The sequence below is a fragment of the Phyllobates terribilis genome, unplaced genomic scaffold (genome assembly GCF_046119375.1).
Source record: "Phyllobates terribilis strain yellow unplaced genomic scaffold, ASM4611937v1 Scaffold_9__5_contigs__length_417890890, whole genome shotgun sequence".
NCBI lineage: Eukaryota > Metazoa > Chordata > Amphibia > Anura > Dendrobatidae > Phyllobates > Phyllobates terribilis.
In genome coordinates, this window is record NW_027362769.1 from 371,854,126 (window position 1) to 372,142,483 (window position 288,358).

Sequence of the window (288,358 nt, forward strand, 5' to 3'; positions counted from 1 at the left end):
TTTCAGTTAACCAATGGACTAACAGGTTATGAACTTTGAGTAACCGGGACTTTCTTGTAAAATATGTTCGGAGCTTAACCAAAGGAAGGAATAAAGACTGTCAAGGACTCGGGGCAAGGACAGACCCCCACCTGGTTAAGGCTCCCCTTGTGTTGGTGAAATGGACACCCGGTCACGGATCATACTGTGACCCTCTCCTTTTGTTGGTGATATGGACACCCGGTCACAGACCACACTGTGACCTAAAGAACTCAATTGTGTTTTGTTTGTTGCCATGTATTAATGTTGTGTTTATGGTCGTGCATATGCTACCCTGTTTGTTTTTGGCCAAAAAGGCTTAGTCCCGGAGTACTAAACTTTACTAGGGGGGAATGTGTCACCCCAGGCCTGGATGACACAAATAATAAAGGCTGTGTCTGAGAGCAGGAGGGAGGTTCCCTGGTTAGGGACAATTAGCATACAGCACCTCCTGTCCCAGGCCAGTAGGGGGAGCTGGCTGCCCCTATAAAAGCTGGAACTGGGGGCAGGGTTAGGGAGAACTGTACGACCTAGCTCAGGACTGAGACTAGTCCCAGAGAAGGAGGGACAGTTCATGTGTAGCTGAGGAGTCCGTGAGGCAGAGGAGAAACTGCAAGCCAGGGACAGAGGCGACGAGAGCCGGTCCTGGCAGAGAACCAATCTACCAGACATTGGGGTCCGAGGCTGCCAGGGTTATAAGCCCAGCAGCAGGGAACCAATCCGCAAGGGATTTCATGTCCTTTGGCCTAAGAAGCCCGGAGGCTCCGCCACAACAGAAGGGACCAGCAAGGCCAAGAGAGGCCAAAGGTAAAAGGAACCCAAGTTGCAAGCCATACGGGCGAGAAGTACACGGCCAGCTCAGGGGCGTGGGCTATTACACCACGAGGGGGATAGCCAGAAAGAGCATAGAGAAAATGGTAGGCCTACACACTCACCCTGACCAGTGGGGCTCGCCCAAATGCTCTCAGACACCCAGGCCCATTCCTAACCAGTACCACTGTTGGGTCATTAATAATACCTACAATAAAGACCCTGGACTGTTTGAAGCGGACTCTGAACTCTTACTATTGCGGCCTGCACTATCACCCCCAGCATCCACCTACACTGCCCTGAGGCTACACTCTTCCCGTGGGGAGTTATCCTACCCCTGTGCTGCACACCAACACCAGCCTCAGCGGTCTGCCTTGCAGCGGCGGTTATCCCTGACCGCAATCCACGGGTGGCGTAGTCGGACATTCAAAACACTGATAAATAGACTGCCACAATTTGGTCTGACCACCCTGAGCCACGGGATCGGGTTGCCACTACTACCCCCGGCATCGTATAGAAGCCCGGTTCCGGGTACCCCACGGCCCAGGTGGCGAGTCATTTCTCCACGCCTATAGTCACAGCATGGAGAAGCGTGAATGTGCTGGCAGCAGCAGCGGCTCACCTCGGCTTCTGAGAGCGCGCGTTGCTCAGATGCCGACATGAGCTGCCACAGACAGGACTCAGCGCTGGAGCAGAGGTGAGGAAGGAAGGTGAGTATAAATGTTTATTATTTTATGTGTGCAGTGATTGGGGCCATACATAGTAGGATTGGGGAATGAGGAGGCCACACATACCAGGATTGGGGGGATTGGGGAGGCCACACATACCAGGATTGGGGGGGGGGATTGGGGAGGCCACACATACCAGGATTGGGGGGGGGATTGGGGAGGCCACACATACCAGGATTGGGGGGGATTGGGGAGGCCACACATACCAGGATTTGGGGGGGATTGGGGAGGCCACACATAGCAGGATTGGGGGGATTGGGGAGGCCACACATACCAGGATTGGAGGGGGGATTGGGGAGGCCACACATACCAGGATTGGGAGGGGGATTGGGGAGGCCACACATACCAGGATTGGGGGGGGATTGGGGAGGCCACACATACCAGGATTGGGGGGGGGGATTGGGGAGGCCACACATACCAGGATTGGGGGGGGGATTGGGGAGGCACACATACCAGGATTAGGGGGGATTGGGGAGGCCACACATACCAGGATTGGGGGGGATTGGGGAGGCCACACATACCAGGATTGGGGGGAGATTGGGGAGGCCACACATACCAGGATTGGGGGGGGGTTGGGGAGGCCACACATACCAGGATTGGGGGGGGATTGGGGAGGCCACACATACCAGGATTGGGGGGCATTGGGGAGGCCACACATACCAGGATTGGGGGGGATTGGGGAGGCCACACTTACCAGGATTGGGGAGGCCACACATACCAGGATTGGGGGACTGGGAAGGCCACACATACCGGGATTGGGGAGGCCACACATACCAGGATTGGGAGACTGGGAAGGCCACACATACCAGGATTGGGGGATTGGGGAGGCCACATATACCGGGATTGGGGGATTGGGGAGGCCACAGGGGTTGTCCACTGCTTTCACAATGATGCCCTTTCCATAGGATAGGGCATCAATGTATGATTGGCCGGGGTCCCGCACGGGGCTCCCCCCCGATCAGCTATTATCGGTGCCAGCGGCGGTTGCCGGCCGGAAGTGCTCACCTGCGGTGCTTGGCCGTCAAGTTGTAGTGGCCGGCGCTTGTTACTGCACATCCGTCTCTTATTCAATTGAATGGGAGGCGAATGTGCAGTTACAAGTGACGCGCCCCCTGGGCCGAGTGTGCACTTGTGTGGGATACCCGGAGCCGGGTCTCTGGGGGTTGTAGTCTCAGTGGCGGCGACCCAGTCCCATGGCTCAAGGTGGTCAAACCAGTGGCAGTCTTTTATAGGTTTTAGATTAATTGTCCGACTACGCCACCCGTGGATTGCGGTCAGGGTGTACCGCCGCTGCGAGGCAGTCCGCTGAGGCTGGTGTGGTGTGCGCAGCAAAAGATGGGATAACTCCCCACGGGAAGAGTATAGCCTCAGGGCAGGGAATGTGGATGATGGGAGTGATGGTGCATGGGCGTCCCAGTACTAGTAGTGCTGTATGCGGTGAGAAAGCAGGAACGACTCAGAGTCTTTGCAGTGCAGTTCAGGGTCTTTACTGATGATATTAAGGCAGACCCTCCCGGGAGTACTGGCTAGCATAAGGGGCCTGGTCAGTCTGTGAGCAAGCAGGAGCTCCCCTGGCCAGGTGGAGTTGTAGGCCTCCCCATCTATCTGCAGTCTTCCTGGCTACCTTGCTGTAAGCCAGTGGAAGTAGCCCACGTCCCTGAGTGTACCGTGTGGTGCTCAACCGTATGACTGGTGACTTGGGGCCTCCTGATAGCGTCCGCTCCTCGATGGCGGTGCTGGTCCCTTCCTTGTGACTGAGCCTCCGGCTCCTGTGGCCAGAGGACCTGGAATCCCCTGCCGGCTGGTTTCTGCTGCTGGACTTGAAGATCCTTGCAGCCGCGGACTCCGGTGTCCGGTTATTAGATTCTTCTGCCAGGGCGAGCTCTGCTTAGCTCCAGCCCCTGGTCTTCAGCTCCTGCTCCTACAGAGCTCCTAGCTGTAACCCTCCCTGCGTCTGGAACTGTCTCCAGGCTCTGACTCCCACTAACCCCGCCCCAGACCCAGTTTATATAGGGCAGATTCCTCCCCTCCCAGGTCTGGGCAGGAGGTGTTGCACGCTTAAGGGCTCCTGACCAGGAAACCTCCCACTTGCTCTCAGACATAATATTTCTATTACTGTGGTAATCAGACCCCTGGGGTTCCACATTCCCCCCTAGTAAATTTTAGTACCCCGGGACTAAACACATTTGTAAGAAAACACAAATACAGGGTAGAAACAATAATACAACAACATATGTACAAGAAGCTTTAGTCTTTAGAGGTCACGGCGTGTCCGTAACCGGGTGTCCATGTCACCCAACAAGGTGAAGTCTTGGAACAGAGTAAGGGACCTGTCCAAAGCAAACCCCAAACGTTGGCCCTGGGCGTGGCTGCAAGGCGAAGCTAGCTACTTTGGGCCACAAGGAGGCCACGCCAGACAGGTTTTTCTCTTCCGCGGCCATCTTCGTAAGAGGCACCAAGTGCAACTATTTACATTGTAGTTCCGGTTATTCAGCGTCCATAACCTGTCAGTCCAAATAAACCTGAAGGGTAACTAGAGAAACATAATTAGTAATCAGGTAACAAAAACATAAACCTTTTTCAACATTGGCAATTTACAAGCAAATTCACATTACATTTTAAGATTCTCCAGCGAGCGGGCATTTGTCCTCTTGTGCTCCTGGTGGACCTACGTAACCCACTATCTGGTTCTGCACTACAGGGTGTAGTAGGTGTTGCGGGTAGGCCTGGGAGCTTTCTGCGTACTCTTTGGCTCACTAGGGGCACGGCAGGCTCACTACTAGCAGAGGGTTGATTCTCCTGGGCTGCTGGTAAGGATTCTTCTGCCTCCTGGGCCGGCTGCTCTCCCGACACTTCCTGTTCTTCTGTAGGCCCTTGAGGGGCTGGCTGGAGAAAGGTGAGGACGGGTACCACGACTGCGTTGTTGATTTGAGTCCAGGACCGGGGAAAGTCTCCGAGTACGGTACTGATCATTTCTTCCCTTTCCTCTGCGGGTTGAGGATTCTCTTGATCTTCGTCAGGGCTTTGCAGCTGCTCGGGACACTTTTTCAGGTGGTCTCTGGAGACAATGGCTGTGGTCTCTCCTCCATCCTTACTGATTACACAGAGTTTTGGATTATCATGGCTTGAGGGCAGTACGGTGTACGAGTCCTTCTCCCACTGGTCGTCCAACTTGTGGAGCCGCTTCTTTCTCTTCAAGACCTGCTCTCCAGGTACCAGGGGAACAGCGGGAGCATGCTGGTTATAAGCCTTCTCTTGCCTTTCTCTTGCTTGAGACAGACTTCGCTCGACGCTCTCCTGTACTTTCCGATACTGCTGCTGCCGTTCTGTATCCCAGTCTGCCTCTGGCGAGGTGTCCTCAGGTGTCAGGACTCCCATATCCAGGTCAATAGGCAGCTTACCAGGTCTTGCTCTCATTAGGTAAGCCGGGCTACAGTTGGTGGAACCTACGGGGATGTGATTATACAAGTCCACCAGATCAGGCAGTTTTTCAGGCCACAGACTGCGTTCTTCCAGGGGCAATGTTTTTAGCAAGTCTATCACCACCTGGTTCATTTTCTCACATAGTCCATTGGTCTGAGGGTGATAGGGTGTTGTTCTTATCTTCCTGCAGCCATACAGGTTGCAGAACTCCTGGAAGACCTCCGCTTCGAAGGCTGGTCCTTGGTCCGTCAACACTTGCTCCGGATACCCGTGTGGACGGCAGAAGTGCAGCTGGAAGGCTCTGGCTGCTGTTGGAGCCGTTAAGTCTTTGACAGGGACCACCACCAGGAACCGGGAGTAGTGATCTACGATGTTGAGGGCGTAGACGTATCCAGATTTGCTTGGAGCCAGTTTCACATGGTCCAGGGCTACCAGTTCCAGTGGCTGTCTGGTGATGATAGACTGCAGGGGAGTCTTCTGGCTGGCACAGTCTTTTCTTCTTAGGTTGCACGGGCCACAGTCTCTGCACCATCTCTCGATGGCTCCTCTCATGCCTACCCAGTAGAACCGTTCACGCAACAGGAACTCCAGCTTCTTCCATCCGAAGTATCCTGCTCCATCGTGGTATGCCTCCAGAACCATAGCCGCGTCTCGTCTTGGGACCACTACCTGCCAGGTCAGCTCATGTGTTCTAGAGTTGACCATTCTCCGGCACAGCTTCTCCTTGTAGAGAAACAGCTTACTTTTCTCCTTCCACAGTTGCTTGGTCTCCTCCGGAGCATCTGGATCAAGACAGGCATCAGCCTGTGTCAGCATTTCCTTTACCAGACGGACTGCGGGATCACTGTCTTGCGTCTCCGCCCAGCTGTAGTGGGGTAAGGGATTGAACGTAGCAGACCGCCTGTCCCTTACACGGTGGGAATACAGGGTAATCCCATGACGGTGGAACACAGGGAGTTCGACTTCTTCCAGTTCTTCTGGATCTTCCCCTACGTCCGGTAAGTTTGGCATTCTGGACAGGGCATCCGCGTTGGCATTTGAGCATCCCGCCCGGTATTTGATGGTGAATTCATAGTTGGACAGGCGGGCCATCCATCTCTGCTCCAGGGCACCAAGTTTTGCAGTGTCCAGGTGTGTCAACGGGTTGTTATCCGTGTACACGGTGAACTTGGAAGAGGCAAGGTAATGCTTGAAACGTTCGGTCACTGCCCACACCACTGCCAGGAACTCTAGCTTGAATGAGCTATAATTCTCAGGGTTTCTCTCTGTGGGCCGTAGTTTTCAGCTGGCGTAAGCGATTACCCGTACTTTCCCCTGCTGGATCTGGGACAGTACGGCTCCTAGCCCGATGTTGCTCGCGTCCATGTGGAGGATAAAGGGCTGGCCGTAGTCAGGGTACGCTAGGATTTCATCCCCCGTGAGGGCCATCTTCCGCTGGCGGAAGGACTCCTCTTCCAGCTTTTCCCACCTGAAGGGCGGCTTCTGGTTTTTGGCCTTACTGGATTGACCTATCAGGAGGTCCTGCATAGGGGCTGCCATTTTGGTGAAACAGGGAATGAATCTTCGGTAGTAGCCCACCAACCCGAGGAACTGCCGCACTTCCTTTATGCTGGAGGGTCTTGGCCAGTCTTTAATCACGGTGATCTTATGGGGGTCGGGAGCCACTCCGTCAGCACTCACCACGTGTCCCAGGTACTGCACCTTTGGTTTCAGGAGGTGACACTTGGAGGGTTTCACCTTTAGGCCGTAGCTTGCCAGGGCGTCAAACACTTCTGCCAGGTGTTTCAGTTGGTCCTCGTAGGTTTTGGAATAAACGATGACATCGTCCAGGTATAACAGGACCGTCTCGAAATTCCGGTGTCCCAGACAGCATTCCATCAACCGCTGGAAGGTTCCTGGTGCGTTGCAGAGCCCGAACGGCATACAGTTGAATTCGCTGAGACCCATCGGGGTGGTGAATGCGGTCTTCTCCTTGTCTGCCTCTGCTACAGGAACCTGCCAGTACCCGCTAGTAAGATCCAAAGTGGAGAAGAAGTTAGCAGATTTTAATGCAGCTAAAGATTCTTCTACACTAGGTAACGGGTACGCATCTTTGTGTGTGATACGGTTGACCTTTCTGTAGTGTACACACATTCTCATGGTGTTGTCCTTCTTTTTCACTAGAACTAGTGGAGCTGCCCAGGGGCTACAGCTGTCCCTGATTACCCCAACCTCCTTCATGTCCCGCAACATACCCTTTGCATGCTGATAGTCTGCAGGGGGTACAGGTCGGTATCTTTCCTTTATGGGTGGATGGTCTCCTGTGGGGATGTGATGTTCTACCCCCTTTACTCGCCCGAAGTCTAGCGGGTGTTTACTAAAGACTCTTTCGTACTCCTGAACCACCCGATAGACTCCCTGTTTTTGGTGTGAGGGAGTGGAGTCAGTACCCACATGCAGTTGCTGACACCAGTCCTCCATTTGTTTCTTAGAGCCGTTACCTTCCTCTGGTTGAGATGGAGGCAAGGGTTCCACGGCCCTTACAGAATTTTGGTTTATGGTGAACAATTTGGCTAGCGTGGCATACCGGGGCAGGTATACTTCTCTCTCCCCAATATTTATGATGCGGACGGGCACCCTCCCATGGCGTACATCGGCCACCCCCCGTGCTGTCAAAATGGTGGGCCTACTGTCTGAGTAGACGGGTTCTACCATTGCTTGGTAGTCTCTACCTCTTAGACCAATAGCTGCCCGGCACCAGATCATCATCTCACTTTTCGGGGGCATGGCAATAGGGAACGGGTCACACATTCTCACGCTACCTATCTCACCACCACATAGTTCCACTTGTTGCCGTTTCATCAGCGCCCGGATCTCTTTTTGGAGAACGCGCTGCTGTCTGGAACTGGCGTTCCTGGCAACCTGCTGTAAAATGAGAATTACCTCTGCAAGACAATTTTCAATTACGTTAGTTCCCAAGGTTATTTTAGGGTGACTCTCATGACGGTCAATGTCCACAATAATCAGTCTTTGTGCCGCTAGTTTGACTTTACCGATCTTAATGGTCACCTCTTTGAATCCCTCCTGCGTCACGGGCTGACCATTGCTGGCGATGATACTCAGGTCATCATCTGGGTAGCGGGTTATGTCCGAGTCATTCCAGTACCGCTTAAAGAGCACGTACGGGATGGTAGTCACCTGTGACACAGTGTCTAGTAGGGCACTCATAGGAATGCCATCCAGTACCACAGGCAAGACCGGACGTCCCCCTGCGTATTTATCACGCTAGTTCGATGGGTCTGATGATCTTATGCCTGGGGGTTGGCCCTCTGCCCCAGGTTGTGCCCGTTTAAATGACAGTACCTTGCCATATGTCCGGGTTGATTGCAGCGGCGACAGATGGGTTGTCCGTCCTCGTTGTATCTGTCGCTGGGTCTTCCTCTGGACGATGGGATCCTCCTCTGTCAGTGCCACGGGACGTCCTCCGGACTGGTGGCCAGCTTGATCCTTCCTGGAGGAGAGACCTGTAAAGACTGCACAGTTCGGGTTAGCGCGGCTACGCTTTTAGTTAGCTCTTGGACCTGATGGTGCAGGTCTGTAGCCGGGTTGTTGTCCAAAGCCTGCGCACCAGCTATTACAGGCTCTGCAGACAAGGGCGCCGCCTCTTGATGATAGGTAATAGCAGGGCGCCGGTGGGTTACAGCGCTATCCGGTGCCGGTTCTCGGAGCACCCGGAAGGCCCTGTCCTTGAACTTTGCAAAGTCTAAACCAGGGTTCTGCAAGGCCATTGCATGCAACTGGGTTCGGTGGGCGTTGGACAGCAGACCCTCAATGAATTGCTCAGTTAACAGTTCATCTGCATTCTGCACACTGTCAGGGTCTGCCTGTTTAATGGCTCCCAGGGCCTCTTGCAAACTCAAAGCATAGTCTCTTATACTGTCTTGGGCCCGCTGCTTGCACCCATAAAATCTCATTTTGATCTCGGCTGAGGTGCGGGTATCAAAAGTGTCCTCCAGACGGGCCAAGATCTCCTTTACGGTCTCCTTGTCCTGGACTGACCAGGACTTAACTTCGGGTTGGGCTGCGCCGGTTAGCTGGCCTATCAATATCCTCACTTTCTGGCCCTCCGTCAGGGAGTATACCTTAAATAGGCTGTACAGTCTCTATTTAAAGTCGCTTAGGGTATGCGACTCCCCTGAGTATTGGGGCAGCCAGGCCGCTCCGAGGATGTAAGGCATTGCAAATGGCATTACTGCGGCAGTGGCCGCGCTGGTGGTAGAGGATCCCTCCGTGTCCGTCATCTTCCTCCCCCCTAGTTAAGTGTGGCCTACCTTCCGACGATCCTCTTCTGTAGGCCGCGGCTCCGCTGGTGCTGCTCCGGACGAGGACCTTGCGTCGCGTCCTGGTGACGTCTGCGTCGCTCTCTCTCCCTTCCAGGACCTTGCGCAGCGTCGGTGCATAGGGCGGAGCTTCAGGTCTCACGCGCTTTCGGTGTCCACGCCCCTCTTCTTCCCGCGCGGCGTCCTGAAGATGGCGTCCGATGGCGGGAAAACGACTGCGGATGGCGGGAAAACGGCTGAAGATGGCGGGAACCGACTGAAGATGGCGGGAAATGGCTCCGGATGGTGGGAACCTTCACCACGGCAGGTATGACAGTCTTTTGAAGGCACGCAGTACCCGGTGGTTGCGGGCACGAAATCCTGCCGACTACGCCAACGTTGACGCGCCCCCTGGGCCGAGTGTGCACGTGTGTAGGATACCCGGAGCCGGGTCTCTGGGGGTTGTAGTCTCCGTGGCGGCGACCCGGTCCCATGGCTCAGGGTGGTCAAACCAGTGGCAGTCTTTTAGGTTTTAGATGAATTGTCCGACTACGCCACCCGTGGATTGCGGTCAGGGTGTACCGCCGCTGCGAGGCAGTCCGCTGAGGCTGGTGTGGTGTGCGCAGCAAAAGATGGGATAACTCCCCACGGGAAGAGTATAGCCTCAGGGCAGGGAATGTGGATGATGGGAGTGATGGTGCATGGGCGTCCCAGTACTAGTAGTGCTGTATGCGGTGAGAAAGCAGGAACGACTCAGAGTCTTTGCAGTGCAGTTCAGGGTCTTTACTGATGATATTAAGGCAGACCCTCCCGGGAGTACTGGCTAGCATAAGGGGTCTGGTCAGTCTGTGAGCAAGCAGGAGCTCCCCTGGCCAGGTGGAGTTGTAGGCCTCCCCGTCTATCTGCACTCTTCCTGGCTACCTTGCTGTAAGCGAGTGGAAGTAGCCCACGTCCCTGAGTGTACCATGTGGTGCTCACCCCTATGGCTGGTGACTTGGGGCCTCCTGATAGCGTCCGCTCCTCGATGGCGGTGCTGGTCCCTTCCTTGTGACTGAGCCTCCGGGCTCCTATGGCCAGAGGACCTGGAATCCCCTGCCGGCTGGTTTCTGCTGCTGGACTTGAAGATCCTTGCAGCCTCGGACTCCGGTGTCCGGTTATTAGATTCTTCTGCCAGGGCGAGTTCTGCTTAGCTCCAGCCCCTGGTATTCAGCTCCTGCTCCTACAGAGCTCCTAGCTGTAACTCTCCCTGCGTCTGGAACTGTCTCCAGGCTCTGACTCACACGCCCCAGACCCAGTTTATATAGGGCAGATTCCTCCCCTCCCAGGTCTGGGCAGGAGGTGTTGATGCTTAAGGGCTCCTGACCAGGAAACCTCCCACTTGCTCTCAGACATAATATTTCTATTACTGTGGTAACCAGACTCCTGTGGTGCCACACAAGCAGCGGCCACTACAGATGACGGCCAAGTAACGCAGGTAAGGACTTCCGGCTGGCAACCGCCGCTGGCACTGATAATAGCTGATTGGGGGGGAGCCGCGTGCGGGACCCCGGACGATCATACATTGATGCCCTAACCTATGGATAGGGCATCATTGTGAAAGTAGTGGACAACCCCTTTAATGCATAGGAAAGAAAAAATCTGAGACTATTAAGTCACAGTTAATGAAAAGTTTTACATTATCATAGATCTCTTCTTAAACTGTCAATTAATAGTCTCAGATTTTTTCTTTCCTATACTTACATTTCACTGCCTTTACACTTAGTACATGTATTATTTTTAATACATTTTAGAAGTGTAGAAAAGCACAGCGTACCATGCTTTACTACAATTAAGAAAAAAACATATACCCTACTTAAAGGAAATCTTCCATCCCCAAAACACAATTTAAGCTACTTATACATTCCTACAGGGTACTGTAACGCGGGGGTGTTCACACCGTGCAGTAACTGAGGCAGTGACCCAAGCAAGTCCAACATAAACAGCTTTAATCAGCAAATCACGGGTAAACAGAAAAGTCCTCTGGTTCACAACCGGGTTAACATGAGTCCTTAAACAACGGTTGCCGTGGGCAACGGCCGCGCCGGGCCGCTTAGAGCCTGACGGGTGCAGAGCCTTCCCAGGCGTGGGTTCAGCTACTCACAGGACCGCCAAGCTTTCCTGCTATGCTTCTAGCAGGTCCCAACACTGAACAACACTAATCCTTAGTGCGGGGTTTTTAAAGGACCTGTGGCAAGAGCCACTGGAAAACCTGGGTTGGAGGGAGGAGGCCGCCCCACTGCCTCCTGTGACCTCCTCCAAGAAATGAAGGCCCTGCCAGGTTTTACTTAATCTGCCTTAGCCAGATAGCCTGACCAGGTCAATGCTCACCTTCATTCCTGCATTGCAGCTGCAGGTGAGTTTGTGACTGCAATGCACTACAATGGATTTAATAAGCCTCTGTGCACATTCTGGGGGATATATAATGTCCCTCGTATACGATCCCAGTCACTGCCTCACATATCCCCCCCCTCTGTTCAAACTTGTGGGGTTGAACAGTTGTCACCATACAGGGTTGTATTGCCAAGTTTTTAGCAATAAGGTTTGGATACGGCTTTAAAGAAGGCAACCACTTGTAATATAGCACAATTTTATTTATAACAGTTAATTTGAAAGATAAAATACAGAATATAGTATGATATTATGATATTGAGTACACTTTTGTAGATTAAAGGTTACAAAGGTTAAATACTTATAAAGGTTACATACTTACTATTAGATAGAAGAAGAAAAAGATTTCCCTAGTAGCATGTACATCATCTGTCCGGAAACTTCAGCTGGAGAAGCGTTCAGCGATGGGCAGAGAATGCGTACTAGGTCCTACACTGTGAAGAGCGTCCTCTTCACAGGTCCACAATGCTTCTGCCATAACTGAATTCTTCAAGAGCTTTTATATTTTAGAAAAAGGCTTACCCAACCTAATATTACGTAAGCATGAAAGTTCATTGGTTGTTGTCCAGCATTTCAATCCTGTGACAGTGGCCAGCTATCACAGATAAACAATACTGGACAAGACCTGTTCACAGACCATTCTACTTCTGTCATAATGTTTACATATGATAAGAGTAAATCCTACACCGGGTTATAAATCAGAACAAGGTTTTCTTCCCAGACAGCATATTGTGTTAAGAAGCTATGTATCAGTGAGATACATTCACAGAAAAAGTATACCTTAGCACAGAATATATAATCAGAATATTAATTAAAGGTTGAATACATCATAATGGGTTTCAGATGGCCACTTATATTTTTGGTGCTACAATAAGCTTCTCCATCTTAAGCCATATGCCTGTAGTCTTATTTACAATATTGTGCAATCGTCTGTGTCTGGTTGTACCTCGGATCTAATGGCAAACACAGCTATACAAAGTCTAATTCCCTTCAGCAATAAAGATTAAACCTTAGACTGTTAGCAAACTTAACCTAAAGCTATGTTTTAGTATGTCTGGACTAATGACCCCTAGTCTACTGAGGTAGGATACCTACAAATGCTGACATGTCTGGTTCCTATTTTATTTCAATATGGATTTGAAATATAAAATAGCCATTTTTCATGTTCATACTACAAGGGAGCCGGGGACAGGGCACCTGCGTTTGCCTGCGACTTCCCAGAGCGATGTTCTACAGAGAAACTGAAATTTTGCAGTGACAGGAACCACCTGATGACTCACACATTCCTCTCCTTGGTGGTCCTCATCCATACCAAGGGTGAGTGGTCTGTCACCAAGCGGAACAAACGCCCGAGTAAATAATAACATAGTGATTCCAAGGCCCACTTAATAGCCAAACACTACTTCTCTACCATGCTATAGTTTTTCTCTGCCGGGATAAGTTTTCTTCTCAAGTAGGTGACCGGGTGCTCTTTGCCATTCACTTTTTGCGACAATACCGCCCCGAGGCCTACCTCTGAGGCGTCTGTCTGTACAATGAAGGTTTCCTTGAAGTTGGGACTGATGAGGACCGGCTGTCCACACAGGGCCAACTTCATGGACTGAAAGGCTTCTTCTGCCTGAGGGTTCCACCGAACCATTACCGATTTTTTTTTCCTTTCAAGAGATCGGTCAGGGCCGGCGTTCTCCCAGCAAAATTAGGTATAAACCAGCGGTAATACCCAAGGATGCCAAGGAACGCCCTCACCTGCTTTGTACTTGACTGTTTAGGCCAGTTTTTTATGGCCTCAACTTTACTGATTTGGGGCTTGATAACTCGGCCAATCACATACCACAAATATTGGGCTTCCTCTAGCCCTATCACACATTTTTTGGGGGTTTGCCGTTAACCCCACGGCTCTGAGAGAATCCAGCATCGCTTGTACCTGGATAGATGCGTATGCCAGTCGGTGCTAAAGATGATAATATCATCTATATACGCGGACGCGTACTCCTGATGGGGCTTGAGCACTATGTCCATCAGCCTTTGGAATGTACCCGGGGCCCAATGTAACCCAAAAAGGTAAGACCACATAGTGATATAGACCCTCCAGAGTTATGAAGGCGGTCTTTTCCTTCGCCGATTTCGTGAGAGGTACTTGCCAGTAACCCTTGGTGAGATCGAGCGTGGTAAAGTAGTGGGCTTGCCCCAGTCTCTCAATCAGCTCATCCACCGTTGGCATTGGATATAGGTCAATTTTCGACACTTCATTTAAATTCTGGAAATAGTTACAGAAGCGTAACGATCCGTCTGGTTTCGGAATCAGTATGATGGGGCTAGCCCATCACTCCGTGATTCCTCGATGGCGCCTAACTGGAGCATTTGATTTACCTCAGCCGTGATGGCTTGCCTCCGGGCTTCGGGTACCCGGTACGGTCTCATTCGCACCCTTACTCCAGGTTTGGTAACAATGTCATGTTGGAGAACTGTAGTCCTACCCGGTAGCTCTGAGAACACGTCGGAATTCTGCTGCGCCAGCGAGCGAGCCTCCCGTCGCTGCTGTTTAGTGAGGGCATCACGTATCCTGACCTCTCCCCCAGGCGCATCCCTGGCTGAAGGTAGAGAACTCTCTGACAGCATGCCCGAAGTGACGTCTGTAACTAAACACTCTCGATCTCTCCAAGGTTTTAGCAGGTTTACATGGTAAAGCTGCTCAGGTTTCCTCCTTCCGGGCTGATACACCCAGTAATTTACCTCCCCCACCTTTTCTCGAAACCTCATATGGCCCTTGCCACTTGGCTATCAGCTTACTCTTGGCTGTGGGTACCAGCACTAATACCCGATCGCCCTTGTTAAAAGACCTGACTGTGGCTCTTTTATTATATGTGTGCCTCTGGACTGCCTGGTAATCTAACAGATGTTCTTTCACGATGGGCATGACTGCCGCAATCCGGTCCTGCATACTAGCCACGTGTTCAATTATGCTCCTATGTGGAGTCGGCTCTTGCTCCCACATCTCTCTAGCTACGTCCAACAGACCCCTAGGGTGTCTGTCGTACAATAACTCAAAGGGAGAGAATCCTGTAGAAGCCTGGGGTACCTCACGGATGGGGAACATCAAATAGGGTAGCAACATGTCCCAATCTCTTCCGTCCTTAGAAACCACCTTTTTTAACATGGACTTGAGGGTTTTATTGAACCGTTCTACTAACCCGTCGGTATGTAGGTGGTACACCGAGGTGCCAATTGTTTAATTTTTAGCATTTTACACAGTTCCTTTGTCACCTTGGACATAAAAGGGGTCCCTTGATCCATCAGGATGTCCCTAGGTAGTCCAAGGCGACAGAACATGGCAAACAGCTCCCGTGCAATCGCCGAGGTGTGGCGTAGCGGTATAGCCTCCGGGTACCGGGTGGCATAGTTGACGACCACCAGTATATGTTGGTGGCCACGAGCAAATTTTACAATGTGCCTTACCAAGTCCATTGCAATTCGTTCAAAAGGTACCCCTATCACTGGCAGAGGTACCAATGGGCTACGGAAACTGGCGGTGAGTGTGGTCAGTTGACATTCGGGGCAGGATTCGCAGTACTTTTGGACCTCCGCTTAAATCCCCGGCCAAAAGAACCGCTGCAAAATACGTTCTTGCGTCTTTTTAACCCCTAAGTGTTCACCCAGCAGGTGTGTGTGTGCCAAATCTAGAACCACCAGATGGTACGACTGAGGTACCACTAACTGTTCCACGACCTCGTCCCTGATCTTGTCTACCCTATAGAGCAACTCACCGTTGACGACCATGCGTGGAAATACAGTATCTGCACCGGGCTGTTGAGAAACGCCATTTACCTCTAACACCCTTTCCCGCGCCTGAGTTAGGGTGGGATCCTGTAGCTGAGCTGTCCCAAACGTGTCCCGGGACACTTCCAGCTCGGGGATTGATGGGGTCTCCTCGACCTCTCCTGCCAGCACCTCTAGGGGAGACCTATCAGGGTCACACTCTGTCCCTAGGTTGGACACCCCTGCTGCAGGTATCCCCGACTCGGGTTCATCGGGTACAGCACCTGTAATAAATTTTACCGGGGGAGAGTGGATTTTGTTTTTCCACAGAGTCCAGAACAGGGGCAAGTCTCTTCTCAACAGTCCCATAGGGAAGATTTTCACCACCCCCACCACATGTTTTATGTCGCCACATGGCGTGGACAAAACTACCTCCGCGGTTGGGTACTCTCGGAGGTCCCCATGGATACACACAACCTCGACTGTCCATCCACTGGGGTTGTCTCCTGCCACCAGCGACTCATGCACCAAAGTCACTAGGCTCGCTGAGTCTAGGAGGGCCTCCGTGGGGTAACCATTAACCAGTACCTGGCACAGTTGGGGTTCACTGTCCAAGGGGTCAGCACTCTGACACCGCCAGCACCTAATGGTGGAGGTACTGTTAGGTCTCATGCCCGTTTGGGAGGGAACCGGTCTCCTGCTACTCTCACTCCGGGGTACCGACCCCCTTCCCGGTTCCTGGGTTGGCAGGGATCGGCGTGACACCCACGAGGGGGCAGAGTCCCGGATAAAGTCCTGAGTGGCCGAGTAGCGTTCGATCAGGCTAACCACCTGGTCGAGGGTGCCGGGGTCCCCTTGTCCCATCCAACGTTGGATAGCGGCCGGCAGAGTCCTCACCAGCCGGTCGACCACCACCCTCTCCACCATCTGGGCTGGAGTCAAAGACTCAGGCTGGAGCCACCTCTTTACCAGCTGCAAAAGGTCATAAGCCTGAGACCGGGCAGGTCGGGTCTCAACAAAGGCCCATGAAAACGCGCGCTGAGCCCTCACGTACGTATTGACCCCAGCCGGGCAAGGATCTCACCTTTGAGCCTCTGGTGGTCCTGGTGTCCTCCCGACTGACGTCGAAATAGGCCTTCTGGGCATCGCCGACCAAAAACGGAGCCACCACTTCCGCCCACTGGCCGGCTGATAGGTTTTCCCGCTCTGCTGTGCATTCGTAGACAGTCAGGAAGGCTTCCATGTCGTCCTCCAGTCCCATTTTCCTCAACGCTGAGCGAACCTTGTCCCGGGCCTCTCGACGTTCCGGAATCGGTGTTGTGGCCATTTCCCGCAGGGCAGCAATCTGTCGCAGCAACAGTTCATTTGTTTTTTGCTGCTGCTGGTACAGTAACTGCTACTGCTGATTGTGCTGCTGCTCCCGCTCCCGCTGATGCCGCTGAGACTGCAGCTGCTGCTGATTGTACTGCTGCTCTGGCTCCTGCAGTTGCCGTTGGAGACTCTGGTGCTGCTCCTGCTGTTGCCGTTGGAGACTCTGGTGCTGCTCCTGCTTTTGCCACTGAGACTGCAGCTGCTGCTGCTGGGTAAGTAACAGCTCCTCCATTTTGTCCACGGGGTGGGGCTGAAATGTGGCAGGCCGGATTGTAGTCATGCAGCTGCCGGTGGGGTATGCCTCAGTCACTATGCCCGCATTCTCCACCAAGCTGTAAGGCGGCGGTGTTCACACCGTGAAGTTACTGAGGCAGTGATCCAAGCAAGTCCAACATAAACAGCTTTATTCAGCGACTCACGGGTAAACAGAAAAGTCCTCTGGTTCGCAGCCGTGTTAACATGAGTCCGCAAACGGTTTCCGTGGGCAACGACCGCGCCGCTCAGAGCCTGACGGGTGCAGAGCCTTCCCAGGCGTGGGTTCAGCTACACACAGGCCGCCGAGCTTTCCTGCTATGCTTCTAGCAGGTTCCAATACAAAACAACACTAATCCTTAGTGCAAGGTTTTTAAAGGACCTGTGGCAAGAGCCCTGGAAAACCCGGGTTGGAGGGAGGAGGCCATCCCACTACCTTCCTGTAGCCTCCCCCAAGAAATGAAGGCCCTGCCAGGTTTTACTAATCTGCTTTAGCCAGACAGACTGACCAGGTCCATGCTCACCTTCATTCCTGCATTTCAGCCGCAGGTGAGTTTGTGACTGCAATGCACTCCAATGGATTCAATAGGTCTCTGCACACATTCTGGGGATATATAACGTCCCTCATATATGATCCCTGTCAATGCCTCACAGTACATAGCCCCTATAAAACCTACTGTATAGATTTCACTTTTTTTGTTTTTCCAGAAAAAAATGTGTTTTTTTTTAATGTAAATGAGGGCTCCTCTGTGCTCCCTTGGCATGGCGAAGGGCTCAGTGCACTATTGACCCCCTTAATCACCTTGCTGCACACCTCTACTTGGCTCGATTGACAAAACTCACTTGCCCAGAGCGAGAGCTGTCTGAATTTAATCTCTGGCCCTGTGCACATGATCAGCACAGGTGCACGCTCATCCCTCTCTCCTCTCTTCATCAACCACCCGCTACTATGTGATTCTTGAGTTCAGTGAATGGGAACTGCACACGGGAGAGGAGGATGAAAGCACACCCGCACTGACATGGTGTGCGCACAAGCTGGGGTCCTGCAGTGTCAATGCAGACATGGAGGGGAAAGGATTCAACTCAGAAAGCGCTCACTCTGGGCAGACATGTGCTGTCAATCAATCTAAGGGAGGTATGAGACATGCTGATCGAGAGGGCGGAACGGAGTGTGAGCCCTTGGCCACGCCAACAGTACAATGAGGAGGAATGAGACATACTGATCGAGGGGGCGGAATGGTGTGTGAGCCCTTGGCCATGCCAACAGTACACTGAGGAGGTATGAGGCATACTGATCGAGGGGGCGGAACGGTGTGTAAGCCCTTGGCCACGCCAACAGTACACTGAGGAGGTATGCTGTCAATCAATCTAAGGGAAGGTATGAGACATGCTGATCGAGAGGGCGGAATGGAGTGTGAGCCCTTGGACACGCCAACAGTACACTGAGGAGGTATGAGACATACTGATCGAGGGGGCGGATCGGAGTGTGAGCCCTTGACCACGCCAACAGTACACTGAGGAGGTATGAGACATACTGATCGAGGGGGCGGAACGGAGTGTGAGCCCTTGGCCACACCGACAGTACACTGAGGAGGTATGAGACATACTGATTTAGGGGCGGAACGGTGTGTGAGCCCTTGGCCACACCGACAGTACACTGAGGAGGTATGAGACATACTGATTGAGGGGGCGGAACGGTTTGTGAGCCCTTGGCCACGCCAACAGTACACTGAGGAGGTATGAGGCATGCTGATCGAGGGGGCAGAACGGTGTGTAAGCCCTTGGCCATGCCAACAGTACACTGAGGAGGTATGCTGTCAATCAATCTAAGGGGAGGTATGAGACATGCTGATCGAGAGGGCGGAACGGAGTGTGAGCCCTTGGCCACGCCGACAGTACACTGAGGAGGTATGAGACATACTGATCGAGGGGGCGGGACAGTATGTGAGCCCTTGGCCACGCCAACCGTACACTGAGGAGGTATGAGACATACTGATCGAGGGGGCGGAACTGTGTGTGAGCCCTTGGCCACGCCAACAGTACACTGAGGAGGTATGAGACATACTGATCAAGGGGGCGGAATGGAGTGTGAGCCCTTGGCCACACCGACAGTACACTGAGGAGGTATGAGACATACTGATTGAGGGGGCGGAACGGTGTGTGAGCCCTTGGCCACACCGACAGTACATTGAGGAGGCCTCATTTGCATATGTAATAAAAAAAGAAGTGAAATCTACACTACAGGTCGGCTGTTCTTTATATGGGACTACGTCCTTCTATAGCTGGTTAAATATTTTAAATTGAGTTTTGAGGATGACAGACCTTCTTTAGTTATAGTCTATTTACAATGGCCAAATATGAATGAGGGTTCCTAGGAACAAAGGGAACCTTTCACCAGTTTTATATCTTATAAACCCTGCCCATCACCTATGAATGCATGTAAGCAGGTTTCCTACAGCCCCTTTATACCCTCCTAGGTTCTTCTGCATACCTACAGAAAAGTGTTTTTATTCATGTCTCGAGCTGTTGGGCTATGTTCATATTAGGTGTTTTTTCAGCATCTTTTTTTTCTGCAGCACAAACCTAATCTAGCCAGGAAGGTTTGTTCAGGATTTTGCTTGTTTTTTTGTTTTTTTTTTGCTGCAGTTTTGCTGTGTTTTTTCACTGTTCTTTAGTCTCTTTATGCATGTACATAAAGTTCAGTGAAAAAAAAAATCATTCTATTTCATCAGGTTATGGCACAAAAAACGCTGCAAAACCTCATGTCTGCATTTTTTGGTGCGTTTTTTCAGTATTTTTTAAACATCCATTACTTTCAATGGGTGAAAAACGCAAAACACTGAAAAAATGCTGAAAGAAGTGACATGCTCTATTGTGCAAAAAAAACATGCAAAGCACAAAATACTGGTGAAACAAAAACCAATGTGTGTGCATGAGATTTCTGAAATCTCATAGACTTTGCTGGTACTGTAAAACGCAGCTGAAAATTTACATGAAAAAGCATCAAAAAAACACAATGTATGAACATAGCTTTACAGACAGCAAACTATCTGTAATTACATAGGTGTGTGCCATCTCAATAACACACCAGTTTTTGTTTTTTTAAAGCCTTGGTACCTTTAATTTATGAAGCAGCCAGAGGTAACTATGATACTGATGAGTCACGAATCATGGGCCACCATTGTGTGCTTGCCCCCCCAAGCTAAAATTTGCCAGCCAGCCCCTGATCACGTTCAACCTTCCTCCACCAATTATACATTTTGTCACTAATTTAACTATAACCCACGATGTTATGTGTACTGAGGAAATCATCCAGCCCTTTTTTAAAAGCTGTTACAGTGTCGGACATCCGTATCTCTTGTGGTCGGCATTCCACAGTCTGACTGCTCTGACTGTAGAGAACCCTTTCCTGTTTAGGTGCCGGAATCGCCTCTATTCCACCCGTAATGAGTGCCCCCTGGTCCTTAGTATGGTCTTTGCAAGGAATAACTTTATGTGCCAGTACTTTGTACTGACCACACATATATTTATACATCTAAATGAGATCTCCTCTGAGATATATTTTTTCTAAGCAAAACAAGCTTAAGTTTTCCAACCTGGAGTGATTTTACCTCTCTTTTTATACACCCTAAAATCTGCTTTTACCGCTGCTGCTTGACATTGAGTGCTGCTGCTCAGCTTACTTGTAACCAGAATACCCAAGTCCTTCTCCTGTTCTGTAGTCCAGAGTATTCTCCCATTTAATGTACAGTTAGGTCCATATATATTTGGACAGAGACAACATTTTTCTAATCTTGGTTCTAGACATTACCACAATGAACTTTAAACAATACAATTCAGATGCAGTTGAAGTTCAGACTTTCAGCTTTCATTTGAGGGTATCCACATTAAAATTGGATGAAGGGTTTAGGAGTTTCAGCTCCATAACATCTGCCACCCTGTTTTTAAAGGGACCAAAAGTAATTGGACAATTGACTCCAAGGCTATTTCATGGACAGGTGTGGGCAATCCCTTCGTTATGTCATTCTCAATTAAGCAGATAAAAGGCCTGGAGTTGATTTGAGGTGTGGTGCTTGCATTTGGAAGGTTTTGCTGTGAAGTAAACATGCGGTCAAAGGATCTCTCCATGCAGGTGAAACAAGCCATCCTTAAGCTGCAAAAACAGAAAAAAAACATCCGAGAAATAGCTACAATATTAGGGGTGGCAAAATCTACAGTTTGGTACATCCTGAGAAAGAAAGAAAGCACTGGTGAACTCATCAATGCAAGAAGACCTGGGCGCCCACGGAAGACAACAGTGGTGGATGATCGCAGAATAATCTCTATGGTGAAGAGAAACCCCTTCACAACAGCCAACCAAGTGAACAACACTCTCCAGGAGGTAGGCGTATCAATATCCAAATCTACCATAAAGAGAAGACTGCATGAAAGTAAATACAGAGGGTTCACTACACGGTGCAAGCCACTCATAAGCATCAAGAATAAAAAGGCTAGACTGGACTTTGCTAAAAAACATCTAAAAAAGCCAGCACAGTTCTGGAAGAACATTCTTTGGACAGATGAAACCAAGATCAACCTCTACCAGAATGATGGAAAGAGAAAAGTATGGCAAAGGCGTAGTACAGATCATGATCCAAAGCATACCATATCATCTGTAAAACACGGCGGAGGCAGTGTGATGGCTTGGGCATGCATGGCTGCCAGAGGCACTGGGTCACTAGTGTTTATTGTTGATGTGACACAGGACAGAAGCAGCCGAATGAATTCTGTTGTATTCAGAGCCATACTGTGTGCTCAGATCCAGCCAAATGCAGCCAAACTGATTGGTCATCGTTTCATACTACAGATGGACATCAATGAGCCAAAACATAAAGCCAAAGCAACCCAGGAGTTTATTAAAGCAAAGAAGTGGAATTTTCTTGATTGGCCAAGTCAGTCACCTGATCTCAACCCAATTGAGCATGCATTTCACTTGTTAAATACTAAACTTCAGACAGAAAGGCCCACAAACAAACAGCAACTGAAAACCACCGCAGTGAAGGCCTGGCAGAGCATCAAAAAGGAGGAAACACAGCGTCTGGTGATGTCCATGAGTTCATGACTTCAGGCAGTCATTGCCAACAAAGGGTTTTCAACCAAGTACTAGAAATGAACATTTTATTTACAATTATTTAATCTGTCCAATTACTTTTGGTCCCTTTAAAAACAGGGTGGCACATGTTATGGAGCTAAATCTCCTAAACCCTTCATCCAATTTTAATGTGGATACCCTCAAATGAAAGCTGAAAGTCTGAACTTCAACTGCATCTAAATTGTTTTGTTTAAAATTCATTGTGGTAATGTCTAGAACCAAAATTAGAAAAATGTTGTCTCTGTCCAAATATATATGGACCTAACTGTATATGTAGCAATAGGATTACTCAATCCTAGGTACATTACTCTACGTTTATCAACATTAAATCTCAATAGCCAAGTGTTTGCCCATTCAGAAATCATATCCAGATTGTTTTGCAATATTGTAATGTCAAGGTCAGATTTTAATATTATACAGTTTGGTGTCGTCAGCAAAGACTGACACTTTACTCTCAATCCCATCATCAAGGTAATTAATTCTGGAGCAGAAGCAGCTGACCCCCAAAGGGACAGGGAAGCAGGACTGGCCAGGAACTGGTTTAGAAAGAGGGATATGGCTGGTAGAGAGATGCAAAATCAGGCATAGGAACACGGGACTGCTGCAGGTACAGGATCACAGGTGCTGATTCAGACGGATCAGGAACAGGACTGGTTTGGGTACAGGTACAGCAGGACAGACTGCAACAGGGGCAGACAGGTTTAGGTAAACAGGACGGACAGTATCAGATTCAGAGCGCACAAGTACAGGGACCCCTTTGGGGAAGGTGTCTTCAATACCTAATGTCTCCCAGCCATTGGTTGGGGACATTTTCAGAAGCGCAAGCTGCTTAAGAAACAAGCAGCTCGCGCGCCCTAAGCATTCTCACAGGAGACCTGCATTTCGTGCGCAAGCTCTAGGAGAGAAATGCCAAGGGAGCGCGAACAGGTAAGTGACCACACCGGCGTCCCTGCAGGGGAAGGAAGGGGACACATTCAGGGGCGAAGGTGCTGTTCTAACATTTGCATTTCTCCTTTGAAATGTTTTATTGAATATTAGATTGAAATTTACCATATTATGGTCGTTGCAGCCCAAATGCTTCCAGGCCTTCCATAACACACACAACCTTCCACAGACAGTATGATACCCTTTCAGCCCCCAACACAGTATGCTGGCAGCCACCACAGCCCCCTCCCATAGTATGATTGTAGCCCCTCACACAGCTGATGGTGGTCCCCACAGTCCACCCCGTAGAGTATGATATTGGCCCCCACACAGTATTATTGTAGCCCCTATAGCTCCCCCGCACACAATATGATGGCCTCCCACAGCATAATAGTTGCATCCACAGCCCACCAACACAGTATGATGGACTCCACTGTATGATTACATTATGACAGCTTCACAATTTTTCATTCCATTAATTCCATTTTGCATTATTTTTATGAAGTACCTTAAGAGTTAAACATCCTGAAAGCAGTTTTGTATACTTTGCGGGTTGATATTTTTAAAGTGATATCCCTTCAGGGGAATTTCCAATATATAGGCCCCTCAAAACTGAATAAGTCCCTAAAAAAATAAGTTTAGTACATTGCCCTAAAATAATGAAACCTTGCTGCTAAACTTTTAACCCTTCTGACAAAAACTTGAATTATTTTGACATTGTAAACATAAGGTAAATGTTACTTATTCACTTTTTTATGTAGTATAACTATTTGGTTTTTGTGTATAAAAATTCAGTTTGAATATTATAAATTGTTTTTTTTGTCAAATTTTTAAAACTTGTATAAATAAAAGCTAAACACATTGATTTAAATTTATTATTAATATAAAATATGTTCCAGGAAAAAAAACACTGTGATAACAGGGATAAGTTGAAAAATTCGATGGTTATTATCAAAATAAAGTGACACGTCAGATTTGAAAAATTGGGCTTAATCACAAAGAGGTTAAAATGGCTTCTTCCACAGGTGGCATGGTGGTGCAGTGGTAAGCATTGCAGCCTTGCAGCACTGAGGTCCTGGGTTCAAATCCCACCAAGGACAACATCTGCAAGGAGTTTGTATGTTCTCCCCATGTTTGCATGGGTTTCCTCCCACACTCCAAAGACATACTGATAGGGAATCTAGATTGTGTGCCCCGATGGGGACAGCAACAATAATGTATGTAAAGCGCTGCAGAATATGTTAGTGCTATATAAAAATAAAGATTATTATTATTTATTATTATTCTTCCCAATGTGAATTCTCTGATGTCTAACAAGTTGTAATTTTGTAGTAAAACATTTCCCACATTCTGAACATGAAAATGGCTTCTCTCCGGTATGAACTCTCTCATGTTTAGCAAGATCTGATTTCTTAGTAAAACATTTCCCACATTCTGAACATGAATATGGCTTCTCTCCTGTGTGAATTCTCTCATGGATAAGAAGAGATGCTTTATCTGTAAAACATTTCTCACATTCTGAACATGAAAATGGCTTCTCTCCTGTATGAACTCTCTCATGTTTAACAAGATCTGATTTCTTAGTAAAACATTTCCCACATTCTGAACATGAAAATGGCTTCTCTCCGGTATGAACTCTCTCATGTTTAACAAGATCTGATTTCTTAGTAAAACATTTCCCACATTCTGAACATGAATATGGCTTCTCTCCTGTGTGAATTCTCTCATGGATAAGAAGAGATGATTTATCTGTAAAACATTTCCTACATTCTGAACATGAATATGGCTTCACTCCTGTGTGAATTCTCTCATGAGTAAGAAGAGATGATTTAACTGTAAAACATTTCCCACATTCTGAACATGAAAATGGCTTCACTCCTGTGTGAATTCTCTCATGTATTTCAAGATGAGATTTTAAATTAAAACACTTTCCACATTCGGAACAAGAAAGTGGCTTCTCCCCTGTGTGAATCCTCTCATGTACAACAAGATAAGATTTACAATTAAAACATTTCCCACATTCTGAACATGAAAATGGCTTCTCTCCTGTGTGAATTCGCTCATGTATTTCAAGATGAGATTTGAAATTAAAACACTTTCCACATTCAGAACAAGAAAATGGCTTCTCTCCAGTGTGGGATCTCTCATGTACAACAAGAAGTGATTTCTTAGTAAAACATTTCTCACATTCTGAACATGAAAATGGTTTCTCTCCTGTGTGAATTTTCTCATGTGTAACAAGAAGAGGTTTGTTACTAAAACATTTCCCACATTCTGAACATGAGAATGGCTTCTCTCCTGTGTGAATTCTCTCATGCCTAACAAGATGTGATTTCATAGCAAAACATTTCCCACATTCTGAACATGAAAATGGCTTCTCTCCAGTGTGGGATCTCTCATGTACAACAAGAAGTGATTTCTTAGTAAAACATTTCTCACATTCTGAACATGAAAATGGTTTATCTCCTGTGTGATTTCTCTGATGTGTAAAAAGAGTTGATTTAATCGCAAAACATTTTCCACATTCTGAACATGAATATGGCTTCTCTCCTGTGTGAATTCTTTCATGGGTAAGAAGAGATGATTTATCTGTAAAACATTTCCCACATTCTGAACATGAATATGGCTTCACTCCTGTGTGAATTCTCTCATGTCTTTCAAGATGAGATTTGAAATTAAAACACTTTCCACATTCGGAACAAGAAAATGGCTTCTCCCCTGTGTGAATTCTCTCATGTATTTCAAGATGAGATTTTAAATTAAAACACTTTCCACATTCGGAACAAGAAAGTGGCTTCTCCCCTGTGTGAATCCTCTCATGTGCAACAAGATAAGATTTACATTTAAAACATTTCCCACATTCTGAACATGAAAATGGCTTCTCTCCTGTGTGAATTCGCTCATGTATTTCAAGATGAGATTTGAAATTAAAACACTTTCCGCATTCAGAACAAGAAAATGGCTTCTCTCCAGTGTGGGATCTCTCATGTACAACAAGAAGTGATTTCTTAGTAAAACATTTCTCACATTCTGAACATGAAAATGGTTTCTCTCCTGTGTGAATTTTCTCATGTGTAACAAGAAGAGGTTTGTTACTAAAACATTTCCCACATTCTGAACATAGAAATGGCTTCTCTCCTGTGTGAATTCTCTCATGCCTAACAAGATGTGATTTCATAGCAAAACATTTCCCACATTCTGAACATGAAAATGGCTTCTCTCCTGTATGAACTCTCTCATGTTTAACAAGATCTGATTTCTTAGTAAAACATTTCTCACATTCTGAACATGAAAATTGTTTATCTCCTGTGTGAATTCTCTCATGGGTAAGAAAAGATGATTTATCTGTAAAACATTTCCCACATTCTGAACATGAATATGGCTTCACTCCTGTGTGAATTCTCTCATGTATTTCAAGATGAGATTTGAAATTAAAACACTTTCCACATTCGGAACAAGAAAATGGCTTCTCCCCTGTGTGAATTCTCTCATGTATTTCAAGATGAGATTTTAAATTAAAACACTTTCCACATTCGGAACAAGAAAGTGGCTTCTCCCCTGTGTGAATCCTCTCATGTGCAACAAGATAAGATTTACAATTAAAACATTTCCCACATTCTGAACATGAAAATGGCTTCTCTCCTGTGTGAATCCTCTCATGTACAACAAGATAAGATTTACAATTAAAACATTTCCCACATTCTGAACATGAAAATGGCTTCTCTCCTGTGTGAATTCTCTCATGTATTTCAAGATGAGATTTGAAATTAAAACACTTTCCACATTCGGAACAAGAAAATGGCTTCTCCCCTGTGTGAATTCTCCCATGTGCAACAAGATAAGATTTACAATTAAAACATTTCCCACATTCTGAGCATGAAAATGGCTTCTCTCCTGTGTGTGAGCTTTCATGTACCACAAGATTTGATTTAACAGCAAAACATTTCCCACATTCTGAACAAGAAAATGGTTTCTCTCCTGTGTGGGATCTTTCATGTACCACAAGATTTGATTTCAGAGCAAAACATTTCCCACATTCTGAACAAGAAAATGGCTTCTCTCCTGTGTGAGTTCTCTTATGTTTAGAGAGATTGCTTTTATCTGTAAAACATTTCTCACATTCTGAGCATGAAAATGGCTTCTTCCTTGTGGACGCTCTTTGATCTTCCCCACTTCTTATGCTAATTTTATTTTGCTTAACAGTCTGTGATGAATTAGGAGATAGTTCTTTGCTATGAAGGGCTGAGGGTATATCTGAGATGTTGCTATGCTCCTCATATGTTTCTTGTGTGATGCTATCATCTTCTGCTTTGAAATACGAACATATCCGATGTCTTTCAGAGCTGCTGGTACAATGATCTGCAAAGAAGAAAAAGGATTGGATTTTTTAACAAAATAACTTTAAAAATCATATTCATCTAAATATGAAAATTACAAATTTAGGAAAAAGTAAAAAATTCCATACAAATTTATAAGGTAGGCAACAACGCTCTATTAATAACTGACTAAAGTATCATTTACATGACGTGACGATTGCAAAGAATCAACTGTACTAATATTTGTTCAGATCATTGCCCGGTGCAAACATGAAACGTCAAAGAATAAATCATTTGTCATGGATTGCATATTTTATACAACCATAAAAATTATCATTGTCGGCAGCGCATTTCTTTGTGTAAATAGAGGATGTTCTGCAATGATAAAAATGCATGAGAGAACCATCATTGCTACATCACAATGAAAGCCAATAAGCACCAATCAACTTCCTATATCATCAATCAGTTATATTCTCCTTGCAGCCGCTCACTTTCAGTCTTCAATGGAAATAGAAGGTTGTAGCAGTCATTTCTATCTGAGCAGTGACTGTTAGAGCTAACTGCACCGCCTCAATGACTGGAAGAAAGCGGCTACAGAGAAAATATAACTTCAGTTTCTCCCAGTAGCCGCTCTTCCAGTAAAATAATCTAACAAGATTTAAATACTATTTACCTGCAGATTACCACTATAAGTTTACAAAGGCAGATAATGGCCTGCAACAAGCACTGTTAGGTCATATGAGAGCATATTTCTTCTCTCTCCCCATCGAGAACAGATAGACACATGGCCGGAAGTTCATGACTATAGAGGATTCAGGAGAGACATCGGACAGCAGACTCAGCTATAATTGCATGTCTTCACTAACATCACTAATTACATGTCTGTGGCCTGGACTCTTCTTGAATAATGAATAGTGTTGAGCGAACATGCTCGACACTGCTCGGTACTCGCCCGAGCATCACGCTACTCGGGATGTTCGGCGAGCACCGAGCATTTCTGGGTTACTCGGGAGGGAGCTCGGGTCTCTGCCCTGCATGTTTGGCGCTCTTTACAGAGCCAATGAACATGCAGGGATTGCCAGCCAGTCACTGTAATTCCGCAGCCATGTTGTTTGTGGGCATTATAGTGATTGGCTGGCCGCACAGCGTCACCTCGAGTATTTAAAACCGGGCGCCGCCATCTTGGACACAGTCGCTCCGGATCAGACAGTGTAGGGACAGCGCTGCTGATTTAGGGAGAGATATATCCTGCAAATTAGTTAGTGTAGGGTCTGTAAAGGCTGCCAGATCAAACAAACAGTCCTTCTCAGGACTAATATCCATCCCAGGTATATCAGGCAGGCAGGCAGGCTGTATAGGAGACGCAGTGGTTATACCAGCAAACGCTGCATTACAGTCCTGTTTGCTGCTCCTGTTGCTGAAATTGCTGGACTTAGCTCCAGGTCCCGGGGGCCAGGAAAAATCCTTTTTTTTTAATCTAAATCCTCTTTTTTTTTTCCTCCTTCACAATGTACAAATACCCATCTTATTAACCTTTTGGTGCCCCCCCCCCCCAAAAAAAAGCGTGCCTCTGATTTTTCAGACACAGTTCTATGGGCCATTTGTATCTAAAAAAAACAGTTTGAGTGTGTCGCTCACTGTTCAGCCGCAAATATATATATATTTTAAAAAGCCTGGTATACACCAGTAAATTATTACTGTGGTTTTGATGTTCCACGGTAAAACATCTCTATTATCCTGTTTTTGTCATTTTTTGCTGTATAAAAATAATAAGTGTCTCCCTGATTTTTCAGACACAAATATATCTGTTGAAAATAGTCTGGTGTAGGCCAGAGAGACAGAAGTGTGCTTTTGCTGTTCCACGGTAAAAAATCTCTATTATCCTGCTTTTTGCATTTTTTGCTGTAAAAAAAAAAAAAATAGTGTCTCCCTAATTTTTCAGACACAAATATATCTGTTGAAAATAGTCTGGTGTGAGCCCGAGAAATACAAGTGTGGTTTTGCAGTTCCACGGTACAAACCTCTGTATTATCCACTTTTGGGCCATCTGTATCTAAAAAAAACAGTTTGAGTGTGTCGCTCACTGTTCAGCCGCAAATATATATATATTTTAAAAAGCCTGGTATACACCAGTAAATTATTACTGTGGTTTTGATGTTCCACGGTAAAACATCTCTATTATCCTGTTTTTGTCATTTTTTGCTGTATAAAAATAATAAGTGTCTCCCTGATTTTTCAGACACAAATGTATCTGTTGAAAATAGTCTGGTGTAGGCCAGAGAGACAGAAGTGTGCTTTTGCTGTTCCACGGTAAAAAATCTGTATTATCCTGCTTTTTGCATTTTTTGCTGTAAAAAAAAAAAAAATAGTGTCTCCCTGATTTTTCAGACACAAATATATCTGTTGAAAATAGTCTGGTGTAGGCCCGAGAAATACAAGTGTGGTTTTGCAGTTCCACGGTACAAACCTCTGTATTATCCACTTTTGGGCCATTTGTATCTTAAAAAAAAACAGTTTGAGTGTGTCGCTCACTGTTCAGCCGCAAATATATATATATTTTAAAAAGCCTGGCATACACCAGTAAATTATTACTGTGGTTTTGATGTTCCACGGTAAAACATCTCTATTATCCTGTTTTTGGCATTTTTTGCTGTATAAAAATAATAATAGTGTTTCCATGATTTTTCAGACACAAATATATCTGTTGAAAATAGTCTGGTGTAGGCCAGAGAGACAGAAGTGTGCTTTTGCTGTTCCACGGTAAAAAATCTCTATTATCCTGCTTTTTGCATTTTTTGCTGTAAAAACAAAAAAATAGTGTCTCCATGATTTTTCAGACACAAATATATCTGTTGAAAATAGTCTGGTGTAGGCCCGAGAAATACAAGTGTGGTTTTGCAGTTCCACGGTACAAACCTCTGTATTATCCACTTTTGGGCCATTTGTATCTAAAAAAAACAGTTTGAGTGTGTCGCTCACTGTTCAGCCGCAAATATATATATATTTTAAAAAGCCTGGTATACACCAGTAAATTATAACTGTGGGTTTGCTGTTCCACAGTAAAAAATCTCTACTATTCAGGTTTTGGTAGTTTTTTCCGTAAAGAAAAACAGTAGTGTCTCCTGACTGTTGTGACACAAAAATATATCTGTTGAAAATAGTCTTGTGTAGGCCTGACATCCCAGTGTGGTTTCGCAGTTCCACGGGTCAAATCGCTGTACTATCCAGTTTTGGGCCTTTGGTATCTAAAAAAAAAGCAGTTTGAGTGTGTCGCTCACTGTTCAGCCGCAAATATCTCTATTTAAAAAAGTGTGGTATACCCCGGTAAACAATAACTGTGGTTTTCCTCTTCCACGGTTCTAATCTACTCTTTATTACCCTTTTTCCATTGATAGTGCAAGTGTAAGCTTTTTACTTCATTTACAATGGGCAAGGCGCGTGGCAAGGGACGTGGAAGTGGACGTTCGGGTGATGGTTCGTGCAGAGGACGGGGCCGTGGCCAAGGTGAAAATGTGCCACAACCAACAGCCACATCTTCTCGCTCCCACTTCTTGACCGAATTACTAGGAAAGCACAGAACAACACCAATATTGAGAACTGATCAGTGTGAACAGGTTATTAATTGGATAGCAGACAATACTTCCAGTTACCTGGGCACCACCACCTCCGGTCTGTCTTCCACACGGTCAACTCTTAGTAGCCGTGAGTCTCGAACGCATACTCCTCCTCACCCTGATGCTCCTTCCTCCCACCATGCCGAGAGTCGTCAGACAGCAACTGATCCCACACTTGGACACTCTGAAGAGCTGTTCACTGGTCCATTTCCATATTTGGGCCCCTCGCCTGATACGCTTGAAGTGGTGGAAGAGGAGATCCCATGTTGCGATGCCCAAATATTTGAACAGCCACGGCCACAGGAAGTCGACGTTGGCAATCTGTCACAAGAGGTGGACGATGACGAGACACAATTGCCAGGAAGTGAGGAGGAGGATCGTGGTGCGCAAGTGGAAGAGGAGGAGATGGTGGATGATCTAGTAACTGACCCAACGTGGAAGGAGGACATGCAGAGTGAGGCCAGCAGCACACAGGGGGAGGGAGGCAGAGTACCCCAACAGGCAGGAAGAAGCAGTGCGGTGGCCGCAGACAGAAGGCAGGCAACCGTTCCCCGTAACACCAACACGAGGGACGTTGCCAGTACAAGCGGTAGGTCTTCCAGAGTCTGGAATTTTTTTAAAGACTCTGCTGATAACCCCAAAAAGGCCATATGTTCCACCTGCCATGCCAGCATCAGCAGAGGTGACAAAACTACCAGCCTGACCACCACCAGCATGATCAGGCACATGGCAGCAAAGCACCCGACTTTGTGGGGCGAAACCCAGGGTCCACGACCAGTGGCAGCGGGTGTCACCACTGCTTCTTCCACTGTTGTGCGTGCAATAGAACCCCCTGTTGTGTGTGCAAGGCAATCCCCTGTCCATACTGCATGCAAAGATGCCCCCTCCTCTCAGTCTTCACTTGTTATGGCAGTTTCTCAAGAAACAGCATCAACGTCCACGTCCCACCGCAGCGTTCAATTGTCCATATCCCAGACCTTTGAACGAAAGCGGAAATTCGCAGCTAACGCCCCACAGGCCAAAGTCCTAAATTCGCACATTTCACGACTGCTTGCATTGGAAATGCTGCCTTTTAGGCTGGTGGAGACGGAATCCTTCCGCAATCTTATGGCGGTGGCCGTCCCTCGGTACTCGGTCCCCAGCCGACACTATTTTGCCCGGTGAGCCATCCCTGCACTACACAAGCACGTGTCCCAAAGCATCTGCCGTGCCCTCAACAACGCAGTTACTGGGAGAGTCCACCTGACAACGGACACGTGGACAAGTAAATGTGGCCAGGGACGGTACATCTCTCTGACGGCACACTGGGTAAACATAGTGGAAGCCGGGACCCAGTCGGACCTTGGGACGGAACACATCCTCCCCACACCGAGGATTGCGGGCCCTATGTCAGTCAGAGTTGCCCCCACAGTGTACAGCTCCTGCGCATCCTCCTCCTCCTCCTCATGTTCAGCCTCCATCTCAGATATCACCACATCAGTTACAAGCTGGAAGCATTGCAGTACTGCCTCCGCCAAGCGGCAACAGGCTGTGCTGAAACTCATAAGCTTAGGTGATAAACCTCACACTGCTTGTGAGCTGTGGACAGCTGTGAAAGAGCAGGCAGATCTGTGGCTGAGACCGCTGAACCTACATCCCGGCATGGTCGTGTGTGACAATGGCCGTAACCTGGTGGCGGCTCTGAGGCGAGATGAGATCACACACGTACCATGCCTGGCTCATGTGCTTAACCTCGCGGTTCAGCGGTTTCTTAAATCGTACCCCGAGTTGCCAGATCTGCTCGTGAAAGTACGCCGCCTGTCAGCTCATTTTCGCAAGTCGGCTACAGCTTCCGCCGCCCTTGCTGTGTTGCAGCAGCGTTTGCAGCTTCCGGCACACCGACTGGTGTGTGATGTCCCCACACGTTGGAACTCTACCCTCCACATGTTGCAAAGGATTTGTGAGCAGAAGAGAGCAGTTGTGGAGTACCAGCTGCAACAAGGCCGTCGATATTCAGGTCAGACTCCACACATAAGACCTCAGGACTGGACCTGGATGTCTGACATATGTACCATCCTGACAAACTTTGAGGAGGCCACCAAGATGGTGAGTGGCAATGACGCCATCATTAGTGTCAGCATCCCACTTGTCTGTCTTTTGCAACGCTCTCTGCAGAGAATTAAAGAGGAGGCATTGCAGCCAGAGTATGATGAGATGGATCAAGAAGCCGTAGCGGGCGATTACACACAGCCCAGCCTCATCTCATCCCAACGTGCATTGGGGGACAATGAGGGAGAGGAGGAGGAGGAGGAGGAAGAACAGGAGCTGCTATCATGCGTTGTAGTCGGTAGTACCTGTACAAGTGTAATACCGTCGGTTCAGCGTGGGTGGCCTGAGGACAGGGGGGAGGAGGAAGAGGAGGAGGAGGAGGAGAGCATGGTCAGTCGTCATCTTGGTGAGGACACGGAAATCTTGCCCGTTACCAGTTTGGCACGCATGGCTGACTTTATGTTACGCTGCCTTAACCGTGACCCTCGCGTTGTCAAAATGTTGGGTGACAGTCATTACTGGTTGGTGACACCTGTAGACCCCCGCTACAAGGAGAACTTTCACTCTCTTATTCCTGAGGTGGAGAGGTCTACAAAAATGGGGCAATACCAGAAGGCCCTTGCTGCAGAACTCTTAAAAAAATTCCCATCTGAACACGCTAGCGGCAGAGGTCACAGTTCGTTGCCCAACCAAGGCGTACAGGCGAGAGAGATGCAACTCCAATCCAGCAGAGGCAGGGGAACACTGTCAACGTTCTGGGACAGTTTTCTGACACCCGCCCAGCTTACAGGCCCTGAGGCGCAGGGTACTCTCACAAGGAGTGGAAAGTTTCAAAAGATGGTGAGAGAGTACCTTGCCGATCGTACCAGCGTCCTCCGTGATTCCTCTGTGCCTTTTAATTATTGGGTATCCAAGCTGGACACTTGGAATGAACTCGCTCTGTACGCCTTGGAGGTCCTGGCCTGCCCTGCCGCTAGCGTGTTATCGGAGCGTGTTTTTAGTGCCGCTGGGGGAATTATAACTGATAAGCGCACTCGCCTGTCAACTGACAATGCTGAAAAGCTGACCCTTATCAAAATGAACAAGGGCTGGATTGGGCCAGACTTCTCATCACCACCAAATGACAGCAGAGTAACATAAAGTCAAATCCACTGTGTTATTTCGGGAGGTGTATTCACATGCACCGCTTCACACCCACACATGGGTATACGCTTCCTCGTTTCGGCTGTTTAATCTTCTTCTCCTTATCCTCAGCCTCCACCACCACTATACCACCAGGGTGTCAGCATTGCAAGTTCCTCCGTCCTAATTTTTGGCAGCTTTTGCTGGGAAAGCATAAGCAAATACCATGGGACATCCACTCCCCAATAATGGGACTTATATTTGTAATATGCTGTACTGCATGGCTCTTGTAAGGGGCATTGCAAGTTGATCCGTCCTAATTATTGGCAGCTTTTGCTGGGAAAGCATAAGCAAATACTATGGGAGACCCACTCCCCAATAATGGGACTTATGTTTGTAATATGCTGTACTGCATGGCTCTTGTAAGGGACATTGCAAGTTGCTCCGTCCTAATTTTTGGCAGATTTTGCTGGGAAAGCATAAGCAAATACCATGGGACACCCACTCCCCAATAATGGGACTTATGTTTGTAATATGCTGTACTGCATGGCTCTTGTAAGGGGCATTGCAAGTTGCTCCGTCCTAATTTTTGGCAGCTTTTGCTGGGAAAGCATAAGCAAATACCATGGGACACCCACTCCCCAATAATGGGACTTATGTTTGTAATATGCTGTACTGCATGGCTCTTGTAAGGGGCATTGCAAGTTGCTCCGTCCTAATTTTTGGCAGCTTTTGCTGGGAAAGCATAAGCAAATACTATGGGAGACCCACTCCCCAATAATGGGACTTATGTTTGTAATATGCTGTACTGCATGGCTCTTGTAAGGGGCATTGCAAGTTGCTCCGTCCTAATTTTTGGCAGCTTTTGCTGGGAAAGCATAAGCAAATACCATGGGACACCCACTCCCCAATAATGGGACTTATGTTTGTAATATGCTGTACTGCATGGCTCTTGTAAGGGGCATTGCAAGTTGCTCCGTCCTAATTTTTGGCAGCTTTTGCTGGGAAAGCATAAGCAAATACTATGGGAGACCCACTCCCCAATAATGGGACTTATGTTTGCAATATGCTGTACTGCATGTGACGCGCCCCCTAGGCCGTGTGTACACGTGTGTGGGATACCCGGTGCCCGGTCTCTGGGGTCTGTAGTCTCCGTGGCGGTGACCCGGTCCCGTGGCTCAGGCTGGTCAAACCAGTGGCAGTCTTTCTTAGGTTTTGAGGTTAATTGTCCGACTGCACCACCCGTGGATTGCGGTCAGGGAGTACCACCGCTGCGAGCCAGACCGCTGAGGCTGGTGTTGTGTGCGCAGCATAGAATGAGATAACTCCCCTCGGGAGGAGTATAGCCTCAGGGCAGTGAGTGTGGATGATGGGGGTGATGGTGCACGAGCGCAGCAGGAATGACTCAGAGTCTTTGCAGTGCAGTTAAGGGTCTTTACTGATGATTATAAGGTAGACCCTCCCGGGAGTACTGGCTAGCATAAGAGGCCTGGTCAGTCTGTGAGCAAGCAGGAGTTCCCCTGGCCAGGTGGAGTTGTAGGCCTCCCCGTCTGTCTGCACTCTTCCTGGCTACCTTGCTGTAAGCGGGTAGAAGTAGCCCACGTCCCTGAGTGTACCGTGTAGTGCTCACCCGTATGGCTGGTGACTTGGGGCCTTCTGTTAGCCTCCGCTCCACGACGGCGGTGCTGGTCCCTTGCTTGTGACTGAGCCTCCGGGCTTCTATGGCCAGAGGACCTGAAATCCCCTGCCGGCTGGTTTCTGCTGCTGGATATATAAGTCCTCACAGCTTCGGACTCCTGTGTCCGGTTCCTATTGTCTTCTGCCAGGGCGAGCTCTGCTCAGCTTCCAGCCCCTGGTCTTTAGCTCCTAGCTCCTACAGAGCTCCTTGCCATTACTTTCCCTTGCTCTCACTCTGACTCTGACTGTTCTCTGACTCACTCAACCCCGCCCCAGATCCAGTTTATAAGGGCAGAATTCTCCCCTCCCAGGACTGGGGCAGGAGGATGTTGCATGTTTAAGGGATCCTGACCAAGAAACCTCCCACTTGCTCTCCGACGTAATATCTCTATTACTGTGGTGACCAGACCCTTGGGGTGCCACACATGGCTCTTGTAAGGGGCATTGCAGTTCCTCATAATTTTTGGAAAGCCTTCCATTCACTGCTTAGGCCAACAGTGCACGGGAGACCCAGTTGCTATAAATCGAAAAAAAGGTTTAGTTAACGCCCTCTGACCTCCATGTCATTTCCAAGGGGTATTGGAGTGGCTCGAAATTTTTGGTAGGCATTGCACTCACTGTATGCCCTATAACTGTGTAGCCAAACCACTCCTTTTGTTACAGAAACATATCCTACAAGACATATCTGGTTGACTGGCCTGATATTGATGTGAATGGTCCCTGTTCCTCCTGCTCTTTCTCCTTTGCCACCACCTCATCCATCATTTATCACATGAAGGTTTGTTTTAACGGGAGTCATAGAACTGGGATAGTAGCAGGAAAACATCCAGCAATCCTCGGAGGAGGTAGGATATGCGCCAAAACGCGGACCACCTCAGGCCTAGCCGCTACTACATACATGCGCTTGCTTTCCAAGAAAACAAAGCAGATGCTAACTTCTATCATCATCATCATGCTCCTCACCTAGGCACTCTCAACTCCCCTGATGGAGAAGCCAGGGCCCACCGGAGGAGTCTGGTTCTCTGGTGGGCTCGTCCAATGCTGCCCTAAAGCAGGCCAGGCTAAGAAAAGTGTGGGGGAAGGTGACAGGAGAAATCAGGGCGGCTGGGGACCAAGTAGGGACACCTGGCCGCCACCTGGCGGCTGGGGACCGAGCGTGGACACCCGGCCCCCGGGCGGCTGGGGACAGAGTATGGATACCTCGCTGCCGAAGCGGCCATGAGGTAGTGGCCAGCTTCGGCCTCCTCCAAACTAAAAGGCCCCATTTCAAGTGAAAGCTAGCAGTATGGTATTGCAGCCTGCGGGTGGGTGGGTGGTTGGCTGCATATTTTCGCTTGCATTGCAAGGAATGGGGGAGGTACAATTGAACACTGCCCTGGGACAAGGACTTGCACGGGGATAGTTGCAAGTCTGCATCTTCTGATGCGGCAAGGATCACTTCTGATGGGCACACTTTTAGACAGTGACCTGGGGGTCAGAGATGCTTCCAGGGGTCTTCCCCATGCTGATCCCTTGTCTTTTCAGCACTGTATGCATGTGTCACACAGCACATGGCCAGATAAGGTTGTAAAATGTTAAAATGACATTTCCCGGTGAACGCATTTGTCACGGTTGAAAGCAATACAAAAGTGCAAAAACGCATGAAAAATGCTACTTGTGAACATAGCCCAAGGTGTGGAGGAGTATTTTTGTTTTTGGTTATTTATTTTACCTTATACACAAGTTTTTACCCTGGAAAGGAAATTCCTTAACATATTTCACAGGAAAACCGTTTCAGTTTCGTTTTTGAACGTTTTATTGTGAGCCCGCAAAAGTGGCTTAATACCTCTGACCACGTTGTTGACAGCAGTGACCTGGGAGTCAGAAATGCTTCCAGGGGCGATCCCCATGCTGCCCCCATGTCTTTTGAGCACTGTCACTATCGTTTTGGGCACTTTTTAGGCTTTCTACAGACTGCCGGGGGTGCTGCCGCAAAAATGCTCGGGTCTCTCATAGACTAACATTGGGCTCGTTGCTCGGGTCGAGTACCCGAGTATCACGGTAAGCTCGGCCCGAGCTTCGAGCACCCAAGCATTTTAGTGATCGCTCAACACTATCAGTCGTCATCTTGGTGAGGACACGGAAGTCTTGCCCGTTACCAGTCTGGCACCCATGGCTGACTTTATGTTACGCTGCCTTAACCGTGACCCTCGCATTGTCAAAATGTTGGGTGACAGTCATTACTGGTTGATGACACTTTTAGACCGCCTCTACAAGGAGAACTTTCACTCTCTTATTCCTGAGTTGGAGAGGTCTACAAAAATGGGGCAGTACCAGAAGACCCTTGCTGCAGAACTATTAAAAAAATTCCCATCTGAACACGGTAGCGGCAGAGGTCACAGTTCGCTGCCCAACTAAGGCATACAGGCGAGAGAGACGCAACTCCAATCCAGCAGAGGCAGGGGAACACTGTCAATGTTCTAGGACAGTTTTCTGAGACCTGCCCAGCTTACAGGCCCTGAGGCGCAGGGTACTCTCACAAGGAGTGGAAAGTTTCAAAAGATGGTGAGGGAGTACCAGCGTCCTCCGTGATTCCTCTGTGCCTTTTAATTATTGGGTATCCAAGCTGGACACTTGGAATGAACTCACTCTGTATGCCTTGGAGGTCCTTGCCTGCCCTGCCGCTAGCGTGTTATCGGAGCGTGTTTTTAGTGCCGCTGGGGGAATTATAACTGATAAGCGCACTCGCCTGTCAACTGACAATGCTGACAAGCTGACCCTTATCAAAATGAACAAGGGCTGGATTGGGCCAGACTTCTCATCACCACCAAATGACAGCAGAGTAACATAAAGTCAAATCCACTGTGTTATTTCGAGAGGTGTATTCCCATGCATCGCTTCACACCCACACATGGGTATACGCTTCCCCATTTCGGCTGTTTTTGCTCTTCTCCTTATCCTCAGCCTCCACGACCACTATACCACCAGGGTGACCGTGGTCCATGTTGCCAGCATTTCAAGTTCCTCTGTCCTAATTTTTGGCAGCTTTTGCTTGGAAGGCATAGGCAAAGACTATGGGAGACCCACTCCCCAATAATGGGAATAATGTTTTTAATATGCTGTACTGCATGGCTCTTGTAAGGGACATTGCAAGTTCCCCCTTCCTAATTTTTGGCAGCTTTTGCTTGGAAGGCATAGGCAAAGACTATGGGACACCCACTCCCCAATAATGGGAATAATGTTTTTAATATGCTGTACTGCATGGCTCTTGTAAGGGGCATTAAAATCGTCTTGTTAAGCTACTGTGACCTCCACGTCTCTTCCAAGGGACGTTAATATTGTCTTTTTATTCCACTGCGACCTCCACCACTCTTCCAAGGGGCATTAAAAGCATCTTGTTAAGCTACTGTGACCTCCACGTCTCTTCCACAGGGTGTTGATATTGTCTTTTTATTCCACTGTAACCTCCACCACTCTTCCAAGGGGCATTGATATTGTCTTTTTATTCCACTGCGACCTCCACCACTCTTCCAATGGGCATTAAAACTGTCTTGTTAAGCTACTGTGACCTCCACGCCTCTTCCACGGGGCATTGATATTGTCTTTTTATTCCACTGTAACCTCCACCACTCTTCCAAGGGGCATTAAAACTGTCTTGTTAAACCACTCTGAACTCCACGTCTCTTCCAAGGGGCATTAAAACCATCTTGTTAAGCTACTGTGACCTCCACATCTCTTCCAAGGGGCATTAAAACTGTCTTGTTAAACCACTCTGAACTCCAAGTCTCTTCTAAGGGGCATTAAAACCGTCTTGTTAAACCACTCTGAACTCCACAGCTCTTCCAAGGGGCATTGACATGTTGTTTTTAATTACCTCTAACCTCCACGACTCTTGCAACGGGCATTGCATTTCCTCCTAATTTTTGTCAGCTTTTGCTTTTCAATGCATATGCGAACACTAAGGGAGACCCACTCCCCAATAATGGGTAGAAGGTTTTTAATACGCTGTAATCCACGTCTGTTTCAAGGGGCACTGCAGTGCCTAATAATTTTTGGAAAGCCTTTCATTCACTGCTTAGGCCAACAGTGTACAGGAGACCCAGTTGCTATAAATGGAAAAAACGGTTTAGTTAAGGCCCTCTGACCTCCATGTCACTTCCAAGGGGCATTGGAGTGCCTCGAAATTTTTGGTAGGCATTGCATTCACTGTATGCCTTATAACTGTGTAGCTGAACCGCTCCTTTTGGTACAGAAACATATCCTACAAGACATGTGTGGTTGGCTGGCCTGATATTGATGTGAATGGTCCCTGTTCCTCCGCTCTTTCTCCTTTGCCACCACCTCATCCATCATTCATCACCTGAAGCTTTGTTTTAACGGGAGTCATAGAACTGGGATAGTAGCAGGAAAACATCCAGCAATCCTCGAAGGAGGTAGAATATGCGCCAAAACGCTGACCACCTCAGGCCTAGCTGCTAGTACATACATGCGCTTGCATTCCAAGGAACAGAAAGCTAAGGAGGTGGATGGCCTGATGATCATGAATAATTTACTCGTTGTGTAGGAGGCCGACCACTGCTGCTGTCTACCTTCTGAACTTTGTGTTGAAGCCTGATTGACCCAGGACCCGCAATCCTCTATGTCTGGAGGACGTGTTGCATCCCAGTGTCCAACTGTGTCCCGGCTTCCACAATATTAACCCAGTGTGAAAGCGTCAGTGAGATGGACCATTCCTGGCCACATTCACTTGTCCACGTGTTTGTGGTTAGGCTGTCCTTCCCACTAAATGCACTGGGGAGGGCACAGGTAATGTTTTGGTATGCGCGCTTGTGTATAAGGCGCACCGGGACAAATAGGGGCGGCTGGGGACCGTTTATGGACACCCGGCCACCCCCACGCGGCTGGGGACTGAGTATGGACACCCGGCCGCCCCCTGGCGGCTGGGGACCAAGCGTGGACACCCGGCCGCCGGGCGGCTGGGGACTAAGTATGAATACCAGGCTACCGACGCAGCCATGATGTGGTGGCCAGATTCCACCTCCACATGCCTAAAAGGCCCAATTTCAAGTGCAAGCAAGCTAGCAGTATGGTATTGCAGCCTGGGGGTGGGTGGGTGGCAGGCTGCATACTTGCGCTTGTATTGCAAGTTATGGGGGAGGTACAATTGAACACTGCCCTGGGACAAGGACTTGCACGGGGATAGTTGCAAGTCTGCATCTTCTGATGCGGCAAGGATCACTTCTGATGGGCACACTTTTAGGCAGTGACCTGGGTGTCAGAGATGCTTCCAGGGGTCTTCCCCATGCTGGTCCCATGTCTTTTCAGCACTGTATGCATGTGTCACACAGCACATGGCCAGATAAGGTTGTAAAATGTTAAAATGACATTTCCCGGTGAATGCATTTGTCACGGTTGAAAGCAATACAAACTTGCAAAAACGCATAAAAAATGCTACTTGTGAACATAGCCCAAGGTGTGGAGGAGTATTTTGTTTTTGGTTATTTATTTTACCTTATACACAAGTCTTTACCCTGGAAAGGATGTTCCTTAACCCCTTTCCGACCTGGTCAGTAATAGTACGCACCAGGTCGGGAAGGCCGGTTCAGCGGGGTCTCCGGCGGTGAGCCCGCACTGAAGCGAGCACATGTCAGCTGATTATTGGAATCGCAATCCACCCGTGGCTGTTAACATGTTAAATCTCTGACAGTGGCATTTAACTCGCGCTTAAGGGAGTCCTAAGCCCCGCCCATCAGTGACCCCGTCACGTGATCGCGGGTCACCAATGGGTGGGCATGACAACTCAGGGTCTGCAGCAGACGCCTGTGGTTGTCATGTCTCAATTGCTATGATCGCCACCTAGTGGTCAGCGCTCATAGCAAGTGAGCATTTCTCCTGCATACAAGAAATCTGCTCATCGCTTGTATGCAGTAGAAGCAATCAGACAACTGCTGCTTCTAGTCTCCTCTGGAGACTATAGAAGCAAGCAGAAAGTGTAAAAAAAAAGTTTTTTAAAAAAATAAAAAATATATAAAAGTTTAAGTCACCCCCATTTCGCCCCATTCAAAATAAAATATATATATATATATATATATATATATATATATATATATATATATATATAAAAAAAAAACCCACATACACATATTTGGTATCGCTGCGTTCAGAATCGCCCGATCTATCAATATAAAAGAAGAATTAATACAATCAGTAAACGGCTTAACGAGAAAAAAAATTTAAACGCCAGAATTACGTTTTTTTGGTCGCTACAACTTTGCAATAAAATGCAATAACGGGCGATCAAAACATCGGATCTACCCCAAAATGGTATCAATAAAAACGTCAGCCCGGCACGCAAAAAATAAGCCCTCAACTGGCCCCAGATCCCAAAAAATGGAGAAGCTAAGGGTCTCGGGAAAATGGCGTCATTTTTTTTGTTTTTTTTAGCAAGCTTTGGATTTTATTTTCACCACTTAAATAAAAAAGAACCTATACATGTTTGGTGTCTATGAACTCGTAATGACCTGGAAAATAATGATGGCAGGTCAGTTTTAGCAATCTGTGAACGTGGTAAAAAAAGGACCCAAAAAACAACTGTGGAATTGCATTTTTTTTGCAGTTTCACTGCACTTGGAATTTTTTTCCCATTTTCCAGCACACGATATGGTAAAACGAGTAATGGTGTTTAAAAGTACAACTCGTCCCGCAAAAAATAAGCCCTCACATGGCCATATTGAACGAAAATTAAAAAAGTTCTGGCTCTGGGAAGAAGGGGAGCAAAAAAGGAAAACACAAAAACAGAAAGACCCATGGTCGTTAAGGGGTTAACATATTTCACAGGAAAGCACTTTCACTTTCGTTTTTGAACGTTTTATTGTGAGCCTGTAAAAGTGGCTTAATACCTCTGACCACGTTGTTGACAGCAGTGACCTGGGGGTCAGAAATGCTTCCTGGGGCGATCCCCATGCTGTCCCCATGTCATTTGAGCACTGTCACTATCGTTTTGGGCACTTTTTAGGCTTTCTACAGACTGCCGGGGGTGCCGCTGCAAAAATGCTCGGGTCTCCCATAGACTAACATTGGGCTCGTTGCTCGGGTCGAGCACCTGAGTATCACGGCGAGCTCGGCCCGAGCTTCGAGCACCCGAGCATTTTAGTGCTCGCTCAACACTAATAATGAACAATAATTAGGTTCCATCAATTGCATACCCCAATGTGTGCTGTGGAAGTTATGTTTACTGTTCAGTGACTACCTCAAGCCGATCACTAGCACCCCAACTTCCATGTGACAGAACCCAGGACACGCTCATATTGTACCACTCGTGTTATGGGAAAAGCTCAGGTATCAGTGCTATTAGGTGGTGTCCGTCTCATACACTCCCTGCAAGCTATATGCAGAGGAGAGGAGCAGTATGGTCGTGTATTAGGAAGTCATGGCATTGGCGCAAATATAAGGCAATTTTCTGCTTTCTATTATAATCTAATTCTGACTGTGACTATGAAGCAATTACTTTAAAACTTTTTTAAGCTCTGCCTGGTTCAGTATATCAAATAGGTTACTTAGGTTATATATTAATAACCAGAGCCATGATGGATATTACATAAAACACTAAACGAGATACCTATTATCTCAGTCTATTCTTAAATTCATATTCTTAAATCTCAGTCTATTCTTAAATCCATCCATATCCACCTCCCATTGAGAAAGCTACACGAGAAACGGGCATCAGGGCAGTGCTGGTGGGCTCTATTGATCCTCCCTTACCAAGGGTAACCAACACCATTTATAAACTATTTTCTCTGTGTCACTATATGTTTATGGCTATTTGGCCTCTTATCATACATAGCTCCCTGAGACTGGTTGTATAGATGTACTGCATACTGTATGCTGCTTGACTTGTTGGATCCACTTGCTGCTCTCCACTTTGATTCCTCCTTATTTGGCATAGTTGTATTGAATGGTAATTATTTTTAATGTGAATTTTTTGAATAAATGAGTATTTTAATCTTATTAGTGGTTTATGGTTACTCCATTTTTTTTTCTTCGTCTTGCTCTTAAATCCATATTGGAAGCCAGAGAAACTAGGAGTTTTTTGTGCAAAAGTATCACAAAGTCTTTATTAAATACAAATATATACATAGAAACAAACGGACAAAATAGATAAAAACAGTGTGCATAAGGGCCAGTGTCGAGAAAACCCCCCTTAAATAAGACCAGTCAGAGGTAATACATAGCTCTGTGCAAGGTATAGACTGGGAAAGGGAATTCATTAGGCTAGTGGTAGGAGGTTGACCAAGGTAATATATATAGATCAAATGATAGGAGTGTAAGCACACAGTGTGCCACTAAAATGCAAAATGCCAGGGCCACCATCAGCAAGTATATCAATATCAGAATGATTAAACCAAAAGCCTTAAGCCCCCGTCTCACATAGCGAGATCGCTGCTGTGTCACGGTTTTGGTGACGCAACAGCGACCTCACCAGCGATGTCGCTATGTGTGACACTTTGCAGCGATCAGGCCCCTGCTGTGAGGTTGCTGATCGCTGCAAAGTGTCCTGGACCATTTTTTGGTCGTTGCCCTCCCGCTGGTCAGCACACATCGCTGTGTGTGACCAGCGGGAGCAGCGATCAGGCTGGTAACCATGATAAGCATCGGGTTACTAGGGGCACACGCGCACCTAGTAACCCGTTGTTTATCATGGTTACGAGCCTGCTAAAGTGAGCGGTAACCTCCCGATCACCGTAGCAGAGTGGTAACCATGATAAACAACGGGTTACTAGGTGCGCGTGTGCCCCTAGTAACCCGATGTTTATCATGGTTACGAGCCTGCTAAAGTGAGCGGTAACCTCCCGCTCACTGTAGCAGAGTGGTAACCATGATAAACAACGAGTTACTAGGTGCGCGTGTGCCCCTAGTAACCCGATGTTTATCATGGTTACGAGCCTGCTAAAGTGAGGGGTAACCTCCCGCTCACCGTAGCAGAGTGGTAACCATGATAAACAACGGGTTACTAGGTGCGCGTGTGCCCCTAGTAACCTGATGTTTATCATGGTTACCAGCCTGCTCCTGCTTCAGCAGGCTGGTAACCAGGAGCAGGATATCGTGGAAAGATTCTTTCCACGATATCGCTGCTCCCCTGATCGTTGGTGGGCCTGCCTGTTTGACAGCTCACCAGCGACCACATAGCGACGCAACAATCCCTGACAGGTCGTATTGTTGTCGGGATCGCTGCAGCGTCGCTAAGTGTGACGGGGCCTTTAAGCTGCTTACCCAAATATCCCACAGGCCCCAGACCGGTGACTGGGGTGATTTAGCTTCTTCCCAACCCGCGTTTTGCGTTGCCTGTGCGCTGCTTTCTCAAGAGAAGTAGTGGTATTGCCCTTCCAGGACCTTAATGTGTCATACCAACCGATCACATGGGAAACTATGTGATCGGGAGCTGGCCAATGGCACTGTTAGAATCGGAACATGCGCCCTCGGGAAGCCACGCCCCCCCACACGCACCGGGCAGTCAACCCATAGGAGGCGTGTGCTGCTCTGGAGAGAACCGCCACAGCGCCTGCACGGGCAGAACAGACGCCGGACCGAGGCAGGTGAGCGCAAGTCCAGAGGGCGCATGTGACGCGCCCCTGGGCCTGTGTCGCGCTGCGTTGCGCACGCGGGAGCTTACCCGGAGCCGGATCTGTTTAGGGTTGTAGTCTCGTGGCGGTGACCCGGTCCGTGCCCAGGGAGTCAAACTGGACGGCAGTCTGTTAGCGGTAGAAAACGGTTGATGACTACGCCACCCGTTGAATGCAGCCAGGGGGCTGCTGCTGCAGGGCAGACCGCTGAGGCCGGTGGAAGGATGGTGCAGCGTGATAGTATAACCCCCAACGGGAGGGGTATGGCCTCAGGGCAGCCGACGTGGATGATGGGGGTAGCAGGAACCACTCAGAGACGGTATGGTAGCGTTCAGGGTCTTTACTGATAACAACGATAGACCCTCCCGGAGTACTTGCTAGCGAACGGGGCCTGGTCAGTCCTTGAGCAGATGGGATCTCCCCTGGCCAGGCGTAGTTGTAGGCCTCCCAAGCTGACTGTACTCTTCTGGCTACCTTGCTAGAAGCTGATGTAAGTAGCCCACGTCCCTGAGTGTACCGTGTGGTGCTCACCCGTATGGCCGGTGACTCGGGGCCTTCGGGCTTCTGGGCCAGGGGACCTGAAATCCCCTGCCTGACGGATTCTGCTGCTGGGTAGAAGTTAGTCCCCACAGCCTCGGACTCCGGGTCCGGTAAAGAATCTTCTTAGTCAGGGCGAGCTCTTTAGCTGCCAGCCCCTGACTCCTTGTGACTCTGCTGCTTCCTATGCTGCTCTTGTCTCTGCTCTTCCTGGACTCAATCACTCTGCCTCAGCCCCGGGTTTATACAGGGGAAGTTCTTCCCCTCCCAAGGCTGGGCAGGAGGTGTGGCATGCACAGGATCCCTGACCAAAGGACCTCCCACCTGCTCTCAGACGTAATATCTCTATCACTGTGACAACCAGACCCCTGGGGTGTCACACTCCCCCCTAGTGAAATTTAGTACTCCGGGACTAAACATTTTTTTTTAGAAAAATATAACAAGGTATATCAAAGAACAATAAAATACAATAAGGAAACACAATAAGATGGTCACGGATGTCCGCAACCGGGTGCAGTCTTTGAAGAAAAGCAAAGGTGTCCATTTCACCAACACAGGGAGACGTAACCAGGTAGGGGTCTGTCCTACCCCGAGTCCTTAACAGTCTCTAGTCCATCCTGGGTTACGCTCCAACTATATACAAAGGATTCCCGGTAAATCCACCGAAGACTCCTAAAAACAACTAGAAACACAAAATTACACACAAGCAACAATAAACAGGTAAACATTGTAAAACAACTTAAACATTTAGATCCTCCAACGTGCGGGTAACTGGCCTCTAGTGGCCCTAGTGGACCTACGGAGCTGACTGTCTGGCCCTGAACTACAGGGTGTAGGAGCTGTCAAGGGTAAACTGGGCAGCTGTCTACCGGCTCTTTGTCTCACTAGGGGTACGGCAGGCTCACTATAAGCAGAGGGTGGATTCTCCCGTTCCGCTTGGGTGGAGTCTTCTGCCTCCTGGACCGGCTGCTCTTCCAGCTCTACCCGTTGCTCCGTAGGTTCTTGGGATGATGGTTGGAGGAAGGTGAGTACGGGTACCACAACTGCACCATTGACTTGAGTCCAAGACCGAGGGAAGTCCCCGAGCACGGTACTAACCATATCTTCCCTTTCTTCCACGGGTCGATGGTCTTCCTGTTCCTCCTCAGGGTTCCTCAGTTGTTCGGGGCACTTCTTCAGGTGGTCCCGGGATACAATGGCTGTGGTTTCCCCTCCGTCTTTACTGATGGTACAGACCTTCGGGTTCTCGTGGCTTGAGGGCAGTACGGTGTACGGGTCCTTCTCCCACTGGTCGTCCAACTTGTGGAGCCGTCTCTTCCTCTTCAAGACCTGCTCTCCGGGTACCAGGGGAACAGCGGGAGCATACTGGTTGTAAGTCTTCTCTTGTCTTTCCCTAGCCTGACAAAGACTTCGCTCCACGCTCTCCTGTACTTTCCGGTACTGCTGCTGCCTCTCTGTGTCCCAGTCTGTTTCTGGTGAAGTGTCCTCGGGCGTCAGGACTCCCATTTCCAGGTCAACAGGTAACTTACCAGGTCTTGCCCTCATTAGGTAAGCCGGGGTACAGTTGGTGGAACCTACCGGGATGTGGTTGTATAGGTCCACCAGATCGGGCAACTTCTCAGGCCACAGACTGCGTTCTTCCAGGGGCAACGTTTTTAGAAGATCCATTACCACCTGGTTCATTTTTTCACAAAGTCCATTAGTTTGCGGATGGTAGGGTGTCGTCCTTATCTTCCGGCAGCCATACAGATTACAGAATTCCTGGAAGACCTCCGCTTCAAAGGCAGGTCCCTGGTCCGTCAGCACTTGGTCCGGGTACCCGTGTGGGCGGCAAAAGTGCTGCTGGAAGGCTCTAGCTGCTGTTCGAGCCGTTAAGTCCTTGACGGGGACGACAACCAGAAACCGGGAGTAATGATCCACGATGGTTAACGCGTAGACGTAGCCACTTCTGCTGGGGGTCAGTTTTACATGATCCAAGGCCACCAGTTCCAACGGTTGCCGGGTGACGATGGACTGCAGGGGAGTCTTCTGGCTGGCCCGGTCCTTCCTTCTCAGATTGCACGGGCCACAGTCTCTGCACCACTTCTCGATGGTTCCCCTCATGCCTACCCAGTGGAACCGCTCGCGCAGCAGGAACTCCAGCTTTTTCCACCCGAAGTGTCCAGCTCCGTCGTGGTATGCCTCCATCACCATGGCTGCGTCTCTTCGTGGCACCACTACTTGCCAGAGTAGTTCATGCGTCCTGGAGTTAACCATTCTGCGGCACAACTTCCCCTTGTAAAGGAACAGTCGACTCTTCTCTGCCCATAGTTGTTTGGCTTCCTCTGGAGCGTCTGATTCTAGGCTAGCCTCCGGGCGAGTCAGCATCTCCTTCACCAGTCGGACGGCAGGGTCGCTGTCTTGCGTTTCCGCCCAGTTGTAGTGAGGTAAGGGGTTCAACGTAGCAGCCTGCTTACTCCTTACCCGGTGGGAATACTGGATAGTCCCATGACGGTGGAACGCAGGGAGTTCAACTTCTTCCAGTCCCTCCGGATCTTCTCCTCCGTCCGGCAGGTTGGGCATCCTGGACAGGGCGTCCGCGTTGGTATTGGAGCGCCCTGCCCGGTATTTAATTGTAAACTCGTAGTTGGACAGACGGGCCATCCACCTCTGCTCCAGGGCACCGAGTCTTGCCGTGTCCAGGTGTATCAACGGGTTGTTATCCGTGTATACGGTGAACCGGGAAGAAGCGAGGTAATGCCTAAAGCGCTCGGTGACTGCCCATACCACGGCCAGGAACTCTAGCTTAAATGAGCTGTAATTCTCGGGGTTCCTTTCGGTGGGTCGCAGTTTTCGGCTGGCATAGGAGATCACTCGTTCTCTCCCCTGCTGAATCTGGGATAGTACGGCTCCTAGCCCGATGTTACTGGCGTCGGTGTAGAGGATGAAGGGCTGGCTATAGTCTGGGTACGCCAAGATTTCATCCCCCGTGAGGGCCATCTTCAGCTGGCGGAAGGACTCTTCTTCTAGCTCTTCCCATTTGAAGGGCGGCTTCTGGTTCTTGGCCTTCCGGGACTGGCCTATCAGGAGGTCCTGCATAGGCGCTGCCTTTTTGGTGAAACCGGGAATAAACCTTCGGTAGTAGCCTACCAACCCTAGGAACTGCCGCACTTCTTTTACGCTGGAGGGGCTTGGCCATCCCTTAATTGCGGTGATCTTATCGGGGTCGGGAGCCACTCCGTCAGCGCTCACCACGTGTCCCAGGTATTGCACCTTTGGTTTCAGGAGGTGACACTTGGAGGGTTTCACCTTTAGGCCATAACTCGCCAGAGCTTCGAACACCTCCGCCAGGTGTTTCAGGTGGTCCTCGTAAGTTTTGGAGTATACGATGACATCGTCCAGGTACAACAGGACCGTCTCGAAGTTTCTGTGGCCCAGACAGCACTCCATTAATCGTTGGAAGGTTCCTGGGGCGTTGCAGAGTCCGAACGGCATGCAGGTGAACTCACTAAGTCCCATCGGGGTGGTGAATGCAGTCTTCTCCCGGTCTGCCTCTGCTACAGGAACCTGCCAGTACCCGCTAGTGAGATCCAAGGTAGAGAAGAAGTTAGCAGATCTTAAAGCAGCCAATGACTCCTCTATCCTTGGTAAGGGGTACGCATCCTTGTGTGTGATACGGTTGATTTTCCGGTAATCTACACACATCCTCATGGTGTTGTCTTTCTTTTTGACTAAAACTAGTGGGGCTGCCCAGGGGCTACAGCTATCCCGGATTACCCCAGCCTCCTTCATGTCTCTAAGCATCCCCTTGGCGTGTTGGTAATGTGCAGGGGGTACGGGTCGATACCTCTCTTTTATGGGAGGATGATCTCCCGTGGGGATGCGGTGTTCTACCCCCTTGACTCGCCCGAAGTCTAACGGGTGTTTACTAAACACTCTCTCATACTCTTGAACCACCCGATAGACTCCTTGTTTCTGGTGTGAGGGAGTGGAGTCAGTACCCAGATGTAGTTGCTGACACCAGTCCTCCATGTCTTTCTTAGAGCCGTTACCTTCCTCCGGGTGAGATGGAGGCAAGGGTTCCACAAATTGTATAGAATTTTGATTAGTGGTATATAATTTGGCTAGCGTGGCATACCGGGGCAGGTACACTTCCCTCTCCCCGATATTTATTATGCGAACGGGCACCCTCCCATGGCGTACATTGACCACCCCCCGTGCTGTCAAAATGGTGGGCCTACTATCTGAGTAAACTGGTTCTACCATTGCCTGGTAATCTCTACCTCTCAGACCAATAGCTGCCCGGCACCAAATCATCATTTCACTTTTTGGGGGCATGGCAATAGGAAAAGGGTCACACATTCTTACGCTACCAATCTCACCGCCGGAGAGTTCCACTTGTTGCCGTTGCATCAGTGCCCGGATCTCTTTCTGGAGCACCCGCTGCTCGCCGGAGCTGGCATTCTTGGCAACCTGCTGTAAAAGGAAAATCACCTCTGCAAGACAATTTTCAATTACATTAGTTCCTAGAGTTATCTTTGGGTGACTCTCATGTTTGTCAATGTCTACAATGATCAGTCCCTGTGCGGCCAGTTCGACTCTACCAATTTTGATGGTCACCTCTTTAAATCCGATCTGTGGCACGGGCTGACCATTGCTGGCGATGATACTCAAGTCGTCGTCAGGGTAGCGGGTAATATCCGAGTCATTCCAGTACTGCTTGAAGAGCACGTACGGGATGGTGGTGACCTGTGACCCGGTGTCCAGTAGGGCACTCATGGGAATGCCATCCAGTACCACAGGCAAGACTGGACGTCCTCCCACATATCTGTCGCGCCAGTTCGATGGGCCTGGTGATCTTTTTCCTGGGGGTTGGCCCTCTACCCCAGGTTGTGCCCGTTTAAAGAACAGTACCTTTCCATATGTCCGGGTTGATTGCAGCGGCGGCAGATGGGTCGTCCGTCCTCGCTGTATCGGTCACTGGGTCTTCCTCTGGCCGGTGGGGTCCTCCTTGGTCGACGCCACGGGATGTCCTCCGGTCCGGATGCCAGCTGGATCTTCCCTGGAGTGGAAACCTGTAAAGACTGCACAGTTCGGGTTAGCGCAGCAACGCTCTTAACTAGCTCTTGGACCTGATGGTGTAGGTCTGGAGCCGGGTCATTGTCCAAAGCCTGCGCATCAGCTCCCACAGGCCCTGCCGACAAGGGCGCCGCCTCCTGGTGGTAAGTAATAGCTGGGCGCCTGTGGGTCACAACGCCACCCGGTGCTGGTTCTCGGAGCACCCGGATAGCTCTATCCTTGAACTGTGCAAAGTCCAGATGGGGATCCTGTAAGGCCATTGCCCGCAACTGGGTTCGGTGGGCATTGCAATATAAACCCTCTATAAATTGTTCAGTCAACAGCCTGTCCTCGTTTCCCACCCCATCAGGGTCGGTCTGCTTTATGGCCCTCAGGGCCTCTTGTAGGTTTAGTGCATAGTCCCTTATACTCTCATGCGCTCGCTGCTTGCACCCGTAGAATCTAAGCTTGATCTCGGCTGAGGTGCGGGTATCGAAGGTGTCCCTCAGCCGGGTTAGTATCTCTGCGACAGTCCTCCTCCCAGGTGGCCAAGATTTTACTTCTCTTTTGGCTGCCCCGATTAGTTGGGCCACCAGGATGCTCACTTTTTGCTCTTCTGTGAGGGGGTACACCTGGAAGAGGCTATCCAGCTTTTCTCTAAAGTCATGCAGGGTATGTGACTCCCCTGAGTACTGGGGTAGCCAAGCTGCTCCCGGGATATATGGCATGGTGAAGGGCATAACTGCAGCAGCGGTGGCGCTGGCGGGGGTCGAGGTAGTGAAGCTCTCCTCCGTATCCGACATCTTCCTCCCCCCTAGTGGACCGTGGCCTACCTTGCGATGATCCTCTTCCGTAGGCCGCGGCTCCGCAGTGGATCGTCAGGGTTGAGGACCTTCCGTCGCGCTCCTGTGACGTCGGCGTCTGCTGGGCTCCTTCCAGGACCTTACGCAACGTCCGGACGTGAGGCGGGGCTTCAGTTCTCGCGCGCTTTCGGAGTCCACGCCCCTCTTCTTCCCGCGCGGCGTCCTCAAGATGGCGTCCAATGGCGGGAAAACTCCACGGATGGCGGGAAGAAGGCTGAAGATGGCGCCGGATGGCGGGAAACTTCACCGATGGCGGGAAGAAGGCTGAAGATGGCGCCGGATGGCGGGAATCTTCACCGATGGCGGGAATCTTCACCACTGGTAAGTTTGAACAGTCTTTGCTTTTCAGGCACGCAGTACCCGGTGGTTGCGGGCACGTGATCCTGCCGACTACGCCAAAGTTGACGCGCCCCTGGGCCTGTGTCGCGCTGCGTTGCGCACGCGGGAGCTTACCCGGAGCCGGATCTGTTTAGGGTTGTAGTCTCGTGGCGGTGACCCGGTCCGTGCCCAGGGAGTCAAACTGGACGGCAGTCTGTTAGCGGTAGAAAACGGTTGATGACTACGCCACCCGTTGAATGCAGCCAGGGGGCTGCTGCTGCAGGGCAGACCGCTGAGGCCGGTGGAAGGATGGTGCAGCGTGATAGTATAACCCCCAACGGGAGGGGTATGGCCTCAGGGCAGCCGACGTGGATGATGGGGGTAGCAGGAACCACTCAGAGACGGTATGGTAGCGTTCAGGGTCTTTACTGATAACAACGATAGACCCTCCCGGAGTACTTGCTAGCGAACGGGGCCTGGTCAGTCCTTGAGCAGATGGGATCTCCCCTGGCCAGGCGTAGTTGTAGGCCTCCCAAGCTGACTGTACTCTTCTGGCTACCTTGCTAGAAGCTGATGTAAGTAGCCCACGTCCCTGAGTGTACCGTGTGGTGCTCACCCGTATGGCCGGTGACTCGGGGCCTTCGGGCTTCTGGGCCAGGGGACCTGAAATCCCCTGCCTGACGGATTCTGCTGCTGGGTAGAAGTTAGTCCCCACAGCCTCGGACTCCGGGTCCGGTAAAGAATCTTCTTAGTCAGGGCGAGCTCTTTAGCTGCCAGCCCCTGACTCCTTGTGACTCTGCTGCTTCCTATGCTGCTCTTGTCTCTGCTCTTCCTGGACTCAATCACTCTGCCTCAGCCCCGGGTTTATACAGGGGAAGTTCTTCCCCTCCCAAGGCTGGGCAGGAGGTGTGGCATGCACAGGATCCCTGACCAAAGGACCTCCCACCTGCTCTCAGACGTAATATCTCTATCACTGTGACAACCAGACCCCTGGGGTGTCACACATGCGCACCACAGCGCCACCAATGATACATATATATAGAAATCTAACAGGCCTGTCTAACACTGCAGTTATAAATGTAGGTAACATCCATAGGGGAAATAGTATGTGTATAAGAAGAATTACAAAAGAAAAACACAGCACTGCATAATATAATGTTCATGAATACAGTACACATCAGAATTCTTCCAAAGCTTTTTGCAGGTATTCCAGACCAAAGGATTCTTCCAAAAGGAGCAATAAGGCAAAAGCGATGGCCAGTTAAAAACACCAAACAAGGATTAAATCCTGGACAAGAAAATGAAAAAATACAAACAATAAGAACGAAGTGTTGGATAAAGATGTAATAAGGACAACACATGACAAATCACCAAAACATCCAACAAATAAAAATTATTAAAGAATAAACAGGGAAGGAAATAAGGGAGACAAGTGGAAAATAAGAACAATAGGGGATGGTCAAATTTGAAAGGGGGGGAGGGGGGAGCGCAGCACCAAAAAGAGCATATACCACAGTACATGGAAAAACAATAAATATTAAAGAAAAAAGTACCATCCTAAAGAAAGGGGGAAAAGCTAAGGGACTCATTGAGTCCCTTAGGAGCCATTGTATCAAGAGTCACTATCGTGCTGTGCGAGGATTCTTTGGACATTCCCACCCCGTGTCCCTAAATGTATCAAATCAATGCCCCTCCCCATCAGTGAATGTGGGTCACAATTGTGGAAATCCCTGAAATGGAGGGGAATTGTTTTGAGTTCTGATGCATCAGTCCCTTGCCTGGTAGCGCAGATGTCCCTAAAGTGTTTGTGGACTCTGAGCTCTCTGGAGGTGAGCCCCACATAAATCAGTTGGCATCCGCATGTGGTGTAATAGATAACATTGGTGCTACCACATAAGATCCAATGTTTGATTCTAAATTGGCTCTCACCTCCAGCAGAGTCAAAAGTCTTGCAGCGAAGGACATTAGCGCATGCCAGGCAGTGATCGCACGGGACGCACCCCACTGTCGGTTTGAAAGAAGCCAAGAAAGTATTATTAGCTGGAACATAATGGCTCCTAACAAAAAAATCACTAAGATTGCGTGATCTTCTTGGTGTCATGGATAGTTTGGCTCCTAGTAGTGGAGACAGCAATGGTTCGGTACTAAGAATGGACCAATGTTTAGTTAAGATTGATCTCATTGTGTTCCATTCTCTGTTATATGTAGAGATGAACCTAATCTTGTCGTCACCCATGTCCTCTCTCCCACGAGGGTACAACAGTTGTGATCTCGGGGTCCTTTTTGCATCTGGTGTATCCTCTTTTGATGGACCGCTGGCTATAACACTGTTGTTCAAAGCGGGTCCAAAGATCCATAGCCTGTGTTTCAAACCTTTGTAGAGAGGAAAAGATCCGCCTAACCCGGAGAAACTGTCCGACCTGGACGGCCCTGATAGTAGCGGGGTCATGGGCTGACGAAGCATGGATAAGTACATTAACTGCAGTTGTCTTTCTGAAGACGTCAGTCTGGATGGCCGACGAGAAGTTGACCTCCAGGCTGACGTCCAAGAAGTCAATCGTGGTGGTATCATACTTATAAAAGTCAAACAAATATTTTTTTCGTTACAATTGAGTCTGTCCATGAATATTCCGAGCTGCTGCGCTGTGCCCCTCCACATCAAAAAAAATATCGTCAATGTATCGGTACCAGCACAGCACATCCATCTTCGAAAATGGTTCTCTCCCAGGAACCCAAGAAGAGATTGGCGTATGAGGGGGCACAAGCCACGCCCATGGCCGTGCCGCGTACCTGTAGATAAAAAAGATCTTTAAAAGTAAAAAGATTATGAGTGAGGACAAAGCGCAGCAGCTCTAGAATAAACCCGCATAGAGGGCTGTCCAGGTCAGAGGCACCCAGGAAAAGGCGGACCGCCTCCAATCCATCGTCAAGGCCGATGCAAGTGTAAAGTGTTTCGACATCCGCCGTGACAAAGAGAACGTTATGGTCCACAAAGATGCCGTCAACATGGGTAAGGACGTCCGTCGTGTCCTTGATATAGGACGGGAGGGTCTCGACCAATGGCTTGAGATAGTAATCAATCACCTAAGTTGACACACTTCCCCCCTTTGTCCCCAAGTCCTGCAATAGAAATTTATACCAAATTGGTGTCTGAAGATTTTAAAACCTTATCTACAACACGTAAGCATGATAATCCAACTCATGCACAATGGAATGCCATTAAAGATCTACAATCTTATCGAGATGTGGTATTTAAACAGGCGGACAAGGGGAGGAGTATCGTGGTGTGGCCTTGCTCTCTTTACGAACGCGAAGCCTTTCGACAATTGAGGGACAAAAATACCTACTACAAATTACCTCACTCCCCACTTGCCTCCTTCTCGGTAGAACTTCAGTCCATACTTATTGGCGCCTTAGAATCAGGAATTATACCTAAGAAGGTGCTTGACGGACTAACTGTCCGGTTTCTGAGAGTCCCTACCTTTTATCTACTGCCCAAAATCCACAAAGATGCTGTCAACCCACAGTAACGTCCGATCGTGTCAGGGATTGAGAAATCTGCGAACCAATTTGCAAATTTATTGATTACCAAGCCATTGGTCGAGACCCTCCCGTCATACATCAAGGACACGACGGACGTCCTTACCCGGGTTGACGGCATCTTTGTAGACGATAACGTTCTACTCATCACGGCGGATGTCAAAACACTTTAGACTTGCATCGGCCATGGCGATGGATTGGAGGTGGTCCTGGGTGCCTCCAACCTGGATGGCCTTCTATGCGGGTTTATTCTAGAGCTGCTGCGCTTTGTCCTCACTCAGAATTTTTTTACTTTTAAAGATCTTTTTTATCTACAGGTACGCGGCACGGCCATGGGCGCGGCCTGTGCCCCCTCATACACCAATCTCTTCCTGGGAGAGCTCCGTTTTCGGCCATGGGGGGGCCTGGGCCGCTGACCATGTGCTGTGTTGGTACCGATACATTGACGATATTTTTTTGATGTGGAGGGGCACAGCGCAGCAGCTCGGAATATTCATGGGCAGACTCAATTGTACTACTACTATCAGGGCCGTCCAGATCGGACAGTGTCTGCGGATTAGGCAGATCTGTTCCTCTATCCAAAGGTTTGAAACAAAGGCTATGGATCTTCGGACTCGCTTTGAACAAAGGGGGTATAGCTGGCGGTCCATCAAAAGAGGATACACCAGGGCAAAAAGGACCCCAAGATCACAACTGTTGTACCCTCGTGGGAGAGAGGACATGGGTGACAAGATTAGGTTCATCTCTACATATAACAAAGAATGGAACACAATGAGATCAATCTTACCTAAACATTGGTCCATTCTTAGTACCGAATCGTCGCTGTCTCCACTACTAGGAGCCAAACCATCTATGACACCAAAGAAATCACACAATCTTAGTGATTTTCTTGTTAGGAGCCATTATGTTCCAGCTAATAATACTTTCCTGGCTTCTTTCACATCCCCAGTGGGGTGCTTCCTGTGCGGTCACTGCCTGGCATGCACTAATGTCCTTCGCTGCAAGACTTTTGACTCTGCTGGAGGTGAGAGCCAATGTAGCACCAATGTTATCTATTACACCTCATGCGGATGCCAACTGATTTATGTGGGGCTCACCTCCAGAGAGCTCAGAGTCCGCAAACACGTTAGGGACATCTGCGCTGCCAGGCAAGGGACTGATGCATCAGAACTCAAAACAATTCCCCGCCATTTCAGGGATTTCCACAATTGTGACCCACATTCACTGATGGGGAGGGGCATTGATTTGATACATTTAGGGACACGGGGTGGGAATGTCCAAAGAATCCTCGCACAGCACGATCGTGACTCTTGATACAATGGCTCCTAAGGGACTCAATGAGTCCCTTAGGTTTTCCCCCTTTCTTTAGGATGGTACTTTTTTCTTTAATATTTATTGTTTTTCCATGTACTGTGGTATATGCTCTTTTTGGTGCTGCCCCCCCCCCCCCTAAATTTGGCCATTCCCTATTGTTCTTATTTTCCACTTGTCTCCCTTATTTCCTTCCCTGTTTATTCTTTAATAATTTTTATTTGTTGGATGTTTTGGTGATTTGTCATGTGTTGTCCTTATTACATCTTTATCCAACACTTCGTTCTTATTGTTTATATTTTTTCATTTTCTTGTCCAGGTTTTAATCCTTGTTTGGTGTTTTTAACTGGCCATCGCTTTTGCCTTATTGCTCCTTTTGGAAGAATCCTCTGGTCTGGAATACCTGCAAAAAGCTTTGGAAGAATTCTGATGTGTACTGTATTCATGAACATTATATTATGCAGTGCTGTGTTTTACTTTTGTAATTCTTCTTATACACATACTATTTCCCCTATGGATGTTACCTACATTTATAACTGCAGTGTTAGACAGGCCTGTTAGATTTCTATATATACGTATCTGTTACGGATCCGGGTGGTGGAACCTCTGCGCTGCGGTGCAAGGAGAGACCAGAGGGGCGTAACTAGGTATCAATTCAGACTGACCAAGGTCGCACGGCGGCTCAATCGACTCCGTGAACAAGGGAAGGACCGAGCAGAGGGACCAGGTGTTACTCTGGACCAGTCCTTGTATGAGAGCAGGTGACTCCCACGGGTCAGAAGGCAGGAACTGACCGGTACAGCAGATGAGCACGGCAGGCAGGCTGACGGGTGATCCGGGTAGAAGGACTGGCAGACACCACGAGTAACTGGCAGGAGCCTACAGGTAGGCTGGCTGGTAGGCACGGCAGGTAACTGGTACGTTCTCCGGGTAGGCAGGTAAGCCTGGCCCATAGACAGACTGGCGGGTTTGGACCGTAAGTGTTAGAACCCTCCTGTTAGTTTTTGCTATCTTGTGTTTTGCGGTCACATGACCATCTGCCTATTTATTCCAGCTCCGCCCTTCTGGCTTTGCTGGACTTCAGTGTTGTTTGACTGTCTCTCTAGCCAGGTGCTTCGGTGCCTATCTCTGTCTAGTTCGTTTGGTCCTCTGGAACCTCTAGTACGTTTTCTCTGTTTGTCTTTTGTGCTCTGCATCTACTTCTGTTTAGGAGGTGTCCCATTTTTGTCCCAGTCCTTAGTTCTTTTAGGGACCCCTCCCTTAACTCTATAGGTCTTCGTTCAGACTAGCCGAGGACTAAGGCGGGTCTGTTCACAAGGAACAGGCAGCCCACTACATCGTAGGGATTCAGCTTAGTCTTACTGTAGGGACAGCTTTCCCCTATCTTTCCTTAGTTTATGTTGCAGATCATAACAGTAAGTCCAGCCCAAAAAAAAACAAAAAACTAAAAGGAAAGAAATTCGGGGATCAGTATGGTTTCTGTCCAGGAGTTGGCTCAACGCCTGCAGGGATTGTTTCTGGAGGTGGCCGAGCTTCAGCAACACGTGAGTAGCTGTCCTGGAGCGCATTTTGTTGAACCCAAGGTAGGACTGCCTGATTTTTTTTTATGGTAAACAGCAAGATTTTTTTCCTTTAAAAATGCTTGTTTGTTATATTTTCGTTTGAGACCAAGATCCTCTGGGAATGAATCACAGCGCATTAGTTTTATTATGTCACTTTTGCGCAAAGAACCACAGGGTTGGGCCTTTTCTCTCCAGCCTAATGATCCCTGTTTAAGTTCTGTTGAAGAATTTTTTTCTGCTATGGGGCTATTATATAACGATCCTGATCGAATCTCATCTGCTGAATCAGAACTTAGACGTTTGAATCAGGGGTCAGATGATGTTGAAAATTATTGCACACACTTCAGGAGATGGGCTTCAGAAGTTAAATGGAATGATTCTGCACTAAGACGTTTATTTCTTGCTGGTCTGAGTGAAAGGGTTAAGGATTTGCTATTTGCATTCCCTGCACCTGAGACTCTGCAGGAAGCTATGCAGTTAGCTGTTCGTGTGGACAGGAGACAGAGGTCCAGGGTTAATGATGTAAAAACTCCTGTAACTTCAGGTCCTAGTTCCCAGAAAATTTGCTCTGACAGCGGAGAACCAATGGAGGTTGGGGCGATGTCACTCCGCTCTCAGGAAAGAGATCGGAGATTCGCCGAAGGTTTGTGTCTTTTTTGTGGTAAAGATGATCATTTGATTAAGTATTGTGAGCGTCGTTTAAGTAAAGAAAAAAAAAAGGTCAGTTACGCCCGTATAGCTTGTTTACGCTCTGCAGGAGTATTTCTTTCTGGTAGTACTACTCTGCAGGGAGATTTGATTGAATTTCAGGTATTTGTGGATTGTGGTTCAACACTTAATGTGATTGATAAAGGGTTTTTGGAAAACCTTAAATTGAAATCCAAACCTTTGTCATCACCTATTTCTGTGGTTGCAATTGATAACACTCCTTTGAAATGTATTACTCACAAGACTGCTGCATTTCCTCTCACTATCAATGGAGATCACCAAGACATTTTGGACTTGGTTGTTTTGGATAATTTGCCCTCTCCAGTTGTTCTAGGATTGCCTTGGTTAAGACTGCACAATCCTTTATTGGACTGGTCTACTAATGTGATTAAGTCTTGGAGTCCAAAGTGCTATGATAAATGTTGTAATGGTCGCATTGCGGCTGTGGAAAAGGGAGAATTACCTGTACCTATTCAAGGTTTTTTTCGGAGGAGTCACAAGTTTTACCTCCTCTGCTGGGTGCTCTCCTTTTTTTTGTTGTACTGGGAGACATCCGTCTTTTGGTTCGTTCTCCAAATTGGGGTCGGCGGTACCAGAGGAGGAGAATTTTTCCGGGGATTTGGAGAGAGTTTGGATAAATGTACGTTGTAACCTGCAAGAGGCTAACAAGAAGTCCAAGAAGTATTTTGACAGGAAACGTAAAGAGGGTGACATGGTTCGGTTGTCCTCGAAGAACAAGCGGTTGAGGATTCCCTCTAAAATCTGGGTCCTAAGTTTGTGGGTACATTTAAAGTGCTTCAGGTTGTTAACCAGTCTGCTGTTAGGTTGGATGTCCCTACTTCCTGGAAGATTAATCCTGTGTTTCATGTTTCCTTGTTGAAAAAGGCTGACGTATCTAATAGGGACGCATTGTCACAGTTCCTCCTGTGGTGGAAGACGGCGAATATGAAATTTCTCGTATTTTGAATTCTAGATGGCATAGAGGGAAATTACATTATCTTGTCTCCTGGAAGGGTTTCGGTCCCGAAGACAACTCCTGGGTAAGGACGGATGATGTCTCTGCTCCTAGGCTTGTTAAAGCTTTCCACAGGAGGTTTCCTGATAGGCCTGGGCCTGGAGGATCCGGAGGATCCTCATAGAAGAGGGGGTACTGTTAGAACCCTCCTGTTAGTTTTTGCTATCTTGTGTTTTGCGGTCACGTGACCATCTGCCTATTTATTTCAGCTCCTCCCTTCTGGCTTAGCTGGACTTCAGTGTTGTTTGGACTGTCTCTCTAGCCAGGTGCTTCGGTGCCTATCTCTGTCTAGTTCGTTTGGTCTTCTGGGACCTCTAGTACGTTTTGTCTGTTTGTCTTTTGTGCTCAGCATCTACTTCTGTTTAGGAGGTGTCCCATTTTTGTCCCAGTCCTTAGTTCTTTTAGGGACCCCTCCCTTAACTCTATAGGTCTTCGTTCAGACTAGCCGAGGACTAAGGCGGGTCTGTTCACAAGGAACAGGAAGCCCGCTACATCGTAGGGATTCAGCTTAGTCTTACTGTAGGGATAGCTTTCCCCTATCTTTCCTTAGTTTATGTTGCAGATCATAACAGTAAGCAGACAGTCGGGCTGGACTGGTAGTCAGGCTAGCGGACTGGTAGTCAGGCTGGCGGACTGGACTGGTAGTCAGGCTGGCGGACTGGTAGTCAGGCTGGCAGACTGGACTGGTAGTCAGGCTAGCAGTGGGACCTGAGGGCTGAAGCAGAGTTAGTACACAAAGCTACAAACTTGCACGGGCACCTCCATTTTGGAGGAGGTGCCTTTTATATGAAAAGTCCTCCGGCCATTGGCCGGGGACTCCTTAGGACGGCATGCGCGGCCCCTTTAAGAGGGAGGGAGCGCACCCTAAGCACAGTGCCCGGGAAGCTGCGCGAGCCGGCAGCAGCAACAGGAGAGTCAGAAGACGCAGGGCCAGGAGTGCGGCGGTAAGTGGGACAGCATCTCTGCCTGTCAGAGGTCAGACACGCCGATGCTACAGTACCCCCCTCCTTTACGCCCCCTCTTATCTAGGCCTGAAAAAATTTTTTTAAGAAGAATAGGGGCGTGGATGTTCTCCCTGGGTTCCCAAGTTCTCTCCTCTAGGCCAAACCCCTTCCAATCCACCAGAAAAAAGGTTTTTCCTCTTACCCTCTTGGTGGCCAGAATGTTCTGTAACTCATAGACGTCCTCGGTGGAGACAGGAGCTGGGGAGGTACCTGGATCGTCGGAAAAAGAATTAAGAACAACCGGTTTGAGGAAAGATACGTGGAAGGAGTTGGGAATCGGTAAGGTGGCTGGGAGTTTTAACTTGTAGGCCACTGGATTGATTTGCTTGAGGACTTCAAATGGACCGATGAACCGTGGACCCAACTTATAGGAGGGTATTTTGAGACAAACATGTTTGGAGGAGAGCCAAACCTGGTCTGCCGGACGGAATTGAGGTGGGTCCAGACATCTCTTGTCGTCATGTCTCTTCATCCGCTCGGAGGAATGAAGAAGTGCGGATCTAGTGTCCTCCCAAATAGTGGAAAATTCGCTGACCAGAGACTCCGCGGCAGGATTGTCCACTGAAGCGGAGACGGGAAACCGTAGATCACAAAGAATGGGGACTTGGAAGAAGATTCGCTTTCATTGTTGTTATAGAACTCGGCCCATGGTAGGAGCTCTACCCAATTGGCATGGTGAGCGTTGACGAAGTGCCGGAGGAAGCTGGTAAGGATCTGGTTGATACGTTCCACTTGGCCATTGGACTGAGGATGATAAGCAGAGGAGAAATCCAGGGAGACATCCAGCAGCTTACAAGTAGCTCTCCAGAAGCGCGAAGTGAACTGGACCCCTCGATCAGACACAATGTGGAGGGGTAGGCCGTGGAGACGAAAGATGTGATGGATGAAGTCCTTAGCCAGCACAGATGCAGACGCGAGACAAGGCAGAGGGATAAAGTGGGCCATTTTAGAAAAGCGGTCAGCGACCACCCAAATCCGGACGGTGCAGCACCGGGGCAGAAGAGAAGGCTTGTTTTAAGGAGAGGAAGGCCTCCTCCGCTTCAGACGTCCATTCCTTAGGATTTTCTCCCTTACGGGTGAGCGCAGAGATGGGTGCAGTCAGGGAAGAGAAATGTGGGATGAAGAGGCGGTAATAGTTAGCAAAACCAGGAATCGCCTCCATTCCCTCCGGTCGGGGCCACTTTAAGATGGCAGAGACCTTCTCGGGGTCCATCCGTAGACCTGTCTTAGAGACAATATAGCCTAGGAACGGAAGAGAGGTCTGCTCGAAGAGGCATTTCTCAAATTTTGCGTATAGGCAATTCTGCCTGAGCCTAAGCAGGACCTGACGAACATCCCTCCGGTGTGTGGGTAGATCCGGAGAGAAGACCAAGATGTCGTCCAGGTACACCACCACGCATGAATATCATTAACTAGTTCTTGGAAGACTGCTGGAGCATTACAGAGACCGACGGGCATCACACGGTATTCAAAGTGACCGTCCCGGGTATTGAATGCAGTCTTCCACTCGTCTCCTTGGCGAATCCGGACCAAGTTATACGCCCCACGAAGATCGAGCTTGGTGAAGATCTTCAGCCTTTAAGGCGGTCGAACAGCTCTGAGATGAGTGGCAGGGGGTATTTGTTTTTGATAGTAATCTGGTTGAGTCCCCTATAATCGATACAGGGGCGTAGTGAAGTGTCTTTCTTTTTTACGAAGAAGAATCCTGCTCCAGCCGGGGAGGTAGATTTCTGGATGAATCCCCTAGCAAGATTTTCTTCGATATACTCAGATATGGCCCGGGTTTCGGCCAGCGACAAGGAGTAGATACGCCCACGGGGTGGAGAGGCACCGGGTACCAGGTCGATAGGGCAATCATATGGCCTATGAGGTGGCAGTGTCTCTGCTTCCTTCTTGTCGAAGACATCTGCATAGGACCAGTAAGGTGTCAGTAGACCAGGTAAATTAGCCGGAGTAGACGGAGGTCGAGTCGGGCGAACTGGAACCAGGCAGGTCTCATGGCAATCCTGCCCCCAACGGAGCACCTCACCGGATTGCCAATTCAGAACGGGTTCATGTCTCTGTAGCCAGGGTAGACCTAGCAAAAGGGAGTGAGAGAGTCAGGATAGCACATGGAAGGAGATCCTCTCTGAGTGCAGCATTCCCACCTGAAGGGTTACAGGCTCTGTGACGAGCAAGATGGTCACCGGAAGGAGTCTTCCATCCACGGAAGCGACTGCCAATGGTTCAGCCAGAGGTTTGGTGGGTGTAAAGGGAAGTGTCCCAGGTTGCTAGCCATGCTTGCAGATAAGTATACATGTATATATTGGCCCCCATCTCTCCATGTGTTTGAGTCTGTTTGCTGCTGTTGGGGGGTGGATCAACAGAATGTCCAGCCATGTACTAAAACAGGTTTTGCTAGTATGGTTGGACATGAACAAAGACCTTAGCCAGTGGGCGGGGAATAATACATAATTTCCTGTCACATGAAGGTGGACACTGGCTGGACTTAAAACCCCAGAGCCCACATGTGCTCGGCCCTTTTTGACTCTTGAATTTGGACATAACAACACATGGCTGAGTATCTCTCTTCCCCTGTAACTTCTTTATTTACTAGCCCTACATACCCTGTAGTAACCCTTCTAGATATTGATATATATATATATATATATATATATATATATATATATATGGAAAGTTAGTATAGTTGGGTGGGCCGATATTGCATGAGTGATTAGGAAACGTGGGTGGAAAATATATTAGGTAATTGGGAATTGTATATCCATTTTGTGTACTGTGTTAGTGTGATAAATAGTAGTATATTAACTGTAAACTTTTGTGTAATAAATACCTTTTATTAGCACACGGTTTTGTCTCAGATGGTATGTAGTATAAGGCACAGACAACGTTAGTGGATATTAATTATTAATAATGTTAATTGATGTTAATAGTTAATATCGGACCTCAATAGAGGTGTAGGAGAGTTCCCCCATTAATTACCGATATTTTTGGAGGGAAAACTTGCCCTTTTACAGTGGGAATCTGATACTTCTCTATGAGGGACTGAGAAATGAGATTCCCAGCGGCTCCGGAATCCAGGTGGGTGGTTTCAAAGAAGCGGGTTTCTCTACAGGAAATAGAAACGGATAGAGTCAAGGACGGAGAGGATTTACTCTTGCCTAGGACGACCTCTCTGAGCGGTCCTAGACACTGGAGTTTCCCGGCTTCACCGGACAGGAACGGATCAGATGCTCCTTACTACCACAGCAGAAACAGCTCCCCTCGGCTCGGCGTGTTTCTTGGTGAGACTTGACCATCTTGGTCTGGTTGATCTGCATGGGTTCGGGCGAACGTGCCCGGGGAGTTGCTGGTTGGGAGGCAGGTTTCTGGAAAACAGGAGCAAGAAGAGGAAATCTTCTCTCCCGGGTAGTCTCCTTAGCTCGTTCCAGGAAACGGATGTCAATCTGGGTAGCTAGTGACACCAGGTCATCCAGGGTGGTAGGAAGGTCCCGGCCGGATAGCTCGTCCTTGATCTGTCCGGAAAGACCCTCCCAGAAGATGGACACCAGGTCCTCGTTGTTCCAGGCAAGCTCAGATGGGAGGGTACGGAACTGTATGGCATACTGGCCCACGGTGAGACTCCCTTGGCGGAGACGGAGCAATGAGGAGGCAGTAGAATTCCTTCGTCCGGGCTCATCGAAGACTCTCCGGAAGGCAGTGAGGGAAGCCAGAAGATCGGACACCAGGGGATCCCCTTTCTCCCATACAGGGTTTAGCCATGCCAATGCTTCCCCGGTGAGGTGAGACATGATGAACGCCACCTTGGCCCGGTCGGAGGGAAACTGATGTGCCAGTAGTTCAAAGTGCAGCGTGCACTGGTTCAGAAAACCCCGACATAAGGCGGGGTCACTCCCAAAACGAGGAGGAGCAGAGAGCCGGGGTCCAGAGCTGGATGCCGTGGCACTGGTAGGCAGAGGCGCCACCGGACAGGGTGCCGCTTGGCTCGAGGCGGACACAGGTGAGACGGACAGCGTGTCCAGGGGAGAGTTGACAGACCGCAGGTAGGTCAGGATAGTTTTCTGTTGGGATCTCTGACGAGAAACGTCCTGGTACAAGTCAGCAAGCGAAGGAGCCTGGGGGCCATCGGGTTCCATGGCCCGTGCAAACTGTTACGGATCCGGGTGGTGGAACCTCTGTGATGCGGTGCAAGGAGGGACCACAGGGGCGTAACTAGGTATCAACTCGGACTGATCAAGGTCGCACGGCGGCTCAATTGACTTCGTGAACCAGGGAAGGACCAAGCAGAGGGACCAGGTGCTACTCTGGACCAGTCCTTGTATGAGAGCAGGTGACTCCCACGGGTCAGAAGGCAGGGACTGACCGGTACAGCAGATGAGCATGGCAGGCAGGCTGACGGGTGATCCAGGTAGACGGACTGGCAGACACCACGGGTAACTAGCAGGAGCCTCCAGGTAGACTGGCTGGTAGGCACGGCAGGTAACTGGTACGTTCTTCGGGTAGGCAGGCAAGCCTGGCCCATAGACCGTAAGCAGACTGTCGGGCTGGACTGGTAGTCAGGTTGGCGGACTGGACTGGTAGTCAGGCTGGCGGACTGGACTGGTAATCAGGCTGGCGGACTAGACTGGTAATCAGGCTGGCGGACTAGACTGGTAATCCGGCTGGTGAACTGGACTGGTAGTCAGGAGTCAGGCTGGCGGACTGGACTGGTAGTCAGGCTGGCGGACTGGACTGGTAGTCAGGCTGGCGGACTGGACGTCAGGCTAGCAGCGGGACCTGAGGGCTGAAGCAGAGTTAGTACACAGAGCTACAACCTCGCACAGGCACCTCCATTTTGGAGGAGGTGCCTTTTATATGAGAAGTCCTCCGGCCATTGGCCGGGGACTCCTTAGGACAGCGCACGCGGCCCCTTTAAGAGGGAGGGAGAGCCCTAAGCACAGTGCCCGGGAAGCTGCGCGCGCCGGCAGCAGCAGCAGGAGAGCCGGAAGAAGACGGGCCAGGAGCGCGGCGGTAAGGGGGATGGCGTCTCTGACTGTCAGAGGGCAGAGACGCCGATGTTACAGTATCATTGGTGGTGCTGTGGTGCGCATGTGCCCTCTGGACTTGCGCTCACCTGCCTCGATACGGCGTCTGCTTTGCTCGTGCAGGCGCTGTGGCGGCTCTCTTCAGAGCAGCACGCGCCTCCTATGGGTTGACTGCCCGATGCGCGGTGGGGGGCGTGGCTTTCCAAGGGTGCATGCACCTACAGTACAGACCAAAAGTTTGGACACACCTCATTTAAAGATTTTCAGTATTTTCATGACTTTGAAAATTGTACATTCACACTGAAGGTATCAAAACTATGAATTAACACATGTGGAATTATATACTTAACAAAAAAGTGTGAAACAACTGAAAATATGTCTCTGCGGTCCAGATCACCCCAAACCATCTCGATTGAGTTCAGGTCTGGTGACTGTGGAGGCCAGGTCATCTGGCGTAGCACCCCATCACTCTCCTTCTTGGTCAAATAGCCCTTACACAGCCTGGAGGTGTGTTTGGGGTCATTGTCCTGTTGAAAAATAAATGATGGTCCAACTAAACGCAAACCGGATGGAATAGCATGCCGCTGCAAGATGCTGTGGTAGCCATGCTGGTTCAGTATGCCTTCAATTTTTAATAAATCCCCAACAGTGTCACCAGCAAAGCACCCCCACACCATCACACCTCCTCCTCCATGCTTCACGGTGGGAACCAGGCATGTAGAGTCCATCTGTTCACCTTTTCTGCTTCGCACAAAGACATGGTGGCTGGAACCAAAGATCTCAAATTTGGACTCATCAGACCAAAGCACCGATTTCCACTGGTCTAATGTCCATTCCTTGTGTTCTTTAGCCCAAACAAGTCGCTTCTGCTTGTTGCCTGTGCTTAGCAGTGGTTTCCTAGCAGCTATTTTACTATGAAGGCCTGCTGCACAAAGTTTCCTCTTAACAGTTGTTGTAGAGATGTGTCTGCTGCTAGAACTCTGTGAGGCATTGACCTGGTCTCTAATCTGAGCTGCTGTTAACCTGCGATTTCTGAGGCTGGTGACTCGGATAAACTTATCCTCAGAAGCAGAGGTGACTCTTGGTCTTCCTTTCCTGGGGCGGTCTTCATGTGAGCCAGTTTCTTTGTAGCGCTTGATGGTTTTTGCAACTCCACTTGGGGACACTTTCAAAGTTTGCCCAATTTTTCAGACTGACTGACCTTCATTTCTTAAAGTAATGATGGCCACTCGTTTTTCTTTACTTAGCTGCTTTTTTCTTGCCATAATACAAATTCTAACAGTCTATTCAGTAGGACTATCAGCTGTGTATCCACCTAACTTCTGCACAACACAACTGATGGTCCAAACCCCATTTATAAGGCAAGAAATCCCACTTATTAAACCTGACAGGGAACACCTGTGAAGTGAAAACCATTTCCGGTGACTACCTCTTGAAACTCATCAGGAGAATGCCAAGATGGTGCAAAGCAGTCATCAAAGCAAAAAGGTGGCTACTTTGAAGAACCTAGAATATAAGACACATTTTTAGTTGTTTCACACTTTTTTGTTAAGTATATAATTCCACATGTGTTAATTCATAGTTTTGATGCCTTCAGTGTGTAACATCCCTGGCGGCGTGCTTGCATAGTGCACCACCTCCCACTATGCAAGACCGCAATCTTACCTGTCAGTCCAGCCTACAAACCTTGCTCCAGTTCATGCTGTGTGCATGTCTCTTGACTGACTGCTTAGGGCGGCGGCCTGGTTACTTCCTGATTCTTATAGCTGCTGTGGGCGCACGCCTATTGAGTCTCCAGCCTATTGCTGTGAGTCACTGCATATTTAAACCCCCTCCACCCAGAAGGAGGTGCCTGTCAACACCTTCACTCAGTTAGTCTTTGCTACTGAATTGCCAGGTCCTGTCCTGTTTCTAGTCTGTTTCCGCCACTCTGGGGGCTGCATACCCAGACCTGTTACCTGTTACTTCTAGTCTGTTTCCGCCACTCTGGGGGCTGTATACCCAGGCTCGTTCTTGTATCTCATTGCAGTAGCAGTTCCTGTCTGAACTGTATCCTAGCCTGTTACCTGTTTGTCTCTATGTCCGTACCTTCCCTTTTCCTGCAGTATCTGAACCTGCACCTAACTCCAACTCGTTGTCTCTGTACTTCTGTTTGTGAGTTTTGTGTCCACTCGCTACTTCATAGGAAGTACCTTGTGTGTATCTGGTTCTGCTTGTCCCTTTTCCCTTCCTCCGTATCTTCCTCCTGTGTTCTAGCCATCTTCCTGTATTTTCCAGTCTGTTCCATGTGATCAGAGCCCTGTCCTCTCTGCCTTGTGCACCGCACCTGCGGTTTCGCTCCGCTCTGTCTTGCCCACCGCTCCGGCGGTTTCTCTCTGCTCTGACTTGCCCACCGCTCCGGCACCTCCCTCTGCTCTGCCTTACCCACCGCTCCGGCAGCTTCTCTCTGCTCTGACTTGCCCACCGCACAGGCGGCTTCTCTCTGCTCTGCCTTGCTCACAGGAGCAGCGGTTTCTCTCTGTTCTGTCTTGCCTATCGCTCCGGCGGTTTCTCTCTACTCCGCCTTGCCCACCGCTCCGGCGGCTTCTCTCTGCTATGCCTTGCCCACCGCTCTGGCGTTTCCGCTCTGCTCTGCCTTGTCCACCACACCTGCGGTTTCTCTCTGCTCTGCCTTGTCCACCGCTCCGACGGTTCCGCTCTGCCTTGCCCACCGCACCTGCGGTTTTCGCTCCGCTCTGCTTGCTCACCGCACCAGCAGTTCCTCTCTCCTCTGCCTTGTCCTCCGCTCCGGCGGTTTCGCTTTACTCTGCTTGTCTACCGCATCTGTGGCTCTGTAACTGTCTCCCAGTCTGTACTGGACCCTATCCAGCCTGCGCTCCAACCTGCTAGTACCTCCCTGTCTGCACTCCAGCCGTGCTTGCCAGTATCTCCCTGTCTGCATACCAGCCGTGCTTGCCAGTGCCCACCTGTCTGCATACCAGCCGTACTTGCCAGTACCCACCTGTCTGCATACCAGCCGTACTTGACAATACCCACTTGCCTGTATGCCAGTCTAACCTGCCTGTTCCTGCATTCCCCGGTGTGGGTCAACAACTGTGACCGGGGTCTGACCTGGAGTCGCACCTGGTCCCTCTGCTCGGTTCCTCCTTGGTCCACGGAGTCGACTGAGCTGCCGTGCGACCTTGGTCGGATCGGGTTGATACTTAGTTACGCCCCTCCAGGCACTCCTCGGTTCATGGTACAGTGGGATCACTAATCACGCTCACGCCAGTCAGTCCGGGCGTGAGCGTTACAGTTTGCTCAGGCCATGGTTCCCGTTGAGCCCCCACGGCCTTTCGCTTTCAGAGACATTTTGAATCCTTGTCTGGCGAATACGTGCACCAAGAAAAAAAATTTTTCTCAAGCTATGGCCCAGGCGATTTATGCACCAGCCCAAATGGATCTATAAGCACTCGTTCCTGCGGATCCACCACATTACTATGGGGATCCAAAACGTAGCCGTGCATTTGTGGAGCAATGCATGCTGCATTTCAAGTTCTATGCTCACTATTTTCCTACCGATCGGGTTAAAGTGGCATTTATGATGTCCTACCTAGCGGGTGACGCCTTGAAATGGATCACCCCCCCTATGGGAAGCATGGGATCCTATCGTCTTTGACCAGCAGGCCTTCCTGGTGGCCTTTCTAATGGTCTTCGATGACCCTAATCCTGAAGCCTCCGCTAAAGCTTCCCTTCCCAATATCCCGGAGCAGCCCCGATGGGTAATGTGTGTAGGTAGCCTACCAGTCCTCCAGCTCGAAGAGACTGCTGCCCACCCAGAATCCACACTGGATGACTATGCTCCACAGAACACTTCTCTTCCCAACCTCAAGAGGCAGTCCAGACGTGCAAGGCGTAGAGGTAAACCGTCATGTCAGGTTCTGTCCTCCCAAAGACCGCCTGTTCCCCAGCCTGTAGAGGCAGTTTTCCGCACAGAATCCATGAAGGATGACTATGTTCGTCAGGCAAAGCAGAAGCCAGAACTCAGTCACAAAATCGGATTGCGGTCCCGCTGCGGTGGTTTGGGACCCCCTGACGGTCTTTGTCCAGCGAAGGTTGGAGAATCCCAAGACATTAGGCCTGTAGAAGAGGCTGCCCTTGGCGTTAGTGTTTCCTCTCCACAGATGACCATGACTGTCTCCGTGGCAAGTGAAGGACTCGGATTAACTGGAAGTTTCGGGCTTAAAGCCTTGAAGAGTCGGTGTCTGATTCCCGTCCGACAACTCCAGAAGCCGGTTTGGGCATTGTCAGCAGAAGGACGAGCCCTACTCAGAAATAGTCAAAATATGTTTGTACAAATGAAGTTCCAGATTGGAACACATGAAGAAGTTCACATTCCAGGTGCTGACTGGCTTACCCACAGGTCGTCCAGAACTGAGAGATCTAGTGCACGCTCGTCTGGAGATCCTGCATGGTGTATCCTGGGGGACTGCTGAGGTACAAGGGGTGTCCAGTCCCCACATCTTCAGGACAGTCAGCAGTTTCTTCTTCTTTACCAGATCTGCTAGTCGCTGACTCGCTGTGCGCTGAAGTCTCCGACGGAAGAGAAGCGGAGGCGATGTCCCCACACAGTCTCGACGATTGTACCAATGATCTGGCTTCAGGTACCGTCCCGCCTTACAGACATGTCATCTCTGAAACCAGTCTGAAGATGGTCCTAAAGCAAGGACCCTCCATCTCTAATAAATCTGGTCCTACGTCCATCAAGGCGGTATTTACCCCCGAGTCTCTGCACCCCTCCAACCAGGCGGAGGACCTCCAGTTGTCTCCTGAATCCTCCGGGGTGCTACCTGATAACAAAGGGAGAGAGACTTTCCTACACCCTGTACCTGGTACTTCGCCCACTTCATCCAGTAAGCTTGGCAAAGTATACACCGAAGCAGTGATTACCCCCAAGTCTCTGCACCCCTCCAACCAGGCGGAGGACCTCCAGTTGTCTCCTGAATTTCCCGGGGTGCTACCTTATAAACGGAGAGAGACTTTCCTACACCCGGTACCTGGTATGCCGCCCACTTCATCCAGTAAGCTTGGCAAAGTGTACGTCAAGGCGGTGGTTACCCCCGAGTCTCTGCACCCCTCCAACCAGGCAGAGGACCTCCAGTTGTCTCCTGAATCCACCAGGGTGCTACCTGATAACAAATGGAGAGAGACTTTCATGTGTGCTGTTCCTGGTACTTCACCCACTTCATCTGTTGGTTAGGATGGCTTGATAGGAGGAAGCATCCTAGTCACCACCAAGATGATGAGATCAGTTTTGTTTCCTCTAATGGACAGAAGAGGTAATCCTTTTGAAGAGAAGGATTGGCCTCCAAATTCTCTGCAGAAGACCCTTGCAGGCTTGAAGAAGAGGGGGCGTAAAGGGGGGGGGGTACTGTAACATCCCTGGCAGTGTGCTTGCATAGTGCACCACCTCCCACTATGCAAGACCACAATCTTACCTGTCAGTCCAGCCTACAAACCTTGCTCCAGTTCATGCTGTGTGCATGTCTCTTGACTGACTGCTTAGGGCGGCGGCCCGGTTACTTCCCGATTCTTATAGCTAATGCGTCTCCAGCCTATTGCTGTGAGTCACTGGATATTTAAACCCCCTCCACCCAGAAGGAGGTGCCTGAGCAACACCTTCACTCAGTTAGTCTTTGCTACTGAATTGCCAGGTCCTGTCCTGTTTCTAGTCTGTTTCCGCCACTCTGGGGGCTGCATACCCAGACCTGTTATCTCTGACTTCTAGTCTGTTTCCGACACTCTGGGGGCTGTATACCCAGGCCTGATACCTGTTACTTCTAGTCTGTTTCCGCCACTCTGGGGGCTGTATACCCAGGCTCGTTCTTGTATCTCATTGCAGTAGCAGTTCCTGTCTGAACTGTATCCTAGCCTGTTACCTGTTTGTGTCTATGTCCGTACCTTCCCTTTTCCTGCAGTATCTGAACCTGCACCTAACTCCAACTCGTTGTCTCTGTACTTCTGTTTGTGAGTTTTGTGTCCACTCGCTACTTAATAGGAAGTACCTTGTGTGTATCTGGTACTGCTTGTCCCTTTTCCCTTCCTCCGTATCTTCCTCCTGTGTTCTAGCCATCTTCCTGTATTTTCCAGTCTGTTCCATGTGAACAGAGCCCTGTCCTCTCTGCCTTGTCCACCACACCTGCGGTTTCGCTCCGCTCTGTCTTGCCCACCGCTCCAGCGATTTCTCTCTGCTCTGACTTGCCCACCGCTCCAGCAGCTTTCCTCTGCTCTGCCTTACCCCCCGCTCCGGCGGTTTCTCTCTGCTCTGACTTGCCCACCGTTCTGGCGGCGTCCCTCTGCTCTGCCTTACCCACCGCTCCGGCGGCTTCTCTCTGCACTGCCTTACCCACCACTCCGGTGGCTTCTCTCTGCTCTGACTTGCCCACGACTCCGGCGGCTTCCCTATGCTCTGCCTTATCCACCGCTCCGGCGGCTTCTCTCTGCTCTGACTTGCCCACCGCTCCGGCGGCTTCTCTCTGCTCTGCCTTGCTCACCGCACCAGCGGTTTCTCTCTGCTCTGTCTTGCCCATCGCTCCAGCGGCTTCTCTCTACTCTTCCTTGCCCACCGCTCCGGCGGCTTCGCTCTACTCTGCCTTGCCCACCGCTCCGGCGGTTCCGCTCTGCTCTGCCTTGTCCACCACACCTGCGGTTTCTCTCCGCTCTGCCTTGTCCACCGCTTCGACGGTTCCGCTCTGCCTTGCCCACCACATCTGCGGTTTTCGCTCCACTCTGCTTGCTCACCGCACCAGCAGTTCCTCTCTGCTCTGCCTTGTTCTCTGCTCCGGCGGTTTCGCTTTACTCTGCTTGTCTACCGCATCTGCGGCTCTGTACCTGTCTCCCAGTCTGTACTGGACCCTATCCAGCCTGTGCTCCAACCTGCTAGTACCTCCCTGTCTGCACTCCAGCCGTGCTTGCCAGTATCTCCCTGTCTGCATACCAGCCGTGCTTGCCAGTGCCCACCTGTCTGCATATCAGCCGTGCTTGCCAGTGCCCACCGGTCTGCATACCAGCCGTACTTGAGAATACCCACTTGCCTGTATGCCAGTCTAACCTGCCTGTTCCTGTATTCCCCGGTGTGGGTCAACAACTGTGACCGAGGTCTGACCTGGAGTCGCACCTGGTCCCTCTGCTCGGTTCCTCCTTGGTCCACGGAGTCGACTGAGCTGCCGTGCGACCTTGGTCGGATCGGGCTGATACTTACTTACGCCCCTCCAGGCACTCCTTGGTTCATGGTACAGTGGGATCACTAATCACTCTCACGCCAGTCAGTCCTGGCGCGAGCGAAACACAGTGTGAATGTACAATTTTCAAAGTCATGAAAATACAGAAAAATCTTTAAATGAGGTGTGTCCAAACGTTTGGTCTGTACTGTATGTGATCGGTTGCTATGATACATTAAGGCCCTGGAAGGGCAATACCACTACTTCCCTTGAGAAAGCAGCGCACAAGCAACGCGAAACACACGTTGGGAAGAGGCTAAATCACCCGTCACCGGTCTGGGGCCTGTGGGATATTACCCTATAGGGTAAGCAGCTTAAAGCTTTGGGCTTATCATTCTGATATTGATATACTTGCTGATGGTGGCCCTGGCATTTTGCTTTTTAGTGGCACACTGTGTGCTTACACTCCTATCATTTGATCTATATATATTACCTTGGTCAACCTCCTACCACTAGCCTAATGAATTCCCTTTCCCAGTCTATACCTTGCACAGAGCTATGTATTACCTCTGACTGGTCTTATTTAAGGGGGGTTTTCTCGACACTGGCCCTTATGCACACTGTTTTTATCTATTTTGTCTGTTTGTTTCTATGTATATATTTGCATTTAATAAAGACTTTGTGATACTTTTGCACAAAAAAAATCCTAGTTTTTTGGATGTACATGGGCACGCTCTTACTTATGCATGTTGAAGTGCCCTAGTTTAATATGATCTTGGGAAATTTATATATAATTCTTAAATCCATATTGTAGAGGCACAAACCAGTGTTATCACACATAGCGCCATCACATTGTCAGCCATATATAAACTGTATTTTAGCTGAATGGGGGAATGTACGGCCATAAAAACCTGAGAAAACACAAAACATAAAACTCTAGCCCAGAATTTTCTTGTACGGTGAATGAGGAGAATGTGACTCTTTTCTCTTATTTTGTGGTGACTCCTCATCAGGACGGTTACCTGTAAGAACTTCCTCTTTGCACCACCACTCATCTCCCTGCACATCGCTTTCTCCTTTCTCCATTATGCCTTCAGCATTAATACTCTTCAGATTTTTGCCTGGATTTCAAAACTGTGAAAAAAATAATAATAATATTAATAATAATAATGTAAAAGTCAGAGTCAGAAGGAAAACTCACGTGGAATATTCTAGATGGACACTTTTACTACAAGCTCGTGTGACACTTGAGCCGCCAACCGATGCCGACATCACCACCTCCTATATCATCAGTGCTGCCCTCAGTCACTATAGCAGAGCCTAGTGATGGAAGCAGGGGTCGCTGGAGCAGGGTCCACTAAGTGTACCCCATTACGACAAAGTTATTTCTTCACATTTTGAGTGATATAACAGTTTTATTTTTGTTTGAAAATGTATTTTGGGGGTATATTATTTTTTCTTTCTTAGAGGGCTAAAAACTTGGCTGGGTATATGGGCCGCACACAGAAAATTTTTGAATTTGGGGGGCCGTATTCTTTGCAGGACAAAGTGACATTTTTAGTGATACCATTTTGTTTCTATACACCTTTTGAACTTTTTTGCTGTTTTATTTTTTATAGCTTGGGTCGTTATGGATGTGGCGATAATAAACATGAACTTTTTTTGTTTACTTTAGTTTAGATATAAAGCAGCATTTTTAGTGGCAAAATATTTTTTCATGCTTTCTTTTGAAGTTTTCTGGTAAAAATCTTGTAGTAATGTGCCTCACCCTGGTCTGCATCTTGTAATGTCCCCCAGCTTGTCGTAATATTCCATACTGGTCCCCATCTTGTTGTAATGTCTCCCATCCTGGGCCCCATATTGTCGTAATGTCACATACCGGTCCCCATATTGTAGATGTGTCCTCATCTTGTAGTAATGCCCCATCCTGGTCCCCATCTTGTTGTAATCTCCCCATCCTGGTCCCCTTCTTGTAGTAATGTGCTAATCCTGGTCCCCATCTCGTAGTAATGTGCCCATCCTGGTCCCCATCTTGTAGTAATGTGTCCATCCTGGTCCCCATCTTGTAGTAATATGCCCATCCTGGTCCCCATGTTTTAGCAATGTCCCCATCCTGGTCCCCATACTGCAGGAAGGCCCCCATCCTATAAGAATGTCCCCATCCTGATGCCCATATTGTAGAAAGGTCCCCATCTTGTAGGAATGCCCCCATCCTGGTCCCCATCTTGTAGGAATGTCCCCATTCTGGTCCCCATCTTGGAGGAATGTCCCCATCCTGGTCCCCATCTTGGAGGAATGTCCCCATCTTGGAGGAATGCCCCCATCCTGGAGGAATGTCCCCATCCTGGTCCCCATCTTGGAGGAATGCCCCCATCCTGGTCCCCATCTTGTAGGAATGTCCCCATCCTGGTCCCCATCTTGTAGGAATGTCCCCATCTTGTAGGAATGTCCCTATCCTGGTCCCCATATTGGAGGAATGCCCCCATCCTGGTCTCCATCTTGAAGGAATGCCCCCATCCTGGTCCCCATCTTGTAGGAATGTCCCCATCCTGGTCCCCATACAGCAGGAAGGTCCCCATCCTGTAGGAATGTCCCCATCCTGATCCCCATATTGTAGAAAGGTCCCCATCTTGTAGGAATGCCCCCATCCTGGTCCCCATCTTGGAGGAATGTCCCCATCCTGGTCCCCATCTTGGAGGATTGTCCCCATCCTGGTCCCCATCTTGGAGGAATGCCCCCATCCTGGTCCCCATCTTGTAGGAATGTCCCCATCCTGGTCCCCATCTTGTAGGAATGTCCCCATCCAGGTCCTCATCTTGGAGGAATGCCCCCATCCTGGTCCCCATCTTGTTGGAATGTCCCCATCTTGTAGGATTGTCCCCATCCTGGTCCCCATCTTGGAGGAATGTCCCCATCCTGGTCCCCATCTTGGAGGAATGTCCCCATCCTGGTCCCCATCTTGTAGGAATGCCCCCATCCTGGTCCCCATCTTGTAGGAATGTCCCCATCCTGGTCCCCATATTGGAGGAATGTCCCTCGTGCCGTTCTTCACATACACAAATAAGAGAAAAAAAAAAGATTCTTCTCACCTGTCCTCCGTTCCCTTGGTGTCCTTTCTGCACCTGTGGCCCGCAGGCACCATAGCCCCCTTGACGATCGCGGCCCGGTCCAGGAGCCGCCGACAGCTGGGCTTTAGTTAGGTGTATTGCTGCGCAGAGACCGGCTCTCTGCACAGCAATACCAATACCAGCCGCCGTTCTATCAGAGGCCAGCAACTGACATCTGCGCATGTCAGTGACGTCATACGCCGCTGCGCTGGGACGCAGATGTCCATTATGTCCAGATGGGCCATTATTATGTATGGAGGACTATATGTTGCCCATAATACTGTATGGAGGACTATGTGGGGCCCGTGACTTTGTCCAAGTTTTTAATTATGGCCCTGTGTGTATTTGAGTTTGACATCCCTGGTCTAAACTAAAGAAATAAAACACGTTTATCTACTGATCTCCCAGCATTACTCTCCTATTGGCAGGTCCTTTGTCAAGATCATCCTTACTGGAGCTGGCGTGATGTGTGGATGTGACCGGTGGTATCTACTACAAGACCACCCAGTCTATCTAATAGCATTACAATACTCTAATGTATAACTCAAGTTCATGAATAACCACCCAAAACTGCCAACACTAAGGTCTTCTGGAAGCCTTCAGTAACCCCATTACTTCTCCACATAATGGAGCTTAGCACATGGATTCAAGAAAGAACTTATTACATGGAGTCTAGTATAATGAGAACAGCCCCAATGCTTAATAAATACAAAATACAAAAGCTGCAAACAAGTTTCTTAAAATAAAAGGAAACGAACCAGAAACCTAACAGTCACTTTTTGTGTATAGTATCCACTGCCTGGGGGAAGCAGAAACCGGGACAAGTCCTCCATTCGATTCCACTTATATTTACCATAGGGCAGGGGCTGCCTGGCAATTTTTAGCCTAGGTGGTAAGCTCAAAGCACTGGAACATGACCGGCGCGCCTCTCCTATAGACTTGGGTCTCATGTAGCACTCAGTCAGAAATTAAATCGCAAATGGTGTACTTATTGTTAATAGCTGCACAATTTTAACAAAATTTTGCACTTGATTTCTAATTTTACATACTAAAACATTGCGGTTTCAGGCACCTCTCTAGCCCAAAACAAAACTACATAGACCTTTGCCGTAATAACCCTCCCTCCCTCACAGTACTATAATAACTTATTTCCCACTCCACCCCAATTATACACCCACACCCTTTTGCAGTGATTACTAATAGTATAATAATCCCCCCCACCCAGGTTATAACATGTCCCCACCCTGCAGTAATCAGCCACCACTTCCCACGGATTACAAACACATACCCCGTTACATAATAATTCATCAAACCCCCCATAACTGTAACCTACCCCCCTGCAATATTCATTCAGCTCCCCCTCCCCCGAGATTTCACACCTCCTGCAGTATATTAGTTAAAGGGTTATTGCTAAAAAATTAAGTTATCCCCTAACTATAGGACAGAAAATAACATGCTGATTGCTGGGGGTCTGACCGCTGGGGGGCTCCAATACACAGTCCTCAATAGAGTGTAGGTGTAAACATGCAGCCTACACTACACACATTGTATTTGGCAATCCCATAGACAGCGCTCCGGTATTTCAAGAATTCCCATGGGCGATGAGTGGAGCAGATGCTGAGGAAGTGCACCTTGGCTCCATTCAGGACAAGGCTGCAGAGCGTCGCTTTCAATCCTACCCTGCAGTATATGGCTGTGTGCCCACTATGCGTTTTCCAAGCGTTTATGCTGCGGAATTTCCGCAGCATAAACGCTTGGGAAACGCTTGGTAATCCGCCCCCCATGACAAATCACAATGTCAATGCCCATGCTGCGGATTTTTCCGCAGCGTTTATGCTGCGCTCAAAAATCCACAGCATGTCCATTAATTTTGTGGACACTCAGCGTAATCGCCGCCATTGACTTGCATTGAAACTCATATTATCCGTCTCAGTACATTTGTACACACGGATAATATGCGTTTCTATGTGCGGATGGTACCCAAGTCTGGAGGAGAGGAGACTCTCATCCAGACCTGGGTACCATAGAAACTGTAAAAAAAAAAAGAATTTAAAATAAAAAATAAAGTTTATACTCACCTTCCGATGTCCTCCCGGTGTTTTGTCCGCTCCGTCCGGTGTCTTGCATTGCTCACGCTGTTGTGAAGGACCTGCCATGACGCTATTGAGTCATGTGACCCATCACATGACTCAATGACGTCACCGCAGGTCCTTCACAACAGCGCGAGCCGCGCAACACACCACAGGTGGCAGAGAGAACACCGGGAGGACATTGGAAGGTGAGTATACACTTTATTTTTTATCATTCTTATTCTTTTTTTTTTTTTACTAACTTGGTCACACTACTATAAACCCATGTCGGTTGCATGGATTTATATAGTGTGAACAAGTTGTCAAGCACTTTCCAAGTGATGCTAAAATCGCTTGGAAAGCACTTGATAACCCTCATGCAGAAATGCAAGTGAAGAACGCTTGACAAACGCTTCTACCTGGCGGGAAAAACGCATGTAAAAAAAAGCATGCGTTTTTCCTGCCAGGGAGAAGCGTAAAAAATATGCAGCATTTCTGCATCGTGGGCATATAGCCTCCTTAGCCTCTTTATGTACAGACTCCATATGCAGTACATTGCTCCTCAGCCCCTGTATATACAGCTTCCATATGCAGTACATGCATCAGCCCCTGTATACAGCCTCCATATGCAGTACATGCCTCAGCCCCTGTATACAGCCTCCATATGCAGTACATGCCTCAGCCTCTGTATGCAGGCATGTACGGCGCACACCTGGCGGTCGTGTGGCCGGGAACAGTTAGGCTATGTTCACACTACCGTAGGTGTTTCTTCAGCTTTTTTTATGCTTTTTTATGCAAATTTTCAGCTGCATTTTACAGTACCAGCAAAGTTTATGAAATTTCAGAAATCTCATGCACACACATTGGTTTTTATTTCATCAGTATTTTGTGCTTTCCATGTTTTCTGCACAATAGAGCATGTCACTTCTTTCAGCAGTTTTCACCTATTGAAAGTAATGAGTGCTGAAAAAACGCATAGTGTGAACATAGCTATCAGGTTTTGCTGCACTTTTAATGAAAAAAACAAGTACAGCAGTATGTGAAACTCATTTATTTTTGTGATTTTACCATCTTGTCTTGGTCACTGAGATGGCAGTTTGGATTAAGACAGTTTAATTAAATTAGCGATGTGTACAATGTAAACATTGACTGTGCTAGGTGTGAGATTGAACAATACTTGTGGCCCACAGAGGTGTGAAATTGAACAATCTCTGAGCAACTCAATGGCAGACCATAGTGTGAAAATAAATAGTGTCTTACAAACTCAATGCACTGCCAGTATCTTAGGGTATGTGCCCACCATGCAGAAATGAAGCAGAAAATTTCTGCAGGGTTTCTGCATGTTCTTGGCAGTAAAAACACTTACGGATTTTACACACATTTTTGACGCGTTTTTACATGCGGATTTGACTTGCATTTTTCAAATGCATTGGGACCTCAAATCCGCATGCAGAAACGCGCAAATAATGGACATGCTGAGGATTTTTCCGCAAGGAAAATCCGCTGCGGAAAATTCCGCAGCATGGGCACAGAACATGCAGATTTTCATTGGGGATCATGGGGCACGGACTATCAAGTGTTTTGCAAGCGTTTACGCTGCGGAAGTTCCGCAGCAAAAACGCTTGAAAAACGCATAGTGGGCACACAGCCTTAGGTAAACTATTCCTGAACAATTAACCTCCCCCACTATTACATTTGTAATTCTGCATAATACGGTTCAACATACAGTGCCTTGTGAAAGTATTTGGCCCCCTTGAACTTTCTACCTTTTGCCGCATTTCTGGCTTCAAACATAAAGATTTAAATTTCTAATTTTTGGGGGAAAGAACCAACAACAAGTGGGACACAATTGTGAAGTTGAACGAAATTTATTGGATATTTTAAACTTTTTAAAAAATTAAAAACTGAAAAGTGGGGTGTGCAATATTATTCGGCCCTTTTACTTTCAGTGCAGAAGTTCCGTGAGGATCTCTGAATGATCCAATGTTGTCCTAAATGACTGGTAACGATAACTAGAATCCACCTGTGTGTAATCAAGTCTGGTATAAATGCACCTGCTCTGTGATAGTCTCAGGGTTCTGTTTCAAGTGCAGAGAGCATCATGAAGACCAAGCAACACACCAGGCAGGTCCGAGATACTGTTGTGGTGAAGTTTAAAGCCGGATTTGGATACAAAAAGATTTCCCAAGATTTAAACATCTTAAGGAGCACTGTGCAAGCGATCATATTGAAATGGAAGGAGTATCAGATGTAAGGCAGCGCTCGTCATCATACTGGGGGTAACTCGCTTCGCTGCGTCAATCAATGCACACGTGCAATGTCTTTACGTTTTTCACACAGTGTTGCAGTTTATTATGGCACTTCATAAACCGCTGTTCACACACAGTTCATCTTAGTCCGCCACCGGCAGGTTTACACACATAAACAATTCATGAGCCAAGTGGCACACCGGCCCACTTGCTCCAGGGTACAGCTTACGGCAAGGTAATAAAGTAGCAATGTTCATATCACAATGTCCATATAGCACCGGGTATTACCTTTGCCGGGTATAGCTGTCTCAGTCCGTTATTCTGCCACCACTGTGGCTCTGCGGATTCCCAGGTAGGGGTCTCCAGCCGTCGTTCCCTCAAAGGCCACTGACATCCACAAAGGATCCAGGCTCTGCCTTCCAGGACTCTTACTCAAGCCGGCTCTCCCTCAAAGGCCACTGACATCCGCACAGGATCCAGGCTCGACCTTTCAGGTACCAGGCTTCACTTCAAAGCCGCTGCCTTCCAAGGCCACTAGCATCCGCACAGGATCTAGTCTTTGCCTTCAGGCTGCCAGGCTTCACGGTATCACGGTATCCCACACACATGGGGAACAGGCCTCACGCCTCTCACACCGAACACACCTGTCTCAAATTAAGCAGGTTTATATATGCTGTGCACAGACAGCCTCATACTGACAGGACCTTGCTGATGTCACAGTCATGTGATCAGTCAGCTGTGTGTATAGGTCCTGTGTGCTGTCCCAGTCATGTATACAGAGCTTTACTGTGCATGCAGGACCTGGGTGATGTCACAGTCATGTGACCAGTCAGATAAAGGGGAAGGTACATGGTCCAGTAAGCACATCCTGGACCATTTACAGTAATGCTAGCAACCTGCTGCATTACACAGACCACTGCAAATCTACCAAGACCCGGCCGTCCCTCTAAACTTTCATCTCGAACAAGGAGAAGACTGATCAGAGATGCAGCTAAAAGGCCCATGATCACACTGGATGAACTGCAGAGATCTACAGCTGAGGTGTGAGAGTCTGTCCACAGGACAACAATCAGTCGTACACTGCACCAATCTGGCCTTTATGGAAGAATGGTAAGAAGAAAGCCATTTCTCAAAAATATCCATAAAAAGTCTCGTTTGAAGTTTGCCACAAGCCACCTGGGAGACACACCAAACATGTGGAATAAGGTGCTCTGGTCAGATGAAACCAAAATCGAACTTTTTTGACACAATGCAAAGCGATATGTTTGGCATAAAAGCAACACAGCTCATCACCCTCAAAACACCATCCCCACTGTCAAACATGGTGGTGACAGCATCATGGTTTGGGCTAGCTTTTCTTCAGCAGGGTCAGGGAAGATGATTAAAATTGATGGGAAGATGGACGGAGCCAAATACAGGACCATTCTGGAAGAAAACCTGTTGGAGTCTGCAAAAAACCTGAGACTTGGACGGCGATTTATCTTCCAACAAGACTATGATCCCAAATATAAAGCAAAATCTACAATGGAATGGTTCAAAGATAAACGTATCCAGGTGTTAGAATGGCCAAGTCAAAGCCCAGACCTGAATCCAATCGAGAATCTGTGGAAAGAGCTGAAAACTGCTGTTCACAAACGCCCTCCATCCAACCTCACTGAGCTTGAGCTGTTTTGCAAGGAAGAATGGGCAAGAATTTCAGCCTGTCGAAGTGCAAAACTGATAGAGACATACCCCAAGAGACTTGTAGCTGTAATCGCAGCAAAAGATGGCGCTACAGAGTATTAACTCAAGGGGGCCGAATAATATTGCACACCCCACTTTTCAGTTTTTAATTTGTTAAAAAAGTTTAAAATATCCAATAAATTTCGTTCAACTTCATGATTGTGTCCCACTTATTGTTGATTCTTCCCCCAAAAAATTAGAATTTTATATCTTTATGTTTGAAGCCAGAAATGTGGCAAAAGGTAGAAAAGTTCAAGGGGGCCAAATACTTTCACAAGACACTGTATGTCTTGCATTGGTGACCTGTGTTCATACGTCTGTGGTGGAAGCAAAGCTGAACTTTGGGATCCTGAAAAACGCAGTAAAATCTTAACAAACCTGTGGTTTTGAAGCAGCTTCTTTACTGCCAACAGATCAGGTTTTGCTGCAGAAAAAAAAACGCTGGAAAAAATGCCTAGTGTGAACATAGCCTTACTAGACGACCGGCCAGGCAGACATCTGTCCCCCCCTCCTTCCTGGCCAAGCGCACCTCTGCAATAGGGTCCGTCAGGGGCGTTGGTAGGGTCAGGTATGCTTTGCCACCTATCCTCTGACCCAAACAAATAATGTAATCCACAGATAACAGTGATATCTCTCTGAGTACAGATAATGTAGATGTCACTCTCTTTCCTTGCCCGTCTCTCTTGCCTCCTGTCTCTCTCTTATCTCCTGTCTGTCTCTCTCTTACCTCCTATATCTCTCTCTCTTACCTCCTGTCTCTCTCTCTGTCTCACCTCCTGTCTCTCTCTTACCTTCTGTCTCTCTCTCTTACCTCCTGTCTCTCTCTCTCTCTCTTACCTCCTGTCTGTCTCTCTTACCTCCTGTCTCTCTATCTCACCTCCTGTCTCTCTATCTCACATCCTGTCTCTCTATCTCACCTCCTGTCTCTCTATCTCACCTCCTGTCTCTCTCACCTCCTGTCTCTCTCTCACCTCCTGTCTCTCTCTCACCTCCTGTCTCTCTCTCTCACCTCCTGTCTCTCTCTCTCACCTCCTGTCTCTCTCGCTTTCCTCCTGTCTCTTTCCTCCTGTCTCTCTCGCTTCCCTCCTGTATCTCTCTCACCTCCTGTCTCTCTCTCTCTTACCTCCTGTCTCTCTCTCTCTTACCTCCTGTCACTCTCTCTCTCTTATCTCCTGTCACTCTCTCACCTCCTGTCTCTCTCACTCATCTCCTGTCTCTCTCACCGCCTGTCTCTCTCTCTCTTCCCTCCTGTCTCTCTCTCTCTTCCCTCCTGTCTCTCTCTCTTCCCTACTGTCTCTCTCTCTTCCCTCCTGTCTGTCTCTCTCTTACCTCCTGTCTGTCTCTATCTCATCTCCTGTCTCGCTCACCTCCTGTCTCTCTATCTCACCTCCTGTCTCTCTCTCTCACCTCCTGTCTCTCTCTCGCTTCCCTCCTGTCTCTCTCTCGCTTCCCTCCTGTCTCTCTCTCTCTTACCTCCTGTCTCTCTCTCTCTTACCTCCTGTCTCTCTCTCTCTTACCTCCTGTCTCTCTCTCTCTTACCTCCTGTCTCTCTCTCTTACCTCCTGTCTGTCTCTCTCTCTTATCTCCTGTCTCTCTCACTCATCTCCTGTCTCTCTCACTCATCTCCTGTCTCTCTCACCACCTGTCTCTCTCTCTTCCCTCCAGTCTCTCTCACTTCCCTCCTGTCTCTCTCGCTTCCCTCCTGTCTCTCTCTCACCTTCTGTCTCTCTTTCCTCCTGTCTCTCTCGCTTACCTACTGTCTCTCTCATCTCCTGTCTCTCTCATCTCCTGTCTCTCTATCACCTCCTGTCTCTCTTCCCTCCTGTCTCTCTATCACCTCCTATCTCTCTCTCTTCCCTCCTGTCTCTCTCTCACTTCCTGTCTCTCTCTCACCTCCTGTCTCTCTATCACCTCATGTCTCTCTCTCTTACCTCCTGTCTCTCTCTCTCACCTCCTGTCTCTCTCTCTCACCTCCTGTCTCTCTCTTCCCTCCTGTCTCTCTCTCTTCCCTCCTGTCTCTCTCTCTTCCCTCCTGTCTCTCTATCACCTCCTGTCTCTCTATCTTACCTCCTGTCTCTCTCTCTTACCTCCTGTCTCTCTCTCTTACCTCCTGTCTCTCTCTCTTCCCTCCTGTCTCTCTCTCTCTCACCTCCTGTCTCTCTCTCTCTCACCTCCAGCCTCTCTCTTTCACCTCCTGTCTCTCTCTCTTCCCTCCTGTCTCTCTCTCTCTCACCTCCTGTCTCTCTCTCTCTCACCTCCAGCCTCTCTCTTTCACCTCCTCTCTCTCTCTTCCCTCCTGTCTCTCTCTCCCTCCTGTCTCTCTCTCACCCCCTGTCTCTCTCACACCTCCTGTCTCTCTCTCTTACCTCCTGTCTCTCTCTCTTACCTCCTGTCTCTCTATCACCTCCAATCTCTCTCTCTTCCCTCCTGTCTCTCTCTCTCTTCCCTCCTGTCTCTCTCTCTCTTACCTACTGTCTCTCTCACCTCCTGTCTCTCTCACACCTCCTGTCTCTATCTCTCTCTCCTCCTGTCTCTCTCTTCCCTCCTGTCTCTCTCTCTCCTCCTGTCTCTCTCTTCCCTCCTGTCTCTCTCTCTCTTCCCTCCTGTCTCTCTCGCTTCCCTCCTGTCTCTCTCTCACCTTCTGTCTCTCTTTCCTCCTGTCTCTCTCGCTTACCTACTGTCTCTCTCATCTCCTGTCTCTCTCATCTCCTGTCTCTCTATCACCTCCTGTCTCTCTTCCCTCCTGTCTCTCTATCACCTCCTATCTCTCTCTCTTCCCTCCTGTCTCTCTCTCACTTCCTGTCTCTCTCTCACCTCCTGTCTCTCTATCACCTCATGTCTCTCTCTCTTACCTCCTGTCTCTCTCTCACCTCCTGTCTCTCTCTCTCACCTCCTGTCTCTCTCTTCCCTCCTGTCTCTCTCTCTTCCCTCCTGTCTCTCTCTCTTCCCTCCTGTCTCTCTATCACCTCCTGTCTCTCTATCTTACCTCCTGTCTCTCTCTCTTACCTCCTGTCTCTCTCTCTTACCTCCTGTCTCTCTCTCTTCCCTCCTGTCTCTCTCTCTTCCCTCCTGTCTCTCTCTCTCTCACCTCCTGTCTCTCTCTCTCTCACCTCCAGCCTCTCTCTTTCACCTCCTGTCTCTCTCTCTTCCCTCCTGTCTCTCTCTCCCTCCTGTCTCTCTCTCACCTCCTGTCTCTCTCTCTCACCTCCTGTCTCTCTCTCTCACCTCCTGTCTCTCTCTCACCCCCTGTCTCTCTCACACCTCCTGTCTCTCTCTCTTACCTCCTGTCTCTCTATCACCTCCAATCTCTCTCTCTTCCCTCCTGTCTCTCTCTCTCTTCCCTCCTGTCTCTCTCTCTCTTACCTACTGTCTCTCTCACCTCCTGTCTCTCTCACACCTCCTGTCTCTATCTCTCTCTCCTCCTGTCTCTCTCTTCCCTCCTGTCTCTCTCTCTCCTCCTGTCTCTCTCTTCCCTCCTGTCTCTCTCTCTCTTCCCTCCTGTCTCTCTCTCTCACCTCCTGTCTCTATCACCTCCTGTCTCTCTCTATCACCTCCTGTCTCTCTCTCTTACCTCCTCTCTCTCTCTCACCTCCTGTCTCTCTCTCTCACCTCCTGTCTCTCTCTATCACCTCCTGTCTCTCTCTCTCACCTCCTGTCTCTCTCTCTCACCTCCTGTCTCTCTCACCTCCTGTCTCTCTCTCGCTTCCCTCCTGTCTCTCTCTCGCTTCTCTCCTGTCTCTCTCGCTTCCCTCCTGTCTCTCTCGCTTCCCTCCTGTCTCTCTCGCTTTCCTCCTGTCTCTCTCGCTTTCCTGTCTCATCCCTCCTGTCTCTCTCGCTTCCCTCCTGTCTCTCTCGCTTCCCTCCTGTCTGTCTCTCTCTTACCTCCTGTCTGTCTCTCGCTTACCTCCAGTCTCTCTCTCTTATCTCCAGTCTCTCTCTCTCTTATCTCCTGTCTCTCTCTCTCTTATCTCCTGTCTCTCTATCTCACCTCCTGTCTCTCTCACCGCCTGTCTCTCTCTCTTCCCTCCTGTCTCTCTCTCACCTCCTGTCTCTCTCTCACCTCCTGTCTCTCTCTTACCTCCTGTCTCTCTCTCTTACCTCCTGTCTCTCTCTCTTCCCTGTCTCTCTCTCTCACCTCCTGTCTCTCTCTCTCACCTCCTGACTCTTTCTCACCTCCTGTCTCTCTCTTCCCTCCTGACTCTCTCTTCCCTCCTGTCTCTCTCTCACCTTCTGTCTCTCTCTTCCCTCCTGTCTCTCTCTCTTCCCTCCTGTCTCTCTCAACTCCTGTCTCTCTCACCTCCTGTCTCTCTCTCTTCCCTCCTGTCTCTCTCTCTTCCCTCCTGTCTCTCTCTCACCTCCTGTCTCTCTATCACCTCCTGTCTCTCTCACCTCCTGTCTCTCTCTTCCCTCCTGTCTCTCTCTCTTCCCTCCTGTCTCTCTCTCTCTTCCCTCCTGTCTCTCTCTCTCGCTTCCATCCTGTCTCTTTCCTCCTGTCTCTCGCTTCCATCCTGTCTCTTTCCTCCTGTCTCTCGCTTCCCTCCTGTCTCTTTCCTCCTGTCTCTCGCTTCCCTCCTGTCTCTCTCTCACCTCCTGTCTCTCTCTCACCTCCTGTCTCTCTCTCTTATCTCCTGTCTCTCTCTCTCTTATCTCCTGTCTCTCTCTCTCTTATCTCCTGTCTCTCTCACTCATCTCCTGTCTCTCTCACAGCCTGTCTCTCTCACAGCCTGTCTCTCTCTCTCTTCCCTCCTGTCGCTCTCGCTTCCCTCCTGTCTCTCTCTCTTTCCTCCTGTCTCTCTCGCTTACCTCCTGTCTCTCTCGCTTACCTCCTGTCTCTCTCTCTTCCCTCCTGTCACTCTCTCTCTCTCTCACCTCCTGTCTCTATCTCTTCCCTCCTGTCTCTCTTTCTTCCCTCCAGTCTCTCTATCACCTCCTGTCTCTCTATCACCTCCTGTCTCTCTATCACCTCCTGTCTCTCTCTTCCCTCCTGTCTCTCTCACACCTCCTGTCTCTCTCTCACCTCCTGTCTCTCTCTCACCTCCTGTCTCTCTCTCTTACCTCCTGTCTCTCTCTCTTCCCTCCTGTCACTCTCTCTCTCACCTCCTGTCTCTCTCTCTTCCCTCCTGTCTCTCTTTCTTCCCTCCTGTCTCTCTATCACCTCCTGTGTCTCTATCACCTCCTGTCTCTCTCACACCTCCTGTCTCTCTCTCTTACCTCCTGTCTCTCTCTCTTACCTCCTGTCTCTCTCTCTTCCCTCCTGTCACTCTCTCTCTCACCTCCTGTCTCTCTCTCTTCCCTCCTGTCTCTCTTTCTTCCATCCTGTCTCTCTATCACCTCCTGTGTCTCTATCACCTCCTGTCTCTCTATCACCTCCTGTCTCTCTCTTCCCTCCTGTCTCTCTCACACCTCCTGTCTCTCTCTCACCTCCTGTCTCTCTCTCACCTCCTGTCTCTCTCTCTTCCCTCCTGTCACTCTCTCTCTCACCTCCTGTCTCTCTCTCTTCCCTCCTGTCTCTCTTTCTTCCCTCCTGTCTCTCTATCACCTCCTGTGTCTCTATCACCTCCTGTCTCTCTCACACCTCCTGTCTCTCTCTCTTACCTCCTGTCTCTCTCTCTTACCTCCTGTCTCTCTCTTACCTCCTGTCTCTCTCTCTTCCCTCCTGTCTCTCTCTCTCTTACCTCCTCTCTCTCTCACCTCCTGTCTCTCTCTTTCACCTCCTGTCTCTCTCTCTCACCTCCTGTCTCTCTTCCCTCCTGTCTCTCTCTCTCCTCCTGTCGCTCTCACCTCCTGTCTCTCTCTCTCTCTCCTCCTGTCGCTCTCACCTCCTGTCTCTCTCTCTTCCCTCCTGTCTCTCTCTCACCTCCTGTCTCTCTCTCACCTCCTGTCTCTCTCTCTTACCTCCTGTCTCTCTCTCTTCCCTCCTGTCACTCTCTCTCTCTCTCACCTCCTGTCTCTCTCTCTTCCCTCCTGTCTCTCTTTCTTCCCTCCTGTCTCTCTATCACCTCCTGTGTCTCTATCACCTCCTGTCTCTCTCACACCTCCTGTCTCTCTCTCTTACCTCCTGTCTCTCTCTTACCTCCTGTCTCTCTCTCTCTCTTACCTCCTCTCTCTCACCTTCTGTCTCTCTCTCTCACCTCCTGTCTCTCTCTCTTCCCTCCTGTCTCTCTCTCTCTCCTCCTGTCGCTCTCACCTCCTGTCTCTCTCTCTTCCCTCCTGTCTCTCTATCACCTCCTGTCTCTCTCTATCACCTCCAGTCTCTATCACCTCCTGTCTCTCTCTATCACCTCCTGTCACTCTATCACCTCCTGTCTCTCTCTCTATCACCTCCTGTCTCTCTCTCTCTCACCTCCTGTCTCTCTCTTTCACCTCCTGTCTCTCTCTCTTCCCTCCTGTCTCTCTCTCCCCTCCTGTCTCTCTCTCCCCTCCTGTCTCTCTCTCTCACCTCCTGTCTCTCTCTCTCACCTCCTGTCTCTCTCTCACCCCCTGTCTCTCTCACACCTCCTGTCTCTCTCTCTTACCTCCTGTCTCTCTACCACCTCCAATCTCTCTCTCTTCCCTCCTGTCTCTCTCTCTCTCTTACCTACTGTCTCTCTCACCTCCTGTCTCTCTCTCTCCTCCTGTCTCTCACTTCCCTCCTGTCTCTCTCTCTCCTCCTGTCTCTCTTCCCTCCTGTCTCTCTCTCTCTTCCCTCCTGTCTCTCTCTCACCTCCTGTCTCTCTCTTACCTACTGTCTCTCTCTCTTTCCTCCTGTCTCTCTCACCTCCTGTCTCTCTCTCTTACCTCCTGTCTCTATCACCTCCTGTCTCTCTCACACCTCCTTGTCTCTCTCTCTTACCTCCTGTCTCTCTCTCTTACCTCCTGTCTCTCTATCACCTCCTGTCTCTCTCTCACCTCCTGTCTCTCTCTCTTCCCTCCTGTCTCTCTCTTCCCTCCTGTCTCTCTATCACCTCCTGTCTCTCTATCACCTCCTGTCTTTCTCTCTTACCTCCTTCTCTCTATCACCTCCTGTCTCTCTCTCACCTCCTGTCTCTCTGTCACCTCCTGTCTCTCTATCACCTCCTGTCTCTCTTGCCTCCTGTCTCTCTCTTTCCTCCTGTCTCTCTCTCACCTCCTGTCTCTCTCTCACCTCCTGTCTCTCTCTCTTACCTCCTGTCTCTCTCTCTTACCTCCTGTCTCTCTCTCTTCCCTGTCTCTCTCTTTCCTCCTGTCTCTCTCTCACTTCCAGTCTCTCTCTCGCCTCCTGTCTCTCTCTTGCCGACTGTCTCTCTCTCTTCCCTGTCTCTCTCTATTCCTTCCTGTCTCTCTCTCACCTCCTGTCTCTCTCGCCTCCTTTCTCTCTCTCGCCTCCTGTCTCTCTCTATTCCTTCCTGTCTCTCTCGCCTCCTGTCTCTCTCTCGCCTCCTGTCTCTCTTGCCTCCTGTCTCTCTCTCACCTCCTGTCTCTCTCTCGCCTCCTGTCTCTCTCTTGCCTCCTGTCTCTCTCTCACCTCCTGTCTCTCTCGCCTCCTGTCTCTCTCTCACCTCCTGTCTCTCTCGCCTCCTGTCTCTCTCTCGCCTCCTGTCTCTCTCTCGCCTCCTGTCTCTCTCTCACCTCCTGTCTCTCTCTCGCCTCCTGTCTCTCTCTCGCCTCCTGTCTCTCTCTCGCCTCCTATCTCTCTCTTCCCTCCTGTGTCTCTCTTCCTTCCTGTCTCTCTCTCACTTCCAGTCTCTCTCTTACCTCCTGTTTCTCTCTCTCTTCCCTCCTGTCTCTCTCTCTCTCTTACCTCCTGTCTCTCTATCACCTCCTGTCTCTCTCTCTTACCTCCTCTCTCTCGTTGTGGCAGCGTCTAGATTGGAGTTGATTTCTTGAGGGGGAGGAGTAATTTCATTCTATCATGACGTCACCGGAAGGGGCGGGGCCTTCTCACCCCAATGGACACTATTCCACCTTGAAGCTGGGTTGAGCCTGGAATGTATGGGCTCCTGTCAGGTATATATGTAGCGTCGGCGTCCCTGCCTCCTGCTAGGCAGGGACGCTGTTCCCCTCACCTCTCCGCTCCGTGCCCGGCGTCTTCCTCCCGCTCTGCTGGCAGCGCACGCTGCTTCCCGGCCACGGTGCTTAGGTCTCTCTCTCACCTCCTGTCTCTCTCTCACCTCCTGTCTCTCTCTTCCCTCTTGTCTCTCTCTCTTACCTCCTGTCTCTCTCTCTTACCTCCTGTCTCTCTCTCTTCCCTGTCTCTCTCTCACTTCCAGTCTCTCTCTCGCCTCCTGTCTCTCTCTTGCCGACTGTCTCTCTCTCTTCCCTGTCTCTCTCTATTCCTTCCTGTCTCTCTCTCACCTCCTGTCTCTCTCGCCTCCTTTCTCTCTCTCGCCTCCTGTCTCTCTCTATTCCTTCCTGTCTCTCTCGCCTCCTGTCTCTCTCTCGCCTCCTGTCTCTCTTGCCTCCTGTCTCTCTCTCACCTCCTGTCTCTCTCGCCTCCTGTCTCTCTCTCGCCTCCTGTCTCTCGCCTCCTATCTCTCTCTTCCCTCCTGTGTCTCTCTTCCTTCCTGTCTCTCTCTCTTACCTCCTGTTTCTCTCTCTCTTCCCTCCTGTCTCTCTATCACCTCCTGTCTCTCTATCACCTCCTGTCTCTCTCTCTTACCTCCTCTCTCTCGTTGTGGCAGCGTCTAGATTGGAGTTGATTTCTTGAGGGGGAGGAGTAATTTCATTCTATCATGACGTCACCGGAAGGGGCGGGGCCTTCTCACCCCAGTGGACACTATTCCAACTTGAAGCTGGGTTGAGCTTGGAATGTATGGGCTCCTGTCAGGTATATATTATTGAAGGCAGGAGAATGTATGGGCTCCTGTCAGGTATATATTATTGGAGGCAGCAGAATGTATGGGCTCCTGTCAGGTATATATTATTGGAGGCGGCAGAATGTATGGGCTCCTGTCAGGTATATATTATTGGAGGCAGGAGAATGTATGGGCTTCTGTCAGGTATATATTATTGGAGGCAGGAGAATGTATGGGCTCCTGTCAGGTATATATTATTGGAGGCAGGAGAATGTATGGGCTCCTGTCAGGTATATATTATTGGAGTCAGCAGAATGTATGGTCTCCTGTCAGGTATATATTAATGGAGGCAGGAGAATGTATGGGCTCCTGTCAGGTATATATTATTGGAGGCAGGAGAATGTATGGGCTCCTGTCAGGTATACATTATTGGAGGCAGGAGAATGTATGGGCTCCTGTCAGGTATATATTACAGGAGGCAGCAGAATATATGGGCTCCTGTCAGGTATATATTATTGGAGACAGGAGAATCTATGGGCTCCTGTCCGGTATATATTATTGGAGGCAGGAGAATGTATGGGCTCCTGTCAAGTATATATTATTGGAGGCAGGAGAATGTATGGGCTCCTGTCAGGTATATATTATTGGAGGCAGGAGAATGTATGGGCTCCTGTCAGGTATATATTATTGGAGGCAGCAGAATGTATGGGCTCCTGTCAGGTATATATTATTGAAGGCAGGAGAATGTATGGGCTCCTGTCAGCTATATATTATTGAAGGCAGGAGAATGTATGGGCTCCTCTCAGGTATATATTATTGAAGGCAGGAGAATGTATGGGCTCCTGTCAGGTATATATTATTGGAGGCAGGAGAATGTATGGGCTCCTGTCAGGTATATATTATTGAAGGCAGGAGAATGTATGGGCTCCTGTCAGGTATATATTATTGGAGGCAGGAGAATGTATGGGCTCCTGTCAGGTATATATTATTGGAGGCAGGAGAATGTATGGGCTCCTGTCAGGTATATATTATTGGAGGCAGCAGAATGTATGGGCTCCTGTCAGGTATATATTATTGAAGGCAGGAGAATGTATGGGCTCCTGTCAGGTATATATTATTGGAGGCAGGAGAATGTATGGACTCCTGTCAGGTATATATTATTGGAGGCAGCAGAATCTATGGGCTCCTGTCCGGTATATATTAATGGAGGCAGGAGAATGTATGGGCTCCTGTCAGGTATATATTATTGGAGACAGGAGAATCTATGGGCTCCTCTCCGGTATATATTATTGGAGGCAGCAGAATCTATGGGCTCCTGTCAGGTATATATTATTGAAGGCAGGAGAATGTATGTGCTCCTGTCAGGTATATATTATTGGAGGCAGCAGAATCTATGGGCTCCTGTCCGGTATATATTATTGGAGGCAGGAGAATGTATGGGCTCCTGTCAGGTATATATTACAGGAGGCAGCAGAATATATGGGCTCCTGTCAGGTATATATTATTGGAGACAGGAGAATCTATGGGCTCCTGTCCGGTATATATTATTGGAGGCAGGAGAATGTATGGGCTCCTGTCAAGTATATATTATTGGAGGCAGGAGAATGTATGGGCTCCTGTCAGGTATATATTATTGGAGGCAGGAGAATGTATGGGCTCCTGTCAGGTATATATTATTGGAGGCAGCAGAATGTATGGGCTCCTGTCAGGTATATATTATTGAAGGCAGGAGAATGTATGGGCTCCTGTCAGCTATATATTATTGAAGGCAGGAGAATGTATGGGCTCCTCTCAGGTATATATTATTGAAGGCAGGAGAATGTATGGGCTCCTGTCAGGTATATATTATTGGAGGCAGGAGAATGTATGGGCTCCTGTCAGGTATATATTATTGAAGGCAGGAGAATGTATGGGCTCCTGTCAGGTATATATTATTGGAGGCAGGAGAATGTATGGGCTCCTGTCAGGTATATATTATTGGAGGCAGGAGAATGTATGGGCTCCTGTCAGGTATATATTATTGGAGGCAGCAGAATGTATGGGCTCCTGTCAGGTATATATTATTGAAGGCAGGAGAATGTATGGGCTCCTGTCAGGTATATATTATTGGAGGCAGGAGAATGTATGGACTCCTGTCAGGTATATATTATTGGAGGCAGCAGAATCTATGGGCTCCTGTCCGGTATATATTAATGGAGGCAGGAGAATGTATGGGCTCCTGTCAGGTATATATTATTGGAGACAGGAGAATCTATGGGCTCCTGTCCGGTATATATTATTGGAGGCAGCAGAATCTATGGGCTCCTGTCAGGTATATATTATTGAAGGCAGGAGAATGTATGTGCTCCTGTCAGGTATATATTATTGGAGGCAGCAGAATCTATGGGCTCCTGTCCGGTATATATTATTGGAGGCAGGCAAATGTATGGGCTCCTGTCAGGTATATATTATTGGAGGCAGCAGAATCTATGGGCTCCTGTCAGGTATATATTATTGGAGGCAGGAGAATGTATGGACTCCTGTCAGGTATATATTATTGGAGGCAGGAGAATGTATGGGCTCCTGTCAGGTATATATTATTGGACGCAGCAGAATCTATGGGCTCCTGTCAGGTATATATTATTGGAGGCAGCAGAATCTATGAGCTCCTGTCAGGTATATATTATTGGAGGCAGGAGAATCTATGGGCTCCTGTCAGGTTTATATTATTGTAGACAGGAGAATGTATGGGCTCCTGTGAGGTATATATTATCGGAGGCTGCAGAATGTATGGGCTCCTGTCAGGTATATATTATTGGAGGCAGCAGAATCTATGGGCTCCTGTCAGGTATATATTATTGGAGGCTGGAAAATCTATGGGCTCCTGTCAGGTATATATTATTGGAGGCAGCAGAATCTATGGGCTCCTGTCAGGTATATATTATTGGAGGCAGGAGAATGTATGGGCTTCTGTCACATATATATTATTAGAGGCAGGAGAATGTATGGGCTCCTGTCAGGTATATATTATTGGAGATAGGAGAATCTATGGGCTCCTGTCAGGTATATATTACTGGAGGCAGGAGAATGTATGGACTCCTGTCAGGTATATATTATTGGAGGCAGCAGAATGTATGGGCTCCTGTCAGGTATATATTATTGGAGGCAGCAGAATCTATGGGCTCCTGTCAGGTATATATTATTGGAGGCAGCAGAATCTATGTTCTCCTGTTAGGTATATATTATTGGAGGCAGGAGAATGTATGGGCTCCTGTCAGGTATATATTACAGGAGGCAGGAGAATGTATGGGCTCCTGTCAGGTTTTTATTATTGGAGGCAGGAGAATGTATGTGCTCCTGTCAGGTATATATTATTGGAGGCAGCAGAATGTATGGGCTCCTGTCAGGTATATATTATTGGAGGCAGGAAAATCTATGGGCTCCTGTCAGGTATATATTAATGGAGGCAGGAGAATGTATGAGCTCCTGTCAGGTATATATTATTGGAGGCAGGAGAATATATGAGCTCCTGTCAGGTATATATTATTGGAGGCAGCAGAATGTATGGGCTCCTGTCAGGTATATATTAATGGAGGCAGGAGAATCTATGAGCTCCTGTCAGGTATATATTATTGGAGGCAGCAGAATCTATGGGCTCCTGTCAGGTTTTTATTATTGGAAGCAGGAGAATGTATGGGCTCCTGTCGGGTATATATTATTGGAGACAGGAGAATGTATGGGCTCCTGTCAGGTATACATTATTGGAGACAGGGGAATGTATGGGCTCCTGTGAGGTATATATTACTGGAGGCAGGAGAATCTATGGGCTCCTATCAGGTATAATTGGAGGCAGCAGAAACTATGGGCTCCTGTCAGGTATATATTATTGGAGGCAGCAGAATGTATAGGCTCCTGTCAGGTATATATTATTGGAGGCAGCAGAATCTATGGGCTCCTGTCAGGTATATATTATTGGAGGCAGCAGAAACTATGGGCTCCTGTCAGGTATATATTTTTGGAGGCAGGAGAATGTATGGTCTCCTGTCAGGTTTTTATTATTGGAGACAGGAGAATGTATGGGCACCTGTCAGGTATATATTATTGGAGGCAGCAGAATCTATGGGCTCCTGTCAGGTATATATGTAGCGTCGGCGTCCCTGCCTCCTGCTAGGCAGGGACGCTGTTCCCCTCACCTCTCCGCTCCGTGCCCGGCGTCTTCCTCCCGCTCTGCTGGCAGCGCACGCTGCTTCCCGGCCACGGTGCTTAGGTCTCTCTCTCACCTCCTGTCTCTCTCTCACCTCCTGTCTCTCTCTTCCCTCCTGTCTCTCTCTCTTACCTCCTGTCTCTCTCTCTTCCCTGTCTCTCTCTTTCCTCCTGTCTCTCTCTCACTTCCAGTCTCTCTCTCGCCTCCTGTCTCTCTCTTGCCGACTGTCTCTCTCTCTTCCCTGTCTCTCTCTATTCCTTCCTGTCTCTCTCACCTCCTGTCTCTCTCGCCTCCTTTCTCTCTCTCGCCTCCTGTCTCTCTCTATTCCTTCTTGTCTCTCTCGCCTCCTGTCTCTCTCTCGCCTCCTGTCTCTCTTGCCTCCTGTCTGTCTCTCACCTCCTGTCTCTCTCGCCTCCTGTCTCTCTCTCGCCTCCTGTCTCTCGCCTCCTATCTCTCTCTTCCCTCCTGTGTCTCTCTTCCTTCCTGTCTCTCTCTCACTTCCAGTCTCTCTCTCTTACCTCCTGTTTCTCTCTCTCTTCCCTCCTGTCTCTCTATCACCTCCTGTCTCTCTCTCTTACCTCCTCTCTCTCGTTGTGGCAGCGTCTAGATTGGAGTTGATTTCTTGAGGGGGAGGAGTAATTTCATTCTATCATGACGTCACCGGAAGGGGCGGGGCCTTCTCACCCCAATGGACACTATTCCACCTTGAAGCTGGGTTGAGCCTGGAATGTATGGACTCCTGTCAGGTATATATTATTGAAGGCAGGAGAATCTATGGGCTCCTGTCAGCTATATATTATTGAAGGCAGGAGAATGTATGGGCTCCTGTCAGGTATATATTATTGAAGGCAGGAGAATGTATGGACTCCTGTCAGGTATATATTATTGGAGGCAGCAGAATGTATGGGCTCCTGTCAGGTATATATTATTGGAGGCAGGAGAATGTATGGGCTCCTGTCAGGTATATATTATTGGAGGCAGCAGAATGTATGGGCTCCTGTCAGGTATATATTATTGAAGGCAGGAGAATGTATGGGCTCCTGTCAGGTATATATTATTGGAGGCAGGAGAATGTATGGACTCCTGTCAGGTATATATTATTGGAGGCAGCAGAATGTATGGGCTCCTGTAAGGTATATATTAATGGAGGCAGGAGAATGTATGGGCTCCTGTCAGGTATATATTATTGGAGACAGGAGAATCTATGGGCTCCTGTCAGGTATATATTATTGGAGGCTGCAGAATCTATGGTCTCCTGTCAGGTATATATTAATGGAGGCAGGAGAATGTATGGGCTCCTGTCAGGTATATATTATTGGAGACAGGAGAATCTATGGGCTCCTGTCCGGTATATATTATTGGAGGCAGCAGAATCTATGGGCTCCTGTCAGGTATATATTATTGAAGACAGGAGAATGTATGTGCTCCTGTCAGGTATATATTATTGGAGGCAACAGAATCTATGGGCTCCTGTCCGGTATATATTATTGGAGGCAGGCAAATGTATGGGCTCCTGTCAGGTATATATTATTGGAGGCAGCAGAATCTATGGGCTCCTGTCAGGTATATATTATTGGAGGCAGCAGAATCTATGAGCTCCTGTCAGGTATATATTATTGGAGGCAGGAGAATCTATGGGCTCCTGTCAGGTTTATATTATTGTAGACAGGAGAATGTATGGGCTCCTGTGAGGTATATATTATCGGAGGCTGCAGAATGTATGGGCTCCTGTCAGGTATATATTATTGGAGGCAGCAGAATCTATGGGCTCCTGTCAGGTATATATTATTGGAGGCTGGAAAATCTATGGGCTCCTGTCAGGTATATATTATTTAAGGCAGCAGAATCTATGGGCTCCTGTCAGGTATATATTATTGGAGGCAGGAGAATGTATGGGCTTCTGTCACGTATATATTATTAGAGGCAGGAGAATGTATGGGCTCCTGTCAGGTATATATTATTGGAGATAGGAGAATCTATGGGCTCCTGTCAGGTATATATTACTGGAGGCAGGAGAATGTATGGACTCCTGTCAGGTATATATTATTGGAGGCAGCAGAATGTATGGACTCCTGTCAGGTATATATTATTGGAGGCAGCAGAATCTATGGGCTCCTGTCAGGTATATATTATTGGAGGCAGCAGAATCTATGTTCTCCTGTTAGGTATATATTATTGGAGGCAGGAGAATGTATGGGCTCCTGTCAGGTATATATTGCAGGAGGCAGGAGAATGTATGGGCTCCTGTCAGGTTTTTATTATTGGAGGCAGGAGAATGTATGTGCTCCTGTCAGGTATATATTATTGGAGGCAGCAGAATGTATGGGCTCCTGTCAGGTATATATTATTGGAGGCAGGAGAATCTATGGGCTCCTGTCAGGTATATATTAATGGAGGCAGGAGAATGTATGAGCTCCTGTCAGGTATATATTATTGGAGGCAGGAGAATATATGAGCTCCTGTCAGGTATATATTATTGGAGGCAGCAGAATGTATGGGCTCCTGTCAGGTATATATTAATGGAGGCAGGAGAACCTATGAGCTCCTGTCAGGTATATATTATTGGAGGCAGCAGAATCTATGGGCTCCTGTCAGGTTTTTATTATTGGAAGCAGGAGAATGTATGGGCTCCTGTCGGGTATATATTATTGGAGACAGGAGAATGTATGGGCTCCTGTCAGGTATACATTATTGGAGACAGGGGAATGTATGGGCTCCTGTGAGGTATATATTACTGGAGGCAGGAGAATCTATGGGCTCCTATCAGGTATAATTGGAGGCAGCAGAAACTATGGGCTCCTGTCAGGTATATATTATTGGAGGCAGCAGAATGTATAGGCTCCTGTCAGGTATATATTATTGGAGGCAGCAGAATCTATGGGCTCCTGTCAGGTATATATTATTGGAGGCAGCAGAAACTATGGGCTCCTGTCAGGTATATATTTTTGGAGGCAGGAGAATGTATGGTCTCCTGTCAGGTTTTTATTATTGGAGACAGGAGAATGTATGGGCACCTGTCAGGTATATATTATTGGAGGCAGCAGAATCTATGGGCTCCTTTCAGGTATATATGTAGCGTCGGCGTCCCTGCCTCCTGCTAGGCAGGGACGCTGTTCCCCTCACCTCTCCGCTCCGTGCCCGGCGTCTTCCTCCCGCTCTGCTGGCAGCGCACGCTGCTTCCCGGCCACGGTGCTTAGGTCTCTCTCTCACCTCCTGTCTCTCTCTCACCTCCTGTCTCTCTCTTCCCTCTTGTCTCTCTCTCTTACCTCCTGTCTCTCTCTCTTACCTCCTGTCTCTCTCTCTTCCCTGTCTCTCTCTTTCCTCCTGTCTCTCTCTCACTTCCAGTCTCTCTCTCGCCTCCTGTCTCTCTCTTGCCGACTGTCTCTCTCTCTTCCCTGTCTCTCTCTATTCCTTCCTGTCTCTCTCTCACCTCCTGTCTCTCTCGCCTCCTTTCTCTCTCTCGCCTCCTGTCTCTCTCTATTCCTTCCTGTCTCTCTCGCCTCCTGTCTCTCTCTCGCCTCCTGTCTCTCTTGCCTCCTGTCTCTCTCTCACCTCCTGTCTCTCTCGCCTCCTGTCTCTCTCTCGCCTCCTGTCTCTCGCCTCCTATCTCTCTCTTCCCTCCTGTGTCTCTCTTCCTTCCTGTCTCTCTCTCACTTCCAGTCTCTCTTACCTCCTGTTTCTCTCTCTCTTCCCTCCTGTCTCTCTATCACCTCCTGTCTCTCTATCACCTCCTGTCTCTCTCTCTTACCTCCTCTCTCTCGTTGTGGCAGCGTCTAGATTGGAGTTGATTTCTTGAGGGGGAGGAGTAATTTCATTCTATCATGACGTCACCGGAAGGGGCGGGGCCTTCTCACCCCAGTGGACACTATTCCAACTTGAAGCTGGGTTGAGCTTGGAATGTATGGGCTCCTGTCAGGTATATATTATTGAAGGCAGGAGAATGTATGGGCTCCTGTCAGGTATATATTATTGGAGGCAGCAGAATGTATGGACTCCTGTCAGGTATATATTATTGAAGGCAGGAGAATGTATGGGCTCCTGTCAGGTATATATTATTGGAGGCAGCAGAATGTATGGGCTCCTGTCAGGTATATATTATTGGAGGCGGCAGAATGTATGGGCTCCTGTCAGGTATATATTATTGGAGGCAGGAGAATGTATGGGCTCCTGTCAGGTATATATTATTGGAGGCAGGAGAATGTATGGGCTCCTGTCAGGTATATATTATTGGAGGCAGGAGAATGTATGGGCTCCTGTCAGGTATATATTATTGGAGTCAGCAGAATGTATGGTCTCCTGTCAGGTATATATTAATGGAGGCAGGAGAATGTATGGGCTCCTGTCAGGTATATATTATTGGAGGCAGGAGAATGTATGGGCTCCTGTCAGGTATACATTATTGGAGGCAGGAGAATGTATGGGCTCCTGTCAGGTATATATTACAGGAGGCAGCAGAATATATGGGCTCCTGTCAGGTATATATTATTGGAGACAGGAGAATCTATGGGCTCCTGTCCGGTATATATTATTGGAGGCAGGAGAATGTATGGGCTCCTGTCAGGTATATATTATTGGAGGCAGGAGAATGTATGGGCTCCTGTCAGGTATATATTATTGGAGGCAGGAGAATGTATGGGCTCCTGTCAGGTATATATTATTGGAGGCAGCAGAATGTATGGGCTCCTGTCAGGTATATATTATTGAAGGCAGGAGAATGTATGGGCTCCTGTCAGCTATATATTATTGAAGGCAGGAGAATGTATGGGCTCCTCTCAGGTATATATTATTGAAGGCAGGAGAATGTATTGGCTCCTGTCAGGTATATATTATTGGAGGCAGGAGAATGTATGGGCTCCTGTCAGGTATATATTATTGAAGGCAGGAGAATGTATGGGCTCCTGTCAGGTATATATTATTGGAGGCAGGAGAATGTATGGGCTCCTGTCAGGTATATATTATTGGAGGCAGGAGAATGTATGGGCTCCTGTCAGGTATATATTATTGGAGGCAGCAGAATGTATGGGCTCCTGTCAGGTATATATTATTGAAGGCAGGAGAATGTATGGGCTCCTGTCAGGTATATATTATTGGAGGCAGGAGAATGTATGGACTCCTGTCAGGTATATATTATTGGAGGCAGCAGAATCTATGGGCTCCTGTCCGGTATATATTAATGGAGGCAGGAGAATGTATGGGCTCCTGTCAGGTATATATTATTGGAGACAGGAGAATCTATGGGCTCCTGTCAGGTATATATTATTGGAGGCTGCAGAATCTATGGTCTCCTGTCAGGTATATATTAATGGAGGCAGGAGAATGTATGGGCTCCTGTCAGGTATATATTATTGGAGACAGGAGAATCTATGGGCTCCTGTCCGGTATATATTATTGGAGGCAGCAGAATCTATGGGCTCCTGTCAGGTATATATTATTGAAGGCAGGAGAATGTATGTGCTCCTGTCAGGTATATATTATTGGAGGCAGCAGAATCTATGGGCTCCTGTCCGGTATATATTATTGGAGGCAGGCAAATGTATGGGCTCCTGTCAGGTATATATTATTGGAGGCAGCAGAATCTATGGGCTCCTGTCAGGTATATATTATTGGAGGCAGGAGAATGTATGGACTCCTGTCAGGTATATATTATTGGAGGCAGGAGAATGTATGGGCTCCTGTCAGGTATATATTATTGGACGCAGCAGAATCTATGGGCTCCTGTCAGGTATATATTATTGGAGGCAGCAGAATCTATGAGCTCCTGTCAGGTATATATTATTGGAGGCAGGAGAATCTATGGGCTCCTGTCAGGTTTATATTATTGTAGACAGGAGAATGTATGGGCTCCTGTGAGGTATATATTATCGGAGGCTGCAGAATGTATGGGCTCCTGTCAGGTATATATTATTGGAGGCAGCAGAATCTATGGGCTCCTGTCAGGTATATATTATTGGAGGCTGGAAAATCTATGGGCTCCTGTCAGGTATATATTATTGGAGGCAGCAGAATCTATGGGCTCCTGTCAGGTATATATTATTGGAGGCAGGAGAATGTATGGGCTTCTGTCACGTATATATTATTAGAGGCAGGAGAATGTATGGGCTCCTGTCAGGTATATATTATTGGAGATAGGAGAATCTATGGGCTCCTGTCAGGTATATATTACTGGAGGCAGGAGAATGTATGGACTCCTGTCAGGTATATATTATTGGAGGCAGCAGAATGTATGGGCTCCTGTCAGGTATATATTATTGGAGGCAGCAGAATCTATGGGCTCCTGTCAGGTATATATTATTGGAGGCAGCAGAATCTATGTTCTCCTGTTAGGTATATATTATTGGAGGCAGGAGAATGTATGGGCTCCTGTCAGGTATATATTACAGGAGGCAGGAGAATGTATGGGCTCCTGTCAGGTTTTTATTATTGGAGGCAGGAGAATGTATGTGCTCCTGTCAGGTATATATTATTGGAGGCAGCAGAATGTATGGGCTCCTGTCAGGTATATATTATTCGAGGCAGGAGAATTTATGGGCTCCTGTCAGGTATATATTAATGGAGGCAGGAGAATGTATGAGCTCCTGTCAGGTATATATTATTGGAGGCAGGAGAATATATGAGCTCCTGTCAGGTATATATTATTGGAGGCAGCAGAATGTATGGGCTCCTGTCAGGTATATATTAATGGAGGCAGGAGAATCTATGAGCTCCTGTCAGGTATATATTATTGGAGGCAGCAGAATCTATGGGCTCCTGTCAGGTTTTTATTATTGGAAGCAGGAGAATGTATGGGCTCCTGTCGGGTATATATTATTGGAGACAGGAGAATGTATGGGCTCCTGTCAGGTATACATTATTGGAGACAGGGGAATGTATGGGCTCCTGTGAGGTATATATTACTGGAGGCAGGAGAATCTATGGGCTCCTATCAGGTATAATTGGAGGCAGCAGAAACTATGGGCTCCTGTCAGGTATATATTATTGGAGGCAGCAGAATGTATAGGCTCCTGTCAGGTATATATTATTGGAGGCAGCAGAATCTATGGGCTCCTGTCAGGTATATATTATTGGAGGCAGCAGAAACTATGGGCTCCTGTCAGGTATATATTTTTGGAGGCAGGAGAATGTATGGTCTCCTGTCAGGTTTTTATTATTGGAGACAGGAGAATGTATGGGCACCTGTCAGGTATATATTATTGGAGGCAGCAGAATCTATGGGCTCCTGTCAGGTATATATGTAGCGTCGGCGTCCCTGCCTCCTGCTAGGCAGGGACGCTGTTCCCCTCACCTCTCCGCTCCGTGCCCGGCGTCTTCCTCCCGCTCTGCTGGCAGCGCACGCTGCTTCCCGGCCACGGTGCTTAGGTCTCTCTCTCACCTCCTGTCTCTCTCTCACCTCCTGTCTCTCTCTTCCCTCCTGTCTCTCTCTCTTACCTCCTGTCTCTCTCTCTTCCCTGTCTCTCTCTTTCCTCCTGTCTCTCTCTCACTTCCAGTCTCTCTCTCGCCTCCTGTCTCTCTCTTGCCGACTGTCTCTCTCTCTTCCCTGTCTCTCTCTATTCCTTCCTGTCTCTCTCTCACCTCCTGTCTCTCTCGCCTCCTTTCTCTCTCTCGCCTCCTGTCTCTCTCTATTCCTTCCTGTCTCTCTCGCCTCCTGTCTCTCTCTCGCCTCCTGTCTCTCTCTCACCTCCTGTCTCTCTCGCCTCCTGTCTCTCTCTCGCCTCCTGTCTCTCGCCTCCTATCTCTCTCTTCCCTCCTGTGTCTCTCTTCCTTCCTGTCTCTCTCTCACTTCCAGTCTCTCTCTCTTACCTCCTGTTTCTCTCTCTCTTCCCTCCTGTCTCTCTATCACCTCCTGTCTCTCTATCACCTCCTGTCTCTCTCTCTTACCTCCTCTCTCTCGTTGTGGCAGCGTCTAGATTGGAGTTGATTTCTTGAGGGGGAGGAGTAATTTCATTCTATCATGACGTCACCGGAAGGGGCGGGGCCTTCTCACCCCAGTGGACACTATTCCAACTTGAAGCTGGGTTGAGCTTGGAATGTATGGGCTCCTGTCAGGTATATATTATTGAAGGCAGGAGAATGTATGGGCTCCTGTCAGGTATATATTATTGAAGGCAGGAGAATGTATGGGCTCCTGTCAGGTATATATTATTGGAGGCAGCAGAATGTATGGGCTCCTGTCAGGTATATATTATTGGAGGCGGCAGAATGTATGGGCTCCTGTCAGGTATATATTATTGGAGGCAGGAGAATGTATGGGCTCCTGTCTGGTATATATTATTGGAGGCAGGAGAATGTATGGGCTCCTGTCAGGTATATATTATTGGAGGCAGGAGAATGTATGGGCTCCTGTCAGGTATAAATTATTGGAGTCAGCAGAATGTATGGTCTCCTGTCAGGTATATATTATTGGAGACAGGAGAATCTATGGGCTCCTGTCCGGTATATATTATTGGAGGCAGGAGAATGTATGGGCTCCTGTCAGGTATATATTATTGGAGGCAGGAGAATGTATGGGCTCCTGTCAGGTATATATTATTGGAGGCAGGAGAATGTATGGGCTCCTGTCAGGTATATATTATTGGAGGCAGCAGAATGTATGGGCTCCTGTCAGGTATATATTATTGAAGGCAGGAGAATGTATGGGCTCCTGTCAGCTATATATTATTGAAGGCAGGAGAATGTATGGGCTCCTCTCAGGTATATATTATTGAAGGCAGGAGAATGTATGGGCTCCTGTCAGGTATATATTATTGGAGGCAGGAGAATGTATGGGCTCCTGTCAGGTATATATTATTGAAGGCAGGAGAATGTATGGGCTCCTGTCAGGTATATATTATTGGAGGCAGGAGAATGTATGGGCTCCTGTCAGGTATATATTATTGGAGGCAGCAGAATGTATGGGCTCCTGTCAGGTATATATTATTGAAGGCAGGAGAATGTATGGGCTCCTGTCAGGTATATATTATTGAAGGCAGGAGAATGTATGGGCTCCTGTCAGGTATATATTATTGGAGGCAGCAGAATGTATGGGCTCCTGTCAGGTATATATTATTGGAGGCGGCAGAATGTATGGGCTCCTGTCAGGTATATATTATTGGAGGCAGGAGAATGTATGGGCTCCTGTCAGGTATATATTATTGGAGGCAGGAGAATGTATGGGCTCCTGTCAGGTATATATTATTGGAGGCAGGAGAATGTATGGGCTCCTGTCAGGTATATATTATTGGAGTCAGCAGAATGTATGGTCTCCTGTCAGGTATATATTAATGGAGGCAGGAGAATGTATGGGCTCCTGTCAGGTATATATTATTGGAGGCAGGAGAATGTATGGGCTCCTGTCAGGTATACATTATTGGAGGCAGGAGAATGTATGGGCTCCTGTCAGGTATATATTACAGGAGGCAGCAGAATATATGGGCTCCTGTCAGGTATATATTATTGGAGACAGGAGAATCTATGGGCTCCTGTCCGGTATATATTATTGGAGGCAGGAGAATGTATGGGCTCCTGTCAGGTATATATTATTGGAGGCAGGAGAATGTATGGGCTCCTGTCAGGTATATATTATTGGAGGCAGGAGAATGTATGGGCTCCTGTCAGGTATATATTATTGGAGGCAGCAGAATGTATGGTCTCCTGTCAGGTATATATTATTGGAGACAGGAGAATCTATGGGCTCCTGTCAGGTATATATTATTGGAGTCAGCAGAATGTATGGTCTCCTGTCAGGTATATATTAATGGAGGCAGGAGAATGTATGGGCTCCTGTCAGGTATATATTATTGGAGGCAGGAGAATGTATGGGCTCCTGTCAGGTATACATTATTGGAGGCAGGAGAATGTATGGGCTCCTGTCAGGTATATATTACAGGAGGCAGCAGAATATATGGGCTCCTGTCAGGTATATATTATTGGAGACAGGAGAATCTATGGGCTCCTGTCAGGTATATATTACAGGAGGCAGCAGAATATATGGGCTCCTGTCAGGTATATATTATTGGAGACAGGAGAATGTATGGGCTCCTGTCCGGTATATATTATTGGAGGCAGCAGAATCTATGGGCTCCTGTCAGGTATATATTATTGAAGGCAGGAGAATGTATGTGCTCCTGTCAGGTATATATTATTGGAGGCAGCAGAATCTATGGGCTCCTGTCCGGTATATATTATTGGAGGCAGGAGAATGTATGGGCTCCTGTCATTTATACATTATTGGAGGCAGGAGAATGTAGGGGCTCCTGTCAGGTATATATTACAGGAGGCAGCAGAATGTATGGGCTCCTATCAGGTATATATTATTGGAGACAGGAGAATCTATGGGCTCCTGTCCGGTATATATTATTGAAGGCAGGAGAATGTATGTGCTCCTGTCAGGTATATATTATTGGAGGCAGCAGAATCTATGGGCTCCTGTCCGGTATATATTATTGGAGGCAGGCAAATGTATGGGCTCCTGTCAGGTATATATTATTGGAGACAGCAGAATCTATGGGCTCCTGTCAGGTATATATTATTGGAGGCAGGAGAATGTATGGACTCCTGTCAGGTATATATTATTGGAGGCAGGAGAATGTATGGGCTCCTGTCAGGTATATATTATTGGATGCAGCAGAATCTATGGGCTCCTGTCAGGTATATATTATTGGAGGCAGCAGAATCTATGAGCTCCTGTCAGGTATATATTATTGGAGGCAGGAGAATCTATGGGCTCCTGTCAGGTTTATATTATTGTAGACAGGAGAATGTATGGGCTCCTGTGAGGTATATATTATCGGAGGCTGCAGAATGTATGGGCTCCTGTCAGGTATATATTATTGGAGGCAGCAGAATCTATGGGCTCCTGTCAGGTATATATTATTGGAGGCAGGAAAATCTATGGGCTCCTGTCAGGTATATATTATTTGAGGCAGCAGAATCTATGGGCTCCTGTCAGGTATATATTATTGGAGGCAGGAGAATGTATGGGCTTCTGTCACGTATATATTATTAGAGGCAGGAGAATCTATGTGCTCCTGTCAGGTATATATTATTGGAGATAGGAGAATCTATGGGCTCCTGTCAGGTATATATTACTGGAGGCAGGAGAATGTATGTACTCCTGTCAGGTATATATTATTGGAGGCAGCAGAATGTATGGGCTCCTGTCAGGTATATATTATTGGAGGCAGCAGAATGTATGGGCTCCTGTCAGGTATATATTATTGGAGGCAGCAGAATCTATGTTCTCCTGTTAGGTATATATTATTGGAGGCAGGAGAATGTATGGGCTCCTGTCAGGTATATATTACAGGAGGCAGGAGAATGTATGGGCTCCTGTCAGGTTTTTATTATTGGAGGCAGGAGAATGTATGTGCTCCTGTCAGGTATATATTATTGGAGGCAGCAGAATGTATGGGCTCCTGTCAGGTATATATTATTGGAGGCAGGAGAATCTATGGGCTCCTGTCAGGTATATATTAATGGAGGCAGGAGAATGTATGAGCTCCTGTCAGGTATATATTATTGGAGGCAGGAGAATATATGAGCTCCTGTCAGGTATATATTATTGGAGGCAGCAGAATGTATGGGCTCCTGTCAGGTATATATTAATGGAGGCAGGAGAATCTATGAGCTCCTGTCAGGTATATATTATTGGAGGCAGGAGAATATATGGGCTCCTGTCAGGTATATATTATTGGAGGCATCAAAATCTATGGGCTCCTGTCAGGTTTTTATTATTGGAAGCAGGAGAATGTATGGGCTCCTGTCGGGTATATATTATTGGAGACAGGAGAATGTATGGGCTCCTGTCAGGTATATATTATTGGAGACAGGGGAATGTATGGGCTCCTGTGAGGTATATATTACTGGAGGCAGGAGAATCTATGGGCTCCTATCAGGTATAATTGGAGGCAGCAGAAACTATGGGCTCCTGTCAGGTATATATTATTGGAGGCAGCAGAATGTATGGGCTCCTGTCAGGTATATATTATTGTAGGCAGCAGAATCTATGGGCTCCTGTCAGGTATATATTATTGGAGGCAGCAGAAACTATGGGCTCCTGTCAGGTATATATTTTTGGAGGTAGGAGAATGTATGGTCTCCTGTCAGGTTTTTATTATTGGAGACAGGAGAATGTATGGGCACCTGTCAGGTATATATTATTGGAGGCAGCAGAATCTATGGGCTCCTGTCAGGTATGTATGTAGCGTCGGCGTCCCTGCCTCCTGCTAGGCAGGGACGCTGTTCCCCTCACCTCTCCGCTCCGTGCCCGGCGTCTTCCTCCCGCTCTGCTGGCAGCGCACGCTGCTTCCCGGCCACGGTGCTTAGGGCGCGCGCGCTCCCCCTCTCTTAAAGGGGCCGCGCGCACCGTCCTAAGGATTCCCCGGCCAATGGCCGGAGGACTTCACCATATATAAGGCACCTCCTCCAAAATTGAGGTGCCCGAGCAATGTTGTAGCACAGTTCATCACTCTGCTTCAGCCCTAAGGTTCCGTTTCCAGTTACCTGCCAGTTACCTGCCACTTTCCTGTCTGATACCTGCCTGTCTCGTGTCTACCTCCTACTATTCCTGCGGTCCGACAGTCTGCCTACCAGCCCTGCCAGTCTGTCTATGGATCCGTCTGCCCGCTCACCTGGGAGCGCACATCTGCTACCTGCCTGCTAGCCTACCTGGAGGCTCCGCCGTCACGTGCTGGGACCACCTGCCTGTCCAGAGACTCTTGCCCGCTCACCTGGGAGCGCTCATCTGCTCCCTGCCTGTTAGCCGACCTGGAGCCCCTGCCGTCACGTTCTGTGACCACCTGCCCGTCCAGAGACTCTTGCCCGCTCAACTGGGAGCGCTCACCTGCCTGCTAGCCTACCTGGAGGCTCTGCCGTCACGTGCTGTGACCACCTGCCTGTCCAGAGACTCTTGCTCGCTCACCTGGGAGCGTCCACCTGCTGCCAGCCTGCTAGCCTACCTGGAGGCTCTGCCGTCACTTGCCGTGACCACCCGCCTGTCAAGAGACTGTCCCGGTCACTTGCTGTGACTCCCTGCCCGTTTACCCAGAGACTGTCCCGGTCACTTGCCGTGACCACCTGCCCGTTTACCCAGAGACTGTCCCGGTCACTTGCCGTGACCACCTGCCCGATTACCCATAGACTGTCCCTGTCACTTGCTGTGACTACCTGCCCGTCTTCCCTGGGCGCCACCCGCTTCCTTACAAGGGCCGCCCCCCTTGTATAGTTGCTCAGAGGTTCCGCCTCCCAGACCCGTTACAGTTTGCTCGGGCCATGGAACCCGGTGGCACCCAAGCTCCCTCGCTCTCGGACCTATGTCATGAACTGTCCCGTCAGAGGTCCCAACAGGAGTCCATCCTGGGTCACCTGCGGAATGTCAACTCTCGCCTGGACACTCTGACTGCTCCACCAGCAACCACCGCTAGTGTCATGACTCGCAACCCGGCAGCGCCGCTGCCCACCAATACCATGGTATCCTGCCCCGGACCCCGGCTTTCTGCACCTCCTCGCTTCGGAGGCGACCCCGCTCAAGCTCGGGGCTTCATAAACCAGTGCACCCTGCACTTTGAACTCCTGTCCCACCAGGTTATCTCCGACCGGGCCAAAGTTGCCTTCATCATGTCCCATCTCACGGGGGAGGCACTGGCTTGGCTAAATCCTCTATGGGAGAGAGGAGACCTCCTGGTGTCCGACCTGCCAGCCACGGCTTTCCGGAAAGTCTTCGACGAACCCGGACGGAAGACCTCATCCGCATCGTCTCTGCTACGCCTCCGTCAAGGAGATCTCACCGTGGGCCAATATGCCATACGGTTCCGTACCCTTGCTTCGGAGCTGGCCTGGGATAACGACGCTCTGGTGCCTGTCTTCTGGGAGGGTCTGTCCGGCCGTATTAAAGATGAAGTCGCCGGTCGGGACATTCCTACCACTCTCGACGACTTAATAACACTTGCCACCCGGATTGACATCCGGTTCCAGGAGCGCGCCAAAGAGGTCACCCGTGAGAGGAGGTTTCCACGTCTAGCCCCTACTTTCCAGAAACCCGTCACTCCCTCCGTTACTCCCCAGGCACACTCACCTGAGCCTATGCAGGTCGACCAGACCAAGATGGTCAAAACCCGTCAAGACTCACGCCGTGCCGAGGGGAGCTGCTTCTACTGTGGCAGTAAGGAGCACCGGATCCGTTCCTGCCCTGAGAGATCGGGAAACGCCTGTGTCTAGGGTCGCTCAGAGAGGTCACCCTAGACAAAAGTAAACCCTCTCCATCCCTGATGCTGTCAGTCTCTATCACCTGCGGAGAGAACCGCTATTTCGAACTGGCTCAACTTGACTCAGGAGCTGCTGGTAATCTCATCTCTCAATCCCTGGTAGAGAGGTACCGCATTCCCACCAAACCTCTGGCCGTACCTTTATCTGTCGCCGCCATGGATGGGGGCCTCTTACCACATCCCATCCAACTCATCACCGAATCCATAACTCTGCAGGTGGGAATGCTGCATTCTGAGAGCATCTCCTTTCATGTTCTGCCTGGACTCTCTCACGCACTCTTGCTGGGTCTACCTTGGCTCCAGAAACATGCACCCGTGCTTGACTGGCAGACCGGAGAAGTCCTTCGCTGGGGACAGGACTGCCATAAGACTTGTCTAGTTCCCGTTCATCCTGCTCGTCCTTCTCCTACCCCAGTCAATCTACCCGGTCTACCGGTTCCCTATTGGTCTTATGCGGATGTCTTCAATAAAAAAGAAGCAGAGACATTACCCCCTCATAGACCATATGACTGTCCAATCGACCTGATACCCGGCTCTACTTCTCCCCGTGGGCGTATCTACCCTTTGTCCGCAGCAGAGACCCGGTCCATGTCTGAATATATTGAGGAGAATCTTGCCCGGGGATTTATCCGGAAATCTACCTCCCCGGCGGGAGCAGGCTTCTTCTTCGTCAAAAAGAAGGACGGCTCACTTCGTCCATGTATAGATTATAGAGGCCTTAACCAGATTACAGTGAAGAATAAATACCCCCTCCCGCTCATTCCTGAATTATTTGACCGCCTGAGGGGGGCTAGAATCTTCACCAAACTGGATCTCCGTGGGGCGTATAACCTGGTCCGTATCCGTCAGGGGGATGAGTGGAAGACGGCATTCAACACCCGGGACGGCCACTATGAGTACATTGTAATGCCCTTCGGTCTCTGTAACGCTCCTGCCGTCTTTCAAGAGTTGGTCAATGACATCTTCCGTGACCTTCTCTACTCCTACGTGGTGGTGTACCTGGACGACATCTTGGTCTTCTCTCCGAACCTTCCTACTCACCGGAGGGATGTTCGTCAGGTCCTGCTCAGGCTCAGGCAGAACCACCTCTACGCTAAATTTGAGAAGTGCATCTTTGAGCAGACCTCTCTTCCATTTCTGGGCTACATAATCTCTCAGACCGGCCTACAAATGGATCCTGAGAAACTGTCTGCCATCCAGAAGTGGCCCCAACCAGAGGGGTTGAAGGCTATTCAGCGGTTCCTGGGCTTCGCCAACTATTACCGCCTCTTCATACCGCACTTCTCTTCCCGGACTGCCCCTATCTCTGCGCTCACCCGTAAGGGTACTAGTCCCAGAAGATGGCCGCCCGAAGCTGAGGAGGCCTTTCTTTCCTTAAAACAAGCCTTCTCCTCCGCCCCGGTGCTGCATCGTCCGGACGGTAACAAACAATTCTTCCTAGAGGTTGTCGCTTCCTCCTCCGGAGCCGGGGCGGTACTTACCCAAAAGTCATCTTCCGGAAGAATGGTAACCTGTGGTTTTTTCTCCAAACTCTTCTCCTCTTCTGAACGCAATTATTCCATTGGAGACCGAGAATTGTTAGCCATTAAGCTGGCACTGGAGGAGTGGCGTTACCTGCTCGAGGGGGCTCTTCACCCGGTAATAATTTACACGGACCACAAGAACTTGGCTTACCTTCAGAGCACCCAGAGACTTAACCCGCGCCAAGCTCGGTGGTCCTTGTTTTTTGCCCGCTTTGATTTTGTTCTTCATTTTCGCCCGGCAGACAAAAACATCAAAGCTGACGCCTTGTCCCGATCCTTCCTGGTATCTGATCTAGAGGAGGAACCTAAGCACATTATTGATCCCGCCAGAGTAATGCAAGTGGCTCCCGTGAGTCTAAATCGTCTCCCTCCCGGTAAGACGTTCGTAACAGTACCTGATCGGAAGAAGGTCCTACACTGGGGTCACTCGTCTAAGCTAGCTGGCCACACCGGTCAGAAAAAGACCCTCCAGCTCATTACCCGGCATTACTGGTGGCCTACCCTGCACAAGGATGTAATAGACTTTTTTTCTGCCTGTGTGTCCTGCGCCCGCAACAAAGTTCCGAGACACCTGCCAGTCGGTCGCCTTCTTCCTCTTCCAGTACCTGCTGCCCCGTGGCAGCATATTGCTATGGACTTTATAACGGATCTTCCTGTCTCTGCCGGTTGTACGGTCATTTGGGTGGTCGCTGATCGCTTTTCCAAGATGGCGCACTTCATTCCCCTGCCGGGTCTCCCGTCTGCACCCGAACTGGCTAAACACTTTATCCGCCACATCTTCCGTCTCCATGGCCTGCCCCTCCACATCGTGTCAGATCGTGGGGTTCAGTTCACCTCACGCTTCTGGAGAGCCACATGTAAGTTGCTTGACGTCGCTCTGGACTTCTCCTCCACTTACCATCCACAGTCCAATGGTTAAGTGGAGCGGATCAATCAGAACCTGACCAGTTACCTCCGGCACTTCGTTAATGCCCACCATTCGGACTGGGTGGATCTTCTACCATGGGCCGAGTTCTCTTACAATAATCACGAGAGCGAATCTTCCTCCAAATCCCCGTTTTTTTGTAGTCTTCGGTCAGCATCCTCGGATCCCATTTCCCGTCTCCACCTCGGTGGACAATCCGGCTGCGGAATCTCTCGTTAGCGAATTCTCCTCCATTTGGGAGAGCACCCGATCCGCACTCCTTCAGTCGTCCGAGCGGATGAAGAAACACGCTGACAAGAAACGCCTGGATCCTCCACAATTCCATCCTGGAGATAAAGTCTGGCTCTCGTCCAAATATGTCCGGCTCAAGATTCCTTCCTACAAGTTAGGGCCTTGGTTCATCGGCCCACTGGAAGTTATCAAACAGATCAACCCGGTGGCCTATAAATTGAAACTCCCGGCCAATCTACGGATCCCTAACTCCTTCCATGTATCTCTCCTCAAACCCGTGGTACTTAACTCTCTTTCCAAGTCTACAGGTACTCCTCCTGCTCCGGTTTCCGCTGAGAACGAGTTTGAGGTAGAGAACATTCTGGCCACCAAAAGGGTAAGAGGAAAGACCTTTTTTCTAGTAGATTGGAAGGGGTTTGGTCCTGAGGAGAGAACGTGGGAGCCCCGGGAGAACATCCATGCCCCTCTCATCCTTGATAAATTTCTGTCTGGCTTAAAAAAGGGGGGGCCTAAAGACGGGGGTACTGTAGCGTCGGCGTCCCTGCCTCCTGCTAGGCAGGGACGCTGTTCCCCTCACCTCTCCGCTCCGTGCCCGGCGTCTTCCTCCCGCTCTGCTGGCAGCGCACGCTGCTTCCCGGCCACGGTGCTTAGGGCGTGCGCACGCGCGCTCCCCCTCTCTTAAAGGGGCCGCGCGCACCGTCCTAAGGAGTCCCCGGCCAATGGCCGGAGGACTTCACCATATATAAGGCACCTCCTCCAAAATGGAGGTGCCCGAGCAATGTTGTAGCACAGTTCATCACTCTGCTTCAGCCCTCAGGTTCCGTTTCCAGTTACCTGCCATTTTCCTGTCTGATACCTGCCTGTCTCGTGTCTACCTGCTACTATTCCTGCGGTCCGACAGTCTGCCTACCAGCCCTGCCAGTCTGTCTATGGATCCGTCTGCCCGCTCACCTGGGAGCGCACATCTGCTACCTGCCTGCTAGCCTACCTGGAGGCTCCGCCGTCACGTGCTGTGACCACCTGCCTGTCCAGAGACTCTTGCCCGCTCACCTGGGAGCGCTCATCTGCTACCTGCCTGTTAGCCTACCTGGAGGCCCTGCCGTCACGTGCTGTGACCAACTGCCCGTCCAGAGACTCTTGCCCGCTCACCTGGGAGCGCTCACCTGCCTGCTAGCCTACCTGGAGGCTCTGCCGTCACGTGCTGTGACCACCTGCCAGTCCAGAGACTCTTGCTCGCTCACCTGGGAGCGTCCGCCTGCTACCAACCTGCTAGCCTACCGGGAGGCTCTGCCGTCACTTGCCGTGACCACCCGCCTGTCAAGAGACTGTCCCGGTCACTTGCTGTGACTCCCTGCCCGTTTACCCAGAGACTGTCCCGGTCACTTGCCGTGACCACCTGCCCGTTTACCCAGAGACTGTCCCGGTCACTTGCCGTGACCACCTACCCGTTTACCCAGAGACTGTCCCGGTCACTTGCCGTGACCACCTGCCCGTTTACCCATAGACTGTCCCTGTCACTTGCTGTGACTACCTGCCCGTCTTCCCTGGGCGCCACCCGCTTCCTTACAAGGGCCGCCCCCCTTGTATAGTTGCTCAGAGGTTCCGCCTCCCAGACCCGTTACAATATATTATTGGAGGCAGCAGAATGTATGGGCTCCTGTCAGGTTTTTATTACTGGAGGCAGTAGAATGTATGGGCTCCTGTCAGGTATATATTATTGGAGGCAGCAGAATCTATGGGCTCCTGTAAGGTATATATTATTGGAGGCAGCAGAATCTATGGGCTCCTGTCAGGTATATATTATTGGAGGCAGCAGAATCTATGCGCTCCTGTCAGGTATATATTATCGGAGGCAGCAGAATGTATGAGCTTCTGTCAGGTTTTTATTATTGGAGGCAGGAGAATGTATGGGCTCCTGTCAGGTATATATTATTGGAGGCAGCAGAATCTATGGGCTCCTGTCAGATATATATTATTGGAGGCAGCAGAATGTATGGGCTCCTGTCAGGTATATACTATTGGAGGCAGCAGAATCTATGGGCTCCTGTCAGGTATATATTATTGGAGGCAGCAGAATCTATGGGCTCCTGTCAGGTATATATTATTGGAGGCAGCAGAATCTATGGGATTCTGTCAGGTATATATTATTGGAGGCAGCAGAATGTATGGGCTCCTGTCAGGTATATATTATTGGAGGCAGCAGAATGTATGAGCTCCTGTCAGGTATATATTATTGGAGGCAGCAGAATGTATGGGCTCCTGTCAGGTATATATTATTTGAGATAGGAGAATCTATGGGCTCCTGTGAGGTATATATTACTGGAGGCAGCAGAATCTATGGGCTCCTGTCAGGTGTATATTATTGGAGGCAGCAGAATGTATGGCCTCCTGTCAGGTATATATTATTGGAGGCTGGAGAACGTATGGGCTCCTGTCAGGAATATATTATTGGAGACAGGAGAATGTATGGGCTCCTGTCAGGTATATATTATTGGAGACAGGGAAATGTATGGGCTCCTGTGAGGTATATATTACTGGAGGCAGGAGAATCTATGGGCTCCTGTCAGGTATATATTAATGGAGGCAGGAGAATGTATGGGCTCCTGTCAGGTATATATTATTGGAGGCACCAGAATGTATGGACTCCTGTCAGGTATATATTATTGGAGGCAGGAGAATGTATGGACTCCTGTCAGGTATATATTATTGGAGGCAGGAGAATGTATGGGCTCCTGTCAGATATATATTATTGGAGGCAGCAGAATCTATGGGCTCCTGTCAGGTATATATTATTGGAGGCAGCAGAATCTATGGGCTTCTGTCACGTATATATTATTAGAGGCAGGACAATCTATGGGCTCCTGTCAGGTATATATTATTGGAGGCAGGAGAATCTATGGGCTCCTGTCAGGTATATATTATTGGAGGCAGGAGAATGTATGGGCTCCTGTCAGGTATATATTATTGGAGGCAGGAGAATGTATGGGCTCCTGTCAGGTATATATTATTGGAGGCAGCAGAATGTATGGGCTCCTGTCAGGTATATATTATTGGAGGCAGCAGAATCTATGGGCTCCTGTCAGGTATATATTATTGGAGGCACCAGAATGTATGGACTCCTGTCAGTTATATATTATTGGAGGCAGGAGAATGTATGGACTCCTGTCAGGTATATATTATTGGAGGCAGGAGAATGTATGGGCTCCTGTCAGATATATATTATTGGAGGCAGCAGAATCTATGGGCTCCTGTCAGGTATATATTATTGGAGGCAGCAGAATCTATGGGCTTCTGTCACGTATATATTATTAGAGGCAGGACAATCTATGGGCTCCTGTCAGGTATATACTATTGGAGGCAGGAGAATCTATGGGCTCTGGCAGGTATATATTATTGGAGGCAGCAGAATGTATGGGCTCCTGTCAGGTATATATTATTGGAGGCAGGAGAATCTATGGGCTCCTGTCAGGTATATATTATTGGAGGCAGCAGAATGTATGGGCTCCTGTCAGGTATATATTATTGGAGGCAGCAGAATCTATGGGCTCCTGTCAGGTATATATTATTGGAGGCAGCAGAATCTATGGGCTCCTGTCAGGTATATATTATTGGAGGCTGGAGAACGTATGGGCTCCTGTCAGGAATATATTATTGGAGACAGGAGAATGTATGGGCTCCTGTCAGGTATATATTATTTGAGATAGGAGAATCTATGGGCTCCTGTGAGGTATATATTACTGGAGGCAGCAGAGTCTATGGGCTCCTGTCAGGTGTATATTATTGGAGGCAGCAGAATGTATGGCCTCCTGTCAGGTATATATTATTGGAGGCTGGAGAACGTATGGGCTCCTGTCAGGAATATATTATTGGAGACAGGAGAATGTATGGGCTCCTGTCAGGTATATATTATTGGAGACAGGGAAATGTATGGGCTCCTGTGAGGTATATATTACTGGAGGCAGGAGAATCTATGGGCTCCTGTCAGGTATATATTAATGGAGGCAGGAGAATGTATGGGCTCCTGTCAGGTATATATTATTGGAGGCACCAGAATGTATGGACTCCTGTCAGGTATATATTATTGGAGGCAGGAGAATGTATGGACTCCTGTCAGGTATATATTATTGGAGGCAGGAGAATGTATGGGCTCCTGTCAGATATATATTATTGGAGGCAGCAGAATCTATGGGCTCCTGTCAGGTATATATTATTGGAGGCAGCAGAATCTATGGGCTTCTGTCACGTATATATTATTAGAGGCAGGACAATCTATGGGCTCCTGTCAGGTATATATTATTGGAGGCAGGAGAATCTATGGGCTCCTGTCAGGTATATATTATTGGAGGCAGGAGAATGTATGGGCTCCTGTCAGGTATATATTATTGGAGGCAGGAGAATGTATGGGCTCCTGTCAGGTATATATTATTGGAGGCAGCAGAATGTATGGGCTCCTGTCAGGTATATATTATTGGAGGCAGCAGAATCTATGGGCTCCTGTCAGGTATATATTATTGGAGGCACCAGAATGTATGGACTCCTGTCAGTTATATATTATTGGAGGCAGGAGAATGTATGGACTCCTGTCAGGTATATATTATTGGAGGCAGGAGAATGTATGGGCTCCTGTCAGATATATATTATTGGAGGCAGCAGAATCTATGGGCTCCTGTCAGGTATATATTATTGGAGGCAGCAGAATCTATGGGCTTCTGTCACGTATATATTATTAGAGGCAGGACAATCTATGGGCTCCTGTCAGGTATATACTATTGGAGGCAGGAGAATCTATGGGCTCCTGTCAGGTATATATTATTGGAGGCAGCAGAATGTATGGGCTCCTGTCAGGTATATATTATTGGAGGCAGGAGAATCTATGGGCTCCTGTCAGGTATATATTATTGGAGGCAGCAGAATGTATGGGCTCCTGTCAGGTATATATTATTGGAGGCAGCAGAATCTATGGGCTCCTGTCAGGTATATATTATTGGAGGCAGCAGAATCTATGGGCTCCTGTCAGGTATATATTATTGGAGGCAGGAGAATCTATGGGCTCCTGTCAGGTATATATTATTGGAGGCAGCAGAATGTATGGGCTCCTGTCAGGTATATATTATTGGAGGCAGGAGAACGTATGGGCTCCTGTCAGGTATATATTATTGGAGACAGGAAAATCCATGGGCTCCTGTCAGGTATATAATATTGGAGGCAGGAGAATATATGGGCTCCTGTCAGGTATATATTATTGGAGGCAGCAGAAACTATGGGCTCCTGTCAGGTATATATTATTGGAGGCAGGAGAATGTATGGGCTCCTGTCAGGTATATATTATTGGATGCAGGAGAATGTATGGGCTCCTGTCAGGTATATATTATTGGAGGCAGGAGAATGTATGGGCTCCTGTCAGGTATATATTATTGGAGGTAGGAGAATGTATGGGCACCTGTCAGGTATATATTATTGGAGGCAGGAGAATGTATGGGCTCCTGTCAGGTATATAATATTGGAGACACGAGAATCTATGGGCTCCTGTCAGGTATATAGTATTGGAGGCAGCAGAATGTATGGGCTCCTGTCAGGTATATATTATTGGAGATAGGAGAATCTATGGGCTCCTGTCAGGTATATATTACTGGAGGCAGGAGAATGTATGGACTCCTGTCAGGTATATATTATTGGAGGCAGCAGAATGTATGGGCTCCTGTTAGGTATATATTATTGGAGGCAGCAGAATGTATGGGCTCCAGTCAGGTATATATTATTGGAGGCAGCAGAATCTATGGGCTCCTGTCAGGTATATATTATTGGAGGCAGCAGAATGTATGGGCTTCTGTCAGGTATATATTATTGGAGGCAGCAGAATCTATGGGCTCCTGTCAGGTATATATTATTGGTGGCAGGAGAATGTATGGGCTCCTGTCAGGTATATACTATTGGAGGCAGCAGAATCTATGGGCTCCTGTCAGGTATATATTATTGGAGGCAGCAGAATCTATGTTCTCCTGTCAGGTATATATTATTGGAGGCAGGAGAATGTATGGGCTCCTGTCAGGTATATATTACAGGAGGCAGAAGAATGTATGGGCTCCTGTCAGATTTATATTATTGGAGACAGGAGAATGTGGGCTCCTGTGAGGTATATATTATTGGAGGCAGCAGAATCTATGAGCTCCTGTCAGGTATATATTATTGGAGGCAGGAGAATCTATGGGCTACTGTCAGGTATATATTATTGGAGGCAGCAGAATGTATGGGCTCCTGTCAGGTATATATTAATGGAGGCAGGAGAATGTATGAGCTCCTGTCAGGTATATATTATTGGAGGCAGGAGAATATATGGGCTCCTGTCAGGTTTTTATTATTGGAGGCAGGAGAATGTATGGGCTCCTGTCAGGTATATATTATTGGAGGCAGGAGAATATATGGGCTCCTGTCAGGTATATATTATTGGAGGCAGCAGAATGTATGGGCTCCTGTAAGGTATATATTATTGGAGACAGGAGAATGTATGGGCTCCTGTCAGGTATATATTATTGGAGGCAGCAGAATCTATGGGCTCCTATCAGGTATATATTATTGGAGGCAGCAGAATGTATGGGCTCCTGTAAGGTATATATTATTGGAGGCAGAAGAATCTATGGGCTCCTGTCAGGTATATATTATTGGAGGCAGAAGAATCTATGGGCTCCTGTCAGGTATATATTATTGGAGGCAGCAGAATCTATGGGCTCCTGTCAGGTATATATTATTGGAGGCAGGAGAATCTATGGGCTCCTGTCATGTTTATATTATTGGAGACAGGAGAATGTATGGGCTCCTGTCAGGTATATATTATTGGAGGCAGCAGAATCTATGAGCTCCTGTCAGGTATATATTATTGGAGGCAGGAGATTGTATGGGCTCCTGTCAGGTATATATTATTGGAGGCAGGAGAATGTATGGGCTCCTGTCAGGTATATATTATTAGAGGCAGCAGAATGTATGGGCTCCTGTCAGGTATGTATTATTGGAGGCAGCAGAATCTATGGGCTCCTGTCAGGTATATATTATTGGAGGCAGCAGAATCTATGGGCCCCTGTCAGGTATATATTATTGGAGGCAGGAGAATGTATGGGCTCCTGTCAGTTATATATTTTTGGAGGCAGGAGATTGTATGAGCTCCTGTCAGGTATATATTATTGGAGGCAGCAGAATGTATGGCCCCTTGTCAGGTATATATTATTGGAGGCAGCAGAATCTATGGGCTCCTGTCAGGTATATATTATTGGAGGCAGCAGAATCTATGGGCTCCTGTCAGGTATATATTATTGGAGGCAGGAGAATGTATGGGCTCCTGTCAGGTATATATTATTGGAGGCAGGAGAATGTATGGGCTCCTGTCAGGTATATATTATTGGAGGCAGGAGAATGTATGGGCTCCTGTCAGGTATATATTAATGGAGGCAGGATAATGCATGGCCTCCTATCGGGTATATATTATTGGAGGCAGGAGAATGTATGGGCTCATGTCAGGTAAATATTATTGGAGGCAGCAGAATCTATGGGCTCCTGTCAGGTATATATTATTGGAGGCAGCAGAATGTATGGGCTCCTGTCAGGTATATATTATTGGAGACAGCAGAATGTATGGGCCCCTGTCAGGTATATATTATTGGAGACAGCAGAATCTATGGGCTTCTGTCAGGTATATATTATTAGAGACAGGAGAATGTATGGGCTCCTGTCAGGTATATATTATTGGAGGCAGCAAAATCTATGGGCTCCTGACAGGTATATATTATTGGAGGCAGCAGAATGTATGGGCTCCTGTCAGGTATATATTATTGGAGGCAGCAGAATCTATGGGCTCCTGTCAGGTATTTATTATTGGAGGCAGCAGAATCTATGGGCTCCTGTCAGGTATATATTATTGGAGGCAGCAGAATCTATGGGCTCCTGTCAGGTATATATTATTGGAGGCAGGAGAATGTATGGGCTCCTGTCAGGTATATATTATTGGAGGCAGGAGAATGTATGGGCTCCTGTCAGGTATATATTATTGGAGGCAGGAGAATGTATGGGCTCCTGTCAGGTATATATTAATGGAGGCAGGATAATGCATGGCCTCCTGTCGGGTATATATTATTGGAGGCAGGAGAATGTATGGGCTCATGTCAGGTAAATATTATTGGAGGCAGCAGAATCTATGGGCTCCTGTCAGGTATATATTATTGGAGGCAGCAGAATGTATGGGCCCCTGTCAGGTATATATTATTGGAGACAGCAGAATCTATGGGCTTCTGTCAGGTATATATTATTAGAGACAGGAGAATGGATGGGCTCCTGTCAGGAATATATTATTGGAGGCAGCAGAATCTATGGGCTCCTGACAGGTATATATTATTGGAGGCAGCAGAATGTATGGGCTCCTGTCAGGTATATATTATTGGAGGCAGCAGAATCTATGGGCTCCTGTCAGGTATAGGTCAGGGGTCCTCAAACTACGGCCCGCGGGCCACATGCGGCCTGCGGAGGACTTTTATCCGGCCAGCCGGGCTGTGGGCAGAGGAGAGCGGTGTCAGCGCCCGCCCTTCCCCCCGCTTTCTCAGAGCCCCGGCAGCCCGATACTTACCTCTCCCCGTGCCTTCACAGATTCGCTGTCTTCCTGGTCTGCGCTCCCTGTGACGTGTCAGGTCAGAGGGTGCGGTGACATCTTTGCACCGCGCCCTCCCCTGAGCCGTCACAGGCAGCGCAGAGTGGGAAAACGCCGGAGACGCTGGAGTCCAGACCCAAGCAACGGCAGCAGGCAAGGAGGGAGGTGAGTATTGCATTTTTTTTTAATGTATGGAGGCATGGGACATAATATTAGGGGTGACATCCCGCATGTGGCATTATATGGGGGGGGGGACATCCTGAATGGGGCATTATATGGGGGGGTGATATCCTGAATGGGGCATTATATGGGGGGGTGACATCCTGAATGGGGCATTATATGGGGGGGTGACATCCTGAATGGGGCATTATATGGGGGGGGTGACATCCTAAATGGGGCATTATATGGGGGGGGGTGACATCCTGAATGGGGCATTATAAAGACAGGGGAGTGATATCTTGCACATGGCATTATATGGTGGGAGAAAGGGAAATCCTGCATGGGGCATAATAAGGGGGGGGACAGCCTGCATAGGGCAGTATAAGGGGGAAACAGCCTGCCTATTGAGGACCTATGCTGCCTATTGGGGACATTTACTTGCCTATTGGGGATATTTACCTGCCTATTGGGGACCTATGCTGCCTATTGGGAACATTTACCTGCCTATTGGGGACATTTACTTGCCTATTGGGGATATTTACCTGCCTATTGAGGACCTATGCTGCCTATTGGGGACCTATGCTGCCTATTTGGGACATTTACCTGCCTATTGGGGACCTATGCTGCCTATTAGGTACATTTACCTGCCTATTGGGGACCTATGCTGCCTATTGGGTACATTTACCTGCCTATTGGGGAACTATGCTGCCTATTGGGGACATTTACCTGCCTATTGGGGATATTTACCTGCCTATTGAGGACCTATGCTGCCTATTGGGGACATTTACCTGCCTATTGAGGACCTATGCTGCCTATTGGGTACAGTTACCTACCTATTGAAATACCGGTTGATTTAACTTTACTTGCTCTTCATTTTAAATATTGTATTTGTTCCTGTATTGTTTTTTTTTACTACAAAATAAGATATGTGCAGTGTGCATAGTAATTTGTTCATAGTTTTTTTTAAAAAACTATATTCCGGCCCTCCAATGGTCTGAGGGACCGTGAACTGGCCCCCTGTTTAAAAAGTTTGAGGACCCCTGTTCTAGGTTCTTCAAAGTAGCCACTTTTTGCTTTGATGACTGCTTTGCGCACTCTTGGCATTCTCTTGATGAGCTTCAAGAGGTAGTCACCGGAAATGGTTTTCACTTCACAGGTGTGCCCTGTCAGGTTTAATAAGTGATATTTTTTGCCTTATAAATTGGGTTGGGACCATCAGTTGTGTTGTGCAGAAGTCTGGTGGATACACAGCTGATAGTCCTACTGAATAAGCTGTTAGAATTTGTATTATGGCAAGAAAAAAGCAGCTAAGTAAAGAAAAACGAGTGGCCATCATTACTTTAAGAAATGAAGGTCAGTCAGTCCGAAAAATTGGGAAAACTTTGAAAGTGTCCCCAAGTGCAGTTGCAAAAACCATCAAGTGCTACAGAGAAACTGGCTCACATGAGGACCGCCCAAGGAAAGGAAGACCAAGAGTCACCTCTGCTTCTGAGGATAAGTTTATCCGAGTCACCAACCTCAGAAATCGCAGGTTAACAGCAGCTCAGATTAGAGACCAGATCAATGCCACACAGAGTTCTAGCAGCAGACACATCTCTACAACAACTGTTAAAAGGAGACTTTGTGCAGCAGGCCTTCATGGTAAAATAGCTGCTAGGAAACCACTGCTAAGGACAGGCAACAAGCAGAAGAGATTTGTTTGGGCTAAAGAACACAAAGAATGGATATTACACCAGTGGAAATCTGTGCTTTGGTCTGATGAGTCCAAATTTGAGATCTTTGGTTCCAACCACCGTGTCTTTGTGCGGCGCAGAAAAGGTGAAGGGATGGACTCTACATGCCTGGTTCCCACCGTGAAGCATGGAGGAGGAGGTGTGATGGTGTGGGGGTGCTTTGCTGGTGACACTGGTGACACTTTGCTGGCTACCACAGCATCTTGCAGCAGCATGCTAGTCCATCCGGTTTGTGTTTAGTTGGACCACCATTTATTTTTCAACAGGACAATGACCCCAAACACACCTCCAGGCTGTGTAAGGGCTATTTGACCAAGAGAGAGAGTGATCGGGTGCTATGCCAGATGACCTGGCCTCCACAGTCACCAGACCTGAACCCAATCGAGATGGTTTGGGGTGAGCTGGACCGCAGAGTGAAGGCAAAAGGGCCAATAAGTGCTAAGCATCTCTGGGAACTCCTTCAAGATTGTTGGAAGACCATTTCCGGTGACTACCTCTTGAAGCTCATCAAGAGAATGCCAAGAGTGTGCAAAGCAGTCATCAAAGCAAAAGGTGGCTACTTTGAAGAACCTAGAATATAAGACATATTTTCAGTTGTTTCACACTTTTTTGTTAAGTATATAATTCCACATGTGTTAATTCATAGTTTTGATGTCTTCAGTGTGAATGTACAATTTTCATAGTCATGAAAATATCGAAAAATCTTTAAATGAGAAGGTGTGTCCAAACTTTTGGTCTGTACTGTACATAAATGACAGCCGAGTGCTGTGATGGCCTATTTTTATTAGTCCCATACAGAATCCATGAATGGACGGACAGACTTGTGCTATGCATACATGAAAATTATTTTATTAAACATGGACATAGTCTTTCCTAAGTAACATTGGGGTCCCTGGTGGTCCTAACCTCAGCAACTTATGTTTTATCCAATATGACTGTAACAGCGTGTCCCTCTCCCGCCTGTGTTCATGTACTCTATGTAATGTAACCTGCTTTAGTGTAAGGGGTGTAAGGCTATGTGCCCACGATGCAGAAATGCTCAGGATTTTTTCCTGAGCGTTTCTGCATCTCCCTGGCAGAAAAAAAACACATGCGGATTGTACATGCGGATTGTACATGCGTTTTACCTGCCAGGGACAAGCAGATGTGAAGCGTTCTTCGCATGCATTTCCGCATGCGGGTTGACAAGCGCTCTCTAAGCGATTTTAGCATCACTTGGAAAGTGCTTGACAACTTGGTCACACTATATAAATCCATGCCTTTTGCATGGATTTATATAGTGTGACCTTAAAGAATGGTAAAAAATAAATCTATACTTACCTTCCGATGGCCCCCGGAGTCTTGCTTCGCTCCGTCCTGGCTTGCCGGCTGCTCGCGATATACCTTACACTGAAGGACCTGCCGTCACATGACTAAATGACGTCAGCGCAGGTCCTTCAGTCCACATCGCGTTGTCGGCAAGCGAAGACAAGCACACCGCGGGCCATCAGAAGGTAAGTATAATATTTATTTCCAGTACGTTCCCATGACAGCACCATAGGGACAGGAAGCACAAGAGGTTAAAAGCCCTCCCACCCCCAACCTCCTCAGTGTTTTTCTTGTCCATACACAGGACAGGGAGTAGAGGAGGAGCGCTGGTGCAGGAGCACTGAAGAAAAGGTTTTTACCTCGAGGGACCCCGGGGGATTGGGGGGGCCGCGGCTCTCTCCTTCCCGTCGTCAAGCGGGTCCTGGGCCGACACTCCCTGCCGGGAGTCCCTCAACCCTCCGGTGTGCTGGAGCCTCCGGGTGCCGCTTCCCCATCGCCGGGGCTCTCGGCGTCCTGCTCTGGACGGGTCCGGCTTCTCCCGGCTCCAGGACCGCCCGGCGTCGAAACCGGAAGTCCGGAGATGAAGACTTCTGGTAGCGGTCGCGCGGGAAATTCAAACCGCGGTTAGACCAGATGCCAGGGAGCAGGAGAAAATGACTGGACGACCAGGTAAGGTATAAGAAGGGGAGCTGGGGAGCAGCATAGGCAGGCTTACAGCTTTGGCACCCCTGGCAGTACAATGGCTGACGTGTCACACCCTGATACCCACCCTGGATCGCCCCAGAGTCATGTAAGTGTACCATTACCCCTTTTTATATGGCTACTGGGGCTTACGCTTACCAGGCCCTCCAGATTTTTTATAGGATATCTCTGGGCAGTTACCACCTCCTTCTGAAAAAAAGAAGGATACGGGAAGAAAGGCCACAGTAAAATCCAAGAGGTGCCTGGATTGTAACATCAGACTTCCTGACTCATATACAAAGCGTGTATGTGCTGAATGTAGAGCCTCCATGCTAAAGGAGGAGCACGGGGCTTTATTAAATGAGATGCGCAGTATAATTAAAGAAGAAGTTCAGGCTTCTATCACGTCTCTACAGCCCCCAGGTTCAGGAGTCCAGGATGTCCCGGACCCAAAAGACCCAGAGAAGATATAGCACCATCTTCTGAGGGTGAAATCGACCCATCTGGCAACTCTGACAGTGGGACCATTAGTCTACCTCAGGGCGGGGAATGGAAAAGATATATGTTCCACTCAGGTGTTATGGATATTCTTCTACGAGCCGTCAGAAACATGATGCAAGTAGAGGAAACGGAGAAGAGCAGTAACATTCAGGACGAGATGTTTGGTGGTCTTAAACCCAGAGATCCATGGTTTTTCCTGTTAATGCTCATGTGAAGGACATGATACTGGAGGAATGGGAAGATGCGGAGACTCTCTATACGAGACTTCCGCGCCCGACTATCTTTTGACCCAGAGGACACCAACGTGTGGGACACTGTTCCTAAAATTTACGTCCCAGTGGCTAAAGTGGTCAAGAAAACCTCTAACCCCTTTGAAGACTCGTCAGTACTTAAAGATCCTATGGATAGGAAGGTGGACAGACTTGAAAAAAGCCTGGGAATCTTCGGTGGCAATCATTGAATCTAATGTCGCTGCTACATCTATTGCCAGATCCATGAGAATCTGGCTAGAAGAGTTAGAGAGTCACCTATGGGATGGCACCCCGAGGGAAATTCTCCTTCAATCATTGCCCCTGTTAAAGATGGCAACAAATTTTTTGGCCGACGCTTCGGCGGAATCGGTCAGATTTGCGGCCAGAAATAATGTGCTTTCCAACTCAGCCCGTAGAGCTGTTTGGTTAAAAACATGGTCTGGAGATACAGCTTCTAAGAACAAGCTGTGCTCTATTCCATTTTCAGGGCTCAGAGTATTCGGACCTGTACTAGATGACATTCTAGAAAAAGCATCCGATAGAAAGAAGGGCTTCCCCGAGGAGAAAAAGAAGGAGCAGCCCTTTCGTAAACCCTTCCCCTCCCGTAAATATAACACTCAGAAAAAAGGGGGGTCCACAAGCTGGAGTTTTAATAAGGGGAACAAAGATAGGAAATACCAGCCCAGTACCAGCTCCCTTCCAAAATGACAATGACTATGTCAGAGTGGAGGGGGTGGGGGTGGTGAGGCCAGGGACTGGAAATTCATATTCCCAGTTATGAAGGTCTCAGCAGGAATGCCAGGGACTGGAAATTCATATTCCCAGTTATGAAGGTCTCAGCAGGAATGCTAGTCTGTCTGACTTCAAAGGACCCCAGGAGAGAATTGAATACAGGTCAGCTAGGATATATACCTTTGTAGTGCAAACGCCTATTCCTGACAAGAGTATGGGGTAGCTAATTGAATCATGGCAATGAGGAATAGCTAATTGAATTACCTCTGAAGTCAGGGAAAAGCTCCTGTGTTAGATCAATTAACATGCGCACCTTACAATGAGGATATTGCTGGGAAATGGATTATGAAATGTCTGATAGAAGGGAAGAGGAGATTCCATGTAAATCGCCTATTTTCTGCCCTGCCCAAGTTACGTATAAATGTGTCCCTCTGTGAGAGAGGAGGGGTCACCTGTCGCTACAGATGGGCAGAAAGACACTAAGAACCGCCCTGGACCCATGACAGCACCCTTCCTGCCGTGTCCAGAGACCTTTGATGAAAGTGTGGTATATTCACTTTTACTCCTTTTAATTTTACTGTATCGTATTACTGCTTGTATTTGTCTGACTACTGTATATATATATATTGTAACCGCTTGTATATATTGTACCTAGCATCACTCTTTTGAGTGTAACGGGTCTGGGAGGTGGAACCTCTGAGCAACTATACAAGGGGGCAGTCCTTGTAAGGAAGCGGGTGGCTCCCAGGGAAGGCGGGCAGGTAGTCACGGCTAGTGACAGGGACAGTCTCTGGGTAAACGGGCAGGTGGTCACGGCAAGTGACCGGGACAGTCTCTGTGTAAACGGGCAGGTGGTCACGGCAAGTGACGGGGACAGTCTCTTGACAGGCGGGTGGTCACGGCAAGTGACGGCAGAGCCTCCAGGTAGGCTAGCAGGAAGGTAGCAGGTGGACGCTCCCAGGTGAGCGGGCAAGAGTCTCTGGACAGGCAGGTGGTCACAGCACGTGACGGCGGAGCCTCCAGGTAGGCTAGCAGGCAGGTAGAAGGTGAGCGCTCCCAGGTGAGCGGGCAAGAGTCTCTGGACAGGCAGGTGGTCACAGCACGTGACGGCGGAGCCTCCAGGTAGGCTTCCAGACAGGTAGTAGGTGAGCGCTCCCAGGTGAGCGGGCAGGCTGGTCCATAGACAGACTGACAGGTGTCGGAAGGCAGACTGTCGGACCGCAGGCTTGCAAGCAGGTAAGCGGATATCAGGCAGGTATCAAGCAGGAATCTGGCAGGTGACTGGCAGGTAACAAGCAGGAATCTGGCAGGTGACTGGCAGGTAACTGGTAACGGGACCTGAGGGCTGAAGCAGAGTGAAGGCTTTGCAACAAAATTGCTCGGGCACCTCCATTTTGGAGGAGGTGCCTTATATATGGGAGGTCCTCCGGCAATTGGCCGGGGACTCCTTAGGACGGCGCGCGCGGTCCCTTTAAGAGAGGGGGAGCGCGCGCGCCCTAAGCACACTGCCGGGGAAGGAGCGCGTGCCGGAAGCAGCGGGGAGAGAAGCGCTGGAGGACGCCACGCCAGGAGCGGGGAGGTGAGAGGGACGGCGTCTCTGCCTAGTACGGGGCAGAGACGCCGATGCTACATTGAGTAAATAAATATATAAAATTTGTAAGCTCGCTTCACATTATCCTAAACCCGGAACTCACGGAAGTTGTGAGGAAGGATCAGGGGCACGTGGCTCCGATCGGTTTGTGACAATTGATGGCAGCGGTGGGATATTGTGTGATCCTGCCGGTGTCGTCCTGACAATTGGTGGCAGCGGTTGGGATTTGGATATCTGTGAACTGAGCTCGGTGCTAGTTAGTAGATCAGACATAGTATACAGTGAAAGCATGTGTGCGATACTGTACCCTTCCCCCTCTTAGTTTTCTGTCCTATCTTTTATTTGGCTACGGTCTCTGGTGGATGGCATACTGCCTCAGAAGCAAAGGTTCCCAGATGAGTGCTACCAGAGGGGACGCTGAGCAGATGGCAGGTGGCAGTGTGGTGCCAGTCGCTGACCAGACAGAGGTGTCAGAGGAGGGTGGAAGTGCCCCGACACCCACAAAAATCCTGGACATTCTGTTATGCAATCCACAGCTCCAGCTGGAGGGGCCAATAACCCGGCCCTGGACGCTCTTATGCAGGCCTACCTCCAGGCTCTGAGAGATGGACAGCAGGAGCAGAGCCAGGCCGTGCTCCACATGTGGCAAGCTGAGCGAGATGCCCAGGAAAGAAAGTGGCAAGCTGAGCGAGATGCCCAGGAAAGAAAGGAGGAGAGGCAGTACCAGCTACAGTTAGCCCAGCTGCGGAGCCAGCAGGACCCACCGGCTCAAACAGCACAGACTCCAGCAGCCCCAAAAGCTAAGATGCGCTCAGAGGATCTGCCTGTCCTGGAATCGGAAGGAGATCTGGACCTTTTCCTGAAAGGGTTTGAACAGGTGTGTCTCCAGTACCAGGTACCCAAGGCAAACTGGGCACGCACCCTGTCCACCAGGCTAAGAGGGAGAGCCCTGGACGCTTTCTCGTCTCTCCCTGCAGCCCAGCACCAGGACTATGACCTCATTAAAGCTGCACTGATCCTGAGGTACAGTCTCACGCCTGAGGTGTACAGAGTGAAATTCCGCAGCCTGAGGAAACGACCAACCGAGAGCTACCTAGAGACTCTGCTCCAGATGAGTGTCCAGCTTCACAGATGGGCAGAGGGAGAGATAGACAATCCCGACGAAGCAACCTTGGATCTGTTCCTCAAGGAGCAATTCTTAAACATTTGCTCGGAGGAGGTGCAACAATATGTCCTGGACCAAAAACCCCAAGATGCCAGAACTGCTGTGGAGCTAGCGGATGAGCACGTCGCCAACCGGACGTCGCGGAGACCCGTCAGCACCGGCTGGAGGGGGGGTAAGACCAATCCTGTTGCGGATAACCCTGCGGTTTCCCCTGAGACTACCCCCGCCCGAAAACCGATGGGCCCCATTGTTCCCCCTTCCAAGCCCCAAGGAGGACCCCCCTCGATGTCACGCCTACAATCAGCCGGGACATTACAGGGCGAACTGCCCTAGCCGGAAGAGGAACCCCCCTACTTTCCAAACCCCAGCAGCAGGTCCAACAATTTATGTGGTGGGGAGGGGTGGGGCCAGGCCCAATGACAATCTCCAGCAAGTGACTGTGGGGAATAAAGTGGTTATGGGACTAAGGGACACGGGGGCCGATGTGACCCTAGTACAGCCTGAACTGGTACCCCCGGAGAGTATCATCCCTGGAAAGACGCTGACCGTCAGCGGGGTTGGTACGGAGAAGATAACTCTACCCATGGCTTGTGTGCATCTGGATTGGGGTGTGGACAAGGGGCTGGTAGAGGTCGGGGTTACATCTCGTCTCCCTGCTAATGTCTTGTTGGGGACAGACTTGGGGCCTCTCACCTCTCAGTATGGGAAGAGATCAACACCACTGTCCCGTGGTAATGTATCTGTGATATTATACTTGGTGGTACCATACATGCTGATCCTTGTAGTGACGTGCCAACTGACAGGAGTGCAGCTGGGGGGGATTTAGCCCCCCTTCCTGCTCTCTCAGCTGACATGTCCAGCTCTGAACTTTTCAGTGAGAATGCTAATGCAATTCATTGTCGTGCTAATGAACTCTCTGGCTTGGCTGAGGAGCTGGTGGGGGCCTTGCCTGCCCCTCCCAACTGTCAGCTTGCACATGATCCCTCCAGCAGCTCAAAACCTAGTGAACCTGTCAAGTGTATATCACATGTTGGGGCAACCCACAGTGACCCCACAACCCATCCAGGTGAGGGAAGGGGACCGGGACTCCCTGAGGAGACCCCGGGCATTGCTGTGGTCACCCGCAGCTGGAGGGCTCTGGAGGCAGAGGCCGCTTTGCACCCTGACTCCTCTACCCCATCACCTGGGTCTGGTGTTAACCCCCCAGCGCCGTTCCCTGAGAGTTCCGGCGAGAGTGCGGCCTTCAGGTCCCTGTTAGCAGGCTCCAGCCTGGAGTTCCAGGCGGCTGTCCAAGCCGACAGCAGCCTGGAAGCCTTGAAGGAACGCGCAGGTAACCCCCCCTTGGAGACAGACAAGGACCGCTTGTTCTGGGACCAAGGGAGGCTGTATAGGGAAACACTGCCCACAGATAGACAAGGAGGTTGGCGCGGCGAGAGGCACCTAGTGGTACCTCAGCCGTACTGGGCTGAGCTGTTACGGCTCGCGCATGAAATTCCGTTGGCTGGTCACCTAGGGGTTGCTAAGACCAAGGCTCGGCTAGCCCACTTGTTTTATTGGCCTAAGATGGGGACAGCAGTAGCTGCCTACTGCCGTTCGTGTGTCACCTGTCAGAGGATGGGGAAGGCGGGGCCAGGCCCTAAAGCCCCATTGATACCTCTGCCCATAATAGGTGAGCCTTTCCAGCGGATTGCTGTGGACCTCATTGGGCCGCTGCCCTTTCCCAGCAGCTACATACTAACAGTAGTAGACTACGCTACTACGTACCCAGAAGCTGTCGCGCTGTCCTCCATCCGAGCAGATGTAGTGGCCAAAGCCCTGCTAGAAATCTTCACCCGTGTTGGTTTCCCCCAGGAGATGCTCACGGACCGAGGGACCCAGTTCATGTCTGACTTGATGCAGAGCCTGTGCAAGCAAACAGGGGTGCAACACCTGGTGTCCAGCCCGTATCACCCACAGACTTATGGCCTGTGTGAACGGTTCAATGGCACGTTGAAACAGATGATCCGAATGTTGGTCGAGTCCCAGGGACGCGACTGGGATCGACACCTCCCACATCTGTTGTTTGCTTACCAGGAAGTGCCTCAAGCCTCGACGGGGTTCTCCCCCTTCGAGCTCCTGTATGGAAGACGGGTACGGGGACCCCTCGCACTCATGAGGGAATCCTGGGAGGAAGAAGCAGCCACCCCAGGCGTTTCAGTTGTGGAATTTGTCTTGCAATTCCGTGACAGAATGCAGGCTCTGACACAACTGGTACATGACAACATGGTCCAGGCCCAGGCAGAGCAGAAGCGCTGGTATGACCAGAATGCTCGGAAGAGGACATACCAGGAAGGGCAGAAAATATGGGTCCTAGTCCCGGTGCCCCAGGACAAGCTTCAGGCAAGATGGGATGGCCCTTATGACGTGCATCAGCAGCTCAGTAAGGTCAATTACCTGGTCACAATTGACCCGTTCTGGACCAGGCAGATGGTCTTCCATGTCAACATGATGAAAGCGCATCATGACAGGGAAGCCTGAGCCTTTCCGGTGTGCAGTCTGCCGGAGGAAGGGGAGGAGGAGGAGGACCTCATGGATCTGCTCGCACATGCACGCGCGGGAGGGTCCATGGAGGATGCCCCCATGAACATCCTTCTGTCTGAGGACCAACGGTCCCAGCTGAAGGAGGTCATGCGCCCTTTCCCTGGCCTCCTCTCCGGAAAGCCCGGGTGGACAAAGCTGGCAGTCCACTGAGTGGACACGGGGAATCACGCCCCTATCCGGCGAAAGGCATATCGCGTCTCCTTGGAGGTACAGGAGCAAATGTGGAAGGAGATTGCCGAGATGCTGGAGCTGGGGGTGATCCGCCCGTCCACCAGCGCATGGGCCTCACCTGTAGTCCTCGTACCCAAAAAGGACCGGACGACCCGATTCTGTGTGGATTACAGGGGGCTCAATGCCATTACCGCCGATGACGCGTTCCCCATGCCGCGCATCGACGACCTGCTTGACCGGTTGGGCAAGGCTCAGTACTTGACCATCATAGACTTGAGCCAAGGATACTGGCAGATTCCCCTGTCCCTAGAGGCACAGGAGAAATCAGCCTTTATCACTCCTTTTGGACTGTATGAGCCCACCGTCATGCCATTTGGCATGAAGAATGCCCCCGCCACTTTCCAGCGGATGGTCAACACCTTGCTGTCAGGGTGCGAAGGGTTCGCAGCTGCGTACCTGGATGACATTGCCGTCTTCAGCCCCACTTGGGAGGAACACCTTCGGCACCTGTCAGAGGTGCTGGGGCGGATCCACCGGGCAGGCTTGACCATCAAGCCGGGAAAGTGTCAGATGGGCATGACCGAGGTCCAATACCTGGGACACCGGGTAGGTGAGGGTAAACTGAGACCAGAACCCGGGAAGGTGGATGCAATCACGACCTGGCCCACCCCAAGGACCAAGAAACAGGTGATGTCTTTCTTGGGTATGGCCGGGTACTATAGGAAGTTCGTACAGGACTATAGTGCACTGGCCAAGCCCCTGACAGACCTCACCAAGAAGAAGCTGCCGCAAGCTGTCAACTGGACAGCGGACTGCGAGCGCTCCTTCCAGACCTTGAAAGCTGCCGTGGCGGCAGCCCCTGTACTCCAGGCGTACGACGACTCCCGGCCTCTTGTAGTACAAACTGACGCAGCACCTACGGACTCGGTGCGGTGCTGAGCCAACCTGACTCAGCAGGTCAAGAGCACCCTGTTCAATACCTCAGTCGGAAACTTCTGCCGAGGGAAGTGGCCTACTCTACGGTGGAGAAGGAATGCCTGGCGATCGTGTGGGCTCTGCAGCATCTGCAGCCATACGTGTACGGGTGCCATTTCACCGTGGTGACGGACCACAACCCCCTCACTTGGCTATCTCGAGTAGCCGGTGAGAACGGAAGGTTGTTGCGTTGGAGCCTAGCTCTCCAACACTACAACTTTGATGTTCGGTATAAGTCCGGCCGGGCCCACGGTAACGCAGATGGGTTATCCCGGCAAGGGGAGGCAGCTGAAGTGCTTGCGGATGATGACCGACGAGGTCTTCCTCCGAACGCAATCTAAAAGGGGGAGGTGTGGTGACGCCAGGGACTGGAAATTCATATTCCCAGTTATGAAGGTCTCAGCAGGAATGGCAGGGACTGGAAATTCATATTCCCAGTTATGAAGGTCTCAGCAGGAATGCTAGTCTGTCTGACTTCAAAGGACCCCAGGAGAGAATTGAATACAGGTCAGCTAGGATATATACCTTTGTAGTGCAAACGCCTATTCCTGACAAGAGTATGGGGTAGCTAATTAAATCATGGCAATGAAGAATAGCTAATTGAATTACATCTGAAGTCAGGGGAAAGCTCTTGTGTTAGATCAATTACCATGCGCACCTTACAATGAGGATATTGCTGGGAAATGGATTATGAAATGTCTGATAGAAGGGAAGAGGAGATTCCATGTAAATCGCCTATTTTCTGCCCTGCCCAAGTTACGTATAAATGTGTCCCTCTGTGAGAGAGGAGGGGTCTTCTGTTGAGGGTCACCTGTCGCTACAGATGGGCAGAAAGACACTAAGAACCGCCCTGGACCCATGACAGCACCCTTCCTGCCGTGTCCAGAGACCTTTGATGAAAGTGTGGTATATTTACTTTTACTCCTTTTAATTTTACTGTATCGTATTACTGCTTCCTTACTGTATTTGTCTGATTACTGTATATATATATATATATCTTGTAACCACTTGTATATATTGTACCTAGCATCGCTCTTTTGAGTAAATAAATATATAAAATTTATAAGCTCGCTTCACATTATCCTAAACCCGGAACTCACGGAAGTTGTGAGGAAGGATCAGGAGCACGTGGCTCCGATCGGTTTGTGACAATTGGTGGCAGCGGTGGGATATTGTGTGATCCTGCCGGTGTCGTCCTGACAGGGGGCGATTAAAGTTTTTCAAAAACAGTTGGTATCGGGTCACTCAAAATCCCTGGATACTAACAACTATAGCACAGGGTTACAGGATAGAATTTTCTCAATATCCCCCTCAAAAATTCCGCCTGACAAAGGGTTCCCCTACCTCTCTTTCCCGTCTACGGGCAGACGTAGAGAAGCTGCTAAAATCAGAGGGTTATTGTGCCAGTTCCGGAACACGAACAACATCAGGGCCATTACTCCTCTCTGTTTTCAATAAAGAAACCGTCAGGGGAGTTCCGTACAATAATCAACTTGAAACCCCTAAACCGATGGGTCCGTTACAAAAAATTCCGCATGGAATCAGTAAGGTCAGCCATTCCTCTAATAGACGCAGATGCGGTAATGTGCACCCTGGACCTCAGAGATGCATACTACCACCTGCCAATACATTCCTCAAGTCAGCAATATCTGAGGTTTGCACTACCATCAGGCAGTCAGATTCTACACTACCAGTTCCAATGTCTTCCCTTTGGCCTGTCATCTGCTCCCAGAATCTTTACGAAGATCATGGCAGAGGTGGTGGCCTATATCCGACTCAGGGATATTACCATCATTCCGTACTTGGACGACTTCCTGGTGGTGGCAGGATCTCCTCTAGGTATGACGCAACATCTGGAAGTTGTCCTACAGACATTTACCAACCTGGGTTTGATTGTGAACAAAGAAAAATCCAATCTTATCCCCAGTACTTCACACATCTTCCTGGGAGTCCAGCTCGACTCCCGAAGGCGAATGTCTTATCTCCCGGAAGACAAAATGCTCTCAATTCCACAAAGGATTCATTCTTTTTCAAGAGAGAAGAAACCTTCAATCCGAAAGGCAATGAGTATTTCGGGAATTATGACGTCATGCATCACCTGCATCAGATGGAGCCAGTTCCATTCCAGGCCTCTACAGAAATGCATCCTGGAAGTGACAGACGGACATCAGAATTACCTAGATAGGAGGATGTCTTTGTTCAGAGACGCCCAGGACTCTCTACACTGGTGGCTCGACCAGAAGAATCTACAGACGGGAGTGCAGTGGACTCTGGAACCTTGTCTTTTAGTGACCACGGACGCAAGTCTCTCAGGATGGGGAGCTCGAGTGGGAGATTCTTATCTCCAAGGAACATGGTCCACAGAAATTCAGACCTGATCATCAAATTTTCGGGAACTACAGGCGATCTGGGAAGCCCTACAGAGAAGCCGGGCGGTCTTCAGAGACAGACATGTAAAAATCCTGTCGGACAACATCACGGCAGTCTCCTTCATCAGACATCAGGGCGGACCAAGACATCCACTTCTCCAGTCCCTGACCAAAAGGATATTCTTAGGGACAGAGAAAATAGTGAGCTCCATTTCAGCAGTTCACCTTCGGGGATCCGACAATCAGGAGGCAGATTATCTCAACAGGTGTCAGATGAAAGCTTCAGTATGGGAACTGAACGAAGAGGTGTTCCAGCAACTAACTGGCAGATGGGGTCAGCCGCACCTAGAACTTTTTGCATCCAGAACGACCCAGGAGATCATCCTCTGGCAGTGGATGCTCTCTCACAATATTGGGGAGAAGGCCTAACATATGCCTTCCCACCTGCCCCTCTAATTCGGAGAATGCTGCGGAAAATTCAGGAAGATCGGGCGACAGTCATAGCAACTGTCCCGTTCTGGCCAAGGAGGAGTTGGTTCTCCCTTCTACATCATCTAGCGTTGAAATACCCAATCATTTTACCATTTCAGGAGGTTCTTCTGACGCAAGGTCCACTGTTGCATCGGAATCTTCAACAACTCCAGCTCTCAGCCTGGCTTCTGAAGGGGAGATCCTGAAGAATAAGGGCTTATCCGCCAGAGTGATCCAGACTATGTAGGCTAGTAGAAAACCTGTAACTCAGGCCATATATAAAATAGTCTGGAAGACCTTTTGTCAGTTCCACAGGATGGTAGACACCTCTCAGCCAGACATCCCTGCGATCCTTGATTTCTTGCAGGCAGGATTTGATGCAGGTCATAGACCAAGTACCTTGAAGGTGCAGATTGCAGCACTAGGTGCTTTCTTCGACACATCATTGTCCTCGCATCCCTGGATAATCAGGTTTGTCAAGGCAATCCAGAGACTTAGGCCTACCCAGAGAATTTCTTCCCCTCTGTGGGATCTGAATCTTGTCCTGAGAGTCCTTTGTAAGCCTACCTACGGCTCAGTTAATGAATTGGGAATAAAGAACTTGACTCTGAAAACAGTCTTCTTGGTAGCAATCACCACGGCTAAACGGTTGGGTGAAATCCAGGCTCTATCTATTATCGAGCCTTGTATGCAGATTCGGGATGATTGCATCATTCTGAAGCTGGATCCAAGTTTCTCCCCGAAGGTGGTGTCATCAATGACCTTAATCCAAGAAGTGGTTCTTCCATCATTCTGCGAAAACCCTAGGAATCAGAGGGAGGAAGAGTTCCACCATCTCGATGTCCGCAGAGCAGTGTTGGCCTATTTGGAAGCCACTCGAAACTGGAGATTAGACTCTAATCTTTTTAAACAGTTTGGGGGAAAAATAGAGGCAAGAAGGCTTCAAAACCATCCTTAGCTAGATGGGTCACATCCATGATTAATCTAGCATATCTTTCAGAAGGACAGCCTCCCCCTGAAACTATCAAAGCCCATTCCACCAGAGCAATTTCCACCTCATGGGTAACTAGAGCAGGGGCTACCATTGAACAGATATGTACCGCAGCCACATGGTCAGGACATACTACTTTCTTGAAACACTACAAGCTAGATGTTCTCTCACAGCAGAGATCTGCGTTTGGTAGGAAGGTACTTCATGCAGTTATCCCACCCTAAGCTATGAGTTCTTGGGTATACTCCTATGGTGCTGTCATGGGGACGTACTGGAAAACCGGAATTAGTCTTACCGGTAATGATGTTTCCAGGAGTCCACATGACAGCACCCTTATTTCCCTCCCTATATTGCTACTGTATGTGATTCTAACATATGTCTAAGCAAGTCTATAAATAAAATTTTGTTGTACCCAGCCAATGTGGTTCTTGGAAAATCACTGAGGAGGTTGGGGGTGGGAGGGCTTTTAACCTCTTGTGCTTCCTGTCCCTACACAGGATATGGGATTACTCCTCCTATGGTACTGTCATGTGGACTGCTGGAAACATCATTACCGGTAAGACTAATTCCGTTTTTTTTATTTTATTATTTTTCACAGGTTCTATGGTACCCGGGTCCAGAGGAGAGTCTCCTGTCCTCCACACCAGGGTACCATCCGCACATAGAAACGCATATTATCCGTGTGTGCAAATGTGCTGACACGGATAATATGCGCTTCAATGCAATTCAATAATGGCAATTACGCTGCGTGTCCGCAAAATTAATGGACATGTTGCCTATTTTTCCACAATGATAATCCGCAGCGGAAATCTCCGCAGCATGTGCACAGCACGGATTATCATTGGGGAACATGGCAGACCTTCTACCAAGTGTTTCTGCAGAGTTTTTGCCGCTGCGGAAACGCTTAAACGCATCGTGGGCACACAGCCTAACAGCGTGTCCCTCCCCCGGCCTGGGTTCATGGACTGTAATGTAATCAGGCCTAGGTCAACATCTCTTGTTGCATCTAGTGGGTGTGAACCCTTCCCCGATCCAAGGGCTGATCCCAGTAGACAGAACAATAGACTCATGTTTGGCCCAGTCAGTTGAATGGTGCCTCCCGACGCTGGAGGGTCTCAGGCTGCGGCCAAATCCTCGTGGCGTGTGTGGATTGATAGAAGCTGCCACGTGGGATTGTGTCGTGTCCCTCATCTGCTGGATCCATTGAACTCATCCAAGGACTATTTCTATATTTTCCCTGGCGGGAGGCACCCCCTAACTTCTTTCTGCTGTTATATAGCAAAAACGAACCAAATACGGAGTATATGGAAAAGAATCCAAAAACTTTATTGTAAACAATATACAGAAAAGACATACATGATTAAAAAGGACGACACACAGACAACCAAACTGGGTGACACATATACAACATAATAATAGATGTTAAATATCTATTGGGATAAAGTGCAAGAAGTGCTCATATTCAAGTCATTTATGCACTGGTACAAAATTATGGCATATTTCATCACTATGGATATGTACCACGTGCCATATGGCCTATAGTGCCCTATGAAAAAATGCTAAAGAATTATATTGCACTCTTACCCATATTAGATCAGCACCCAGAATAAACAAGGACCCCAATGCGTGTTTCACGTGGTATATCCTATGGCTTCCTCGGGGGGATTGTTTAATAGGACCTTCCATGTCTGTTTAAATATACTTTGGTCCGTTCTGGTCACGTGACCGCAGGCCCTAATCATCTCCTGGACCATCATCGCATGCGCGCTGAACCGCCCGAACCAGATGTGTCATGCACGGCCATCAAGGTGAACCACGCATGACAGTGAACCAGGACTCATTACCATGGCCCCCCAACATGCGCAGACACCATGCAGATGCCGTGCATGACGCAGAGGCAAGGGGAGGCACAGCACCCACGCGCCCGCCAAATAGAATAACACAGCAACGCATTTAGACAAGTATAGTAACACAACTACTTAATAATGCTAAAATGTGTTAAGAGTAAGCAATATCATTTTCCTATAATTGCAACACGATTCTGTCAGAACGAAAATCAATTTTCTTGGTCCAATTTAATTGTTGCTCATAGTATCCTCATATTGATTAACCATATGTAGGTGATCCATATAGATGGTACATATAGACTATGGAGGGGGAAAGTTACAAATGACAAAGAAAACAAATTAAAATCAACACAAATAAAAATATCACAAAGATTATATCTATTAAAGAAATGGGGTGACGCTCAGGGCCTCATTAACGCCATTTGGAGTCATTGTTGCCAGTTCCACTATCCATTTGGTTTCCCTTTGAGCCAGAAGTTTTTTTTACATTTCCACCGCTAATGCCACTATGGATGACATCGATACCACGTACCATAAATGTTTTAGGATTTCTCCCATGACAGATTTTAAAATGGCGTGCTATAGTCTTTAAGGAGGTTGTGTCGGCCACGGTCCTCACACCCCATGCCCCCTCACACCAGCCCACTGGATGCCCTTCTACATTCCCCATGCCCCTCACACCAGCCACACAGCCCCCTGGATGCCCCTCTACATACCCCATGCCCCCTCACACCAGCCACACAGCCCCCTGGATGCCCCTCTACATACCCCATGCCCCTCACACCAGCCACACAGCCCCCTGGATGCCCCTCTACATACCCCATGCCCCTCACACCAGCCACACAGCCCCCTGGATGCCCCTCTACATACCCGATGCCCCTCACACCAGCCACACAGTCCCCTGGATGCCCCTCTACATACCCCATGCCCCTCACACCAGGCACACAGCCCCCTGGATGCCCCTCTACATAGCCCATGCCCCCTCACACCAGCCACATCCCCCTGGATGTCCCTCTACATACCCCATGCTCCCTCACACCAGCCACGCAGCCCCCTGGATGCCCCTCTACATACCGCATGCCTCCTCACACCAGCCCCTGGATGCCCCTCTACATACCCCATGCCTCCTCACACCAGCCACACAGCCCCCTGGATGCCCCTCTACATACCCCATGCCCCTCACACCAGCCCATGGATGCCCCTCTACATACCCCATGCCTCCTCACACCAGCCACACAGCCCCCTGGAAGCCCCTCTACATACCCCATACCCCTCACACCAGCCACACAGCCCCCTGGATGCCCCTCTACAAACCCCATGCCCCTCATACCAGCCACGCAGCCCCCTGGATATCCCTCTACATAGCCCATGCCCCCTCACCCCAGCCACGCAGCCCCCTGGATGCCCCTCTACATAGCCCATGCCCCCTCACCCCAGCCACGCAGCCCCCTGGATGTCCCTCTACATACCCCATGCCTCCTCACACCAGCCACACAGCCCCCTGGATGTCCCTCTACATACCCCATGCCCTTTCACACCAGCCACGCAGCCTCCTGGATGCCCCTCTACATAGCCCATGCCCCCTCACACCAGCCACATCCCCCTGGATGTCCCTCTACATACCCCATGCCCCCTCACACCAGCCACGCAGCCCCCTGGATGCCCCTCTACATACCGCATGCCTCCTCACACCAGCCCCTGGATGCCCCTCTACATACCCCATGCCTCCTCACACCAGCCACACAGCCCCCTGGATGCCCCTCTACATACCCCATGCCCCTCACACCAGCCCCTGGATGCCCCTCTACATACCCCATGCCTCCTCACACCAGCCACACAGCCCCCTGGATGCCCCTCTACAAACCCCATGCCCCTCATACCAGCCACGCAGCCCCCTGGATATCCCTCTACATAGCCCATGCCCCCTCACCCCAGCCACGCAGCCCCCTGGATGCCCCTCTACATAGCCCATGTCCTCTCACCCCAGCCACACAGCCCCCTGGATGTCCCTCTACATACCCCATGCCCTTTCACACCAGCCACGCAGCCTCCTGGATGCCCCTCTACATACCCCATGCCTCCTCACACCACCCACACAGCCCCATGGATGCCCCTCTACATAGCCCATGCCCCCTCACACCAGCCACGCAGCCTCCTGGATGCTCCTCTACATAGCCCATGCCCCCTCACACCAGCCACGCAGCCCCCTGGATGCCCCTCTACATACCCCATGCCTCCTTACAACAGCCACGCAGCCCCCTGGATGCCCCTCTACATACCCCATGCCCCCTCACACCAACCACGCAGCCCCCTGGATGCCCCTCTACATACCCCATGCCTCCTAACACCACCCACACAGCCCCATGGATGCCCCTCTACATAGCCCATGCCCCCTAACACCAGCCACGCAGCCTACTGGATGCTCCTCTACATAGCCCATGCCCCCTCACACCAGCAACGCAGCCCCCTGGATGCCCCTCTACATACCCCATGCCTCACAACAGCCACGCAGCCCCCTGGATGCCCCTCTACATACCCCATGCCCCCTCACACCAACCACGCAGCCCCCTGGATGCCCCTCTACATACCCCATGCCCCTCACACCAGCCACGCAGCCCCCTGGATGCCCCTCTACATACCCCATGCCCCTCACACCAGCCACACAGCCCCCTGGATGCCCCTCTACATAGCCCATGCCCCCTCACTCCAGCCCCCTTTATGCCTCCACAGCATTTATTCACATGGTCAATTCTCCGCACCTTAGTCCTCACAGCACAACACTGAACACGAGCTCCTCATCACCTGTCCTCCTGTCCCAACACAATGTGCGCACTGCTGCAGCTGCACGGTAAACGCAATGTATGGGCTCCTTCCAGGTATGACGTCATTTCCGGGGGGCGTGTCCTAACTGTGCATTACGGGCGTGTTCTAGTTTAGCAGCCACTCCATAGCCTCATGCAGAGGGACTGGGAGACAAGCTGCTGGTGAAGCTGCAGGAGGAGGTCAGTGCTGCGGGCTTGTGGGGGGCTCTGGGTGGCATGAACGCGTGGGGGCTGGTGGTGGCTATGTGGGGGGCTCTGGGGACATGCTGGGTGCTCTGTGGGGATGCTCTGGGGGCATGCTGCGGGCTTGTGGCTCGGCAACGGAGAACGGAGTGTAAAGCAGGACACCGGGGGCCATCGGAGGGTAAGTATACATTTATTTTTAACCACTCTCTCGGGTCACACTATATAAATCCATGCCGTTTGCATGGATTTATATAGTGTGACCTAGTTGTCACAAGTACTTTCCAAGTGATGCTAATCGCTTGGAAAGCGTTTGTCAATCCGCATGCGGAAATGTCAGTGAATAACGCTTCACATCCGCATGTCCCTGGCAGGAAAACGCATGTACAATCCGCATGTACAATCCGCATGCGTTTTTTTCTGCCAGGGAGATGCAGAAACGCTCAGGAAAAAATCCTGAGCATTTCTGCATCGTGGGCACATAGCCTATGGGGCAACTCTACGGTCCCCTGATAGCAGATATTGGGAAAATACCTGTCCTCGCTGCCTAAAGCAAGACCTACCAGAGACCAGATTGAGATGAGAATCTCAGCAAAACATACCATCTTCCACTATGCGTGTACTGTGCCGCCATCCCACCATACAACACACATTATACAACAACAAGGTTGGCAGGCTGGGGATTAATTCCTCCTGTAGCCATAACCAAGCTGCCCCAGTATGTGATACTGCGGTAAAGGGGTTTGTCTGTTAGAATCTATGTTGTTTTACTATCGGCCATCTTGTTATGGTTTGCTGGCTTCTAGTCTTTTCCTCTGGTGCTGAGTTTCTTGGTCACGTGATCTCTGCACCCTTTATTACTCAGCACCTGGCTCTCATTCCCCGCTGGACATCAGTGTTGTAACGCTTGTACTCTGGCTAAGTAGCCTTGTTTAGTTCTTCTTGCTTTGGACTATTGTTATCCTGGGACTTCTTGTTCCACCAGTTTTGTTTTCTTTAATTTTCGTTGCTGCAACTAACTTTTCTGTTAAGAGGTCTCCTGCTTTTGCTCCCAGTCCTTAGATCTTTTAGGGACTCATTTCCCCTTCCTACAAGTCTTCGTTTGAGTTCAGTGCAGGAGTTTTGGTGGGGCTATTCATAAGAAATAGGGCACCCACCCCAGCGTAGGGTAAAGCTGAGTCTCAGTGCAGGGACAGCTTTTCCCTCCTATTCCTTCAAAGTTCCAGAACATAACAGCATGTTCAACCGCGTTTAAAAAAAAAAAGTTTTTTTTTTTTTCTTCTCCTCTACTCTTCCTGGATTTTCTTCAGTATGGTTACCATCCAGGAGCTTGCTCAACGCTTGCAAGGGTTGACTCTGGAGGTTGCCGATCTTCAGCAGTACGTGAGTAAATACCCTGCAGAACGCTATGAAGAACCAATGGTAGGATTACCTGAGTGTTTCTCGGGTAAACGACAGGATTTCTTTTTCATTTAAAAATGCTTGTTTGTTGTTTTTTTCAGCTCAGACCTAGATCTTCTGGTAGTGAACTACAGCGTGTAGGAATTATTATGTCTCTATTGCGTAATGAACCTCAAATCTGGGCATTTTCCTTGTCTCCTGATGATCAATGTCTGAGGTCTGTGGAGGCATTTTTTGATGCAATGGGTTTGCTGTATGATGATCCTGATCGTGTTACATCAGCTGAGGCAGAGCTCAGATGTCTTAAACAGGGTTCTCTTGATGCTGGGGGTTATTGGACCCTGTTCAGACGATGGTCTGCAGAGGTCAGGTGGAACAACCCTGCACTCAAGTTTCAGTTTCTGGCAGGCTTGAGTGAAAGGGTTAAATATTTGCTCATTGCATTTCCTGCACCTGATGCTCTGCAAGTTGCCATGCAGTTAGCTATCCGTGTGGATATAAGGTTCAGGGCTAGACCGAATGAGGAGAAGTTTCCTGTATTGCTGGATTCTGTTTCTCACGATATTCCTGCCGACACTGGGGAACCTATGCAGGTCGGGGCAATGTCATCCCGTTCCAAGGAGAGGGACAGAAGGTTCTCTGAAGGACTTTGCTTGTATTGTGGTAAGGCTGATCATTTTTTAAAGCAATGTGAGGTTCGCTTAAGGAAAGAAAAAAAAATGGTCAGTAGAAATAACACTACCGTTCGCATTGCGTTTTTACGTTCTGCTGGGGTGTTTTTTTCCTGGTAATACCACCTGTCAGTGTCATTTGATTGAGTTTCAGGATATGGTGGATTGTGGTTCTTGTTATGATCTGCTACAAGCACTAAGGAAAGACAGGAGATCTGTCCCTACAATAGAACTAAACTGGATCCCTACGATGTAACGGGGAACCTGATCCTGCGATCAGACCCGCTAAAGTCCTCGGCTAGTCTGTACAAAGACCTATAGATGCAAGGGAGGGATCCCTACAAGAACTAGGGACTGGGATAAAGTTGGACACCTCCTAGCAGAAATTGTAGCAGTAAAAGACAAACACACAACATAGAACATAGAGGTCAGAAGACCTAGCAAAACTAACAGAGAAAGGTAACAGAGTACCAAGCTAGCTCAAGAGTAGAAAATACAATGAAGTCCAGCAAGGCCAGGAGGGCGGAGCCGGATTAAATAGGCAAAAATGGTCATGTGACCAGCAAACTAGAAAAAACCTAACAGGAGAGTTCTAACAGTACCCCCTCTTCTAAGAGGATCCTCCGGATCCCCTAGGACCGGGCTTATCAGAAAACCTCCTGTGAAACGCTCTGACAAGTCTGGAAGCAGAAACATCATCCGCCCTCACCCATGAGTTATCCTCGGGTCCGAAACCCTTCCAAGCGACGAGATACTGCAAACTCCCTCTATACCGTCTAGAATTTAGGATGCGGGAAATTTCATATTCCCCGTCCTCCACCACCGGAGGAACAGTGGCAGAGGCGTCACCAACCGACACATCAGCTTTTTTCAACAGAGAAACATGAAACATCGGATTAATCTTCCAGGAGGTAGGAACCTCCAACCTAACAGCAGATTGGTTAACTGGTTAACTATCTGAAGCACCTTGAAGGGCCCTACGAACTTGGGACCCAATTTTTTCGAAGGAATCCTCAATTGCAGATTCTTAGAGGACAACCAAACCATGACACCAATAGCAAACGAAACCTCTTGCCGTTTCCTATCAAAGTACCTCTTAGATTTTTTGTTAGCCTCCTGAAGATTATCACGCACATCCGTCCAAACTCTCTCTAAATCACCGGAAAAACTCTCCTCCTCAGGCACAGCCGATACCAATTTGGAGAATGACCCACAAGACGGATGTCTCCCAGAACAACAAAAAAAAGGCGAACACCCAGCAGAAGAGGATGTATGGTTGTTCAGAGCAAATTCAGCAAGTGGCAGAAACTCAGACCACCCCTCTTGATTGTCTGCCACAAAGCAACGCAAGAATGTTAGAACCTTGCTCTTAGTTTTTTTTCCTTTGCTGGTCACATGACCTTGTTGGCCTATTTAATCCTGCTCCGCCCTTCTGGCTTTGCTGGACTTCATTGTATATCTACTTTCTAGCTAGCCTGTGCTCTGTGTCTTGCTCTGTTAGTTTGCTTGGTCTACTGACCTCTTTGTTCTATATATTTTGTTTGTTCGTCTGTCTGCTACTATTTCTGTTAGGAGGTGTCCCATATTCCTCCCAGTCCTTAGTACTTGTAGGGATTCCTTCCCCACATCTATAGGTCTCCGTACAGACTAGCTTAGGACTTTAGCAGGTCTGATCGCAGGATCAGGTTCCCTGTTACATCGTAGGGATTAAGCTGAGTTCTATCGTAGGGACAGATCTCCTCTCTTTCCTTAGCTCTGGTAGCAGAACATAACAGTAAGTCCAGCCAGCAAATTCTCTAAGGAAAGATTTTTCTGTTCCATCATGGTGTCGGTTCAGGATTTGGTTCATCGCCTGCAGGGACTCTCTCTGGAGGTGGCCGAGCTCCGTCAGCACGTGAGTAACTGTCCTGGAGCACATTTCTTGGAGCCTAAGGTATGTTTGCCGGATTTATTTTTTGGTGAACACCGAGAATTTTTTTCATTCAAAAATGCTTGCTTATTGTATTTTCGTTTGAGACCTAAGTCCTCTGGGGATGAATCCCAGCGCGTAGGGTTCATAATGTCACTTTTGCGCAAAGAGCCTCAGGAGTGGGCCTTTTCTTTGCAACCTAGTGATACATGCTTCAGATCAGTGGATAGTTTTTTTTCTGCTTTGGGACTATTATATGATGATCCTGACCGTGTCGCATCAGCTGAGACTGAGTTGAGACGTTTAAAACAAGGATCAGGTAATGTGGAAAAATATTGTACTCATTTCCGTCGTTGGTCTACTCAAACAGGGTGGAACGATTCTGCTCTGAAAAGTCTATTTCTTGCTGGGCTCAGTGAAAGGGTTAAAGACCTGCTAATTGCTTATCCTACACCTGAAGATTTGCAACAGGCTATGCAATTAGCTATACGGGTGGATAGAAGACTGCGTGCAAGGGTTAATGAGAGCAAATCCTCTGCTATGTCAGTTTCTGGTTATGAGAATGTGTGTACTAACAGTGGTGAACCGATGGAGATTGGATCGGTGGCACCTCGCTCTCAAGAAAAAGACCGTCGATTTTTTGAAGGCTTGTGTTTCTATTGCGGAAAATCTGGTCATTTGATTAAAGGCTGTGAGCTTCGTATGAAGAAAGAAAAAAAAATGGTCAGTCATGCCCGTATTGCCTGTTTAAATTCCAAGGGTATATTTTTAGCTGCTTCCACGATTGCTCAGGAAAAATTAATGGAATTTCGGGTGTTTGTCGATTGTGGGTCTACTCTGAATGTTATTGATGGGGGATTCGTGGAAAGACTCAATTTAAAACCTGAACCTTTATCATCCCCCATTGCTGTGGTTTCTGTGGATGGTTCCCCTTTGAAGAATATTACTCTCAAGGTCTGTGAATTTCCTCTCACTATTAATGGTGTTCACCATGAGAAATTGGATTTGGTAGTGTTGAATAACTTGCCTTCTCCAGTAATATTGGGATTGCCCTGGTTAAAATTTCACAATCCTGTACTGGATTGGTCTACCAGTGAAATTAAATCCTGGAGCCATAAATGTTATGACAAGTGTTGTAATGGGCGTATTGCAGCTTTGGATAGGGGAGAATTGCCTGTTCCTATTCAGGATTTTTGGAGAGTTTTTTCTGAGAAGGAATCGCAGGTTTTGCCTCCCCATAGAGACTATGATTGTTCTGTTGAATTTGTCCCTGGAGCGACTCTTCCTAAAAGTCGTTTATTTAATCTTACTATTCCTGAGAGGAAGGCTTTGGAGGAATACATACAGACAAGTTTGGCCGCCGGTCACATTAGGCCCTCTAAGTCTCCTGTGGCGGTTGGATTTTTTTTTGTAAAAAAAAAGGACGGCGGTTTACGTCCTTGTCTGGATTTTCGTGAGATTAACAAAATTACTGTACGCAATCCTTACCCACTGCCATTGATTCCTGATCTGTTTAACCAGTTAATGGGGGCCAAGTGGTTCTCTAAAATTGACCTTAAGGGGGCATACAATCTGTTGCGCATGAAGGAGGGTGACGAATGGAAGACTGCTTTTAACACTCCTGTGGGTCATTTTGAGAATCTGGTTATGCCTTTTGGTCTTACTAATGCTCCTGCATTTTTTCAGAATCTGATTAATGACATCCTTAGACCTTTGATCGGTAAAAATGTGGTTGTGTATTTGGATAACATTTTGATTTATTCGCCGGATCTGGAGTCTCATTGGCGGAGCGTGCGTGAGGTATTACAGTTATTAATGGACAATTCGCTTTTTGCTAAGCTGGAGAAATGTGAGTTCGCTGTACAGAGAATTAGTTTTTTGGGCTACATTATCTCCAGCAAAGGTTTTGAGATGGATCCGGTTAAGGTTCAGGCTGTGCAGGAATGGCCTAGGCCTATTGGTTTGAAATCGATACAGAGGTTTTTGGGTTTCGCCAATTACTATAGAAAATTCATAAAAAATTTTTCTAGTATTGTCAAACCTCTGACTGATCTCACCAGGAAAGGTGCTGATGCGGTTCAGTGGTCTTCTGAGGCCATTGAAGCTTTTGTGTATCTCAAGGAGAGGTTCACCTCTGCTCCCATCCTTATGCAGCCTGATGTTACTAGGCCGTTTTTGGTTGAGGTTGATGCTTCCTCTGTGGGGGTTGGCGCAGTATTGTCTCAGGATAACGGGGATGGATTACATCCCTGTGCCTTTTTTTCAAAAAATTTTTCGGAGACTGAACTGAATTACGATATTGGTAATCAGGAATTATTGGCTATTAAACTCGCATTTGAACACTGGCGCCACTTCTTGGAAGGTGCGGAATTTCCCGTTCAGGTTCTTACGGATCATAAAAATCTGATATATCTTGATGCTGCCAAGCGCCTGAATGCCCGTCAGGCTAGGTGGGCACTATTTTTCTCGCGGTTTAATTTCTCCGTTACTTACATCCCTGGTACTAAGAATGTTAAGGCGGATGCCTTGTCTCGCAGTTTTTCTCCCATAGTCGGTGCTGAGAAAGAGGAGAACATTTTACAAGAAGGTGTTGTGATAGCTGCTTTGGACTCCGTTTTGGAAAATGAGATTCTTAAAGCACAGGAGAATGCCCCTTCTAACACTCCTCATGGGAGGTTGTTTGTGCCTGGGACCTTTAGGAGAGATTTGTTTGTTGAGTGTCATGAGTCTCGGTTGGCAGGTCATCCCGGAATCTCTGAGACCAAGAGACTGGTGGGTCGCAGTTTTTGGTGGCCTGGATGGCAGAAGGAAGTCATTAAGTGGGTGCGTCAATGTACTATATGTGCTAGATCTAAGTCCTCACATACTCCTGCTGCGGGGTTGCTTTGTCCTTTGGAGGTTCCCAGTGCTCCTTGGACACATTTGGCTATGGACTTTATAACTGACCTTCCCCCCTCTGAGGGTTTTACTGTCATCTGGGTGGTCGTGGACCGTTTTAGCAAGATGTGTCACTTGGTTCCTTTCGTCAAACTGCCCTGCGCTAAAACTCTCGCTAAGGCCTTTGTCAAGGAAATTGTCAGACTTCATGGCGTTCCTACTGACATTGTTTCTGATAGGGGTCCTCAGTTCGTGGCTCGTTTTTGGCGTGCCTTTTGTGATAGGTTGGGAGTTCATTTGTCGTTCTCGTCCGGATATCATCCTGAATCTAATGGCCAGACAGAAAGGAAAAACCAGGATGTTGAGCAGTTCTTGCGTTGTTTTGTGGCAGACAATCAAGAGGGGTGGTCTGAGTTTCTGCCACTTGCTGAATTTGCTCTGAACAATCATACATCTTCTTCTGCTGGTTGTTCGCCTTTTTTTTGTTGTTCTGGGAGACATCCGTCGTTTGGGTCGTTCTCCAAGTTGGGATCTGCCGTGCCTGAGGAGGAGAATTTTTCCGGTGATTTGGAGAGAGTTTGGACGGATGTGCATGGTAATCTTCAGGGGGCCAACAGAAAATCTAAAGACTACTTTGATAGGAAACGACAGGAGGTTTTGTTCGCTGTTGGTGACATGGTTTGGTTGTCCTCTAGGAATCTGCGGTTGAGGATTCCTTCAAAGAAATTGGGTCCCAAGTTTGTAGGGCCCTTTAAGGTGCTTCAGGTTGTCAACCAATCTGCTGTTAGGTTGGAGGTTCCTACCTCCTGGAGAATTAATCCGGTATTTCATGTCTCTCTGTTGAAAAAAGCTGTTGTATCGGATTGTGACGCCTCTGCCTCTGTTCCTCCGGTGGTGGAGGACGGGGAATATGAAATTTCTCGCATCCTTAACTCTAGACGGTATAGAGGTAGTTTGCAGTATCTTGTGGCCTGGAAAGGTTTCGGTCCCGAGGATAACTCTTGGGTGAGGTCGGATGATGTTTCCGCGTCCAGACTTATCAGAGCGTTTCACAGGAGATTTCCTGATAAGCCTGGTCCTAGGGGATCCGGAGGATCCTCTTAGAAGGGGGGGTACTGTTAGAACCTTGCTCTTAGTTTTTTTTCCTTTTCTGGTCACATGACCTTGTTGGCCTATTTAATCCTGCTCCGCCCTTCTGGCTTTGCTGGACTTCATTGTATATCTACTTTCTAGCTAGCCTGTGCTCTGTGTCTTGCTCTGTTAGTTTGCTTGGTCTACTGACCTCTTTGTTCTATATATTTTGTTTGTTCGTCTGTCTGCTACTATTTCTGTTAGGAGGTGTCCCATATTCCTCCCAGTCCTTAGTACTTGTAGGGATTCCTTCCCCACATCTATAGGTCTCCGTACAGACTAGCTTAGGACTTTAGCAGGTCTGATCGCAGGATCAGGTTCCCTGTTACATCGTAGGGATTAAGCTGAGTTCTATTGTAGGGACAGATCTCCTCTCTTTCCTTAGCTCTGGTAGCAGAACATAACAAAGAACTGCTCAACATCCTGGTTCTTTCTTTCTGTCTGGCCATTAGACTCAGGATGATATCCGGATAAAAACGACAAATGAACTCCCAACCTGTCACAAAAGGCACGCCAAAAACGAGCCACGAACTGAGGTCCCCTATCAGAAACAATGTCAGTAGGAACGCCATGTAGTCTGACAATTTCCTTGACAAAGGCCTTAGCGAGTGTCTTAGCGCAAGGCAGTTTGACGAAGGGAACCAAGTGACACATCTTGCTAAAACGGTCCACGACCACCCAGATGACCGTGAAACCTTCAGAGGGGGGAAGGTCAGTAATAAAGTCCATAGCCAGATGTGTCCAAGGTGCACTAGGAACCTCCAGAGGGCAAAGCAACCCCGCAGCAGGAGCATGCGAAGACTTAGATCTAGCACACACAGTACATTGACGCACCCACTTAATGACTTCCTTCTGCCATCCAGGCCACCAAAAACTGCGACCCACAAGTCTCTTGGTCTCAGAAATTCCTGGATGACCTGCCAACCGAGACTCATGACACTCAACAAACAAATCTCTCCTAAAGGTCCTAGGCACAAACAACCTCCCATGGGGAGTGTTAGATGGGGCATTCTCCTGAGCTTTAAGAATCTCATCCTCCAAAACGGAGTCCAAAGCAGCAATCACAACACCTTCTTGTAAAATGCTCTCCTCCTCCTCCTCAGCACTGACGATGGGAGAAAAGCTGCGAGACAAAGCATCCGCTTTAACATTCTTGGTACCCGGGATATAAGTAACGGAAAAATTAAACCGCGAGAAAAAAAGTGCCCACCTAGCCTGACGGGCATTCAAGCGCTTGGCAGCATCAAGATAGATCAGATTTTTATGATCAGTGAAAACCTTAATGGGAAATTCAGCACCTTCCAAGAGATGACGCCAGTGTTCAAATGCGAGTTTAATAGCCAGCAATTCCCGATTACCAATATCGTAATTAAGTTCAGTCTCAGAAAATTTTTTTGAAAAAAAGGCACAGGGATGTACTCCATCCTTGCTTTCCTGAGACAACACCGCACCAACCCCCACAGAAGAAGCATCAACCTCAACCAAAAACGGCTTAGTCACATCAGGCTGCATAAGGATGGGAGCAGAGGTGAACCTCTCCTTTAGAAACACAAAAGCTTCAATGGCCTCAGAAGTCCACTGAACCGCATTAGCACCTTTCCTAGTGAGATCGGTCAGCAGTTTGACAATAATAGAAATTTTTTTTATGAATTTTCTGTAATAATTGGCGAAACCCAAAAACCTCTGTATCGATTTCAAACCAATAGGCCTAGGCCATTCCTGCACAGCTTGAACTTTAACCGAGTCCATCTCAAAACCTTCACTGGAGATAATGTAACCCAAAAAACTAATTCTCTGTACAGCAAACTCACATTTCTCTAGCTTAGCAAAAAGCGAATTGTCCATTAATAACTGTAAAACCTCATGTACGCTCCGCCAATGAGACTCCAGATCAAGCGAATAAATCAGAATGTCATCCAAATACACAACCACATTTTTGCCGATCAAAGGTCTAAGGATGTCATTAATAAGATTCTGAAAAGACCAAAAGGCATAACCAGATTCTCAAAATGACCCCCAGGAGTGTTAAAAGCAGTCTTCCATTCATCACCCTCCTTCATGCGCAACAAATTGTATGCCCCCCGGAGATCAATTTTAGAGAACCACTTGGCCCCCACTAACTGGTTAAACAAATCAGGAATCAATGGCAGTGGGTAAGGATTGCGTACAGTAATTTTATTAATCTCACGAAAGTCCAGACAAGGACGTAAACCGCCATCTTTTTTTTTAACAAAAAAAAATCCAACAGCCACAGGAGACTTGGAAGGCCTAATGTGACCGGCGGCCAAGCTTGTCTGTATGTATTCCTCCAAAGCCTTTCTCTCAGGAATAGTAAGATTAAATAAACGACTTTTAGGAAGAGTCGCTCCAGGGACAAATTCAATGGTACAATCATAGTCTCTATGGGGAGGCAAAATTTGTGACTCCTCCTCAGAAAAAACTCTCCAAAAATCCTGAATAGGTACAGGTAATTCCCCTTTTTCCACCGCAGCAATACGTCCGTTACAACACTTGTCATAACATTTAGGGCTCCAGGACTTAATTTCATTGGTAGACCTGTCCAGTACAGGATTGTGCAATTTTAACCAGGGCAACCCCAATATTACTGGAGAAGGCAAATTATTCAATACTACCAAATCCAAATTCTCTTGATGAACACCATTAATAGTGAGGGGAAACTCACAGACCTTGTGAGTAACACTCTTCAAGGGAGAGCCATCAACAGAAACCACAGCAATAGGGGATGACAAAGGTTTAGGTTTTAATGTAAGTTTTTCCAAGAATCCCCCATCAATCACATTCAGAGCAGAACCACAATCCACAAATACCCGAAATTCAATTAATTCTTCCTGAGCAGCGGTAGTAGCAGATAGGAATACTCCCTTAGTATTTAAACAGGCTATACGTGCATAACTGACCATTTTTTTTTGTTGTTCATACGAAGCACACAGTTCTTAATAAAATGACCAGAATTTCCGCAATAGAAGCACAAACCTTCAGAAAGCCTGCGGTCCTTTTCCTGAGAGCTGGGTGTCATCGCCCCAATCTCCATCGGCTCTCCTTTGTCAGCACAGACCCTCTCAAGACTCGGAGCTGACACAGCAGAGGATTTGCTCTCATTAACCCTTGCACGCAGTCTCCTGTCCACCCGTATAGCTAATTGCATAGCCTCCTGCAAGTTTCCAGGTGTGGGATAAGCAATCAGCGAATCTTTAACCCTTTCACCTAGCCCCGCAAGAAACAAACTTTTCAAAGCTGAATCGTTCCACCCCACCTGGGCAGACCACTGACGGAAGTGAGAACAATATTTTTCCACATTGCCTGATCCTTGCCTCAAACGTCTCAATTCAGACTCAGCAGATGAGACACGATCAGGATCATCGTACAACAAACCCAAAGCAGAAAAAAAACTATCCACTGATCTAAAGCACGGATCACTAGGTTGGAGAGAAAAAGCCCATCCCTGAGGATCCTTGCGCAAAAGTGACATTATGAACCCTATGCGCTGTGATTCATCACCAGAGGATCTGGGTCTTAAACGAAAATACAATAAACAAGCATTTTTAAAAGAAAAAAAATCTTGTTGTTCACCAAAAAATAGATCAGGCAGACGTACCTTTGTCTCCACAAAATGTGCTCCAGAACAGCTACTCACGTGTTGTTGGAGCTCGGCCACCTCCAGAGAGAGTCCCTGCAAGCGTTGAGCCAAGTCTTGAACCGAGACCATGATGGAAACTGGAGGTCTTTCCTTAGAGAATTTTTTTGGGCTGGTCTTACTGTTATGATCTGCTACAAGCACTAAGGAAAGACAGGAGATCTGTCCCTACAATAGAACTAAACTGGATCCCTACGATGTAACGGGGAACCTGATCCTGCGATCAGACCCGCTAAAGTCCTCGGCTAGTCTGTACGAAGACCTATAGATGCAAGGGAGGGATCCCTACAAGAACTAGGGACTGGGATAAAGTTGGACACCTCCTAGCAGAAATTGTAGCAGTAAAAGACAAACACACAACATAGAACATAGAGGTCAGAAGACCTAGCAAAACTAACAGCGAAAGGTAACAGAGTACCAAGCTAGCTCAAGAGTAGAAAATACAATGAAGTCCAGCAAGGCCAGGAGGGCGGAGCTGGATTAAATAGGCAAAAATGGTCATGTGACCAGCAAACTAGAAAAAAACTAACAGGAGAGTTCTAACAGTTCTACACTTAATTCGATAGATCAACAATTTCTTGAAAAGTATAAGTTTGATTCTGAACCTTTGTCATCTCCTATTCCTGTGGTGGCGATTGATAATACTCCCCTGAAGCATGGGAGCATTCTTCGAAAGGTCACTGGGTTACCGCTTACTATGAATATGGAACATCAGGAGCAGATTGACTTATTTGTACTTGCTAAGTTGCCTTCCCCGGTCGTCCTGGGGTTGCCCTGATTAAAAGTGCATAATCCTTTGCTGGACTGGTCGTCTGGTTCCATAAGATCCTGGGGTCAGGGCTGTTATGCTAAGTGTTGTAATATTCACATTGCGGCTGTTGTGAAGGGGGAGTTACCTGAACCCATTCAGGATTTTTGTAGGGTTTTTCGGAGGTGGAGTCGAAAGCTTTACCACCTCATAGAGATTGCGTTATTGACGTCGTCCCTGATGCTAAGCTCCCAAAGAGTCGGTTGTTTAATCTGACAATTCCCGAGATGAAGGCTTTGAAGGAGTACCTTCAGACTAGTTTAGCTACAGGTCACATAAGACCCTCTAAGTCTCCTGTGGCAGTTGGGTTCTTTTTTGTCAAAAAGAAGGATGGGGGTCTTAGTCCATGTCTGGATTTTCGGGAGATTAATAAGATCACTGTGCGCAATCCTTACCCGTTACCACTTATTCTGGATTTGTTTAACCAATTGACTGGAGCTAAATGGTTTTCTAAGATTGACCTTCGTGGGGCATATAATTTGCTGCGGGTGAAGGACGGAGATGACAGGAAGACAGCTTTTAACACCCCGGAAGGTCATTTTGAGTGTTTGGTGATGCCTTTTAGGCTTACTAACGCTCCTGCATTTTTTCAAAATGTCATCAATGACATTCTGAGACCCTTGATCGGTATGAGTGTTATTGTTTATCTGGATGATATTTTGATTTATTCTTCGGATCTTGAGTCTCATTGGCAGAGAGTCCGCAAAGTTCTTCAGATACTGAGAGATAACACACTCTTTGCTAAATTGGAGAAGTGTCAGTTTGCTGTCCAGAAAATTAGTTTTTTGGGTTACTTTGTCTCTTGTGATGGTTTTGAGATGGACCCGGTGAAAGTTCAGGCTGTGCTGGAGTGGCCGAGGCCTGAGGTTTTGAAGTCCGTACAGAGGTTTTTGGGGTTTGCCAATTATTAGAGGAAATTCATAAAGAATTTCTCTGTCATCGCTAAACCCATTACTGATCTCACCAAGAAGGGTGTTAATACAGTCCAATGGTCCACTGAGGCTATTGAAGCTTTTGAGTATCTCAAGGAGAGGTTCAGCTCTGCTCCTGTTTTTATCCAGACGGATTTTTGTTGAAGTGGATGCCTCATCTATAGGCATAGGGGCAGTTCTGTCCCAGGAGGGAGAGGATGGGGTGCATCCCTGTGCTTTCTTTTCAAAAAAAATTTCTGAGACAGAGCTCAACTATGATGTTGGGAATCGTGAGTTGTTGGCTATTAAACTCGCGTTCGAGCATTGGCGACATTTTTTGGAGGGGGCTCGACATCCTATACAGGTTTTCACTGATCATAAGAATTTGATTTATCTGGACGCAGCTAAACGCTTGAATGCCCGTCAGGCTAGGTGGGCACTGTTTTTTGCCCGATTCAATTTTTCCGTAACCTTTGTCCCGGGACAAGGAATGTTAAGGCTGACGCTTTGTCTCGTAGTTTCTCTCCAGCGGTGAATGCTGAGAGGGAGGAGTGTATTTTGCAGAGAGGGGTGGTGGTGGCCGCATTGGATTCTGAGTTGGAGAATAGCATCCTAGGAGCTCAGAGTGCGGCACCAACTAACACTCCGTGTGGTAAATTGTTTGTGCCTAGAGCCTTGAGGAGAGCGTTGTTTGTTGAATGTCATGAGTCTCGGTTGGTGGGTCACCCAGGGATTTCAGAAACTAGGAAGTCTATGGATCTGAGTTTCTGGTGGCCGGGGTGGCAAGTGGAAGGCATCAACTGGGTGTGTCAGTGTTCTGTGTGCACTAGGTCGAAGGCCTCTCACGCTCCGGCTGCGGGGTTGCTATGCCCCTTGGAAGTTCCTAGTTCGCCATGGACGCAACTTGCCATGGATTTTATCACCGATCTGCCTTTATCAAAGGGTTTTTCTGCCATCTGGGTTGTTGTGGACCGGTTTAGTAAAATGTGTCATCTGGTTCCGTTCAACAAGTTACCTTGATCCAAAACTCTTGCTAAGGCTTTTGTGAAGGAGATTGTTAGGCTCCATGGTGTTCCCACGGACATTGTTTCCGATAAGAGGACCACAGTTTGTGGCTCGCTTTTGGCGTGCTTTTTGTGACAGATTGTCAACTTGGCAGCGGTGACTTTGGGCATTCCCTCGTCCTGGAGGATTCATTCTGTGTTTCATGTGTCGTTACTTAAGAAGGCGGACACGCCTGATAAGCAGGCGAAGCCTACTGTTCCTCCTGTTGATGAGGACGGTGAATTTGAGATTTCTCGCATTTTGGATTCCAGGTGGCATAGAGGAAGATTACAGTATCTTGTGTCCTAGAGAGGTTTCGCCCCAAGGATAATTCCTGGGTGAAGGCCGAGGACGTCTCGGCCTCAAGGCTAATTAAGGCTTTTCACAGGAGATTTCCTGGTAAGGCTCGGCCTAGAGGATCCGGAGGATCCTCGTAAAAGGGGAGGTACTGTTAGAATCTATGTTGTTTTACTATCGGCCATCTTGTTGTGGTTTGCTGGCTTCTAGTCTTTTCCTCTGGTGCTGGGTTTCTTGGTCATGTGATCTCTGAACCCTTTATTACTCAGCACCTGGCTCTCATTCCCCGCTAGACATCAGTGTTGTAACGTTCGTGCTCTGGCTAAGTAGCCTTGTTTAGTTCTTCTTGTTTTGGACTATTGTTATCCTGGGACTTCTTGTTTCACCAGTTTTGTTTCCTTTAATTTTCGTTGCTGCAACTAACTTTTCTGTTAGGAGGTCTCTTGCTTTTGCTCCCAGTCCTTAGATCTTTTAGGGACTCATTTCCCCTTCCTACAGGTGTTCGTTTGAGTTCAGTGCCAGAGTTTTGGTGGGGCTATTCATAAGGAATAGGGCACCCACCCCAGCATAGGGTAAAGCTGAGTCTCAGTGCAGGGACAGCTTTTCCCTCCTATTCCTTAGTTCTAAGTTGCAGAACATAACATTGTTCAAGCCAAGGAGAACTACTGTAAGAAGTCCAGCATCCCATTGTTAACACATCTGAACAAGAAGTGTTGTCATGGAGCATGAGACACAGAAGCTTTTCTCACCAGAGGCCATTGATCGCTCAGCACAAGAAAACAATATGTGAAGCAGTGTATGGGATCTCTACTATGAAACGGTAAATCAATACTGGATAGTTCATGGGACGTTCAGTAATATATACTCGTATCAGAAAGTGACAGAAGGAATGCTAATAAACCACAGAGCTAATGTCCACCATGTTTATTCAGTGCTGTGGTAATAGGTGTTACTCAATCTTGGTCTCTAACAACATTATATCCAGGGACGTCAGTATATCAGATTAGATTGGAGGAGTCAGATTATCACTTCTTAATAGAAGGACACGGGCGGACCCGGAGCTGAATTATCCAACACTTGTAAGTACTGAAGTGGAATTATTTTATGTCTTCTTTACTTAAAATACAGAAGTATATTAGTCACAGATGAACTAGGAATTACAGGTTTAAAGGGAATCTCCTAATACGCCATCGTTTAGAGTCAAGGAGTTGTCACCCCTACTCATCACTAATAGTTACCGACGTCAAGGTTTAGGAACAGGGACTGGACATTCGGGCTCGATCGGTGGGGTCTAAGCGGTGTTCCTTGAGCTCACCAGAGGAAATGACTCTGAAGACCCAACCTCCATCCTTAAAGAATACATGTATGATCACAATTGCATTGTAAAGTTAGGACACATGGAGAATATGGCCCCCCGATATTGAATTCAGATTTTTAATTCAGCCCCATTGCCCATTAGTGTATAATATGCGCCCCCCCAGCCATGTTGTCTGACTTTACTAAAGTGTAACGGAACAGCTGGTGGTAAAGAGCTCATTGATACCACCGTGGTCCTGTAATAGGGGCCGCCGGGGTAACATGTCAGTTTGTGTGGATTGACGGATCACCCTTCACTATCTGCGTCTGATGGAGGAGTCTGGGTTTGGCGATACCAGGAGAATGTTACCCCCTGACTGCATTGTGCTCCCTGTACAGATGGTGGAGGAGGACAATGCTATGGGCTGTTATCAGGGGGTGGCCTCGGCACCTTAGTTACAGTGAAAGGAAATTAAATAATTCAGCACAGGACATTTTGGACAATTGTAGCCTCCAATTTTGGGGGAACAGTTTGGGGAAGACCCTTTTCTGTTTCTCATGACTGTGCCCAGTGCACTAGCTCCATACAGACATGGAGGAGAAGTTTGGTGGGAGAACATGACCAGCTAGATAGACCCTGGACCTCAACCCCATCCAAAACCTTGTATGGAGATTGTGAGCCTGACGTCTCCCAAACATCAGTATCTGACCTCATAAATGCTCTTCTGGATGACGGGCAAAATTTTCCACAGACACCTCCAAAATCTTGTAGAAATACTTCCCAGAAGAGCGGGAGCTGTTATATCTGCAGAGGGTCCGACTCCATAATAAAGTCTATGGATGTAGAATAGGAAGTCAGAAAAGCTCCTGGAGGTGGGATGTGGAGAGGTCACATGCTTCTGTCCACATAGTTTATCATTAATAAGGTTAAACTGGATATTTGTGAGTCATCCCTAAAGAAGTAGACTACATTGCTGAGTGATTGTCTTCTTCAAATAAGGTTGTCTTCTGCTTGATTTTTTTGGTTCTTCCTTATGATGGACCCATTAATGTTAAAGCCTAGTCTATATAAGCCATCCCCAGGTTTCTGGCAGGCCAATCCAACCCTCAGTCTGAGGGGATGGAGACCGACTGACGGTGGTAGAATGTGCAATAAATATGCCATTAGTGACTTTAGAATTTTTTTTTGGAGAATTATGGTAGTGCATTGGTAATGGAGGAAGAACTTTACTCAGGAAGTAGTGATCAGTGGGTATTATGTATATTGATGAATATAATTTGTGACTAGCTTTGGCCTGAAAGTATTGATCTGTAAGAGAATTCTTTATCTTTTCCAGAATAATGGACAGCTCTCTGGAATTCTCTCGTCAAAAGGAAGACCTAGTCCGTACAGTAAGAAGTCTTCAAGTAGCTTCACAGAACACTCTTCAAAAAACCGTCCCTCTTCTTTCTTCTCAGCCTGGACTTGGCCTCTTGCAGCCTTCACATGTAGAACAACTCTCCAAAAAGACAACCCAAGTCTGCCGAGACCTCGAAGATGTTGGCAACCTGCTGTTGTTCCGCCAGGATGAACTTACCCAAAAAATATCGGTGCCCAAAGATGGGGGTGCATCCTCTCTTCACTGGTGTTCAGATGGCACATTCTATGTATGTGGAGATAACAGTCCTTATATCCATTTACTGAATAGTCACGGGAAATCCACCCAGACCTTTCATTGCTGTGATGATGCTCTGTTTCTTCCAGATGGCATTACCTTGACTCGTTTCAATGCGGTAGCAGTCACTGACATAGCTGAGGGTACAGTTCGAATTTACAGTCCAAATTCACACCCACCTTGGATTAAAATAGGTGGTAACTTCAAATCTCCGAAGGGTATAGCTGTGGACTCCTCTGGGCGAATGCTAGTTGCAGAATACACTTCTGGGGAAGTGCAAGTTTTCCATGTTGACCGAAAATACCGCATTCATGGAGTCAAAAAAGTGTCAGGACTCCAGGGGCCTCAGTACATCTGCTCGATGCCAGATGGTGGCTTTGCAGTTAGTGAGGAGTGCGGAGATGTCAAGTTATTTACCTCAAACTTTACATTTTCTGGTTCCCTTTCAGAAACGTACCATCATGAGTTTGGAAACCCTGCAGGAATATGCTCCGATCCCGAAGGAAACATTTTAGTAGCAGATGCCCAGAACAGAAACATCACTCTTTTTCCACCCAGCGGGTCACCCATTTGCATCGTTTCACAGGGTTTGTCCAAACCAACAGGGATAACATGTACCCCTTTTGGGCTCTTGTATGTTGCTGACTCTGGTGATAATTGTATAAAAGTTTATAAATATCGTGCAAAACCATTCTACGCTCCTACCAGCCCTCGTAGATCAGGAGAAGCCCCATCATAGATGTCAATGTGGTCACTGCGCCGCTGATAATCAAAGACAATACATTATGATGGGGCTACATGGCGACATGTGTCATGTGACAGCAGTCTCCAGACAAGTTGTGTGACCAAAAACATTTGTATAACTTGTTTGCAACCTGCTGTTGTGCGATTATATCAGAACAGTCCAATTGCAGACAAGTTGACCTGCATTGAAGCCTATGGCAAGTGAGTTGCAAACAGCAACAAACGATTCAACACATTTGGAAACATTAGCGTCTCTGTGTCCAAGATCACACTGCGACACCACGATCTCAATATCGCACAACATATGTAGCTGTGTAGCCCTAGGGAAGATCTCAGTAGGATCTACCCTCCTAAGTCGTCTATATCGGTATGTAGGTCATAGGAATCTGAGTAAAATGATAACTTGATATATGTAATCTGATATGTTATGCCTGAGAAAGCCACATTTTTCTTAATATGTAAAAGAGCTGTTAAGATCTATGGGCGGGACCTAGATCTCCATGAGAATCTGCCTCCAGAGCTTATTATAAATGAAAGGAGGTGTTACCAATGTGAGACATGATGGTATGGGGGTGCTTTGCTGGTGACCCTGTTGGGGATTTATTCAAAATTGAAGGCATACTGAACCAGCATGGCTACCACAGCATCTTGCAGCGGCATGCTATTCCATCCGGTTTGCGTTTAGTTGGACCATCATTTATTTTTCAACAGGACAATGGCCCCAAACACACGTCCAGGCTGTGTAAGGGCTATTTGACCAAGAAGGAGAGTGATGGGGTGCTACGCCAGATGACCTGGCCCCCACAGTCACCAGACCTGAACCCAATCGAGATGGTTTGGGGTGAGCTGGACCGCAGAGTGAAGGCAAAAGGGCCAACAAGTGCTAAGCATCTCTGGGAACTCCTTCAAGATTGTTGGAAGACCATTTCCGGTGACTACCTCTTGAAGCTCATCAAGAGAATGCCAAGAGTATGCAAAGCAGTCATCAAAGCAAAAGGTGGCTACTTTGAAGAACCTAGAATATAAGACATATTTTCAGTTGTTTCACACTTTTTTGTTAAGTATATAATTCCACATGTGTTAATTCATAGTTTTGATGCCTTCAGTGTGAATGTACAATTTTCATTGTCATGAAAATACAGAAAAATCTTTAAATGAGAAGGTGTGTCCAAACTTTTGGTCTGTACTGTAGATCGGGAAAGCAGACTGTCAGTCACATGTCTGACACTAGTAATGCCCAGTTTAATATAATCTCTGGAGGCAGATTCTCAGGGAGATCTATGTCCCGCCCATAGATCTTAACATCTCATTTACATATTAAGAAAAACTTGAATTTCTCTGGAATAAGACATCAGATCTCAAATTTTTTTCAGCTTTCTATGACCTACATGCCCATATAGACGGTTTAAGAGGGTAGATCATACACAGATTCCCTTTCATTAGTTGGATAACCATACTGATCCATCGCATACTGGATATACAAACTGTATATCATATATTGCTTGAATTTATACATATAATTACAATTCCATTTAGAGTTTTTCAGCATCAATTATAATATATATATATGTATTTGTAATATTACTGATTTGTGTATTTTTACAACTAATTGGGTGCAGCAATAAATATGTTTTTTATCTCCAGTCTTATGTGATTTGTATCTACGATAAACTAGATAATGCCAAGATGCTTCATCATGATGGAGCCCCGAAATCCAAACAGACATTCACAGGTTGCGAAACGGGGCCTGAAAAAGGAATTTGGCAAGAGTCTAATATAAGCATCACCAAAAGACAGCAAGTATGATATAGTGCCCCCCTGGGTATCCATATAATTGGTTCCTGCCTGTTAGTGTGCCCCTTTAAATTTTCCCCGAGTGTTGATTAGTCCAGTGCAGTGGGTTTGTATGGGACTTATCTTTTTTTCTGCCAGGAGGTGTAATTGCAGTAACAGACTTATATGACAGTGTGACATTTTTCCGCCATCAGCAGCTCTGGGCGGTGACTCAGTAGCCCGGGAAGGAGGGCGGTTTCTTTGTTATCAGTAGTAGTTCAGGACTGTTATGCCATTACATACATTCGTTGTGCGGTCTGTGAGTATATAATATATACTGTACTTGTATTACAAACATTTATATCATTGTGCCAGTGAATTGTTAGAAGCTGCACGACTGGAGTTCAGCACTATTAGATTACTTCGCAGTGCGGTATTAAATTACTGTAAAGCGGTATTATATTGTTAGGCCTGTAATAAGGTTACTTACTGCTCTGCTATAACCGGCTTTAGCTCCACACTATTAATTATCAGCTCCGTATTTTGTATCTGCTTTATATCACACACGCCGTCATACTTCCCCGCTGCATTCAGTATATATATATTATTTCTTATTGCAAACTACTAATTCAATTGTATCCAATATTTCCTGCAGTGTTGGCATATCTTCTGGGGGGGCACGCTAAGGATTGACCCCAATACGGACATTTTTTTTTGTTATGTCCTCTGTTTATGGGGCAGGCTTTCTTGTCAGCAGTGTTAGTAGACTATTAAATTACCTTGGGTAGGACATGGATAATATTGAGGCAGGAGGCCTGGGACATTGGGCAAAAGACTCCATTGATAGCATTTTGCTGCCCGGTGTCCATGGCCCAGGGGTGTTGGTAAAACTCTTAAAGAGGAGTGTAACATCTGTCTGAGGCCACAGGCTCATAAGGCCACCTCTAGACAGACTTGGCACAAGCCAGTGGATTGCTGCCTATGGAAAGTCTGCCATCCAGAGGTGTAAACCAGAGGCAGAAATGGTCGCCAAGTGGGGTCAAAGCCAAGAAGTTGCGTAAAGGACAAAATCAGGATCCGTAAGAATAGTCAGAAAACACAAGCCAAGGTCAAAGCATGGAGCAACAAGGAACTAACAGACAGGACCGAACCAGAGAAGCACAAGATTATATCTGGCAGCTTCCAGCAGTAAGCTGGAGGCTAAATAGGGTGTGGTGCTTTCCAATCCAGCAGGACAGCACATACAAGCATACTGCCACACTGGATAGCACTACATGTCCCAGTCACCCAAATCTAAGTGGCTGGACAGGGCCTGTGCTGTCCAGAGCTTCTAGTTCCAACGTCACCTCTGTCACCAGAGCCACCCACAGAATGAATATGGCGGCGCCTGGCGACAGAAGCAGATGTCGCAGGAGGTCCACTGGCAAAGGACTGAGGGCGCAGATAAAATTGAACATGGTGATTGCTACTGACGCAGGAGTCAGGGCACTGGAGAAAAGACACATGACTCTGGTGCCAGCAATGTTGGCAGATTATTAAGATACTTGAGATTCTATGGGGAACTGGCAAATAAGGGCACATGTACAATCAGATGTGGTGATTGCTAGTACCAGGAGACCCGGGGAATTGGGCAAAAGATTCTGGGACATGTTTTCCTAGTGCGAAGAGCTAGCAAATACCCTAAGGGAATGGTTGCCAAGATTGGTATTTTCTATTGGCGAATTAGGGATACTTTAGTGCCAAACATCAGCCTCATGCATTAATGTCCAAAACCTCTCATTTGTGATGAGATTCATGCAAGCCCCCACTCTTTTTTGACCTATCAGTCCGCCAATTTGCCAGAACTATTTCCGGAAAAACAAGATACTTGCTGCAAATTTGGGATATGTAACTCAGGGTATGGTTAGACTCTAAATGTACCTGGGCTACTGATAAAAAGGTAGACACAGATGTCATCACTGGTAGCCAAGAGACTCAGGGTGAATGCCCCTGGGGTTAGGTGCCAGTATTACTTCTGCGACATCTCCTAAGGGTGTTTTCACATTGCGTTTTGTTATGGGCATGGTGGCCCCGTCGGGGCTTACGTCTGAACCGACCATTATAGCCAATGGCCTCATAGGCGCATACACCTGAATCCCGTTTTGCGGGGAGCAAAACGGGATTCAGGCGTATGCGCCAACAGGGCCACAGACTATAATGGTGCCCTCCCAATACTACGTCTGAGTATCCACCTCCAGTAGACGTATGTGCCCAAAAATTATGCACGTCAGAGCGCATGGCCACTCTGTCGGGACCATTATATTCTACGGCCCCAATAGGGCAAACGCTGAAACCCGAAGGGTCGGCCGTAAGCCCCGACGGCGCCACCAATCGTGTGATAAAACGCAATGTGAAAGCACCCTATGATCATATGTGGGGTAGGGGCAATGGGGCAGGACACAAATAGAATTGAAAATTGCGATTTCTGGTGCTAGTAGACCCAAGACATTGGTCAAAAGACCCACAGCATACACTACCGGTGCCAGCAATGCTCCAGAGATGTTGGCAGACTCCTAAGGTAACTGGGGCACTATGGGGCGCTGGCAAAGAGCAAGGACAGATCCAACTGAATGATAATTAAAAAAAACACAATTTGAGCTTGGTTTAAGATGGTATATATGCAGCACATAAATGTGTGACACCCCAGGGGTCTGGTTGCCACAGTGATAGAGATATTACGTCTGAGAGCAGGTGGGAGGTCTCTTGGTCAGGGATCCTATGCATGCCAAACCTCCTGCCCAGTCCTGGGAGGGGAAGAACTTTCCCTATATAAACCTAGGGCTGAGGCAGGGTTAGTGAGTAGAGAAGAAGTAGAGACAGAGAAAAGAAGCAAATATAGGAACAGAACATCAGGAGCTCTGTGGGAGCAGTGTTACAAGGAGTCAGGGGCTGGCAGCTGCAGAGCTCGCCCTGACTGAGAAGTATCACCGGACCCGGAGTCCGAGGCTGTGGGGACTAATCTCTACCCAGCAGCAGAAACCGACCGGCAGGGGATTGCAGGTCCTCTGGCCCAGAAACCCGAAGGCACGGTCACACGCGTGGGACCAGCACCGCCATCGTGGAGCGGAAGCCATTAGAAGGCCCCGAGTCACCGGCCATACGGGTGAGCACCACACGGTACACTCAGGGACGTGGGCTACTTTTACCTGCCTCTAGCAAGGTAGCCAGAAGAGTACAGTTAGTTGGGAAGGCCTACAACTCCGCCTGGCCAGGGGAGATCCCATCTGCTCAAGGACTGACCAGGCCCCGATTGCTAGCAAGTACTCCGGGAGGGTCTATCTTTGTCACCAGTAAAGACCCTGAACTACACCGCATCGTCTCTGAGTGGTCCCTGCTATCCCCATCATCCACGTCGGCTGCCCTGAGGCCATACCCCTCCCGTTGGGGGTTATACCATCCACGCTGCACCATCCTTCCACCGGCCTCAGCGGTCTGCCCTGCAGCGGCAGCTCCATAGCTGCATTCAACGGGTGGCGTAGTCATCCACCATCTACTGCTAATAGACTGCCAGCCACTCAGTTTGACTCCCTGGGCACGGACCGGGTCACCGCCACGAGACTACTACCCCCATCTGATCCGGATCCGGGTAAGCTCCCCCGTGCGCGCGATGCCGCGCGAAGCAGCAGGCCCAGGGGCGCGTCAACTTTTGGCGTAGTCGGCAGGATTTCGTGCCCGCAACCATCGGGTACTGCGTGCCTGAAAAAGAGACTTTTAAAACTTACCATCCGTGAAGTTTTCCCGCCATCCGGCGCCATCTTCAGCCTTCTTCCCGCCATCCGTGAAGATTCCCGCCATCCGGCGCCATCTTCAGCCTTCTTCCCGCCATCCGTGAGGTTTTCCCGCCATCCGGCGCCATCTTCAGCCTTCTTCCCGCCATCCGTGGAGTTTTTCCCGCCGTTGGCCGCCATCTTGAAGACGCCGCGCGGGAAGAAGAGGGGCGTGGACTCCGAAAGCGCGCGAGAACTGAAGCCCCGCCTCACGTCCGGACGTTGCGTAAGGTCCTGGAAGGAGCCCAGCAGACGCCGACGTCACAGGAGCGCGACGGAAGGTCCTCAACCCTGACGATCCACTGCGGAGCCGCGGCCTACGGAAGAGGATCATCGCAAGGTAGGCCACGGTCCACTAGGGGGGAGAAGGATGTCGGATACGGAGGAGAGCTTCACCGCTCCAACCCCCGCCAGCGCCACCGCTGTGGCGGTCATGCCTTTCACCATGCCCTATATCCCGGGGGCAGCCTGGCTACCCCAGTACTCAGGGGAGTCACATACCCTGCAGGACTTTAGAGAAAAACTGGATAGCCTCTTCCAGGTGTACCCCCTCACAGAAGAGCAAAAAGTGAGCATCCTGGTGGCCCAATTAACCGGGGCAGCCCAAAGGGAGGTAAAGTCCTGGCCACCTGGGGGGAGGACTGTCGCAGGGATACTAACCCGGCTGAGGGACACCTTTGATACCCGCACCTCAGCCGAGATCAAGCTTAGATTCTACGGGTGCAAACAGCGGGCACATGAGAGTATAAGGGACTATGCCCTGAACCTACAAGAGGCCCTGAGGGCCATTAAGCAGACCGACCCTGACGGCGTGGGAGACGAGGACAGGCTGTTAACTGAACAATTTATAGAGGGTTTATATTGCAATGCCCACCGAACCCAGTTGCGGGCAATGGCCTTACAGGACCCTCATCTGGGATTTGCACAGTTCAAGGACAGAGCCATCCGGGTGCTCCGAGAACCGGCACCAGGTGGCGTTGTGACCCACAGACGCCCCACTACCACTTACCACCAGGAGGCGGCGCCCTTGTCGGCAGGGCCTGTGGGAGCTGATGCGCAGGCTTTGAACAATGACTCGGCTCCAGACCTGCACCATCAGGTCCAAGAGCTAGCTAAAAGCGTTGCTGCGCTAACCCGAACTGTGCAGTCTTTACAGGTTTCCACTCCAGGGAAGATCCAGCTGGCATCCGGACCGGAGGACATCCCGTGGCGTCGACCAAGGAGGACCCCACCGGCCAGAGGAAGACCCAGCGACCGATACAACGAGGACGGACAACCCATCTGCCGCCGCTGCAATCAACCCGGACATATGGCAAGGTACTGTCCTTTAAACGGGCACAACCTAGGGTAGAGGGCCAACCCCTAGGAAAAAGATCATCAGGCCCATCGAACTGGCGCGACAAATATGTGGGCGGACGTCCAGTCTTGCCTGTGGTACTGGATGGCATTCCTATGAGTGCCCTACTGGACACCGGATCACAGGTCACCACCATCCCGTACGTGCTCTTCAAGCAGTACTGGAATGACTCGGATATTACCCGCTACCCTGACGACGATTTGAGTATCATCGCCAGCAATGGTCAGCCCGTGCCACAGATCGGATTTAAAGAGGTGACCATTAAAATTGGTAGAGTTGAACTGGCAGCACAGGGACTGATCATTGTAGACATTGACAAACACGAGAGTCACCCAAAGATAACTCTAGGAACTAATGTAATTGAAAATTGTCTTGCAGAGGTGATTTTCCTTTTACAGCAGGTTGCCAAGAACGCCAGCTCCGGCGAGCAGCGAGTGCTCCAAAAAGAGATCCGGGCACTGATGCGACGGCAACAGGTGGAACTCTCCGGCGGTGAGATTGGTAGCGTGAGAATGTGTGACCCTTTCCCTATTGCCATGCCCCCAAAAAGTGAAATGATGATTTGGTGCCGGGCAGCTATTGGTCTGAGAGGTAGAGATTACCAGGCAATGGTAGAGCCAGTTTACTCAGACAGTAGGCCCACCATCTTGACAGCACGGGGGGTGGTTAATGTACGCCATGGGAGGGTGCCCGTTCGCATAATCAATATCGGGAAGAGGGAAGTGTACCTGCCCCGGTATGCCATGCTAGCCAAATTATATACCATCAACCAAAATGCTATACAATCTGTGGAACCCTTGCCTCCATCTCACCCGGAGGAAGGTAACGGCTCTAAGAAAACAATGGAGGACTGGTGTCAGCAACTACATTTGGGTACTGACTCCACTCCCTCACACCAGAAACAGGGAGTCTATCGGGTGGTTCAAGAGTATGAGAGAGTGTTTAGTAAACACCCGTTAGACTTCGGGCGAGTCAAGGGGGTAGAACACCACATCCCCACGGGAGACCATCCTCCCATAAAAGAGAGGTATCGACCCGTACCCCCTGCACACTACCAACACGCCAAGGGGATGCTTAGAGACATGAAGGAGGCTGGGGTGATCAGGGATAGCTGTAGCCCCTGGGCAGCTCCACTAGTCTTAGTCAAAAAGAAAGACAACACCATGAGGATGTGTGTAGATTACCGGAAAATCAACCGTATCACACACAAGGATGCGTACCCCTTACCAAGGATAGAGGAGTCTTTGGCTGCTTTAAGATCTGCTAACTTCTTCTCTACCTTGGATCTCACTAGTGGGTACTGGCAGGTTCCTGTAGCAGAGGCGGACCGGGAGAAGACCGCATTCACCACCCCGATGGGACTTAGCGAGTTTACCTGTATGCCGTTTGGACTCTGCAACGCACCAGGAACCTTCCAACGATTAATGGAGTGCTGTCTGGGCCACAGAAACTTCGAGACGGTCCTGTTGTACCTGGACGATGTCATCGTATATTCTAAGACTTATGAGGACCACCTGAAACACTTGGCGGAAGTGTTCGAAGCTCTGGCAAGCTACGGCCTAAAGGTGAAACCCTCCAAGTGTCACCTCCTGAAACCAAAGGTGCAGTACCTGGGACACGTGGTGAGCGCTGACGGAGTGGCTCCCGACCCTGATAAGATCACCGCAATTAAGGAATGGCCAAGTCCCTCCAGTGTAAAGGAAGTGCGGCAGTTCCTCGGGTTGGTAGGCTACTACCGCAGGTTCATCCCCGGTTTCACCAAAAAGGCAGCGCCTATGCAAGACCTCCTGATAGGCCAGTCCCGGAAGGCCAAGAACCAGAAGCCGCCCTTCAGATGGGAGAAGTTGGAAGAAGAGTCCTTCCGCCAGCTGAAGATGGCCCTCACGGGGGATGAAATCCTGGCGTACCCGGATTACAGCCAGCCCTTTATCCTCTACACCGACGCAAGTAACATCGGGCTAGGAGCCGTGCTGTCCCAGATCCAGCAGGGGAAAGAGCGAGTAATCGCTTACGCCAGCCGAAAACTGCGACCCACCGAAAGAAACCCTGAGAATTACAGCTCATTTAAGCTAGAGTTCCTGGCAGTGGTGTGGGCAGTCACCGAACGCTTTAAGCACTACCTCGCTTCTTCCCGGTTCGTCGTGTACACGGATAACAACCCGTTGACACACCTGGACACGGCAAGACTCGGTGCCCTAGAGCAGAGATGGATGGCCCGCCTGTCCAACTACGAGTTCACCATCAAATACCGGGCAGGACGCTCCAATACCAACGCGGACGCCCTGTCCAGGATGCCAAACCTACCGGACGTAGGAGAAGATCCAGAGGGACTGGAAGAAGTCGAACTCCCCGCGTTTCACCGTCATGGGACTATCCAGTATTCCCATCGGGTAAGGAGTAAGCAAGGCGCTACGCTTAACCCCTTACCTCACTACAACTGGGCGGAAACGCAGGACAGTGACCCTGCCGTCCGGCTGGTGAAGGAGATGCTGACTCGGCCAGAGGCTCGCCTTAACCCAGACGCTCCGGAGGAAGCCAAGCAACTGTGGGCAGAAAAGAGTAGACTGTTCCTTTACAAGGGGAAGTTGTGCCGCAGAATGGTTAACTCCCGGACGCATGAACTAATCTGGCAAGTAGTGGTGCCACGAAGAGACGCAGCCATGGTGATGGAGGCATACCACGACGGGGCTGGACACTTCGGATGGAAGAAGCTGGAGTTCCTGCTGCGCGAGCGGTTCCACTGGGTAGGCATGAGGGGAACCATCGAGAGGTGGTGCAGAGACTGTGGCCCGTGCAACCTAAGAAGGAAGGACCGTGCCAGCCAGAAGACTCCCCTGCAGTCCATCGTCACCCGGCAGCCGTTGGAACTGGTAGCCTTGGATCATGTAAAACTGACCCCAAGCAGAAGTGGCTACGTCTACGCACTAACCATCGTGGATCACTACTCCCGGTTCTTGGTTGTCGTCCCCGTCAAGGACTTAACAGCTCGAACAGCAGCTAGAGCCTTCCAGCAGCATTTCTGCCGTCCACACGGGTACCCGGACCAAGTGTTGACAGACCAGGGACCTGCCTTTGAAGCGGAGGTCTTCCAAGAATTCTGCACTCTGTATGGCTGCCGGAAGATAAGGACGACACCCTATCATCCGCAAACTAATGGACTTTGTGAGAAAATGAACCAGGTGGTAATGGATCTTCTGAAAACGTTGCCCCTGGAAGAACGCGGTCTGTGGCCTGAGAAGCTGCCCGATCTGGTGGACCTATACAACCACATCCCGGTAGGTTCCACCAACTGTACCCCGGCTTACCTAATGAGGGCGAGACCTGGTAAGTTACCTGTTGACCTGGAAATGGGAGTCCTGACACCCGAGGACACTTCACCAGAAGCAGACTGGGACACAGAGAGGCAGCAGCAGTACCGGAGAGTACAGGAGAGCGTGGAGCGAAGTCTCTGTCAGGCTAGGGAAAGACAAGAGAAAACTTACAACCAGTATGCTCCCACTGTTCCCCTGGTACCCAGAGAGCAGGTCTTGAAGAGAAAAAGACGGCTCCACAAGTTGGACGACCAGTGGGAGAAGGACCCGTACACCGTACTGCCCTCAAGCCACGACAACCCAAAGGTCTGTACCATCAGTAAAGACGGAGGGGAAACCACAACCATTGTATCCCGGGATCACCTGAAGAAGTGTCCCGAACAGCTACGGAACCCTGAAGAGGAACAAGAAGACCCTCGACCCGTAGAGGTTAGTACTGTTAGTACTGTGCTCGGAGACTTCCCTCGGTCTTGGACTCAAGTCAATGGCGCAGTTGTGGTACCCGTACTCACCTTCCTCCAACCAGCATCCCAAGCACCTACGGAGCGACAGGTAGAGCTGGAAGAGCAGCCGGTCCAGGAGGCAGAAGACTCCACACAAGCAGAACAGGAGGATCAACCCTCTGCTTATAGTGAGCCTGCCGTACCCCTAGTGAGCCAAGGAGCCGGTAGACAGCTGCCCAGTTTACCCTTGACAGCTCCTACACCCTGTAGTTCAGGGCTAGACAGTCAGCTCCGTAGGTCCACTAGGGCCACTAGAGGCCAGTTACCCGCACGTTGGAGGATTTGAAATGTATAAATTGTTTTATTTGTGGTTACCTGTTTTTCTTGTTGCTTGTGTATAATTATGTGTTTCTAGTTGTTTATAGGAATCTTTGGTGGATTTACCGGGAATCCTTTGTACATAGTTGGAGCGTAACCCAGGACGGACTAAAGACTGTTAAGGACTCGGGGCAGGACAGACCCCTACCTGGTTACGTCTCCCTGTTTTGGTGAAATGGACACCTTGCTTTCTTCAAAGACTGCACCCGGTTACGGACATGCCGTGACCACCTTTATGTGTTTCTTTATTGTATTGTTATTGTTATACCTTGTTATGTTTTTCCAAAAATATGTTTAGTCCCGGAGTACTAAATTTCACTAGGGGGGAATGTGACACCCCAGGGGTCTGGTTGCCACAGTGATAGAGATATTACGTCTGAGAGCAGGTGGGAGGTCTCTTGGTCAGGGATCCTATGCATGCCACACCTCCTGCCCAGTCCTGGGAGGGGAAGAACTTCCCCTATATAAACCTAGGGCTGAGGCAGGGTTAGTGAGTAGAGAAGAAGTAGAGACAGAGAAAAGAAGCAAATATAGGAACAGAACATCAGGAGCTCTGTGGGAGCAGTGTTACAAGGAGTCAGGGGCTGGCAGCTGCAGAGCTCGCCCTGACTGAGAAGCATCACCGGACCCGGAGTCCGAGGCTGTGGGGACTAATCTCTACCCAGCAGCAGAAACCGACCGGCAGGGGATTGCAGGTCCTCTGGCCCAGAAACCCGAAGGCACGGTCACACGCGTGGGACCAGCACCGCCATCGTGGAGCGGAAGCCATTAGAAGGCCCCGAGTCACCGGCCATACGGGTGAGCACCACACGGTACACTCAGGGACGTGGGCTACTTTTACCTGCCTCTAGCAAGGTAGCCAGAAGAGTACAGTTAGTTGGGAAGGCCTACAACTCCGCCTGGCCAGGGGAGATCCCATCTGCTCAAGGACTGACCAGGCCCCGATTGCTAGCAAGTACTCCGGGAGGGTCTATCTTTGTCACCAGTAAAGACCCTGAACTACACCGCATCGTCTCTGAGTGGTCCCTGCTATCCCCATCATCCACGTCGGCTGCCCTGAGGCCATACCCCTCCCGTTGGGGGTTATACCATCCACGCTGCACCATCCTTCCACCGGCCTCAGCGGTCTGCCCTGCAGCGGCAGCTCCATAGCTGCATTCAACGGGTGGCGTAGTCATCCACCATCTACTGCTAATAGACTGCCAGCCACTCAGTTTGACTCCCTGGGCACGGACCGGGTCACCGCCACGAGACTACTACCCCCATCTGATCCGGATCCGGGTAAGCTCCCCCGTGCGCACGATGCCGCGCGAAGCAGCAGGCCCAGGGGCGCGTCAAATGCATGTTTCTCAATGGCCATGGATCAGAAAAACCTACAAGAAGCAAAATGAACAAAAACGTTGCTGTAAATAAATAAAAAGCAAGTGCATTTAAATAAAATAGGGTTCTTAGTAACACTATTTTTGATCAAAAGTAGTATAAAAGCTATCCCACCAGCGACAAGGTGAACCCCTTTGGGATAGACCTACACTGACTAATATTAAAAACCTTACCATAGAACATGACTGCGGAATCTGATTTTAGAATTTTTTTTTCTACAATAAAAGAATTTTGGACTATTTATGAAGCTGGAATCCTCCTTCCTTTTATGCCTTAATAAAAACCTTACCATGTTTCAAAGTTGACCTCAGTGTGAATAACGGCAGTCAAAAGGCCCAAGCCCCAAACTGAATGTGATAATTGTTTTCCAGCACCTGAACCCCACCCAAAATTGAGCGCATCGGTACATCCAATCTCGGAGCACCGACATTACAATAAAATAAAACAAATGTTTTTAAAAATACAGAAAAAAATATAGAACCCCCTCCCTCTTTTTACCCCCGTTAAAAAAATGAAAAATATAAAACCGTAAAAGTCGATCTATCAAAATATAAAATTAATTAACTCGATTGGTAAACGCCATTAAGATAATATGTATGTATGATAATGTATGTAAAGCGCTGTGGAATTAATGGCGCTATATAAGTGAATAAAATAAATAAATTATGAGCAAAAAAAAATCGAATCATCAGAATTACATTTTTCGGTCGCCACAACACAGCAAATAAAATGCAATGAGAAACGTTCAAAGCATTATATATACCCCAAAATGGCATCAATAAAAACATCAGACCCGGCGGAAAAAGGAAGACGTTATTTATATTTTTTTAATGAATTGTCTCATTTTTTTTTTACCACTTGAAAAGTAAAAACTATGCAAGTTTGGTATCGCTGTGATCGTACTGCCCTGGAGAATCATAGCGCCAGGTCATTTTTACCGCACAATGAACACCGTAATAACAAAACCCCAAAAAAACAATGAAGGAAATGCGTTTTTGTTTTTTTTTAACACAATTTTATTGCAGTTGGAATATTATTCCTGGGAAAAAAGAGGAGATACCATAATATTGGAGCTGTGGTACCAGGAAAAGATGGGCAGGAGTGAAGGTGGAATCTTAAAAAGGGGTAGTAATAATGAAGTGCACATGGCCCTGTGCTGCCTGGCTCCAGATTAGAGTGTCTGTTATCACATCTCCACATTATATCAATTAATAATTTATCATATCTAGTAATCTACAGATAGAAGAAAGCTCCATCTGAGCATATACCAGGCAGCACTGAACTAGGAACTATATATCGCGGACACATGTTCCGCCCGGTCTCATTACACTGGTGCACAGCGTCGCCTAGTAACGGAAGTTGTGAGAGCCGGAAGTGAATTTAAATGTCGGGTTATGGAGAAAATGACCTCCCGATGAGGGTAATTAACCCCTACAGCAGGATTACAGTCATGTGACGGATGTAAGAGCGCGTTATACCGGACAGACTCCCGGCAGGTGAGACGTTTATTAACGATGATATTTACAGTGTATTAGAACACAATGGAGAAAACAACTACAACTCCCAGCATGCCGTGTAATATCGGTGTACTATTACATGCTGGGATTTGTAGTTCGACCACAGCTGGGGAGACCCTTCTGATCAGGGCAGGGGTGTCAATATCATGGTGTCAGATTAGGGGGCACCGCTCGCTGGCATCACACTGTGACACGTGGGTGACGCTAAACTCGCAGAAACCCCATAGATAACATAAGGTGACACTGCGGACCCCCCAAATGTGGCAGTGGAAGCCTTTTATTAATGTAATGGTTTTAGGGTCTAAATCCCAGATGGGGCGCTTACAGGGGTCCCCGTGACGATGCGGCACTGTATGGGGTCACCCAAACCAGAAAGCATCAATTAATGGTGGTCTGTACCATAGAGGTTACCCTAAGAGAGCCACGCTTAAAAGGAAAGTCATTTACTTTGATGGAGAAGCGAGGCGTCCGGGGGGGGGGGGGGAGGGGGCCGCCCCGAGAGCGAGGCGTCCGTGGAAGGGGAAGGGGGGCTGCCCCGAGAGTGAGGCGTCCGTGGAAGGGGAAGGGGGGCCACCCCGAGAGTGAGGCGTCCGTGGAAGGGGAAGGGGGGCCGCCCCGAGAGTGAGGCGTCCGTGGAAGGGGAAGGGGGGCCGCCCCGAGAGTGAGGCGTCCGTGGAAGGGGAAGGGGGGCCGCCCCGAGAGCGAGGCGTCCGTGGAAGGGGGGCCCGCCCCGAGAGCGAGGCGTCCGTGGAAGGGAAGGGGGCCCGCCCCGAGAGCGAGGCGTCCGTGGAAGGGAAGGGGGCCCGCCCCGAGAGCGAGGCGTCCGTGGAAGGGAAGGGGGGCCGCCCCGAGAGCGAGGCGTCCGTGGAAGGGGGGCTGCCCCGAGAGTGAGGCGTCCGTGGAAGGGGAAGGGGGGCCGCCCCGAGAGTGAGGCATCCGTGGAAGGGGAAGGGGGGCCGCCCCGAAAGTGAGGCGTCCGTGGAAGGGGAAGGGGGGCCGCCCCGAGAGCGAGGCGTCCGTGGAAGGGGGGCTTCCCCGAGAGCGAGGCGTCCGTGGAAGGGAAGGGGGCCCGCCCCGAGAGCGAGGCGTCCGTGGAAGGGAAGGGGGCCGCCCCGAGAGCGAGGCGTCCGTGGAGAGGAAGGGGGGCCCGCCCCGAGAGTGAGGCGTCCGTGGAGGGGAAGGGGGGGCGCCCTGAGAGTGAGGCGTCCGTGGAGGGGAAGGGGGGGCCGCCCCGAGTGCGAGGCGTCCGTGCAAGGGGAAGGGGGGCCGCCCCGAGTGCGAGGCGTCCGTGCAAGGGGAAGGGGGGCCGCCCCGAGAGCGAGGCGTCTGTGGAAGGGGGGCCCGCCCCGAGAGCGAGGCGTCCGTGGAAGGGAAGGGGGCCCGCCCCGAGAGCGAGGCGTCCGTGGAAGGGAAGGGGGCCCGCCCCGAGAGCGAGGCGTCCGTGGAAGGGAAGGGGGCCCGCCCCGAGAGCGAGGCGTCCGTGGAAGGGAAGGGGGCCCGCCCCGAGAGCGAGGCGTCCGTGGAAGGGAAGGGGGCCCGCCCCGAGAGCGAGGCGTCCGTGGAAGGGAAGGGGGCCCGCCCCGAGAGCGAGGCGTCCGTGGAAGGGAAGGGGGCCCGCCCCGAGAGCGAGGCGTCCGTGGAAGGGAAGGGGGCCCGCCCCGAGAGCGAGGCGTCCGTGGAAGGGAAGGGGGCCCGCCCCGAGAGCGAGGCGTCCGTGGAGGGGAAGGGGGGGCCGCCCCGAGAGCGAGGCGTCCGTGGAGGGGAAGGGAGGGCGCCCAGAGAGTGAGGCGTCCGTGGAGGGGAAGGGGGGGCCGCCCCGAGCGCGAGGCGTCCGTGAAGGGGAAGGGGAGCGAGGCGTTTGTAGAAGGGAAGGGGGGCCGCCCCGGGAGAGAGGTGTATGCGGGAAGGGGGTCCGCCTGACAGTGGGGTGCTCGGGGCTTCACTGGAGTGGCAGACAGAAAGAAGGACAATAGTTGGACCCCACTGATCTAACCACTGGGTAGGAGATAATTGCTTTTGGCCAGATTAGCCTTTGAAGTCCTGGAAGGCAACGGCCCCATTACCTGTTGCTGAAGGCGCACTATAACTCTCTTTTATCTACTTGCAGTCATGGCTATAAAAATCTTCTTTCCGACCTCGTGCTCAGCGGCGGAGAATGGACTCCTGATCGGACGCTGGCTGGAGGAGCACCGGTCCGCCGTCATCTTGGCCACACTGCAGTTTCCATTCGTTCCTGCCAATGTGAAGGAATACCTGGGCCAGCTGGAGCGAGCGACGGGCATGAGCCTCTCCATCCTGGGCACCTGGAGCCATAGTAAAGCAGAGGCAGATGAGAAGATGGAAAACTTCCTGGGGGAGCTGAGCCGCATCTTCAGACACAGCCCCTGGCTTCGGATGGCGAGGGAGTCCACCTGCAAGTTCTGGGACTGTCGGATTGAAAGACTGGAGGACGGAGCCTCGGAGGACGTAGTGTTGGTCTACTACGATCAGAGGAAGGTCATGTTATCAGAGCTGCACTCTACATCTGAACACTCGGAGATCGCTACCATGTTTAATACAGTGGCCAAGAACCAGATCCTCTTTGCCAACGATAAGTACGACGAGGGGCCGGTGAAGTTGACGCATTGGCAATCTGAGGGCATGGAGGCCAGTATTATTGTGGAGCTGGGGAAGCAGGCGTCTGTGCCGGTGTGTGCCGTGCTTTCATTTTTCGTGTCTGTGATCACCAGCATCTGCAGCCTCAGGTAATAATTTTGGGCAATCTGATGAAAGTACCATTCGTTTCACTACATCTCGGTCATATATTGTGGTCGCTTCAGTCTTGTGCACAAGGCTCAGTTCTGTGTTGTCAACTTATAGTCCAGACTGCATCTGGACTAGGCTTGCTACTTGGCTAAGAGCCAAAGCTGTGGATTATTATATAGTCTGTCTCTGTATTTGTATCCAGGACCCAAGATGTGGCCATTGCTTTGGAACCGGGTCATTGAATCACTTACAGTAAAATGAAGCCGCCACTAGAGAGATGATATAGCATAATGTGTATACAGTACATAGAGCTGCAGTGTGCTTACAGCTCCCTCTAGTGGTGGCAGCTGGTAGATAGAATTAACTTGTATTTTTGAGGAATAACCCTTTATCTATGCAGCCCTCTCCTGAATAGAGCGGAAGTACCATGCTCTGCCTTCGCTCCCTTGATCGTCTACGGGACTGCTCAGTACAGTGCTTGGCTATTTCTGGCAGTCCCACAGACAATGAAAGGAGCAGAGCCGCGCATGCACACGACCACGCCCCTAAGGATCTCTGGATCGCTGTGGCTCCCAGCAATCAGCCAGTTTTTTCCTAACCTATGGACAGGAGATAAGTTGATTTTTTTTTTGTGAATAACACTGTAATGTGTGCGCAGGGTATTTCATTCTGAAATGATGAGACACTTTTTAGCTGTTATTTATTTTTTTTTTTTGCTAGGCATTTTATACCCCTTATATCCATCTCAACAGCATATGCCATAAATGTATAGCAGATGCAAATCCCACTAAAGGGACCTGTATCTATCTCTAAAACGGGGCTCTGACGTTTCGCAGTCAGTGGAAAGGTGCTGGGAATCCCATTCATTTGTACATCCCGTGGACTTGTCAAAAAGGCTCGTGCACACGACCGATTTTCTCATACACGTGCTATCTGTGGATTTCACGGACAGCCATCATACCTATGATGTTCTATGGGGCCGTGCACATGTCCCATTTTTTAACTCTTATTTCCTCCACGTATGAGAAAAATGGATGCCGGTCTGATGAGAATAATTGGTCCGTTATTCTGATATGTGGAGGAATCAGCCGTGTGAACCTACCCTAAGTGTACAGTACTTCAACAGCCCTTATTCTTTTATGTATAAATGATACATATCCATACAGTGCTCAAAAAAATAAAGGGAACACTGAAATAACACATCCTAGATCTGAATGAATCAAATATTCTCATTGAATACTTTGTTCTGTACAAAGTTGAATGTACTGACAACAAAATCACACAAAAATCATCAATGGAAATCAAATTTATTAACCAATGGAGGCCTGGATTTGGAGTCACCCCCAAAATTAAAGTGGAAAAACACACTACAGGCTGATCCAACTTTGATGTAATGTCCTTAAAACAAGTCAAAATGAGGCTCAGTATTGTGTGTGGCCTCCACGTGCCTGTATGACCTCCCTACAACGCCTGGGCATGCTCCTGATGAGGCTGAGTATTGTGTGTGGCCTCCACGTGCCTGTATGACCTCCCTACAACGCCTGGGCATGCTCCTGATGAGGTTGCGGATGGTCTCCTGTGGGATCTCCTCCCAGACCTGGACTAAAGCATCCGCCAACTCCTGGACAGTCTGTGGTGCAACGTGACGTTGGTGGATGGAGCGAGACATGATGTCCCAGATGTGCTCAATCGGATTCAGGTCTGGGGAACGGGCGGGCCAGTCCATAGCTTCAATGCCATCATCTTGCAGGAACTGCTGACATACTCCAGACACATGAGGTCTGGCATTGTCCTGCATTAGGAGGAACCCAGGGCCAACCGCACCAGCATATGGTCTCACAGGGGTCTGAGGATCTCATCTCAGTACCTAATGGCAGTCAGGCTACCTCTGGTGAGCACATGGAGGGCTGTGCGGCCCTCCAAAGAAAAGCTACCCCACACCATTACTAACCCAAACTGGTCATGCTGAAGGATGTTGCAGGCAGCAGATCGCTCTCCACGGCGTCTCCAGACTCAGTCACGTCTGTCACATGTGCTCAGTGTGAACCTGCTTTCATCTGTGAAGAGCACAGGGCGCCAGTGGCGACTTTGCCAATCCTTGTGTTCTGTGGAAAATGCCAAGCGTCCTGCACGGTGTTGGGCTGTGAGCACAACCCCCATCTGTGGACGTCAGGCCCTCATACAACCCTCATGGAGTCGGTTTCTAACCATTTGTGCAGACACATGCACATTTGTGGCCTGCTGGAGGTCATTTTGCAAGGCTCTGGCAGTGCTCCTCCTGTTCCTCCTTGCACAAAGGCGGAGGTAGCGGTCCTGCTGCTGGGTTGTTGCCCTCCTACGGCCCCCTCCACGTCTCCTGGTGTACTGGCCTGTCTCCTGATAGCGCCTCCAGCCTCTGGACACTATGCTGACAGACACAACAAACCTTCTTGCCACAGCTCGCATTGATGTGCCATCCTGGATGAGCTGCAGTACCTGAGCAACTTCTGTGGGTTGTAGAGTCCGTCTCATGCTACCACGAGTGTGAAAGCACAACCAACATTCAAAAGTGACCAAAACATCAGCCAGAAAGCATTGGTACTGAGATGTGGTCTGTGGTCCCCACCTGCAGAACCACTCCTTTATTGAGGGTGTCTTGATAATTGCCAATAATTTCCATCTATTGTCTATTCCATTTGCACAACAGCATGTGAAATTGATTGTCAATCAGTGTTGCTTCCTAAGTGGACAGTTTGATTTCACAGAAGTTTGATTAACTTGGAGTTCTATTCTGTTGTTTAAGTGTTCCCTTTATTTTTTTGAGCAGTGTAGTTTAGAGCATATCTGCTATGTTATAGAGGCCTCATCCACACTAAAATACTTTCTTCTGTTACTAACGTCATACACTGGGGGACATCTCAGGGTGCCAAGGGAGGTTGGTTCACTGCGATTGAAGGGGGGTTGGTGATACCAGACAAATTGTTAGTGAAGTTGCAAGAGGCGAGGAACAAATAAAAATTATTATTATTTAAAGCTATTACAATTTTGAGCAGGTCTGATGACTGGTAGCTGCTTCTCCTTTAATATAATATATATTTATATATTAAAGGAGAAGCAGCTACCAGTTATCCAACCTGCTCCAAATTGTAATAGCTTTCAATAATAATAATAATTTTTATTTTTATAGCGCCAACATCCGCAGCACTTTACAAAATCAGCCGTTAAGTGGTTAAAATGCTGTAGGGTGGTCTACATGTATTGAACTTCTCTCCTTGTTGCAGGGTCCTGAGTGGGAAGCCTCTCTCTTTCCTGTGGAACAAGCTTTCTACTTGTGAACAACTGGGGAAACGCCTGGAGACCCTCCGTGTTATCAGCAGACCGGAGAAGGCCCTGGACCACCCGACGTTCATGAGGTATCCGCTGCACATAAGTATACAGCATATGGATGTTCTCCTGTGACCCCCCACATCTCCTCACCGGGCTCTGCTACAGGTATTTCTCTGCTGACTGTTTCCTTTGTTGTTTTCCAGAAAGGCCAATATAGTCCTGTCGCTGCTTCTAGACGTGGTACTCGGCATCGTCCTCATGTCCTGGCTCTATCAGGGGAACCACATAGGTCAGCTGGCCAACGCTCTCATGCCGGTGGCAGACGTGAGTCCCCATCTATCCTCCATGAAGACCTCCAGGAGGGTCTCGCTCCTCTGTAATAATCTGTTGTCTTTATTTTTGCGTCCTGTACCCACAATAGCGCGTGGCTCTGGAACTGCAAGGCCTCCTGCAGTGGCTGATGGGCGCGCCGGCTGGGCTGAAAATGAACCGGGCGCTGGATGAAGTCTTGGGGCGATTCTTCATGTATCATATCCACCTGTGGATCAGTAAGTGACATTTCCGGCTCTGTTGTTACACGGCAGTGGTCTCATCAGACATCCGGTGACAGTGGCGGATTTATTATTCACCAATCCTCCATGATGAGCATTGGAGTAAAATTCCATATTTTTGCCAAGTTCATTTTTTTTTATAGGTTTTTAGATATTTCATATCCGCAAATGATGAATGATGTCGCATGTTTTCTATAATGTCGGGCCTTTTTATAATCACCGTGTAACTTACCAGTCAGATTCACATTAATCCAGTTCACCCACGTGTTACTTGCACAGAGCCGGCATGTAATTCATTGCTTCCTCACTCCCATGATGCCTGACCCTAGTTCACTGCTTGCAGGTTACATCCGCCTGATGTCTCCATTCATTGAGGTTATCCTGTGGTACATCGGACTGTCAGCCTGTCTCGGGCTGTCCGTGGCGCTGTCCATTCTGTCCGATATCATTGCACTCCTCACCTTCCACATATACTGCTTTTATGTATATGGGGCCAGGTAAGCAAAAAAACACCCACAAGACATCACTGCCATCACTAAAGAGGACATGTTCCCCTCCTGACATGTCATTTTCAGCCATCATGGCCAGTCCCCACCAGCCATCTTGAATCATATTCATTTCTGTAGTATTTGCATGAATGCATGTAATTTAAAGGCGCGTTTATCAGCTCCGTGAGACATCAGTGCCTGCTGTCTGCTCTTTCCTCCTCTGCCAGATTATACTGCCTAAAGATGCACGGCCTGTCTTCTCTCTGGCGTCTGTTTCGGGGTAAAAAGTGGAACGTCCTGCGGCAGAGGGTGGACTCCTGCTCGTACGACCTGGACCAGGTACTCATTCTGTGCATGCACTACTGCCGATCTGCCAGGAGAGGGCGGTGCAGCAATGCATGTGTATAAGCTCCAATGGCGGCAGCTTGACGCCGTACGTAGGTACAAGACTCGTACAGGGGTGGAGGGTTACATCTTAAGAATATTTTAAAGGGAAATCCCCTAAACTTATTTTTTCACATCTAATATCAAAGCAATGGATTTGTGAACGCGAGACATTTGATTGCCCTAACCGAAGAGCCTAGAGAACTCAGATCATACTGCTGTGTACACAGACTGTGCTCCTCTCTGGTTGGTAATGGGTATCAAGTAATGATGTATTTTTTTTATTGACTTATTATATGGGTGGCTGTCCAACCACTAGCACCCTCACTGATTCTGAGATTTTCCTGCACAATGACGGACACCATCAGCAGGTCTTTTCACTTGAATGGAGCCACGGTGCAGAGAGTAGCCGGGACCCCTGTACAAAGGAAGAACTAAGCTGTGGCCCATTCATTCAGTGGTGGTCCCAGAGGTTGGGCTCACAATAATCATAAAGTGATGATGTATCCTAGAGATATGAGATGGAAATACCCCATTATTATACATAATATATAAATACCCCAGAATTATTATTATAGAATTACCCCTTTTTTTATTATTATTATATATAAATACCTCATCATCATTATTATTATTATTATTTCCTTTATTTATTAATACCCTTTTTATATATTATTTATATATATATTCTTTCCTAAACAGAAATGTTATTTTTTTCTCCTGTAGCTGTTTCTCGGGACCTTGCTGTTCACAATCCTGCTCTTTCTACTGCCGACCACGGCCCTTTATTACCTCGTCTTTACCCTGGTACGTACTGATCACTGACCGGACAGGAACTGCAGGTATGGTCTACAAATTCCCTTTAATGACAGGATATTCAGAGTGAACTTTAAGGTCAAGTTCAGACGTGGAAGAAAAAAATTCAGCCTTGAATCTTGATGCGATTGTACTGCAAAATCCACATGTCATGTCTGGAGTTTGCCGCAAATTTCACGCTAGCACTCGTCTATCTCCAACAGCCTCATAGGGGATGAATGGAGCGGAGATGCACAACATACTCAACATGACCCCCATTGTTGGAATCGTAGGGGTCCCAGTAGTCAGACCCCCAGCAATCCTTACGATGGAATAGTAGAAACCCTGTATTCTAGAGGCGGGGGACCACATAATGCATGGAAGTGTATCAGTACTGGTGACATCCTCGCTCCCCTCCCTCTACCTCTTTACACATGATGGGAAACGCTTTAAAATGATACTTCTTTCCCGTTCTCATGTGATATTGTCCCTCCCGCAATGTACACAGAAATCCATGTATCTCCTGATCAGAGGAAGCGTCCTGACATTAGAACAGATATGTAAATATTAGATTAGTAAAACCTGATTGAACGTAAGTAAATATATGTCTACGGTGCTGGCAGCGGCATGTGTGGCATTGAGCCTATTTGCAAATACTTACACAGTGATGCCATCCTCTACATAGTAGGCTCGAAGGGAACTGAAAATGGATTTATTATTAATAGAAAAAAATTGTTCATATCGCTCAGCAAACTATTTAGCCGTCAAAAATCCAAGTTAATTTCCAGGGTCGGCACACTGGGTCCTGATTTCCACTATACACGTACAGTGGATGTGCACATTGGATATATGAAGCAGGCACAGGAGCTGAGCCCGCTCTATACAACGTGGGGGGCGACTAAAAAAAAGCATCCGACTCAATGGGGGCAGCCAAAACCAAAGCAAACATCAAAAGGGGGTTGTCATGCTGATAAAATTTTGACCTATTATTATAATTTTTTCCCGCATTAAAAGATATATTGGTTAGACATCCCTTTTAAATAATAACATTCAGAATAAAAAAAAAATAGTATTTACCTGATCATTCTCCCATTGCACTTATTCTGATGCTTCCACTGGTCTCTGTGTTACCTGGGATGGTGTGCCATGACAGTAACTGGCTGCAGCGGTCACCATGCCTTGATGGCATCACTGGAGCAGGAAGCACAGAGACTGGCGGTCAAACCAGGAGCAATTGGAACGGCATAACTGTACGATGGGTATGACTTCTGACGTAACATGAGGATGGAAGGTGGATATCACTTTAAGACTATGTGCCCACGTAGCAGATTTGATGCAGAGCGTTTTTGCCTCTCTCTGGCAGAAAAAAACGCATGCAGATTTACATGCTTTTTTTTCTGCCAGAGAGAAGCGTTTTTACATGCGTTTTTTTTAAGCAGTTTTCCAAGCGATTTTGAGCATCACTTGGAAAAGTGCTTGACAAGTTGGTCACACAATATAAATCCATGCAACCGGCATGGATTTCTAATGTGTGAACAACTGATGCTTTAAATGCAGCATCTATAGTAAAAAAAAGAGAATTAAAACTTTAAAAATAAAAAAAAACCTGTATACTCGCCTCTCCGGTCTGCTCCCAGCGGCGTCCCGCGGTGTACTGTCAGGACCTGCGGTGACGTCATTTAGTCAGCTGATGGTCACACGACCATCACCTGACCGCCGACGTCAGCGGTCGCGTGACCATCAGGTGACTAAATGATGTCACCGCAGGTCCTGACAGTACACCGCGGGACGCCAAGGAGAGAGGACGTGGCCGGGAGCAGACCGGGGACCGCCGGAGAGGTGAATATACAGGTTTTGTTTATTTTTAACTTTATTTCTTTTTTTCACCGCGTGGTAGCCGGGATGAAGAGGAGTTGTAGTCTCCTCTTCATCCCGGGTACCACACACACCGCGATTACGCTGCAAATTCGCGGCCATTGAATTTAATTGAAACGCCGCAAATCCACATATACATGCGGATTTGCTGCGTTTCAATGTTCCTCAATAGACGCGAATTTGCAGCGTAATCGCGGTAGAAATAGTCATGCTGCGTTTTGCAACACAATGCGAATTCTGCATGCAAATTAGCGCATCATGTGCACAGCACATCCGAATTCACATGGCAGACTGTTTTACAAGCGTTTTCGCAACCGTAAAAACGCTACAAAAACGCTACGTGGGCACTTAACTTCAAGGGCGTCTGTCACCACAAAATGACTGGTCAAACAAAGCACAGGCACTGTGCACTCTTTATGTGGCCAAATGGTTCAGTGCAGCTTCCCATCTACTTGTTTCCCACCTATCTCCGACCTCTTCTTTCTTGATAGCTCTGGCTTTACAGGAGCAAAAGAAAGACGGAGATAAGGTGGGAAACTGCACTGAACCATTTGGCCACATCAATGGTGCACCATCAAGCACCTGTGCTGTATACACTGTGTGCAGAATTATTAGGCAAGTTGTATTTTAGAGGATTATTTTTATTATTGATCAACAACTATGTTCTCAATCAACCCAAAAGACTCATAAATATCCAAGCTTAATATTTTTGGAAGTTGGAGTGGGTTTTTTTTAGATTTGGCTATCTTAGGAGGATATCTGTTTGTGCAGGTAACTATTACTGTGCAGAATTATTAGGCAACTTAATAAAAACCAAATATAATCCCATCTCACTTGTTAATTTTCACCAGGTAAACAATTATCAGTTCACAAAATTTAGAAATTAAACATTTCTGACATGCAAAAACAAAACCCCAAAAAATTGGTGATTCATATAGCCACCTTTCTTTATGATGACACTCAGCAGCCTCCATCCATAGATTCTGTCAGTTGCTTGATCTGTTTTCGATCAACATTGCGTGCAGCAGCCGCCACAGCCTCCCAGACACTGCTCCGAGAGGTGTACTGTTTTCCCTCCCTGTAGATCTCACATTTTATGATGGACCACAGGTTCTCTATGGGGTTCAGATCAGGTGAACAAGGGGGCCATGTCATTATTTTTTCTTCTTTTAGACCTTTACTGGCCAGCCATGCTGTGGAGTAGTTGGATGCATGTGATGGCGCATTGTCCTGCATGAAAATCATGTTTTTCTTGAACGATACCGACTTCTTCCTGTACCACTGCTTGAAGAAGTTGTCTTCCAGAAACTGGCAGTAGGTCTGGGAGTTGAGCTTCACTCCATCCTCAACCCGAAAAGGTCCCACAAGTTCATCTTTGATGATACCAGCCCATACCAGTACCCCACCTCCACCTTGCTGACGTCTGAGTCGGAGTGGAGATCTCTGCCCTTTACTGATCCAGCCTCTGGCCCATCCATCGACACGCTCATTTCATCAGTCCATAAAACCTTTGAGAAATCAGTCTTAAGATATTTCTTGGCCCATTCTTGACGTTTTATCTTATGTTTCTTGTTCAAAGGTGGTGGTTTTTCAGCCTTCCTTACGTTGCAGCTCTGAAATATGGCAAAACTGGTGGCGAATGGCATCTTGGCAGCTTCACGCTTGATTTTACTCAATTCATGGGCAGTTATTTTGCGCCTTTTTTGGCCAACACGCTTCTTGCGACCCTGTTGGCTATTTGCCATGAAATGCTTGATTGTTCGGTGATCACGCTTCAAAAGTTTGGAAATTTCAAGACTGCTGCATCCCTCTGCAAGACAGCTCACAATTTTGGACTTTTCAGAGCCCGTCAAATCTCTCTTCTGACCCATTTTGCCAAAGGAAAGGAAGTTGCCTAATAATTAAGCACACCTTATATAGGGTGTTGATGTCATTAGTCAACACCCCTCCTCATTACAGAGATGCACAGCACCAGATTTACTTAATTGGTAGTTGGCTCTCAAGTCTATGCAGCTTGGAGTAGGACGACATGTATAAAAAGTATCAAAGTGATCAAAATACGCATTTGCCTAATAATTCTGCACAGTGTATATGTATAGTATATATAAATAAATTTGCCTGCACTGTGACAATGATCTGTACGTGGCCTCATAATGTAGACACACCGACTAAACGGGAAGTTGTGGCGTTCAGTCACCGCTCATAAACCAGTACATGTTACCAGTCCTGTTGGTTTAGTGACTGGTGCGCAGTTATCTCATGTATATTGTGAGAAGGAAGTGATCAAGTCATAAAAAAAAAAAGGAGCGTCACTCAGTAACTGTATAAAATTGAGCTACAACTCCATACAAGCGTCAAGGTTTTTTGCCTAGCCCCCTGATTGACATTTGGGTGGGAGGGTGACGGCTGTAGATTTGCATACAGTACTGTTTTATACAGAGGCCGTACCTGTCCTGGTAAAACAACAGATTCAACCTCAAGGCTGTGGGGTTTAAAAGATAGGGGGGAGGTCGAAAAACAAGCGCAGATCTAAGTATAGATTTTCTATGTAGGTTATAAAAAAAAAAAAAAGTTTTAGGCTCACCTTTAAATTATCTTGTAATATTGCATATCGACCTCACGGTCCTATTTCCATATCCAGCTCCTCAGGTATGCAGCTTCGTCACAGGTGTAACAGGATCTCTCAGCCAGGGATCTGTAGGATAGGATTCAGATTTGGGTACTTTATTCTGGTACCTGTCCTGGTGACACATTCCCCCCTCCACTTCTTTACTGCAGGAGACATTATATTTCTTGCTTTATTCTTCTCTCCGTCAGCTGCGGCTCATCATAATCGTGGTGCAAGGCGTGATCCAGATGACCATAGACCTCCTGAGCACCATTCCCTTCTATGCACTATTGCTGCGCCTCTGTCGATCATACAGATTAGCAGGTACGTTTTTGCCTTTAGCTCCAGTATACAATGTGCACCATGCTGTCGGCCGTGTGTCGTGACGCCGCTCTCTCGCCTCTTTCAGCCGGCGTAAAATTCCAGATGTTGGAACAAAAAAGTGGAAAACCTCTTAGGTTACTGATGCAGGTAAAGTTGGACTTTTTATATCCGGCACCACGTGTCCTCTGTTAGATCACACTTCCCTGCACTGACACACACTACAGATCTAGACAAACTGCTTAAAGACCTTTGACTTACATTTTCGGCATAGGTCGCTAAATAAAGAATGTTGCCGGCTTCATACCAATAAGACGGTGGCTGTATTAGACAGCCGATATCTGCAGCGACCTGAGCTAGCTCTGATCGCTGCAGTTCAACCATTTCAATGCCTCTATCAATCTCTAACAGCGGCATTTTAATTACAACCTTGGCAGTGCGCATCCGGTGCGATCTTGGGGAACCAATGGCAGCCAAGAGCCTGCTGAATGCCCCCGTAACGGTCATGTTTATTATCCAGTGAAGCGCAGCCATGGGCTGACCTCCATAAAAAAACCTGAAATTTTGATATACAGTATACTACAATATTTTGTTATTTCAGTATATAGAATAAGCCATGACCGCTAATATGGCTGACGGTGGTTTGTTACTTACTTTTTTGCTACGTGACAGTGGTCTGTACCTTAGGACCCCCGCTAAAGGGAAGTCAGTGGGTGCAGAAGAATACAGTAAACTGACACAGGGTCCCAAAAGATGCCAGATATGATTCCTTGTGAGTCCACTTGGCCACTAAGACAGATGGGACTCAGTTGCTCAGAAATGTGGGAATCCATCTGACGGCTGTGGGTATAAATCACATTATTTTTTTATCTTGTATTTTCTGTCTTTATCATAGATCAACCCATTACCATATGGACAGGTGCTGGAAACCTACAGGCTGCCATCCAGGAGATGTTACCCCAAAGATTCCTGGGGTTCCTTATGCAAAAAATTGTTCATTGGAGAAGTGATCTACCCCTGGAAGCAGAAGAAGAACAAACAGCATTAACTATGTAACATCACCATTACCGGACGCTGGGCCGTCCCTTAAAGGATCTCCGTTTTCAGAAAACCCCTCTTTCTCGGCTTTGATATGATCTTACAAAACAAACTGTGCTTTACTCACCTTTTTCAGGTCCAGCACAGAGTCTCCGCCGCTGCTTGCACTGCTGACACATCGGCAGCCAATCAGTGAGCTCAGCAGCTCTGCTTGAGTAGCCTGCACTAGCTGCTCAGACTCCCTGATTGGCTGCAGTGCTGTCAATTTCAGCACTGCTGACAATAACAGACACTGGGAGCAGCGGCGGAGACTCAGTGCTGGACCCGGGGAGGGTGACTTTTCTTTAAAAAAATAAATAAATAAATAAACTGAACCCAAGGGACAGTGGTTTTCTGAAACCAGAAAACCTTTTACTGTGACCGAACCGAAAAATCTGCAAGGGAACGTGCCAACCCTCTGGCTAAATTTTATTGTGTTCAGACAAAACCACCGAAAATTCTGGTGGTCAAAAAGGTCATACATCTCTGCTTGTACGTAACAGAACACAACCGTCTGGCTTTCCAGAACCAGCGCCTTTCTGGTTTCATGGGCTGTATCTGGTATTGCAGCTTAGTTAGCTTTACCTGATCTATAGGCCTGTAAATTAAAGGGGCAATGTTTCTGGAAAAGTCAAGGAGAAAACTTTTAGCCCATAAAGCTTCTAAAAGTTTGGTGTTTTTTTTTTTTTAAAGACTTTTGCTATCCCAAATATTAGAAGATGGTAGCTGTGCAGAGTCGACACTGCAGGATGGGGAGCTGAATCAAAATCTGGCCTGGGCCGCTTCGCTCCTTCATTCTCTATGGGATAGTCGAGTACAGCGCTCTGCTATCTTCAGCAGTCCCGTGTACAATGAGTGGAGCGCAAGTACGCATTCTCGACTCCCACTCCATCCAGGGACTGCAGAGGTCGGACCCCCTACAACCATTAATTCAGGCTTTATCCTTCCGATAGGGGATGACTCAAAGGGGTTGTTCACTACTCGGAGAACCCCTTCTCAATCAATATGTTTCCACCTTTTAAAATGACACATATACTGCCCTCCGGTGCCGGCGCTGTTCCAGCGGCGATCGCATAACAGTGCGACGTCACGCAATCCCTGCGGCCAATCATTCTCACCACCTTCGGACAAATCTCTTACATCTGGAGGAAGTGAGCGCTGCTGCACTCTCTGTTCCTCCACATGTATGTGATATGTCCGAAAGCGGGGAGAATGATTGGCCGCTGGGTCTGCAGGACGTCGCACTGTTATGCGATCGTCGCTGGAACAGCGCCGGCACCGGAGGGCAGTATATGTGTTATTTTAAAAGGTGGAAACATACATATTGAGAAGTGGTTGTCCGAGTGGACAGCCCCTTTAACAACTAGGTCCAAACCCTTTTTTAAAGAGGGATACCCAGTTTTGTTTGTTTCCTTTTTTGCAAATTTTAGCATAACTTTTCAATCTATCATGTCTCATTTTCCAGCCATTTTCAAGCTCTCCGCTGACTGCCAGCGAATGGAAACCTCCACATTTACAACCCCCGGAGTGGAAATCCCGTTCAGCTCATGGATAGAGCTTGTCCCAGTTTGTCAATGATTTTTCTCTAACTTTATTAATAAAGTTACAAAACTTTAATTATACAATGAGCACATTTTAATAATATGCTCAAAGCTGAAAAAATAAAAGTGCGCATTATTATTATTTTTTTTTAATAAAGCCAAATTATGGTGAGACCCCACCCTCTACCCCGCCAAACAAAAAACCCTATGTGGTTGTACCTGTATACGTTTCCTTACTATAGGATAAAATAAGAAATCTGATAATAAGGTAAATCATTTATTGACTGAGCCTGGGTATGATTCAGCGCTGAATTAAGGCTCTGTGCACATTGTGTTTGAGGTGTATACTCCCGACCTATGGCACAGTATTAACACATCGCCCATAAGATGCCATTGTACAAAAAAAATCTGCACAATTTCGGAAAGCAAAGTCGGCGAATGCACTAAATTTAGCGCTGAAACGCAATCTGCACCGAGCCCAGGAGCGGATTATTTTTCCTTTTACAAGTTCATCATTGTTTTTCCTTCCTGATCTCCTATAATTAGGGTCTGAGCGTTTATTACCCCATCCTTCTGCATTAGGGCTCATTCACACCTCCGTACTAGTGCGATCCATGTTTTTCACACCTCACTCGTACCTTCCATCCGAGAAAGATTAATAAAACTCTGATGAAACACAGAACGATTTTTCTCGTACGAGAAAAGACGCTTACGTTTGAATGAGCCCTTACATGTAAGAAATAACCCTCACCCTCTTTCTCATACTACTGATTTACTCACTATGATTTCTGTATTTCTGTTTTTACATGTCTTATATAATTGACCTGGAAGCAGATTCCTCTTTTAATTATTGATGATGTCTGTGAATAGTTTATTTTGTATCATTTTTAATTGTTGGTAATTCCGAAAAAAATATAGAATGTCACATTTTATCCAGAGCGGCTGCGATTAATCTCGTCTGTTTCTGTCTAACTTTATAGGTAAAGGCAGGTTCAGACAAGGGTTTTTAAAAATTGTCAGTTTCTCTCCCCAGAGGCGGGCGGGACGGCCTCCCATCCATTCTTTATGTTTGTTTTGGAGATAAGAAACTGTGTTTTGCCTTTTTTTTTATGTAATCTTTGCAATAGGTCTGTTAAAAATGGATGCAATATGGAAAGTGTACAGATGGCATCTGATTTTTATACACACCCATTGCGTTTAATGGGGTTGTCTGGGACTTTAACATTGATGACCTGATCGGCGGGGGGTGCGACACTCGGCAGCAGCCAGAACTGCACAGTTCTGTCGTCGGAATAGCGGCCGCGGGCGGGTACTGAACATCTACCCCCTATTGATTTGAATAGGTGATGACCTTATCGGTGGGGGTGCGACACTCAGCACCTCCACCAATCATCTGTTGCCGGTGTTGACAGCAGCCAGAACTGCTCAGTTGCGGAGCTGGGCAGTTCCATCGACGGACTAACGGCTACGGCCGGGTATTGCTCATCTGCCACTTATGCAAATCAATAGGGGGTGGATGTTCAGTACCTGCCCGCCTCCACTATTCCGACGACGGAGCTGCGCAGCTCTGCAACTAAGCAGTTCTGGCTGCTGTCGACACAGATGATCGGCGGTGGTGCCGCGTGTCGCATCCCCACCGTTCAGGTCATCAATGTTAAAGTCCCAAACAACCCCTTTAATGGGCAAATCTCATCTGAAAAAAAAACTAGAGATGAGCGCTTGCTGCATTTTCTTTTTTAAAAGCGTGGTCAGTGTGTAAAAACTTTTATGTGAAGCAACACATTCACTCACATTGATATGTTTGGCACAAAGTGCAAAAACCTGCTCATCTAATCAAAGCCCTTAGGACTTGTTCACACATAGCGGGTGTTTTTAAATACTTGCGGACCGTGCACACTCCTCGGCAGGTATGTGTGGGTGTCTTAGTATCTTTGGCACCACTCACTTCTGTTGTGAAAGTGAGCTGTGCTGAACAACCTCTTAAGGCTGAATTCAGACATCTGTGAAAAAATGGTCTGTGTGCGAACAGTGATGTACGGACTGGTCGTGGGTCTTCTAACCTGATCACAACAGCCTCATTTATTTCTATGAGTATGCCACGTGCTGGGTGGGAGACCCACGGTTGGGGCCGTACATAGACAGTGTTTCATGGAAGTCTCAAGGCTCGTTCAGATGAGACTATTATATGGACATTTATGGCACAAACGCCCATTTTTGCCAATGTGCTACATGGCCAATTTTCTGCCCGGTCCCACATCTGCATGAAAAAAACAACAACATGCGCTACTTTGGTCTGATTTACGAAGCGGAGCAGTGCATGTGAATAGGGGCAGCTCCCGCACTCGTCTGCTATGCAGTGTGCGGACGTGACTGGTCAGAGGATTAGTAGGGCTGTCCAACCTGGCGTTTAGGTGACTGTACACACTATGAATGTCTCTATTGATGTAAGACATCCCTACTGTTTCACGCTAGCAGATGTTGGGGAAAGAAGGATCAGACATGTTCCAATTTCAACAGGCTCTATCTTTTTATTCTCATGGGAATCAAGCTGCCACCAGAGATGTTCGGAAGCAGCTGAATCTCATCTCTCCATTGAGAATCACATGCATGGTTAGCCAATCCGAGTTGGGAGAAATGGCTAGCTAAAGCAAGTGACCAGCGTTACCAGGGGTTGGGAGTAGATCCACAAAACCGTGTCTGATGACTGCGCCTAATTTCAAAGTAAACCTTGGGCAGAAAATCAATACGGTGTCTGTAGAGAACAATGGAAATCTAGAAGTCAGCCGCACCAACCAGGATGTCGTGTACCCGACCATTACTCCAGGGCGTGTCCGCGCAGGATCCGGTTACCTTCACTTTCTTACAAAAGATCCTATTTGTAACCTGAGAGTTGTGTAAATAGGATAATTCGTTTATTCTGGGCTCGGCTCCACTGACCGAGGAAATGCAAGAAAAGACCAGAAATGATGTTTCACAACACCTATAATTAATATATTCTTTGTTTATGGACAGGGGGGCGCTCCATTATTCCCCCAGTCCCATTAACAATGAATGGAGCGGTGACAAGCATGTGTGGCCATAGCTCCATTCCAACGGCATTTTACAGCTTGTGATCAAACCAACATGGATCATAAACTTACCGCCTATATGGCAGACAGGTGATTAGTTTTAATGTTGGGCATAACCCCTTAAAGGGGTGATCACATATCAACCAATCACTGTCCAGGATTACAGAATCAGTTGACCAAGTCTCTATTCTGTCTTTGTAATCTCCATAGAAGTTACATAAACTGCGTAGAAAGGCCCACTTGGCTGTTTGTATAATTGCAGCAGATAGGAATACCCCTTCACGTCGCAGCCCTTTTCTGTTTTTGCGTTTTCGTTTTTTGCTCCCCTTGTTCCCAGAGCCATAGTCTTTTTTTTATTTTTTGGTCAATATGGCCATGTGAGGGCTTGTTTTTTGCGGGACGAGTTGTACTTTTAAATGCCACCATTGGTTTTACCATATCGTGTACTGGAGAACTGTAAAAAAAAAGTTCCAAGTGCGGTGAAATTGCAAAAAAATGCAATTCCACAATTGTTTTTTTTTTATTTTATTTTTTATCATATTCACTAAATGCTAAAACTGACCTGCCATTATGATTCTCCAGGTCATTATGAGTTCGTAGACACCAAACATGTATAGGTTCTTGTTTATTTGAGTGGAGAAAAAAAAATCCAAAGTTTGTTTTGAAAAAAAAAAAAAGCGCCATTTTCTGAGTCCCGCAGCGTCTCCATTTTTCAGGATCTGGGGCCGGGTAAGGGCTTATTTTTTGCGCACCGAGCTGACGTTTTTATTGATACCATTTTTGTTCAGATACGATTTTTTGATCACCTATTATTGCATTTTATTGCAATGTTGCGACGACAAAAAAACATCTGATTATTTTTTTTTTATATTGATAAATCGGGCGATTCTGAACGCGGCGATACCAAATATGTATATATTAGATTTTTTTATTGTTTTATTTTGAATGGGGCGCAAGGGGGGTGAATTAAGGGGCGCAAGGGGGGTGAATTAAACATATATATATTTTTTTAAGATTTTTAAAAACATTTTTTTTCTACTTTTTACTTGCTTCAATAGTCTCCTTAGGAGACTTGAAGCTGCGATTGTCTGATCGCCTCTATTACACATAGCCCTGCTATGTGTAACAAAAGTGCTCATCTGCTATGAACGCCGACCACTGGGTGGTGCTCATAGCAGATCGGCTATGACAACCACAGGGGTCTCATCCAGACCCCTGGTTGTCATGCCAACCCACTGGTGACCCGCGATCACGTGACGGGGTCGCCGATGGGCGGAGCCAACGTCGCGCTTTCCGGAAGCGCAAGTTAAATACCGCTGTCAGAGTTTGACTGCGGCATTTAACTAATTAACAGCCGTGGGTGGATCGCGACTCCACCCACAGCTGTTGCGGGCACATGTCAGCAGTAAGAGTCAGCTGCCATGCTGTAAGAATCAGCTGCCATGTGCCCGGAAAAGTGCGGGCTCAGTGCCGTAGCCCGCACCAAAGGAGGGGACACGGCATGCACCGTACATGTACGGCACATGTCGTGAAGGGCTTAAGGAATTTTCCCACTTTAGTTTTTTATGGAAAATTCACAAGATTCCATATAAATGTCCTGATTGGGGTCCCGGAGGTCCCATTCAGCAAGTTAAGACTTGCAGTTTTGGGATATGTTGAATATAAAGAAAACAGCCTTGAATTAGTCTCAAGATCCTTAGCGGCAGCAACTTTGTTAACCCCAAATTCACAAATGGGATATAAAAGATAACTTTCTGTTTACTGGGAGTCCGTCCAGTGTGGTCCCCTGCCCTCATCATTGTCCCCTGTCGGTCCTGCGATCAGCACGAGCAGGGACAATGATGAGAGTAGTAGTGTCTGCTCCCGCTGTCTCCAACTGTAAAAATAATAATAAAAAAAAATCCTTATACTCACCTGTCTGAAGATGTCCCCCGCTGTAATCCATCTGCCCGCTCTCGCCGAGGAGAATGCACTGAGCTCAGTGAGTGACAGGACATCGCTCTCTGCAGGAGTCATTCTCCCCGGCTCCTCGGCATAAGCGGTTGCATGGATTACAGCGGGGGACACTTAGGACAGGTGATTATAAGGATTTTTTGTTTTATTCTTCTTTTTACAGGTGGACACTGTGGGAGAAAACTCTACTACTCTCAACATTGTCCCTGCTAGTGCTGATCGCTGCGCCGGCAGGGGACAATGATGAGAGCAGCGTGCATAACTGACGCTTAGAAACAACGCCAACTGTACTTCTGATTCTCAAGCGCCGGTACGTGTCACATGGATGTCATCCGTGTGGGACGTTTTGCGGCCTGTGCAGCGGGTAAAAAACAGACATGTCAACATGTTTGCCCATGGACACACCGTCGGTGGAAACACACAGACATGTGCACAGACCCATTCATTTGAATGTGTCTCCGGTACTTGTGGAAACTGTCACCACATGTACCACACACTGACATATGAAAGAGGCCTTAGAATGAATAGTACTCGTAATCGACCTCCGCTCTATTGACCCGGAACTGCAGCTGTGAATTGCGGTCAGGCCCCCAGCAATTGGAAAGTTATCCCCTATTCCATTGATGGGGAATATAACTTTCAAACTTGATAATATCCCTTTTAAGAAGATCAAGTTGAGCAAACAAAAAGTATAGGAAAACTCCTTTTAAGGGTTAATTTGCCCCCAAAAAAGTGTGTGTGAATTTAGATTTATAGACTGATTCCAGCCCACGTGTCTAGAAGTGCATTTAGGGGGAGACGATGCACTTACAGCTCCGCTGTATTCCCCGCTGGCGCCTCTCTCTGGTTGATTGACAGGTCGTTGGCTCCGATGCACGGCAGGGAATACAGCATGAGGCTGAGGAGCTGTAAGTGCATCGTCACCCCCCAATGCACTTCCAGACACATAGACAGAACTCCTGAATGTGATTTCTCGCTGCTGGCGCAGCATTGTGGGACCATTAAAGGGATCAACTCTTAAAGGGCTACAAAGTCATAGAAATGGTTTTAGGTGCGCACAAGTTTTGACAGATTCCCTATAAAGGGGTTATCCAGGCTTGGGGTACAAGGCTGCAGTCTCTCTATGCATTTTACTAATTGTTAAAAAATAAACTACTAACATTTCTGTTTTTAAATCTGACTTTGCAGCAGCGGCCTAGGAGTTTTGTACAGCACTGTTCACACACCAGATGTAATTGTACAGATCAGCGCCGCCGCAGACAGTGACTGATCAGATCCGATCGCTTCCCTTTTCCTCTCACCTCCACGTGTCCACCAACAACACAACTCTCTCTTCCGGGTTTGTTCGGACACACCCCCTTCGCGTCGTCATTGGTCAAAAAGAATGTGTGGGCTTCGGTGATTGGTCAGCGCGCGCAGTGACGTAGGAGGGGAATCCTCTGGACTCCTGCAGGTGGAGAAGTGTATTGTGTCCTGGATCCGCCTGACACCCGGAAACTGGCAGCAGCGCCCCCCGCACTGCACACTGACACTGACACTGCACCCGGAGATGGAGGCGGGGCTCTGACTCACCCACTGCCCCACAGCCTGCGGCTACTGTACAAGAGGATGACAAGACCCCCAGAGACCCCCCACCACTATGCTCCCTGCTTTGTGGCTGGCACTTGGTATGTGCCTCACACGGGTCCCACAGGTGAGTTACTGGCATGTGGGAGACTGGGCATCTGTGGGGCGAAACTACAACTCACAGCATAGTTGTCAGGAAAGGACATGCTGGGAGTTGTAGTTTCACAAGCCTTAAAGTGACAAGGTTTGCCGGGATCTGTAGTTCTACAGCTAAATAATTGCTCGGTTCTGTATCTATGTACTTGCTGGGATCTGTAGTTTTTTACTTGCTGGGATCTGTAGTTCTGTATCTGTACGCTTGCTGGGATCTGTAGTTCTTTATATAATTGCTGGGATCTGTAGTTCTGTATCTGTATAATTGCTGGGATCTGTAGTTCTTTATATAATTGCTGGGATCTGTAGTTCTACTAAGACACTATTGCAAGTAGAGGGAGGATATCCATACATCACCTGTCCCCTCCCTGCCCAGAGATGGATGTCGGCGGGGGCTTGTTTAACCCCTTTGTGCCCTGTCTGGTCAGGTGCGGGGCTCGTCACAGTACAGTTATCACAGCTCGTCCTCTCACCTGTGTGACCATCACATGACCGGACAGGAAACAACGAAGGATCCTATTCACTGACAGCAAGCAGAGATCTTGAAAACTTTTAGGAATTGATCTAAACAGTATATAGGGAAACTGTATCCTTTATTACATCCCGTCATATAACGAATCACCTTTAATTTCAGTAGTCCTTACCCCTTTAAGGTGTGAATCCTCTTCCCGTACCCCTCGCCGCCTATCCTATATACTCCTATTGATTTACGCCATAGCGCTGTATCGTCCATCGCGCCACTAATTCCTGCCTAATACAAATAGGATCCAGTTCCCTCATGGAAACGCTCCTGCCCAAATCAATATTTGCTCCTGTCAGAAACAGGCTTATATGATGTAACTAGTGGAATAAACCTGACTTAAAGGGGAATTCCACATACACCGCTGTGTCTGTACATACAGCCAGGATCCATAGAGTTCTACAGACTAGAAAGCATAGATGCTTTCTATCAGAAACAGCGCCACTTTTGTCCTGAGGTTGGTTCTGGTATTGCAGTTGGAGCAGACAGGTGTATGTCATGGAGTGTCTTCTGACCTGATCTGCCTCATAGACACATATGAGGCTGTAATATCGAGTCAGGAGACCTTCCGCCAGACCAGAGCTATACGGACCAGGAAACCGCTCATGTGCAGCCGGCCTTGCTGATGGAGATCTTCTATGAGTAGTACCAATGGACCTGTGTGAACTTGGAAAACGGCTCTAAGGATGTGTACACACTGAGTATTTTGATGCATATTTTTGTGTCTGAAAAATCCACTTCTAAAAGACGAGTGTTTTTGTTTTATGCTTTTTTTTTGAAGTTTTTGATATATAATTAAAAAAAATAAGAGTAGCAGCAATAAGGTGTATTTTTTTTTCTTTTACACTTTTCTGCTGAAAAATCTTCACCCCCCCCCCCCCCAAAAAAAAAGCATTTACAAGATCTACGCAGGGAAATCACAACAAAGAGATGACGTGACGCTCCTTATATTTTTGCTGTGTTTTCCACCTTTTCGGGGCTCTGGTTTTCAGACTGGATTCTGCACTTAAAACACAATTTCATTTTTGATTTTTACAGGCTTTTTTTTTTTTATTAGGAAAAAAAACCTGCTCTGTTCCGTGACATCTTTGAGCGCACAGTGGGAATGAGTTTTTCATGCTCTCACATCTGCTCTGCTTCAACTGTTACCCACCGCAGAAGGTTTGTGCGGAAAAAAATACATTATTTGGATGCATGGCCTATGGCTGTGTTCACATGCTGCAGCTTCCCTGTTCTGCTGACCTCTGTTTGCACAAGAAAGACTGCAGCAGCCCTGTGTTAAAAGCTGCAGTGTTACTGCTGTGTGTGAATGCAGTGTAAAGATGAAGCAATTTTGGCTGTGCCTGGAGAATGTACTGGACCGAGTCATTCATTTTCCCTCCTGGCGGGGGGGCTCCTGCCTGCAGGTCACCATGTCACAGTCACTTTCTCCCCTGTCACCTTCCATCATGTGACTTCTCCTTTGTTTCGGTGCCTGGATTAATCCACCCATTGTGCAAACAGTACAATGGGCAGGTGAGCAGCCGGCACTGTACACGCCAGCTCAGCTCAGTACAGCGGCCTCCGCCTGCACCCACCACACTGCTCCCTGTGCCCTGATAACACCATGTGTCCACCCAACCTAAGCCTAAGGTGTGTCCTACTACAGGTGGGCCGGGCGCGGGCTGCACATTTATAAAATGCCCTTTTAACATCACAGCTCACAGTGAGTAAGGGAAGGGCGGCACTCAGGAATGTCCTCCAGAAACCCAGCGTTACAGGGGAAGTCTAATGTACAAAGATGGCAGCAGTAGTGTTGTGTTCATCCGCCCCCTCCTGGTGGCATTAGACGACTGCCTGGAGTTATCCTAAAAAAAATACATCCTGTATTATACTCCAGAGCTGCACTCAGTATTCTGCTGGTGCAGTCATTGTGTACATACATTACATTACTGATCCTGTACTGATCCTGAGTTACATCCTGTATTATACTCCAGAGCTGTACTCACTATTCTGCTGGTGCAGTCACTGTGTACATACATTACATTACTGATCCTGTACTGATCCTGAGTTACATCCTGTATTATACTCCAGAGCTGCACTCACTATTCTGCTGGTGCAATCACTGTGTACATACATTACATTACTGATCCTGTACTGATCCTGAGTTACAGCCTGTATTATACCCCAGAGCTGCACTCACTATTCTGCTGGTGCAGTCACTGTGTACATTCATTACATTACTGATCCTGTACTGATCCTGAGTTACATCCTGTATTATACTCCAGAGCTGCACTCACTATTCTGCTGGTGCAGTCACTGTATACATACATTACATTACTGATCCTAAGTTACCTCCTGTATTATACTCCAGAGCTGCACTCACTAGCCTATAGGTCGCCCCCTAATAAAAGTGATGTCTTGTCCTGCAGTGTGTTGGCGGAGCATCAGTCTCACTGCCGGAGTCTATGCTCTTTGTATCTACGCTGGATGGGAAATTTCACGCTGTGAGTAAGAAGTCGGGCGATGTCCTGTGGACCTTAACAGACGGTAAGTCATCTGGGGTAAGAAACTTCTTACTATTGGTTTATATAGAGGTATATGCATCTAAACTTAAAGAGGTCTCCCTGCATACAGTACATGGCTATCACTGTAAAGGCCTCATGATATAGGTTATTATTATGTGGTGAGACACCGCTGATCAGCAGGTTAAATGAGCCTCTTTATAGCGCCCCACAGCCAAGTGTGGTGGTGTCTGGTACTGCAGCTCAGTCCCATTCCCTTATATTGGGTGGTGCCAGGTACGGTCACCCGTGTGGATGAGCCCCACTGGCCCATTCATTCTCGGATGTCTTCACACTGTGATTCTCTCGCAGCCTCCTCCATCGTGTTGTCAGGAGAACAATATTCTCAATGAGTCGCCTCCATTCCCCACAGCGACCGTCGCTGCCTCCTCGGCTTCTCCTAAACAGCTCCATGGTTTCCTGACTCTGTGTTTCTATAGCTGCAGCCAACGACGACTGGTGCAACCGCTTATCTTAACTGACTACAGCTGGGATGGCAGAAATGTACTTAAAGGCGTTGCACACCTTTTGGGGATATATTTATTTAAAAACTTAAATGCATGTAATTGGGGCTAAAAATCATTTTTGCAATTGGGTTGCTTTAAAAATCTGGCACCGTTTGCCTTCTATATTCTCTGAAATGCACTGTCTATTACTGGCTTCAGAATGAGTTAACTGAGAATCTATCAGTGAGCTCATTTTCACAGTTGTCTTGGAGAGTTTGTAACCCTTTTATCTGTCTTTTTCAGAGCTCTTAATGATTTATTACCATAGACCACATCAAAAATTCAGAGAAACAAAGCAAAATGGTGCAACATTTTTAATGAAGTTCAAGTTCACAAATTATTTTTAACCCCAAATACTTGTACTTCAGTTAAAAAAATAATAATAAATGATTCCAGAGTTGGGCCAATGCTGGATACATAAGGAGCGGTTTTCTGCTCTTATAGGCTACGGAAAAGTTCCTGTCTACAAAGCGGTATTCAAACTATTTTCATTTGTGGGGGTCCAACACCCGGTGTCCCCCAATGATCGCTGTTATCAGCTCCACCAGAAAACAGATGTAAGCAATGTACTGATCCGCCACAGCACAGCTCCACTCACTATGTAGTGGCCGTTCTTGGGTACTGCAGCTTAGATCCTATTCACTTCAGTGGGGTGAAAAACCTTGTGATTTTTGTTGTTGTTTTTCGGGGGGGAGGGTTTTGTTTTTACGGCGTTCATTGTGCTATATAAATGACCTGTCTTGTTTTTTACGGGGTGAGCTGACTTTTTTTTGGAAACATTTTAGGGTACATAAGGTGATGATGACAATTTTTGGGGGGAGGTGCGTTGACCCCACTATGCACCCATACCTGGCTTATGATGTAAATATATGCTGTGGTGCAGGTACGGATTAAATTAAAAAATAGTGTTTAAATTCACCACTAGATGGAGCCTTTTGTATAAATCTCTCTGCAGTGAGCGCCCCTCGGAGGGGGACCTGCCATGTTTGACACTATCTTCTGTTGTGCCATTAGTGGAAAAATATGTAGAAATCTCTGTATGTTAAGTCCTTTCTAATTCTGTCTGACCCATGCCTTCTCTTTCAGATCCCGTGATTCAAGTACCGCTCTATGTGTCAGAGTAAGTCCAGCAGTCACACCTCGCTTTCTCCATAGATATAAAACACAGTATCCGAGGTCTTTGCCTTACTAGTATTGCATGACATGATGGAGGCTATATTGCAATTTAATCATCTAGCCCCTCAACTGCCAGCAAGGCACATGATGACTAAACATGATGTAATCTCCTGACCTTACCCCCGCTGTACTACAGAACACCAGTGACTGTCTGGCCGCAGTTTCTAACATCATGTCCGCTCTCTATCTGAAACTCAACCTTTCCAAAACTGAACTTCTTCTGCTCCCCCTCACTCGACTTTCCCCCCTCCAGTCCATCCTTAATGCTGCAGCCAGGGTCATCTATCTGGCTAACCGTTACTCAGACTCCTCTGCTCTTTGCCAGTCATTGCACTGGCTGCCCATGAATTATAGGATCCAATTTAAATTGCTTGTTTTCACCCACAAAGCTCTCCACAGTGCGGCACCCCCTACATCTCCTCCCTCATTTCTGTTTATCGGCCTATCTGTTCTCTACTTTCCGCAAGTGACTTTCGACTAACATCCATACCTCCCACTCCCGGCTTCAAGACTTCTCCCGAGCTGCACCTGTTCTTTGGAATGCTCTACCCCAAGAAATTAGGATGAACCACAACTTACACAGTTATAGGCGCTCCCTAAACACACCTGTTTAGGGCGGCCTATCACGTTCCCTAATCAAAGTCCTTTTATATTCTTATAGCCCATCTCTTTCTTCTCCAAACATAAGTCTCCGCCAAACCCAAAAGCACTAAAGATACTGGCTGGTGATGAGCTCATACAGCCTTTATCTATCCCTCATCCCCTCAAGATGACTGGACCATCATTGTAAATAAACCGCTGTACTTTGTGTCACCCCCACCTCATTGTACATTGTAAGCTCTTGCGAGCAGGGTCGTCATTATTTTTTCTTTAATTATTGTATTATCTTTAACTGTTACTTATGACTGTTGTATATGAACCTCTGAATTGTAAAGTGCTGCGGAATATGTTGGCGCCAGATAAATAAAGATTATTATTATTATAGACCAGCTTTCTTGCCAGACCCCAGCGATGGCAGCTTGTACATTTTGGGGGGAAGGAATAAGGAGGGTCTCATGGTAAGTACAAGTTTTATTAGTGTGTAATTCTAGGTTTGTTACAGTGTTAAATTTTACTGTGTGTCTATTCAGTTGGGGGGCACCGCTATGGGCACCATCTCTGGTCCAGAATTTTTTCCCTCCAAATATTTACCCATACATTATGCCAAAGACTCACCAGCTAGGTTGGCACTGTTATGGTGCTTGTCACTTGGACTAGTAAATGTCTGGGGAGGGGGTTGGAATTTTTGGACTATGGGTAGTGCCCATAGCAGGACCAGAAGCTTTAGAGTCACCATGTTTTTTTTTACTGAGTTACAGCTTAAACAGTATATAGAAAGATAAGGGAATATTCTGGGGTCCTAAATACAATTTTAATTTAAAATTTAGTCATGGGTTGAGGTCAGTATGCATACAGATCTTACAAACTTCCTATTAAGGTATAGGACATTTTATTGTGTGCGTAACATCTATGTTTCCATATTCTCTAGAAATTACCATTCACCATCCAGGAACTAGTTCAGTCCTCCCCCTGCCGTAGCTCTGATGGAATCCTGTATACAGGTAATACCAGCCAGGTGTATACATCTGTGCAATGTATACCAGCAATGTCCTGCTATTGGGTGTGGACACATTTAGGACCATATTTGTGATTGATATTGGTCATCATTAAGTAACCACTTTTAATTAATTCTGATCAGGGAAGAAACAAGATTCCTGGTTTATTTTGGATCCAAAATCAGGAGAAAAGCAGACTACGCTGTCCACGGACTCGTCTGATGGGTTGTGTCCTTCCAGTCCTCTCCTGTACATAGGACGGACACGTGAGTTTTGTAGATTTATTTCATGTATATCAAAGGGGTTTTCCAGACTTATACATACTGCTGCTTGCTTTGTCATATTGTCTTTTTGAGGATAACCATCAGCTTTTCCCGTGCAGAGTACATGATCACAATGTTTGACACAAAATCCCGGGAATTGCGCTGGAACGCCACCTTCCATGACTACTCTGCTCCTCCTTGTGATGAGAACTATGAATACAGTGAGTACGACACACAGCAGTGGTCTCCAAAAGTTGTATCTCCAGCTACTGAAAAACTACAGCTCTCAACATGCTGGAAGTTGTAGTCTCTGAAGACCTGGGAAGTCACTGATTGTTTTTTTTTTCTTCTTTAATATAGAGATGGCTCACTTTGCCTCCACTGGAGATGGGATGCTGGTGACTGCCGACCAGGGGAGTGGAGAAGTGTTATGGATGCAGAATTATGGTTCCCCAGTAGTCGGACTTTTCATGTGGCACCAGGACAGCTTGAGACGAATCCCGCATCTGAATGTCGCACTGGAAACTCTCCGATACTTGACGTTCAATTCTCAGGACATGCGTCTTCTCAAATGGAACTACCAGGCGGTGCAGGAGCTGAGCAGCACCAAGACCCATCTGCTGTGAGTACTCTCACCTACTACGGGTGTTCAGCTTTGATCTGTCCAGAGGACTTGGCACAACTATGCCACTGTATGAACGGCCCATTCATTTCCATTGGCGTCATGTAATGCTTAATTTCCCCTATGGGGGATGCTGCAGGAAAACTGAACACAAACTGCTGGGTTCTCGCACAGCTGATCAATGGTGCTTCCAGTAGCTCTTTTTTTGCCTACATTGCATGAACTGGATTAACATTTGTGCACTTATCCTTTTACAGGCCGTCTCTGTATGTGGGGAAGCACGATAGTGGATTCTATGCTTCCACATCGCTGATCCATGAGGGAGTTTCTGTAGTGGTAAGAATATTTTCCATGCATTTTCTTTGTAAGATATGTTGATATCTGTTACATTATGGGTTATAATTCACAAGGATAAAGTTTTCTTGTACTTATGAACACAGTTTCCAGCTTCTCATGGTAAGTACAAGTCTTATCATTGTGTAATTCTAGGCCTGTCACAGTGTGGAAATTTATTGTGTGTTTATTCGTCACCTGGGGGTACCTCTATAGGTACAAACCCAGGTCCAGAAATTTGTACATCTAAAATATTTATCCACACAGCATGCAAATGATTAACCTGAAAGATTGGCAGTGATCTAGTACGAGTCATGTGCATTATTGGAATTTTTGGACTATGGTTCGTGCCCATTGCAGGACCAGGATCTTTAGAGTCGCAATGGTTTCTATTGAGTTGACCAATAATATCATAGGGACATTGCATGGATTCAAATTCATCTACATGAATATATAACACATAGGATGTATGCATTGATGTGGTTCTACATACTGTTCCTATGATAAAATTGATCAAAGCCAAAAAACAGCTAGTAAGTGTTGTCATGGGGCATCCATTGAAAGTTGGTATTTGCATTTTTTGTGTACATTGAATTATTTTTTACATTTTCATTTTGCTATTCTTGTTTGTAATATATCATATCTTGGTATAACTGCTAGCCCCGAGGAATCACTCTGGCCAGGATAGATGGGCCCACTACTAAGGATGTCACCTTGAAGGAATCTACTGAGTTTGATGTAACGCCCACCACAGATGTCAAGTACCCACTTGGGAGCATTATATCTACAAATCAATGGCTACTTATAGGTAAAGGAGCGGGATGGGCAGATGTGAACGTTATTATATGAGCACTATATACAGTAACAGTGGTATTACAGTGTATAGCACCATTATATATGCACACTATGGAAGTAGTATATAGGCATAGTATAGCAGTATTATTTTGTTAGTTTTAGGGCAGTACTATTCTCCATATCTCTCCTTTTACATAAAGCATGGGCACCCTCCTATGCTTATCAAGAAGCCTTGTGTTTATAGATATTAGTCTTTACTGACCTTATACACACTTTTTAATCCTACCTTTCTAGTAAAATATCTCATTCTTTCCACCAAGGACATCATGAAATTCCTCACGTTGTTCACACAACCATGCTCCGAGCATTTCCAGAGACCTTGAGGAGGGATACAGAGACAATCATTCGTGGACCTACACCTAAGACCCTATTTGACGATGTAAGTGTATTCCAGAATATTGATAATCCATCACCTATTAAAGGGGTTGTACGGTCTTTTTTTTTTTGGTTTGCCCCAGCATAGCCCCCCACCACCCACCCAAAAAAATAACCCATTCTCACCTACCAATTACTCTCTGTACTACTCCATGTGTCCCCCACTACTCTCTGAGCCTTCTTTTGTGGCAAAATTATGTGACTGCTGCAGACAGTAGGTGATGTTACCCACCAGAAGATGTGATACAAAGAAAGGCGGGGGACTTTGGGAGCTGTACGGAGGGGGATCAGCAGGTGAATGTGTTTTTCTTTTTTGGGGGCATCTAAGCGGTAATGTTTCTCCTTGCAGAGAGCAACAAGCTAGGCCTGGCATGTCAGAGTCAGGAGACTTATACCCCATGCATGCTTCTCTGGGAAATGAAATATGCAAATTGCCTCTTCAAAGAGGAAGAGAACTTGAACTCTAGTGACACCTATAGGAAGTAGCAATCCTAAAAGTCAATATCGGCCATTTAACGAGCCTTGTAATATGACTTAGGATAAAAGCCAAACCAGAATCTCAATTTGCAGACACGGTGTTTCGGGTTATTGCCCCTCATCAGTGCAAAGTATGAGATCTGATCTGACTAGGTGAGAGGCTTAAGACTGGGATCTAAGTGGGTAACGTTTCTCCTTCTGGAAAGTGACAAGTCAGGCCTAGCATGCAGAGTAAGGAGACTTATACGCCATGCATGCTTTGCACCGATGAGAGGCAATACCCTGAAACACTGTGTCTGCAAATTGAGATTCTGGTTTGGCTTTTATCCTAAGTCATATTACAAGGCCCGTTAAAGGGTCGATATTGACTTTTAGGATTGCTACTTCCAATAGGTGGCATTAGAGTTCTAGTCCTCTTCCTCTCTGAAGAGACAATTGGCATATCTTTTTTTTTTTTTGTGACATGTTTGTCATCTGAATCTCTCAGTGGTGCAGCCTCAGGCGTGCCTTATAATGTATTCCACTGTAGATTTTATTTGCATAATTCCACAGGACAAATCCACAACAATTTCTTCTATTGTTAAATTACCCTTTATGACTATGTGCATACAAAGTTTTTCACTGAGTTTTTGGAGCGGAAACTCTCCAAAACTCCTCAAAAACGTTTGAGTTTCTGCTCCGAAAACTCCTTGAAAAACTTTGCACAGTCTTAGGGTTTGACTGTGGTTACTCGTATCTCATGTCACCCATCGTCTTACCTCCTTGCAGTTTCTGACCCCTCAGAATCAAGGAGAATCCCCTCAGGGCGACACAGAAGGGCGAGTAAAGATGGAAATGACCACAGAAGAAGCGAACATTGTCATTCCTGACTCTACAATAACTAATCTGCTGGTCACGGGTATCATCACGCTACTCCTTGGAGGATGGGTGCTTTTTGGGTTCACTTTTCCCAAGGTAAGCGGCTTGGATGCAATCTATTGTTCTCTGTTATCTGCTATTTGGATACAGGTCCCTTGTCCCTAGGAGAAACTGGACTTTACTATAGGACAGTGATCTCCAACCTATGATTGCGGTGATACTACATCTCCCAGCCACAAGACTGTCAGGGCATGCTGGAAGCTGTAGTCCCACGCAGCAGGTTGGAGTACATTTGTGCAATGAATGGAAGATAATGGCGTCCGTGCTTTTCAGATGTGGGAGCAGCAGCGCAGGCAGCAACAGGAATTACAGCAGCAGCTCGAGGAGAAGCTTCAGCAGATCCAGCATCAGCAGCAAATGGCTTCCGAGGCCTCTCCACCCCTGACTGCTACAGACAGCAGCGTGTCCGCAGGAGAACAAAGCTCCGGGAGCGGCAAGCGGAGGAGCCGAGAGCAGGAATATAGTCAGGCCAACGGCACGAAGAGATGGAGCAATAGCGAGCCAGAAGGTGAATGAAGCATAGATTCCTCTGTTGTTCCTCCTGGAATAAAATGAATAAATTGACTACTTAGTGAATTGACTGCGCCCCTGACTGATACTGTGCAGGGCATACCCTGTGCTGGAGAGGAATGGTGACCCCCAGGTGGCAATTTATTACTACAGTTCCAGGAGGAATAATAGAGGGACAGCACAACACAGAGTCCTAAGGACATATATGCCAGCATGAATAGTGTATTACTATACTATATAGTGCATTTACGATCACTATTGTATAGGGACGCTCGTAAATCCAGCGTGACCTGCATTGACCGTATTTATCACACATGTAAGACTGTTCTCAACATTTTTGTCAGCAGGAAACAAATATTAAAATGGGCCATATAGCAGGCACAATGGCCCTCACTTATCAAAGCTATCGGAAACAGACCTTGTTGCCAATAGCAACCAATCACAGCGCAGCTTTCATTTAGTTAACTGCTCAGGAAAAAGTGAGAGCTGTTTTGTGATTGGGTAATATGGGCAACGAGGCCTGCTTTCCTACCCGCGGCCTGCTTTCCTACCCGCGGCCTGCTTTCCTACCCGCGGCCTGCTTTGCTACCCGCTGTCTGCTTTGCTACCCGCTGTCTGCTTTGCTACCCACGGCCTCCTTTCCTAGACATGGCCTGCTTTCCTACCCGAGGCCTGCTTTCCTACCCGCTGCCTGCTTTGCTACCCGCGGCCTTCTTTCCTACCCCGCGGCCTTCTTTCTTACCCCGCGGCCTTCTTTCTTACCCCGCGGCCTTCTTTCCTACCCGCGGCCTTCTTTCCTACCCGCGGCCTTCTTTCCTACCCGCGGCCTTCTTTCTTACCCCGCGGCCTTCTTTCTTACCCCGCGGCCTTCTTTCTTACCCGGCGGCCTTCTTTCTTACCCCGCGGCCTTCTTTCCTACCCCGCGGCCTTCTTTCTTACCCCGCGGCCTTCTTTCTTACCCCGCGGCCTTCTTTCTTACCCCGCGGCCTTCTTTCCTACCCGCGGCCTTCTTTCTTACCCCGCGGCCTTCTTTCTTACCCCGCGGCCTTCTTTCTTACCCCGCGGCCTTCTTTCCTACCCCGCGGCCTTCTTTCCTACCCCGCGGCCTTCTTTCTTACCCCGCGGCCTTCTTTCCTACCCCGCGGCCTTCTTTCTTACCCCGCGGCCTTCTTTCCTACCCCGCGGCCTTCTTTCCTACCCCACGGCCTTCTTTCTTACCCCGCGGCGTCCTTTGCTACCCGCGGCGTCCTTTGCTACCCGCGGCGTCCTTTGCTACCCGCGGCGTCCTTTGCTACCCGCGGCCTGCTTTGCTACCCGCGGCCTGCTTTGCTACCCGCGGCCTGCTTTGCTACCCGCGGCCTCCTTTCCTACCCGCGGCCTCCTTTCCTACCCGCGGCCTCCTTTCCTACCCGCGGCCTCCTTTCCTACCCGCGGCCTCCTTTTTTTTTTTCTACTTGAGGCCTATGTTTCTGTATTTCCACGACATGTGTAATTAACATCTTCTAGTCACCTTGACTTTTTTCTTTTCTCCATTTGCAGCTTCCAATGAAGGAGAGATAGAAGTCGGTAAAATTTCCTTTTTCCCCAAAGAAGTTTTGGGTCATGGAGCTGGAGGAACATTTGTATTTAGGTGAGTAGAAATCAATCAATTTATTAGCCTTGTATAAAGTTCTGCGACTTTCCAATACACTTTGTGTTTCTATCCATTGCCCTTCTCAAGATCTCTGCTTGCTGTTAGTGAAAAGGAACATTTTCTTATACATCCAGAGAAAACCCTAAGGACAATTTTACACATCTGACATTCACAGTCTGTGTGAAACAGGCCTTGCTGACCTCACACTTGTCACAGCTGAGGGTTTGTTACTATTGCATCCAGGCTGCAACTCAAATCTCTCTGCCCTTCTTTGGCTTTGTTGCAATTTATAAGTCTGGAGTCCATATTGTTTAAAGTTCACCTGAAGTTTCAGGAGACTTTTGACGTGTCATAGTGACTTGTCTAAAGTTTTTATTAGCGAGTGTCTGGGGGCCGAGACCCCAACTGATTCCTGAAACGAAGAGACAGAAGTGCGCAGTTGCGTGCTGTGCCCCTTTATGGATTGCCGTATCTTTACAGGATCCACTCTGGATATGACTGATCTGTTATGATCTCCCCCCTCTGCCACTTGCTCACATCCCCTGATAACAAGAGCTTTGTTTCCTATAGGGGCAGATTTGATGGACGTTCAGTGGCAGTGAAGAGAATCCTGCCCGAAAGTTTTACGTTGGCCGATCGGGAGGTGCAATTATTACGAGAGTCTGATGAGCACCCCAATGTGATCCGCTACTACTGTACAGAGAGCGACCGGCTGTTTTACTACATTGCCCTGGAGCTGTGCACTGCCACCCTGCAGGAGGTGAGGGGACCACCACAGGGTAGGCACGGCAAGCACCCGCGTACCACCTTCTGTGGTTACATTAACAATAAATAAAATAACCCATCTGTAAATTGGTACATACTTATTCCTAAACATTAGTGTCGCAAATATACTCACGTGGTCAAAATTGTTGGTATCCCTCGTTTAATGAAAGAAAAACCCACAATGGTCACAGAAATAAATTGAATCTGACAAAAAATAAATTAAAAATCTATGAAAATGAACAAATGAAGGTCAGACATTGCTTTTCTGCTTCCACAGAATTTTTAAAAAATTAAACTCATGAAATCGGCCTGGACAGAAATGATGGTTCTTCTTAACTTAATATTTTGTTGAACAACCTTTTGAGGCAATCACTGCAATCAAACGATTCCTGTAACTGTCAATGAGACTTCTGCGCCTCTCGACAGGTATTTGGCCCACTCCTCATGAGCAAACTGCTCCAGTCGTCTCGTGTTTGAAGGTTGCCTTTTCCATGTTTCAGCTCTTTCCAAAGATGCTCAATAGGATTTAGGTCAGGGCTCATAGAAGGTCACTTCAGAATAGTCCAATGTTTTCCTCTTAGCCATTCTTGGGTGTTTTTAGCTGTGTGTTTTGGGTCATTATCCTGTTGCAAGACCCATGACCTGCGACTGAGACCAAGCTTTCTGACACTGGGCAGCACATTTCTCTCTAGAATCCCTTGATAGTCTTGAGAATTCATTGTACTCTGCACATATTCAAGACACCCTGTGCAAGATGCAGCAAAGCAGCCCCAGAACATAACAGAGCCTCCTCCATGTTTCACAGTAGGTACAGTGTTCTTTTCTTGATATGCTTCATTTTTCCGTCTGTGAATATAGAGCTGATGTGCCTTGCCAAAAACTTCCATTTTTGTCTCGTCTGTCCATAGGACATTCTCCCAGAAGCTTTGTGGCTTGTCAACATGTAGTTTGGCAAATTCCAGTCTGGCTTTTTTATGATTTTTTTTTTCAACAATGGTGTTCTCCTTGGTCGTCTCCCATGAAGTTCACTTTGGATCAAACAACGACGGATGGTGCGATCTGACACTGATGTTCCTTGAGCTTGAAGTTCACCTTTAATCTCTTTAGAAGTTTTCCTGAGCTGTTTTCTTACCATTCGTATTATCGGTCTGTTTGATTTGTCATCAATTTTCCTCTTGCGGCCACGTCCAGGGAGGTTGGCTACAGTCCCATGGATCTTAAATTTCTGAATAATATGTGCAACTGTAGTCACAGGAACATCAAGCTGCTTGGAGATGGTCTTATAACCTTTACCTTTAACATGCTTGTCTATAATTTTCTTTCTAATCCCCTGAGACAACTCTTTCCTTTGCTTCCTCTGGTCCATGTTGAGTGTGGTACACACCATGTCACCAAACAGCACAGTGAGTATCTGTAGCCCTATATACAGGCCCACTGACTGATTACAAGATAGTGGACACCTGTGATGCTAATTAGTGGACCCAACTTCATTTAACATGTCCCTTTTGTCACATTATTTTCAGGGGTACCATCATTTCTGTCCAGGCCGATTTCATGAATTTAATTTTTTTTTTAAATTCTGTGGAAGCAGAAAAGCAAAGTCTGACTTTCATTTGTTCATTTTCATAGATTTTAAATTTATTATTACTTTTGTCAGATTCAAGTTATGTCTGTGACCATTGTTGGTTTTTCTTTCATTAAACGAGGGGTACCAACAATTTTGACCACGTGTGTATCTCTGTAATGTATGTATAGATAGAAATGCCTCCTTGTCTCTCTGTAGATAATGTAGGTACAGATAGTACTGCCTCCCTGTCTCTCCCTATATAATGTAGGTACAGATAGTACTGCCTCCCTGTCTCTCCCTATATAATGTAGGTACAGATAGTACTGCCTCCATGTCTCTCCGTATATAATGTAGGTACAGATAGTACTGTCTCTCCGTATATAATGTACATACAGATAGTACTGCCTCCCTGTCTCTCCGTATATAATGTAGGTAGAGATAGTACTGCCTACATGTCTCTCTGCAGATAATGTAGGTACAGATAGTACTGCCTCCCTGTCTCTCCCTATATAGTGTAGGTACAGATAGTACTTCCTTCATGTCTTTCTGTAGATAATGTAGGTACAGATAGTACTGCCTCCCTGTCTCTCTGTAGATAGTACTGCCTCCCTGTCTCTCCGTAGTTAATGTAGGTACAGATAGTACTGCCTCCCTGTCTCTCCGTAGTTAATGTAGGTACAGATAGTACTGCCTCCCTGTCTCTTTCCATAAACAGTGTAAGTATGTATCCATCCCATACAATCTCAGAATATAAAGGAGACTAGAATAAAAATGGTGGCTGACTGGTGAAAAATGTATAAGTAATAGATATTAACATTTGTTTTTTTCTCCGCAGTACGTGGAGAATCTCGCTTTTCCACGCATCGGCCTAGATCCTGTGACCCTTCTCCATCAAGCTATGTCTGGACTCGCCCATCTGCACTCCCTCAATATTGGTGAGAAGTATTGGGTTTCTATAACTTATATCGTTGTGGATTTACAAAAAGGGGTGCGGCTTATGGTGCGATTAAAAAAAAAAAAAAAAATGGGTGGAGCCTAAGTGTTAAAGGTACAGTTACATAATATCAAGTGGACAAATAATGTCACCACATTATGCATATAATAGATCTATATAATAATATAATGGCACCATCAGTTCCCGAACAGCGTTGTACAATGCCGAATATTTTGTCGGTCTCTTCCCAGTGCACAGAGATCTCAAGCCGTGTAATATCCTCATCTCCTTGCCCAATGCCCAGGGCAGACAGAGAGCTGTCATTTCAGATTTTGGGCTCTGTAAGAAGCTGGGAGCGGGAAGGAACAGCTTCAGCCTGCGATCAGGAATCCCCGGAACCGAGGGCTGGATCGCTCCGGAGGTTCTACGTGACGGAAGGACACAGAATCCAGTAAGTGATCCCTGACGATGGATCCCATAATGGATTCTGGCTGAGCAGTCTCAGAAAGATTTGTTTTGTATTCGCAGACAGCAGCAGTGGACATTTTCTCTGCTGGCTGTGTCTTTTACTATGTCCTGGCCAGTGGGCAGCATCCATTTGGAGACCGTCTGAGGAGACAAGGCAACATATTAAATGGATCGTACAGCCTGCCGCAGCTCCAGGAGGAGACGTATGGTAAGAAGATGCGATAAACTGTGTCGCTTACCCCATGTGCAGGGCATTGCAGTAGCTTAGGTATCCAAGGTTACGACCACTAACAACTAACTGTCACTATGAGTGGTCGTAACCATGGATACCTAAACTACTGCACTGCCGTGCACATGGGGAAAGCAACATAGCAAATCAGAAGAACTATACTACATTTTTAATTGGAGGTATTTGCTAATATTATTATTATTACACCTACTACATATTGGGATAGGATCTTGGAGATGGGAATATTCCTTTTAACTGTTGGATTTATCCAGGCCAATCAATATACACTGCTCAAAAAAAATAAAGGGAACACTTAAACAACAGAATATAACTCCTAGTAAATCAAACTTCTGTGAAATCAAACTGTCCACTTAGGAAGCAACACTGATTGACAATCAATTTCACATGCTGTTGTGCAAATGGAATAGACAATAGATGGAAATTATTGGCAATTATCAAGACACCCTCAATAAAGGAGTATTTCTGCAGGTGGGGACCACAGACCACATCTCAGTACCAATGCTTTCTGGCTGATGTTTTGGTCACTTTTGAATGTTGGTTGCGCTTTCACACTTGTGGTAGCATGAGACGGACTCTACAACCCACAGAAGTTGCTCAGGTAGTGCAGCTCATCCACGATGGCACATCAATGCGAGCTGTGGCAAGAAGGTTTGCTGTGTCTGTCAGCGTAGTGTCCAGAGGCAGGAGGTACTACCAGGAGACAGGCCAGTACACCAGGAGACGAGGAGGGGGCCGTAGGAGGGCAACAACCCAGCAGCAGGACCGCTACCTCTGCCTTTGTTCAAGGAGGAACAGGAGGAGCACTGCCAGAGCCCTGCAAAATGACCTCCAGCAGGCCACAAATGTGCTTGTGTCTGCACAAACGGTTAAAAAAACGACTCCATGAGGGTGGTATGAGGGCCCAACGTCCACAGATGGGGGTTGTGCTCACAACCCAACACCGTGCAGGATGCTTGGCATTTGCCACAGAACACCAGGATTGGCAAAGTCGCCACTGGCGCCCTGTGCTCTTCACATATGAAAGCAGGTTCACACTGAGCACATGTGACAGAGTCTGGAGACGCCGTGGAGAGCGATCTGCTGCCTGCAACATCCTTCAGCATGACCGGTTTGGCAGTGGGTCAGTTATGGTGTGGGGTGGTATTTCTTTGGAGGGCCGCACAGCCCTCCATGTGCTCGCCAGAGGTAGTCTGACTGCCATTAGGTACCGAGATGAGATCATCAAACCCCTTGTGAGACCATATGCTGGTGCGGTTGGCCCTGGGTTCCTCCTAATGCAGGACAATGCCAGACCTCATGTGTCTGGAGTGTGTCAGCAGTTCCTGCAAGATGAAGGCATTGAAGCTATGGACTGGCCGCCCGTTCCCCAGACCTGAATCCGATTGAGCACATCTGGGACATCATGTCTCGCTCCATCCACCAACGTCACGTTGCACCACAGACTGTCCAGGAGTTGGCGGATGCTTTAGTCCAGGTCTGGGAGGAGATCCCACAGGAGACCATCCGCAACCTCATCAGGAGCATGCCCAGGCGTTGTAGGGAGGTCATACAGGCACATGGAGGCCACACACAATACTCAGCCTCATCAGGAGCATGCCCAGGCATTGTAGGGAGGTCATACAGGCACGTGGAGGCCACACACAATACTCAGCCTCATCAGGAGCATGCCCAGGCGTTGTAGGGAGGTCATACAGGCACGTGGAGGCCACACACAATACTCAGCCTCATCAGGAGCATGCCCAGGCGTTGTAGGGAGGTCATACAGGCACATGGAGGCCACACACAATACTCAGCCTCATCAGGAGCATGCCCAGGCATTGTAGGGAGGTCATACAGGCACGTGGAGGCCACACACAATACTCAGCCTCATCAGGAGCATGCCCAGGCGTTGTAGGGAGGTCATACAGGCACGTGGAGGCCACACACAATACTCAGCCTCATCAGGAGCATGCCCAGGCGTTGTAGGGAGGTCATACAGGCACGTGGAGGCCACACACAATACTGAGCCTCATCAGGAGCATGCCCAGGCGTTGTAGGGAGGTCATACAGGCACATGGAGGCCACACACAATACTGAGCCTCATCAGGAGCATGCCCAGGCGTTGTAGGGAGGTCATACAGGCACGTGGAGGCCACACACAATACTCAGCCTCAGCAGGAGCATGCCCAGGCGTTGTAGGGAGGTCATACAGGCACGTGGAGGCCACACACAATACTGAGCCTCATTTTGACTTGTTTTAAGGACATTACATCAAAGTTGGATCAGCCTGTAGTGTGTTTTTCCACTTTAATTTTGGGGGTGACTCCAAATCCAGGCCTCCATTGGTTAATAAATGTGATTTCCATTGATGATTTTTGTGTGATTTTGTTGTCAGCACATTCAACTTTGTACAGAACAAAGTATTCAATGAGAATATTTCATTCATTCAGATCTAGGATGTGGTATTTGAGTGTTCCCTTTATTTTTTTGAGCAGTGTATATGGTACCTGGATCTTCTATGGCTACTAACTGCCTGATTTGTTTCTGCAGACAACGTGGTAGCGAAGGACTTGATTGAAGGCATGATCAACGGTGACCCAAAGCTCCGGCCCTCAGCACCGCGCGTTTTGAGACATCCGTTCTTCTGGGCACCTGAGAAACAGCTGCAATTTTTCCAGGTCTGAGAGGTGGCAGGGAGAAAGATGTATCATCATCGGGGTTATCTGTTACTTGTATATTGGTCGCCTATCCTTAGGGTAGGTGCAGACGAGCGTATTTTCTGTCCTAAGTCTGATCTGTCAAAACATCGGATCGCACTTGGACCGAAGTTTGTGTATGGTGCTATGCATATGTCTGATTTTTTTTTTTTACTCTGACAGAATCTGTCATGTCCGAGTTTGATCCGATATTTGAATTCACTAAGCCATGCAAGTCAATGAGTGCATGGGAAACATATGACTGCACTCGGATGACATCTGAGTGCAGTCCGATTTCCGCGGCCTATAACAGAAGAAATTTTTTTACTCCATCTTCTGATTCTAGAGAAGCGGAGCTCAAACTCTGTTCAGAGTTTGATCAGTGTCATTTGCATAATCAGTTAATAACCTATGGCTGTCTGCCTCCTGGCCTTAGGATAGGTCAATATAAGATTGTGGGGGTGCGATAGCTGGTTCCCCCAATAATAAGCTGTTATTAGTGCTAGATAGAGCTGCATAGCAAAGCTACTTCAACTGTATAGTGGCCGCGGCTGAGTACTGTGCATCTGTCCTCATGAATGAGTGGATCTGCAGTACCCGGCTGCGGCCACTACATGGTTGACGTAGCTGTGCACCTCCACAGCTGATGACACCCGGGCACTGGAAAAAGATGGTCAGCTGGGGTGGTTTTGCACCCCACCGATCTGATATTAATTGCCTATTTTAAGGATAGGCCATCAATATAAAAGTAGTGCACATACCCTTAAATTACGTACACTTTTTAGTTGTTGCAGTTTAGTGTAGTAATACTGCATTTCTCTTATTCCTTTAGGATGTGAGTGACCGCATCGAGAAGGAGCCGCAGGAAAGCCCCCTGATCGTCAGCCTGGAGAGCAATGCTCGTTGTGTCGTCCGCGTGAATTGGAGATTACACATATCCGTTCCTCTACAGACAGGTAACATCGTGGCCATCCTCGCAGGAAAATTACCCAACCTTTGATAGCAAGGCAGAAGTATAACTGGTGGTGTGATAAGCTATGCTGGTATCTGGTGCAACTGTTATTGGGGGCTCTGGGACCACCACTGATATTTCCCTTTATGGCGGTATCACTAGCCACTGCAAGCGCTGCGCAGTTTATGTGTAGCTCTCTGACGGAGACCTCTTTATCAGAGCCAAAATATCATTGCCTCAAATAGCGGTGAGTGCCAGTGAATAGAGAAGGGATTGTTTGAGTAGTGAACAGCCCCTTTAATTTAATGATTGGGCAAAGTTCTAAAAAAGTGGGGGGTCTGCTAGGCCCCCAGAACGATGGACTCTATGGGAATTCTTAGTAGAAATGTGCAAAAAAAAAAGTAAACCGTGTATTGGCGCATCAGTCATGTACATTTTAAGGGAAGGTTTCTACCTTTTTTTTTTTTCTTTTAATTTCTAGACTTGAGGAAATTCCGTTCATATCGTGGAAACTCCGTACGAGATTTACTCCGAGCCATGAGAAACAAGGTAGATTACGGCTTGAGATTTTGTAAATGTGTAGTTCTGTCTCCACACCGGTCCAACCTTCCCCATTACTGCGCTTGGCTTTAATGCCACCAGCTGCATGTGCAAAGTGCAGCATTCATAGAAAAAGTGCTAGCGCCCCCCACTAACCACAAGAATGGGGTCCATTATTCTGAGTGTGAATAGAGCGACCATGCTCCGGTGTGACCATCACTTCTATGGGAGCTGCAGTGTGTTGGTGCATCCTCTGCTGCCATGGACAGGGAATAGAGCAATGGTCACACATGCACTAGCACTTCATTCACGCACGGGCACAGTACCTCTGTTATGATCAATTCCAGGTTCTAGAAGACAGATTAACATCGGTCATTACACTTATTCCCTGTGGATAGTTGGTATTAGTGCAATAATCCCTTCAATCAAGGGAGGATTGCATTCAATAACCACAAGTACAGATCCTACAAAACATCATGAAAAGTGCATTAGGAAATTGTAAAGGTCCCCCCCCAACCTGTCCTGAATATGAGCAAGACATGCCACAGGAAGGAGTATAAATGCAAGAGCAGACTACATGGGTCTGCATAGGAGCTGTATACACTAAACGTTTTTTTTTTTTTTTTTTTTTTACACTGTTTGGGATTTGCTTAATTACATTTAGAATAAAAATAATGTCTTTAGATATGTGATTAATACTTATTAGTTCCACCCCAGAAACATCATTATCACGAGCTGCCGGCTGACGTCCAGGAGACACTCGGCTCAGTCCCTGAGGAGTTCGTGGCTTATTTTACATCCCGTTTCCCACTTCTGCTCCTTCATACACACCAGGCATTGGATCAGTGTGCGCACGAGAGGCCGTTCCACCCCTATTATCACTGGGAACCAGGACGCTGATGATGCAGTTTGCTCGCAGTTTACTGGTGCAAAACTTGATGCATTGGGATCAGGACCTGTTTTTTTATACACTTAATTGCACTGCCTTATGAACTTTGCAGTTATTTTATCACAATTTTTGCTTTTAGATAATGTGCAACCCAGAATATGGCAAGGTCTGGTCAGTAAGGACAAGTCAGAGCCAGCTAAGGGGGCTCAGCACAGATCCCTTAATCATGGGGCATCTTCAACACTTGAACTGTTATGGCATTACAACGCTCAACAGGCTCTGCTGGGAGCTGTAGTTTCTTAAAAGTTGCAGTCCTAGACAAAAGTGGGGGGTCATTTTATGGGATCATTCTCCATGGTGGTGGAAACCAAAGATGGCACCATGTGAATGTGCTGCTAAAAGGTATTTAATTGGAGCATTTGGACGACTCATGGTTACCCATTAACTGCTGATCAGGGGGCTTGAACTACTGCACTCCATAGAATCAGTGATTGGCAAAGTTCTCCATTTAGAGGGGATGGTCCGGGTGGGATAAGCAAGGGTCTATATGCACAGATGGCAATATGTGGCTAGAGCCTTACAATATGGTGGCCTCAATGGCTGCCATTCTATGTTACTCCAATGCAGAGTTTGATATTTTAAAAAGTTAAATTTTTTAACCATAAGTTTTATTTTTTTGCCAAAACAAAAAAAAAAAAAAATAAATAACCTTTAAAGTAAGTAATTTATTTTGTATTTGCTGGTATATTGTATATTTTCTTTTTAAAAAGAAAGTGAATTAAATGTGCCAATATGACTGAACAGTTTAAAAAAAAAAAATAAAAAATTAAACACTCAAAAAGTTTGCCTTATTTGTACCAAGCTCAGGAATAAAGTTGTTAGTTTACCATGCAGTAAGGGAAAAGAAAAAAAAAAAAGATAGTCACACTGCTAACCATAGACTTTGAGACTGTGCCCCCTGTCCAGATTGGAGCCCTGGTTCTTCTCCCAGTACATTGCACGCTTACAGAATACAACTAACTTGCAAGCAGAAAACAGACAGCCGTATAACGATCACAATGCTCTGACCGGCCGGTGGCTCCACTCATTTCAAGCGTGACAGTATATTTCTATGCAGCAGTTCTGCTCGGGTCAGGAGAGCTGCCGGCCAGTCCGAGCATTGCAATGGTTGTCAGTGTTTTAATGTCCAGTTCGGGTCAGGATGCCTGCCGGCAAGTCTGTATTCAGACATCTGTACGATGCTTAAAAAAAAAAAAAAAAAAAAAAGGGGATGAGGCAAAGTAAGCAAGTTTATTTATATCAACACAATCCATCAATAACCATTCCACACATTATGTAACATACCTGGCAAAAAAAAAGGGGACATACCAAAATAACAGTGGTCACTCATCCAAAAGATACCTTAATATAAAAAGGCAACAGAAATCCCAATCTCGGATTAAAATAGCTAGTGATCGCATCCCCAAAATATGTAATGACATTCAAGTCAGTCCACAAAAGGACCAAGATTTAGGGGAAAAAAATGGCAATTGAAATTACCAATTCAAAAACCAAACTACTGAACCACTAAATAATCATTTTGTAGGATAATTTGTGCAAAGGCTTAGAACATGAATTAATAGGACTTTTCCTTATTTATATTTAATTTAGGGTCTTTAATACCTTGGGACATTAATGCTGGTAAAGATAAACAGCACCTCGACACAAGTTTTGCCACATTGAGCTTTGTCAGGTTTCTGTATTGAAACAAGAGGGTTTGTAGAGAGAATATGTCTAGAGCTCACTTGTGTGCCACTGACATGATGACTGGCTCCATCAGGCCACTGCATAAGCACACAACATCCAGAGAAGACTAAACACTACCTTGGCACCATGCTGACAAGAACAATCTTCTCGATATTGCCTGCCTGACGTCCATGCTGCAGGAAAGATTGTGTGATGGGAAGAAATAGTGTGGGGGCACTGGAGAACCTGTTGGGTTCACTTTAAACCCTCCTGGCCAGTCTGACATTGCTTGTGAAGAAACAACTGTGTGTACGCTGTGCCTGCAAAGTTGTAGGCGCTCCAGTAAGGGGTATACATGCTTAGACTTTCCCCACCATAACTTTGGATTTCTCACATTTAGATCAGTAGGGGGCTGGGTGCAGAGACCAATGACCATTTGCCAAGTGATGCCCCTTTTGATCCCATTGGCATGATTTGTGGGCTTAAAAATGTAGACTGTAACCCCCCCCCCCCTTTTAGAAGAGCAAAATGATCATAGAACTCCATGTAGCTGCATGATCAATCCATTGATTGTTGGGGGGGAACATGCAACACATGCCCATATAGTGCACACCTTGTCCGATGTGGCACCTGAAGAAAGTTCCAAGTACAAGTCAAGACTTAGGCTGAGTTCACACGATGCATATTTAATGTGTTTCCACAGCGTTTTGCAGTTGCGGAAACGCATGGTAGAAGGGCAGCAATGTTCCCCAATTGAAATCCGCATGTGCTGTGCCCATGATGCGGATTTTTCCGCAGCGTAAACGCTGCGCTCAAAAATCTGCAGCATGTCAATTAATTTTGCGTAAACACGGCGTTTTCGCCGCCATTGACTTGCATTAGAACGTGTCAATTCCACAAGACTGCATCTGTACTTGCGTTATTAGCGCGTTCTAATGTGCGGATGGTACCCGGGTGTGGAGGAGAGGAGAGTCTCCTCCACACCCAGGTACCATTAAAAAAGCTGTAAAACAAGAAAATAAAAAAATATATACACTTACCATCTGTCGGCCCGCGCAGCGCTCCTGCTTGGCTCCCAGCACTTTCAGTGAGTTGAAGGACCTGCGCTGACGTCAGAGTCATGTGACGGGTCACGTGACACTGACGTCAGCAGGTCTTTCAATTCAAAGTTGCCGGGAGAACGGAGTGTAAAGCAGGACAGCGCGGGCCATCGGAGGTAAGTATATACACTCTCTCGGGTCACACTATATAAATCCATGCTGTTTGCATGGATTTATATAGTGTGACCTAGTTGTCACAAGCACTTTCCAGGTGATGCTAAAATCGCCTGGAAAGCGCTTGTCAATCTGCATGTGGAAACGCATGTGAATCCACATGTATTCTGCAGGAAAAACGCATGTACAATCTAATCTGCATGTGTTTTTTCTGCCAGGGAGATGCAGAAATTTTCTGCTTCATTTCTGCATCGTGTGCACATACCCTTACAAGACACGAGGCAAGGAGCTGCGTACATATACAAAGACCTTTAATCTGATATTATACAAAAGTAATAAATTTGTTATTTTACATTAAAACCTGACAACATTGAGAAGTGACGGACAGGAAAGTCAGGATATCAACCGGTTACATAAAAGTCGCCAGCTGCACTGGCAATGAGTGCACTTTACAGGCGGCTGAGCGGCGAATGTTCAGTCTGGAAAGTTAGACTAGTTTAATAAGGAACTTGGCACTTCTCCGATCTGGATTAAAAAAAGAAAAAACCCAAACATCTGCAGCCGCCAAGGTCCGTTACCTCCTACTATAATACACAAGACTTGTGCCCCCGGCGGCATAGCAGAGGAGGCGGCGTCCATGTTTCTGTAGTCCAGCTACGCCGAGGCTTTGACATGTATGGCAGCTCCAGACCTGGTGTTCTGCAGCTTCTCCACCATGGTGCGGGCATAACGCAGCCGGCTCGCCAGTTCTTTGCCGCAGCCGAATTCCTCTATCAGGCTCAGCTTGTATGTGTGGAACTCACGCTTCTCGTCAATGTAGGAGACGGCAGCCATAAGGGGACACAAGATGAGCTTTGTATGGTCCTGGAAGATGAGGAGATCTAGGTAAGCATTATGGTCAATGGTTTGGAACCCCATTCCCTAGAATTGACCCAGTGGGCAGTATGGCAATTTTTGCAATCAATATCTGACATTTACAGGAAACCATTGCCACAGTATGCCAAGTGGGTGCAACGCTGCTCAAGAACCAACATGGTTGACAAAAAAAAGAAAAAAAAAAAAAAAAAAAAGGTCCTGTGCTTGATAATTGATAAGCAATAACTTCCAGATTGGAAGTAGTCAGGGCAGATCGTATACAACTGCTCAAATTTTTTCCTGCGAGGAGGGTCTTGTTACCAGAAAGACCATCATGGCCCCCCACATTCAACATGGGCACAAATTTAGATGCACAATGATCAGAACTATTGCATATCCTAGTGATGCCCACCAGGGTACAACATTGGGCGTGTGACCACGATGCTTTTTTTTTTTCTTAAAGCGTTTCCACAGCAGCAAAAACACATGTTAGAAGGTCTGCCATGTTCCCCAATGATAATCCACATGTGCTATGCACATGCTGCGGAAATTTCCGCTGCGGATTATCATTGCGGAAAAAAATGCAGCACTACCAATTTAGAAGTTCTGCGTTTTCGCCGCCATTGACTTGCATTAGAACGCATGGATTACGCATCACTGTATATGTAGATGCGCATTCCATGCGTTCCAATGTGCGGATGGTACCCGGGTTTGGAGAAGAGGAGACTCTCCTCCGGACCTGGGTACCATAGTACCTGTAAAAAAAAGAAAATAAAAAATTGTATTTACCTTCTGACAGCCCCCGCTCTCCTTCTCTTCACTTGCCGGCAAATCGTGATGACTGAAGGACCTGCGCTGACATCAGTCATGTGACGGGTCACACGACACAGACGTCGGCAGGTCCTTCAGTGTACCGCGAGCTGCCGACAAGGGAGAACGGAGGGAAGCAAGACACCGGGGGCCATCGGAAGGAAAGTATAGATTTAACATTCTTTCGGTCACACTATATAAATCCATGCCTTTTGCTAAAATCGCTTGGAAAGCACTTTTCAACCCACATTCGGAAATGCATGTGAAGAACGCTTCACTTCCACATGTCCCTGGCAGGAAAACGCAAGCACAATCCGCATGCATTTTTTCTGCCAGGGAGGTGCAGAAACGCTCAGGAAAAATCTGAGCATTTCTGCATCGTGGGCACATAGCCTTATTCTAGGTTAATACATGTCAAACTCTGGCCCACAACACCAAAGCCACCACCCCTACATAGGGTCCATTATGCAGCATGGAGGACTATGAGGGGCCCATTATGTTGTACATTGGTTGGCTCGTGACTTTGTTCCAAGTTCCTCCATTTTAGCATCGCTGTTGTAGTTCATCTGACTTTACCTGGAAGAAGTTGATCTGGACGGTCCCGTTACTCAGGTGAAGGATGATGGCACTTCTTGTCCGGAACCAAGTTCTCAAGAAGGGAAGGCGAGCCAGCTCATCTCCCTCCCGGGGGGTGATGTTGGCGCCAGCTTTAAGAAGATGCTCGCTCATGTAGTTTCGGAAGTATTTCAGTAGTGTGATCTGCAACATGATTAGGGTCAGGAGCAAAAAAAAAAAAAAAAAAAGGGAAACCATTCCTGCATTATTAGAAACCCAATCGGTGCAAATGTCATCACCCGGCCAGGCTTTACCGAGAAGCTTCCAAGCACTTTCATTGGTGATCGAGGCTGAAGACACAATGGTGGCTTATACGATGCCGGGGCATAACTAAACTCATCTAACCAAGGCTTCCAACATTGGCCCACCGGAGAAGGCTGCCATTAATATTCCTGTAAATCACTGCTATAACATAAGCTTACCTTCTTTGTCAGGGTGGACGGGTAGGAGCGCACATTCAGGTAAGACTCGGCATTATTCCTTTCTATGTACTGTAAGCTGTCGCCATCATTGTACATGATCAGCCGGGTGGAGTCGTTGAAAAGAACACCAACACTGTTATCACAGAGCTGGTAACCTGGGGGGGGATAGGGAGGAACATGGGGGTCATTACATAATCCGACATTACTGGAGACCATGGGGGGGGGGGGGGGCCGGCAAGCTGCGGAGGGTTACATACCCAAGCCGTACTTGTCAGAGTAGTCCACCCATTTACTGACCCAGAAGATGGGATTGCAAGCTGGATCCTCCGCTTCATCTGCAATATGAAATGTCGCATTTAGTCCCCATTTGCACAATATAAATATATATGGAATGATTGACCACGTGGCGCATCTCACCTTGACGGACCAGAGCCTTTTCTGATGGTTTAGCAGCATTGACGCTGATGAGCTGCTGCATCATATCAGACAGGTAGCAGTCCGCCGGCTCCGCAAACTCTGATGGCCCCATCTCCTCATCCTTGGTCGGTGCAGGTTTCTCTACCATGGGAGAGTCCTGGCCTAGATCCAGATATAACATGTTAATCAATGGGACCCACAGAAGCCATTGACCTGCAGTAATGGGGACTCACCCTTATTTATAGCGGTAAGCGGTTTCCTGAAGCTCGGGTCGATGGTACTAGGTGCTATGGAGAACCGAGGGGCTACAGTCAGGCAGGTGGTGGGCAGGCGGTTGGGAATGTGACCGCTGGTGAAGAACTCATCCGTCAGCAGCTCGTCTATTGTGGGTCTGGTGTTTGGGTCTGAGCGGAGCATTTTCTGGATGAGGGCAGCAGCGACTGGGTTAATGTGCTGGGGGGAATAAAACACAAGGAGTCAGCGTCAATCCTACCCACACAAAGGGAAGTCTTGTGAAGCACCAGTCTGCCGGGTCTGAGCTAGAGATGAGCAGGATCTGGGTCCAGCCATCAACCTCAGAGGCGCCCCACTAATCAGGAGCAGGCACCCCACATTTTAGCAATTGGAGGAAGTTTTTAGGGCTTGGACTACTGATGTGGCCCACTGGACAAGGGTCCTGCTGCTAGATATGCCCAACTATATTCTATTCAGGACCCTCATTTAGATCCATCTATGTTACATGGAAAGTGAGGTCAACAAAAATGCTTAAAAGGGTATTCCCATCTCCGATATTAATGGATCATTCATTGACTGGCTGTAAAGGTCTGATCTATGTGGGTGCCAGACGTCAGCCCATATACATTTGTCAAGCGCCCCCCCCCCCCAATCAAAAGTATCGGTGCATGCGCAATGCTCTCCACTGACTTCTATGAGAATAGAAAAGAGCCTAACAAGCCATACCCCTCCCTTATACAACTCCCATAGAAGTCAAGGGAAAGAGCAACTGGGGACCAGGCCCCTTCTGCGATAAGTGTGGGTTCCACTATATTTGTGGAATAAACCATAAATGTCTGAGATGTGACCACCCCTTTATCCTCTCCTATATGGAGGCTGCAGAACCGAACACTTGTAGTGTATGGCGAAATTCTTTGCTCGACAAGAACCTGGCGCTGCCAACATACCAGACCGTGGCACAGTGCCAACAGCTAATATACAGCGCAAACACCCAGGCCGTCCATCCTTCTTACCTTTGGAATAGAGTATTCATTCTTTTTAATCCTCAAGTAAGTTTCCTTTAGGCACGAGGTTTCAAAGGGAGGTTTACCAACCAGCAGCGTGTACCTGGAGGGATACAGAGATGTAATCGCATCCGTATAGTGTGCCAGCCTTCACCATGCTGCAGATCCAAGTGTAACTCCACCACTAGCCACAAGGTGGCAATAACACCTATATGTAACACATCAGGCAGTTTGGTGCCCAGGTTCTTGCCCCCCACATGGCTCCAATGCCGCATTGTATAGTAGCCAAATGCTGACAGATTATGTCCCCTTGGACTATAACTCCTATCATTGCTGGAACTTACATGATGCATCCTAAGGACCAGATATCCACTTCAAAACTGTGCCCTTTCTTGCCCAAAACCTCTGGTGCAATATAATTAGGGGTTCCACAGAGGGTTTTCTTTCGCTCCCCATCAAATTCCACTTTGGTCGCCAGTCCGAAGTCACCTGAAAAGGTAAATGGGCGACAATCACTAAAGATCCCAGCAATCCTGTTACATGTACAGTGGGATTAGCAATACTGCCAGATTAGGAGCCATCCCCTCTACACACCGGGGGTCTCTGATAGCCGAGAGAACACAAGTCCCAGCATGCCCTAGCCTCCAGACCAGCAGGGAGTTGTAGTTTTGAGACTGCCATAGGTTGGAGATCACATCCCTCAATAACTCCTCCTGGCAGACGCCAGTGTGCAGTAATCACATTACCTATTTTGACCTCCATATCGTCGTTCAGAAAGAGGTTCCCGAGCTTCAGGTCTCGGTGGATGACTTTGTTGGTGTGCAGATACTGACAGCCCTGGATCGTCTGCCGCAGGTAGTAGCGCGCCTCCGGCTCCGTCACCGCTTTCCTCCTCTTGTGCAATTCCAGTAAGGACTGAAAGAATATATAATACATCTTATATACGGAGGTCAAATCTCCGCAAAAACATAAAACTACAACCCCAGCATGCATCAATCACCAGCACTTGACTCTAGAACATCTACAGTGTTTTTTCCCCCTTCATTCTATTTAGTAGCTAATCTACCTTGGAAAAATCTTTCAGACTCCACAGCAGAAGTGTCCCTGCTGCCAGGAGGAAATCCCTGTAATAAAGCACAAACGGTCCAGAGCTGCAGTACAGGAGAGCAGCCACCAGGTGGCAGCTCCTTGGTATGTGGACTGTTATGGAGCCGGAGGCCAAGAACTGGATCTGAAGGTTCCAAGTTCCAGAACCAACATCCACCCCCCCTCATATAGCACATGACATCTCCCTCTATAGGGGCCGGCAACTGCTGCATTTCTTCAAGCACCAACCTGTCAATCATGCAGCCCTGGCAACCTAACGACATTAACAAGCAATGATCCTATAGAGGGAGCCAAGAAACCGAGAGCAGATGGGGAGGGATCAGCGGGCAATGCTGGGCTCTATAGCCCCCATCCCACTAGGGGGGCAGGCAATGCTGGGCTCTATAGCCCCCATCCCACTAGGGGGGGGGGGGGGCAATGCCAGGCTCTATAGCCCCCATCCCACTAGGGGGGGGGGGGGGGGGGGGGCAATGCTGGGCTCTATAGCCCCCATCCCACTAGGGGGGGGGCAATGCTGGGCTCTATAGCCCCCATCCCACTAGGGGGGGGGGGGGGGGGCAATGCTGGGCTCTATAGCCCCCATCCCACTAGGGGGGGGGGGGGGGGCAATGCTGGGCTCTATAGCCCCCATCCCACTAGGGGGGGGGGGGGGGCAATGCTGGGCTCTATAGCCCCCATCCCACTAGGGGGGGGGGGCAATGCTGGGCTCTATAGCCCCCATCCCACTAGGGGGGGGGGGCAATGCTGGGCTCTATAGCCCCCATCCCACTAGGGGGGGGGGGCAATGCTGGGCTCTATAGCCCCCATCCCACTAGGGGGGGGGGCAATGCTGGGCTCTATAGCCCCCATCCCACTAGGGGGGGGGGGCAATGCTGGGCTCTATAGCCCCCATCCCACTAGGGGGGGGGGCAATGCTGGGCTCTATAGCCCCCATCCCACTAGGGGGGGGGGGCAATGCTGGGCTCTATAGCCCCCATCCCACTAGGGGGGGGCAATGCTGGGCTCTATAGCCCCCATCCCACTAGGGGGGGGCAATGCTGGGCTCTATAGCCCCCATCCCACTAGGGGGGGGCAATGCTGGGCTCTATAGCCCCCATCCCACTAGGGGGGGGCAATGCTGGGCTCTATAGCCCCCATCCCACTAGGGGGGGGCAATGCTGGGCTCTATAGCCCCCATCCCACTAGGGGGGGGCAATGCTGGGCTCTATAGCCCCCATCCCACTAGGGAGATAGCAAGGGGCAATGGTGGGCTCTGTAGTCCCATCCTACTAGGGCGGATGATAGGGGGCATGCTGGGTTCTGTAGTCCCATCCTGTTAGGCAGACAGTGGGGGCATGCATGGCTCTGTAGTACCACTCTAGAGCCACCAGTGTCAGTGGGCATGCTGGGCTGTCGTCCCATTCTGTTAGGCAGACAGTGGGGGCATGCTGGGCTCTGTAGTCCCATCCTACTAGGGCCGATAGTAGGGGGCATGCTGGACTCCGTAGTCCCACCCTAGAGCTGCCAGTGTCAGTTAGTGGGCATGCTGGGCGGTGTAGTCCCACAGACGCACACGTCCTACCCTCCGCCTGCAGAGCTCCAGCACCACGTAGACGAAGTCGTTGTCCTCGAAAAAGCCGTGGAAGCCGACCACATGCCGGTGCGCCAGGCTGCGCTGGATGGCGATCTCCATGGTCATCTTGTCCTTCTGGTGCGGCTTCAGCAGCATGGTCTTGGGCACAATCTTCCCGGCGTAAACCTCCCGGTTCCCCAGGTCCGTGATCTCATAACACTTGGCGAACCCTCCCTTCCCGAGGAAGCGGCCGCGGAGGTAGCGGCGCCGGGTGCGGGGATCCACCAGGATCTCGGGGATCTCCTTCACCGAGGACGTCCCCGGGGGCTTCGCTGCCGCCTGCTGCGCCGCCGTCTTGCCTTCTACCTGAGCCATGGCTATAGTGAGTACCGTACGGAGCCTCCGGGGTCTGGCCGCGCTGCTGTCCGGCTATACGTGCGTCTCCTCCCGGCCCTTTAAGCCCTCTGCTCCCGGCCCTGCAGCCGCCGTTGGTTTTGAAGCAGAATGCGCTCTCCTGATTGGCTGATAGGATTTAAATTCCAAAGCCGCCTGCCGCGGAGCATCATGGAAGGCTGGAGGTTTAAAAGGACGGGGGAGCTTCAACAAGCTTTATTAATAACTGGCATGCGGATCAACGGACAAAATCGTGCCGCAGAGCCAAGATCTATAGTGATCGGGCGGGGAGGAGGCAGCAGGGCGGCTCGGGGTCTGCGGCAGCGAGAAAACGCACACAGGGACTGATCAGTAATGATGTGCACACTATATATATATATATATATATATATATATATATATATATATATATATGCTCCAGGGGAAAAATACATATTTTTCATTCATTCGTTTTCTTAATTTTATTACATTTTTCTTGCTCCTCTTGGGAATTGAACTGCTATACTGTGATATTAAAATGACTGATACAGTGCACTGATATATAATATAACATCACATGTGTAATGGCAGCCGGAAAATGCCCTATGAGGTGCCACCTTGGGGATAAAAGTTCCCCCCGTACATGCGAGCACCAGAGAATGAAATTGCCAGCGCATCTCCCCCATAAATGTCCCCTGTGAATAAAATTGTCACTAGAGCGTCCCCATAAATAACGTCACCCCCCCCCCATGAAGGATATCACCAACAGAACACGCCATAATGAAGATAACAAAATGCCCCCATCAATGAAATTACCCACAGAGTGCCCCCATAAATAATCAGCAAATGAATAAAACGGGCAACAGAGTTCTCCTATCAAAATCCCCACCACCACCAGAATGAAGTTCCCCCCATAAGTTATAGCGCCAGCAAACTTCATTTTATATAATACTGTGAGCAGAGGGGTGGGGAAGTAATACTGCCAGCAGAGCCCCCTGAGTAATACTGTCAGCAAAGCCCCCCTAAGTAATACTGCCAGCAGAGCCCGCCAGAGTAATACTGTCAGCAGAGCCCCCCAAAGTAATAATGTCAGCAGAGCCCCCCCAGAGTAATACTATCAGCAGCCCCCCCCACCCAGAGTAATACTGTCAGCAGGGCCCCCCAGAGTAATATTGTCAGCAGAGCCCCCTAGAATAATACTTTCAGCAGAACCCCCCCCCAGAGTAATACTGCCAGAAGAGACCCTAGAGTAATACTATCAACAGAGCCCCCCAGAGTAATACTGTCAGATGAGCCCCCCTGAGTAATACTAACAGCAGATCCCCCCAAAATGATACTATCAGCAGAGCCCCCCTCAGTAATACTGTCAGCAGAGCCCCCCTAGAATAATACTATCAGCAGAGCCCCCCAGAGTAATACTGTCAGCAGTGTACCCCCCAGAGTAATACTGTCAGCAGAGCCCCCCCAGAGTAATATTCTCAGCAGAGCCCCCCCAGAGTAAAACTGTCAGCAGGGCCCCCCAGAGTAATACTATCAGCAGAGCCCCCCTAAGTAGTACTGTCAGCAGAGCCCCCCAGAGTAATACTATTAGCAGAGCCCCCCCAGAGTAATACTGCCAGCAGAGCCCCTCAGAGTAATACTGTCAGCCGAGCCCCCCCCAGAGTAATACTGTCAGCAGAGCCCCCCTAAGTAACACTGCCAGCAGAGCCCCCCTGAGTAATACTATAAGCAGAGTCCCCCCAGAGTAATACTGCCAGCAGTGTACCCCCAGAAAAATACTGGAGAAATACTGCCAGCAGAGCCTCCCAGAGTAATACTATCAATAGAGCCCCCCTAGAGTAATACTGGCAGCAGAGCCCACCCTGAGTAATACTATAAGCAGAGCCCCCCAGAGTAATACTGCCAGCAGAGCCCCCTGAGTAATACTGTCAGCTGACCCCCCCTAGAATAATACTATCAGCAGAGCCCCCCAGAGTAATACTATCAACAGAGCCCCCCAGAGTAATACTATAAGCAGTTCCCCCCAGATAAATACTGTCAGCAGAGCTCCCCCAGAGTAATACTATCAGCAGTGTTCCCTCAGAGTAATATTGTCAGCATAGCCCCCCAGAGTAATACTGTCAGTAGAGCCCCCACAGAGTAATACTGTCAGCAGAGCCCCCCCCCCAGAGTAATACTGCCAGCAGAGCCCCCAGAGTAATACTGTCAGCAGAACCCCCCCAGAGTAATACTGCCAGCAGAGCCCCCCAGAGTAATACTGCCAGCAGAGCCCCCCCTGAGTAATATTATCAGCAGTGTACCCCCAGAGTAATACTCTCAGCAGAGCCCCTTGATTAATACTATCAACAAAGCCCCCCAGAGTAATACTGTCAGCAGAGCCCCCCAGAGTAATACTGTCAGCAGAGCCCCCCAGAGTAATACTATCAACAAAGCCCCCCCCCCCAGAGTAATACTGTCAGCAGAGCCCCCCATAAATACCTGATAATTACAAGCTTTCTGTACATTACATTCCTTTCCGCCTTTCCTGGTGCAGGGGTATAAGGGCATGTTCACACGTGGTGTTTTTGCCCATATAGAGACCCATATAGTACAGTGCCATTCTTAGATGTTAACCCTTTCATGACGTGGCGATTTTCTATTTTTTTCAGTTTTCATTTTTTTCCTCCCCCTTCTTCCAAGAGTCACAACTTTTTTTTGTTTTTCCGCCCCCATAGCTGTATGATGGCTTGTTTTTTTTGCAGGACAAGTTGTACTTTTGAATGCCACCATTCATTTTATCATGTGATGCGCTGGAAAATTAGAAAAAAATTGAAAGTGTGCTGAAATTGCAAAAAAAGTGCAAATTCACAATTATTTTTTTAATTTACCCTGTCTAATATATATGAAAACTGACCGGCCATTATGATTCTCTAGGTCAGTACGAGTACGCAGATACCAAACATGTATAGTTTTGGAAATTTGTAAAAAAAAATTTTTTACTTTTGTCACCATTTTCCAAGACCCGTAACTTTTTCATTTTTTGGAATCTGGGGCTGGGTGAGGGCTTATTCTTTGTGCCATGAGGTGACGTTTTTACCGATACCATTTTGGGATAGATACAATGTTTTGATCGCCTCTTATTGTATTTTATTGCAGTATTGCGGTGGCCAAAAAATGTAATGTTAGCATTTTGATTTTTTTCTCATTACATCCTTTACTGATCGGATTAATTTATTTGATATTTTGATAGATTCTGGATACCAAATATGTGTATCTATATTTTTTTATTGCTTTATTTTTAATGGGGACAAAAGGGGGAGGGGTGATTTGAACTTTTGTGTTTTTTTTTATAAAATGTAATATTTTTTAAAAACTTTTTTTCCACTTTTTACTGTACTTGTTAGTCCCCTTAGGGGACTTGAAGCTGCGATCGTCTGATCGCTTGTGCTACACATAGCGGGGCTTCAGCACTAATCAATTGTGGCAGAGAAAGAATCAAATCTCTCTGATAATATATATCACAAAGTTTCTTATTTTCATGTGTCTTATTGATTTATGAAATCAAAATTAAAATGATGGTTACTCTTTAATAGAAGTTAATAGGGAGGCTCGGAAGACACCTGTATTTTTGGGCATTTTGCCAGCATTCTTGCTTGAAAAATAAAGACTTATAAATGCCAGTGTTAAAGACCCCACAAAAATGGTAAAAAAAAAGCGCTAAAAAACATTGAAAAAGCCACCAGGAAACAACAAAACAACAAAAAATGAAACAAAAAAAATTGCCCCAGTAACAAAAAAAAAACGTGGGTGTTTCATAAGGTATCTTTCTCTTGAAAAAGTTGACAGATTTGGCCTGAAAAAGACGTCGTGCATGGGCACGTACCCTCCTCCCACTCACAACGGGTGGAAGCCGTCCCCGAGATAATGAGAGAGAAGAGCTGATGGCAGCAGACGCGATAGTTCATTGCTCCATGCTGTAGGTCTCGTCATACTTTTGCCTTACTGCAAATATTTGTTATGACAAGGTTTATTTCATGCAAAGTTTTTTCTTTCTTTGTTGATTAGGACATAACATTCAATGACACGTTAAGGGGTTGTCCAAACTTGAGGTTCAAGTCTGCAATCACCGGTGCTGACGTTGAGAGAGGGCGGTCATGTGACCGCCAGTACACGATTTGCATATATGCAGTCACGTGCCGACTAGACGTGCGCGATCTCGCTCAATACAAGTGAACTGAACAAGATTGGACACGTCTAGTTGGAATGTGTCTAAAAGTATGCAACTCACCAGCGCCAAAAAATTCGGATTATTTTTCTCATTTGTCATCCACGATTTGTAATCCATTTTTTTGCAGAGGCTTAAATGGGTGATTGGCGTCTGATTTACAGAAGAAACTGGAGCATGCTGCAATTTTATTTTTGCATCCGAGGATTCACATCCTGCTGAAATGCATTGCAGAGCAAAGACCCGCCAGCTCCCTGCACTGCAATACACGTCTCCAACCAATCAGAGGCCGGCAGCTGATATTGGCGTGTAAGTCACTGGCTGCGCATGGCAGTGACGTCATGTGTTACCCGTCGCTTGTACGCTGAAGTCAGCTGCCGGCTTCTGCGACAATTACAGAAGAGGACACCGCGAGGCGAGGGAGCAGGAAGGCGAGTAGAATTGTTTTTTTCTTATGCATTAAAGAAGAGCAGAAGAATGAGGACCATATATACCTGGATGGGGGACATATATACCAGGATGGGGGACTTATATACCAGGATGGGGAACATATAAACCAGAATGGGGGACGGGACATATACACCAGGATGGGGGACATATATACCAGGATCGGGAACATATATACCAGGATGGGGGGCATATACACCAGGATGGGGGACATATACACCAGGATGGGGGACATATATACCAGGATGGGGGATATATATACCAGGATGGGGGAAATATATACCAGGATGGGGGACATATATACCAGGATGAGGGACATATATACCAGGATGGGGGACATATATATCTGGATGGGGGACATAAATGCCAGGATGGGGGACATATATACCAAGATGGGGAACATATATACCGGGATGGGGGACATATAAACCAGGATGGGGACATATATAGCAGGATGGGGGACATATATACCAGGGTGGGGACATATATACCAGGGTGGGGGCCATATATAGCCGGATGGGGAACATATATACCAGGATGGGGACATATATACCAGGACGGGGGACATAAATGCCAGGATGGGGGACATACATATCAGGATGGGGGACCATATAAACCAGGATGGGGCACATATATACCAGGATGGGGAGCATATATACCAGGATGGGGGACACATATACCAGGATGGGGGACATATGCACAAGAATGGGGGACATATATATTAGGGTGGGGGACACATATACCAGGATGGGGAACATATATACCAAGATGGGGGACATATATACCAGGATAGGGAACATATATACCAGGGTGGGGGACATATATACCAGGGTGGGGACATATATACCACAGTGGGGGACCATATATAGCAGGATGGGGAACATATATACCAGGATGGGGGACATATATACCAGGACGGGGGACATAAATGCCATGATGGGGGACATATATATCAGGATGGGGGCCTGTATATACCAGGATGGGGGACATATATACCAGGAAGGGGAGCATATATACCAGGATGGGGGACATATATATCAGGATGGGGGACCATATATATCAGGATGGGGGACCATATATACCAGGATGGGGCACATATATACCAGGATGGGGAGCATATATACTAGAATGGGGGACATATATACCAGGATGGGGAACATATATACCAGGATGGGGGACATATATACCAGGATGAAGAACATATATACAAGGATGGGGGACATATATTCCAGGATGGGGATATATACACCAGGATGGGGGACATTTACACCAGAATCGGGGACATATACACCAGGATGGGGGACATAAATACCAGGATGGGGGACATATATACCAGGATGGGGGATATATATGCCAGGATGGGGGACATATATATCAGGATGAGGGACATATATGCCAGGATGGGGGACATATATGCCAGGATGGGGGACATATATACCAGGATGAAGAACATATATACAAGGATGGGGGACATATATACCAGGATGGGGGACACATATACCACGATGGGTGACATATATACCAGGATGGGGGATATATACACCAGAATGGGGCACATATACACCAGGATGGGGGACATATATACCAGGATGGGGAACATATATACCAGGATGGGGGGCATATATCTCAGGATGGGGGACATATATACAAGGATGGAGGACATATACACCAGGATGGAGGACATATATACCAGAGTGGGGGACACATATACCAGGATGGGGAACATATATACCAAGATGGGGGCATATATACCAGGATAGGGAACATATATACCAGGGTGGGGGCATATATACCAGGATGGGGAACATATATACCAGGGTGGGGGACATATATACCAGGGTGGGGACTTATATACCAGGGTGGGGGACCATATATAGCAGGATGGGGAACATATATACCAGGATGGGGGACATATACACCAGGATGGGGGACATATATACCAGGATGGGGGAAATGTATACCAGGATGGGGGAAATATATACCAGGGTGGGGGACCATATATAGCAGGATGGGGAACATATATACCAGGATGGGGGACATATACACCAGGATGGGGGACATATATACCAGGATGGGGGAAATGTATACCAGGATGGGGGAAATATATACCAGGGTGGGGGACATATATACCAGGAAGAGGGACATATATACCAGGATGGGGGACATATATACCAGGATGGGTGATATATATACCAGAATGGGGGACATATATACCAGGTTGTGGGACATATATATCAGGATGGGGAACATATATATCAGGATGGGGGACATATATACCAGGATGAGGGACATATAGGACACCGAGGACACCGCGAGGTGAGGGAGCAGGAAGGCGAGTAGAATTGTTTTTTTCTTATGCATTAAAGAAGAGCAGAAGAATGAGGACCATATATACCTGGATGGGGGACATATATACCAGGATGGGGGACTTATATACCAGGATGGGGAACATATAAACCAGAATGGGGGACGGGACATATACACCAGGATGGGGGACATATATACCAGGATCGGGAACATATATACCAGGATGGGGGGCATATACACCAGGATGGGGGACATATACACCAGGATGGGGGACATATATACCAGGATGGGGGATATATATACCAGGATGGGGGAAATATATACCAGGATGTGGGACATATATACCAGGATGAGGGACATATATACCAGGATGGGGGACATATATATCTGGATGGGGGACATAAATGCCAGGATGGGGGACATATATACCAAGATGGGGAACATATATACCTGGATGGGGGACATATAAACCAGGATGGGGACATATATAGCAGGATGGGGGACATATATACCAGGGTGGGGACATATATACCAGGGTGGGGGCCATATATAGCCAGATGGGGAACATATATACCAGGATGGGGACATATATACCAGGACGGGGGACATAAATGCCAGGATGGGGGACATACATATCAGGATGGGGGACCATATAAACCAGGATGGGGCACATATATACCAGGATGGGGAGCATATATACCAGGATGGGGGACACATATACCAGGATGCGGGACATATGCACAAGAATGGGGGACATATATATTAGGGTGGGGGACACATATACCAGGATGGGGAACATATATACCAAGATGGGGAACATATATACCAGGGTGGGGGACATATATACCAGGGTGGGGACATATATACCACAGTGGGGGACCATATATAGCAGGATGGGGAACATATATACCAGGATGGGGGACATATATACCAGGACGGGGGACATAAATGCCATGATGGGGGACATATATATCAGGATGGGGGACTGTATATACCAGGATGGGGGACATATATACCAGGATGGGGAGCATATATACCAGAATGGGGAGCATATATACCAGGATGGGGGACATATATATCAGGATGGGGGACCATATATATCAGGATGGGGGACCATATATACCAGGATGGGGCACATATATACCAGGATGGGGAACATATATGCTAGGATGGGGGACATATATACCAGGATGGGGAACATATATACCAGGATGGGGGACATATATACCAGGATGAAGAACATATATACAAGGATGGGGGACATATATTCCAGGATGGGGATATATACACCAGAATGGGGGATGTTTACACCAGAATCGGGGACATATACACCAGGATGGGGGACATAAATACCAGGATGGGGGACATATATACCAGGATGGGGGATATATATGCCAGGATGGGGGACATATATATCAGGATGAGGGACATATATGCCAGGATGGGGGACATATATGCCAGGATGGGGGACATATATACCAGGATGAAGAACATATATACAAGGATGGGGAACATATATACCAGGATGGGGGACACATATACCACGATGGGTGACATATATACCAGGATGGGGGATATATACACCAGAATGGGGCACATATACACCAGGATGGGGGACATATATACCAGGATGGGGAACATATATACCAGGATGGGGGGCATATATCTCAGGATGGGGGACATATATACAAGGATGGAGGACATATACACCAGGATGGAGGACATATATACCAGAGTGGGGGACACATATACCAGGATGGGGAACATATATACCAGGGTGGGGGCATATATACCAGGATGGGGAACATATATACCAGGGTGGTGGACATATATACCAGGGTGGGGACTTATATACCAGGGTGGGGGACCATATATAGCAGGATGGGGAACATATATACCAGGATGGGGGACATATACACCAGGATGGGGGACATATATACCAGGATGGGGGAAATGTATACCAGGATGGGGGAAATATATACCAGGGTGGGGGACCATATATAGCAGGATGGGGAACATATATACCAGGATGGGGGACATATACACCAGGATGGGGGACATATATACCAGGATGGGGGAAATGTATACCAGGATGGGGGAAATATATACCATGGTGGAGGACATATATACCAGGATGAGGGACATATATACCAGGATGGGGGACATATATACCAGGATGGGTGATATATATACCAGAATGGGGGACATATATACCAGGTTGTGGGACATATATATCAGGATGGGGAACATATATATCAGGATGGGGGACATATATACCAGGATGGGGAACACATATACCAGGGTGGGGAACACATATACCAGGATGGGGAACACATATACCAGGGTGGGGGGCATATATACCAGGATGGGGAACATATATACAAGAGTGGGGGACATATATACCAGTGTGGTGACATATATACCAGGGTGGGGGACCATATATAGCAGGATGGGGAACATATATACCAGGGTGGGGGACATATATACCAGGATGGGGACATAAATGCCAGGATGGGGGACTTATATACCAGGATGAGGGGCCATATATACCAGGATGGGGAACATATATACCAGGATGGGGGACATATATACCTGGATGGGGAAAATATATACCAGGATGGGGGACATATATACCAGGATGGGGGACATATATACCAGGATGACGAACATAAATACCAGGATTTGGAGCATATATACCAGGATGGGGAACATATATGCCAGGATGGGAAACATATATACCAGGATGGGGAATATATATACCAGGATGGGGACATATATACCAGGATGGGGGACATAAACGCCAGGATGTGGTACATATATACCAGGATGGGGGGACCATATATACCCGGATGGGTGACATATATACCAGAATGGGGGACCATATATACCCGGATGGGGGACATATATACCAGAATGGGGGACCATATATACCAGGATCGGGGGACATATATACCAGGATGGGGAACATATATACCAGGATGGGGGACATATATACCAGGATGAGGGACATAAATGCCAGGGTGGGGGACCATATATACCCGGATGGGTGACATATATACCAGGATAGGGGACCATATATACCAGGATGGGGGACCTATATACCAGGATGGGGAACATATATACCAGGATGGGGAACATATTTACCAGGATGGAGGACATATATACCAGGATGCGGGACATAAATGCCAGGATGGGGGACATATATATCTGGATGGGGGACCATATATACCCGGATGGGGGACATATACAGTTAGGTCCATATATATTTGGACAGAGACAACATTTTTCTAATTTTGGTACTAGACATTACCACAATGAATTTTAAACAAAACAATTCAGATGCAGTTGAAGTTCAGACTTTCAGCTTTCATTTGAGGGTATCCACATTAAAATTGGATGAAGGGTTTAGGAGTTTCAGCTCCTTGACATGTGCCACCCTGTTTTTAAAGGGACCAAAAGTAATTGGACAGATTAAATAATTGTAAATAAAATGTTCATTTCTAGTACTTGGTTGAAAACCCTTTGTTGGCAATGACTGCCTGAAGTCTTGAACTCATGGACATCACCAGACGCTGTGTTTCCTCCTTTTTGATGCTCTGCCAGGCCTTCACTGCGGTGGTTTTCAGCTGCTGTTTGTTTGTGGGCCTTTCTGTCTGAAGTTTAGTCTTTATCAAGTGAAATGCATGCTCAATTGGGTTGAGATCAGGTGACTGACTTGGCCATTCAAGAATATTCCACTTCTTTGCTTTAATAAACTCCCGGGTTGCTTTGGCTTTATGTTTTGGGTCATTGTCCATCTGTAGTATGAAACGACGACCAATCAGTTTGGCTGCATTTGGCTGGATCTGAGCACACAGTATGGCTCTGAATAAATCAGAATTCATTCGGCTGCTTCTGTCCTGTGTCACATCATCAATAAACACTAGTGACCCAGTGCCACTGGCAGCCATGCATGCCCAAGCCATCACACTGCCTCCACCGTGTTTTACAGATGATGTGGTATGCTTTGGATCATGAGCTGTACCACGCCTTCGCCATACTTTTCTCTTTCCATCATTCTGGTAGAGGTTGATCTTGGTTTCATCTGTCCAAAGAATGTTCTTCCAGAACTGTGCTGGCTTTTTTAGATGCCTTTTCTAGTCCAGTCTAGGCTTTTTCTTCTTGATGCTTATGAGTGGCTTGCACCGTGCAGTGAACCCTCTGTAGTTACTTTCATGCAGTCTTCTCTTTATGGTAGATTTGGATATTGATACGCCTACCTCCTGGAGAGTGTTGTTCACTTGGTTGGCTGTTGTGAAGGGGTTTCTCTTCACCATGGAGATTATTCTGCGATCATCCACCACTGTTGTCTTCCGTTTGCATTGATGAGTTCACCAGTGCTTTCTTTTTCTTTCTCAGGATGTACCAAACTAGATTTTGCCACTCCTAATATTGTAGCGATTTCTCGGATGGGTTTTTTCTGTTTTTGCAGCTTAAGGATGGCTTGTTTCACCTGCATGGAGAGCTCCTTTGACTGTATGTTTACTTCACAGCAAAACCTTCCAAATGCAAACACCACAGCTCAAATCAACTCCAGGCCTTTTATCTGCTTAATTGAAAATGACATAAGGCCCCGTCACACTTAGCGACGCTGCAACGATCCCGACAACGATATGACCTGTCAGGGATCGTTGCTGCGTCGCTATGTGGTCGCTGGTGAGCTGTCAAACAGGCAGGCTCACCAACGATCAGGGGAGCAGCGACATCGTGGAAAGAATCATTCCACGATGTCCTGCTCCTGGTTACCAGCCTGCTGCTGAAGCAGGAGCAGGCTGGTAACCATGGTAAACATCGGGTTACTAGGGGCACACACGCACCTAGTAACCCGTTGTTTACCATGGTTACCACTCTGCTACAGTGAGCGGGAGGTTACCGCTCACTTTAGCAGGCTGGTAATCATGATAAACTTCGGGTTACTAGGGGCACACGCGCACCTAGTAACCCGATGTTTACCATGGTTACCACTCTGCTACAGTGAGCGGAAGGTTACTGCTCACTTTAGCAGGCTCGTAACCATGATAAACAACGGGTTACTAGGTGTGCGTGTGCCCCTAGTAACCCGATGTTTATCATGGTTACCAGCCTGCTAAAGTGAGCGGTAACCTCCCGCTCACTGTAGCAGAGTGGTAACCATAGTAAACATCGGGTTACTAGGTGCGCGTGTGCCCCTAGTAACCCGATGTTTACCATGGTTACCAGCCTGATCGCTGCTCCCGCTGGTCACACACAGCGATGTGTGCTGACCAGCGGGAGGGCAACGACCAAAAAATGGTCCAGGACACTTTGCAGCGATCAGCGACCTCACAGCAGGGGCCTGATCGCTGCAAAGTGTCACACATAGCGACATCGCTGGTGAGGTCGCTGTTGCGTCACCAAAACCGTGACACAGCAGCGATCTCGCTAGCGATCTTGCTATGTGAGACGGGGGCTATAACGAAGGGATTGCCCACACCTGTCCATGAAATAGCCTTGGAGTCAATTGTCCAATTACTTTTGGTCCTTTTAAAAACAGGGTGGCACATGTGAAGGAGCTGAAACTCCTAAACTCTTCATCCAATTTTAATGTGGATACCCTCAAATGAAAGCTGAAAGTCTGATCTTCAACTGCATCTGAATTGTTTTGTTTAAAATTTATTGTGGTAATGTCTAGAACCAAAATTAGAAAAATGTTGTCTCTGTCCAAATATATATGGACCTAACTGTATACCATGATGGGGGACCATACATACCAGGATGGGGGACATATATACTAGGATGGGGGACATATATACCAGGATGGGGAACATATATACCAGGATGGGGAATATGTATACCAGTATGAGGGACATATATACCAGGATGGGGAACATATATATCAGGATGGGGGACATATATATCAGGATGGGGGACATAAACACCAGGATGGGGTACATATATACCAGGATGGGGTACCATATATACCCGGATGGGGGACATATATACCAGAATGGGGGACCATATATACCAGGATGGGGGACATATATACCAGGATGGGGAACATATTTACCAGGATGGGGGACATATATACCAGGATGAGGGACATAAATGCCAGAATGGGGGACATATATATCAGGATGGGGGACCATATATACCAGGATGGGAGATATATACCAGGATGGGGGACATATATTCCAGGATAGGGGACCATATATACCAGGATGGGGGACATATATACCACGATGGGGAACATATTTACCAGGATGGGGGATGTATATACCAGGATGGGGGACATATTTACCAGGATGGGGAACATATATACCAGGATGGGGGACATAAATGCCAGGGTGGGGGACATAAATGCCAGGATGGGGGACATATATATCAATATCAGTGACCATATATACCCGGATGGGGGACATATATACCAGGATGGGGACATATATACCAGGATGGGGAACATATATACCAGGATGGGGGACATATATACCAGGATGGGAGATATATATATACCAGGATGGGGGACATATATACCAGGATAGGGGACCATATATACCAGGATGTGGGACATATATACCACGATGGGGAACATATTTACCAGGATGGGGGACATATATACCAGGATGGGGGACATAAATGCCAGGGTGGGGGACATATATGTCAGGATGGGGGACATATATGTCAGGATGGGGGGCCATATATACCGGGATGGGGGACCATATATACCAGGATGGGGAACATATATACTAGGGTGAGGGACATATATACCAGGATGGGGAACATATATACCAGGATGGGGAATAGGTATACCAGTATGAGGGACATATATACCAGGATGGGGGACATGTACACCAAGATGGGGGACATAAATACCAGGATGGGGGACATATATACCAGGATGGGGGACATATACACCAGGATGGGGGATATAAATACCAGAATGGGGGACATATATATCAGGATGGGGACATATATACAAGGATGGGGGACATATATACCAGAATGGGTGACATATGTACCAGTATGGGGGACATATATACCATGATGGGGGATATATATCAGGATGGAGGACATATATACCAGAATGGGGAACATATATACCAGTATGGGGGACATATATACCAGGATGGGGGACATATATACCAGGATGGGGAATATATACACTGCTCAAAAAAATAAAGGGAACACTCAAATAACACATCCTAGATCTGAATGAATGAAATATTCTCATTGAATACTTTGTTCTGTACAAAGTTGAATGTGCTGACAACAAAATCACACAAAAATCATCAATGGAAGTCAAATTTATTAACCAATGGAAGCCTGGATTTGGAGTCACCCCCAAAATTAAAGTGGAAAAAAACACTACAGGCTGATCCAACTTTGATGTAATGTCCTTAAAACAAGTCAAAATGAGGCTCATTATTGTGTGTGGCCTCCACGTGCCTGTATGACCTCCCTACAATGCCTGAGCATGCTCCTGATGAGGTTGCGGATGGTCTCCTGTGGGATCTCCTCCCAGACCTGGACTAAAGCATTCGCCAACTCCTGGACAGTCTGTGGTGCAACGTGACGTTGGTGGATGGAGCGAGACATGATGTCCCAGATGTGCTCAATCGGATTCAGGTCGAACGGGCGGGCCAGTACATAGCTTCAATGCCTTCATCTTGCAGGAACTGCTGACACACTCTAGCCACATGAAGTCTAGCATTGTCCTGCATTAGGAGGAACCCAGGGCCAACCGCACCAGCATATGGTTTCACAAGGGGTCTGAGGATCTCATCTCGGTACCTAATGGCAGTCAGGCTACCTCTGGCGAGCACATGGAGGGCTGTGCGGCCCTCCAAAGAAATGCCACCCCACACCATTACTGACCCACTGCCAAACCGGTCATGCTGAAAGATGTAGCAGGCAGCAGATCGCTCTCCACTGCATCTCCAGACTCTGTCACGTCTGTCACATGTGCTCAGTGTGAACCTGCTTTCATCTGTGAAGAGCACAGGGCGCCAGTGGTGACTTTGCCAATCCTGGTGTTCTGTGGCAAATGCCAAGCGTCCTGCACGGGGTTGGGCTGTGAGCACAACCCCCATCTGTGGACGTCGGGCCCTCATACCACCCTCATGTAGTTGGTTTCTAACCGTTTGTGCAGACAGATGCACATTTGTGGCCTGCTGGAGGTCATTTTGCAGGGCTCTGGCAGTGCTCCTCCTGTTCCTCCTTGCACAAAGGCGGAGGTAGCGGTCCTGCTGCTGGGTTGTTGCCCTCCTTCTGGCCCCCTCCACGTCTCTTGGTAGACTGGCCTGTCTCCTGGTAGCGCCTCCAGCCTCTGGACACTACACTGACAGACACAGCAAACCTTCTTGCCACAGCTCGCATTGATTTGTCATCCTGGATGAGCTGCACTACCTGAGCAACTTCTGTGGGTTGTAGAGTCTGTCTCATGCTACCACGAGTGTGAAGGCACAACCAACATTCAAAAGTGACCAAAACATCAGCCAGAAAGCATTGGTACTGAGATGTGGTCTGTGGTCCCCACCTGTAGAACCACTCCTTTATTGAGGGTGTCTTGATAATTGCCAATAATTTCCATCTATTGTCTATTCCATTTGCACAACAGCATGTGAAATTGATTGTCAATGAGTGTTGCTTCCTAAGTGGACAGTTTGATTTCACAGAAGTTTGATTTACTTGGAGTTATATTCTGTTGTTTAAGTGTTCCCTTTATTTTTTTGAGCAGCGTATATACCAGGATGGGGGACATATATACCAGGATGGGGAACATATATACCAGGATGGGGAACATATATACCAGGATGGGGGACATATATACCAGGATGGGGAACATATATACCAGGATGGGGACATATATACCAGGATGGGGAACATATATACCAGGATGGGGGACATATATACCAGGATGGGGAACATATATAGCAGGATGGGGAACATGTATACCAGGATGGGGAACATATATATCAGGATGGGGAACATGTTGTTAGAACCTTGCTCTTAGGTTTTTTTTCCTTTGCTGGTCACATGACCTTGTTGGCCTATTTAATCCTGCTCCGCCCTTCTGGCTTTGCTGGACTTCATTGTATATCTACTTTCTAGCTAGCCTGTGCTCTGTGTCTTGCTCTGTTAGTTTGCTTGGTCTACTGACCTCTATGTTCTATATATTTTGTTTGTTCGTCTGTCTGCTACTATTTCTGTTAGGAGGTGTCCCATATTCCTCCCAGTCCTTAGTACTTGTAGGGATTCCTTCCCCACATCTATAGGTCTCCGTACAGACTAGCTTAGGACTTTAGCAGGTCTGATCGCAGGATCAGGTCCCCTGTTACATCGTAGGGATTAAGCTGAGTTCTATCGTAGGGACAGATCTCCTCTCTTTCCTTAGCTCTGGTAGCAGAACATAACAGTAAGTCCAGCCAGCAAATTCTCTAAGGAAAGATTTTTCTGTTCCATCATGGTGTCGGTTCAGGATTTGGTTCATCGCCTGCAGGGACTCTCTCTGGAGGTGGCCGAGCTCCGTCAGCACGTGAGTAACTGTCCTGGAGCACATTTCTTGGAGCCTAAGGTATGTTTGCCAGATTTATTTTTTGGTGAACACAGAGAATTTTTTTCATTTAAAAATGCTTGCTTATTGTATTTTCGTTTGAGACCTAAGTCCTCTGGGGATGAATCCCAGCGCGTAGGGTTCATAATGTCACTTTTGCGCAAAGAGCCTCAGGAGTGGGCCTTTTCTTTGCAACCTAGTGATTCATGCTTCAGATCAGTGGATAGTTTTTTTTTCTGCTTTGGGACTATTATATGATGATCCTGACCGTGTCGCATCAGCTGAGACTGAGTTGAGACATTTAAAACAGGGATCAGGTAATGTGGAAAAATATTGTACTCATTTCCGTCGTTGGTCTACTCAAACAGGGTGGAACGATTCTGCTCTGAAAAGTCTATTTCTTGCTGGGCTCAGTGAAAGGGTTAAAGACCTGCTAATTGCTTATCCTACACCTGAAGATTTGCAACAGGCTATGCAATTAGCTATACGGGTGGATAGAAGACTGCGTGCAAGGGTTAATGAGAGCAAATCCTCTGCTATGTCAGTTTCTGGTCATGAGAATGTGTGTACTAACAGTGGTGAACCGATGGAGATTGGATCGGTGGCACCTCGCTCTCAAGAAAAAGACTGTCGATTTTCTGAAGGCTTGTGTTTCTATTGCGGAAAATCTGGTCATTTGATTAAAGGCTGTGAGCTTCGTATGAAGAAAGAAAAAAAAATGGTCAGTCATGCCCTTATTGCCTGTTTAAATTCCAAGGGTATATTTTTAGCTGCTTCCACGATTGCTCAGGAAAAATTAATGGAATTTCGGGTGTTTGTTGATTGTGGGTCTACTCTGAATGTAATTGATGGGGGATTCTTGGAAAGACTCAATTTAAAACCCGAACCTTTATCATCCCCCATTGCTGTGGTTTCTGTGGATGGTTCCCCTTTGAAGAATATTACTCTCAAGGTCTGTGAATTTCCTCTCACTATTAATGGTGTTCACCATGAGAAATTGGATTTGGTAGTGTTGAATAACTTGACTTCTCCAGTAATATTGGGATTGCCCTGGTTAAAATTTCACAATCCTGTACTGGATTGGTCTACCAGTGAAATCAAATCCTGGAGCCATAAATGTTATGACAAGTGTTGTAACGGGCGTATTGCAGCTTTGGATAGGGGAGAATTGCCTGTTCCTATTCAGGATTTTTGGAGAGTTTTTTCTGAGAAGGAATCGCAGGTTTTGCCTCCCCATAGAGACTATGATTGTTCTGTTGAATTTGTCCCTGGAGCGACTCTTCCTAAAAGTCGTTTATTTAACCTTACTATTCCTGAGAGGAAGGCTTTGGAGGAATACATACAGACAAGTTTGGCCGCCGGTCACATTAGGCCCTCTAAGTCTCCTGTGGCGGTTGGATTTTTTTTTGTAAAAAAAAAGGACGGCGGTTTACGTCCTTGTCTGGATTTTCGTGAGATTAACAAAATTACTGTACGCAATCCTTACCCACTGCCATTGATTCCTGATCTGTTTAACCAGTTAATGGGGGCCAAGTGGTTCTCTAAAATTGACCTTAAGGGGGCATACAATCTGTTGCGCATGAAGGAGGGTGACGAATGGAAGACTGCTTTTAACACTCCTGTGGGTCATTTTGAGAATCTGGTTATGCCTTTTGGTCTTACTAATGCTCCTGCATTTTTTCAGAATCTGATTAATGACATCCTTAGACCTTTGATCGGCAAAAATGTGGTTGTGTATTTGGATGACATTTTGATTTATTCGCCGGATCTGGAGTCTCATTGGCGGAGCGTGCGTGAGGTATTACAGTTATTAATGGACAATTCGCTTTTTGCTAAGCTGGAGAAATGTGAGTTCGCTGTACAGAGAATTAGTTTTTTGGGCTACATTATCTCCAGCAAAGGTTTTGAGATGGATCCGGTTAAGGTTCAGGCTGTGCAGGAATGGCCTAGGCCTATTGGTTTGAAATCGATACAGAGGTTTTTGGGTTTCGCCAATTACTACAGAAAATTCATAAAAAATGTTTCTAGTATTGTCAAACCTCTGACTGATCTCACCAGGAAAGGTGCTGATGCGGTTCAGTGGTCTTCTGAGGCCATTGAAGCTTTTGTGTATCTCAAGGAGAGGTTCACCTCTGCTCCCATCCTTATGCAGCCTGATGTTACTAGGCCGTTTTTGGTTGAGGTTGATGCTTCCTCTGTGGGGGTTGGCGCAGTATTGTCTCAGGATAACGGGGATGGATTACATCCCTGTGCCTTTTTTTCAAAAAAATTTTCGGAGACTGAACTGAATTACGATATTGGTAATCGGGAATTATTGGCTATTAAACTCGCATTTGAACACTGGCGCCACTTCTTGGAAGGTGCGGAATTTCCCGTTCAGGTTCTTACGGATCATAAAAATCTGATATATCTTGATGCTGCCAAGCGCCTGAATGCCCGTCAGGCTAGGTGGGCACTGTTTTTCTCGCGGTTTAATTTCTCCGTTACTTACATCCCTGGTACTAAGAATGTTAAGGCGGATGCCTTGTCTCGCAGATTTTCTCCCATAGTCGGTGCTGAGAAAGAGGAGACCATTTTACAAGAAGGTGTTGTGATAGCTGCTTTGGACTCCGTTTTGGAAAATGAGATTCTTAAAGCACAGGAGAATGTGACGCGCCCCCTGGGCCAGTGCTGTTTGGGGGATACCCGGAGCCGGATCAGATGGGGGTTGTAGTCTCCGAGTGGCGGCGACCCGGTCCGTGCCCAGGGTGTCAAACTCAGTGTGTGGCAGTCTTGATAGATGTTATTGATGTTCTTAGTGTCGACTACGCCACCCGTTGATTTGCGGTCAAAAAGGCCGCCGCTGCAGCAGGGTCCGCTGAGGCTGTTGGTATGTGTGCAGCTGTGGTAGTATAACCCCCAACGGGAGGGGTATAGCCTCAGGGGGTCAGATGTAGAGGATGGTGGTTGTGCAGGTGCAGGAGAGCTAAGCAAGAAGACTCAGAGTCGGGCTGTGCAGTTCAGGGGTTTTTACTTACGGGTGTTCTTATGGTCACTCTGGCCTGAAGCGACCACCCGAGCCGTGCTGCGTCCACCAATTCTGGAGCGTGGTCCTGAGCTCCTGTCTGACTTTCCCTCTCTTCTGGCCGTTCTCACTAGGGATCCACTTATGTCCGGCTCCCTCGGGTCTCTTGGTGGGTACACCCCTTCTGGGTTCCCTGACCCTATACTTGGTATGCCCTCCTAGTGGATTTAGTGAGGGTCGTGGCAGATCCTGCCCACGATCTCCGGTCTCTGGCTGAGGATTAGTGGCCTCCACCAGCTTGGGATCCGGTACCCTGGGTGCCAACCCTTCACCCTGCTGTTTGTATTCTGGGGTCTTGGGGTTCCTTCTTCTTCTCTCTGTGTCCTTCTGACTCCTCTCTCTCTCTCTCAGACTTGGCCTTGGAGCTGGGCCCAGCCGGAACCACAACTCCCTGTCAGCCCTTCTGGCTGAGCTTCTCTGCTCTGCTCCTCTGACTCTACAAAAGACTGACTCACTCTACAAAAGACCCTGTCCTAAGATGGTGCCCACCTTATATACTCCCTCTATGTGTGAGCTCAGGTGACCAGCACCCAATGAGCTCCTAGCCTTACCCAGACTGCTCCCCCTATCTGCCCCTACACTACTGGGATGTTCCACCCCCCTCCCACTCCAGCCAGGGACAGACACTGTCGTACCTGCACATATACTGGTGGGAGTACCGTCGGTCTGTCCCCCGGAAATGGGATGTATGTAGTGTATGCAGCTATCTGAGCTCAGTTCCACACTCCATCCTTACCCGGGAGTGGAATACCACACCTCTGGCTTGAGGTGTAATACCCCTGTAGCAGCCGAATCCTCAGGGTGCTACATTCCCCCCTGGTAAATCACAGCACGTCCTCGGGCTGTAAAAGAATAAAAACATCCACAAACATACATTTTTTTTTCATAAAACATAAACATATAAAACATCATATATTATCAGCATAAACTTTTCATATAAAGCTTTTCATAAATAACACTCTTGTTCCTCCGGCCACGGTGCAACTTGTGACCGGGTAAAGTGCGACAGTCTCTTGTAGTAAAAACAACAGTTTCCTATAAAACCGGTAGGGGGCGCCTTAGAAAGCGCAACTATATACAAGGGAAGGTGGCCGCTCTCAGTCCTCGACCAGTGGGGAAAAGGGATGGCTGCTCACAGTCCTCAGCCTGTGGGGAGATGGGACACACTGGAACAGTTCACACTTGTCCCAACGGGGACCTTATTTTAAGTTAGCAGCATGGCATATACCCTGACGGGTAACTATGTACAGTCTCTTTACCGTACTTTAATGACGGCGTACTCCTGCTCCTCCTTCAGACCCGTCCGGATCCTCTTGCTCCTCTTCACACCGTAGCTCCTCCTCCATCAGCCGGTGTACATGGAGGGCGTAGGGTCCTTTGGCACACTTGTGCCGGGTGAACGTGACCTCGTCCCCTACATATAGGTCACGACCTCTGTGTCCCTCCGGCAGATGGGACTCCACGTCTCTGCGGGTGACAAAGACGTCGCCGGGGGTGTGATGATCCCTGATGAAACCCCAACCGTGTTGCAGTTGGAATTTAATTACAGTCCCGGTGGCACGGGGACCGTGGGCTGCACGGGGGTTCCTCCTGGTCCGGCTCTTCTGCTCTGCACTCTGTTCCTGCAGCCGCTGCTCTCGGACCCGCCTCTCTCTTCGCTCCCGGTCAAAGACCTCTAACTGCTGCCGGCAGCACTCCGCACGCTCAGCTGCGGCTGCCCGAGTCTCTTGGGTGAATCCCATGAGGTCTCCTCCGGTGGGGTCCCACGCAAACTGCGCTTCCTCCAACGAGAGTGGGGTGATCTTAACGGGCTTCGGAACCGGAATCAGGGGCTCATCTAGGGGTCTTTCTTTCCGGAGTCGGGGATGGTGGAACTCCGGTGGCCACACAAAGGGCTGCCCATCCGGGCACGTGTGCTGGGCAAACAAGTCTTCACCCAGGTGCGGCACGGTGGACGCTGAGGGCGCGGTGGTGGTAGCGGCGCCCGGGTTCACTAGGCCTTGCGACCAGGCTTGGGGCACCCTGAAGGTAAAGGGCACCGTGAAGACGGCGGCGCCCGGGGTAACTTGGCCCAGCGACCAGGCCGGTGGCTCAGTGGAGGTAGAGGGCGCTGTTGGAACTGCGGCGCCCGGGGGTACTAGACCTTGCGACCAGGCCGGTGGTGTTTCCTGCTTTGCCGCGCTCAGGGTTGAGGCGCGTGACGTCACAGGGGTCGCGGCCGCGGCTTCTGCTTGAGGCCTTGTCTGGAGCGGTGACGATGCAGCGACGGGCACGGCAGGGGGAATTTCGGGCTCTGCGACGGGGAGCTGGGGCAGGCACGCGGTTTCTCGGCTCGGGGTAGGGACGTCCCCTTTACCTGCCTCCATCTGTCCAGCTCCCTTCTCGGCGCCGTCTCCGGCCTTCACTCCTCCTGCACCATCCTCAGAGGCGGTCTGTCTCCTCGTCTCGGGTGGCGTGCTTCGCTGGCGGGTTCTTGCCTGCAGGGCCATCTCTCGGCTCCACTCCGTCAGCGTCTCTCGCTGCACCTGGGCCATCCTCCATGCGAGGCGCTCCAGCGCGGTCTGCGCACACTCCCGGTCTCGGGGGAGCTGTGCCAGGATCTCCACTAAGCCTAGTGGGGTTGTTGCTTGCAGCAGGCTCCTGACCACAGGGTCGGTGCTGCCTGACTCTCCTTCCATCTCCGGGTGCGACTTCTCCGGAGTCCTCTCCAGACTTCTTGTCTCTGGGTGCGCTCTCTCCAGACTCCTCCCGGCTGCACCCATCTTCGCTCTCTTGTTCTGTCTCCGCCCACATTGGGGTTGGTCCTGGGGCAACTTTGTGATTGTCAGTTCCAGGGGCAGTTCTCTCACGCTGATGGACATTTCTAGCATCACAGTCTCTGTTGGTGGGGGCGGTTTCCGCTTTTGGCGCCATTCCTTGACCTGGCCCACGATGGGAGGTGACCTCTTGCCACCCTCTGGCACGCCCATAATGGCGTCTGCTCTTCCAAGGCGGGAAATCTTCTGGAAATGGCGGGAATCGTCTCCCAGTGGCGGGAAACACTGCAGATGGCGGGAAAAGACTGCAGATGACGGGCAAATGGCGGGAACTGATTCGAGATGGCGTCCGATGGCGGGGACCCTCTGGAATTGGCGGGAGACTTCTTTTTGAGGTAAATGTGAACTTTTCTTCAGGCACGCAGTACCCGGTTGTTGCGGGCACGTGATCCTGCCGACTACGCCAAAGTTGACGCGCCCCCTGGGCCAGTGCTGTTTGGGGGATACCCGGAGCCGGATCAGATGGGGGTTGTAGTCTCCGAGTGGCGGCGACCCGGTCCGTGCCCAGGGTGTCAAACTCAGTGTGTGGCAGTCTTGATAGATGTTATTGATGTTCTTAGTGTCGACTACGCCACCCGTTGATTTGCGGTCAAAAAGGCCGCCGCTGCAGCAGGGTCCGCTGAGGCTGTTGGTATGTGTGCAGCTGTGGTAGTATAACCCCCAACGGGAGGGGTATAGCCTCAGGGGGTCAGATGTAGAGGATGGTGGTTGTGCAGGTGCAGGAGAGCTAAGCAAGAAGACTCAGAGTCGGGCTGTGCAGTTCAGGGGTTTTTACTTACGGGTGTTCTTATGGTCACTCTGGCCTGAAGCGACCACCCGAGCCGTGCTTCGTCCACCAGGTCCTGGACTCGGCCAACCCCCAAGCAATTCTGGAGCGTGGTCCTGAGCTCCTGTCTGACTTTCCCTCTCTTCTGGCCGTTCTCACTAGGGATCCACTTATGTCCGGCTCCCTCGGGTCTCTTGGTGGGTACACCCCTTCTGGGTTCCCTGACCCTATACTTGGTATGCCCTCCTAGTGGATTTAGTGAGGGTCGTGGCAGATCCTGCCCACGATCTCCGGTCTCTGGCTGAGGATTAGTGGCCTCCACCAGCTTGGGATCCGGTACCCTGGGTGCCAACCCTTCACCCTGCTGTTTGTATTCTGGGGTCTTGGGGTTCCTTCTTCTTCTCTCTGGGTCCTTCTGACTCCTCTCTCTCTCTCTCAGACTTGGCCTTGGAGCTGGGCCCAGCCGGAACCACAACTCCCTGTCAGCCCTTCTGGCTGAGCTTCTCTGCTCTGCTCCTCTGACTCTACAAAAGACTGACTCACTCTACAAAAGACCCTGTCCTAAGATGGTGCCCACCTTATATACTCCCTCTATGTGTGAGCTCAGGTGACCAGCACCCAATGAGCTCCTAGCCTTACCCAGACTGCTCCCCCTATCTGCCCCTACACTACTGGGATGTTCCACCCCCCTCCCACTCCAGCCAGGGACAGACACTGTCGTACCTGCACATATACTGGTGGGAGTACCGTCGGTCTGTCCCCCGGAAATGGGATGTATGTAGTGTATGCAGCTATCTGAGCTCAGTTCCACACTCCATCCTTACCCGGGAGTGGAATACCACACCTCTGGCTTGAGGTGTAATACCCCTGTAGCAGCCGAATCCTCAGGGTGCTTCAAATGCCCCTTCTAACACTCCTCATGGGAGGTTGTTTGTGCCTGGGACCTTTAGGAGAGATTTGTTTGTTGAGTGTCACGAATCTCGGTTGGCAGGTCATCCCGGAATCTCTGAGACCAAGAGACTGGTGGGTCGCAGTTTTTGGTGGCCTGGATGGCAGAAGGAAGTCATTAAGTGGGTGCGTCAATGTACTATATGTGCTAGATCTAAGTCCTCACATACTCCTGCTGCGGGGTTGCTTTGTCCTTTGGAGGTTCCCAGTGCTCCTTGGACACATTTGGCTATGGACTTTATAACTGACCTTCCCCCCTCTGAGGGTTTTACTGTCATCTGGGTGGTCGTGGACCGTTTTAGCAAGATGTGTCACTTGGTTCCTTTCGTCAAACTGCCCTGCGCTAAAACTCTCGCTAAGGCCTTTGTCAAGGAAATTGTCAGACTTCATGGCGTTCCTACTGACATTGTTTCTGATAGGGGTCCTCAGTTCGTGGCTCGTTTTTGGCGTGCCTTTTGTGATAGGTTGGGAGTTCATTTGTCGTTCTCGTCCGGATATCATCCTGAATCTAATGGCCAGACAGAAAGGAAAAACCAGGATGTTGAGCAGTTCTTGCGTTGTTTTGTGGCAGACAATCAAGAGGGGTGGTCTGAGTTTCTGCCACTTGCTGAATTTGCTCTGAACAATCATACATCTTCTTCTGCTGGTTGTTCGCCTTTTTTTTGTTGTTCTGGGAGACATCCGTCGTTTGGGTCGTTCTCCAAGTTGGGATCTGCCGTGCCTGAGGAGTAGAATTTTTCCGGTGATTTGGAGAGAGTTTGGACGGATGTGCGTGGTAATCTTCAGGAGGCCAACAGAAAATCTAAAGACTACTTTGATAGGAAACGACAGGAGGTTTTGTTCGCTGTTGGTGACATGGTTTGGTTGTCCTCTAGGAATCTGCGGTTGAGGATTCCTTCAAAGAAATTGGGTCCCAAGTTTGTAGGGCCCTTTAAGGTGCTTCAGGTTGTCAACCAATCTGCTGTTAGGTTGGAGGTTCCTACCTCCTGGAGAATTAATCCGGTATTTCATGTCTCTCTGTTGAAAAAAGCTGTTGTATCGGATTGTGACGCCTCTGCCTCTGTTCCTCCGGTGGTGGAGGACGGGGAATATGAAATTTCTCGCATCCTTAACTCTAGACGGTATAGAGGTAGCTTGCAGTATCTTGTGGCCTGGAAAGGTTTCGGTCCCGAGGATAACTCTTGGGTGAGGTCGGATGATGTTTCCGCATCCAGACTTATCAGAGCGTTTCACAGGAGATTTCCTGATAAGCCTGGTCCTAGGGGATCCGGAGGATCCTCTTAGAAGGGGGGGTACTGTTAGAACCTTGCTCTTAGGTTTTTTTTCCTTTGCTGGTCACATGACCTTGTTGGCCTATTTAATCCTGCTCCGCCCTTCTGGCTTTGCTGGACTTCATTGTATATCTACTTTCTAGCTAGCCTGTGCTCTGTGTCTTGCTCTGTTAGTTTGCTTGGTCTACGGACCTCTATGTTCTATACATTTTGTTTGTTCGTCTGTCTGCTACTATTTCTGTTAGGAGGTGTCCCATATTCCTCCCAGTCCTTAGTACTTGTAGGGATTCCTTCCCCACATCTATAGGTCTCCGTACAGACTAGCTTAGGACTTTAGCAGGTCTGATCGCAGGATCAGGTCCCCTGTTACATCGTAGGGATTAAGCTGAGTTCTATCGTAGGGACAGATCTCCTCTCTTTCCTTAGCTCTGGTAGCAGAACATAACACATGTATGCCACGATGTGGAACATATATACCAGGATGGGGAACAAATATATCAGGATGCGGAACATATATATCAGGATGGGGAACATATATACAAGAATAGGGGAACATATACACTGTGTTCCAAATTATTATGCAAATAATATTTTCTCAGATTTTCCCAAATTACCTATATGAATTGCAGTCATTGTAATTTTCCAGTCAAATAACTATTAGAGTACAATTGAAAGGTTTTTGTACAAACTGCCTATGATAACAGTATATTTTTTTAAAAAATAAAAAACTCAAACTGCACTCAAAATGCATGTTCCAAATTATTATGCACAGCAGAGTTTTCAACCTTTTCATTTTAATAAAGAACAAAAAAATGGTCATTTTTGAAATTATAAGCATTAGCAGGTTATTACAAACTGAAATCAAACAGTTTTCAACTCAAAACTTTATCCTAGGTGATGTTACATTTGCACATAGGACCCCTTGTTCGAAAGGAGCTTCTGAACTCTCTCGTCCATTGAATTTGTCAGGTTTTGGATGGTTTCTGCTTTAATTGTTTTGCATGAGGACAGAATACCCTCCCAGAGCTGTTGCTTAGATGTGAACTGCCTCCCGCCATCATAGACACTCCTTTTGATGATGCTCCAGAGGTTCTCAATGGGGTTGAGGTCAGGGGAGCGTGGGGGTCACACCATAAGTTTGTCCCCTTTTATGCCCATATCAACCAGAGATGCAGATGTGTTATGTGCAGCATGAGACGGGGCATTATCATGCATGAAATGATCTCGATTGTCCAGATGGATTGAGTGGAGCCATTCTTGTATCACATGACAGCCTTTAATCTGAATTGCCCCCTGGATGGGGCAGGGTTTGGGCCCAGACTGCTTGACTTTTCCTGATATTGGCCCCGCCCTGATGACTCTTTATTGGTAATTTCCTGATCTGGCTACTTCACATTTAGCAAACAGGACAGGAGCAGTTCATGTCATATGGTTTGGAGTAATTGAAGTAATTGTGCCTCTTTTGATAAAGGTGCGCCATCCTGTTCACATATTTTGCAATGCACCACTAGGTGGCGGTAGAATGACATCATTTGAGGGTTTATTATGTTAGTTCTTTATAATGGCCGATTTTCTTTATGAAGGTACCCTGTGAAATGTAAAGTGCTGCAGAATATGCTGGAGCCACAGGACAGTGCAAAAGTTTTAGGCAGGTGCAGAAAAAACAATGCAAATGAAGAATGAAGGAGACGAGCAGTCATCGAATTTTGATCGGATTTAGATTTCTCTTTTGATCATTCACTTTGGAACTATTAACAGTTCTATGTTTTATTCTTACTTTGCACCATTTTTTTTCCATACCTGCCTAAAACGTTTGCACAATAATGGACAGACATAAAGTTTATGACAATATAAACCAGTAATAATTATCCTTTATAATGTCAATGCTCTGAAGCTCCACTAGAGGTCAGAATTGAGCTACGAGTATTGCATGGCATATATAAAACTTTCTGGAAGAAAATATAGACTAGCGTTATGTGGCAGTCTTTGCCCGAGTGATACATCGTTGTGTACGTACTGCCATCTTGCATTATTTCCTAAAGCAGCAGGATGTATGTAGTTTATAATCATGCCCAACCCCCCAATTATAGGGTTCAGAGGGGTTTATTGGCTGACATACAATAGCTCCGGTGGTGTAAGGTGAAAAAAAGAGTAATAATATGCATTATACATTGTGATTCTGGGTGTTTATGGGTTAATATCTGATATCCCTGGAAGTCTATGGTGCTTAAGTGGCTAACGCTTCTCGATAATTTAATTTTATTTAATATATATGTCTATAATTATGGGCAGAATCTGTGTTTTATTTTAGAAAGGGATCCAAATCCACACTGGTGCGTCTCACACATCTGTAATGTATAATGATAAAATTCCTGCAACAGCCACTAGAGGGAGCTCCTTGCTTTGGGATTTTTACATGAGATTGCCTAATGGTAATAAGCAGAATTGCAGAGATTTTTTTTTTTAAATTGAACTTGTTAAACAGGCAGTTTACAGGAACTAGTAAACTTCTGACCCCAGTCCACCACTGAGAAAGGGGCTCAATGGGCCTGCTCTCTAATACCAGGTGCAGACAATGGTGGTGCTTTTTTATATAATAAAAAAATATAGCAAAAATCCCAGCATCTGAAGCTAACAGACTACCTCGGTATTGTAGAGGCAGATTATAGCACTGTATGGCGGTATGTATGTGGGTGCTGGTTGCTGTAGCATATGTGTGGCGTGTGTGGTGGATACCTCGGAGCACCACATCCCTGTTTATAGCTTGTATACGGTGTGAGAACATGCGTATGATAAATGGATTTAGTGTCATTATTGGCTCTTCTTCAAAGCGCAAATATTCTTCCATCAACCTTCCAGGAAGACTCACCCGAAGACGTTTCCAAATTAAATTTACATTCCTGCCGATTCCTCGGGCGAAATTGTCGTATAGGTAAGTTTTGAGAAATGGAAACTTTTTGTACTTATTAACGGGGTCAGTTAGTAAAAAAATACCTTTTAAAAGCTTCAGAACTAATAGTATTATTAAATTCCTGTAGTTATGCTGGTGGGGTTGAAGTTAAGTTTTTGGGGTGACCATATGGTGACCATCGAGAAATTAACACGATCCAGAACTGTATATGTGAGGACCTGGCCACGAACTAAAGACTTTTGGACCAATACACATGGAGCGGAAGCCACGGCTCTAAGGGATGCAGACTTTTTCCAGCAAGGAGCATCGGTTACATCGATCTTATTGTTGTGTTTTTTAGTGTTTTCCTTGCTCGTCAGTTTAAGTGCACTAATTTCACCTGGAAAGTGTTCAGCTTCAGGAATCAATGTTTTCACTCAGTGACAGTAAGCAGAGGCAGACGTGCAGGCTGGATCTTATGTATACCTAAGGCCAGACACGAGATTGGTAATCAGATGAAGCAATCATTCCATTACTCTTGTTAGTATCTCAGAGGCCTCAATTGAGCCATTGTTTCATATGAATCTGTACGTTGACTCTTGTATGTTAATTTGTGAACGCCTGCTGATTACATATTGCATCAGCCCACTGCAGTATACTAACCTACACAACTTAGGACAAATATGCAGGTTATTTGAACAATCGAACAATGAAGGATCACCTTCCCCCAATCATGTGGAAGAATGTCCTGAAAGGGAGCTGTGGGTATAAAATGTCTTTGTGTCCCTCTGCAGAAAGACCCTCTTCAGGAACAGCCCAAGGAAACCATGGCTCCATCTGGTGGAATATAGATCTCCTCCAAAGTCCATCACTGAACCCACAAAGACGTTTGGAGAACCCAGGCTGGGACAATCAGGTCACCTGACGATATACCTCACTGTGCTTGGTCAGCCTCCTAAGCTTGCCGATACCTCTTCTCTGTGGGTGCCTGCCAAAAGCGGGGTGCCACGGGTAGTTGGCCCTGGAAGCCCCCGAAGTCGCAGATGTTCTAATTCCCGGCGAGCCAGCGGAAGGGTGAGACTGTGACATTTGCACCATCTTGTGTACTTGCTGGGATTGTACTATATGTTATTGCTGGCTGGAGCTGGACACATATGCTACGGTCGTGGTATCTGTTGTCTGGATTTGAGTAACTACCCTAAGGACTGTTGTTGCCAGTTGGAGCTGGATACCCATGCTACTGTCATGGCATCTGTCATCTGGAGGAGCATGAACTGTGACTACAGACTATACTAGCCAACCAAAATTTGGGAGACAGCGGGAATCGCCTGGTACGGGGGCAGAGGAACTACTGGCCCTGAGTTGGGATCATGTGGACTGGGGGCATATTGTATTTTTGTAGTTGCATCATTCACCTGCCTAGGTGATAATTACAACCCACAGCCTCAGATCTTCACAGTATATCTAGACTGATACTTTAACATATTGGACCAAGTGACCATCATGGAGGCCTGGCATTGAATGGCTTCCCTTGCCTCCATTGACACTCTAATAGTAATTGATGGCGTTGACCACTAGAGGGAACTCACAGCAAACTGATTTGACAGCTTCCACTAGCTGTATAAATCTATATGTAGATCTAGCTCCCCCTTGTGGTAGTTGCATGCAGTCAGAAATTTATTATTTCAATGGGTTGTGCAGTTTTAAAAAAAAAAAGCCAGGTGACTATAAATTTATTTTTATTTTACCACAATATCTGTTTTTTAGTAATTTTATTGTAAATTTATGTTTATTTGTTAATTTCCACAAAAAACATGCGACCCGTCAATTGACATAAATATGTAATTTTTTTATCCAGTGTAAATGCCGCTGTTCCCCTGAATCCGGCGATGTTTTTCTTGCGATCCTGTGCTTCTCCGTTCCTGAGATATGGCCCCTTTTTTCTTGTATATAAATCTAGTCTTTTCATCCAAGTAGGGGTGTCTTCATGGGGACCACACCCACTTGTATGACAAGACTAGATTTTTATACAGGGAAGAGGAGGCCATATCTCAGGAACGGAGAGGCGCAGGAACAAAAGAAAAACATCGCCGGATTCAGGAGAATAGTGGCATTTATATCATTTTAAAAAAATTACATAGTTTTGACAAATGACAACAACCAATAATTGATAGATAATTTATTAAAAGTGATCAGTTTGATAAGGCAGGAACTTGCATGGCTATATGGTTTTCTGATGCAACATGACTGCATCTGACCTGTCCGGCGGCCCCTGTGTGTGACCGTAGCCTCAAACGCCCACAGAAAGGCAAGCAGGCACCAGCTGGCACACATCAGTCTAGATGGGGCTACAAACATCTCCTCACATCTCTTTCCTAGTGACCTAGATTCATTCTGGCACAGTGTAGTAATCCAGTGCAGCCACCTGACATTTCACTACACCTGGAATCACACAGTGGCAGATGGCAAGGGGAGACAAGCTATTACCCCCATCCTTGTAATGCTTAATATGATTTAGTAAGAAGACCTGTCACTTGATGTAAATGTGTAATTTTCTTTACCTGTTGTAAATGCCGCTGTTCTCCTGAATCCGGCGATGTTTTTCTTTTGCTCCTAGGACTCTCCATTCCTGAGATATGGCCTCCTGTTCCCTGTATATAAATCTAGGTTTTTTAGCCAAGTGGGCAAAGAAGTGGTAAAGATCACGCCCATTTGGCTAACTAGACTAAATTTATATAAATGGAAGAAGAGGCCATATCTCTGGAACGGAGAGGAGCAGGAACAAAAGAAAAACATTGCCGGATTCAGGAGAACGGCGGCATTTACACCAAGTTAAAACAATACATATTTATGACCAGTGATATGTTCTTAAAGGGCTCTTCTTGTAATATAAATCATGGCAAATATACATCGCGGTAGATATTCTGGTATTATGTAGCAATATAGATAAAGTCAGAGATCCGGAGATCTCCAAACTAATAGCCAAATATGGCACTTGTCTGGCAACCGCGGACCACAGATGGACCATAGTCCTGTCAATCTTTTTGTTCAGCTCTAATATATATATAGTAGAATAAAATGATACTAATGACCCACTAACATGCTGGATCTGTGTGACCCGGTGCACCTCTTTTTGGCGGTTCTGCATTTTTGGAAGTGATCCCTGTATGTATTCTGCATTTAGCAGAGGATTATTTTTTTTCTCAAGAAGTCTTCTGAGTAACTTATATCATCGTATTTATTTGCTATGGGTTTCATTGTTTGTCTTTATTACGCCTTTATGCGATTTTTACATATCTTCATGTTATCACTGATAGAGGAAAGCAACCCCATAGCAGAAATTAAATTAGAAACATTTTGTTTGGAGACAATTCCCAGCCCCAGACCCTCCTCTATGATTTATATGTTCCCTAATGAGGCATATGGACAGGAATTATCTTCCTACATACTTACCAACAAACATCTAGGTGGGTAAATAGTATAATTAAAGAGGACGTGTCACTTACCATACATATGTATTTTTTTTTACCTGGTGTAAATGCCGCTGTTCTCCTGAATCCGGCGATGTTTTTCTTTTGCTCCTGCGCCTCTCCTTTCCTGAGATATGGCCTCCTCTTTCCTGTATATAAATCTAGTCTTTTTAGCCAAGTGGGCGTGGTGAAATATATACACTAAAAAGGTGGCCATAGCTCAAGAACAGAAGGGAACAGAAATAAAAGAAAAACATCGCTGAATTCAGGAGATCAGCGGCATTTACACAAGGAAAAAAAATACATATTTTTGGCAATTTACAGGTCTTCTTTAAGTCCCCCCCCCCCCCAGGACCACCCCGAGTAACGCTCAAACGTGTCAGTGATGTCTATAAAGATACTATCCCTTTACATACTAGGACATGCCCAAATTTACTTGAATTGTTTCTGAAAGCTCTGGACAGTGGCATAAAATTTGGGACTGTTGGCACCTGTGACTTTAAAAGTGATAGTCCATTTTTAAATCAGGGTCAGCACTAGAGGCGTACATAAAAATCATGGGGTCCCATAGCAAAAGTCCTATTTGGGCCCTCTCCCATCTCCTGTCAATACCCTCAATAAAAAGTTATTTGGCGGAGTAGGCACATAGGCGCGATCACAAAAGGGTATGTCTTCCAACTTTTAAAGACAGGGAGAGGAGAGGAACGTGTATTCCGGGTTGTGCACAGTAATTGTGCCCCTGCTAAAGCTACTTAGTGTTCTCACCCTACAGTACTATACCCCTTTAGTGGCCCATAGAGTATGATGCTCCCAAAATGTATGCACTTCATACACACAGTATGATACCTCACAGTGAGTTCCTCACACAATTCACCCCCACATGCACAGTATGATGACTCCAAAGTGCCCCAAGCAAACTATGATGCCCCCAACAAAGTATTATACTCCACATTGCCCCCTAGACAGTATGATGCTGCCAGAGAGCCACCAACACATTGTAATGTCCCCTACAAATTATGAAGCCCCCACAGTATCTCCCAACACAGTATGATGTCCCCAAAGTTCTACCACGCACAGTATGATACCCCCAAAGTCTTCCATATATTATTATGCTCCCACAGCTCCCCAAACAGTATGATGCTCCCAACGCACCAAAAACACAGTATGATGCTCCCACAGCATCCCACACACAGTATAATGCTCCCACAGCATCCCACACACAGTATGATGCTTACACAGCATCCCACACACAATATGATGCTCACACAGCCCAAAAACACAGTATAATGCTGCCACAGCATCCCACACACAGTATGATGCTCCCACAGCACCAAAAACACAGTATGATGCTCCCACAGCATCCCACACACAGTATGATGCTCCCACAGCATCCCACATACAGTATGATGCTCCCACAGCACCAAAAACACAGTATGATGCTCCCACAGCATCCCACACACAGTATGATGCTCCCACAGCATCCCACACACAGTATGATGCTCCCACAGCATCCCACACAAAATATGATGCTCACACAGCCCAAAAACACAGTATAATGCTGCCACAGCATCCCACACACAGTATGATGCTCCCACAGCACCAAAAACACAGTATGATGCTCCCACAGCATCCCACACACAGTATGATGCTCCCACAGCATCCCACACACAGTATGATGCTCCCACAGCACCAAAACACAGTATGATGCTCCCACAGCATCCCACACACAGTATGATGCTCCCACAGCATCCCACACACAGTATGATGCTCCCACAGCACCAAAAACACAGTATGATGCTCCCACAGCATCCCACACACAGTATGATGCTCCCACAGCACCCAACAAACAGTATGATGTCCCCACAAGTATTTTTTTTACACTTATTTTACTCACTTATATAGTGCCATTAATTCCACAGTGCTTTATGGACATTATGGGCACTGTCCTCAGTACTGACTAAAAAATAAAAAACATACCTAGCTCCTTTACACTGATGCACCAGTTTGGTTTGTGTTGTGTATGGACTGAGGCTCTGCACAGCAGGTGCGATTTAGTGATGTCATCACGCCTGCTGTGGTGAGACTCAGACACTCATGCTGAATGGTGGAGCAGGAAGCTGATGGCTCTCTCCTCCACCATTGTACTGAAATGTATGTACAGCCTGAGGATGTAGTTACCATTCAAATCCAAAGTCAGGTACCATTTGACACTTGTCCCCCCAACTCACTGCCCCACAGCGGCTGTATGTCTTCCACTGGTCAGTACCCTCTGTCCATGGACTGTGTCTAGTATTGCAGTCTAGCTCTTCAGCTATGAGCAACATGTCCTGAGTAATCTCTAATGCCAGGCTAGCCACGTGGCTTTTGTAGGGCCCATTATCTGAGGGGCCCCAGTTTATGTTTGTCCTATCCGCAACCATTCCCGCAATGCCAGCAGATGGAGAGTTACTCTGAATGAAGTATCTCCAGACCATGCCCCTTCCATACCTGTTTTGTCCCCCCTGAATTTGGGATTGGTCACCAGGGCCCGGCCTGATGACAAAGTGTCTTAGCATATGAGAAAGAAAACTTCTTAAAGCACAAATTTTCCAGTTATCAGATAATACCACATCTCCCCTTAGGTGGGCGCAACAGGAAAATCCCTGGCTGTCTGCACCTTCCCCCTCGCGATCAGTATCTGGATCTCACATAATGGCCCCAGTCTTTCCCTATATGACTGTACGTCCCGCTCCTTCCAGTTTCTCCCTCAAGGCTTTGGCTGGCGCTATAGGGTTTGGCGGTAATTAATGCTCGTTATTAAGAATAAACATAAGGTCGGGGAATATTTGCTATTTTTACGATCCAGCTTCCTTCTCACGTCTCGTCTAGAATTTCCGTTTCTATTTATTTAGATATTTTACATCTTTCATTTCCAGCTGTTGTTTAATTTCGGGCTCATCCTTCAGGACGTTTCCGGCCAAAGAAGCACGTGAAGGGCCGAGTAATGTCTTACGAGGATCGTGCCGCAAATGAATTGTACTGAAATTCTTCACTTGACCTATAATGCTTTCCTTGAGTCTACAGAGCTGAAAAAGAGATTTCCCTGTTCCCTCCTGACATAAATGTTGGATAAGGAGATGTCCCATAAACATTTATTATATTATAGGGGGTCCAACTGATTCTGAGATCGCAAGGTGCCCAAAGTCCCCTATGTGAACGGAGAGGTAGTGAATGATCATGTGCGACCACCACTCTTCTAGTGGTCGCACATGCTCACTAACACTTCATTCACACAGAGGACTTTGGGTCCACTGTTCTCATGATCCATGGGGGTCCTAATGGTCGAACCCCCTGTGGTTGTCACCCATCCAGACGATTTATGTTCCTTATCCCCTTTAAAGGGATGTCCATCTTTCGACATGCCATATCAGGGTGTATGGACATCATATACGGTGATGCCTCAGCTTGGGATTTTTGGAGAACCTCTCTCTTTGGCGGACCTCGCCTCTCTCCTGTAATACTACATTTTTCCTGTAGTGGCCGCTGCAGGGGAAACGTTTTGGCCAGCTACAGGTACCCTCAGCCGTATCCACTGATTGGCAGCGGCTTCTGGAGTCAGCGGATCGGATCCTCAGCTTTATTTTTTTATCCCTATGGTCTTATTCTATACTGTGTAAAGTAGTAAAGGTGCAAGTGCCCCCTTAGAAAGTACTTGTGCTCCAAGTGCCCCCTTATATGGTTGTGATGCTCTTAGTGCCACCAATAAAATAATAATGCTCCCTCAGTGCCCCCTAAAATGTAATAACGCCCCTTTATAGAATAGTAGTGACCTGTATGGCACTCATAAAGTAATCCGAACTTGCGGATTGGGGTATCCCACACCACTCCAAGGCCACCCCTTACTGTCGAAACAGGAGATCTCACACCTTGAACAAAATCATCGGTGCCGTATCCTTTACATGTTGTGTGAAAATCGTGTCCGACGCGGTGAACGGCTACAACACCTTTTCCCATTCAATTAGTGTATTACTTTGCATTTTATCATTTTTGTGGATTATTTGCACGGCGCCTAGTTTTGCTTATATTTACTCAAATGGAATGTTTTATTTTGGTTCTTTTCTTAAAAAAAAAAGTTTCCCCAAGTGTAGCTATTGGGGAAACTTGGGCATGTGAGCCAAAATTCTTGGGACCAAAAGCCAATTTGTCTTGGCCAAGCTGCAGGTCTAGACAGGGCTTTTACTAGGGTGAAGAAAGCTAAGCTACGGCTCTATGGATCCATTTATTACTGCAAAATCTAAGGTGCCCTATGTAGTTCCAGCTTGACCATCTCTGGGGCATACCTGCCATAGCGGTGGGCCATATCCCACTACTTTGTGGATCATGAGGAAATTGGTCACCACATATCCTCAAAAAGTATGGATTCCCAATTTCCACCCTTCCATTCCATGGTTGTCAGGACAGGTGATCCATGTGGTTGGGCATGCGTGTATGCATCCATCCATCATGGCTGAGGTCAGTGGTCTCCAACCTGTGATTCTCCACAGCCTGGCATCGTCGATCAGTCTCGTCTTTGACCAGCGCGTGTGGAGTTTGCCAGTAATTAATACTTAATATGATGAGTAAACAGGCGCGTCATGATCTCGTGTCTTGGATCCAGCTTCCTTCTCGACTTTGCTGTTAAATGTCCTCTCTGTTTGTTTAGACGTCTTACATCCCATAGTCGTGTCCTTGGGTCTCATCCTTATCCGCAGTTCCACGTGCGTGGAGGATTAATGTTTAACAAGTGACTGTCACAATACAGCTGTGCCATTTCCTATAATAATGTCTTTCTCGTGTAATTTTTTTGGCCAATCTTAAAGGAACCGATCATCCGATTTTCCTAAATGCTGGACAAATGAAAGGGCCACTATTGTAATAAAGGGGGCCACAAGACTCTATTGACCTGCAGCTCGCCCAGATTTGGGGCACAACTGTACATCAGGATGTGCTTGTATGGAGCAGGTGTAGGAGCTGAGCCTGCTTCATACCGGGCAGATGACAGCTGTGTTATACACCCCATGGCTTGCCAATCGTGATATCATTTGTGAGTGGTGATGGCTTACCAATCGTGACATGATTGCGGGGTGCTGATGGCTTGCCAACAGTGACATGATTTGTGAGTGCCGATGGCTTGGCAATCGTGACTTGATTTGTGAGTGCCGATGGTTTGGCAATCGTGATATGACTTGTGAATGCCAATGGCTTACAAGTGTTGACATGATTGTGGGCTGCTGATGTCTTGCCAATCGTGATATGATTTGTGAGTGCTGATTTCTGGCCAATCGTGACATGTTTGCAGGGTGCTGATGGCTTGGCAATTGTAACATGAATGTGGGGTGCCGATGGCTTGCCATGATCACTGGGAGTCTACTGAAGGCTGCCATCCCTGGCATCTTGGTCCTCATATGAAGCCCAGCTTATGCTTCCTATTTCAGTCTATAATCCCATAGGGGAACTAAATAATAAAATAAAAATTAATCAAGAAAAAAAGTTTTAAAAAGCATCAAAAAATTTTTAAAAAATGCCAACTCAACATTTTTTTAAAAAAAGTTTAGTTTTTTTTAATAACTAAAATATTAAAAAAAAATTAACTCTACAACGTTGGAATTGCCGTAATTGTACTAACTTGGAGAATCATGCTGTTGGGTCATTTTTACTACACAATAAAAGATGCAAAAAGGAAACCCACAAAACAATGTTTTGTTTCTTTTAACCATTTAATTTTTTTCCCTTTATTCAGTAAAATGAATGGTGTCAATCAAAACTACATCTCGCCCCACAAAAAAAAAAATCCCTCGTATGGCAATAAAAAAAGTTACGAATTCTGGAAAAAAGAGCAAAAACGGATCTGCATGGTTCATTTCTAATATGTTGGCGGATTTGTTGTAGAAGATGCAGAATCTTAATTCTGCAGGATTTGCTCTCACCCGTCTACATTACAGGGATTATTATGGTGAGTGACGGCTCACGTGCCTCCGCGGACACGATGCCGCGTGCGGTGATGTATATGATAATATGGGGATTTTCATATTTCATAAAATAGTGTCACGAAAGCAAACAGCCATCTTGGTCCCGGTCCGCTGATGCCACCTATTGTTTTAGCAGATGCACCTGTGTCTATGAGCACTTGGCACCGGTGCAATGTTTGAGCAGGTTTAATTAAAAAATTGGAGTGTACCGCGTCCAAAGACATTTGCTTCCCAGCATTTACTGCTTATTCCTGGACTGGCTCCATTGTTTTCTTGATATTCATAGTTCGCAGCCAAAAATAAAAACTGGATCGTGGACGCTGTTATTGTGAAAGGTGAGATCCAGATTTTTTACTTTCCAAGTGACTTTTCGCACGTATCCATATGTAATGATGGTCGACTACTGCTCCATTCTTGTCCTCATACCCGCTGCATTGCTGCTGAGGCTATAGGTGCAGATCGATGTGGATCCCGGCTGTCGGACCCCCACCTATCCAGCATTTACCATCTACTAGTGGAAAGGCAAAAAATACCCCTTTGACTCTCTAGGACCAAATAAAAAATTTTTAACATGACTCACCAACTATCATATGTACCTTACATTTCATGTGACTGTTCAGCATAAGCTGTTGTGTGTGCACATGAGGAATAACACAATTTCTGACCATTATAGAACTTGTATTCAGTATTTTTCACCAGTTTTCCCTTCTGCAGACTCTGGATGGAGTGGATGGATGGTTAGCATATCTATTAGCAGCATGGAGGACATTATACCGCAGTACTAAGCAGTGTAGCTGTGATTACAGCTCTGTGGTGAAGTGTAATACAATCTAGAAAGCAGCCGCAATGAGGCAATTATACTGCATTATTACTCAGTGAATCTGTGAATCCAGGACTAGGGTGAGATATAACACATACTAGAAATAAACAGGATGGAGGACATTATTATGCATTATTACGCAGTGAATCTGTGAATTCAGTACTATGGTGAAATATAACACATACTAGAAAGTAGTAGCATAGAAGACATTATATATCATTACTGAGTAGTGTAGCTATGATTACAGCTCTGGGGTGAGATATAACACATACTAGAAAGCAGCAGGAAGGAGGACATTATACAGATTTATTGAGCAGTGAAGCTGTGAATCCAGGAATAGGATGAAATATAACACAAACTAGAAAGCAGCAGCATTGAGGACATTATAATGTATTATTGAACAGTGAAGATATGAATCCATGACTATGGTGAGATATAACACATACTGGAGAGCAGCAGGTTGGAGGACATTATACTGCATTATTGAGCAGTGAAGATGGGAATCCAGGACTGGGGTGAAATATAGCATATACTAGAAATCAGCAGCAGCATGGAGGACATTATACATTTGTATTGAGCAGTGAAGCTCTGATTCCAGCTCTGGGGTAAGATATAACACAAACTAGAAAACAGCAGTATGGAGGACATTATACTGCATTATTGAGCAGTGATACTCTGTGAATCCAGGACTAGGGTGAGATATAACACCTAGAATGCAGAAACATGGAGAACATTATACATCAATACAGAGTAGTGAAGCTGTGAATCCAGCTCTGGTGTGAGATATAACACTTTAAAGAAGCAGCAGCAACAGCATGAAGGACATTATACAGCAGTTCTGAGCAATGAAACTGTGAATCCAGCTATGTGGTGAGATATAACACATACTAGGAAGCAGCAGCATGGAGAACAGTATACATCAGTACTGAGCAGTGAAGCTATGAATCCAGCTTTGAGATGACATATAACACTAGAAAGCAGCAACAGCAGCATGGATGACATCAGTACTGAGCAATGTAACTGTGAAACCAGTTTTGCGGTCATGGTGCAATGAAATGCTTACTAGAAAGTAGCAGCACAGGTCTGTTTGTGTCTTTGCCTTTCTCTTTCTTGATATTGATCTTCATTCACAGGCAGCTGTAAATCTGATTCCTCAGTGAGCTGGCACTTTGTCTAGTCTTGAGCAAGGCAGATTTTAGCAGTGATGAATGCATGGGGCATAAGGGAGACAAAGAAATGGCTCTTAAGTGGAGAAAGAAGCGTATTTCCCTGGATAAGATATATTGCAGCGTTTCTTATATTACTTGTACTATTCATTTAGGCAAAGTTTCTTAAAGCGACAGCGACCGTTTAACTCTTCTGTTAGATTTCCAAAGGGCTTTCATCTCTTCCCTAAAGCTCAGTGGTGGTACTAAGATCACAGACTTCAGGGTCCTTCTCCCTTGTATCTATGATAACAATTTGACTGAATTTCCCCTTTAAAAATGGTAAATGCAAAAAAAAAAGCACAAATCCTTCAAAATGCATCTTAAAGGGGTGATCGGAAAAGCACACAGTGTGAAGGACAATTGCGTCTCAGGGGTATATGAATATTTGCTTTCCTGATGAAATAACAGAAGATTGACGTTCTTCTCTCCGTGTGTTTTCCGACGTCTTCTCCCTGGATGTAAACCTGCTGCCGCCATGGTATACAGCTCCCATGCAGAGATCTCCTCCGCACTCGATGGTGTGTATCAGGGAGTGGGGAGTACATGGCGTTACTATACTCCCGCAAGATCATACAATATCAATGTTTTGTTGCCGGTTTGCCTCCTTTGATAAACTTTCCCATGGTGGCAGAACACAAGGCGCAGCCGGTCCTGGGTCTTATCTGACCCGAGATGTTGTCAATGTGATAAGATCCAGTTAATCCGATGTCCCAGTCCCAGTTGGCCGCACATGCTGTACTCCATTATCTCCAGTACAACTGTGACTGTATAACCCCATCACATAGGGCCAGCGCTGTATCGTAAAGTGACCTCAAACCAAGAAAAGACATGTCTACCAACATCTGGAGTGTTATACCAGCATTTCCAGGTTCTTGATGGCTTATCCCTTAGGAGCACTTCTGTTGTTCTCTACTTCGGGTTTTCACACCTGTGTCTTGGGAGTGAGACTCTTGTCCTCTATTTTTGGTCTGTTCCACCTTCTGTGCAAACCGTGATTTACCGGACATTATATCATACTGCATTATTGAGCAGTGAAATTGTGAATTCAGGACTAGGGTGAAATAGAACAAATACTAGAAAGTAGTAGCGTGGAAGACATTATATATCATTACTGAGTAGTGTAGCTGTGATTACAGCTCTGGGGTGAGATATAACACATACTAGAAAGCAGCAGGCTGAAGGACATTATACTGCATTATTGAGCAGTGAAGCTGTGAATCCAAGACTAGGGTGAGATATAACACATACTAGAAAATAGCTGTCACGACTTAACTGTCGGGTGACCAGGGACCAGGGGCTCCTACCCTGTCCCTAACACTAGGGGGCGCCCTAGCTTGCCCTATTCCCTGGGATATCTCTGAAAGTAAGGATGCCGGGGCCTCCACCCTCACCCTAACTACTGAGTTAGCCCTCCGTTTGTTCACTCCCCTCACCCAGAGAAGGGAGGGGCGCTTCTGTGCAGCGGAGTAAACCAACTCGACAAACAGGGCTACAAAGACAGGGGTAAACAGAAAACTCCAGCCACACAAAATATTCACTCACATATAACAGAGGAAAGCACCGGGGTGTGAAGGTAGGGGAATAAACCAAAAATGGAGAAGGATAAGGAATTACCACGCTTACAAACCAGACAACAGTCACAAATAATTTCTCCAACTCTCCTTCTCATAAGATCTCCTCTCCCTCCGTTAGCCATGCAGCAAAAGCTAGCTCTGACAAGGATTAGTATCAGAGCCCAGATTATAAAGGGAAAAGGAGTGGCTAACTGAGCTCAGCTGTGAGCACAGGGAATTCCAACATGGCCGCTTAACCCCTGTTCTGCCGGAAGAAATAAACACATTTAAAATGACGGAGAAGTGCTTCTTCTCGGAGCTGGAGTAGGAGCCATCCAACGCTGAGGTCTTCTGGCTCCAAACTGTGGCGGTAACCCCATGACAGTAGCAAGATGGAGGACATTATTCTGCATTATTGAACAGTGAAACTGTGAATCCAAGACTGGGGTGAGATATAACACATACTAGAAAGTAGCAGAATGGAGGACAGTATACTGCATTATTGAGCAGTGAAGCTGTGAATCCAAGACTAGGGTGAGATATAACACATACTAGAAAGTAGCTGTCACGACACAGCTGTGGGGTGACCAGGGACCAGGGGCTTCTACCCTGTCCCTAACACTAGGGGGCACCCTAGCTTGCCCTATTCCCCGGGATATCTCTGAAAGTAAGGATGCCGAGGCCTCCACCCTCACCCTAACTCCTGAGTTAGCCCTCCGTCTGTTCACTCCCCTCACCCAGAAAAGGGAGGGGCGCTACTGTGCAGCGGAGTAAACCAACTCGACAAACAGGGCTACAAAGACAGGGGTAAACAGAAAACTCCAGGCACACAAAATATTCACTCACATATAACAGAGGAAAGCACTGGGGTGTGAAGGTAGGGGAATAAACCAAAAATGGAGAAGGATAAGGAATTACCACACTTACAAACCAGACAACAGTCACAAATAATTTCTCCAACTCTCCTTCTCATAAGATCTCCTCTCCCTCTGTTAGCCATACAGCAAAAGCTAGCTCTGACAAGGATTAGTATCAGAGCCCAGATTATAAAGGGAAAAGGAGTGGCTAACCGAGCTCAGCTGTGAGCACAGGGAATTCCAACATGGCCGCTTAACCCCTGTTCTGCCGAAAGAAATAAACACATTTAAAATGACGGAGCTGGAGTAGGAGTCATCCGACGCTGAGGTCTTCTGGCTCCAAACTGTCGCGGTAACCCTGTGACAGTAGCAAGTTGGAGGACATAATTCTGCATTATTGAACAGTGAAACTGAATCCAAGACTGGGGTGAGATATAACACATACTAGAAAGTAGCAGGATGGAGGACAGTATACTGCATTATTGAGCAGTGAAGCTGCTCCTGAGATTCGTGAGTGTGCCAAGTCCTCGCTTCCCACGTGCCTTCCTGCTTGCTATACCAAGGGATCCATTTGTCGACTTGGACTTAACCTGACCAGATGAGTCTAACGATGACGCTGCAACCTTTTTTTCCGTAGCCACAATTTTTTTTTAGTGGTCATGCCTCCTTTAAATCTTTTTTTTTCATCTCTGCCCGATCTCTGCCCCTGCTCCCTGCTCCAAGAGATTCACAAAATTGCTAATTCAATTGGTCCCGGAAGATTGGCAGTTCTTCCAGAAGTCCAAAAAGTCTCCCCTATTTCCAAGAGCATCAAAGACTTTCCGCAATTGTTGCCAAGTTTGGTTCAACATTGCCAATACGGCACTTTGTGTTTTATTATGGTGTACAATGTCTTTATGCCCACATGACATGTATATGACGTATATATTTGCCTCTCATATACCATTAACTGCTTAACTCCTATATGCATTTGAGGCCTTGGATCCTTATGGTCGGGTCTCAAACGTGAGCTGGACTTCCATGCAATTGAATAGGGAAGGCCGCACAAACATGGCCACTCCAGTCCTGGTTGTGCACAACCTGACACCATTCTTGGGATATATGCGAGCCACTCATCTATCAGAGGGGTTGTCCACCTTTAGGGACATTTTTGTTACTAAAATGCATGTATTTGGGGATAAAAATATTTTTGCATTACAAATTTTGTTTGACGTTCAACTTTGATGTGGTCCATGGTGATACATCAGCAGACAGGAGCTCAGGAAAAAAAAGATCAAGGAGTTACAAACTCTCCCATCATAGCGAGCTCACTGATGGATTCTCAGTTACCTCATTCTGCAGCCAGCAATAGACAGTGCAACACAGAGGTCATAGAAGACAAACGGTGACAAATTTTTCATATAATCCGATAGCAAAATTGATTGTTAGCTCCTACGTTAAAAAAATCCCCAAAGATGGACAACTTCAAATCAATCTGTTCACTACTTGAAGGACTGCCTTCACCATGTCAGAAATAACCTATAAAACCTACTAACATATTCTGTATAGATGAAGGGGCCAAACCAGACATCACTCGCCCTAGTCCTCTCTTGCTAGAACACAGCGTTAGCGTCTAGTAATTTGTAGCCTGTACCTTTAAGACCCCAGGCAGTTCTTCCTCTTTCTTGCTGGTTGAACCTGATATTTTAGTGTAAATGTTAGATCCTCTGAATTATATATAGAAGACTATTTATATCATCAAAATGTAAAAAATGTGCAATTTTTTACCATAGATGTTATATATAGATTTTACGCCCAGGAGGGGAAATTATGAAATTGTCTCTGTTCCCTCGCAGGTTCAATATTACAATAATATTTGCAAAAAAAAGTTGTTATATTTTCTGGAAAAGAGAAACTTAATGTCCTGCCGAGATGGAGGCAATCAGTGATCCTGGAAAAGACCATGCCCAGAAATGAGCTGGCAATCACCTGGCGGTACCACCCAGGACAGAACAGGTGACTAGTGGGGTGGCACACAAAGACTTCACACCGATCTTACACCCAGTGCTCCCAGCTTTTACATTAATGTCAGGAGCGTTTACATGTAATGAAAGACTCTGGTGCTGATCCTTTTCTACTGTCCCAAACCCACCGTGATGTCTTATTGATCTGACAAGTTGATGGACAAATCATCCGTAAGAAGGATCCAGCGTATGACCCATATCCTTTCAGAAACTAAACTTAAAGGGCATGTCTCAGCACTTCAAAAGTGGCCTGTTTTTACTCTTATTTTATTCCCACCGCTCCCCTGAGTATTACGCTTTTTGTTTTTTTCAAATCCGCCATACGGTGCCAGAGATATCGGCTTTTTTATCCAGTGCTAATTTTTTGGGATCTTTACTAGGAGGGCGTGGGGTATTTATGCAAAGCAGCATGAAGACACACCCCCAGGAAAATTTCAGTGAGCCACGCCCCCTTAGGGTAGATCATACAAATTAGTACTAAAAAGGTCCGTATCTCTGGAACCGTATGGCGGATTTGAAAAAAACAAAAAACAGAATACTCAGGGAAGAGGCAGAAATGTAATAATTGCAAAAACTGGACATGTTTGTGCTGGTAATAGGTCCTCTTTAAAGGAATACTCCCAATTTATACTCTCGTCCTTTGCTCCATTCATTATCTATGAGACTGCTGGAGAATGCGGAGTACAGCACTACATTATTTCCAGCAGTCCCATAGACAATGAATGCAGCAGAGACATTCACTGAGATGTTCAAAATGGTGGAAAATTAACACAAAGTGTATTAGAAAGTTGTAGAACTTTTCATTATGTAATGAGGACACTTCTTTTACATACCACCATACACCCCCTTTAAGGACTTCCCTATAGATTTGACAGTGTTTTGTATATTTTACCTTGTTTTAACACTTTCCAGTTGCAAATAACTCCCAAGGATAGCAACATACAGTAACTATCCAACATTTTGTGGTAATTTTGCAGCTGAGCGTTTTCTGATAAGCTCCAAATCTCCTGCACAGAGAAAAATGTTGACATTTTTCCCTTCATCCACCACTTGAGGGAGCTCACTGCATATTAATTCAATTCATAAACTGTATGCAGTAAGCTCCTGAGCTCCCTCTAGTGGTGGCTGCTGGAAACCAGAATGTTATATCTATACTTATGCTGGGAACCCGGAGTTTTGCTGAATTTCGACCACTATAACTATATTTTAAAGTAATCAATCATAATGTTTAAAAATTAACCAGAATTTTTGACTTATTTAGAAAAAATGGTTGTCTAAGCGTGAACCAAGAATAATAGTAAAAAGGTAATATGACCCATGTAGAAAGTTTAAAGGCTTTTTCACCAATTTGTAATGCAAAATTGGTGAGCTGGATGAAAAAATTAAACATGTAACATTCCCTGATCCGGCTCAACAGCTAATGCGATAGATGAATGTGAACGATCTCATAGAACTTATTCTCGCATCAGTTTTACCCTGACCTTTCATTGCCACGCCGAAAGGAAAAAAAGATGGATGGCTGAATAGGTGAAAACAAGGCCTAAAAGAAATACAAATGAGCTCACTGAAGGATTCTCAGTTAAATCATTCTGCAACCAGCAAAAGACAATACAATACAGAGGCTGTAACAGGCAAAAGGTGCAACATTTTGAATGAAATCCAATTACAAAAATGATTCTTAGCACAAAATGCTTGCATTTAAGTAAAAAAAAAGATATAGCTATAGATGGATAACCCCTTAAAATGTCTATATCCTTTAACCATTCCTTTTCACTTTCTGAACTGGATAAAAATACCGTCTACAAGCTGAAATCCCACAATATGACCAGCAGATGGCACTGTTTCTTTGTCGTCTTTACATTGTAGAGATTTTGGGAGATTCTTCATCTTTATATTTTGCAGTGTGAAATCGACACCAGAATAAAATGTCATTTAAAAAAAATAAATAAATGTAAAAAAAAATGAAAAAATAACATTAAAAAAAAAAATTCTAAAAGGTTCCAAACAAAAAAAATGCAGAACGTAAAGAGGATTGAAAATGTGGTGGGTAAGTAAAAGGTTAATATAATTTTCCTCTCGTTTTACCAAACTACATGGAGGCTCCGACCAGAAGGCAAAGAACAAAAAATATCTCCGCTGTGACAGACGATGTACGGAATAAGCCATAGAGGGCGCTACAGGGGAAATGCAGGGCCGGTACTGGACAAAGATAAAAGTGCGGCCCCAAGTCCAGGGACACTAAATCCATAAAGAAAGAAGAATCCATTAATCTGGACTATGCCCAGCTCTGCATGGCATTTTTCAGTGCGGTCTTGCACTATTCAGACAGTATATGGCGGTATTATGTGGCGCAGGATGGCGCTATTTTACATTATTTATTAAGTTGTTGTTTTTATAGCTACTCTCTATATAGAGAAGGGGTCCTCACACAGTGATCTGCCCGGGGCCCTTACCGTCCCCTCTGGGTGCTAGTATTTGGCGGTTACACTACCTGCAGTATTTATAGTAGGGGAGACCTTTTTACGGTATGTTCTTCTCTGGTTTGTTTAGCTATGTCAACACTATTGTACATTGCGGACCTGTCGACAGTCAGCGGTGGGGGAGGGGGACGTCTGTGATTTTTTTTTTTTTTTGCGCTTTTTGTTATACATTCAGCAGGTGTCACCGTTTTGGTTGACTTCAGAACAATTACCAAATCCCACGTCATGTACACCGGACCCTATACCCACCCGACCGGCCCCGACCAGGTGCACCTTCAGGCGACTCCTCAAGGCCTTCATCAGGGCAACAAAAACACATCTGAGAAATACATCTTGTCATCTTTTTTATTAAAATAATAAAAAAAAAATAAAGTATACACCATGCTTTTATGCACTGTAAGATTCCTTTAATCTGGCAGCAATGGTGCCGGATTATCAGAAATTCTGGATTATCAGACTGGGGTTCACATACATGGATAAAGATATTTTAGAATGATCACAATTTTAATCTGCTAATAGTTCACATTATATTACAATCCTGGATTATGGCACTTTCTGGATTATCCAATGACGGATTAAAGGACTTTTGCTGTATTAGAGCAGTGTGTGTAGTATTAGCTAGGTTTTATATCTTCAGGTCAGGGCAGGTTGAATTCACTGACAGCAAGCAGAGGTTTTGACAATGGTGAAGAACTGAAACACAAACAAGCAGAGCTGCAGTGTAAAGCATTAGGAAGCATTCAGCTGTGCAGGCAGATAGAGTTGTAGCAACAAGTTGGAAAACATTGGTTATAGGCCTAGTGTTATCTAAGCGTCTTACATAACTTTAGTTTGCCCATTTTATCACATTAAAGTGTGGAGAAAGCAATTTTTCCACCCATCCCTTCTTTGTGGTTTATATAATTCACTGTGACTAAGGCGAATATCACAGAACGTTTCAGTGCTGAGTATAACAACATTCCTAGAAGCTCCATCTATTAGTCCCCGGTGATAACTGTGACGGGATCATGTGTAATGTAGATGGGCGAACCGAAATGGGAACGTCACCCTCCTCACACCGCTAATAGCACAATTCATGGGAATGACATCAGTTTATCAATATCAGATGGTATCCTGTATTATCCTCCAGAGCTGCACTCACTATTCTGCTGGTGCAGTCACTGTGTACATACATTACATTACTGATCCTGAGTTACATCCTGTATTATCCTCCAGAGCTGCACTCACTATTCTGCTGGTGCAGTCACTGTGTACATACATTACATTACTGATCCTGAGTTACATCCTGTATTATACTCCAGAGCTGCACTCACTATTCTGCTGGTGCAGTCACTGTGTACATACATTACATTACTGATCCTGTACTGATCTTGAGTTACATCCTGTATTATCCTCCAGAGCTGCACTCACTATTCTGCTAGTGCAGTCACTGTGTACATACATTACATTACTGATCCTGTACTGATCCTGAGTTACATCCTGTATTATCCTCCAGAGCTGCACTCACTATTCTGCTGGTGCAATCATTGTGTACATACATTACATTACTGATCCTGAGTTACCTCCTGTATTATACTCCAGAGCTGCACTCACTATTCTGCTGGTGCAGTCACTGTGTACATACATTACATTACTGATCCTAAATATATCATATATTATACTCCAGAGCTGCACTCACTATTCTGTTGGTGCAGTCACTGTGTACATACATTACATTACTTATTCTGCACTGATCATGAGTTACATCCTGTATTATACTCTAGAGCTGCACTCACTATTCTGCTGGTGCAGTCACTGTGTACATACATTACATTACTTATCCTAAATACATCATGTATTATACTCCAGAGCTGCACTCACTATTCTGCAGGTGCAGTCACTGTGTACATACATTACATTACTGATCCTGAGTTATATCCTGTATTATACTCCAGAGCTGCACTCACTATGCTGCTGGCACAGTCACTGTGTACATACATTACATTACTGATCCTGTACTGATCCTGAGTTACCTCCTGTATTATACTCCAGAGCTGCACTCACTATTCTGCTGGTGCAGTCACTGTGTACATACATTACATTACTGATCCTAAGTTACATTCTGTATTATACTCCAGAGCTGCACTCACTATTCTGCTGGTGTAGTCACTGTGTACATACATTACATTACTTATCCTGTACTGATTCTGAGTTACATCCTGTATTATACCCCAGAGCTGCACTCACTATTCTGCTGGTGCAGTCACTGTGTACATACATTACATTACTTATCCTGCACTGATCCTGAGTTACATCCTGTATTATACTCCAGAGCTGCACGCACTATTCTGCTGGTGCAGTCACTATGTACATACATTACATTTCTGATCCTGTACTGATCCTGAGTTAAATCCTGTATTGTACTCCAGAGCTGCACTCACTATTCTGCTCGTGGAGTAACTGTGTACATACATTACATTACTGATCCTGTACAGATCCTGAGTTACATCCTGTATTATACCCCAGAGCTGCACTCACTATTCTGCTGGTGCAGTCACTGTGTACATACATTACATTATTTATTCTGCACTGATCATGAGTTACATCCTGTATTATACTCCAGAGCTGCACTCACTATTCTGCTGATGCAGTCACTGGGTACATACATTACATTACTAATCCTGTACTGATCCTGAGTTACATCCTGTATTATACTCCAGAGCTGCACTCACTATTCTGCTGGTGCAGTCACTGTGTACATACATTACTGAACCTGTACTGATCCTGAGTTACATCCTGTATTATACTCCCGAGCTGCACTCACTATTCTGCTGGTGGAGTAACTGTGTACATACATTACATTACTGATCTTGTACTGATCCTGAGTTACATCCTGTATTATACTACAGAGCTGCACTCACTATTCTGCTTGTGCAGTCACTGTGTACATGCATTACATTACTGATCCTGTACTAATCCTGAGTTACCTCCTGTATTATACTCCAGAGCTGCTCTCACTATTCTGCTGGTGCAGTCACTGTGTACATACATTACATTACTGATCCTGAGTTACATCCTGCATTATACTCCAGAGCTGCACTCACTATTCTGCTGGTGCAGTCACTGTGTACATACATTACATTACTCATCCTGTACTGATCCTGAGTTACAGCCTGTATTATCCTCCAGAGCTGCACTCACTATTCTGCTGGTGCAGTCACTGTGTACATACATTACATTACTCATCCTGTACTGATCCTGAGTTACAGCCTGTATTATCTTCCAGAGCTGCACTCACTATTCTGCTGGTGCAGTCACTGTGTACATACATTACATTACTGATCCTGAGATACATCCTGTATTATCCTCAAGAGCTGCACTCACTATTCTGCTGGCGCAGTCACTGTGTACATACATTACATTACTGATCCTGTACTGATCCTGAGTTACATCCTGTATTATACTCCAGAGCTGCACTCACTATTCTGCTGGTGCAGTTACTGTGCACATACATTACATTACTGATCCTGAGTTACATCCTGTATTATCCTCCAGAGCTGCACTCACTATTCTGCTGGTGCAGTCACTGTGTACATACATTACATTACTGATCCTGTACTGATCCTGAGTTACAGCCTGTATTATCTTCCAGAGCTGCACTCACTATTCTGCTGGTGCAGTCACTGTGTACATACATTACATTACTGATCCTGAGATACATCCTGTATTATCCTCAAGAGCTGCACTCACTATTCTGCTGGCGCAGTCACTGTGTACATACATTACATTACTGATCCTGTACTGATCCTGAGTTACATCCTGTATTATACTCCAGAGCTGCACTCACTATTCTGCTGGTGCAGTTACTGTGCACATACATTACATTACTGATCCTGAGTTACATCCTGTATTATCCTCCAGAGCTGCACTCACTATTCTGCTGGTGCAGTCACTGTGTACATACATTACATTACTGATCCTGTACTGATCCTGAGTTACATCCTGTATTATACTCCAGAGCTGCACTCATTATTCTGCTGGTGCAGTCACTGCATACATACATTACATTACTGATCCTGAGTTACATCCTGTATTATACTCCAGAGCTGCACTCACTATTCTGCTGGTGCAGTCACTGCGTACATACATTACATTACTGATCCTGTACTGATCTTGAGTTACATCCTGTATTATACTCCAGAGCTGCGCTCACTATTCTGCTGGATGTAAATAAAACTGTAAGCACAAACATTGCACAGTTTTTGGTGTAAAAACTGAATTTTGGAGGGTGAACTCTATGCAGACCATGCCAGCTGATTTCAGCTCTGAAGCCTGCAGAATTAACAGGTCTGCTCCAGGTTTACATAGTGTATGCAGCAGAGGAGCGCATTCATTAGTAGCAGCCTGTACTCTGCAATCAGACGTCTTTCCTTCCCATAGGCATCAAGAGAAATGGCCGCCCCTTCCCTTACCCACCCCCCATTGTCTTCTATAGAGACTCGCCTTAATCGTCACCGCCCCCCGTTCTGATAAGTGAGGGTCCCACCGGTCCGGCCTGCACCTGTCTGGTATTTATGGCGTATCACATGGATGATGGGAGTTATCTCTTGAAGATATGAGAGGCCGATGAGATATTTTTATGTAAATCGCCATAGCAACACCGGCACGAGATATAAAAATGAATGGCTTCGCCCAGAGGTGGGCGGGGCCTGTGTCTGGCGGGCGACATGATAATATTTATCCTCTCGCTATCGCACAGTTTTATTACAGCTCTGGCTATAATCACCACGTTACCACGGCAACAAGCGCAGACATTAAAATCAAGGTAATGAGATGCGCTGAGAAGTCACGGCGTTGGTGGCGGGTTGTCAGCAGTCACAAGGTGATAAGTGTTCACAGCTCCTGCGCCAATTACCAGAGGGATGATGGGAATGAATCGAGCTCAGTAACCAAACCGGGATATGGCGTCCAAAATTGTAATCTCCTCCAACATGGTCGATCTTATCTTCGAGCGGTTTTCTGGATTAAAAAAACAATAATTGCTGGAATTGTCCACATACAGCGCCCCCCATGTGTAAAGGTTGTGTGTGGTATTGCAGCTCAGACACATTTGTTTCAACTTAGCTGAGTTGCAGTACCAGGCACAGCCACGAAAAAGAGGGGAGCTGCTTTTAAAAGAAAGTAGGCATGTTTTTCTATTTTTGGACTACACCTTTAAATCAAGCTAGGAACTGGATGTTATTCTTATTTGAGCACTATATGGCAGTATTATTTGGGCACTATATGGCACTGATATTTGAACACTATATGGCATTGTTTTTTGAGCACTGTATGGCATTACTATGTGGCATTGCTCTTTGGGGACTGTATGGTATTGTTCTTTGGGTCCTATTTGGGCACTCTATGACTGATCTTTGGGCACTGTATGGCATTATTTGGGCACTATATTGAACTGCTCTTTGAGCACTATAAGGCAATGTTATTTGAGCACTATATGGCACTATTCTTTGGGCACCACATGACACTATTTGGGCATAATATGGCACTTTTATTTGAACAATATATGTCATTGTTTTTTTAGCTCTATATAGCACTGTTATTTGAGCACTATATGTCATTATTTGGGCACTATATGGAACTGTTCTTTGGGTACCATATGGCACTGTTGTTTGGACACTATATGACAGTGTTACTTGGGCAATATATGACATTATTTGGATACTATGTGACACTGTTATTTGGGCACTATATGGGACTATTCTTTGGACACTATATGGCAGTGTTACTTGGGCACTATATTGCATTATTTGGACACTATATGTCAGTGTTATTTGAGCACTATATGGGACTATTCTTTGAGCACTATATGGCACAGTTCTTTGTTTACTACATGGCACTATTTGGGCATTATATGGCACTATTGTTTGGATACTATACAGCAGTGTTACTTTTTCACTATATGGCATTATTTGAGCACTATATTGCACTGTTATTTGAGCACTATATGGCATTATTCTTTGGGCACTATGTGGCACTATTCTTTGGGTACTATTTGGCATTATTTGGGTACTATGTGGCACTGTTCTTTGGGCACTATATGGCACTGTTTTTTGACACTATATGGCATTATTTTGACACTATATGACACTGTTACTTGGGCACTATATGGCACTGTTATCTTAGCACTATATGGCACTATTCTTTGGGCACTATGTAGCACTGTTCTTTGGGTACTACATGGCATTATGTGAACACTATATGGCACTGTTATTTGGGCACTATATGGCACTATTCTTGGGCACTATTCTTTGGACACTATGTGGCACTGTTCTTTGGGTTCTATATGGCATTATTTGGACACTATATGGCACTGTTATTTGGGCACTATATGGCACTATTCTTTGGGCACTATGTGGCACTGTTCTTTGGGTACTATATGGCATTATTTGGACACTATTTGGCACTGTTATTTGGGCACTATATGGCACTATTCTTTGGGCACTATGTGGCACTGTTCTTTGGGTACTATATGGCATTATTTGGACACTATATGGCACTGTTATTTGGGAACTATATAGCACTATTCTTTGGGCACTATGTGGTACTGTTCTTTGGGTACTATATGGCATTATTTGGACACTATATGGCACTGTTATTTGGGCACTATATAGCACTATTCTTTGGGCACTATGTGGCACTGTTCTTTGGGTACTATATGGCATTATTTGGACACTATATGGCACTGTTATTTGGCACTATATGGCACTATTCTTTGGGCACTATGTGGCACTGTTCTTTTGGGTACTATATGGCATTATTTGGATACTATATGGCACTGTTATTTGACACTATATGGCACTATTCTTTGGGCACTATGTGGCACTGTTCTTTGGGTACTATATGGCATTATTTGGACACTATATTGCACTGTTATTTGGGCACTATATGGCACTATTCTTGGGCAATATTCTTTGGACACTATGTGGCACTGTTCTTTGGGTACTATATGGCATTATTTGGACACTATATGGCACTGTTATTTGGGCACTATATGGCACTATTCTTTGGGCACTATGTGGCACTGTTCTTTGGGTACTATATGGCATTATTTGGGCACTATATGGCACTGTTATTTGGGAACTATATAGCACTATTCTTTGGGCACTATGTGGTACTGTTCTTTGGGTACTATATGGCATTATTTGGACACTATATGGCACTGTTATTTGGGCACTATATAGCACTATTCTTTGGGCACTATGTGGCACTGTTCTTTGGGTACTATATGGCATTATTTGGACACTATATGGCACTGTTATTTGGCACTATATGGCACTATTCTTTGGGCACTATGTGGCACTGTTCTTTTGGGTACTATATGGCATTATTTGGATACTATATGGCACTGTTATTTGGCACTATATGGCACTATTCTTTGGGCACTATGTGGCACTGTTCTTTGGGTACTATATGGCATTATTTGGACACTATATTGCACTGTTATTTGGGCACTATATGGCACTATTCTTGGGCAATATTCTTTGGACACTATGTGGCACTGTTCTTTGGGTACTATATGGCATTATTTGGACACTATATGGCACTGTTATTTGGGCACTATATAGCACTATTCTTTGGGCACTATGTGGCACTGTTCTTTGGGTACTATATGGCATTATTTGGACACTATATGGCACTGTTATTTGGCACTATATGGCACTATTCTTTGGGCACTATGTGGCACTGTTCTTTTGGGTACTATATGGCATTATTTGGATACTATATGGCACTGTTATTTGGCACTATATGGCACTATTCTTTGGGCACTATGTGGCACTGTTCTTTAGGTACTATATGGCATTATTTGGATACTATATGGCACTGTTATTTGGCACTATATGGCACTATTCTTTGGGCACTATGTGGCACTGTTCTTTGGGTACTATATGGCATTATTTGGACACTATATTGCACTGTTATTTGGACACTATATGGCACTGTTATTTGGGCACTATGTGGCACTGTTATTTGGGCACTATGTTGCACTGTTATTTGGACACTATTTGGCACTGTTATTTGGGCACTATGTGGCACTATTCTTTGGGCACTATGTGGCACTGTTCTTTGGGTACTATATGGCATTATTTCGGCACTGTATGGCACTGTTATTTGGGCACTATCTGGCACTGTTATTTCGGCACTGTATGGCACTGTTATTTGGACACTGATTGGGGGGTAGCTACGTTGGGTGCAGACCCAGCAGTTGTATCTGGACACAAGATCCTCTTTGTGGAGTAAACTCCTTGATATGGACCCTCCCTGCGATGTGGGATCTCCACACAATGAAGGTATCTAGGTCACTCATCCAATACTCATGGGAACATCATCAGTGACATCAATGTGGTTTATTAAAGTTATCCAATAAAATCCCTCTAATTCGCCGATACCCCCAGTGACACCCTCTCACTGACCGCACTGTTGACAGTGTATGGATCTCCGTTTGCACAAGGCGCCAGCGTCTGGCAGATCAACCTTCAATGGAATTGTCCATAATTCCGATGGTTTGGGTCTATATTGAATCAAGGAGCGTCCACCTAGAACGCACACACAGATAGCAGCTCCACCACACACTTGTCTGGAGTCAATGACCGTAAGGAACAATGCTGAGAACTTTGCCCAGGAGTATGTGGTGAGCAAAGAGGACCGTGAAAGAAGTGTGAGGCTGAGAGGGAACTGGAAGTCATCCAGAGCCACCACCCCAAAACCTGATCCGTACATGTACACTGAGTCAGAAGCACAGCTGCCTCAGCCTTACGTTTGGTGTATACACCTAGCCATATAACAGTATACACCATGTGCCGAGATGGGACTTAGCTCAGACAATCCAGATCAGATGAAATCCTATAATGAATGTTCTTATCTTCCAAACAGTTATTCAATGCTAAACTGGAGTTTCACTATGTCGGCTTCTTCCGGCGTATCGGCACCCCAGAAGAAGCCAAAATAGCGAAACACAAGTTGGACTTTTCACACTATATGTTATGCAGATGGTTATTTTATCTTTTTCAATAAGTGACTCTTGTTCAAATTTTTATAGGGTGATAGATCCTTTTGATTTTATGTACCCTATAGAATTGTACTTGAATCAACCTAGCATATACAGGTGCATCTCACTAAATTAGAATATCATCAAAAAGTTTATTTATTTCAGCTCTTCAATACAAAAAGTGAAACTCCTATATTATATATAGTCATTACACACAGAGTGATCTATTTCAAGTGTTTATTTCTGTTAATGTTGATGATTATGGCTTACAGCCAATGGAAACACAAAAGTCATTATCTCAGTAAATTAGAATACTTCATAACAACAGCTTGAAAAATGTTTTTAAAATCTGAAATGCCCTACTGAAATGTATGTTCAGTAAATGCCCTCAATACTTGGTCGGGCTCCTTTTGCATCAATTACTGCATCTGTGGCACCCCAGGGGGTCTGGTTGCCACAGTGGTAGAAATACCATGTCTGAGAGCGAGCATGGGTTTTCCTGGTCAGGAGCACATTTGCATGCAACGCCTCCTGCCCCAGTCCAGGGAGGGGAGGAACCTGCCCTTTATAAACTGGATCTGGGGCGGGGTTAGTGAGTCTAGTTAGTTCCAGAGGAAGGGACAGAGGAGCAGCAAGGAGCTCTGTAGGAGCCAGGAGCTGAAAGCCAGGGATTGGAGCTGATAGAGCTCATCCTGGCAGAAGATGCAGAGAACCGGACACCGGAGTCCGAGGCTGTGAGGATATCTACATCCAGCAGCAGAAACCACCGGGCAGGGGATTTCAGGTCCTCTGGCCATAGAAAGCCCAGAGACTCAGTCACACGCAAGGGACCAGCACCGCCATCGAGGAGCGGAAGGTACCAAAGTCCCAAGTCACCAGCCATACGGGTGAGCACCACACGGTACACTCAGGGACGTGGGCTACTACACGACTACAGCAGGGTAGCCAGGAAGAGTGCAGTCAGACGGGAAGGCCTACACCTCCACCTGACCAGGGGGACTCTTGTTCGCTCACAGACTGACCAGGCCTCTAATGTTAGCCAGTACTCCCGGCAGGGCCTTCTCCATTACCAACAGTAAAGACCCTGAACTGCACTGCACGGATTCTGAGTCATTTCTGCTGCGCCCAGGCACCATCACCCCCACCATCTGCACTCACTGCCCTGAGGCTATACTCCTCCCGTGGGGAGTTATACTACCCTTTGCTGCGCACACAACATCAGCCTCAGCGGTCTGCCCCGCAGCGGCGTTTCTCGGTGACCGCAATCCACGGGTGGCGTAGTCAGACATTTAAACATTACAAAACCGAAGAAACAGGTCCGCCACTGGTTTGACCACCCTAAGCCACGGGACCGGGTCGCCGCCACGGAGACTACAACCCCTAGCATTACACAGAGACCCGGCTCCGGGTATTGCCCCACACACACGACCAAGGGGGTGCGTCACATCGATACAGCAATGTGGCATGGGGGCGATCAGCCTGTGGCACTGCTGAGGTGTTATGGAAGCCCAGGTTGCTTTGATAGCAGCCTTCAGCTCGTCTGCATTGTTGGGTCTGGGGTCTCTCATCTTCCTCTTGACAATACCCCATAGATTCTCTATAATAGATCCTCTATGGGGTTAAGGTCAGGCGAGTTTGCTGCCAATCAAGCACAGTGATACTGTTATGTGTAAACCAGGTATTGGTACTTTTGGCAGTGTGGACAGGTGCCAAGTCCTGCTGGAGAATGACATTTCCATCTCCAAAAAGCTTGTCGGCAGAGGGAAGCATGAAGTGCTCGAAAATGTCCTGGTAGACGGCTGCGCTGACTTTGGTCTTGATTAAACACAGTGGACCTACACCAGCAGATGACATGGCTCCCCAAACCATCACTGATTGTGGAAACTTCACACTAGACCTGAAGCAGCTTGGATTGTGGCCTCTCCACTCTTCCTCCAGACTCTGGGACCTTGTGGAGTGTGTCGATGACTGCCTTCTGGACATCTGTCAAGTCAGCAGTCTTCCCCATGATTGTGGAGCCTACTGAAACAGACTAAGGGACCTTTTTAAAAGCTTAGGAAGCCTTTGTAGGTGTTTTTTGTTAATTATTTTAATTTACTGAGATAATGACTTTTGTGTTTTCATTGGCTGTAAGCCATAATCATCAACATTAACAGAAATAAACACTTGAAATAGATCACTCTATTTGTAATGACTCTATATAATATAGGAGCTTCACTTTTTGTTTTGAAGAACTGAAATAAATTAACTTTTTGATGATACTCTAATTTAGTGAGATGCACCTGTAGGTCACATGCACCCATAGGGCTTTATTCACACAAATGAGGCCAAAAAGGAGTCCTTTTGGTGTCTCCATTGGGGTGGTGGGCGCACTTTTAACTTTTGCTTAAGTTTCTCTCCTTAGTGGCACCGTAGGCAGCTGCCTGCTCCTTTTACTCTGATGGAGGTTCATGGGCTAAGTTCCTGAGATCATGTTAGCTATTCATGATGGGTCTAAAATATCAAACTGGCCTTTGTTGATGATGGCATATCACATGTTAGAGTTTCCCCTTACAGAACCTGTCCTTTTCTACTTTTTTTGTCGTTTTTAAATCCAAAATTCCTGCGAGGTTACTGATTACAGTTTTACAATTGATTTCAATGTATATGCAGTATACAGTAAGCTCCTCAGCTCCCTCTAGTGGTGACTAAAGGCAACCAGAATTATATCATTGACTACTATGTTTATCCAGAGGATATTTGGAGCCGTGTATCACAGCAATAAACCTCAGTCCACTACAAAAATATATTAACTACTTGTGGACAGCCCAACATCTTCAAACTTCAAGCGGCTATGGATATGACCCAACAATGATTAAGAACCACTAGGTTCGAAACGCGTCTGCTCTGGTCAGACCCACCACGGGTTTGTGACTATATGTTACTTGTCCATCCACATATTTTTTTAACTGATTTAATAAAGACTTTTGATTTTACGAGTTGCCTGAAGCTGGATTCATCTCTTCCTCTCTAACAACAACGTTTTAGAATGTCACCGCAGATATCATGGAGATTGTGTAGCTGCAGGAGCTCGGAGTCAGCTGTCAGAGATGATGGACTCCCCATATAGAAGACAGAGATGGTTTATTACCATCTCTGCCTTTCTGGTCCATTGGTGCTCTATATCCAGTTTAGGGAGCAGAAACATCGACCTCCTGTCCTAGCGATCATGTGATCAACGGGTGCCAGGAGGAAGAAAGAGCTGCTGGGTCCTATCTGCCCCCAATCAGCTCTGCAGTGCAGAAAGAAAGAGAGAAAGAAAGAGAGAGTGAAAGAAAGGAGAGAAAGAGAGAAAAGGAAAGAAAGAAAACAAAGAAGGAAAGAGACAGAGAAAGAAAGAGAGAAGGAAAGAAAGAGAGGGATAAAGAGAGAAAAAGGGAAAGAGAGAGAGAGAAAGAAAACAGTGAGAAAGAAAGAAAAGAGAGTGAGTGAGAAGGAAAGAAAGAACAGAGAGAAAAAAGGAAACAAAGAGAGACAGAAAAAAAGAAAAAGAGAAGGAAAGAGAGAAAGAAAAAAGAGAAACAGAGAAAGAAAGAAAGAAAGAAAGAAAGAAGGAAAGAGATAAGGAAAGATGAAAAGAAAGAAAGAAAAAGAGAGAGAGATAAAGAGAGAGAAAGAAAGAAAAGAGAGAGAAGGAAAAGAAAGGAGAGAGAAAGAAAGAAAAAAGAAACGAAAGTAAGAAAGAGAGAGAAATATAGAAAGAAAGCGAGAGAAAGAAAAAAAAGAAAGAAAGAAAAGAAAAAAGAAAAGAAGGTGCTCTGAGGCTGTTACACTGTTTCTATCCTCCCCCTCCAACAAAAATATTACAGAATAGGGAACACAATTTAATTTGTTTTAGTAAAAATTAGACTCCACTAATTACGAAAAAAAAAAGAATAAAATAACTGGAAAAAAACTAGAACAAAAGTGTAGAGCTCTTAAAATAATAAGTAGGAAAATAAACTAAAATGTGCCCGGTCTTGAACAGGTTAAGGAATGAATCATTACGGAGGTGTAAACCTATTTAGATAAAATCGTGATCATAAGTGAATGTTTATTAGGAATATTTTTTTTTAATAAAAATCAGCTCCCAATACGGCTCTCCGGATATCGCTATCTTCATGGCTTTGTCACCGCAGGTGATCACCGATTGTTTTACTACCAAATTTGGTGCTCCGTCTGCTCGCAATCATTAGTGGAAGTGTTTGCTCAGTGTTTCTAAGCACATGATGTCATTGTGAGTTTCATGCCATTAAGGACCTTGGCAGTCAGTGACTACGGTCTGGGAAGTGACTAATAGATGATAGTCAGGACCGTCTGAGTGTGCCGGAGTAACGTGTTTCATTACCTGCACAGCAAATTGCAAATAATGTACCCTAAAAAAGACGTGTGTAACACTCTGAGGTCTCCTAGGACTGTATC

General features: G+C 47.5%; 5 protein-coding genes across 9 annotated transcripts; 3 read left to right on the forward strand and 2 right to left on the reverse strand.

Annotated features, from left to right (window-relative positions):
* Positions 1-24,270: 24,270 nt before the first annotated feature.
* On the reverse strand, positions 24,271-92,047 carry LOC141162310 (uncharacterized). Its single transcript, XM_073648287.1, has 3 exons — positions 90,781-92,047; positions 74,632-74,743; positions 24,271-27,497 (listed from the first exon to the last, which is right to left on the reverse strand). Exons 2-3 carry the CDS (start codon positions 74,693-74,695, stop codon positions 24,409-24,411), a joined length of 3,153 nt encoding a protein of 1,050 aa, XP_073504388.1. The 5' UTR covers positions 74,696-74,743; positions 90,781-92,047; the 3' UTR covers positions 24,271-24,408.
* A 4,291-nt stretch (positions 92,048-96,338) lies between these two features.
* LOC141162316 (E3 ubiquitin-protein ligase TRIM32-like) lies at positions 96,339-161,781 on the forward strand. Of its 4 annotated transcripts, none has more exons than XM_073648299.1 (2): positions 96,339-96,438; positions 159,105-161,781. In XM_073648299.1, exon 2 carries the CDS (start codon positions 159,109-159,111, stop codon positions 160,159-160,161), a length of 1,053 nt encoding a protein of 350 aa, XP_073504400.1. In that variant the 5' UTR covers positions 96,339-96,438; positions 159,105-159,108; the 3' UTR covers positions 160,162-161,781. The 4 variants fall into 4 exon arrangements, with proteins under 4 accessions (XP_073504400.1, XP_073504401.1, XP_073504399.1 ...); XM_073648300.1 differs by lacking the exon at positions 96,339-96,438 and adding an exon at positions 103,633-103,735; XM_073648298.1 differs by lacking the exon at positions 96,339-96,438 and adding an exon at positions 141,649-141,764.
* A 434-nt stretch (positions 161,782-162,215) lies between these two features.
* On the forward strand, positions 162,216-189,293 carry PIGQ (phosphatidylinositol glycan anchor biosynthesis class Q). 2 transcript variants are annotated; one of them, XM_073648302.1, is made up of 11 exons: positions 162,216-162,258; positions 176,239-176,875; positions 180,137-180,268; positions 180,386-180,506; positions 180,604-180,730; positions 181,077-181,230; positions 181,449-181,560; positions 182,332-182,412; positions 187,093-187,207; positions 187,293-187,354; positions 188,100-189,293. In XM_073648302.1, exons 2-11 carry the CDS (start codon positions 176,241-176,243, stop codon positions 188,250-188,252), a joined length of 1,692 nt encoding a protein of 563 aa, XP_073504403.1. In that variant the 5' UTR covers positions 162,216-162,258; positions 176,239-176,240; the 3' UTR covers positions 188,253-189,293. The 2 variants fall into 2 exon arrangements, with proteins under 2 accessions (XP_073504403.1, XP_073504402.1); XM_073648301.1 differs by lacking the exon at positions 162,216-162,258 and adding an exon at positions 173,921-174,110.
* A 6,958-nt stretch (positions 189,294-196,251) lies between these two features.
* ERN2 (endoplasmic reticulum to nucleus signaling 2) lies at positions 196,252-218,720 on the forward strand. Its single transcript, XM_073648304.1, has 22 exons — positions 196,252-196,536; positions 199,494-199,611; positions 201,218-201,251; positions 202,293-202,365; positions 202,836-202,908; positions 203,046-203,168; positions 203,285-203,386; positions 203,526-203,787; positions 204,045-204,123; positions 204,781-204,928; positions 205,236-205,354; positions 206,596-206,781; positions 207,019-207,253; positions 208,795-208,885; positions 209,459-209,648; positions 212,056-212,155; positions 212,406-212,605; positions 212,683-212,830; positions 215,402-215,529; positions 216,380-216,503; positions 216,981-217,048; positions 217,757-218,720. The coding sequence occupies exons 1-22, from the start codon at positions 196,483-196,485 to the stop codon at positions 217,937-217,939; spliced, it is 2,838 nt and encodes a 945-aa protein (XP_073504405.1). The 5' UTR covers positions 196,252-196,482; the 3' UTR covers positions 217,940-218,720.
* Positions 218,721-221,161: 2,441 nt separating this feature from the next.
* On the reverse strand, positions 221,162-228,411 carry PLK1 (polo like kinase 1). The gene is made up of 10 exons (XM_073648305.1): positions 227,893-228,411; positions 225,971-226,139; positions 225,569-225,713; positions 225,234-225,327; positions 224,220-224,439; positions 223,987-224,148; positions 223,827-223,904; positions 223,570-223,724; positions 223,109-223,291; positions 221,162-221,731 (listed from the first exon to the last, which is right to left on the reverse strand). The coding sequence occupies exons 1-10, from the start codon at positions 228,256-228,258 to the stop codon at positions 221,522-221,524; spliced, it is 1,782 nt and encodes a 593-aa protein (XP_073504406.1). The 5' UTR covers positions 228,259-228,411; the 3' UTR covers positions 221,162-221,521.
* Between the last annotated feature and the right edge of the window lie 59,947 nt (positions 228,412-288,358).

What these genes read in the sequence shown, in the direction of transcription:
- LOC141162310 (XM_073648287.1), bottom strand. Translation starts at nt 74,695, where the DNA reads ATGGAGAAAGGAGAAAGCGATGTGCAGGGAGATGAGTGGTGGTGCAAA. An exon ending in CAAAGAGGAAGTTCTTACAG is followed by an intron (nt 27,498 to 74,631) that starts GTAACCGTCCTG and finishes TCTTCTTTGCAG; the next exon opens with ATCATTGTACCAGCAGCTCT.
- LOC141162316 (XM_073648299.1), top strand. Translation starts at nt 159,109, where the DNA reads ATGGACAGCTCTCTGGAATTCTCTCGTCAAAAGGAAGACCTAGTCCGT.
- PIGQ (XM_073648302.1), top strand. Translation starts at nt 176,241, where the DNA reads ATGGCTATAAAAATCTTCTTTCCGACCTCGTGCTCAGCGGCGGAGAAT. An exon ending in GACCACCCGACGTTCATGAG is followed by an intron (nt 180,269 to 180,385) that starts GTATCCGCTGCA and finishes GTTGTTTTCCAG; the next exon opens with AAAGGCCAATATAGTCCTGT. An exon ending in TTTTATGTATATGGGGCCAG is followed by an intron (nt 181,231 to 181,448) that starts GTAAGCAAAAAA and finishes CTCCTCTGCCAG; the next exon opens with ATTATACTGCCTAAAGATGC.
- ERN2 (XM_073648304.1), top strand. Translation starts at nt 196,483, where the DNA reads ATGCTCCCTGCTTTGTGGCTGGCACTTGGTATGTGCCTCACACGGGTC. An exon ending in ACGGAAGGACACAGAATCCA is followed by an intron (nt 212,606 to 212,682) that starts GTAAGTGATCCC and finishes TTGTATTCGCAG; the next exon opens with ACAGCAGCAGTGGACATTTT. An exon ending in GCTCCAGGAGGAGACGTATG is followed by an intron (nt 212,831 to 215,401) that starts GTAAGAAGATGC and finishes TTGTTTCTGCAG; the next exon opens with ACAACGTGGTAGCGAAGGAC.
- PLK1 (XM_073648305.1), bottom strand. Translation starts at nt 228,258, where the DNA reads ATGGCTCAGGTAGAAGGCAAGACGGCGGCGCAGCAGGCGGCAGCGAAG. An exon ending in TGGTCCTTAGGATGCATCAT is followed by an intron (nt 225,328 to 225,568) that starts GTAAGTTCCAGC and finishes GTATCCCTCCAG; the next exon opens with GTACACGCTGCTGGTTGGTA. An exon ending in GCTTACCGCTATAAATAAGG is followed by an intron (nt 224,149 to 224,219) that starts GTGAGTCCCCAT and finishes ATCTGGATCTAG; the next exon opens with GCCAGGACTCTCCCATGGTA.